General features: G+C 40.0%; 3 protein-coding genes, 1 non-coding gene and 1 pseudogene across 22 annotated transcripts; all 5 read right to left on the bottom strand.

Moving 5' to 3' along the window:
• Positions 1-2078: 2078 nt before the first annotated feature.
• On the bottom strand, positions 2079-57188 carry GAS2L3 (growth arrest specific 2 like 3). 11 transcript variants are annotated; one of them, XM_055358767.2, is made up of 12 exons: positions 56486-56608; positions 55335-55925; positions 38475-38595; positions 37884-37959; positions 35415-35462; positions 29742-29910; positions 28528-28643; positions 18197-18338; positions 12530-12593; positions 11754-11892; positions 7953-8060; positions 2079-6811 (listed from the first exon to the last, which is right to left on the bottom strand). In XM_055358767.2, exons 5-12 carry the CDS (start codon positions 35430-35432, stop codon positions 5483-5485), a joined length of 2085 nt encoding a protein of 694 aa, XP_055214742.1. In that variant the 5' UTR covers positions 35433-35462; positions 37884-37959; positions 38475-38595; positions 55335-55925; positions 56486-56608; the 3' UTR covers positions 2079-5482. The 11 variants fall into 11 exon arrangements, with proteins under 11 accessions (XP_055214742.1, XP_055214743.1, XP_055214744.1 ...); XM_055358768.2 differs by lacking the exon at positions 55335-55925 and having other exon boundaries at positions 56486-56623; XM_055358769.2 differs by lacking the exon at positions 37884-37959 and having other exon boundaries at positions 56486-56616.
• Positions 50112-51597, bottom strand: LOC101144176 (phosphatidylinositol N-acetylglucosaminyltransferase subunit A-like; annotated as a pseudogene).
• Positions 57189-65869: 8681 nt separating the features above from the next.
• Positions 65870-198862, bottom strand: NR1H4 (nuclear receptor subfamily 1 group H member 4). Of its 8 annotated transcripts, XM_055358757.2 has the most exons (13): positions 198368-198860; positions 196714-196753; positions 195184-195330; positions 137570-137704; positions 136802-136934; positions 118911-119276; positions 97441-97593; positions 95346-95479; positions 93762-93860; positions 93325-93424; positions 89553-89699; positions 68287-68400; positions 65872-67032 (listed from the first exon to the last, which is right to left on the bottom strand). In XM_055358757.2, exons 5-13 carry the CDS (start codon positions 136878-136880, stop codon positions 66794-66796), a joined length of 1431 nt encoding a protein of 476 aa, XP_055214732.1. In that variant the 5' UTR covers positions 136881-136934; positions 137570-137704; positions 195184-195330; positions 196714-196753; positions 198368-198860; the 3' UTR covers positions 65872-66793. The 8 variants fall into 8 exon arrangements, with proteins under 8 accessions (XP_018894990.1, XP_018894988.1, XP_004053792.1 ...); XM_055358760.2 differs by lacking the exon at positions 196714-196753 and having other exon boundaries at positions 97453-97593; positions 198368-198862; XM_055358759.2 differs by lacking the exon at positions 196714-196753 and having other exon boundaries at positions 66126-67032; positions 97453-97593; positions 198091-198862.
• Positions 198863-207859: 8997 nt separating this feature from the next.
• On the bottom strand, positions 207860-273732 carry SLC17A8 (solute carrier family 17 member 8). 2 transcript variants are annotated; one of them, XM_055358755.2, is made up of 13 exons: positions 272950-273366; positions 249440-249692; positions 241381-241527; positions 239276-239394; positions 236910-237024; positions 233511-233598; positions 228072-228158; positions 227457-227596; positions 227191-227340; positions 225766-225898; positions 217029-217139; positions 211753-211880; positions 207860-210098 (listed from the first exon to the last, which is right to left on the bottom strand). In XM_055358755.2, the coding sequence occupies exons 1-13, from the start codon at positions 273048-273050 to the stop codon at positions 209754-209756; spliced, it is 1917 nt and encodes a 638-aa protein (XP_055214730.1). In that variant the 5' UTR covers positions 273051-273366; the 3' UTR covers positions 207860-209753. The 2 variants fall into 2 exon arrangements, with proteins under 2 accessions (XP_055214730.1, XP_004053787.2); XM_004053739.4 differs by lacking the exon at positions 241381-241527 and having other exon boundaries at positions 272950-273732.
• LOC115930357 (small nucleolar RNA U13) lies at positions 227686-227791 on the bottom strand. Its single transcript, XR_004066993.1, has one exon. It is a non-coding gene; the product is annotated as a small nucleolar RNA U13 (small nucleolar RNA).
• Positions 273733-288358: the final 14626 nt, after the last annotated feature.

The following is a 288358-nucleotide window of genomic DNA, read 5'->3' as shown; positions in this document are numbered from 1 at the left end:
GAAAATACAAAAATATGCTAATCTCTAAATCTTCAAGTTTACAATATCTAATAAAGTGTAATTCAAAAACAAGATTTTTCTAAGAAATAAAGAAAAAGCAAGAGGTGATATTCCAGGTGTTTTTTTAAAGATGCTATGTAAGTCCTATTTCTGGATATTAACATGGAGTACAACTCAACACTTTGTGGAAAAGTATAAAAAGCTTTAAAAAATCATCCTTTAAATAAAATTCAATTAATCTAACCCAGTAGGTATTTTTATATTGACTAACAACTTTCTTGAGCCTTAGTTTCCTCATCTGTAAAAAGGGAGTTCATTCATTTATTAACGAATAGTTACTGAACGCCTACCAAGTGCCAGGGACTGGTTTGGGCTTTGGGAGCAGTGGTAAACAAAACAGATGTAATTCTTACCTTCCTGGTGCTTACATTCTAATGATAATACCCATCTCATGGAACTGTTGGAAAGATTGCATGTTATGTAATTACAAGTATTTTGTGACTTGCAAAGTGCTATATAAACCCAAGGTTCTTGAATATGATTGTCTTATTCCTCTATCTCCCAGAATAGAAATCAGTAGGTATTAATAAATGATGGTTTGAGTAGATACTAGAGTTTTAACACTGCCACATTTCACTACTAGAAGTCAACAGTCATACACAACTCTAATTCATTCTATTCTATTTGTTCATTCCAATATAATTTGTGAAATAATTTACCTAAAGTAATTTAAGAAAATATTAAATAAATGTATCATATGAAACCCTAAAAGACTACCCACAAGAGGTTAAATATAATAGATAACATTTATTGAGCCCATATACCATGTAACAAGTACTGTGCTATTCCTGGCCGAATGCAGAAGAAATATTACATAATAATGTTTTATCACTGCAGTCTCTCAAGACAAACCACTTCATCACATGTACTAATTTTAAGATAAGTCATTGTCTACAATGTTTTTAATGACTGTTACTTTATGGCTATACCAATATTAATATTCTATAACTAACATCCTTATAACTAAATCTTTGCATGTATTATTTCCTCAAGTCTGTGTTTTTCTACAAGAACAAAACAGTGTTAAGAAAACAGCTTAAATTTAATAAAATGTGTGCCTTTATATTTTCAGACTTACTGGCACATTTTAAATATTTTCCCGGGCCGGGCGCGGTGGCTCACGCCTGTAATCCTAGCACTTTGGGAGGCCAAGATGGGTGGATTGCTTGAGCTCAGGAGTTCGAGACCAGCCTGGGCAACATGGTGAAAACTCGTCTCTACTAAAATACAAAAAATTAGCCGGGCGTGATGGCACACGCATGTAATCCCAGCTACTAGGGAGGCTGAGACAGGAGAATCGCTTGAACCTGGAAGGCAGAGGTTGCAGTGGGCCAAGATCGTGTCATTGCACTCCAGCCTGGGTGACAGAGCGAGACTCCGTCTCAATAAATAAATAAATAAATATTTTCCCAATGTTACCCAAAATTTCATAAAATGAATTTTAGGTTATAAAATTTTACATTCACAAAGGGTTAGGAAAATACAATTAAAATTTTGTCCACATTGTTTTTGTTTCCTTTTTTGGAAATGTCACAGGAAATATATATGGAATTAACTGCTTTTTATAATTGCTCTGGTCATGAATATAGGAAAAAGATGAGTATGCAAGAATATACTAACTGTATCAAAGTGTGAAATTAAAACAGGATTACAGGAATTGAAAATTGGAAATTCCTGATAACAGTCATCTTTGGTGAACACAATGCTTGTATGACCTATAGAATTCTACCTTGATAACCAACAAATTATCTCTATTATCTCAAACATTATTAAATGTGAGTCTGGTCTTTCTGGAAAAACATCCAGCATATACAGCAACTTGAGGAACAAATACTGTTGATTAATGACAAGGCCTTATAATCTCCTGGGTGCAGTGAAATAAATTCCACAAATATAAAGAAGACATTTTAAACAACACTCTTCTCAAATTATGAATTCTTCCTATACGCAATTTCCAACATGAATTAAGTGATCAGACTGTATTCAGAATACACAAAAAAAGCAAACTGAGACCTTGGTATATATGTTTAAATTTTAATACTCAAGAAAAGAAACCTAAGTTACAGTTGGATACAAATACTGCTGGCATAAGAAAATATACACAAATTTGGATTCAAATGGGGTCATTATGTGAACCTGGATGTAAGAATACATCCTAACAACCTGTTGTTGAAGCCTTTTAATAAAGTAACAGATTTTAAATCAGATAGATATAAAAAGACTGAAGAAAAACAGTAACTTTTCCTTAAGTTCTCTTATCCATAAAGAATGACAAACTCCATATGGACAGTAAAGTTAGAGGTCATCTAATTTACCAAGGCATTTTGAACACATAAACCTTAAATACCTACTTTAAGCCCAAACAAGGTAAAAATAATCGGCATTTCATCGTGCTCCAAAGTTTAATTTTACATATCATGTTAACAAATTATAGCAAATAAAATAAAAGCATTTTCCATTTTTTTGAAAGTACACATCATTACTTCTCCCAGGTACTTCAGTAATTTAAGCTTAATACTCGTTTTATTAAACATTAAACACAAAAAAGAATTTACAAAATCTTGCACTGTTATTAAGAAGAGATGGAAAGTTCTCCCAACTTCAGCAATGTTAAGAGCTGTTTTTAAATTGTGAAAATGAATAGAAACACTAGCTCTTTAGGAGAATTTCAAAATACATCTGAAGAAACTAATTGTCTTTCGGATATTGTTTATTCAAACAAAACTTTTCGCTGGGTGTAATGGCTCATGCCTGTAATCCCAGCGCTTTGGGAGGCTGAGGCAGGTGGATCACCTGAGGTCAGGAGTTTGAGATCAGCCTGGCCGACATGGTGAAACCCCCATCTCTACTGAAAATACAAAAAAATTAGCTGGGCCTGGTGGTAGATGCCTGTAATCCCAACCACTCAGGAGGCTGAGGCAGGAGAATCACTTGAACCCAGGAGGCAGAGGTTGCAGTGAGCTGAGATTGTGCCACTGCACTCCAGTCTGGGCAACAAGAGTGAAACTCCGTCTCAAAAAAGGAAAAAAACAAAACAAAACAAAACAACATTAAAAAAACACTTTTATTTTGGAAGGGTAAGCTATATATAAATAAAAATTCATTCAACATGAATGTAATTGGAGAAATTCCCTACTGCTGAAAAATAGTAATGTATAAACTGACTTCCAGTTATTCAAATAAACCTTTTTCTTTTTTCTTTTTTTTTTTTTTTTTTTTGAGACAGAGTCTCACTCTGTTGCCCAGGCTGGAGTGCAGTGGCGCAATCTTGGCTCACTGCAACCTCCGCCTCCCGGGTTCAAGCGATCCTCCTGCCTCAGCCTCCTGAGTAGCTGAGATTATAGGCATGTGCCACCATGCCCGGCTAATTTTGTATTTTTAGTAGAGAAGAGGTTTCACCATGTTGGTCAGGCTGATTTCGAACTCCTCACTTCGTGATCCGCCCAACTTGCCTTCCCAAAATGCTGGGATTGCCTGGCCTCAAATAAAAAATTCTTTGGCTAATTCTGGAATTTGTGTCAGATGCCTGTGGGATACTTTTATTCCTGATCACATTTAACACAAAACTTAGTGTTTATATACTGTAAACAACATAAATTACATATTGTAAAATCTACTAGGATTCATAAGTTGACTACAATTCCATTTACTTTTTGCTTTCTTTTAAAGTTCTAAAAGTTACTGATAAAGAAGTGTTACTTGGTTTTATAAGGGAATACTTGATGATAAAATTCTTCCTGTCTGAAAAGATGCACTAAATATTTCTGATCACTAAAAAGTAAAGCTTCTATCACCTCTTGAACATTGACTTCACTTTCCAAAGATGTACATATCATCTCTCTCAATGCCCAAGTCAATAGTCAAGTTAAACCAAGTATTTGGTGACTGTCTCTTTAAAGAAGAGAAGCATCACTTCTTCCAAAAACTAGCTTGCACACATCTTTGATTTTATCTGTACTCTTCAGGCAAAAGGTCACTTATCTTCATAGAAACTTTTCTTTTTTTGTAATCTATAGAACACTAGTCGCCAGCTTAAAATGCTTATTCTATGATTGTACATTTGTGTAAACTATTATTTTTTTCTTCAGAAAACACATTTTAGTTTAAAACAGAGAAACACAAACCTGAATACTGAATAACCTATGATAATTGGCAATACTGTGAAGTTTTAAAAACACTCTTAAAACTTCTCAAAGTTCATTAATAATTTTTAAAGTCACCATCCCTTAAAAATAAATTATTTACAAGTATCACCTTAGGTTGATGGAGTTTATGCAGTCATTACATGATCAGGATATGCTTGAGAGAGTGTGCCTACAGTGCAGAAAACCTTGAACATATCCTGTCTACTTGCCATTGGAAAACTGAAGGCAGCATAACTTTATTAAAGAAAAGTAACCTAATTGGAAGAAATTAATTAAAATTGGTATTGTGCTATCTAGAGAAAAATAATTTCATGATAGAATTTTTACATAGCATAACTCTAAAATTATTTTAATATCATCTTAACTTTAAAGTTGTTAAAACATAATTCTGATGTTTCACATTATTTTAATGTAAAATGTCAGGTCTGCACTCACAGGAAATTACATTATAAAAAATTATTTTTAATATGCTAAAAGCTACTAAATCAGTTTCCCCTGTCACATTGCACAACATGTGAAACATAAGGTGTCTAAGTTTTTATAGATAATATAAAAAATTGTTTACAAAATTTGTTTATATTTCAGTAAGTTAATTTGTTGGATATTTTTTAACCAAAAATATTGGTGACAAAATATTACCAATGTAAATATAAGCCACGTGAAACAATCAGTTCCTTCCGATTCGGAAAGCTTAAAAAAATAAATAATAAGAATTCTACCTAACACAGAGTAATGCCAAGCTAGTCAGCAGCAGCCATGACTTAGCACTGTTGGATCAGGCAATCCTGATCAGAAAATTAAATTAGGTGCCTTTTGTAGGACAAGTGCCAAACTGTTGCTTTTTTTTTTTTTTTTAACCAAAATGCAATTAACTAATAGTAAGAGCACCACCGTTGATATTAGCAGGTATATGAACTCCATATTTAATACATATTCAAAAATAGAGCAACTATTGTTAAAATTCTTGTAGTGTTAAATAACTTTTACATTTCCTGCAAAAGGCAGATGTTAACAAAGATGCTATAGACTGAAAATCATATACATGTCTATTATTAATAAAAACCTTGCAGTGATTTTACAACTGTTTGCTTCAGAAGGGCTCCTTCCGGTGAATTCAGATATGTGAATTCTGATGAACCCTTTCCTCATCCCAGCCTCCATCCTCACTATCCTTAGTGTCTGCACCTATTTAGACAGACACAAATAGGAGAAACTTTTAAGATGTGAAGCTAACACATTCATTCTTCCTTTTCTCTTTTTTTATAATGAGTATGTATTTATTTTCTAGGTTTCTTACTTCCAGTCATGACAAAATAATGGTCATCGTCTTCCTTTTTCTTTGCAGTAGGTTTTTTATCTCCACTATCTGCATCCTTAACAGATGAGGGTGGTTTCCTGATTGAAGCTGGGGTTTTGCCACTTCTGGGAGGCCCTTTAGTTGAATGCTGGCTCTTAGCGACAGTCTGTGCTGACTTCGGTGCAGTTTGTGTTTTGGTAGAAGACTGGGGTAGGCTCACGATGGACAGTGGGGTACGGCCAGGAGACTTCAAGGAGCTGGGTCCTGTCTTCTGAAATGCACTTTTATTCTGAGGCTGCTTTTTGGTAGCTGAAACTATATTCTTATCTTTTGATTTCTGTGTAACTTTTACAGGAGAAACTGAGGACACAGAAACTGGCTGATTTAAATTCAAGGCCGATTTAAGTTTCTGTGCTGGGACTGGCCTTGCTTGTGGGGCTCCATCGGATGGTTGAGACTGTGTTCCTAGACCCGTGGCTATGGTTTTGGAACTGGTTTTTGTCATTTTTGCAGAGGACTGGAAAGAAGGTTTAGGTCTTACAGGTATATTTGCTTTAGGTAGCTTGGGACACCTTGAGGATGAATTTGAATGTGCAGCTAAGTGAGATACTGCATTATCTCTGGAAGAAATATGATTATGTTTCAGATACTTAGGTTGAGTTTTTCCTGAACACTTATTTGGCAAAAGTGTGGACTCAGGCAGATCTGCTGAATTCTGGGCTGGAATAACCTTGGCCTTAGAGGTATTGGGGGATGAAATACATTTTCTCGGTGACTCAGATATACAAGGTGCAGTTCTTGGTAAAGCTTGTGAAGAAGTGTTTTTACCTACAGGATTTAATGAAGCAAGTGAAGATGATGCATTGTTTGAAGGAGCCTGCGGTTTCTTTGTTACGCCTTTTGAAGACTTGAGCTTGGGATGAGAAGATGCTGCTGGAGAATTTGGCAATTTAGAACGGACTGACATAGAGCCCAGATTACCTCCTTTCAGTGAAGATGCTGGCACCAATGCACCTGGTGGACGTCCCTGTTTTTCTTTGCTTTTTGGAATACTAACTGGCACGCTGGGTTTTGAATTTTGTTTCTGAAACATGTTAACTGCTGACAAAGGATTCATTTCAGGAGGCTGAGGTGTTCTGGCAGGCGAATCAGGTACACTTTCATTAGAAACTCCTTTTTGAAATGCTAAAATTTTTTGTTCTAGTGTGGCAAACTGTAATATTCGACAGGGGTCATATTTAAGCAAAAATCCTTGAAGAGTATCCCAGCCTCCACCAACGCGAACCATGACATGTTTTCCATGAAGCATCTGCTCCCCAAAGGAAAATAAAAAGTAAAGCTGTAATACTGTGAGGTTTATAGTTACAATTCATTAGCAGTTACAATATGTGATGTCTGTGATCTATAAAATTCAGAGCATTTGCCAACAGCCTCACTACAAATTGACAGTTTGTTTCTTGTATTATTAATATAATAAATTTAACTCACATTGAATTATGCAACTAATGATACAAAATCTTCCAATTTGTAAGGAAGGTATTTACATATAACTTGCATCCTAAAAATAAGACATCCTGGCTCTGCCAATATATCTCAAGTTGGGTTTTAGGGCCCTGTCCATTCAGTAAGCAAATCTGCACAACTGTATGAGATTATCCACAAATTTTAACTCTAAGTCCTATGCTCTGTGCACTACCACATCATACTGCCTTAAAACAGAAAGCTAATTAAAAGAAAATGCATGCAAATGTTTCTGTATGAGCTAGGTGGGGCTGAGGAGGTAATAATATGTGAAATAGAAGAAAATATGGATGGCGAAATTATATTTTTAAATACTTTTATATTATTTTCCTAAATTGGAAATAAGACAGCTTCTGTATGAGAAGTAGAAAGAATGATGAACAGGTGAAATTTCAATCTCCTTACCAACAAAAGGAACAATTAATCAACTGTAGATGGGACAAAGGAAGGAAATGGACATATATATCAGCATACTGGTATACATACTGATTCTGTGTCAATGAGAAAAATATTTTCTGTTTAATGACCAAGGCTTGTATTATTATAAACTCTACACTTCTTTTTTTACTATGGATACTCAATCTTATTAGATGTTTTGGTTTTTCTTCTTATGATGGAAAATTATTCCTTTTTCTAAGAAAATTTGAGAAATATGTTCCTTGAGGTATGCAAGGATTTTTCCCCATTATACTCACTGTCTAAATAATCTTAGCTATCCTGAAGTTAGTTGTTTGCTGTGTGATGAGTGTTTACCTAAACTCATTATATACTCATGAAAGAAATTACTCCATTTTCCCTGTACAGTGAAATCCTTCCATTAATAGCATCTTTTCCAATGTTTTTAAAAGGAGAGCAAAAGGTTAGTAAAGCAATAAATACAATTTCAAAACAGTATTTATGTGTAAATAAAGTGTAAATAATGGACTTACTCTTATAAAGAGTATTTTATCCCCTAGTCGGTACCGTCCTTCAGATAAATACTCAATAGAAAATCGATGAGAACAACTACAAGGAGGGTCCTCAGCAATATGTTTAACCTAAGATGACGAACAAATAAAATTTAGTGCTTGTCACAAAAAGCATTTTGTTTAAAGTGTAATGTTATTTGACAGCTAAGGAAAACCAAACTCAAAGATAAAAATTCCAGGTTCAATGATTTAATCGCTTCTCCTGTGCTTACTAACAAATATTGAGATTAGACATTGCTAATCTAACATAAAAAAGCCACAGTCTTCCCAAAATGACTTTGTGGTAAAATTCTTATTTTCCCCAATTTTACCAAAGAGAGGTTAAACTTGCCTGAGATCATACAGCTAGTAAGTAGCAGAGCCAGGTTTCAGATCCAAACAGCTTAGCTGGTGTCTCTCTGTCTGTCTCTCTCTCAGTGCCTCTCTCTTGCTCTTTCTCTCTCTCTCTCTCTCTCTCTCTCTCTCTCCCCTACCCTCCCCTCCCCACCACCCTTCATCTTCGAACATATAACACAGTGAGGTCAATTAACACATTTGTTGAGTTGTAGGAAACATATGAGTTCGTTATTAAGCTTGAATTTATTTTAAGCCCTGAGTTAATAATACATGTCAAATCAGAGACAGGCCAGTCAGTAAAGGCTAAGTAGGAATTTTCACTTGTCCCTTAACAGTGTACTAAACTAATATTTTGGGGGAAATATATAGATTTGATCAAATTTATTATTAAAATTGGCAGAAACATATTTACATCTATTCTCTCAAGATTGGATAAAATTCTTAAAATTTTCAATTCAAGATGCATTTCTCTAAAAATGCTCTGTTTCAATAGCCTGCTAAGGAAATAGGAGTTGGCATGGGGGAACCCTACTTCAACCAGTCAAGAAGCTTATAGAATTTTCTATTATTATAAATATTTTTTAATGGTAGAACTGCAGTAAATATAAAAACAAATTTAAGAATTCTATATTTAAAACATGGAAATGGAAATATATTAAGTAAAGATATTTGTTGAAATACCTATGATTGAAAAAAGTCACACATCAGCCACTGTGGAAAATATTTGGCTTTTCCTAAAATTACATTTTTGAAAAAGGAAGGTCATGAATGTTTTTCTCAATTATTGCCACACAAAATTTATCAAAACGAATTCATATAACTAAACTTAGGCATGATATTAAAGACAGTCTCTTTAGATAGGCCTAATTTAGCTGAGCACCAATAGAAATTTATATGATTGTCTTAAATATCTACCTAAATCAAATTAACACTTGTGGATTCACTAGGGCCTGAAAAGAAAGGTCCAGAACTTATTTTCCTATATCATTTATTTAACAAAATAACGTGCATATAAACAAGTAGAACTGATTTCCATAAGTCACCCAATCAAGTTTATCTTGTTCACATGCACACGTGCACATCTGCATCTATGTTGATACAAACATACACACCATGTGCATAAAATGGTGAAAAATAAACTGAACTCTGGGAAAGGGCTTACAGTTATTAGAACCATGCTGATACATTAGTTAACCAAAATAATCTGAAAGGAGATATATCTTTTAGTCACCACTTTCTGTCTGTAAAAATTTCCTAAGTATATAGAATTGCTGTTGTATATTTTGTAACAGGACCCTAAATCACGAATCAGATAATAATTGTTCCTTATTTTCCAAGATATCTGTAGATCACATATTCACAGGTAGACAATGAATGTATTCATATAGCACACATATATTTAGAGAAATGTTTCTTTTTAGTTTTCATAACAAGAATGCAGATATAAGAAGTCGTATCTTTTCCTTATTTAAGATACCTGAATCTCACTTATATTGAGCAGTACAAATCAGCACTAACCCACAATCAGAACAAGGCATGAGCCTAAAAGAAATAAGAGCTGTAGGTAAGAAATGATTTCTTCTGATTTTATTACATAATTTACATTACAATACTGAAGGAAATAGCTAAGGAAATAAAAATAATCTACAAAGGTACTATATTACTATTATTTTCATTCTCATTTCTATACAGTTTGTCTATATGTACATATTTTACACAAAATAAACATTTTTCTTGTTGCTACATTATTCTTCATAATGATCACAATGATTATCCTGTTAAGATTATGAATCCTAATTTGCCAAACCATTGCCCTATTTGAGGGTATTTACTTTTTCACCATTCTAAGTCCTAATGCAATAAACACTTTCATTTATGCCACTTTTTCCCTCTTCAACTACAATAAAAATGAAAAAGTAATATTTTTGTAGCTCTTAATATTTGTCCATTTCTTTTTCAAAAGTTTACATCATTTTCCATTGCCAACAGTAAACCCTAAGTACAGTTTACTAGAATTTAAAAGCACTAGGTTTAATAATTTTAAAAAATCTTGCTAGTGGGGCAAATGGTATTTCATAGCTGTTTTAATCTGATTTCCTTGATTATCAGCAAGTTTCAACACTGCACTTTCTTCTTGTGTGAACACAGACCTTGCCCATTTACTTACTGCAAGTTTTTCTTATCAAATTGTGTAAGGTCTTTATATAATAGGGAAATGAACACACTGTATTTTCCACCTGATAAAAATATTGTTCCAATGTTTCCTTTTTATTTATCATTCTTTAAGGTTATATGAGATTTAAATTTTATTTTCTACCTACTGCATTCTTTCTGCTTCCCATATTGATACTGACAATCATTATATATATACACACACACACACACATGAATAGCATAATGTAGGTAGATATTTTGGCCAGATAAAAGAGTTATTCATTCTGACATGTTCTTAATCTGTCTTGCAAGGTTATCTGATAGTTTTACTTTAGACTTTTATTACATTAAACAAAACAATCAAAGCAATACTTTTAAAATGTTTATTAGTAATGATTTATTCATTATTTCTTAATTTTGTATATTTAACCCTTTTATAAAATGCTACAGTCCAAACAACAGTCTAAGTAGAAAATGTTCATGCTCAGTTCACCTTCATTGTTCACATTGTAGTCACTGCAGAAGACCCACAACCCAAGGAAGAGCAATTCTATTAACTTCTACCTAATGAACAGATAAAGTTAAGAAGACTGTCCAGTTGTAACCTATCATCTAACAAGTTTGGATATATTCTGGAGGAGAGAATGCTCAAAAAAAAAAAACCCATCAATCTTCCCTCACAACTTTTCCTCCTCCTGTATTCTGCAAGTATCAATATACCATCTACTTAGAGAAACCTTGGAAATCACCCTAGATTCTCTCTCTCACACAAACACTCACTAATTCCTGTCAATTCTCCTAACAATTCCTCCTAAATATGTCTTATATTTGTTCCTGTTGCTCCATCCCCATTACTGCTGCTCAAGTTCAAGCTCTCATCTTATGCCTGGATTATTACCACAAAACCAATATAACCTCTACAAGACCATGAGAATATTCCTTATAATTTGCAAATCAGATTACAATTCTACCAGACTGAAAAAAGAATCAATGAATTCTTGTGGCCTATAGTGCTCTTCATGATGAGTTCCAATCTGTTTGCCCCACCACTCCTCAACTACACATTTATTCCTCATCATACACAAGCAATAACAAATCACCTTTAAAATATAATGCCCTGAATTCATCAGAGAATGGAGAATAGTACTGGTTTATATTCTGAATAAGAAACACTTGCTTTTAAAAATAGCATCACCCGTAGCACACTAGAAGTGCTTAAAACTATGAGACTTCAAGGTATCATGGTCAAAAGAAAGTGTGGCAACTACTTACAGCTTCATGTAGCTCTTCATGCTGACAGCACGATTTTGGAATGCTGATGGAATCTTCAGGCCCAGAAGTATTAAGCAAAGTCTCTTCTAACTCAATTTCTTTCTCAAGTTTTACTAACACTGGTGGCTCAACCCCGTATCTGAAAACCAACCAGGAGATCTGATCGTTCAAGCAAAGTTGACCCAGTACCTGCCTGCATATCAAGACAGATTTTCTTTCTGAAGTAAAGTCTATATGATCCTCTTCTACCAATTGTTTCACTGGGATATTTGAAAATGCTTTTTAATGTCTCACAGATTGTAAAATATCTATATTACAGTCCTCACATCATAGCACATATTTGGGTGGCAGGATGCTCCCAATATTCTACCTGGGATCCTGAAAGGTGGCTTTCGAATCAGCTGCTGAGTAAAGATAGAACTGAAGTAGGTATGGGGGACACCACTCCTTGCCTTCTGCCAGATCTCTGTGTTCAGAGGACTTGCTTTGACTTGAACTGCCTTAGACTACATGCTCTTACCCTATCCTTAATCTAAAAAATTTAAGTAACCACTCCCATAGTTTAACAGTAAAAGAAGACAAGCTATATTGAGAACTCGGATGTTTACATATGCTCATGCAAACAGAACGAAGTTGATAAAGAAACAAAAAGATAAAATAGGAAAATAGTTCATTTAAAGCATTTTTTATTTATAGAAAATAGTGTTCTAAACTAAAATTCAGTAGATTTAAAATGTTTATAACATTGAAATTCTGAAATATTGTGGAATACATACCTTGACACAATTCGACCAATTTCAAGAAGACAAAGATACACCTGTCTTGGATCTTTGTGCAAAACTGTGGAAAATAAAACCACTTATTTTATACAGCAAAATTAAGTATGGAAACATATTTCTGGCATGGAAGAAGAGAGTTAAATAAAAAAGAATAATGAAGACAGCAGGTTTACTTGTTTAGAAAAAATGAAGAAAAGACACTTTTATTTTTTCTACTTATTATCTTCAACAAATTAGTTTAAAAAAAAACAGCTAACAAGAACAGAATGAAAAATTACCATGGGCCTTTATTTGCACAGCATTTGAAGTCTAAAAAATTGAGGGCTTAGTAACATTGCTTATGTTTCAGATCTTTCAACAAGAGATACCATTAAAAGATATATAGTACCTCAATTTTATTTTAAGCTATCTTTAGCATTGAATTATGTGTTAATACCTTTCTCAAACTCTTACAAAGAGGAGAAAGTACTTTCTAACCCATTCTAGGATGACAGCATTACCCTGATATCAAAGGTAGCCAAATGAAGACATCATAAGAAAACTAAAACCCAATATGTCTTATGAATATAGATACAAAAATCCTCAATGAAATACTGGCAAACCAAATCTGGCAGCATATAAAAGGATTATATACCATGCAAGTGGCATTTATGCCAGAAATAGTTCAATATAAGAAAATCAACCCAATGCAATATACTATTAGCAGAATAAAGGAAAAAAACCCAGTTATCTCAAGAGACAAGGAAGTATTTCACAAAATCCAACCATTTCATGATTAAAAAAAAAAAAGACTGAACAAACTAGGAAAAAAAAGAAAGTTTCTCAATCTGATAAAAGGGCATCTAGGAAAAACCCACAACCATTATCATTCTTAAAGGTAAAAGACTGCAAGTCTCCCTCTCAAGACCAGGAAAAGACAAGGATGTCCACTCTTATTATTTCTATTCAGCATTGTATTGGAGGATGTAGCCATGGCATTTATGCAAGAAAAATAAATAAATCATATATAGACTAGAAAGGAAGAAGGAAAACTACCTCTATTAACAGATAACATAGGCCAGCCATGGTGGCTCACACCTATAATCCTAGCACTTTGGGAGACTGAGGCGGGAAGATCGCTTGAGGCTAGGAGTTTGAGACCAGCCTGGGCAACAAAGTGAGACCCTGTTTCTACAGTTTTGTTTGTTTGTTTGTTTTTTTAATTAGCTAGGCATGGTGGTGCACACTTGTAATCCCAGATACTCAAGAGGCTGAGGCAGGAGGATGAACTGAATCCATGAGTTCAAGACTACAGTGAGCTATTATCGTGCCACTATACTCCAGTCCTGGGTGACAGAGTGAGACCCTGTCTCAAAAAACAAAGCAACAAAAACAAAAACAAAAACCCAAAAAACAGGTAACATAATCCTATGTATAGAAGAAAACCCTGAAGAATCTACAAAATAACTGTTAGAGCTAATAAGCAAGTTCAAAGTTGTGGGAGATAAAATCAATACACAAAAATTAGCTGCATACACTAGAAATGAACAGTCTGAAAATGAAACAAAAATAATTCCACTTACAATGGCTTCGAAAAGAAAAAGTACTTAGAAGTAAACCTAATCACAGAATTGTAATACTTGTACACTGAAAACTACAAAACACTGTTGAATGAAATTTTAAAAGATTATAAATAAAGACATCTCATGTTCATGGATTGGAAGACAACTTGTTAAGATAGCAACATTCCCCCAACTGACCTACAGATTCAGTGTAATCCTTATCAAAATTACAACACCCCTTTTTTTTCCAGAAATGGAAAAGGTGATGATCAAATTAATATGGGATTCCAAAGGGCACAGAAAAGCCTAACCAATCTAGAAAAAGAACAAATTTGGAGACCCACACCTCCCAATTTCAAAACTTACTAAAAGCTACAGTAATCAAGACAGTGTATCACTGGCATAGGGATAGATGTACAGACCAATGGAATGGAAATGAGTGTCCAGAAATAAACCCATACATTTATGTACAATTAATTTCAACAAGATGCTAAGACAATTCAGTAAGGAGAGAACAGGCTTTTCAACAAATGGTGTTGGCACAACTGGACATCCACATGCAAAAGAATGAATTTGAACCCCTACCTCCCACCATATACAGAAATTAACTTAAAATAGATCAATGACTTAAAAGTAAGAGGCACAAACTGTAACATTTATAGAAAAAAATATGTTAAAAATATGTATGACTTTAATTAGGCAATGGATTTTTAGATGACCAAAAGTATGGACAAGCAAAAAAAAAAAAATAGATAAATTAAACGTCACCAAAATTTAAAACTTTCGTATATCAAAGGACACTATCAAGAAAGTAAAAAAATAACCCAAAGGCTAGGAGAAAATATTTGCAAATCTTATCTAATATTGCCTAGTATCTAGAATATATAAAGAATTCCTGCAAGTTGACAAAAAGGGTAAATGACCCAATTTTTAAAATAGGCAAAGGATTTGAATAGATAAGTCTCCAAAGAAGTTATACAAGTGGTTAACAGGTATATAAAAAGATGTTCAATATCCTTAGGGAAACGCGAATCAAAACCACAACAAAATACTACTTCACACCCACTAGGATGGTTATAATAAAAACAAAAACAGGCAAATAACAAGTATTGACAAAGATGTGGAGAAATTGGAACACTTTGGCACTGCTGGCGGAAATGTAAAATGGTGCAGCCACTTTGAAAACAGCTCCTCAAAAAGATAAACAGAATTATTACCATATGACCTAGAAATTCCACTCTTAGGTATATATCTGAGAGAATTAAGAAATATGTTTACTTCAAAATTTGTACACAAATGTTCAGAGCAACATTATTCATAATAGCCAGAGTGGAAACAATCCAAATGCCCACTAGCTGATGAATGGCTTAAAAAAAATGGCATATCTATACAATGGAATATTAGTCTACCATAAAAAGGAATTAAGTACTGTTACATGCCACAACATAAATGAACCACTGTGCTAAGTAAAAGAAACAGACACAAAAGGCCACATATTGTATGATTCCATTTATATGAAACATCCAGAATATGCAAATCCATAGAGACAGAGAACAGAGTTTGCCTTGGCATGGGGTAGGAGAATAACTGGGACTAATTGCTAATAGGTACAGATTTTCCAGAAATGTTCTGAAATTAGATAGTAGTAATGATTGTACAACATGGTGAATATACTAAAAACCACTGAAATGTACATTTTAAAATTGTGAATTTTAGATTATGTACAGCATATCTCAATTTTTATGCTACTACAAAAGGAACCTAATACACTTAAAAATGGTTACATGGTTAAGATAGTAATTTTTTTTTTGAGTCTCACTCTTTCACCCACTCTGGAGTGTAGCGGCGTGATCCTGGCTCACTGCAACCTCTGCCTCCCAGGTTCAAGTAATTCTCCTGCCTCAGCCTCCTGAGTACCTCTGGGACTACAGGCGTGCACCACCATGCCCAGCTAATTTCTGTATTTTTGTAGAGACGGGGTTTCGCCATGTTGCCCAAGCTGGTCTCAAACTCCTGACCTCAGGTGATCCACCTGCCTCAGCCTCCCAAAGTGATTACAGGCGTGAGCCAATGCGCCCAGCCTAAGATAGTAAATTTTACGTGCATTTTAATACAATTTTTAAAATAAAAATAAATATAGAAGGAAATGCAATATAAAGGTAAACAGAGATCATTAAAACAATTTTTAAAAAGGCCTGATCATAGAACACATGCTAAATGCAATGATATAGTAGTTGTGGATCATCTACTTTTCTGTTCCAGTCCTTAAAGTTAGAAACTCTAGGAAACTTCTGAATTCTAACCTAATCATGTGCAATATGTGCACGAATTGCATGTGCCCTGATTCCCTCAATAGAAATAGTAATTGTTGGCCTGGCGTGGTGGCTCATGCCTGTAATCCCAGCACTTTGGGAGGCTTAGGCTGGCAGATCATGAGGTCAGGAGATTGAGACCACCCTGGCTAACACGGTGTAACCCAGCCTCTACTAAACATACAAAAAATTAGCCAGGCGTGGTGGCAGGTGCCTGTAGTCCCAGCTACTCTGGAGGCTGAGGTAGGAGAATGGCGGGAACCCAGGAGGTGGAGCTTGCAGTGAGCTGAGATCGCGCCACTGTACTCCAGCCTGGGCGACACAGCGAGACTCCATCTCAAAAAAAAAAAAAAAAAGAAATGGTAATTGTTCTTTGATTTATGAATAGCATCTATTATACACCCCAAGCACAAAGTATACTCTTTCAAAGCAATAAAAAGCCTACATTTGAGTTTAAAATTCATACCAACAGAGGAATTTATCCTAAAATTTTTACTAGATTTGTTTTTCTAAATATCTTCTAAGTTCCTTAAAATAGTATATTTGTTTCATAAAATAGCTTTGAGTTGCTAGCAAAGTGTAAAAAATTAAGAGACTCATCTTTGAGACCTCTGGAGAGTAAAAACATTAGCTTAACGGTTCAATGCCTCAAAATGAATTACTGGTATTGGCAGTGCTTTACTTAGTCCTATACTGACCTTCAGGAGAGTGAGAAGATGCCTTCTACTGAAAATGAGAAATATACAACAATCTTATGTCCTTTCAGAAATAATAAACTAGAAACTAGAGAATTCAAAGCATTTCCACTTTGTTTTGATCTTTAGAAAGTAGATGTGCCATTACATCAACTACACTGTCAATAATGATCAGCCCATCTGGATCTAAAGCAAGGTGCAAACAGAAGGATAAAATAGCATCCCATGCTTGCTCTACACTGGATAGGGGTGCCCAGATGCACAGCAAACAGGAGGCCGCTTACCCTGTGTGAGGGCAATAAGGGTGTGTACTGTCAGTAGAGAATTTTAAAATAATAATACAACCAACAAAAAGTCAGTTTGCTTTTTACTATCACCACAAACCAGCAATCCTAAACTATGTCAGTGATAAAACTTCTACCAGGGCAGACAGCTCCCACAGCCCTGCCCTTGGTACACTGCTGCACTTATCACATTATGAATTCAATGTGTGGGGGTGGGGGGGTGGGTGTGTGTGTGTATGTACACATATATAAATGCTTTCAAATATAGTATAAAACTTAAATAGCTACCGCTTTAGTCACTGCACAGATGCTTCTGTTGACTTCAAGGAAATGAGAAAATACGTCAATAATTCTTCAACAGAGCATGACTCCTCAAAATGAATTGTCAAAAATACTAATCCATTAGATAATCAAGTTGGCAGCTGTTGTTTGTAAGGTAAAGCTAAACACCATGATAATACATTATTAGGCCTCCTGTCATTTCTGTAATTATCTGGTTAAAGGGAAGTTACTACTTTTTAGGCTTGGTGGAGTAATTCTTAATGAAAATATCAATACTAAAGCATTAGTCCAGAACCTTCTTGCAGCCAACTCATTTAGGAATTTAGAATTTTAGGACATTCTAGACACATAAAATCTTTAAGTGAAAAGGTTAATATATTTGATTTAGTATCTGATTCTCCAATAATTCTACATATATTCAAAGTATACATTTTTCTAGGAAAATGAGATGAGGCATTTGAGTCCTTATTTGGAAAGAAAAATTAGAGGTGAAGGATATTAAAACATCCTAGTAAGCATTAAAAACAAGAATGACAACAACATCACTTACCTAAACCTTCAGATTCAAAGAGGTAAGTTTCATCAACCCCAATGTCCCTACACCAGTGAAGGAAGTTTGCGGTATTGTCCCGAGCAAAGAATGAACCTGATGCAGCATCTTTCTTACAGGGCACTTTTCTCATTGGAAAATTCTGGAAAAGACAAAAGAATAATTTCAAAAATGTATCAAGGATACTTTCATTAAACATTCATTTTGATATTGCTAAATAAATGTTCAACCCATCACCTGTAACCAAAAAGTACACAATTTTAGAGAAAAAAGATAGTTTTGAAAACTATTTTATTTTACTTTAAAGCAGAGGTGCCCAACTCCTGGGCCACAGACTGGTACCAGTCTGTGGCCTGTTAGCAATCAGGCCACACAGCAGGAGGTGAGCAGCGGGTAAGCAAGCATTACCACCTGAGCTCTGCCTGTCAGATCAGCGAAGGCATCAGATTCTCACAGGAGCTCGAACCCTATTGTGAACTGCGCATGCAAGAGATCTAGGTTGCGTGCTCCTTATGAGAATCTAATGGCTGATGATCTGAAGTGGAGTAGTTACATCCCAAAACCACCCCCGTCCAAATTTGTGGAAAAACTGTCTTCCATGAAACTGGTACCTGGTGCCAAAAAGATTGGGGACTGCTGCTTTAAAGTATATTCCAGAAAATGATTCCTAGAAAAATGATTTGGTCAAAATCAGCAGTAAGGTCAAACATCTCTCACCTCTTTCTTTTTAAAATGAAACAAGAATCTTAATTAAAATAAAAACTGACAGCCTAATAATTGCAAAGCACATCTCAATGGTATGTCTCTCTACACATAGTTCAATATAAACCTCAAATTCTTGCTATGTTAAAAGTTAAGAGATGAGTATGATGACTCACTTGTAATCCCAGTACTTTCGGAGGCTGAAGCAGGATTGCTTGAGGCTAGGAGTTCAAGACCAGCCTGGGAAACAGTGTGACCTCATCTCTACAAAATATTTCTTTTAATATTAGCCAGACGTGGTTGCATGTAGCTAAAGTCCCAGCTGCTCAGGAGGCTGAGGTGAGAGGATCACTTGAGCCCAGCAGTTCCAGGATACAGTAAGCTATGATCGTGCCACTGTACTCCAACCTGGGCAACAGGGCAAGACTCTTTCTCAAAAAAAAAAAAAAAAAAAGAATCACAGACACCCATTTTTGCTTACTTCCTTCCACACAGATTCATAAAGATGGTTCTGAGTTTCTTGAGGAGACTATCAAATAAGGAAGTAGTCATTCCTTCTTAATTAAAGTTCTTTGAAAACTGACGATCTAAGTTTCACAGAATCTTAATTTTTTTTACTATCTGCTCCAAGAGTATTTAGATAATTCTGCTGAGACTGAGAGATTTTTTTGTTTTGGTTTGGTTTAAATTTTTACTTGAATAAGCAATTCATGAATATGATCTTTGTTAATGCAGTAGGTACAGTAGGATATTAAGTCTTTCTCTCACCTACCCCCAGTTCCTCTCTCTCCCTAGAGTTAACCACTATTACCAGTTCCTTGTATATCCTTCCTGTTACTATTTATTTCCAAAACTAAAATAACATTAGGAGTTTTTTTTTCCTCATTGAATACAGAATAGACAATCATTGCAAAAAAAAAAAAATCAAACCAATAGCAAAATACAAACTATCAACTGAAATCCTCTCACCCACATTTTGGCAAGACATCTCTATGCACAACTACACACATATTTGTATCTACAAAATGTCACATAAACTATTCTTCAATTTGATTTGTGTGTGTATGTGTGCATATACATGAAATGATATGTTGTAGACATCATCTGGGGTTCAAAATAACATATTTAAAAAATTGTTTCTAATGAATGTATAATATTCCAATGTGTCTGGTTACCATAATCAATTTTTAACAATTTCTCTGTTGATGAACATTTAGGTTGTTCCTAATTTTTGTACTATCACTTTCATAAACTTCTGATTATTTTCTCAGAATAAACTGCTACAAGTAGAACTATGTATCAAAAGATGTGCTTTAGGGGGCAGAGCGAGATAGCCCCATACAAACCTACACCATTCATCTTACCCATAGGAACATCAAATTTTAACAACTAGCTACACACAAAAAGCACCATTACAAGAATAAAAAATCAAATGAGCAATCTGGTTTTAATTTCGTATCACTGAGAGAGACATTGAAGAGGGCAGGAAAGACAGTCTTAAATTGCCCACCCCTTCCTCCATCTTCCGGCAGCAACCACATGGCACAGAGTATCTGTGTATTTGGGAGGGGGAGAGCACAGTGATTTTGAGGCTTTACATTGAACTCACTGCTGTTCTGGTTCAGCAGAAGGCAGAACCAGGCTTTAGTAGCTGATGTCTGCCCATAGACGAAGCGTTTGGACCAACCCCAGCTAGAGGGGACTCACCCATTATAGTAATCAGAGCTTGAGTTAAGACAAGCCTTGCTACCACAAACTGGAGTGCTCTGGGGACGACCTAAGCGAACTTGAGGGGCAGTCTAGGCCACAAGAATTCCAAGTCCTAGGCAAGCCCAGTGCTGAGCTGGACTCAGAGCCAGTGGACCAGGGGGAGGGGCATATGACCTACTGAGACATCAACCAGGGTGGCTAAGCCTGTGCTTGTACCACCCCTCCCCCATCCCCTGGCAGCAGCCATAAGGTGCAAAGAAAGCTGTGCACTTGGGAGACAGGGAGCGCAGCAACTGGAGGACTTTACACTGAACTCAGTGCTGCCTTGTCACAGTAGTGACCTGGCAGGATTCATCACCTGCTGCGTAAAGAACCCCTGGGCCCCGAATAACCAGCAGTGATACCCAGGTAATATGCCATGGGTGTTGGGCTCTGAGACATGCTAGCTTCAGGTGGGACTGAATATATTCCCAGTATTGGTAGCTACAATGAAAGACTCCTCCTGTTTGAGAAAGGCAGGGGGAAAAGTAAAGCAGACTCTGTCTTGTGCCTTAGGGGCCAACTCAGCCACAGTAGGGTAGAGCACCAAGCAAGCTCTGAGGGGTCCCCAGCTTCAGGCCTAGGCTCTTGGTCAGCATTTCTGGAACTGGCCTGGGCCAGAGGGGAGGCCACTGCCCTGAAGGGTGAATCCCAGGCCTGGCGGCATTCACCACAAGCTGACTAAAGAACCCTTGGGTTCTATTAGCAGTGGCCTGGCAGAAACCCACATGGGCCAGTGGTGGTAGTAGCCACAGTGAGAGGCTTCTCTGCCCAGAAAAAGAGGAAGAAAGAGTGGGAAGGATTTTGGCTTGTGGTCTGAGTGCTGGCTTCAATGCAGTAAAACAGAACATCAGGTAAATTTCTAAGGTTTAAGACTTCAGGCCGGGTGTAGCAGCTCCAGCCTGTAATCCCAGAACTTTGGGAGGCCGAGGTGGGTGGATCACGAGGTCAGGAGATCGAGACCACGGTGAAACGCCGTCTCTACTAAAAATACAAAAAAAATCAGCTGGGCACGGTGCCAGGCGCCTGTAGTCCCAGCTACTAGGGAGGCTGAGGCAGAAAAATGGCGTGAACCCGGGAGGCGGAGCTTGCAGTGAGCTGAGATTGCGCCACTGCACTCCAGCCTGGGTGACAGAGCGAGACTCCGTCTCAAAAAAAAAAAAAAAATACTTCAATCTCACTCCCAGACAGCATCTCTGGACCCAACAGGGCCTGGGGGAACATGACTCTGAAGGGAGGGACACAAACCTGGCTAGATGTGCCACCTGCTGATAATAGAGCCCTAGAGCCTTGAGTGAACTTAGGTGGTAGGCAAGTGGTGGTTACAGCAGGTCTTGGGCGAGACCCAGTGCTGTGCTGGCTTCAGGTGTGAAACAGTGCAGTCTCAGTGGTGGTGGCCACAGGGGTACTTGTGTCCCCCCATCCCCAGATCCAGGAGGCCCAGCACAAAGGGAGATACTCCATTTGTTTGGGATAAAGTAAGGAAAAAAACCCACACGCACACACAAGAATCTCTACCTGGTAATGCAGAGAATTCTTCCAGACCTTATCCAAGATCACTAAGGTGGTACCTCTATAAGTCTGCAAGAACCATGGCATTATTGGGTTTGGGGCCCAAGTCCCTTTGAATACCTGAAAAGCCTTCCCAAGAACAATGGACACAACAAGTCCAGACTGCAAAGACTACAATAAATGCCTAACTCTTCAATGCCTAGACACTGGAACATTTACAAGCATCAAGACCATCCAGGAAAACACGACCTCACCAATAAGGTATCAGGGACCAATCCTGAAGAAACAGAGATATGTGACCTTTCAGACCGAGAATTTAAAATAGCTGTGTTTTGGAAACTCAAATAAATTCAAGATAACACAGAGAAAGAATACTACCAGACAAATTTAACAAAGAGACTGAAATTATTTAAAAGAATCAAGTAGAAATTCTAGAGTTGAAAAATGCAATTGACATACTGAAGAATGCATCAGGGTCTCTTAATAGCAGAACTGATCAAGCAGAAGAAAGAATTACTGAGCTTCAAGGAAGTACTACTTGAAAATACAGAGTAGACAAAAGAAAAGATAAAAAAACAACGAAGCATACCTAAAGGATCTAGAAAATAGCCTCAAAAGGGTAAACCTAAGAGTTATTGGCCTTAAAGGAGGCAGAGAGAGAGAGAGATGGGGATAGAAAGTTTATTCAAAGGGGTATTATCACAGAACTTCCCAAACCTAGAGAAAGATACCAATATTCAAGTACAAGAAGGTTATAAAACACTAGCAGATTTAACCCAAAGAACACTACCTCAAGACATTTAATAAACTCCCAAAGGTCAAGGATAAAGAAAGGATCCTAAAAGCAGCAAGAGAAAAGAAACAAATAATACACAATGGAGCTCCAGTATGTCTGGCAGCAAATTTTTCAGTGGAAACCTTACAGGCCAGGAGAGAGTGACATGGCATTTAAAGTGCTGAAGGAAAAAAACTTTTACCCTAGAATAGCATACCCAGTGAAAATATCCTTTAAGCATGAAGGAAAAATAAAGATTTTCCCAGACAACAAAAACTGAGGGATTTCATCCACACCAGACCATCCTACAAGAAATGCTAAAGTGAGTTCTTCAGTCTGAAAGAAAAGGATGTTAATGAGCAATAAGAATACTCTGGTTTCTCTTCAGATCGTATAAATCTTTTGCCTTTTAATGAGCAATAAGAAATCATCTGAAGGTACAAAATTCACTGGTAATAGTACACAGGAAAACACAAAATACTATAACACTGTAATTATGGTATGTAAAATATTATATTAAAGTAGAAAGACTAAGCAATGAACCAATCAAAATTAATAACTACAACTTTTCAAGACATAGACAGTATAATAAGACATAAAGAAAAACAACCAAAATTAAAAAGCAAGGGGATAAAGTTAGAGTTTTTATTAGTTTTCTTTTTGCTATTAATAGTTCATTCGCTTACGCAATCAGTTTAAAATAATGGGTTATATTATTTGCAAGCCTCATGGTAACCTCAAATCAAAAAACATACAACAGATACACAAAAAATAAAAAGTAAGAAATTAAAGCATACCACCAGAGAAAATCACCTTCACTAAAAGAAAGACAGGAAGGAAAGAAAGAAGGAGCCAACCAAAAAACAACCAGAAAACAACAAAATGGCAGGAATAAGTCCTTATTTATCAATTGTAACACTGAATGTAAATAGACTAAATTCTCCAATCAAAAAACACAGAGTAGCTGAATGGATGAAAAAGCAAGACCCAATTATCTGTTGCCTCCAAGAAACACTCTTCACCTATGAAGACACATATAGACTGAAAATATAGGAATGGAAAAAGATATTCCATGCCAATGGGAAACCGAAAAAGAACAGTAGTAGCTATATTTATATCAGACAAAATGAATTCTAAGACAAAACCCATAAGAAGAGACAAAGAAGGTCATTGTATAATGATAAAGAGGTCAATTCAGCAAGAGGATATAAAAATTGTAAATATATATGCACCCAATGCTAGAGCACTCAGATAAATAAAGCAAATATTATTACAGCTAAAGAGAGAGAGAGACTCCAATACAGTAACAGCTGGAGACTTTAACACCCCACTTTCAACATTGGTCAGATCTTCCAGACAGAAAATCAAAAAAGACACATCAGACTTAATCTTCACTATAGAACAAATGGGCCTAATAAATATTTACAGAACATCTCATTCAGCAGCTGCTTTATTCTCCTCAGCAGATGGATCATTCTCAAGCATAGATCACATGTTTGATCACAAAACAAGTCCTAAAACATTAAAAAAAAAACCTGAAATAACATAAAGCATCTCCTCTGACCATAATGGAATAAAACTAGAAATCCATAGCAAGAGTAATTTGAGAAACAATATAAACACATGGAAATTAAACAATATGCTTCTGAATGACCGACCAGTGGGTCAATGAGGAAATTAAGAAGAAAATTGAAAAATTTCTTGAAAAAAATAATAATGAAATCACAAATACCAAAACCTATGGGATACAGTGAAAGCAGTCTTAAGAGGGAAATTTATAGCTGTAAGTGTCCACATCAAAAAAGAAGAAAAACGTAAAATAAATAACCTAACAATGCATCTTAAAGAACTAAAAAAGCAAGTGCAAATCAACTCGAAATTAGTACAAGAAAAGAAATAATGAAAATCAGAAGAAATAAATAAAATTGAAATGACAAAAACAATACCAAAAGATAAACAAAACTTGAAGTTGGTTTTTTGAAAGGATAAATAAAATTGACAGACCTTAAGTCAGACTAAGAAAAAAAGAGAGAAGACCCAAATAAAATCAGAGATGAAAAAGGAGACATTACAACTGATACCACAGAAATTTAAAGGATCATACTGAGCAACTGTATGACAACAAAACCTGAACAGACCAATAACAAGTAACAAGATCAAAGCCGTAATAAAAAGCCTCCCAGTAAAGAAAAGCCTGGGACCCGAGGGCTTCATTGCTGAATTCTACCAAACATTTAAAGAACTAATAGCAATCCTACTCAAACTATTCTGAAAAACAGAAGAGGAGGGATTACTTCCAAACTCATTCTATGAGGCCAGTATTATACCAAAACCAGACAAAGACATATCAAAAAATGAAGACAACAGACCAATATCTGTCATGAATGTTGATGCAAAAATCCTCAACAAAATACCAGCAAACTGAATTCAACAATACATTTAAAAGATTATTCATCATGACCAACTGGGATTTATCCCAGGGATGCAAAGATGTTTCAACATATGCAAATCAATCAGTGTGATACATCTTATCAACAGAATGAAGTATAAAAACCGTATATATCATTTCAACTAACGTTGAAAAAGCATTTGATAAAATTTAAATCCCTTTGTGATAAAAACCCTAAAGAAACTGGGTATAGAAGGAATACACCTCAGCACAATAAAAGCCATATGATGATAGACCTACAGCTAGTATCATACCAAATGGGGAAAAACTGAAAGCCTTTCCTCTAAGGTCTGGACCACAACAAGGATGCCCACTTTCATCACTGTTATTCAACACAGTTCTGGAAGTCCTAGCTAGAGTAATTAGACAAGAGAAAGAAAGATTTGGCATCCAAACTGGAAAGGAGGATGTTAAATATTCTTGTTTGCAGATGATACGATCTTATAGTTAGAAAAACCTAAAGACCCCACACACACCAGAAAAAAACGATTACAGCTGATAAACAAATTCAGTAAAGTTTCAGGACACAAAATCAACATACAAAAATCTGTAGCATTTTTGTGCCAACAATCTGAGAAGGAAATAAAAAGTAATCCCATTTACAGCAGTCACAAATAAAATTAAATACCTAGGAATTAACTTAAGCTAAGAAGTGAAATATCTCTACAATAAACAAAACACTAATGAAAAATTGAAGAGGACACCAAAAAATGGAAAAATATTCCATGTGCATGGATTGGAAGAATCAATATTGTTAAAATGGCCATACTACTCAAAGCAATCTACAGATTCAATGCAATCCTTATCAAAATACCAATGATGTTTTTCAAAGAAATGGAAAAAAGATCCTAAAATTTATACAGAATCACAAAAGACCGAGAATAGTCAAAAGCTATCCTGAGCAAAAAGACCAAAATTGGAGGAATCACATTAGCTGACTTCAACCAAAACAGTATGGTACTGGCATAAAAAGAGACACAGACCAATGGAACAGAAAAGAAAACCCAGAAATAAATCCAGATAACTACAGTGAACTCACTTATAACAAACATGCTAAGAACATAGATTGAAGAAAGGACAGGCTCTTCAATAAAATCTGCTGGGAAAACTGGGTATTCACATGCAGAAGAATGAAACTTGACCCCTATCTCTCACCATATATAAAAATGAAATAAAAATGGATTAAAGACTTAAATCTAAGACCTCATACTATGCAACTGCTACAAGAAAACATTGGGAAAACTCTCCAGGATATTGGTCTGGGCAAAAACTTCGTGAGTAATACCCCATAAGCAGAAGCAACCAAATCAAAAATAAATAGGATCATATCAAGTTAAAAAGCTTCTGCACAGTAAAGGAAACAACACCTTGAAGAGCAACCCAAAGAATGGGAGAAAACATTTGCAAACAATCCATCTGACAAGGGATTAATAAGTAGAATATATAAGGAGCTCAAACAACTCTGTAGGATAAAATCTAATAATCCAATTTAAAAATGGGCAAAAGATTTGAATAGACATTTCTCAAAAGACACACAAATGGCAAACAGGTATATGAAAAGGTGCTCAACATCACTGATCATCAGAGAAATGCAAATCAAAACTACGATGAGATATCTCATCCCAATTAAAATGGCTTTTATCCAAAAGACAAGCAATAACAAATGCTGGCAAAGATGTGGAGAAAAGGGAACCCTCATACACTGCTGGTGGTAATATAAATTATTACAGCCACTATGGAGAACAGTTTGGAGGTTCCTCAAAAAACTAAAAATAGAGCTACCGTTATGACCCAACAACCCACTGGGTATATACCCAACAGAAAGGAAATCAGTATATTAAAGAGACTATCTGCACTCCCATGTTTCCTGAAGCACTGTTCTCAATAACCAAGATTTGGAATCAACCTAAAAGTCCATCAGTAGATGACTAGGTAAAGAAAATGTGGCACATATATACAATGGAGTACCACTGAGCTACTAAAAAGACTGAGATCCTGTCATTTGCAACAACATGGATGGAACTGGAGGTCATATGTTAAGTGAAATACATCAGGCACAGAAAGACAATCACCACATGTTCTCAATTATTTGTGGGTGCTAAAAATCAAAACAATTGAACTCACGGAGATAGTAGAAGGACGGTTAGCAGAGGCTGGGAAGGGTTGTGGGAGGTGGGGGGAAGTGGAGATGGTTAAGGGTGCAAAAAATATATAGTTAGAAAGAATTAATAAGACCTAGTATTTGATAGCACAACAGGGTCACTACAGTCAATAATAATTTAATTGTACATTTAAAAATAACTAAAAGAGTACAATTGGATGGCTTGTAACACAAAGAATAAATGCTTGAGGGAATGGATATCCTATTTTCCATGATGTGATTATTACTTATTGCATGCCTGTATCAAAGTATCTCATGTACCCCATAAATATATACACCTAGTATGTACCCACAAAATATTTTTTACAAGATATGCCTTATTTTCAGTGATATATATATTATATATATATATACACATATCATCTACGATCCCCCAGATTGATGATACTCCATTATATTTCCACCAACTGTGTGTAAATTTCCAGACTCCAAACTCTTGAGAATACCTACATTTGATGAAAAGACAGGAAACCTTATCTACTTCAAATCATGACTTCAGGGTTAATGAATGAAAACTGTCTAAAAAATGTATTATTTATCCAATCAATATTTATAAAATTTACCACTAATGCAATATATGGAGAATATATAAAGAAGAAAATAATAATAATAGCAGCTGCTACTTGTGTGCCAGGAACCATCACAAGCTCTTTTCCCATTTAACCCTCACAACAATTCTACAAGGAAGTTATGTTAATGTTCTCAAGAAGAGCTGGATCTACTATGCATCAAGCACTATGTTAGACACCATCTATACATTCACCCATTTAATTTTATTGAACTCTCACAAATAAATCCGAAGGTAACTGTTAATCTCATTTTATGAAAGAGAACATTTTTCCAGATCTTGAAAAGGGTTAAGTAAATTATTCAACATCTCATAGCCAGTTGGCATGGAAGTTTACAACCTTCTAGAGATAAGAGGTGTACATAAATTAATATGTACCAAGACATAAAATCAATACTGTCAAACATTTACTTACCCCTGATTCTTCAGAGTTGCATGTTTTCACCATGTTTTGAAGAACATCAATCAGTTGACATAATAGTACTCCATTATCAAGTTCTTCCAATAATTTTTCTGCCTTAACTTTAATACCTAAAAACATATTTCAAAGTTAAGATTCTTCTAGAAACATAAAAACAATATGGTTAAAATTAATTAAATAGAATCAGATTACAGCAAAACACTAGAAAAATATCAGATCAGACTCTAAATACTTACTCTTAGAAGGTACAGTTAAAATAGCAAATCATGGCCAGTTAACTTAATGATACTGAAACAAAAATATCTGTAATGTAGAAGTACAGAAAAAATAAAGAAAACTGACATCGATTTTATTTCATTTAAAATGAAATAAATTCACTGCATATTAATATTCCTTGCACAAGAAAAACAGTCTCTATAAATAAGATGGACTTGGTTGCAATTTTAAAATTAAAGACAATACCATAACAAATACCCAGGGAATACTAACTTTTTACTTCTAGAATGTCTTCTTTAAAAACATTATTATTACATAATAAACTCTAAACATTATCCATCAAACTGATAATAGACAACTACAGTGGGTATTTGGTATTTAATTATCTTGGAAGGGCTGTATCTTTTAAGATATTCTTTTTCATGAAAACTTTAGAATTCTACATAAAATTATTTAAAGTAAAATTTTTCTGGGGAGAAAGTTTAAAGCATTCATCATATTCTCTAATAGAGTAAAAAATACAATGCCATTCTCCAACCTGACATTTCTTCCTAGGTTTCATATGGCTCTATCCTTCAATGCCTCAAAAATTGTAATCATTTAACCTACAGTGTATGTTTCACTCAAAGTTCATGGCTTATACAAGACTAAGGTGGGTCAAGGCGGGACGAAATCAGTAAAAAAAAAAAATTAGACCAATACAATTTTTAAAGATGATTTTAATATTAACAGTGAAAATGTTCATTATTCAAAGCTTACTGACCTCTTTGGTTAAATCGCAAATTTCCTACTATTCAAGACCCAAGGTTCAGGGTGAATCAGACTATTTCCCCAGCTGAAATGTAACCTGGGTGAGAGCAAGGGCACTGAATATTTCATTCACTGGAGTATCCCCAGCATCTGTAACAATCACTCCTTGACAAAGAGTAAGGCTCTCAATAAGTGCATATTGAATAAGATAATACAATTTTGGGTATTGTTTCAAGCCTCACCTAATAAACCAGATAACCAGATTGACAGATCTTCTTGCATGGGTAACAAAGTGGCTTCATGCCTCACAGCTATCCACTCATCATACTGACAAACATTAGCCAATCCTGGTCCGTGTCTGGGAGTCAGAGGACTCCGAGGACTTAGAGGCAGATCTTCTCCAAACCATACCTAAAGAAAAAAAAAAATCAATCAACTGAATGAATAAAACCTTTGCTAAAAGTCATCATAATCCACATCAATATTTAAATGATGAAGCATAAATCATACATAATAGACACATATAAAAAGCTGCTGTAGCTCACAGCAAATATATAAATTAGAAGCAAAGTATTAGTCCTATTCTGCTGCCCAGGCTAGAGTGCAGTGATGCGATTATGGTTCACTGCAGCCTCGACTCCCAGGCTCAAGCAATCCTCCCACCTCAGCCTCCCGAGTAGCTGAGAGCACAGGCACATGCCACCACACCCAGCTAAGTTTTTAATTTTATGTATTGCAGAGATGTGGTCACCCTATGTTGCCCAGGCTGGTCTTGAACTCCTGGACTCAAGCGATCCTTCCGCCTCAGACTCCCAAAGTGCTGGGATTACAGGCATGAGCCACTGTGCCCAGCCAAGACATTTTCAATATTCAATACTGTGGTCAATGTAAGAAAACCCCTAATTAATGAATGGATTCTACTATTGAGCCAAGAGGGTACAATTCAACAAATAGTATTTTTCCTTCACTTGTTAGCTGAGTAAGTTTAACAAGTTACTTGACCAGAGTCTTAACATCCTAGCTGTAAGATGGGTTAGTGATTCCTGCCTTATAAAATATATGTTTGTAGCATCTGGCATTGGGCCTAGCAGATAGCAGAGACTCAATAAACATTTGTTGAATGAATGAATAAATGAATGAATGAAGCATAAATGGCATTTTGTAAACTTCAAATCATAATAACAGTGTTATCTTTAAAAAAAATTTCTAAGTACTTTAGTTTAAAACAAGTGGGTGGCAAACTATAGTCCATGGGGCAAATCTTGTCTCACCTATTTTGTAAGCCCAGAAGCTAAGAATAGTTTGTACATTTTAAAATGGTTGTTATATAAGTAACTGCATAGTATCTCAATTTTGCCTACTGGTCCACAAAGCATGAAATACCACCTGAACAACTGACAGTTTAGAATAAAAACTGACACTCTACAAATTTTATAATTTTATAGATGTTATAATTGACACTTGCAAAATTTTGAAATATGATTATTCTTTAATGTAAGATTATTCATAGAAAAGGCTGTATCAATTCTTCAGATTGTAAAAGAAGTAATCATGTCATTATGAAGTCACTTTTTAAAACAGATATAAATATCTCTTGTCCTTCTCCTTACTGAACAACTTAGAAAGGAATATTAGAGCCTAAGCGAAATGCATAGGAGATTCCAAGAGTGGGGTGGCTTGGAATGGAGAGTCAGAGCATGAGTGAGGTGAGTGGGCATCCGGGTATGGGGACAGCCCTGTGCAAGATGTCAGACCCTGAGTAGGATAAAGAGGGCATCTAACAAGTGCAAAGGGGGAATGTCCCAATACAGAGTGTCAGAGTCCAAGTGAGCTGAGCATCTACCCAGGGTGTGGGTGGCAGCGACAATGAGAGAATGGTAACACACATGAGGATTTATCAAATGGGAGCCAATCTTCTCACTGAAGACAGGTACAAATATGGAATGAGAGAAGTAAGAATGAATCCTTTGGTGTTGAATTCAAATATCTCTTATCTGAAAGTAAAGAAACTCTCAAAGAATGCCAAAAGGACACATAAGCCAGCATGAAGGGACTTCTACTGGCTGAACTGAGGGCAATTCGAGCATTGAGATAAATGATAGAAATGGATTATACCACACTGAATAAAATAGGAAACTATGAGTTAACACAGATATAAACGAATACACTGAAATTTTGACAAGAATGGGATTTTTACATAGTTTCAAAGTACCTGCATAAAAAATACTACAAAGGGAAAAGGAGTAATTTTACAGTTCAGAAACCTGACAGACAGCATCGGAACCAATAATGGAGGTGAACTCTATCAATAATGGGACAAATCAAAATCATATGCTACCTGATAGGAGGCAATGAGAAAAATTACTGCCCAAGATGCATAACCTGAGTTTAGTCATGAAAAAACATCAAGCAAATCCAAATTGAGGGACATTCTACAAAATAAGTGGTCGGGAATATTCAAAAGTATCAAGGTAATTAAAGACAAGCAAAGACTGAGATACTGTTCCAGCCTAATGACTAAAGAGACATGAAAACTAAATGCAACACATAATTCTGAGCTGGTTATTATTGAGACAACTGACAACACTTGAAAGTGGCCTGCGTATTAAATGATAGTACAGCAGCAGCATTAATATCCTGATTCTGACTATTTCATTGTGGTTGTGTAGGAAGATGTCCTTGTTTTTGAGAAATACACACTAAAATATTCAGAGGTAATAGTGCATTAGAGTCGCCACTTCCTCTCAAATGGCTCAGGCAAACAAATTTCTTTGTACTACACTTAACTATTCTGTAGTCTGTGATGGCTTTAAATTTTTTTTTTTTAAAAACCAAACTTTTAAAAAAGAACTGTAAGTAAAAGGAATACCAAGTGAATCTAGTCCTTTCTTGATTTTTAAATATAGACCATTTTCCTCTTAAAATATACTAAGCTTATTGAGGTTAATTTGAGGCAAGTCTTACTATACCAGATCAAAAGCTATAGCAATGCCATAGGTAATGCAACAAACTGGTGGTGGGGAGTGAGGGAAACTACTTCCAATCTCCCATGATGAGAAATAAACAAGTTTTTTTTGTTTTTAACCCCAAGGCAAACAAAGAAAATGAATACACTCAAGAGGCATGCAGGGGTAGGGAAATCTAATAAAAAATAAAATAAAAGCAAATTTAAAAACCCCGTCAAAGACAAAAAAGAAATGTAAGTTATTTAAGGGACATTTACTTCAGGAATTAAGGTAGGGATTGGGAAATGAATTCCTAAATATATGAGGATCCTATGAATAGGAAAATGACGTTATTTATTTCCCTGAATTCTCTTAAAATTATTTCCAAGGAAGTACAGTAACGCTTTACTAATTCTTCCCTTTATAAGCATATCTTATTTATATTATAATCCTGAGACTCAGTGTAATGCTTACCACATAGTATTCAAACATATTTGTTCAATAATTGAGGAATAGATATTAGCAAATGACTCTTTGTACCATCAAAATCAAAACGCATCTTACAATCAATTGTATTTGACAGTCAATGGAATATGTTATTTGTCCATTAACCATCTGGTTGAGCTGAAAAAAAGCAGAGCAGATGTAAATGTTTGTCAAGGAAAGAAGGGCATAAATTAAGAGGGTGGTTTTTTTAAAATCATGTATGAAAATGGAGATGCTAACATTTTTTAAAAAGTCATTTTTACTTCTTGTATGAAAATGGAGATGCTAACATTTTTTAAAAAGTCATTTTTACTTCTTGTCACATTAGAGAGAAGAGTACATGTTGGATTTTCCTATTATTGCAAGCAGACGACTTTAGTAATAACCTGGGCTAGTCAGTAGAAATTAGTATTAAAAGTCAGATATTAACAAAAACTGCATGTATGAAGATTGTTCTCAAACATACTGAAACCTGTCATATTGTCATTAAGAGATATTTAATTCATGGGTACTCTACAGATTAACTTAGGTACTTGCACTTGCTTACATTTAGGCAAAATTTTATGCCTACGTACAAATGGGCCTTTTCACAGAGAGTGACTTCATAGCCTTTGTCAGATTTTCAAATGGGACTATGACCCCAGAAAGGTTAAGAACGATTGTCCATTGGCTTTTATACTATATGTTTATTTATTAATCAGAATGAAGGACACAGATGAATGGCAAGAAATATCTTGAAGTATTAAATTAGTAAGACATCAATTAATAACAGCTATTCACTGGATGTCTCCTCTCTGCAAGGCACTTAATAACCAAGTAACTGTCTAATATAATTGGCAGAGAAAGAGGTGGAAATCCTGGGAAGTCCTCACATGCAGCAGCAAAAACCTCCATGAGACATGTGAAGGGAGGATAGTCTTGGAAAAAAAAATCAATAAAGACAGATCTTGGAATCTGGATCAGAGAAGATTTTATGAAATCATTAGACAAACTGTGAAAGAATCTACCACGTTAAGAAAATATAAATGGCCATTAGTGTAGAAATAAGAAAAAACATGGGCAATGTGGCAACAATAGAAAACACTCTATAAGGAATCAAGAAAATATAATTGATAAGAAACTATGACATTCCTGAGACTGGATAAAAAGGGGATGAATAGAAGTAATCAGGTCAAAAATGATTTTGAGTAATAACAGAGTTCTAAGCATATGCAAGTGGATGTGAGAGGACCCAAAGGGGAAGAATAAGACCTTCTGGGAGACAGTCATGGACTCCCCAGTCCCAAAAGGAAAAGTATGATGGAACTGTATTTAGTAGAGTAGGAGATTACAGCTGCAGAGTATAGGAAGGTGGACAACAGGGTCACATGCAGGGCTGTTCTTAACCATTTGATAAATTATCTTCTCTAGGCTGTCATCCACTGTTAAATTGATAAGGGAAAGGAAAGGAAAGAAGAGAAGAAGGAGGAGGGGAAGGAAAGACTGACTTTTACGACACAGGTACTATCTCTAGGTTTATATCTGGAAAATTTTATCACACCAAGGATACAACCAAACTTCTGACGTGCTTACAGGCAATATATATTCTAGCAGTCCATTTGCACATGTTATCTCATTGATTCCTCAAAACTACCCTCAAGTTAATCACTATTATCCTCACCATAGAGGTAAGGAAGCAGAGACTCAGAAGTAAGATAACTTGCCAGAATCTCGGAATCAAAGGGGCAGAACTAGGATCAGAACTGAAATCTAATTGATCCAAGTTTTTACTTCCCAAGGCAAATTTTATTATCAGTTGCTTGCTTCTTTCCAGGCAGACCTTCAATGTGACTTTTATTTTTAAGTTAATATTCAATCATGTTCTTTTTATACAAAAGAAAGAAAACTTAAAAAATAAGAATAATATAGCAAACACCAACTCTGGAAATCATTCAGATATAAGGCTATTCTGATTGTCTCATTATACCCAGCTTGCATCCCTCCACAAAAAAAAAAAACAAAAAAAACCCCCACTCTTTAAAATTTTAATGGCCAGTCATATACAGGCATTTATAGAGCACATGAACAACTATCTGAAATTTAAAAACATATATTTGTTTTCACTGAAAGCTCTTTTAACTGTAAATACATTCTAAATTGTAATGAGGGGAAAACCACAAAATATTCCACCTCTTTTCCCACAGTGGTATAAATAAGACAGACCTACCAACCCTAAGGTATTTTTACACTTGATCTTAGCCAAAAGGCTGAGAAGAGATAACCCTAAGGTATTTTTGAATTTTACAAATATTCAGTATAAACAAAAGCTTAGAATTGAACGTTTTTGAGAACTAGAAAGTCAAAATATAGTATGTGTTATTAAAATGTGATGCTTAAAAAAACTAGCACAATAAGAACACTGTGATAATTTTATCTTTGCTAATTATTACAGTTCAATTATATTAATCTCATAATTTAAATATTGTTTCCAAGAAAAAAACTTACTTGAATTGCAGGCTGCATAGTCACCTATATTGAAATGAAATTTCTTTTCTGAAAAAAGAACAAAATATTAACATACAGTTAACAGTGGCAGTTTTGCTACTCCCCCAAACCCCCAAATTACAAGACTTAGGAATGTGTTTACTCGACTGCAAACGCAAAACTTTTTCTTCTAGTTAGAAAAGTCTGAGTATAAGAGAATTCATATCACTCCTTTTTACTTCATAAAGGACTACTCATTTGAAAAAGGAAAACCTGAAACAGACTTTAATATAATATGTATTTTCTGGCATTAGCATCAAAGTAATTCTTGAACCATCTGGACAGTTTTGAAAAAAAGTCAACAAAACTTAGCTCATATAAAAGTCTCCCAGAATTTTATTTTCCCCTGTGAATATAATGTAAATATAAATATTACAACAACTGATATTGAAAGTCAAGTATCTTTTATCTGACTGTCATCAAAGTCCTAACAGGTCATATGCACTTTGCATAAATTCACAAACTTGACTATAAGCTTATTCTGCTAATAAAGATAAACATCAATTTTAACTGTGAACCAAAATGCTCAATGCCTCCCCATAATAATTTTCCAAAGACAAAAAAGAAACAGCAATTTTAGCTCCAAAGTAGTATTCTTGAAATCTACATGGAAAAAAATACTTTAATTCATTGAATTAGGTAAATGCAATTCTTTCCTATATTTTCAAAGGGATAAAAGTGAAGAGTTTAAAAACATTCAACAGTATAGACTATAAAAACCTAGGATTTTTTATTGCTCATAGCAGCATAACAAGCTAGTCTAGTTTTATTATAAACCATCTTTAAAATATTTTAAGAAAAAATATATAATAATTACAAAGCTATAATGCTATTACTTTCCAAGAAAAAGTTATTTTTTCCTCTAAGTTATATCAGACATACCTCATGCACAGTGTCAACTATACATACCACTTTCCTTTCAGGAACATTTCTTCTAGTACCAAAGTTGAACCTGAGCTAAACCATACTGAAAAGCCTAATATTATAACACATTTTCTTTGCAGGAAGGCAAAAGACAACAGAATGTCCTTTTTAATGTCATTTTCCCTTCTCTCCACCACAGCAAAAGGCCAAAGTACAAGTGAGCATTCCTAATGAGCTTGTTATGCTTCCCACGAGCTAATTCAGTGGGGAATACATTTTCCTTTAGCATAAATAATCCTTTGTCCGCAACAAAGATCCACTTCTCAGAAGTAAGAAGCTTCCAAGACCATTTTTTAAAAATGCAGCAAAGAAGCTGCTCCTATTAAAATGGAGTTCCACATAATCAGACAACAGCTTTAACAGTTGGAGCTGCCAGCCCAAAACAAAAGAAAGCCTAAATTATAAGGCGTGTGCAAATCAAGAACAGTGACACATTCACAAAGAAGCTATCACAAGAATGTTTAGTCGCTGCACTTTTTATGGAAAATTCAACAAAATTAGTTTTATGAAAGAAATAAAGAATTTATGCACAATATTTGGTCACTTGAACTTTAGCAAGAGTCTTCACATACATTTTTAAAATCACCCTTCTTGCATAACAGAAAAAACTACTTTTAAGATGACAAAAATATAACCATCTGGATTAACTTTAAAAAACAAATTCTTTAAAAAATAGTATGCAGAGAAGTTATTATGTATCTTCATACATGAAAAGCTATAATATACATGAACATGTGCTTTTCATTGATGAGATTTTATCAGTCAATCATCAATTAAGTAATGAGTACTCACTATATAACAGATACTAAGAGCCAGTCTTTGGTATTTTCTAGTCATTCACTATCATCTTTCCAAGATATTTTTGTGTCTCAGGCATTTATTCCCAAGAGTAGCTTTTTAGCCCCAGTCCTCGATATGTATCACAATCTCATTTCTTGCTTCTCCTTTATTTTATTACCTATTTTCCTCTTTTCTATCATTCCCTAAAAATATTTGTTTCATATAAAACAGTTACACTGAACCAGTAACATTTAATTTTGCATCTTAATTAGCAACATATTGTCCTTATTTTTTGTTTTTGTCTTTCTGTCTTTTTGAAGAAGTCTATTTCAATTCTTTGCCAACTTGAGGAAGTCTTTTCCCTTAGATTTCGCGAGGGTGAGGGAAGACCTCTCACGTAACCAAGTCTAAACTCCACTCTAAACCTGTTGGGAATCTTTCACAAGACACTCTTATGCACAGATCATACAAAGTTAGGAATACTATACTTAACTTTTAGAATCCGAGGAAAATGTTGGAAACACAGAATGTGCTCATCCACCTGAAATTTGACCAGAATTTGAGCCCAACCCACACATCTTTAAAAATTTTTAAAAAGTCATGAGGTACTCAAGATTATTTGCATTAAGGCTCTTCATTCTAATTTGACTTCAGATCATAATGGGATTAAAAACACCAACTACTGAACCGATCCTTTGTCCCAAAAATACAGGCTCTGAAACTTACACATTTTCAATCCTTTCTCACGTTATACGGTATGATGGGGAGAATTCAAAATGTCATGGCTCCATCTGTTACAAATCTGAAGTCAACCAGGAAGAGTAGCAAACAAAAAAAAGCAAAGAAATAAGGTAAGTTTCTTCAGGAAAAAGAATAACATTAACTGCCATTGTGCCACCCATCCATTCAGCACTCAGCCACCAGATTATCGCCAAGATACACAAGCTGCAAGGATAGGATCAAGTTGAGATCGCGGTTACTACTGAGGAAGAGAGAGGAAAATGACCCTGGGGAGGAATGCACAAGGGCCTTTCAACTGTACCAGAAAGATTTTATTTCAAGATAAGCGGTAAGAACAAAGGTGTTATTATACTAGTCTGTATGCCTTTCTGTATGTCAAAATATTTCATCCTTTTTTAATGCTTCATTTAGAAAAATAGTTGAAGAAAACATCCTTTCTGATTTACTCAGAAAAAGTTTCTTAGCTTTAAAATTTTGAGTTAAATGTTTCCTAACTGCCTAATAAAGAAAATAGAAATACTATATCTATACCAATCATATTTCATGTATTTCTTAATGTGTACTAAAATAACTCACCATAAAGACAGCAATGGGGTAGCAGAAGGTATTGAACACATCTGATTTGAATTACAGCTCCAGAAAATACTGGCTATATGACTTTGGAGTAGTTAACTTCTCTGAGCCTCAGTGTTCTGATCTGTAAAATGAGATATGACCATTTCCTTCTTATGGCTGCTGTAAAAAATTAAATGAGACGATACCTATAAAGTACCAGATACACAGTTAGCACTTAACAAATGAATTATGAATATGGTGATGAGGCATAATTGTAGTTCATTTGATATAATTTATCCAATTAAAAAGAGATAAGAAAACAAAGCTAGTAATACTCAGATATCATTAGGCATAATTTGGAAAGCTGCTTTTACTAACACAAAAATAAATATAGTTATAAATGAGAGTAAAAGCTTTAAAATACCCACATCATAATTGGCAGGACACTCAGATAAAAATTTGTGACTGACAACTCACTTTGCTAGAATAAATATTTAGGGATTTATTTAACATAGTCCCTTCATTCCCTTCAACCTGTCTCCTCAATGTCCTCTCTAAAAGTTATACTTATTTCTGGGGCTATTTAACTTTGCGCTGTGATCTTTTTTCATGTGGTATACGCTTATTTATTTATTCACCTCCTTTATTGAACTAGACGCCATAGGCAAGAGACACATTGATGAACATAAAAGACACGTCTCTGCCCTTATGGAGCTAATATACCAGTTGAGAAGACTGAAAATAGCAAATACCTAAATGAATAGATAATTTCATTTTTTACTTTTATTTTTTATTTTTCTATAAGTTATTGGGGTACAGGTGGTATTTGGTTACATGAGTAAGTTCTTTAGTGGCGATTTGTGAGATTTTGGTGCATCCATCACCCGAGCAGTATACACTGCACCGTATTTGTAGTCTTCTATCCCTCACCCCCCTCCCACTCTTCCTCCCAAGTCCCCAAAGTCCATTGCATCATTCTTAGGCATTTGTGTCCTCATAGCATAGTTCCCACCTATCAGTGAGAACACACAATGTCTGGTTTTCCATTCCTGAGTTACTTCACTTAGAATAATAGTCTTCAATCTCATCCAGGTCACTGCAAATGCTATTAATTCATTCCTTTTTACGGCTGCATAATATTCCATCATATATTATCTATATGGGGGGGGGGAGCACACACACAGTTTCTGTACTCATTTATTCATGGGTATTTGGGTGGTTCCCATGATTTTGCAATTGTGAATCTTGCTGCTATAAACATGCATGTGCAAGTATCTTTTTCGAATGACTTCTTTTCCTCTGGGTAGATACCCAGTAGTGGGATTGCTGGATCAAAAGGTAGTTCTACTTTTAGTTCTTTAAGGAATCTCCACACTGTTTTCCATAGCATCTGTACTAGTTTACATTTCCACCAGCAGTGTAGAAGTGTTCCTTGTTCACCGCATCCATGCCAACATCTATTGTTTTTTGATTTTTTGATTATGGCTATTCTTGCAATAGTGAGGTGGTATCACATTGTGGTTTTCATTTGCATTTCCCTGATCATTAGTGATACTGAGCATTTTTTCTTATTTTTATTGGCCATTTGTATATCTTCTTTTGAGAACTGTCTATTCACATCCTTAGCCCAGTTTTTGATGAGATTGTTTGGGTTTTTCTTACTGATTTGTCTGAGTTTGTTGTAGATTCTGGATATTAGTCCTTTGTCAGATGTATAGCTTATGAAAATTTTCTCCCACTCTGTGGGTTGTCTGTTTACTCTGCTGACTGTTCCTTTTGCTATACAAACTAAAATCTCCTTAGTTTAATTAGGTTACAGCTATTTATCTTTGTTTTATTGCATTTGCTTTTGGGTTCTTGGTCATTAAATCCTTGCCTAAGCCCATGTCTAGAAGAGTTTTTCCAATGTCATCTTCTAGATTTTTTATAGTTTCAGGTCTTAGGTTTAAATCCTTAATCCATCTTGAGTTGATTTTTGTGTAAGGTGAGAGATGAGGATCCTACACGTGGCTAGCCAATTATCCCGGCACCATTTGTTGAAAAGGGTGTCCTTTCCCCCACTTTATGTTTTTGTTTGCTTTGTCAAAGATCATTTGGCTGTAAGTACTTGGGTTTATTTCTGGGTTCTCTATTCTGTTCCATTTCCTATGTGCCTATGTTTGTAGCTGTACCACGCTGTTTTGGTGACTATGGCCTTATAATATAGTTTGAAATCAGGTAGTGTGATGCTTCCAGATTTGTTCTTTTTTGATTAGTCTTGCTTTGGCTATGTGGGCTCTTTTTTGGTCCCATATGAATTTTAGAATTGTTTTTTCTAATTCTGTGAAGAATGATGGTGGTATTTCGATGGGGATTGTGTTGAATTTGTAGATTGCTTTTGGCAGTATGGTTATTTTCACAATATTGATTCTACCCATCCATGAGCATGGGATGTATTTCCATTTGTTCATGTTGTCTATGATTTGTTTCAGCAGTGTTTTGTAGTTTTCCTTGTAGAGGTCTTTGACTCCTTGGTTAGGTATATTCATTTTTTTTTTGCAGCTATTATAAAAGGGGTTGAGTTCTTGATTTGATTCTCTGTTTGGTTGCTGTTGGTGTATAGAAGAGCTACTGATTTCTGTACATTAAGCTTGTATCCAGAAATCTTGCTGAATTTTTATTGTTGCTGGAAGTCAGGGACCCTAAACGGAGGGACCGGCTGGAGCCACAGCAGACGAACATAAATTGTGAAGATTCCATATTAATATGGACATTTATCAGCTCCCAAATAATACTTTTATAATTCCTTATGCCTGTCTTTACTTTAATCTCTTAATCCTGTTATCTTCGTAAGCTGAGGATGTACATCGCCTCAGGACCACTGTGATAATTGTGTTAACTCTACAAATTAATTGTAAAACGTGTTTTTTAACAATATGAAATCAGTGCACCTTGAAAAAGAACAGAATAACAGCGATTTTTATGGAACAAGGGAAGACAAGCATAAGGTCTGACTGCCCGCGGGGTCAGGCAAAAAGAGCCATATTTTTCTTCTTGCAGAGAGCCTATAAATGGATGTGCAAGTAGGAAAGATATTGCTAAGTTCTTTTTCTAGCAAGGAATATTAATATTAATACCCTGGGAAAGGAATACGCTCCTGGGGGGAGGTCTATAAATAGCTGCTCTGGGAATGTCTGTCTTACGCGGTTGAGATAAGGACAGAGATATGCTCTGGTCTCCTGCAGAACCCTCAGGCTTACTACGGTGGGAAAAAACTCCGCCCTGGTAAATTTGTGGTCAGACTGGTTTTCTGCTCTCAAACCCTGTTTTCTGTTAAGATGTTTATCAAGACAATACCTGCACTGCTGAACATAGACCCTTATTAGTTCTGCTTTTCCCCTTTGTCCTGTTCCCTCAGAAGCATGTGATCGTTGTTAGACCCTTATTAGTAACTCTGTTTTTTGCCCTTTGAAGCATGTGATCTTTGTACCTACTCCTTGTTCTTACACTCCCTGCCCTTTTGAAACCCTTAATAAAAACTTGCTGGTCTGAGACTCAGGAGGGCATCACAGGCCTACCGATATGTGATGTCACCCCTGGCAGCCCAACTGTAAAATTCTTCTCTTTGTACTGTCTCTCTTTATTTCTCAGCCAGCCGACACATGGAAAATAGAAAGAACCTACACTGAAATATTGGGGGCAGGTTCCCCCAATATTTTATCTGTTCTAAGAGCTTTCTGGAGAAGTCCTTAGGGTTTTAAAGGTAAACAATCATATCGTCAGCAATCAGTAACAGTTAGACTTCCTCTTTACCGATTTGGATGCCCTTTATTTTATTTTATTTTTTTTGAGATGGAGTCTCGTTCTGTCACCCAGGCTGGAGTGCAGTGGCATGATCTCAGCTCACTGCAAGCTCCATCTCCTGGGTTCACACCATTCTCCTGCCTCAGCCTCCCGAGTAGCTGGGACTACAGGTACCCACCACCACACCTGGCTAATTTTTTGTATTTTTAGTAGAGACAGGGTTTCACCATGTTAGCCAGGATGGTCTCGATCTCCTGACCCTGTGACCCACCTGCCTCAGCCTCCCAAAGTGCTGGGATTACAGGCGTGAACCACCGCGCCTGGCCTGGATGCCCTTTATTTCTTTCTCTTGTCTCACTGCTCTGGCTAGGACTTCCAGTACTAGGTTGAAGAGGAGTGGTCAGAGTAGGCATCCTTGTCTTGTTCCAGTTCCCAGAGGGAATGCTTTCAACTTTTCCCCATTCAGCATTATGTTGGATGTGGGTTTGTCCATAGATGGCTTTTATTATATTAAGGTTTGCCCCTTGTATGCCGATTTTGCTGAGAGTTTTAATCAGAAAGGGATGCTGGATTTTGCCTAATGCTTTTTCTCCATCTACTGAAATGATCATGTGATTTTTACTTTTAATTCTGTTTATGTGCTGTATCACATTTACTGACTCGCATATGTTAAACCATCCTTGCATCCCTGGTATAAAACCCACTTGATCATGGTGGTTTATCTTTTTGATATGTTGTTGGATTCGGTTAGCTGGTATTTTGTCAATTACAAAGATTTTAGCGTCTATGTTCATCAAGGATATTGGTCTGTAGTTTTCTTTTTTGGTTATGTCCTTTCCTGGATTTGTTATTACGGTGATGCTGGCTACATAGAATGAGTTGGGGAGGGTTCCTTCTTTCTCTATCTTGTGGAATTGTGTCAAAAGGATTGGTACCAATTCTTCTTTGAATGTCTGGTAGAGTTCTGTTGTGAATCTATCTGGTCCTGGACTTCTTTTTTGTTGGTAATTTCTTAATTACCATTTCAATCTCACTGTTTGTTACTGGTCTGTTCAGGGTATCTAATTCTTCCTGTTTTAAGCTAGGAGGGTTGTATTTTTCCAGTAATGTATCCATCTCTTCTAGGTTTTCTAGTTTATGTGCATAGAGGTGTTCATAGTAGCCTTGAATGATTTTTTATATTTCAGTGTTGTCAGTTGTAATATCTCCTGTTTTTTTTCTTAGTGAGGTTATTTGGATTTTTTCTCTTCTTTTCTTCACTAACCTTGCCAATGGTCTATCAATTTTATTTATCTTTTCAAAGAACCAGCTTTTTGTTTCATTTATCTTTTGTACTTTTTTGTTTCAATTTCATTTAGTTCTGCTACGATCTTGGTTATTTCCTTCTGCTGGGTTTGGGTTTGGTTTGTTCTTGTTTCTCTATTTCCTTAGAGGTGTGACCTTAAGAGTATTAGTTTGTGCTCTTTCAGTCTTTTTGATATACACGTTTGGGGCAATGAACTTTCCTCTTAGCACTGCCTTTGCTGTATCCTAGAGGTTTTGATAGGTTGTGTCACTACTGTAGTTCAGTTCAAATGACATTTAAATTTCCATCTTGATTTCATTTTTGACCCAATGCTCATTCAGGAGCAGGCTATTGAGTTTCCATGTGTTTGCACAGTTTTGAAGGTTCCTTTTGGAGTTGATTTCTAGTATTATTCCTCTGTGGTCTGAGAGAGTGCTTGATATAATTTCAATTTTCTTAAATTTACTGAGGCTCGTTTTATGCCCTATTATATGGTCTATCTTGGAGAAAGTTCCATGCGCTGTTGAACAGAATGTGTATTCTGTCTGCTGTTGTTGGATGAAATGTTCTGTATATATCTGTTAAGTCCATTTGTCCCAAGGTATAGTTTAAATACATTGTTTCTTGGTTGATTTTCTGTCTTGATGACCTGTCTAGTGTTGTCAGTGGTTTATTGAAGTCCCCCACCAGATATTATCCTAAATGCAATGGAAGCCCCTAATGAATTTTAACTAAGAGAGTAGTGACATGATCTAATTCACAGTTTTAAAGGAAATCCGAGGAAGAGAGAGAAAGGGTGGAGTGAAACAGTGATGCGTTTAACAGAGAAAAGGGGCAAAAGTGGATGAATATGTAGGAAAAAGAACTAGGGAAACAGTGAGAGAAGAAGAAACAAGTAGGGGTAGAAAAGGTGAGAGCCAAAGAAGCACTGTATAAGAAATGAGATGGGAGAGTAGTGTGGAAGAGGGAAGAGTCCACTGCAGTAGTTCAGTGACAAACAATGGTGACTGAGCTAGAATCTAACAGTCTCCACTGGAAAGAAGGAGATGGATCTGACATATATTTGGAGTTAAGAACAAACAGATTTGGCAACTGTCAGAGATGATGGGGTAAGGGAGAGGAATGTAAGAGCAGAGTGTCAAGAACTACTGTTTCAGGCTTAGGGAATTTGAGCAGAGACAGAGGCAGCATTTACTGAGATGAGGGTGATGAACAAACTGAAGCTGGATACACAGCATACATGGGTCAAGAGTGCTGTGTTGGCTGGGTGTGGTGGCTCACGCCTGTAATCTCAGCACTTTGGGAGGCCAAGGTGGGTGGATCATGAGGTCAGGAGTTCAAGACCAGCCTGGCCAACATGGTGAAACCCCGTCTCTACTAAAAATACAAAAATTAGCCAGGTGTGGTGGTGGGCACCTGTAATCCCAGCTACTTGGGAGGCTGAGGCAGGAGAATTGCTTGAACCCAGGAGGCACAGGTTGCAGTGAGCCAAGACTGCTACACTGCACTCCAACCTGAGTGACAGAGCAAGACTCAAGACTCCATCTTGGGGGAAGAAAAAAAAAGAGTGCTGTGTTTTGGTTTGTTTCAGGAAGCCTTTAAAAACATTCAAGTAGGACCAGGCGCAGTGGCTCACGCCTGTAATCCCAGCACTTTGAGAGGCCAAGGCGGGCAGATCATGAGGTCAGAAGATCGAGACCATCCTGGCTAACACGGTGAAACCCCATCTCTACTAAAAATACCAAAAAAAAAAAAAAAATAGCCAGGTGTGGTGGTGGGTGCCTGTAGTCCCAGCTACTTGGGAGGCTCAGGCAGGATAATGGCGTGAACCCAGGAGGCGGAGCTTGCAGGGAGTCAAGATTGCACCACTGCACTCCAGCCTAGGCAACAGAGCAAAACTCTGTCTCAAAAAAAAAAAAAAAAAAAAAAAAAAAACCATTCAAGTAGGGCCCGAGCACGGTGGCTTAGGCCTGTAATCCCAGCACTTTGGGAGGCCAAGGTGGGTGGTTCACGAGGTCATGAAATCAAGACCATCCTGGCCGACATGATGAAACCCTGTCTCTACTGAAAATACAAAATTTAGCTGGGCATGGCAGCAGCACCCATAGTCCCAGCTACTCGGGAGGCTGAGGCAGAAGAATTGCTTGAACCTGGGAGGCAGAGGTTGCAGTGAACCTAGATTGTACCACTGCACTCCAGCCTGAGTGACAGAACGAGACTCTGTCTCAAAAAAAAAAAAAGACATTCAAGTAGGAATGTCAGGTAGGCAGTTGGAAATATGAATCTAGAACTAAGAAAAAAATTCAGGAGGAGATAAAAATTGTCAGCAAATACTTGGGAGTTAAAGCCATTGGAAAGAATGACATCATCTGAGGGAAATGGAAAAGGAAGTGACAAGGGTCTAAGAACAAGACCTGTGAAAATCCAACATTTACACTTCGAAGGAGTCAGCAAAGGAGACAGAGAAGAAACAGTTGGAGAGTTGCTTCATGATCTTAACTAATCTAGGCTTGTAACTTTTTTGATTCATCTCTTTCTAGTGGCCCTTCCTGATTGGCCTGAATTAATTCTGATTATATCTTTAGCCCTTGAATTCACATTTCTCCCTATTACTTGCCTGTATGGTGCCTTTTACTATTTTGAGCTATTCCTGTACACTGCTTAGCCAAGCATAAGTTTTCCTGGATTGCTATTGGAAATAGAGTTGATAGAAGTATTCAAGCCTGGAGTTTAGGAAACAGTTTTTGTAGGAGAAATGTGAAAACCCCTAGGAAAAACTGATTGTCTCCCTTCTCCACAATGTTTCTGCTATCGATGAAATGTGACAGTAAAGTTTAGAAGCAGCCACATAGTGAACAGCGTCTGCCGGGGGACCTTTTTTGATATCATTTATTATTTCTTATTATTATTTACGTGACCTGAATTGATACATAATTTTGCCTCTCACCCAACATATTCCAGGTAAAATATGTACAGTGATTACGGTCAAGGTGCTAGCATGTCAAGTGAGCTGCCTGATATACCAGAGGAATTACTAGGAAAAAAAATTACGGCTGGGTGCAGTGGCTCATGCCTGTAATCCCAGCACTTTGAGAGGCCAAGGCAGATGTATTATGAGATCAGATCAAGACCATCCTGGCTAACATGGTGAAGCCCCGTCTCTACTAAAAATACAAAAAAAATTAGTCGGCATGGTGGCACACGCCTGTAGTCCCAGCTACTAGGGAGGCTGAGACAGGAGAATCGCTTGAACCCAGGAGGTGGAGGTTGCAGTGAGCTGAGAAAAAAAAAAGAAAGGAAGGAAGGAAGGAAGAAAGAAAGAAAGAAATGACTAAGGTTTCTGTGTAGGTAGAGGTTCCAAGTTAACAGGACAACAGCTCTGCCAAGGGGCAAGGATTCTGATAAATGAGCTACTCAGGAATTCATACAACTGCCCCAGTGGGCACAAACATTTTTACATCTTAAGTAAACTCCATGTGTAGTAGACAGAATGATGGCTCTCAAAGTTGTCTACATCCTAATCCTCAGAACCTGTGAATATGTGACCTTACAAAGCAAATGGGACCTTTCAGATTAATTAAGGCTCTTGAGGTGGGAGATTTTCCTAGTGGACCCAATGTAGTCCCAGGAGTTCCTGTAAGAGGGATGCAGAGCTGCTCTGCCTATGGAGTGCCATTCTTTATTCCTTTACTTTCTTAATAAATTTTCTTTTGCTTTACTCTGTGGACTTGTCCCGAATTCTTTCTTGCATGAGATCCAAGAACCCTCTCTTGGGGGTAAAGAAAAACAAGAGGGATGCAGAAAGGTCAGAGTCACCGAAGGTGATGTGAGGACAGCTGCAAAGAGACAGGAGGAGAAGTCATGATGGAAGAGCATCAAAGAGAGATCTGAGGTGCTACGCTGCAGGCTGTGAAGACGGAGGAGGGAGCCAAGGAATATGCAGGTGTCAGCGGAAACTGGGAAAGGAAAAGAACTCTCCCTTGGAGGCTCCAAACACAGCACAACCCTGTCAGCACCTTTTAGCACTGAAAGACCCTGAGTTCTGATTTCTAAACCGTAAGATAATGAATTTGTGTCGTCTTAAACCACTAAATTTGTGGTAATTTGTTACAGCCGTAACTAGAAACTAATACACTCTGGGTTTTTTCGTCATTCTGGTCTTTATTTTTGAACATGTAGCGTGCTTTAACAAATCAGTTTGTCATGGGCAACCTTTTGAAACATCAAAAGAAATATATTTTTCATAAATTCCTCATCACTGTAAATTAACTTTCAAATCAATGTAAGTAGCAGGGTAGAACAATGTGTTTCCAAATACTGACCAGTGCAACACTGACAGTTACAATTAAGGTATCTGTCAGGCCTCTGAGCCCAAGCTAAGCCATCATATATCCCCTGTGACCTGCACGTATACATCCAGATGGCCTGAAGCAACTGAAGAACCACAAAAGAAGTGAAAATAGCCAGTTCCTGCCTTAACTGATGACATCCCACCATTGTGATTTGCTCCTGCCCCACCCTAATTGATCAACTGACCTTGTCACATTCCTTCTCCTGGACAATGAGTCTCAGAAGTTCCCCACCAAGCACCTTGTAACCCCAGCCCCCGCCCCGCAAGGGAAAAACCACCTTCGACTGTAATTTTCCACTACCTACCCAAATCCTATAAAACTGCCCACCCTTATCTCCCTTTGCTGACTCCTTTTTCAGGCTCAGTCCGCCTGCACCCAGGTGATTGAAAAGCTCTCTTGCTCACACAAAGCCTGTTTGGTGGTCTCTTTACATGGGCACGTGTGACAGTATCTAGGAAAGTTGAAAATTAAGATTTATGTAAAACAAATTTACTTCCACTTGTTTAAAAAAATAAAAGTATTTTAATTTGCAAGTTATATATTTTACATGCAAAGGCAACTAACTTTAAATCTCATTTCCATCTCAAATAAATGACAATTTAAGAATTAAATGACAATTTTAAAAAATTAAGCAAAAAATAAGGAAAAACGGTGGTATGCCTTTAAAACCTGTTAAGTAAAATAATGTTATAGTTTCTCACTTTACCGTGAATATTGGCAGTGGTTATTTCATGTTTATATGTGAGTTTCTACACATAAAAATCTCAACAAGAATGAATGGTTTAGATCAGTCCATTTTTCTCCAACAAAAGAACTCCCTAACTTCTAGATATTAAAAACTGGACTCTTGCTTTTGCATTTTAGTGCAAACAAAACACAAATATATTTCTTTTTATATCAGTACAACCAGTTAACAGACATGTTACTTTTTAGAAAGTAGTAAGTTTTGTGAATTTTGTCATTTTTTAAAATCTCATAATCACAATACTGACGGAATCTATCTAGTGCACCCACAAGTGGCTCCTTGTTTTGATTTCACAGTCCTTTTCTCACAAAAACCTTAAAAGTTCAAAGAATAATACACACCATGTGGATAATTTGGGGTTAAAAAACCCATGGCTCTGGGCAACAACAATTACAGTTAATAACATCCACCCACAAAGACTGTGTTCTTAAAACTTTCAGACTTGGTTTGCTATAAATAAAACATTCTGAAATAAAGCCTTTTGCACACTGACAATACTTATCAGACATCAGCAAGGCCACAGCAAAGGAGAGTGACTTACATTAAAAGGACAGGGTAGCAGCTGGTTTTGGGATGGCACACCTCGTACATTCTGCTCAGAAAACACGAAGGCTTTTACAGAAAACTTAATTATGGAGGGTTTCTCTGCACTATCAACAGTGATATCAGTCCCTAGTATTTAAAAAGCAAAAAATACCTTCATCAACACAACGGAAGATGAAGGCTCTACCTAGAAGAATGCATAGAACAGGATCAAAGAAGTACTAGTAGTGTGTTGGTGATTTTTTTCCTGGCATTAACTGGCATGAGCATTTTTGGCATGTAGGCTATATATCTTATATCAACCATGACTATGATGAAATAAGCCATTTGAATGATAAAGAGTTAATGCGTTTCTGGTCCTTAACGGCAGGAAGCATCTAGTTCAACACTCCACATATAGCAGGTGCTCAAAATGTGCTGGTAACTGATGGACTATCTTAACTCAAGGAACCTGTTAATTTTATGTTAACACCTACTGAATGAACCTAATAAATGTTTAAAGGCATGACTTAGATTTCTAATAAATGTATATAAACATGACTTAAAATAGTTCATATAGTTGTTGTACTTCCCTGAAGAAAACTTGTAAACATCTAGTGAGTGTCTAACTAATGGTATAACATTAAAAACTGGCCAAAAAAATGCCCAGAAAACGTTTGGCCCTTCAGCACCCAAAGCTCTCAAAATATAATGTTAAAACATCTCTGCTACAGGGATTTCAGTAGTCTGAAAAATTTAATACCTGAATGGTTTAAATGTTCTCTTCTAAATTTTAAATAAGTGCAAGGTTTCTACACTCAGGAATTGCCTGAGTTTTTATCTTCCCTCAAAAGAAAACACTGAATGATATAGAAGTAGCATAACTTACTAAATTAACTTATAAAAAACTAATAAAAAACACAAGCCCCCAAAAAGCAGGTTATTTTCCATAGTCTTAATACAACTATTACAAATGTTTAAAATCTTACAATGTAGGCTCTCTTCTACCTGGTTTTAGATATCTTAATATTCTCACCCCCTCTTTTACTGTGAGAACATTAATGAGTCCAGGCACCCCTTGGCCCAGTGGCATCTATTCCAGTATCAATGATAGAATCTGGAGTCATCCATCTCAAGAAAATGAGGAAGAGGAAGTTGAAAACAGCCAACAAAGCAAAGATGTAGCCTGTTACTGGTCCACAGTGAGAAATAAGTATGTCCAGTTGTTTGTCCATTGGCAACACAGATTCCACCGATACTTGGTCATACACTTTTTCAGTTCTCTCCACAACATTCCTTCAGGTGTAGAAAGTCTTTACTATGTTACGGATATTTTCTGGAGCCAGCAATGCCCCTGACTTCAGTTGGAAAATAGCTTTTTCCAATCCCTCACACAAAGATTTTACTGAAGTTTCTCATAAAATAGTAAGATTTTCCGGAAGCACCTCAGGAATTCCACCAACCCTGGTACTTACAACCTGTAAACCACAGCTGGCTGCTTCCATGATCGCCATGCAGAATGCTTCAGTAAGGGAGGTATTAAGAAAAATATGTCCTTGAACTAAGACATTTCTAACATTCTTGTGTTCTAAAGCTCCCAAAAGATGCACCCTGTCGTGCAACTGGTATCTTTCCGGAACTTCTTGCAAAATGATTCTGTTTGGTCCCTCTCCTCCAATGATGAAATTTAAATCTGAATATTTCTGACAAGAGTTTGGGTATAATACCACTAACCAAATTGGTTCCTTTTCTGTAAACAAGTCTGCTGACAACAATAGTTATACTATCATGCCTTCTAAATGGGTCTGGAGTGAAGTCAGTAGGATCTACAGCGTTAGGAATGACAGACACTATTTCAGTAATCAGTGCTGCTCGTAGTACGGTATTTTCCTTACTAGTATAAGAAACGCAAATGATACGGCTTGCGTCACAAAGAGACACAGTTAGAAGTTTGTTTGTAAGCACTGAATGGACCTTAGCAAATCCAGAAAGGGGATGGTCTGTTAAGACTGTTTGAAGCCCCATTGTCTTGGCATGGAAGAGAACATCATAGGCCATGGCAGAAAATGAACTATGTGAATGGATTATTGTGACTCTCTCCTGAACAAATATGCACTTGAGCAATGGCAGACTGTGAAAGAGGGTCATGGCCATAGACTGGTTATACATGACTTTCAGAGGCAAGAAATAGACTTTGAGGTCATTAGTGAGGTAACGGATGCCTTTTCGATTTCCATAAGCATGGATGACAATTATAACCTTATCCCCTCTTCCAATCAGGCACTGAGGGAGCTGGTAAATGTGGCTTTCCACACCTCCCATATTTGGGTAGAAAAAGTCAGATGCCATACATATATTACGGGTATGGGTTCTACGTGTGTAAAGACTTCCAGGGCTAACCTTAGACAGTGTAGCTGAGGGAGGCTGGCCATGCCCACCTTCTCCTTTATACGCCATGCTGAGATGGTTTAGGCATCAGTTCTTAGAGCAACCCAGTTAAGAGATGTGTCCTCTATTACCAGCGAGTTCCATGGCCACCTGTGTCTGGACCTCCCGCGGCTGCCACCAATACACATCTTACGTGAAGAAAGGAAGATTTGCCAAGACACTTGACCTAGAGAAAGTAATATGTATCCAAAATATGATATACAATTAGAAGATGCAGCACACCTAATCTGTTGAAATAATGAAGAAAAGAGCACCAGCTATATAAAGCATGCAAAAGAAGAAAAAAACTGATAGGTTAAACCTACTGCAAGTGCTATGTATTTACTATCATCCTCCTCCTCATCAAATGGTCCTGCCTTTGTACATCTATCATTCATCCATCCATTCACTCATTTATATGTTTACAGAGGCTGCCTGTGTTTACCATCTCAGGGAACACCATTAAAATTCACTAAGTTACCAGGACATTCTTAATTCCCTCCTCTCTCACACCTCCACCTGCCCCATCTTTCCTCAGCCAGAACAGTGACCATATCTTGTTGCTTCTACCTCTAAATTTTCTCAATACCTACAGCCACTCCTCTAGTTCAAGCCATCATCATCTTTCTCCAGGTTTACTGAAACAGTCACCTTTTCTCCAGCCTTGCAACCCTGTTCTTCATGAACCACAGCCAGAATGATTTTTTCACAACTCTGATCCAAGGACATTTTACTACTGCCCTGCTTATAACCCTTAATGGTTGCCCAGAGTTTTCAGGATAAAGCCCAAACTCCTTAACCAAGCTAACAAAGGTTTGTAGGATCCCCACCAGCCCTGTCTCGACTCTTACACTTCAGCCTTAGTGAACTTGTTAAAGATCCTTCTGAGCGCCATGCTTTCACCTCTAGGTCTTCGCACTTGCTGATCCATCTATGCTCTTCTTACACCTCTTTTCCAGACTCACCCTTACCTGTCTAGATTCTATTCCTCCGAAGTCTTCCCTGAATCATCTCCCCAATTTAGGGATATAGCAGTATTATATGCTTCTATTTTGCTGCACTCTATACTTTTAAAAATAAGATCCTTAAGGTGGTTAACAGTCTTAATTTCTTCTATGTCACTATGAAATCAGAGTTAAAATTAGTACTAGAATTACTCCTAAATGCAACAGATGCTTCTATTGCAGATAAAGAGTTTTAAGAGAAAAATAAAATGTTTACAGTTTAATAAAACATTACATGTTATTTGAAAAACACAGAGACTTTGTTGAGAATCTTTTTTATTTGAAATTTTCCTTTTGAAATGTTTGGCAGAGATCCAACCTGAATAACTTAATTTTATATTGGACATAATTTTTAGTTTGTCAAAAATTTTGTGGCACACAGTTTTTTTAACGAACTTAAGATCAGTTTGCCTTTACACATGATAGATTAAAAGAATGTATGGGAACATATATAAACACTAACATAAAAAATATAAGAACAATATCTAACTATCCATTAACAGGGAACTGCTCAAATAACTAACGAGACATTCACACAGCAGACTCATTTAACCACTTCAAAGAATAACATAGAGCTATATGCACTGATATGAAAAGATGTCTATTTTGTTATGTGAACAAAAGCAACCTGTAGAACAGTATATGTAATGTTACTGGGATCACAGTGCTTTTCTAAATTCTGTGTGTGTGTAACAAAGAAGACATGCTGAACATCAAACTTTTTTTCAACAGCTAACTATCTATATAAAGTGAGCCCTTCACCATAGCTAATATTATACTTTCTTAGAGAAACGTTTATGTTGTATGACAGTAGGCGGAAGTCTCTATGAGTCACCACTTCAGCAATATCCAGCACATGACTGATGGTCATAATACTATAAATTCTAGGATGCTTACAGAGGCAAAGATGACATTACATTTAGTAGGCTGCTACATTTTATTACATTCTAGTTCTTTGGAAATTTGTAACACCCTTATGAAATACATGGTGGCTTTCTGTTAACCAAAGCACCCTACCTACTCTGTAACAATGTAATCAAATGAAAACACTTTCTGAGTTTTTAGGAGAAACGCTAAAGAAATACAGTTATAATTATGGTCTGTATCTCATAAACATTACTTCTGAAGCATTTCTCTATGACAACTAAACTCTCATTAAAAATCAAGAAACTCAATGTGAGACAAATTGGCCAACAGACTCAAGTTTCCTATTCTCTCAGATTCTATGTCCATTGCATGACTCATTAGATAGGTACTGGTATATCCAATATCAAAGTATGAAAAGCAATAATAAGAAGTAAAATACACACGTTACTGTAAGAAAGTAAAACATAAGAATACATATTAAGTTTAATCTCTTACTTTCCTCATCATCAACAGCAAGCTCTTTTGTAATCTATCCAAATTACTGAACCTTTCCTATTATCTCCAAACTTAAATTGATAGAAAAAAAAAGGAAGAGTAGCTTAGTAAAAACATAGTGAATAAACGAAAATTAAATGAGAAAATATAAATGAGGAGATACTACTTTTGAAATAACCAATTCTCCAAACATCATTTCTATTTATCAAAATATAAATTAGGAACATCATTTCTGAAGTGGCCATTCTCCAAACATCAAAACTCCAAAATATCACTGGTTTTTTACTAATAGCATGCATTTTGTTGACACTATTCTTTTATCACACATTTTGATTTACCATCACAAGTTATTTCTCATTATTTTAAAATTCATAATGTATTCAAAATAAACCCATACCCACAGCAGAAATTAATCTGGGTCACACTGACAATTCAGTGCAGGAAAGTTACTTAATGTTAGGAATATAAAGGTGTGTAACACAGAAAAAAGCCTGCACTGAATTCCAGGTGAACCCTAGTAAGTGATTTCCCTTCTTTGAGCTTCAGTTTTGTCCCCTATAAAATAGAGATAACGGCCGGGCGCCGTGACTCATGCCTGTAATCCCAGAGCTTTGGGAGGCCGAGTCGGGTGGAACACGACGTCAAGAGATCGAGACCATCCTGGCCAACATGGTGAAACCCCGTGTCTACCAAAATATAAAAATCAGCTGGGCGTAGTGGCACACGCCTGGAGTCCAACTACTCGGGACGCTGAGGCAGGAGAATCGCTTGAACCCGGGAGGCAGAGGTTGCAGTGAGCCGAGATCACGCCACTGCACTCCAGCATGGGCGACAGAGCGAGACTCTGTCTCAAAAAAAAAAAAAAAAGATAACAGGAACTACATTTCAGGATTACTAAGAGGTTTAACAATAATGTAAGTAAAGAACACAATACCTGATATATAATGATGTGTTTGATAAATAGTAATCCACGTGTTTATGATGTGTCAGATACTGTTTTAAATGCTTTACATGTATAATTTAGTCAATAAACAATAATTATCCCTATCTCTGGTACTGCCTTTACCTTCTACCTCTCCCCATCCTTTGGGGACAGCTCAAAACTTTTTGTCTAAGTTAAACAGCAGAGAAATAATAATAGCTATGTATCAGGCACTGTGCTAAATTAGTTACGTGGAATTTCATTTAATCTTTACAACAATCCTCTCATTAATAAAGTAAGAACTATTATTAACCTTCTTTCACAGACTAGGAAATTTAGGCTTAGAAGGATTAAATAATGTGTCTAAAGTCAGATATCCAATGAAGTCTGATTTCAGAGCCCCCATGCTTAGCAACTCTGTCACGCTAAAAAAAAAAAAATTACTACTTCTAATTCAATGTCAGATAGCAAACACCTACTATTCAATGACAGTTGGTTTCTAATGAGATTTTGAAACAGATGAGTCAGACAACAGGTATCGGCATCTACACCAGATCACTAGAGTTTCCACTTCTGTCATTTGAAACAGTTCCAATCTGTTCCCAAAGGGAATCTGAGGTGGTGAGAATTTCAATTTCTAATCATTTAAGTGCCAAGACAGGCGATCAAATAGCAATTCACAAAGCGGTTCTGTTGTTCTTGTTGTTTTTGTTTGTTTTTTGCTCTCCACACAAGCGAAGCAAAACCCAGGCTCTGACCTAAAATCATCTCTTTGCAACCATTGGGGATCAGCTATTCCACCATGCCATGCCACAAAGCACTCAAATTTACAACATTCAATCCCTCGGTGTGAAAAGATTAGGAAAGGAACCAGGGGTGACTGCATAGAGGAGCACGCCCTCCAGAACTTTCCTCTGACTTCCAAGGCACTCTACAAGCCTTCCCTTTCTTTTGCCAGCCTCTCCCCGGGCAGTCCTCCAAACTGAGGGTTGTGGGCGGAAGGCATCGCGCAGGGTCTCCAGCTCTATTCCCCAGTTCCGCACATGTGGGCGTTCTAGACCCTGCATGGACTGGGAGAAAAAACAGGGAAGAGCCTATAAACCTTGCTAGAGGGCAAGAATAACTGTCTGTCTCTTTCTCTTTGCAGGGCCAGAGACTTCATCAATTCTTTCCGAGGATGATGAACAGAAAAAAACAGACCCTCTAAGTGCCAGGCGCTTAGGGATGAGGGTGCCCCTGAAGACCCCACAGTAGCTTCGGGCTCTGATACCGCTCTGGATTTAAAGCAGGGCGAGTAGCGGCTGGATCCCTCCTCCCCAGCTGAGCTCGCCCACACCAGCAGCCCCAACCGCCCCGCACATCTGTCGCCCCTCTCTCCGCACTTGGGTGGACAGGTGAAGGTAGGCGCAACGTCACCTTGACGTCCCCAGGAGCCAATCAGAGCACGCGACTGCCGCAGCCAGGCAAACGCAGAGCGTCCTGGCTCCCGCAGCCGGGAGACCCAACAAACCTCAGCTTCGGGGCCTCAGACAGCTGGGGGCTCCTGGAGCCCTCAGGCGAGGCGCGGAGGCCCCGAGACAGCGAGTAAAAGTTCGCCAGGAAAAGAGAAGACAAACAGGGAAGTACTCACCAGGCGCAGGAGGGTCACTTCTCCCAGCGGGGCGACAACTCGGCTCAATCTGTGCGGAGCCAACACGCCCCTGACCAACCGCCGCCGCCGCCGCCGCCTGGGCCTCAGGGTCAGTAGCCGCTCGCCGCCGCCTGTTTCGAAGGGACCAATCATAAGGCGGGGGCGTGGTCTGAGGCCCCGCCCCCGGGCTGCCGGGAAGCACGCGACCCGTGGGCGCTCGCCTGTCAGCGCGTCCAGCGCTGCGCCTCCGGGCGTCTCGGAGCTTCGGTGGCCAAGTCCCTCTGTTCACTGAAAGGCGAAGTGGTTCAGGCAGAGCAGGTCCTCCGATCTGGCCTCTCAGCGACAGCCAGTTCGAAAGCCACAGCCCGTCCTGTTGTTCCCACAGGCCTGAGAGGTGAATGAACCTCGCCTGTAGTAATTGCTTCTGAGCGTCCTGGAGTGTTGCGGTGCAGCTGAAGGCGCTTCCCTGAGTTTTATCCTGGTCTGTTAAGAGCCGCTCCCAACCCCACATCCACTCGGGAGCTGGCTGACCTGAGGGCGCCACGGTTTCCAGAGACACAGCTTGGAACCCAGCAGGAATGGGGGTCCTCAGCAGAAATCTTTCAGAGAGAGGCCCCTCTTCTCAGGTGTGGAGGGATGAGGAGGAATCCTGTAGTCCCAAGTCACAAAAGGAGAATGTTGACTCTTCAGCAAACACCGGAGCCTGAAAACAAAACAAAACAAAAAACAATGAACTTCAACGTAAGGGATGCTTACTAGCTCCCAGGGTTGAAATAAAGCCGAGACTAGACATCAGTGTAACAATCCCAAGTCGGTTATATCTGTAAATGTGGCTTGTTTCATAGCAAAAAATAAAATAAATAAATAAATAAATTTTTTTAAAAATCACTGGCTTTGTCCCCGAGGCCTGTGTTGCAGCCCAGGCCCTTCTTTTTTTTTTTTTTTTTTTTTTTTTGAGACAGGGTCTTGCCCTGTCACCCAGGCTGGAGTGCGGTGGCACGATCTCGGCTCACTGCAGCCTTGATCTCACGGACTCAAGAGATCCTCCCACCTCAGCCTCCAGAGTAGCCAGGATTACAGGCACGTGCCACCACACCGGGCTAATTTTTGTGTTTTTTGTAGAAATGGGTTTTTGCCATGTTGCCCAGGCTGGTCTTGAACTCCTGGGCTCCAGTGATCCTCCCACCTCAGCCTCCCAAGGTGCTGGGATTACAGGCATTAGCCACCTCACCCGGCCCTATTCGGTCTTTTAGCCTTCCTCAAATCATGTCTCCTCTCTGGGCCTCAGGTCTCCATCTGTGAATGATGGGCACTGAACTGGAATGACATCTCTCTCTAGCATTTATTCCTTCCTTTACTCAACAAAAACAATGAGATATACTGTTGCTTGCTAAAGAAACTGAAATGAAAACAGCCTTAGGCTTCAAAGTGCTCAGCAGCGTGGTAAAGGCCAAATGGAAGTCTGTGGAGGTTCATGAAAGAAGGAACCCCTAAGAGTCTTGAAGGGTGATGGCAGAGGTTTGAAAGGAGCTGAATTTTTAAAGATGAATTAAGACTCTGCCAGGAGGGAGGGATAACTGGGAATAAGAATTAATTTCCAGGCAGAGAGAGCAACAAAGACAAGGTTCCAGAGATGTGAGAGTACATGAAATGTTCTGAGAATACTCATTTTGAATGACTGAAGTCTGCAGATTGGGAGACAGATCAGGTGGGAGAAGTAGGCACAAATGAAAGGCCTGGTAGATGCTGAGGAATTTAGTTTCTTTCCCACAGGCAATTGGGATGATTATAAGGAAGGGCTGGTAGGAACAGATTTGTGTTTTAGGGGAAAAACAATATTTTCAAAGATGTTGGAAGATGGTAGTAAGACAGGTGGCAATCCCTTAAATTAAAAGATGACGGTTACCTAAATTATCTCAGAAGGGATGGTGAGGAAGAGGTATCTGGTGATACCTAAGAAGCTGACTCACCTGGACTTAGTTATTATGTGATTGATGATGGTACCAATCTAAAGAATACAAGGAAAACAGGCTGTGGGGAAAAATAATGCATTTTGGTTTGGAGTGTGTTCAGTTTGGAGTGTGAGAGGAGTGTGCAAGTGGAGATGTTCAGAAGATAAAGTTAGACCTGAAGCTGTTTAAATTGGTCTGTGCAGGAGATATAGATTTGAGAAGTAAATTCAACAAATATTATTTTACACATCTTCTGTGTCAGGCTCCATTCTAAGCACAAGGAATCCTACTGTCATGGAGCTTACATTCTGGGGTAGGTGGGTGAGTGAAGATGGTAACTAGGAGTTGATATTTAAGTGGTAAATGAACCTGAAACCAGATAGTGGTTGCCGCTTTTGAAATTGACTCAGTAGTCCCAACCATAGAAATTGACCCTTCTGGTCTGAAAACCTAAAACTTACATTTGTTTTATCCGAGTTGCTTCCTTAGGAAAGGATCCCTAGACCTCTCAAAAAGTATCAAAGAACTGAAACTCACCAGATCATCTCAGCCAATGAAAGCCTGGCCCTTCATTCATCCTGATTGCTTCCTTGCCCCTCTCTAGTTCCTTTTTTCTTACACATTGCTACATTTCTTCCCTGCTATATAACCCCTTAATTTTAGCGGTCAGGAAGATGGAGTTGAGACTGATCTCCCATCTTTTCAGCTGCAGCACCTGATTAAAACTTTCTTCCTTGGCAGTACTTGTCATATCAGTCATTGGCTTTCTGTGCTGCAAGCAGCAGGACCTAGACCAAACCCCTGGTGTTTCAGTAACACTTTTAATATTAAAATCAATCCCACAACACTTTGCTGCTCACATCACCACAATAGATAGGTATTCACAGGACCTATTTTTCAAATCTATGTGTCATAGTGTTTCTGTTTAAAACTAAAGGGCAGTTTGTATACCACCCCATTTAGCCAAATTTTGAGTTGAATTAAAGTATTACATTGGATTTCCTGAACCCTAACATCAAAATATGTGCACTGCTCTACAGAAACTTAAGAAAAAAATGTGTTATACAGATCTTGTTTAATGAGTCCTTAGCTGTCAACTTTTTATTTTTATTATGTGCATACTATGTATCTAAACATTTGAATACCATTTATTAAAACTTGAAACTATCCTATATGAGATATGTACACAAAAATTCTCTGCCTCATACACACACACATAAACACACACTACTTAATATTTCTAAACCTTTTACTAAAATCTTGTCAGCAGTGCATTTTTATGATGACTTGCTTTTTGTTCTATTTTGTCTCTGTAACTTCTACACCTTATAAAGATATAAGGACAGTGTAGTGGCAAGTGAATCCTGAGTCAGGAAATCTGTGCAAAACACTTTTCTCTAAGGCCACATCCTTCGCTGGTTAAATGTGGGGATTAGGTGAGGAGTTTGCCTCTAAATTATTATTATAATTATTTTATTTATTTATTTATTTTGAGACAGTCTCACTCTGTTGCCCAGGCTGGAGTGCAGTGGCGCGATCTTGGCTCACTGCAAGCTCCGCCTCCTGGGTTCACGCCGTCTTCCTGCCTCAGCCTCCGGAGTAGCTGGGACTACAGACGCCCGCCATCATGCCAGGCTAAGTTTTTTTTTTTTTTTTTAATAGAGGCGGGGTTTCACTGTGTTAGCCAGGCTGGTCTGGATTTCCTGATGTAGTGATCCGCCCGCCTTGGCTTCCCAAAGTGTTGGGATTACAGGCATGAGCCACCGCGCCCAGCCTTGCCTCTAAATTATTTTAATTCTTGTTGCTTTTCTCCTCTGTATATTCTGTGTGTGTGTGTGTGTGTGTGTGTGTGTGTGTGTGTGTGTGTGTGTGTGTGTGTGTGTGTGTGTGTGTGTGTCTATCTCCTTACTTTTACATTAATTCCCAGCTGGTACCCAACTATGTAAGTACACTTACCATTTACCTATGTTGATTTTAAAACTATAATTAGTAATTGAGGGTTTCATCTAATGAGCTGCAATCTACTTTCAAGTGTAGGCTTTCTAATAGGTGGTTAGGTTAATAGCCATGTTTTAGAGGTTGTATCTTTACATGAAATTGGCATAATTGTAGAATGCAAAACAAGACTCACCAGTTTGACTTTCCAATTGTGGAGATGTGCTGCACTTTTAAAGAAAGCACCATGTTTGGAAATCTAAATTTTAAAAGGTATTACATTAGGAATAGTCATTCATCTGCCATAAAGGTGTACAGAATACAGAAGGGTCTGTGATAATCAAATAACCATTGGGTATTGAACTATGATTTGGCCTTTTCACAGCCATGCAAAGAATGCTTCTATTGTTTAAAATACACTGTAATTTAAATACACTGAAGACTTTTTAAAATTTTGATTGGTTTATTAGTTGTTTTGTTCTGCATTTTGTTGTTTTAGAAATGTTTTTATTTCTGACTTATTGAATGTCAATCTATGGATTGTGCCTTGTGTAAAGTACTGGATGAAATATTTGGGCAATAGAGGTATTGATTCATTCACAATTAATTAAACTATCTATTCAGCAGATAATCTGTTGAGAACCAACTATTCTAAAAATAATACTAAGCTCTGTCTTAGAAGAATGATACTGATTTGTGTTAACAAATAATATGTATAAATAATTCAGTGATATGAAATTTTATAACATGTTATGGTCAATACTAAAATGGTGTGTTAAATTTATGTAGTGGATTGAATAGTGCCCACCCAAAATTCATGTTCGTCCAGAACCTCAGAATGTGACCTTATTTGGAAGTAGAATCTTTGCAGGTATAATTAAGGTAAGGATTGAAATGAGATCATATTGGAGTAGAGTGGACCCCAAATCCAATGGGAGTGTTTTTACAAGAGACAGAAAAGGGACAGAGAGAGAGAAAAAGTCCATGTAAAGACAGAGGCAAAGCTTAGGGCTTTGCTGCCACAATTCAAGCAATGCTAGGAGCCATCAGAAGCCAGAAGAAGCAAGGAAAGATTCTCTCCTAGAGCCTTTGGAGGGAGTTTGGTCTGCTGACACCTTGATTTTGGACTTCTAGCCTCCAGAAACGTGAAATAATATAAATGTCTATTGTTTTCAGCTGCCAAATTTGTGGTAATTTGTTAGAGTACCCCTAAGAAACTAATACAATCTATATCTGGAGAGAGATGTAAAAATCTAACAGCCTAGCAAGAATGATTACATTGAACTACACTCCCTACTCCCCAGTTCATCTATAAGACGTCTTCACAGATATTAGCATTGTAGCCATGCCAGGCTCTTACAGAGCACAGGTTATTTCTAAATGGCTTACTGTTCAAGTATGATCAAGTTTCTATCATATTTAGTTATATTTGATACCAAAAAAATCCTCAAACTCAAGAAAAAAAGGGCAGGTATTGGCTTATGTAATTAAAATCTCAGGATAGAACTCTCTAACTTTAGGCACAGCTTGATCTAAGATTTCAGATACTGTCACCAAAATCCAGTCTCTATTGGCTCTGATTTTCATGTCGACTTTATTCTCAGGTTCCTCCTGGTTATATGAAGTTTCCAGAAGTTCTAGTTCTTCATTCTCTTAGGTTTGAGTCTAACCAAAAAAAAGTGAGTCATTCTATATAGTTCTCAAGTCAGAAAACACAAACCACTATAGGTGCATCAAAAAGCAGGAACTTAACACAGACTTGGTTTTGCAAGAGTTGAGAAGGTAAACAGGAGCAGGTAAGACAACTCAGAGATTAGCAACAGTAGGAAGCCACTGCAATTCTAGGGCTTAGGGTTCAAAAGAGGAGTTTAGAAACCAGGGCCATCAGCACTGGGGCGGGAGGGAGTTTCCCAGTGGGACTGGGAGCCATGTAGGAGATGCAATCTTTACCAGAGATGCAATCTGAGGCAGAGAGAGTGAGGGAGAAATACCCTGGCTTTTCCCTTCTTCTCATCCTCCAGTCTCCCATCAATACTTTCCATTGATTGAAACTGGCCAAAGCCAGTTAACAGAGAAACCTATCAAATGCAGCCTGTCAGGGGTTAGCCCTTCCTCCCTAGATGAACAGAGAAGGGAAGGAAGGGAACAGATCTGAACACAAATAGGATATATTAGCTAGACTGTTGCTGTGATAATGCTGTATCACAAACAACTCCTAACTTTCAGTGGCTTACAGTAATAAACATTGATTTTTCTTGTTTGTCGATCTGCATGTTAGCTCATGGTGGAGAGGAGGGATGCCGCTTCAAGCTTAAGTTGGGTTTAGGTGTGCTCCTTCTGTCTCTCATTCTGAGACTTGCAACTATCCAGGGCATTCCCTTCTCATGGCAGATAGCAGAAGTGCAAGAGCAGCAGCAGAAACATGTGATGTCTCTTAAGGCCATAGCTTGGAACTGACACTCTCACTTCCACCCACGTGCCATTGCCAAAAGCAAGCCACAAGGACAAGCTCAACATCAGTGGGTGGGGAAGTCTGTTCTGCCTACTCCTGTGAGAGGCACTGCAAATTCACGAGTCAAATAACCTGGCCATATAATTCTACTACAGGGAGAGAGTGAAGAATTTGGAACAATTAATACACACACACACACACACACACACACACACACACAGAGGCATGTAACTGACACTGCCTTCCTCCTAAAAATTCTTCCAGCAGTATATCTTATTTTCTTTAAATAAGTCACCTGCCCAATTCTAAACCAATCACTGTGACCTAAGATATGTGATATTCTGATTAGCTGTGCCTGAATCACACTTCCAACTCTGGAGCTGGGGGTGGAATCAACTCCACTTAAAACATATGGACTAAGAGATGGCAAGAGGGTGGTTCTCCTGAGGAAATCAGAGTACTCTTACAGAAGTAAAGGCAGTGGATTCTGAGTGTCCAAAAAATAAGTCAGCTAACACCCAAATGTGATATGTGATAGTGTACTGAATTTATTATTTCACATAAGGAAAAAAGAATAAATTGTAATTTTGTAAAAATCTGGGGAAAAGTAAAATTCTGCTGCTATAGGATCAGTGAGTGAAATCAGTTTCTCATTCTGAACAACAAAGAAAGAAAACAAAATTTCAAAAACAGTTGCTCATATCCAGTATTTGGATTCACTAATAAAATGACTGTCCACAATGTTGTTATGAACTAGAAAACCACCACCATGAGAATTATGTTGAAGCTAGATGCTAGATCAGGTCAAGAGAGAGTACAGTGTAGGAATCATATTTTCTTGGGATATGCTATGGTCTGAATATTTGTGTCCCCCCAAAATTCATATGTTGAAAATCCTAACCCCTAAATTGATAGTATTAGGAGGTAGGGCCTTTGAGAGGTGATTAGGCCATGAAGGTGAAGCCTTGTGACTGGGATTAGTGCCCTTATAAAAGAGACCCAAGAGAGCTAGCGGGCACATCTAGAAGATGCCATCTAGGAACCAGGAAGTTCTCATCAGACATTGAATCTGCCAGTGCCTTCATCTTGGACTTCCCAGAACTGTAAGGAATCAATTCTTGTTGTTTATAAGCTACCCAGTTTATGGTCTATTTTTACAGCAGCCTGAATGAACTGAGACAGGATGGGAGAGAGCAGGGTTTCTAAACCTCAGCACTGTTAACATTTTGGGCCAGATAATTGCTGAGGAAGGCTATTCTGTGCATTGTAGGAAGCTTAGCATCATCACTAGCTCCTACCCACTAGAGGCCAGTAGCACCTCTACCTCCAAGTTATGAAAACCAAAAGTGTCTCCAGACATTGCCAAATGTCCCCCTGAGACACAAAATCACCCCTACTTGAGACCTGGGGTGGAAAGGAAAAGGAAGAAAACAAGCAAACCCCTTTCTTTTCCCCCGTCTCTATACTTTCTTTCTCATTTGGTGTAAGAGAAGATAGACCTCTGGGGAATGCATTTTATTTGGAAGCCTAGAATATAGGTAGGGCAGGAGACAAAACCAGTAGGATCATATAGTGGGGTGGGGGGAGGTCTCCATAGCCAACTGCTCTCCCAAGGAGCTCTGGGTCTCTGCTGAAGTCAATGGGAAATCAAGCAGCACAGGGAACGTGTAACCAGATTTGCATTTTAGAAAAAAAACTCACTCTACTAGTGTGGAAAATGACCCATAAAAGTGCATATCAGAGCAAGGGAAATACTTCTCTTTCATAGCACTTATAATTTGCATTTTATTTTTACCCAGAGTTGCTCCTATTACCCCTATCACTCAGGGATTCCCAAAGCTTTTAGAAGCTGTGACAGAAACCAGGAACAAAAACACAATACGTATTTCTTATAGTATCACAATTAGTTTTCCATGTGATGAGCATTATTGTTTGCTATTACAAGGTCTTAACCACTTGAATAAATCCAGACCTAGCGGATTAAGCTTCGAATTGCTCTGTCTCCAGTGCCCCACCAGTTCCAGGCTCATTTCTCACTGCTGTCTGCACAGATGGCATGAGATCTGGAGACACCAAACTGAAATTTACTCCTTTCTTCAATGTCCTTTCCTCACCAACCCTCTCCCTGGTGGGCCTGCTACTTCCCACTTACTCTTCATTAATAAGCTAAATCCCCTTATGCAATAAGTGCTGATCTCTGCATTTTACAATGGGGAAACTGAAATTTAGAAAGAGACTGTGCATCCTCCCTCCCTCCCCAGATTACGTATCGTCTTTTAACATCTGTACAACTCACCACCTTCCTCCTTTTGCTCCTGCCACCCCTTTCATCTTGAACCCCTTCCCTCCTACCTGGACCCACTGAATTTGGGGCTATCCCTTGAAGCCCAGCAGAAGTACCATCTCCTCTATGAAACTTTCCCAAGTTCCAGGGTAAACCCACAGCAAGTTCCGCTGCAGCCTTTGTAACTCCCTCCAGGCAGTTACTGGGTTTTTTTCTTTCTCTTTTTTTGAAGACAGGGTGTCGCTCTGTTGCCCAGGCTGGAGTGCAGTGGTGCGATCATGACTCAATGCAGCCTCCAACTCTGGGGCTCAAGCAATCCTCTTGCTTCAGCCTCCCAAGTTGCTGGGGTCACCACAGGTGCAAGCCACAGCCCCTGGCTGATTTTATTCTTTTTTATTTTTGGTAGAGACAGGGTTTCCCCTATGTTGCCCAGGCTGGTCTCAAACTCCTGGGTTCAAGCAATCCTCCAGCCTCAGACTCCCAAAGTGCTGGGATTACAGGTGTCAATTGGGCTCAGCTCTGTTACTGGATCTTAATCATTTTTGTATCCTCCATGGAGTTTAGCAAATGAATCTTGTACTTACTGGGAACTCAAGACATTTTTGTTGTATCAGAATCCAATTGATGCTAGCCTCAACAGTTTTCCACTGACTGTTTATTTTTAGAATTCCAGAGTTGTACTAGTATTTTGATACAAAAAAACTGCTTGCTAATCATGCTCCACTTTGGCTAATTTTAGGAGAAAGGGAGATATACGCCCATTACTTATAGAAGGTGTTTTATTGTATTCACCAAAGGATAATAGGGAGAAGAATGCAACAGTGTAACAATGAAGGAAGGAAATGAACTAATTCCTGCTTTGGGGGAAGTATACAGCAGCTGTGCTCCCAGCTGTAGGAATGTTTTCAAAAGCAAAACAAAACAGAAAGATGATGGGATACAATGAAGCCAATCATTGCCTCACTTTTAAGAGAGGAAAGGGAAGGTCCCATCACTGCAGTTAGCTGCATACTCTGAATTTGTGAATCCTGCCTCAAGACTAACTATGGGGGAAAGGATTGCTTGAGGGAATATTTTATGTGAAAATTGTTAACTTTTCTGTTTGCTATTCTCTTTGAACTTCAAAGAAAAGGAAATGATCAGAGGGCTATTACAAATAAATGACTATTCACCAGGACTTTTCCAGAGATGACAAAAGTGTGAGAGACAGTATCTTTCTGTAAATTACCCCCTCAGATTCAATGGGATGTCTTTCAACATTTAAAGAAATGAGTTTGTATATTTATCAAATTTTGTTCCCAAAGAAAATCCTGTTGCCATTATGTTTGCTTTATTGCCAAGATTGAATACAACTCTTTAATAAAATATATGCAATATGGTAAGATGAGGAGCAAAATGAGATTTTCCCTAGTTCAACAGATAGAATTGAAGTAACAATTTAATTAGGCAAACAGGGCTTACCAATTAGAATGCAGGATTCCCTGGAGCCTTTTAAAACACAATGGAGAGAAAGTTGTTCTATCTAGCCCGATATTTACAGTTGTGGAAGTTACACATGTAATTACAACATAAATATTCATCAAAATTTCTTGAGTGAAACTGGGTACAAGTGAAATAAAGGAAAGTTATATATCAGATTAATATGAGAGAGAAAAAGGAGCTAGACCCCTCCCCTGTAATCCCCCTCACTGCACGTCCCAGATTTCACAGAGAAGCGGGGTAAACTTGTGGTCGTTTACTCTCCATGACATCAGCATCTCAGCGTGGTGATGATTGAATGTCCGTAATTCAGTCAGGCGACCCAGGAGACAGGCAAAGTGTTGAGGATTTTCAGGCTGGTGAATCTTACACAACTTTTGTAGCACATCAAGAAGTGGCTCCTGAAGCTTCTCTACTGCCTCTCTATCCTTTATGTATTGTCTATCTGTTTTGAAGTTTAAAATAAAATGACAAAATTAAAAAGTGGAAAAGCATTAATTCGGCATAATTATAGCCACGTTAACTATTTTGAAGTGTAAGTTAAATGTTGTACACAAAATGTGAAAATCAATGTTCAACCTGATGAATTTTTATGCACACACACACAGACGTAATTATAACGAGATCAAGATACAACACATGTAATGCTTCCCAGAAGCCTTCCAATTCCCCTTCCAATCAAAACCCCTAAAGATAACCTGTAGGGTGGACGTGAGCATCCTTTCTGTTGAGTATATTCTTAGAAGTGAAATGACTGGGTCATAGGACATATCCATGCATAACTTTAGAAGGTTCTGCTGAATAGTTTTTTAGTCACAAGTCATAATTTTTATGGTAAAGCAAAGTAACAACTAGCTTCTGCCTCAAGATAATGTATAAAAATGGCCTAAGGCTAACATTGTTATTATGCTCTACAAATCATGAGCATGGCATCATTCGACACCCAAATTATTAAAGTAACCAAAAAATATAGAAAAAAAATGAAAAGAGGTATCATTTCAACAACAAAAAAAAACTGTTGAAAAAACATTTTCAACAACAAAAAAACTGGAAATATCCTGAATATACAAACATGTGGTAAAGATTAAGTAAATGATTGTATATTCATACAATGGAATATGTAGCACATATTACAACTTTACCAATGTAATTTTTTAATGACTTGGGAAATGACTTTTAGAAGAAATATAAACTCAGAAAAAAGTTCCTTATTATGTTAAAAAGTATGTAATTTCATTTAGATCCCTGCTCCAATGCCACCCACTTAAAAAAGCCTCCTGTGACCACGAATTAAAATACCATTTTTGTGCCACTTTCTTTATATTCTCATTACATTTTTTGTAGCATTTACCACCTTCTGAAAAAATATTCTTGTTTCTTCATTTATTATCTTTCTCATCCTACCAGAATGCAAGCTGCATGGGAGCTGTGTCTTGTTGAATCCCCGGTGCTTAGCATCATGGTTAGTACAAAGTAGGTGTTCAATATACATTTATTAAATGAATAAGTGTGATATTTTTTAAAAAGACTGAAAAGAAGTGCACTGAAAGGTTAAAAATGGTTCTATTTGGATGGTAGAATTATAGGCTACTTTACTTTTTCTTTATATTTCTATGTTTTCCAGATTTTTTTCAATAAACATTATTACTAGTATACTGAAAAAAATGGCATAAAAATTAAAATATAACATTGGAATTACCTGGAGAGAGGATAACAATTGCTGTAAGCAGAGCATACTCCTCTTGAGTCATTTTCAGTTCCCCAATACTTTTATAAAAACTAAACATAGGTGTTATATATTCATCAGAGATACCTGTGGGGGAAAGTTGCAATCATAATACAATTTTTGAGTGACTAAACAGTGTAAAACTAGAAACACATTATACATATAAACACATGGTAATTTTGCAACTATATGCACACATTCAAATAATGACTGTATATTATTTTTATTATATGTCCAAAGGAAGGACATTGCGAAGACAATCAGTTGACAGAATTCTCAAAATATAGCCAAAGCAGTGAGTGTATGTCTAATTTTGTCAGTGTCTTTGTTTCGGTCACTACTAATAATCAATGATAACGCTCTTGAATTGCCAAAAGAATCTCAAAAACGTCTCCATTTTCCAGATGGGATTTAGTGAATCTTTTGAATATGACCATCGATAATTAAGACAGAGATCACATCTTAGACAACTAACAAAAAATGGTTGTTATTCAGTCTGGAAGTATAGACAGCTTCATTTCTAAATGGGCCAGGGTTCTTTATTTTTTAATTTTTTTTATTTTTTTTTGAGATGGAGTCTCGCTCTGTTGCCCAGTCTGGAGTGCAGTGGTGCAATCTCGGTTTACTGCAAGCTCCACCTCCCAGGTTCCCGCCATTCTCCTGCCTCAGCTTCCCCAGTAGCTGGGACTACAGGCTTCCGCCACCGCACTCAGCTAATTTTTTTGGTATTTTTTAGTAGAGACTGGGTTTCACCGTGTTAGCCAGGATGGTCTTGATCTCCTGACCTCGTGATCCGCCCGCCTTGGCCTCTCAAAGTGTTGGGATTACAGGCATGAGCCACCGCGCCCGGCCAGGCCAGGGTTCTAATCAAAGGGTTCTGATCTCTTCCTGAAGCACCAAGCCATTACCTACTAAGCATCAGTACTTGGCTGTTCTCTTCAAACCCAGTATGTCCAAAATCAAAGACACCATGTACTACAGAACTAAGCTCCCCCATGTTTCTCCAAATCCACTTCTTTCCTGGCGTTCCCATTCTCGGTGAGTGGTATCCACACCACTCAACTGCCCAGGCCTGACAACTGAGATTCAGGCACCCAGGCCTGTGGCTTCTCCTCCTCACTCTCACCTGGTACTCCCTCTCCTCTTTATTGCACCTGGCATTTACTTAATTTAGGCTTCCATCTCTCTTCATCTGGATTACTGCCGTTGCCTCTTTACTGGCCTTCCTGTCTTTAGTTTGATTCCCTTTGATCTATCCTCTATCCACGTATTGGTGTGTCCGGAATTGGTGGGTCCTTGGTCTCACTGACTTCAAGAATGAAGCCGCGGACCCTCGCAGCGAGTGTTACAGCTCTTAAGGTGGCGCGTCTGGAGTCTGTCCCTTCTGATGTTCAGATGTGTTTGGAGTTTCTTCCTTCTGGTGGTTCGTGGTCTCGCTGGCTCAGGAGTGAAGCTGCAGACCTTCGCAGTGAGTGTTACAGCTCTTAAGGTAGCGTGTTTGGAGTCGTTCATTCCTCCCAATGGGCTGGTGGTCTTGCTGGTCTCAGGAGTGAAGCTGCAGATCTTCACGGTGAGTGTTATGGCTCATAAAAGCAGTGTGGACCCAAAGAGTGAGTAGTAGCAAGATTTATTGCAAAGAGTGAAAAAACAAAGCTTCCACAGTAGGGAAAGGGACCTGAGCGGGTTGCCAATGCTGGCTCGGGCAGCCTGCTTTTATTCTCTTATCTGGCCCCACCCACATCCTGCTGATTGGTAGAGCCGAGTGGCCTGTTTTGTCAGGGCACTGATTGGTGCGTTTACAATCCCCGAGCTAGGTACAAAGGTTCTCCACCTCCCCATCAGATTAGTTAGATACAGAGTTTGGACACACAGGTTCTCCAAGGCCCCACCAGAGCAGCTAGATATAGAGTGTTGATTGGTGCATTCACAAACGTTGAGCTAAACACAGGGTGCTGATTGGTGTATTTACAATCCCTGAGCTAGACATAAAGGTTCTCCAAGGCCCCACCAGAGCAGCTAGATACAGAGTGTCGATTGGTGCACTCACAAACCTTGAGCTAGACACAGGGTGCTGATTGGTGTGTTTACAATCCCTGAGCTAGATATAAAGACTCTCCGCGTCCCCACCAGACTCAGGAGCCCAGCTGGCTTCACCTAGTGGACCCCGCACAGGGGCTGCAGGCGGAGCTACCTGCCAGTCACGTGCCGTGCGCTCGCATTCCTCAGCCCTTGGGTGGTCGATGGGACTGGGCGCCCTGGAGCAGGGGGTGGTGCTCGTTGGGGAGGCTCGGGCCGCACAGGAGCCCATGGAGTGGGTGGGAGGCTCAGGCATGGCGGGCTGCAGGTCCCAAGCCCTGCCCCGCGGGAAGGCAGCTAAGGCTCGGTGAGAAATCGAGCGCAGCGCCAGTGGGCTGGCACTGCTGGGGGGACCCAGTACACCCTCTACAGCCACTGGCCCGGGTGCTAAGTCCCTCATTACCCGGGGCCAGCAGGGCTGGCCGGCTGCTCCGAGTGCGGGGCCGCCAAGCCCACGCCCACCCGGAACTCCAGCTGGCCCGCAAGCGCTGCACGCAGCCCCGGTTCCCGCTCGCGCCTCTCCCTCCACACCTCCCTGCAAGCTGAGGGAGTGGGCTCCAGCCTTGGCCAGCCCAGAAAGGGGCTTCCACAGTGCAGTGGTGGGCTGAAGGGCTCCTCAAGTGCCGCCAAAGTGGGAGCCCAGGCAGAGGAGGTGCCGAGAGCAAGCGAGGGCTCTGAGGACTCCCAGGACGCTGTCACCTCTCATTGGAATGACCTTTCTAAAAATCAGATCACATACTTTCTACTTCTTACAAAAACCTTCTAAACCTCCCCATGGCTTTCGGCATATAGTTTTAATTTTCTTCCTTTTAACGTAGGAGCCTCTAGGACCTGTCCCCTGCCTATCTCTCTATTCACAGTAACAATAGTAATAGTAGGAGTACTCATTATGTATTATGCAATATTTTAAGCATTTAATATACCATAATTCATTTAATAGTTCTAAACCCCGTGAGGTAGATACAGAGAGGTTATATAACTAGCCCAAAGGCACTCGGCTGAGAGAGGTGGAACTAGGATTCAAACCAAAGCTGGCAGGCTCCAAAGTCCTGACAGTGGCTACGGCTAAGCTGCACTCTATCACTCTATCACACTGCCTTTCCTCTAGCCACCTCGGCCACTTGTAGTTCCCTAAACAATTCACATTGCCCAGTTTTTGTACATGTTGTGCTCTCTACTTGAAATATCCCTTTTGTCTTTTATCTAGCTCACTCCTCTTTGTCATTTAAGACTTCTAACCAGGTGCAGTGGCTTACGCCTATAATCCCAACACTTAAGGAGGCCAAGGCTGGAAGATTGCTTGAGCTCAGGAGTTTGAGACTAGCCTGGGCAACATGGCAAAACCCCATCTCTACAAAAACTACAAAGGTTAGCTGGGTGCAGTGGGCACATGCCTGTGGTCCCAGCTACTTAGGAGGCTGAGGTGGGAGGATCGCTTGAGCCTGGAGGTTGAGGCTGCAGTAAGCTGTGATTGTGCTACTGCACTCCAGTCTGTGTGACAAAGTGAGATACTGTCTTTTTTTTTTTTTTTTGAGATGGAATCTCACTCTTGTTGCCCAGGCTGGAGTGCAGTGGTGTGATCTCGGCTCACTGCAACCTCCATCCCTTGGCCTCCCAAGTAGCTGGGACTACAAGCGTGTGCCACCACACCTGGCTAATTTTTTTTTTTTTTTGTATTTTTAGTAGAGACAGGGTTTCACTATATTGGCCAAGCTGATTTCAAAACCCTGACCTTGTGATCCACCCACCTCAGCCTCCCAAAGTGCTGGGATTACAGGCGTGAGCCACCACGCCCGGGCCAAGATGCTATCTCTAAAAAACAACAACAACGACAAAAAAAAAAAACAGACTTCTTAGTGCCACTTCTGTGCATTGTTTTATTCCACAAGAGCCATTAGATGGAGAATTGTGGTGACAGAAAAACAAAACAAAACAAACAAACACAAAAACCTGTGATGTGACTTATGGGTTAATTGAGATGAGGATGTTTCCCGGGATTGGTCCAGATGAGAATAGACTGCTCCATTTCTTCCAAACCAGATCCAGAGTTAAAGAGCTTTGGCTGAGCAAACCAGAATAAACTTTGATTCCAGACGCTAAAGAGTACAATTATCATCTAAGGTATACTTACCAGAAAGCCTAAATTCTCACTGTTAGAAGAGTATCATAAGTGAAATAACTCAGAAGCAGAAAATCAAATACCGCATGTCCTCACTGAACAATGGATACACATGGACATACAAATGGAAATAATAGACACTGGTAACTCCAAAAGGTGGGAGGGTGGGATGAAGGTGAGGGTTGAAAGATTACCTATTGGGTACAATGTTCACTATTTGGATGAGGGATGCGTTCACCAGAAGTGCAAATCACATCATTACACAATATATCCATGTGAAATAGTTTGGATGGTTTTTGCCTCTAAATCTCATGTTGAAATGTAATCCTCAGTGTTGGAGATGGGGCCTGGTGGAAGGTGCTTGGGTCATTGGGGTAGACCCCTCATGAATGGCTTGGTGCCCTCCCCATGGAAATGATTGAGTTCTTACTTTATTAGTTACTGTGAAATATGAATGTTTAAAAGAGCCTAGCATCTCTCTTTCTCCCTGTCTCACCATGTGACATGCCTGCTCCCCCTTCACCTTCCACCATGAGTAAAAGCTCCCTGGGGCCTCCCCAGAAGCTGAGCAGATGCTGGTGTCATGCTTGCACAGCCTGCAGAACCATGAACCAAATAAACCTCTTTCCTTTATAAATTACCCAGTCTCAGGTATTCCTTTATAGCAATGCAAAACAGACTAACGCACCATGTAACAAACCTGCACATGTACCTCCTGAATCTAAAATAAAATGTAAAAAAATTAAAATAAAATGAATACAAAAAGGAAAAAAATTACTTCTAACATGCATGGACACAGCTCTCATTTTTCTCTATCTTACAGTGATGCAAATGGTAGTAAAAGATCCCGAAGTATGCTAGGATTTCTTCTTTTCAATAATTACACCCATCCCTTCCGTAGATACAGTATATTTTTCAAATATATAAATGAATTTGATTCTGTACAAGAATCCTGTGCAGGAAGTACTGATAAGCCAGTATTACTATCCCCATTTCAGACTTGAGAAAGTAAGGCTCAGAGTGGGTAAGCTGAGTTGACTAAGTTTACTGGCATAATAAATGGAAAACCCAAGTCTACATTATCTGAATCTTGATCCAACACACATTCCCAAGTTGCCTTTGGTGAAACATATATACATGCCACGAGACAGGTCTCTCAGGCAGCTGTAATCATGGGTAACCTGCTTTAAGAAAATCTTAGCTACAAACATTCAGATGAAATAATGGGTAAATAATAAAGGAAGGTGATGAATTATTTTGTACTTTAAAAGAGAGTTGTTTTTTGTTTTTTGTTTTTTGTTTTTTTGAGACGGAGTTTCACTCTTGTTGCCCAGGCTGGAGAGCAATGGCATGGTCTAGGCTCACCGCAAACTCCGCCTCCCAGGTTCAAGCAATTCTTTTGCCTCAGCCTCCCGAGTAGCTGGGATTACAGGCATGCACCACCACGCCCAGCTAATTTTGTATTTTTAGTAGATACGGGGTTTCTCCATGTTGGTCAGGCTGGTCTCGAACTCCCGACCTCAGGTGATCCACCCGCCTCAGCCTCTCAAAGTGCTGGGATTACAGACATGAGCCACTGCACCCAGCCTATAAAGAGAATTATATGATTTATTTAATTTTTTGGATTTAAATTTTGAGCACAATAAATGTTTAAATATTTTTTTTAAAAACAATCTTCCCAAATTAAATCCTTGCTGTTTTCCTCTCTGGTCAAAATACCACCCTCTTCTCCCCTTTGACTTTGATTTTTTAATTGACCCCAGTGGACTCTATTAACAACAATGTCTTTGTTGAGCAATTTGGGGATTACATCATGTGGAAGATTGCCCTTTATCCAGCTGTTACAGAATGAACTAAATACCCATGACCCAACTAGATACAACTTAAAGTGCAGAGGATTGGAGAATGTGAGCCTGGAGAATACCAGTCCTGGCTTCCAGCAAACCTAGTGGTTAAGAGGTCATAAGCTAGCTCTGAGTTTGAAACCAAACTCCACGACTTGGTCTTGGGACATTACTTAAACTCTTTAAGACTTCATTTTCTCATCTGTGAAATGTTGTCACGTGTAATATAATGTGTACTCCATATAACAGTAGTGTTGTATGAGATATATAGAGAGTGCTTAGCACAATTCCAGGTTCATAGTAAATCCTCAATAAATGTCAGAGTAGATAATTATAATAGTAGCTATTATTATCATTATTCAGGAGAACTGAATCAACACATTAGTCCATCTTAATTTCAGTTCATCTTAAGTCTTAGATTAAACGTGTGAACTTTTGTCTTTACAAAGCCATGTAGGTTTTAAAAAACCAACAAATTCTGCAAATTACTGGGGATAAATACAAACTGGCTGATCAGTGATTTGCTTCAGTATTTTTCCAGGTATTAAAGCTAAACTAAGTTCTCTATTTTCTTGGTAAGGCTGTTCTTTTTCATCTTCAAAAAAAATGTCAATCTTTATGCTTTCTTCAGCATTCAGATACTACACTCCTCAGTTGTGGCTACCTAAAATAATAATTTATGGCTATGCCATTAAATTAAATAGTACATGAAGATTTAGGGATGATATTCAAGACAGCTGATTTGAAAATATTAAAATTTTTAGAAATTTCTTTGATTACCAAATTTCCTATTTCATTTGCCTTTCTAAATCCTCACACACCCTCCAGAGATGTTGCCTCCATTAGCTATCTAATTACAATTGATAACATTTGGGGAAAATAAGGTTAAAGTTTTTAAAATGATTATTTCATGTTGTGCATGTTGTAAAAGCCAAGAGTGAATATAGAGAAAATGCAGAAAAGAAATAATGGGAGAGTTAAAAAATAATTTTCCTACAAGATAGATAAATATAAATCTACTTTTGGAATTAGAGTCAACAATCAGAGTTAACCAGGCCAACATAAACAAAGGGCTTGTGAACCAGCAATTTCTAACACTGGAGATGTAACACTAACATCATCCTGAAGGGGACAGCCTTTTCCTGTTTTCCTGCTTCCTTCTTCCTGGAGAATTGCTTAAAATTTGCTTCATTTTTGCTTGAATGACCAATTACCTGATTTTTGGTCACAAGGGGGGGCTATTTTCTAACTTAACTACCAAAGACTTCGCCATGGAAAAGTCTGAAAATGCAAAAATAATGTTATGTTTCTGCTCCTGTTTCCTATTTGTTTTCCCTTTTTTAAAAAGAGGTCTGTGATTAATAAATTATGTTCAATGTTCAGAAATATTCTTTGAGAGAATAACCATTTGATAGAATTAACACTATACTGCTTTAGGTGTTTTAAATGTTAAAAGTTTTTATTTCCTAATTAGCTTTCTAGTGGTAATTGGGAACAAAAATGAAGCAGGTGTGTGTGTGTGTGTGTGTGTGTGTGTGTGTGTGTGTGTTATTTACAAGTATGCATATTACACTAGACATATATCCTGGTATCTTAAATACCTCTATATGACTTATTCTGATGACGTCCTCAAGATGGACTGAGCATCTGGTTAAAAATGATACTATTTCCTTAAAACCATGTAACTTGAAACTTTTCTAGAAATGACATCACTCCATAGCACAGAGGTCAAGGTATAAATCCCTGACACGGCACACAAAGCTACATCTGCCTTCTGCTTTCCTTTCAAACTAATCTCTCAGCAGCCCAATAGTTTCCCTAGGAACTAATGACACGGATTCATCTAAGGCTCCTAAAGCTGATTCAGCTTGTTGCCTGCACAGGCTCCCTTCCCCCTCCCTGCCCCATGGCCATACACTATGGTAGAGGCAAATCCCAGCTCCAGCCCAGGGTCCAGCCACTGTTGGTCTCATTTCCCACATCAGAGGTTGGTGTAGTTAGGGACAGCAGTGAAATTTGGGCCCATGAGACTAAAGGGGAGTCTACTGGGAAGTTCCTAAGAAAGATTTCCATACTGAGGAAGACAGCATTTCTTTTTCCTTTGACCGGTGTTGTGCCCAGACATAGTGCCTAGCACTGCTGTGGCCATTAGATGACCAAGAGGAGAACCAGCCTGTGGGGAAGGTCAATACGCCAAGGATAGCAAAGCAGAAAGATGAGACGGATCTGTGTTTCCGATGGTGGGTTCTGCCCCTAAATTAACCAATTCTGCTGTCACCCTTCCTCTGGGTTTCTTGTTTGAGCTAATACATTTTCTTACTTTTTTAGGCCATAATGAGTTTATTTTCTGTAGCTATCGGCCAAGAGCATTCTGACAGCTCCCCTAACAAGTGGGATACACTTTTTATGTCTTCATGCTTTTTCCTGAAATACAAGGCAGGATCCTTGTTAGACTAAGGCACCCCATCCATGGTTCAAGGCCAAGTTCAAATTTTGCTTCCTCTATGGAGCTTTCCCTGTCACAGAGAAGCAGAATTAGTTACTTCCTTTTCTAGGTTCAGTTCTATTGCAACTTATCACAATTCATATCTCTCCTTCTCACTGGAGTGTGAAATACCATATACATTTTATAAGAGAGGAAATCGGCTGGGCACAGTGACTCACACCTGTAATCCCAGCACTTTGGGAGGCCAAGGTGGGCGGATCACAAGGTCAAGAGATCAAGACCATCCTGGCTAACACGGTGAAACCCCGTCTCTACTAAAAATACAACAAATTAGTTAGGTGTGGTGGTACGCGCCTGTAGTCCCAGCTACTCAGGAGGCTGAGGCAGGAGAATTGCTTGAACCCGAGAGACGGAGGTTGCAGCGAGCTGAGATCGCTGCACTGCACTCCATCCTGGGTGACAGAGCGAGACTCCGTCTCAAAAAAAAAAAAAAAAAGAGTGGGAATCAGTTACTGTTATCTCCAGTGCCTGCCATGCTGCCTGACCCATAAAGGGTGCTCCATAGATTTTTTTTTTTTTATGACAGAATCTGGCTCTGTCACCCAGGCTGGAGTGCAGTGGCACAATCATAACCCACTGCAGCCTTGGCCTCCTGGGGGCTCAAGCAGTTCTCCTGCCTCAGTCTCTTGAGTGGCTAGGACTACAGGTATGCACCACCACATCCAGACATTTTATTTTTTGTAGAGACAGGGACTTGCTATGTATTCTAGGCCGGTCTCGAACTCCTGGTCTCAAGCAATCCTCCCACCTCGGCCTCCTTAAATGTTGGGATTATGGGAGTGAGCCACTGTGACTGGCCAGATATTTCTTATTCACCTCTGCATCTCTAATAACTAGCATCCTTCTGAAGACATAATAGGAGATTAATAAATGCATGTTAAATCAGGCAGTAGTATGTTTTTGTGGTTCTTTATGATGAAGGTGACATAGTTGTGAGACATGATGGGGACAAGGGATGCCATTAAGGCAATGGACATATTCTTGTGGTGCTAAGAGATTGGACTATGTCCTCTATTTCAACTGCTAAACTTTCCCCAGGGAGTCATTTGTGCCATACTCTTGGTCCTAAGTAAACAGCTGCCATCAAACTAGCAATTCAAAAAATAACTACTTTAAATATAAAATATTTAATTTAAAATATATAATAAATGATATGCTTCCCATTAGTCCTAGTGGCTAAAAACTATCTGGCCTAATTAGGTCTCACCAGGGCTTAGGAGTTACCAGAGTTTGGACTGTCAAGTTCCAGATTCAACTCAACAAAATTCACCAATATTTGTATTCCTGTCAGGCGCTATATTAGTGCTGGGAATCTGGGAATATGAAGTCCTCAGGCAATTAACAGGTTAATGGAAGAAGCAGATACAGTTAGCTCTCTGTGGGTTCTGTATCCATGGATTCAACCAACCACAGATCAAAAATATTTGGGAAAAGTATTGCAACTGTAATGAACGTGTACAGACCTTTTTCTTGTCATTATTCCCTAAACAATACAGTGAAGCAATTATTTACATACCATTTACATTGTATTAGGTATTATAAGTCATCTGGAGGTGATTTAGAGTATACAACAGGATGTACATAGGTTATATACAAAGGTTGTATTTTATATCAGGGACTTGAGCAGCCATTAACTGGTATCCAAGAGAGATCTTGGAACCAATCCTCTGTGGATACCAAGGGGCGACTTGACATAAATAAATACATAATATCTAAAACCGAGCAAGTACAAAAAGCTTGGGAAATACAGCTGAGGAACAATGGATTCTGCCTAGGGGCAATGGAAATATCCTCACTTGTATTTCTTTAATGTTTCCTCTTAATCCAAGGAAGGTTTCTTCCTATAATTTGAGTCCTAAATTTGCCCATGCAAAAGTTATCATGTGACCACTTTCAAAAGCAAAAGTAGAGGTGTTAAGATTTCTAAATTTAACTAAAGCATTTACCCTTCTTATAAATAGTCTATCATTTGTTTCTTTACATTTCTAACCCCTCTCAAAAACAGTATCTGAACTGATAATCAGCTTAGATTTGCATCTTTGGAAAACATAGTTCTGGTAACTGTTTTCATTTTGTGCAAGCTGAAAAGGCTAAAGCAGTGAAATCATATAACAAAAATAAGCACAGTATATTTTAGTATGGTACTATTAAGGGCTACAACTTCATCACCCTAACAAGATTATCTCCTTTCTCTGACTTCATTGTCTATTCATTTGATCACTGACTTAAAGCAATTTGAAATTGCTAACAGCTGCTTATACTTTATCTCTCAACCGAAGGGCAGAAACCATGTTTTACTTTATATTCCCTGCTAGCAGATAGTTGGGCAAATATTAGACCTTGGTGAGTGACAGATGCCACATATAGAAAGAGTGCTGGGCTCTGAGTTAGAATACCCACCTTAATTTCCTCGCGCTCTTTTGATTAGCTGTATGAACTTGGGCAGGTCATCTTGCCTCTCTAAGCCCATTTCTACATCTATAAAATAGGATATTTTATAAATAACACTCACCTAGTGAGGGCCATTGGGAGCAGCACTAACAGGATGATGCATGTGAAAACAAAACATTGCAAAACATGAGATATATTGTCATACTGGTAAATTCTTACTGAATTGAATATTTTATTTATGTCTCTTGTGGGGACGGAAAAAGGCCCAAAACTACTATAAATGTCAGGGGTTATTTATATTTGAAATGGACAGAACAAGTTGCTTTGATCTCTGAGAGGTTATTGCTAATTTCCTTAATGTTAAAACGTAAACTTGGGCCAGGCGCGGTGGCTCACACCTGTAATCCCAGCACTTTGGGAGGCTGAGGCGGAAAGATCACCTGAGCTTAGGAGTTTAAGACCAGCCTGGCCAACATGGTGAAACTCCATCTCTACTAAAAATACAAAAAATTAACCGGACATGTTGCCTGTCGCCTGTAACCCCAGCTTCTCAGGAGGCTGAGGCTGGAGAATTGCCTGAACCCAGGAGGCGGAGGTTGCAGTAAGCCCAGATCGTGCCATTGCACTCTAGCCTGGACGATAAGAATGAAACTTTGTCTCAAAAAAAAAATCAAAACAAAACAAAATATAAACTCATTCAGTGTTAGCAAACCTATTTCAGTCTATAATATTTTATATACTATGATTATTCCTATTTTTATCAACAATTCCAACTTAAACCCCTAGTTTGTAAGTAATGGTACATTAGGAATAAAATCAATGATGCACTAGAATTGTATAGAAACAACTCAAGCACAAATTATATCAGATATACATTCTAAAGCCTCAATTAACATAAACACTCTAATTCTCATTAAAAGCATCTCAGAGACCATTATCTTTGTGTATGTGATTGGGATTTAATAATAACAAACAAAAGAGTATGAATTTGAAGAACAAGAAAAGAAATTTCACATCATATTCTTTAAAGAGTTGCATAGGCATAAACAGAGTAACTTTGAGCATTATGTTACTCTGGAATTAAATGTACAACAGAAATAAGAATGATTGTATTAGCATAAGAATAAAAAGTTAGTCTGAAAGGTCATCTTGCGAGATCAGGTTTTTATGTGTTGTGTGGAAGAGGCAATGTTCTGAAAACCCACTGGGAGAAGGAAATTCATAAATATTAATAAATGAAAACATTATAGATAATAAAATATGCAGCAGCATGTGAGTTTGGATGGTTTTTATTGTCACAATATATGGTTGATATTTGGAGAAAATATCTTATTATAAACTAGAAACATGCATATTTATTTATACAGATCATATTCTGGAAAACTTCGTTCTTTAGCTTTTCTGAAACTTGAGGTATCACAAGTTCTGAAACTTATGAAATTACATGGAAGATTTTTTTCTTTTTGATTATATGTATTCTAACCAGCAAGACCCTCATCATTTCTCACCCAGTTATTGCATTAGTAGTTCTCTTTACAGGTCTCTTGTCTCAAGGTGTGATGAAGAAGTTAAGTTCTTGCCAATGGAATGCCAGTAGAAGTTATGTGTAACACTTCAGGATTATTCACTTACAGGGAGGGTGTGCCATTCTTTTTCCCCTTTGCCCTCCCTACTTGCTGGAATGTGTTTTTGTTTGTTTGCTTGTTTTTGAGATGGAGTCTCACTCTGCTGCCCAGGCTGGAGTGCAGTGGCACTATCTGTGCTCATTACAACCTCTGCCTCCCAGGTTCCAGGGATTCTCCTGCCTCAGCCTTCAGAGTAGCTGGGACTACAGGCACATGCCACCACGCCTGGCTAATTTTTTGTATTTTTAGTAGGGATGGGGTTTCACTGTGTTAGCCAGGATGGTCTCAATCTTGTGACCTCGTGATCTGCCCACCTTGGCCTCCCGAAGTGCTGGGATTACAGGTGTGAGCCACCGTGCCCGGCCTGGAATGTGTTTTTACCAAAATGGTGGGGAGCCATACTGGACCAAGAAGATGAAGTCAACTCTCTGTGGATGGATGAGCATGACATCCATCTGTATGGATAGAACTATGACACAGAGGGACACTATGAAGATTCCCTATCAGTCCCATTCTCCTCATGCCCAGGCTATTATAAGATAGAAATACATTTCCATCTTGTTTAAGCACTCTTTATTTTTTGTCTCTGTTACAGCAGCCAAACCTCTAACTTAAATTATGCATGAAATCTATTGTGATTAATTCTTTTCAAATATATTTCCCCTACAAGATGAAGTCCTTGAGGATTATGACTTTATCTTATTCATCTTTGTACCGCCAGTGTACCTATCCCATAGAAGTACTCAATAAAAGCTTGTTAAAAAAAAAGTAAACAAATAAACAAATACAGGTCCTAATGGAAATGATCTTCCATTGCTACTGGATAGTTGCCCTACAGGCAGAGTCAAATGAAAATGATAAGATTCGAAGCTGACTAAGTGTCTCATCAAGTGACAGGAGGGAGGCTAATGAGCCACCACCCTGAGAAATATGAGGAGATATTCTGATGAGAGATGACATGAGTCAGAAAGGCTTGCCTGTTCTGAAGGTTTAGGGGATGCAAATCATCTCTACTCTACAGCTGATCATCAGAGGTATTCTTTTTTTTTTTTTTTTAATTGAGATGGAGTCTTGCTCTGTTGCCCAGGCTGGAGTGCAGTGGTGCAATCTTGGCTCACTGAAACCTCCGCCTTCCGGGTTCAAGCAATTCTCCAGCCTCAGTCTCCTGACTAGCTGGGACTATAGGTGCGTGCCACCATGCCCGGCTAATTTTTTATATTTTTAGTAGAGACGGGGTTTCACCGTGTTAGCCAGGATGGTCTCAATCTCCTGACCTCGTGATCCACCCGCCTCGGCCTCCCAAAGGGCTGGGATTACAGGTGTGAGCCACCGCGCTCAGCTCATAAGTATTCTTCAGGCAAAAAACAAGTGTTTATAAAGTGCTTAATATAATAAAAAGAGGAACAGGGCCGGGTGCGGTGGCTCACGCCTGTAATCCCAGCACTTTGGGAGGCCAAGGCGGGTGAATCATGAGGTCAAGAGATCGAGACCATCCTGGCTAACATGGTAAAACCCCGTCTCTACTAAAAATGCAAACAATTAGCCAAGCATGGGGGCACGCACTGGTAGTCCCAGCTACTTGGGAGGCTGAGGCAGGAGAATCGCTTGAACCCAGGAGGCGGAGGTTGCAGTGAGCCGAGATCACGGTCACTGCACTCCAGCCTGGGCGACAGAGTGAGACTCTGTCTCAAAATAAATAAATAAATAAATAAATAAATAAATAAAACAGAGGAATAAGACAATTGCTTCTGTTGGAGGTAGCTGATTTGTGGCAGAGAGGCTCCAGCAATATGTGGCAGCCAGAAATCGTGGGAGCCCCAAGGTGTAACTGCCTGACTTTGGTTTTTGAAGCTTTTGTGTCTTCACGGCTAGAACCACACCACTTGCCTCGACAGGTTTCAATTTTGACCCAGACTCAGAAAACTCTGGGGAACTCTGTGAAGTTGTGCATACCACTTCAGGATTATTCCTTTAAAGGGAGGGTGTGCCACTCTTTTTCCCCTTTGCCCTCCCCACTTGCTGGAATGTTACCAAAATGGTAGGGAGCCATAGTGAATCATGTGGATGAAGTCAACCCTCAGAAAACCCTGGGGAGCTCTGTGTGCATCTAATTCTAGGAACTTGGCTCCAGCTTTGTTTCTTGTGACAATCTCTGTCTTGACATATTGACTAAGCTCGGAGAGTTCATCTTTCTCTAAGCTTGATTACATTTCCTTGAAGCTGGGGTTTGACCACATATCCTTGAGCTCCAACTCCTATGGCATGTTCTTGAAAGATACCTTTTCTCAACAAAGTTATAGTTGAGAATGAGTGGGAAGAGATGTTGGAAATTTGAAGAGAGAGAAGGTACAAGACAATTTTCCATAAGAATAAGAGTGAATTGGCTAGGGAATAGGGATACATGGAAAGTACTGAGGTCCACCTGAAGTGTTTGATCACTAACTTTGGGTAAGCCAGTCATACTGTTTCAGTTCTCAGGCTCAAGCACAGAGTAGGTTAAGAGTCGTACTCAGTCAGGCAGAGGGTTTTCTTAGGTGAAAGAAAGACAAAGAGTTGAGGATATCTGGTGAATGATCTAAGGAAATGATCATATTGATGAACCACGAACCCTAAGCCAAGTACTGAGGAAAGTGTGGTCAGGCAAAAGGAAGTAGAGTCAATGCCTGGAGGGTTAGTGGATGGAGGGTCAACAAATGGATATTTGATTTTGTTTGTTTGTTTGTTTGTTTTTTGAGACAGAGTCTCACTCTGTCACCCAGGCTGGAGTGCAGTGGCGCGATCTCGGCTTACTGCTGCCTCCACCTCCTGGGTTCAGGCAATTCTCCTGCCTCGGCCTCCCGAGTAGCTAGGATTACAGGTGCCTGCCACCACGCCGGGCTAATTTTCTGTATTTTTAATAGAGACAAGGTTTCACTATGTTGGCCAAGCTGGTCTCGAACTCCTGACCTCGTGATCCACCCGCCTCAGCCTCCCAAAGTGCTGGGATTACAAGCATGAGCCACCGCGCCCGGCAATGGACGTCGATTTGGAACAAAGAATCCCCAGAGTCAGGGTACTGGAAGGTGGTAAGCTGGAAAGTTAGAGAGTAATATCAGAGGGAACAGATACTTGGGACTGATATTTTGTTATTGGGATTAACAGGGTCTAGGTCTGGCATAGAATTGATAATATCTACCTTAAAGTGCTACAAAGAGCAAACAATATTTTTCGTGAAGCAAAATGTCAGCCATGGAGATGACCCACTCAGATCACCCTTAAAGACAGCCCACAGTAGGGAGTATGGCTGGCTGATCGCCTCCAGCTGCCGCCCTGTGAGTGCTGAGGACACACTTTCACCAGTCTTGTCTTAACTGGTGAATGAGCATAGTGGGTGTGTTAGTGCTGGTCCATTCAGTGGGCAGCTCAGACTAGGTCCCTCTCCAATGGCCTAGCTGAGACTTTCTCAGGACTGTGCTGTGATCTGATGCTCTTCATGCCCAATCATGCCTTCCTGCTCCCCTTTCACAGGTGTCAGATCAGCATAGTGGTGTACAGTCTCCTGGACTCCACCTGCTTCCTCCCCCTTTATTCTTCAGAGGCATTTCCCCAAATTAACTTCTGACATATTTAGTCCCATGTTGATATCTGCTTCTTGTAGGACCCAAAGCTCACACAAACACTGATAATACAGCCTGACACACAGTAGGTGCTAAATAATTATCTTTCTGGTGCTGTAATTAATAGATCCAGACATTACACATATATGCCCCCCGTTTTGTTTTGTTTTGTTTTGTTTTGTTTTGTTTTGTTTTGTTTTGTTTTTGAGACAAGGTCTCACTCTGTCACCCAGGCTGGAGTACAGTGGCACAATCTCAGCTCACTGCAACCTCCACCTCCTGGGCTCTAGAGACCCTCCCACCTCAGCCTCCCAACTAGCTGAGATTACAGACCCATGCCACCATGCCCAGCTAATTTTTTTAACTTTTTTGTAAAGATGGAGTCTCTCTCTGTGGCCCAGGCTGGTCTCAAATTCCTGGGCTCAAGCAATCTTCCTGCCTTGGCCTCCCAAACTGCTGGGATTATAGGTGTGAGTCAGCATGCTCAGCCTTATATATGCCTTTCTATAAACATAATTTTCCTCTTAGTAGCCTTGTAAACTTTTTTGGAAGACTGTTTTTCCCCTTTTAGCTGAACCACGGTGGAAGGGATTTTCCCCCACCTCAGCCAGGCTGGGGAAGGAATCTGGTACTAACCCAGTGGTCATCATGGAAATGGCAGCATCTGACTTGGCTCAGGACCCAGGAGATCTGATGGAGCCAGGCAAAGATTTTTTTTTTAAAGGAAGCTGAGCATCCAGGAGAGAAAAAGAGACAGAGAAAGAAAGAATGACCACTGGATAATTCTCCTGCAGATGCCCTCTCATCAAAACATTTCAATTCATATGGCAGACATTGCACCCCTCTTTTTCATTGTCTGGCACTTGAATCAACTTTAAATGACTCATCTTTCAGGAGAAGGAGGAGAGAGAACACAACAGAACTTCCATATCCAAACTGTCTTTTTCCTTTTCTTACACTCAAATGCAAAAGAGATATCTGTTCCCCAAATTAACTACTACAGGCAATGTCTAGAAGAATGTTTAACCAACTTTTTGTTGGTTACTTGTCAGCTTTGGACATTAACAACTCTGATATTCAGGGAAACAACCGTCTGAAAAGTAAATAAACAGACCAGTTTTATAGCTCTGGACAAACCTTCATTCATTTTTTTCGTTGTTCCACAGAATTTTGTTGAGCACCCAATCCAAGCCAGGCATGTGCTAGGTGCTTGGGATAAAATACTGACTCAAAAAGAAGAAAACCCTGTCTTATCAAGATTTTATTATTAAACTTGAGGCAAGACTGCAGAATAAATATTAAAGTTAAACATGATTTCAAAGAGATCAAATTGGTTATGAGGTCTATTTCAACAGCTTTAAAAAAAATGGGACATGCAGCTAATAAGTAGTGGGGCCCATATTCAATCCAGATTCCTCAGTCAGTATCCTTAATCACCACAGTCTCTTGATGAATAAACCAAACACACATTCGCTAGAGTAGAGACCTGTCAGTAAAATGAATAAGTTTTGTCATGAGTCATCATTCCTTTTTATTTTATTAGTTTTGTAAGAATTAGATTTGACTGATGGATTTTTTTTTTTTTTTTTTTTTGAGACAGAGTCTCACTCTGTCCCCCAGGCTGGAGTGCAGTGGTGCGATCTCGGCTCACTATAAGCTCCACCTCCTGGGTTCACGCCATTCTCCTGCCTCAGCCTCCCAAGTAGCTGGGAATACAGGCACCCGCCACCACGCCTTACTAATTGTTTGTATTTTTAGTAGAGACGGGGTTTCACCATGTTAGCCAGGATGGTCTCGATCTCCTGACCTTGTGATCCGCCCGCCTTGGCCTCCCAAAGTGCTGGGATTACAGGCATGAGCCACTGCACCCGGCCAACTGGGATTTTCTTAAAGGGAGCACCGCCACGGTCCATGGAAGCCAGAATCAAATAAGTAACAAAGCTAAGCTGCTGAACATGTTGAAGCCACTTTAGTTTTCTGCATAAAGAGAGAACCACCAGTGTATGTTCAATAGTCTAAAACAACAATTATACCCATACATGTGAAAATTCAGCCTGTCCTTTAATTCTTTCCTAAGTTGAACTGTCAATTATTGATTGTGGCTTTCAAATCAGGATACTTCAGTAGCTGGCCTAGTGACTAGCTAAACCACCCATCAGGAAAATTGAATTAGTTAAGAGAGGAAAAGCAGTAAGACTTGTAGAACTGAATGGTGCCTTGGAGGTTACCTGATTCAACATTTTCCCCTTAGCCTGGACACACAAACACACACACACACACACACACACACACACACACACACACACACACACACAATCTGTCCAGGACCAAAATCCATATTTCTTGACAACATAATGTCTTTCAAAAGTTCATAAGCCACAAAGATATGTCTCCCAGATCCTTTCTCTTCTCTCCATTTCTCCTGGCAGCAAGCGTGACATCTTTGAGACTTCTTGCCTCCTAAGAGGTGACTTCTGTTCTGGCTTACCCTAACACTGCTAGAAAATTTGTAAAGCTTAATTTTGACATTTTCCCTCCTCTGCTCAAAAATCTTCCATGTCTCCTATTACTTGGGAAATAACAAAATCATTAGCCCAGCATCCGAGGCCCTCAATCATCTGATTCTGTCTTTTATTCCTTTCTATTTCCCTTTAATGTAACCCTTAATTCAGTCAGCTCAGCTACTCACCCTTCTTTGTGTGCATTCCCTGAGCTTTCTTGCCTCTTTCTCTTTGCTCCTGCTGGTCCTTCTCTCTTGCACCCTGGATATCCAAATCAAATCTCATTCAAGTCCCAGCTCAAATGCCAATAAAACTTTTTCGGAGCTCTCTCAACTAGGAGTCATCATCTCTCTGTTTTTCTCTTCCATATTTTATCATAATCATGGACAGGTAATCTCTTCCCATTAGACTGTAAGCTTCTTAGGGGAAAGAACATGCTTGATTTCTCTCTTCACTGCCACCATAGTACCTTGCCCTTAAATATTTGTTAGACTAGTAAATTAATGAATATATTAAGAATAATGCATCTTTTTAAAGTGTGTGGTTTTTAAATCTACCAATGATGCTAATTATGCTTTTTGTTTTTAACTAGGAAAAAAGCATAATGGCTATGAAAAAACTGCCTTTAAAAATAATTTTCCATTTAAAAAATTATTTCACCTATATCACAGATGCAGAACTACCTGAAAACTTTCCCTCTAATCTCTATCTTAAAATATTGGTTTTAAAAGTCTTTAAATTTGCTTTGGTTAATGATAAGACTTTAGAAAGAAAACATCCTGAGAAGTCATCTCATTCATTCCCCACTCCCAACCCATATATGAAATCTCTCGGGAAAATAAGAACTCATCCTATCTTAAGGATCTCCTAAGATAAATTGCACAGAATTCCTGGTAATTCATCTCAATGTCTCTTGAGCTTCCCTGTCACAGTGTTATTCCACAATAAGTTAAACACTGAGTAACTTGTGCTATTATCTCGTCTCTTGAGAGGTACTATAGCATAGTGGTTAAGACACAACGCTTCTTTTTTTTTGAGACCGAGTCTCACTCTGTTGCCCAGGCTGGAGTGTGGTGGCACGATCTTGACTCACTGCAACCTCCATCTCCCAAGTTCAAGCAATTCTCCTGCCTCAGCTTCCTGAGTAACTGGGATTACAGGCACGTACTACCATGCCCAGCTAATTTTTTTGTATTTTTAGTAGAGACGGAGTTTCACTATGTTGGCCAGGCTGGTCTTGAACTCCTGATTTCAAGTGATCCACCCCCTTCTGCCTCCCAAAGTTCTGGGATTATAGGCGTGAGCCACTGCATTGGGCTGACACAAATCTTCTGAAGTCAGACTTCCACTCTGTCATTGGGAAAGTTATTTAACCTTTCTCTGTCTCAGCTTTTCCATTTGCAAAATGGGAATGATAATAGTATTTATTCATAGAATATTTGAGAAGATTAGATGAAATCATATATTTAGAAAAGTGTCTGAAACCGGCTGGGTGTGGTGGCTCATGCCTTTAATCCTAGCACTTTGGGAGGCCGAGGTAGGTGGATCACTCGAGGCCAGGAGTCCAAGACCAGCCTGGCCAACATGGTGAAACCCTGTCTCTACTAAAAATACAAAAATTAGCTGGGTGTGATGGCATGCGCCTGTAGTCCCAGCTACTTGGGAAGCTGAAGCACAAAAAAATCACTTGAACCCAGGGGAAACTGTGGTGAGCCAAGAGCATGCCACTGCACTCTAGCCTAAGCAACAGAGCAAGATTCTGTCTCAAAAAAAAAAAAAAAAGAAAAGAAAAGAAAAGAAAAAAAAAAGTTAACTTTGGTCAGGCACGGTGGCTCACACCTGTAATCTCAGCACTTTGGAAGGCCAAGTCAGGCTGATTGCTTGAGACCAAGAGTTTGAGACCAGCTCGGGAAACATGGAGAAACTGTCTCTACTAAAAATACCAAAATTAGCTGGATGTGGTGGTACATGCCTATAATCCCGGCTACTCGGGAGGCTGAGGCACAAGAATTGCTGGAACCTGGGAAACAGAGGCTGCAGTGAGCCGAGATCACACCACTACACTCCAGCCTGGGCAAAGAGCAAGACTCTGTCTAAAAAAAAAAGAAAGGAAGAAAAAAAGAAAGAAAAGTATCTGAGACCTAGTAAATGACATATAAATGTTGCTATTAAAATGTCTTCTTATTTTATTTTGATACAGATATATAATAGCTGGATACTTAGTCTTACATACCAGAAGATTTTAAATAAATAATCTTTTTCTTGGCTGAAGAATCCTAGCTCCTTTGTGCTAGTTGTTCAAAATCAGATGAATTTTCCAATCTTTAAAAAAGTCTTCCTTTGGCTCTTCATCTTAGTGCAGTAAAGGGGTAGTTTTGCTACTTTGCTATTACAACAGAGATATTTGAACCAAGCCTCTAGAAGTCTTATCAATTTAACACATATCTTTTTAGAGCCATTCTTCGTGCTAGGCACAACAGGCATATAACATTGCATAAGATTGGCAAGAGCCCTGCCCTCATGGAGCACACCAATTTTACTCATAGAAACAAACTCTTTTACCATTAGCCAAATCACTTACCACTATTTCGAATTCTTTCTTCCAATAGGTCAGAATGCCCAGACGGAAGTTTCTTATTGAAAATCTCAGCTGAACGAAGGAACATAGCTTCAACCGCAGACCCTTTCAGCAAAGCAATCTGGTCTTCATGGTCCAAAGTTTGAAATCCTAGGTAATGATGATAATCAAATTGGTATCAAGGAGTAACAATATTTCATGATCACCATCATTGCCATTGATAAAACATTTACATCAAGTGATTCTGTAGTTGTTTAAAATTGGGTAGTCTAGTTGAGTCCATTTGTACTCGCCAATAAAATAGAGGCTTTTATCTTCATTGAGCAGAATTTATTAAACAAGCTGGGCAAAGGGAGATGTCAAGTCCAAGCAGATACATATATTATGGCATAGATACACTGATTCAGATGAAGAAACCCTCAGAAACTAGACACAGGCAGATTTTCTTTGAGCCATTATGTTAGTCACACCTGATGTGACAGGGTCAACTCTGCAGATTGGAAGCATCTACAAGCCAGAAGAAAACTTTATGTGCACCCAGAATATTTGGCTAACTCATGAGTCTTTAGTCAAGCTAAAGAACGGGTAGTATTTCCCAAAAACAGCCAACCAAAGTCATGTTGATGTATCTGCTCTGAACTCAGTACTGCAACACACAGGGTGGGGGAAAATCAGAAAAATATGGTAAGAATTGCCAACCTGATGGAATATAACACTCCCTGGAAAATTCAAAGTTGTTATCCAGGCTTAAATAGTACAGTCCCAACAGCTTCTCTGAACTCATTTTCTACTCCTCATTCCCCCTACTCTTTGTGTTCCAGCCACACTGACCACCTGGCCCTGCTGTGAACACACAAGCCTCTTTTTGCCTCAGAGATTAATGTTCTTCCCAGATAACCCCATGTCCCATGCCCTGCTCCTTCCTGCAATCAAGCCTCTGCTCCAGCATTCCCCAATCTAAAATACACTCCCCACCACCACTAGTCTCTACCTGCTTTATTTTAGTTTATAGAACTTATCACCACCCGACATGATATTATAGATTTATTTGCTTATTTGTTAATTGTCTGCCACCTCTACTGGAGTGTACATTTCTTGGGGGCAGAGGCCTTGTTTTTGTTTACTTTTGTATCCCCAGTTCCTGGCACATAATAGGTACCTAAGAATTATTTGTTGGATAATTGACAGATTGAATGAATGAATGGGAAACAAAACACAAGCTCATGTGCATGCTGGCACATACACTCACATGAATAGAGATAACACCATCAGGGCCTAAATGGCTTAGGAAGAACTAAATAGCAAAGGGAGTATAGAGAAGAGAGCAACGCTAAACATTGAGCCACCATCCGAGAGAATCTAAGAGCTTCTTTGAGGAAAGGGGCCCTGCCTTATTGCCCTCAGGGACCCCAGCACCTTGGACAGTGCCTGACACAGGTTGTGCTCAATAAATACTGAATGGAATGATTCAATTCAGTTTTTCACAAAATATCCCTTCAGTACTGGTATTATATCCCTATTGTTACTACTTGTAATAATGCTATCTCTGTCATTATTGTCAATTTTTTTCCTTCTCAAGGGTTTTTGCCTTTTATTTCTTTCCATATTTTAAATTTTTTCCTTCTGCTTTACTCATTGAACACACACTAATTGTACGTGCTCCCTCAGGAACTAGGCTAGGCACTGGGAATTAAGAGATGCCAAGATATTGCTATTGCTTTCAGATAAGCTACCTTCTTATGAATAAGGTTTTTATTTGTCTTCAATTATTTCTTGATTCAAAACCAACTGACCATTTGAACTTAAAAAATCTCTTCCCATAAATAACCAAAAATATCTCCCTTTTCCAGTTCTTTCCCCCCACAGTTTTTACTCTTATATAATCCAGTTTTTTATTGAGCTTGCCTTCAGTTTAATTAGCATATAGTAAATTAAGTTCCTCTTTCATTGTTAATAAAGAAATGAGAGCATATTAGTGTTTCAATGATAGTGAGAAATTTCTCCCCACACTTTATGAGTTTTATGTAGGCCTATGTCTATCTGTGACACATTTAATAAAATAATAGCATAATGCTGGCAAAAAGAAGGCAAATTAACATGTTTAATTAAAATCCTATGTCAGAAGTTATCTTCTATAATTTAATATTATAGTATTATGCTGCTATACAAGGTATTTATTATACTCTTCTAGATTACGGGATTTCAATACACCAATATTTTAATAAACACTGAAACAACTAAAACCCATTAGCTTAGATAGCATTAATAATGTGGCAAAAAGAATTTGAGGCTGGGATATAAGAAGACTCCCACATTCTAGTTTCTATACTGGCACCATCAGAAAGAGTGTGGATGAGTAAGTCCCTCTCCCTCACCTTACACATACAACTGTTCCTCAAGCCCTATCGATGTTTGAATCTCTCTTCTTTTTGTTTCTTCTTCTCTTCCCCACTGCTATTGCTTTATTTCAAGCCCTGTTGCCTGGACTTGTGCGGGAGCATACTACTTGATCTTCCCTGCCCCCAGACCCTTTCCATTCAAATTCATCTTACATGAACCTGATTAAGTCATTTCTGTATAACAAAAACTTCATTTCCCTCTGCTACAAAAACCACCAAAATCTCTTTACTGTCCAGGGGACACAGATTAAATTCCTTAGCTAGGCCTTCATCAGTCTGGTACCAACTTACCTTATTGTCTAACCTAGGAGCCCACCACAGACACTATGCTATAACCACACTGAATTTTCTCTCCTATCTCAAATAATCCTATTCTTGTTCATGCCTCAGTGCCTTATAACAAGCAGATCTCTCGGCCAGACATGCTGGCTTGCGCCTGTAATCCCAGCACTTTGGCCAAGTCGGGCAGCTCACTTGAGGTCAGGAGTTTGAATTCAGCCTGTCCAATATGGTGAAACCCCATCTCTACTAAAAATACAAAAATTAGCTGGGCATGGTGGTGTGTGCCTGTAGTCCCAGCTACTCAGGAGACTGAGGCAGGAGAATTGCTTGAACTCGGGAAGCAGAGGTTGCAGTGAGCCAAGATCATGCCATTGCACTCCAGCCTGGGCAACAGAGCGAGACTCCGTCTCAAACAAAACAAAACAAAAACAAAAAAACAAGCAGATCTCTCAACTTGGAATGCTGCTTCTTCTCCATGCCAACTGGAAAACTTATTTTTCTTTTAGACTCAACTCAAATATGATCCTCCCTGAAGTCTCTCCATCTTTCCTAGACACAATTAGCAACCAGTTCCTCTGTGTTCAAACAGCACTTCGTGTGTATGTGTATGTATGTGTATTTATTATTATTATTATCACCTTTGATCACTCTCCCTGAAGGTAATAGCCAGGCACTTAGTATAGAGTAGGTATCAACAATTGCTTATTAAAGGAATAAATGGGTGAATGACAACTTTGCAAAGTTTCAATTTTTAATCTATTGATTTGAAAGAATTATTATACATTATTTTAAATATCCTTTCTAGTTCTAATATCTTATGTCTATAGTAGTTCGACAGTTACTTTAAATCAGATATTAAATGATTTTCATTTTACAAAGAACAGACCTGCCTTTCTCAATGTCACAAGACTATTGTAGAGAATAGCAGTGAAATAAGTACATGTGAAAATACTTGGCAAAGTAATAGTGAAAATAGAGCTGATCTCACAGGAATCTTTTGAAAATTAAAACACCGTATGTAAAATAGGTAATCTAATCTGTGGGCACATATTTAAACTCTCAATAAATATTAACTTTGATTATTTAAAAAATACCTGGTAGCTTTTTTGTGAATTCTACAAGAACCTGTACATGATTGGTTGCCATTTCCGTCAAAATGAGAAAATTTTCTTCCGCACTGAATTCTTCTTTTAACTAAATTTTAAGAAAAAAACAAATGATTAATAAGTAGATAAGAAAACGATAATATAAAACCATTAGACTAAAGAAAAACTAGGTTTAGATGATAAAATTTGAAAACCCATCTTACTGTTTCTCAGATCTTTGGAGGGCAATTACCATTATCAAGATAGGTGGGAGACTTCATACTCTTGAATTGTTTAATGTTGCTAAGAGTTTAAAAGTCTAACTTGAATTCTCAGCTCTAATCATTTCAAAGTAACATATTCACATATAAATTATACCTCCAAGGCAATAAAAACTCCAGAAAATATTAACTTTAAACCCACATATTTTCAGATATTATACATACAATTTTATTTGTTATTTCCTGAGGCATCCTCTGTTTGTTATATGAATCCATAATAAAATGTAGAAGAGTCTGTTGATCTGGGGTGAGTTCAGTTTTCTCCTACACTGGCAAGAAAATAAAAGGTGTTAGGGAAGATGTGTATAAAGCCTTCTTTCTATATGTGCATTCATCTGGAGGGACCTAATAGCAGAAATCATAAAAAAAAAGCCATAAATACAGCAGGAACTATGAGTTCTAACAGAGTGTATAATTTCTTTCTCTGGGTCCTCAGGCAGGCCATATCACATTTCACTGAATTTTCCTATCTGTAAAATATGAATAACAAAATATTCCACTTGTGTATTTCTTAGGAATAAATGGTAGTCTGGATATGAAGACTATTGAGCCCATTCATATTGAAGGTCACTGAAAGTTCAAGCTTTAATTATAACTAATGAAAGTTTTCATATAGTATGACTACTATGAATACTATATTCATATAGTATTCTACATGAATTCCACCTGGTGAAGTCATCTGAGAGTATTCATGTGGAGGAGGGATCAACAAACTGTGGCCCATGGACAAAATCCATTGGATTTTATAAAGTTTTATTGGAACACAGTCACACTCATTTGTTTATGTATTGTCTATGCTACTTTTGCACTAAAATGGCAGAGTTGAGTAGCTGTTGTAGATACCATGTGGCCAAAGCCCTTTAAAGAAAAAAAGTTTGTCAACCCCTAAAATAGAGAGTCAACAATCTGGACAATTCAGACCCCAAACATCTCTTTCTCCCTCTACAGCATCTTTTGAAGAGTGTGAATAATTATATCAACTCTTTGTTTTCTTATACCAAAGTGTTACTGATGAAGCACTATGGCAAAATAATGCTTTCATATAAAATACTTTTTCTTAAATAAATACAAAAATACGTATTTGTAAAACTAAATGTGGATAAAGTTTTCTTTGTCAATAATGTAATAAATATTGAGAAGGGCGTGGTTTCGACAATCGTAGCTTACTGGTTTTTCAGCTAATGGCAAAATAAAATTCCATCAAATGTCCTGTGCATTATCACAATGTGTTTGTCTAAACACCTTGGATGCTCTTCCCCTATTTTGTCCTAAGTTGCTCAATGGATTTCTTGAGAAATTTGTAACCTCAGTGGGTAGGACTTTTCTCTATTCGTCCACATACGTGTATTCACCCTGTTTTACTCATTTATAAGGATTAATCCACAGCCTCTATTGAGACCATGTTCTTCCCAGTTTGAGACTTTCTTCTCAAAAAGAAGGAAAAAATGGTCATCAATACTCAGCTGGAAAAAATCCATTTTATACACCAAATCATTTCTGCTGGCAAACACTAGGTAGTAGGACTGGAATGGAGTCAGAGAGAAGGAAAACTTTCACTTTTTAGTTTATGCATTGCTACTATTTGAATGTTTACATCAAAGCATGTATTAGGAATCCATTTTAATGAACAACTGGACTAGAAATTCAGCTGTGCCTGTGGCTTTAATTTGAAAGCCTCCTGGCCAGCTCACTATGTACCTAGAAACTCAGTTCCTGCCAGTCTTGGCAGACACCATTGCATATTATTACCCTGCATGACTTTGTTGTCGAGGTCACTTGTCGCAAGTCACGACCTTCACTGTCTTCATTCATGGTCTGATCTGCATGCTGCTTCACATTTTTTCTCAGTCGCTTAGATTTACACTGAATTTCAGTTAACAAGCCTAAAACAAATAAGCATAGAGACTTCACCAAAAACAGAAAGTACTGTTGGGTGTGTGGTCATAAAACCACTGATATGTACCTGGCCCAGAAGATCCCCTATGCAATGGCACAGAACTAACGCTAGCCTTTTATGCATTTTAGAAAGGGAAGGCCAAGGTTTGAGACTTAACCTTGAACAAGTAGTTTAACCTCTGTGAGTCTCAGTTTCCTCATTTGTAAAATGGGAATGATATCTACCTCATAGAGTTTTGTGTAGATTAAAAGCAATAATCTACACAAAATAAAAGCAATAATCATTTTTAAATGAGCTTTATATAAAGAACTTGTGATATGAAAGCATTGTACAAATGCAAAAGATTCAGTCAATGAAAAGGTGAATGACACTCTCCCTGTTCCTGCTCTAGGGGACTGTGAAAATTGGTGTTTTAAAACATGCCATTAATATTATTTTCAGCCATGTTTACATACTGTACCAGAAGAAGGATATTGAATTTCACATTAAACACATATAAACTTATTGAGAAAAACAAATGTTAACATCCTTTAGGGAAATTTTTAAAATCCTGTTAATTTTAAGAACAGTGCCAATTCCTGAGAATACAGTTAAAAATAAAAATAATACAAGGTGACTTTTAAAATGTCTTTGAATGATCATACAATCAACCTCATTGATTTACACTTAAAGAGAGCTATTAAAAATAATGTAAAACAATCTTCCCTTCATCCCATTTAACGTCCTTACTCTTTTCTCAATGCCAATAAAACAAAGTTCCAGGAATTTCTTTGTACAGGGAATTTATTTTATAGAACCATGAAATATCCGCATCTGTTACTGGACGAGTTTGTGTTCATAAATATTATAGACTGCTATATGTGGCTTCATGCAAAATGTCCTCAGCGCTCCAGCTGGAACAAGTTCATATTTAAGTGATGAGCTATATGAGCTGTGCAGTGTCAGAGTGTTTCCATTGCAAGATTGGATTCCAGCAGCAGCCCTATTGCAGGCTCTCATTTCATGTATGCTAAGATAAGATTGTGATCAGCTACTATAAAATTTTCATCCACCCAGAGCTGGATTATTTACACAGACCTATTTTCCCCCAACCTGCATGCATTATTTCCCTGGGTCCATCCCAGTTGCCTGTACAGTTTGGTAACAATAGAACTGGAGTCACCTTCTGAAGGCTTTTATTTCATTTGGCATTCCCTGCCTGAATGCTGTCATCCCCTTGGTGACATTTGTCTATTTGTGTTTTGAGGAGAAACAGGACATATCTCAGAATCTGAGTGGTCTGTAGAATTTGCAGAATGAAAAATTAATTATGTTATATACTAGCATGCATTCCAATTTTTGATGAAGATTACAGTTCCTCACAAAGCCAGCAGTTAATACAGTGTCTCTTTATCAGATAAAAAGACAAAATTATATTAAAACTGGGAGTAGTTAATTTCCTGTGTAAACCTATACAAATTGGTTCAAAGCTGCACTAAGAGAAGACAGATTCTTAATAAAATGACTTGGTTTAGAACTCTATTTAGACAATTCAGAGGCAGTTATACCTTATAAAGCATTCTCATTTTTTTCCACAATAGTGAATTTGTATGCTAATTAAGCAATAAATAATAAGTATATTAAAATCAAATTTAGAGGAAACTTTTAGATGTCATTTGTAGCTCATTAAAGCATGTTATTTGAATGGTATGTTAATGCCACTGGGCTCCATGTATAGTTCACTGCGACAAAGAAAAACAACAAAAAAAAACACATTTCTTTTGGGTGACTAAAATGCTCTTTAGTTGACAGTTTGGACAATTTCAGTGGTTCATTACCCTTTTCAAGAACTTAGATGGCTTAGTAGGTTCCTTCTTTAATATGTGTAGTAGCACTCTCGTGATGAGTTACCTGACATCTGCCTCCTTAAGAGATTTTTAGTGAAATGTAATTGCTTGAAGTGAATACCTGTATACATACATTCAGCCAACATTCCCATCTCTTTGCATTTCCTTAGTCGACACTCTTGACACTTTCTTCGCATGTACATATCCATCACACAGTTGCCCCCGTTTTTACACTTGTACACAGCGTTTTTGGTAATGCTTCTCCTGAAGAAACCTGTGGGAGAAACACTGAAAAGTGTAAAAAGTCCTCTCACAGCTTCTCAGGAAAAAAACAGGTTTGGATTGAGAGATGCCAGGACATTTTCTCACCAACTGCTGGAGAGCACCCAGGCCATCCTTGAGCACACCAGTGACAAATACTTTATATGACATTGTGTTGTTGAGAAGCCTGTTGTTTTTAATTTATCTCTCAGAAATAAAGACAAATTTGAATTATAGCCTCTCTTAGGAAAAATGTGAATTCGTTTTCTAAGACAAATTACTTTCATAGATCTTTATTGGGGGACAATTCTATGCCAGTGAGCACTAAGTGCAGAGGGTACAAAGGCAAACAATTCACCCCTGGGCTCCAAGAGTTTAAAGGCTGGCTGAGGACAAAGACGCACAAACAACTAAACAAGTGAAATTACATGTTGCCTGGGCTCTAAAAGCTGCACTGCGGCAGAGCAGACACACAGATTCCTCAGTTTGGGATGAAGAGATCAGGACAGGGAGTGAGCACTGAGCTAAGTTTTGGAAAGTGAGTTGCTGTTAACCAGGCATTCAGGGAGAAAATCGCATTCAGGGTTTCAATTCAGTACTTTATATGCCAGCCTGGCATAATAATAAAAATGCCAACCTTGAGCTAAAAGCAACCAACTCCCCCGAGAAGGTATAGCACAGCTGCAGCCTGTTAACAGGTAAGATGCCTAGAGTGAAGAAGGGAGGTAACCGGCTTCAACTCTGCTGCTCCATTTCCCCACTTTCTGCTTTCTCCTCCATCTGACTAACCACAGTTCCTGACACTTTCAGAGTCAAGGAGGCAGTGTTGAATTCAGGAGAGGATTGTGAGAGGTAAGAGAAGAAATGACAGGAAGGCAGTTACTCGCCTAGTATTTCTGTAAGCTGGTTTGTGCATAGCAAGTTTTCAAAGTTGTCTCTTTCTCCATTGGGTTGGGTTGTTTAGAGACCTCTCATCTTCAGGATACTTTCATCTGAACTTTGTTTTTTGTTTTTTTGAGACAGAGTCTTGTTCTGTCGCCCAGGCTGGAGTGCAGTGGCACAATCTCGGCTCATGCAGTCTCTGCCTCCAAGGTTCAATGGATTCTCCTGCCTCACCCTCTGGAGCAGCTAGGATGACAGGCGCCACCCACCACGGCTGACTAATTTTTGTATTTTTAGTAGAGATGGGGTTTCACCATGTTGGCCAGGCTGGTCTCAAACTCCTGACCTTAAGTGATCTGCCCGCCTCAGCCTCCCAAAGTGCTGGGATTACAGGCATGAGCCACCACGCCCAGCCTCATCTGAACTTTTTTGATGAGGGCAAATACATATCTATTCTAGCCCATGGTATGTGTCTCCTTCAACATCTAGGAATCTGGCGATTCACTCCACAATTTTTACACTGAGGTCACTCTGTGTGGTTCTCTTCACATGGACCTAAGATAACCCGATAATGGCTTTCTCTGATCTAACAATCTCTGTAGAGCAGAGAAATCTCTCCCATTTATCCATGAGCAGTCAGCCACCCGGCTTCCTGCCTTTCAACTTCTCAGGTGAAAGTGAGACACAAAGTCCCCATGTCTGTCAGCTTCAGGGGATACATGTCAACCTACTCAAGTGATCGTCTTGAAGACTCTTTCATTGGGCTTGGGGCAATAGGACCTCTTTAGTATACATTTTGGGGGCATGAGGGGACACCATTTTCCAATTCTCACAAAGTTACTACACGTTCCAGTGGTGGCCCGAGGGACAGACACTCCCATTTCCAACATTCTCCTTTGCAGTAGGGATGTAAGATTCACACAGCACACTAGTCACATGCTCCAAAATCTTTATAAGACCTCTCTATAATTTCCAACTCCTGATCTCTTCATTCCCTCAAAATAAGTGAGATGTTTAACTGGTTCTTGAATATCCACTGTGAAATTTCTGCCAGATGGGCTCACCTTGGAATGTAGCATCTAGTGTCTTCATGTCTCTGTCAAAATTGAGAGGAGTCCTTCCTATTTTAACAGACTGTTGGAATAATATCTAACATTTATTAAGCACTTAGTAGCTATTGTTTGAACTACTTTACCTCCATTTACTGATTTAATTCTTATATCAATTTTATGATGAAGATAGTATTATTTGTCCCCATATTATAGATGAAGAAAAAAAGGTACAGAGAGTTTAAGTACCTTGGCCATGATCACATGGTTAGTAGTTGGCTAGGAAGGTTCAAACCCAGGCAGTCATGCACTAAAGCCTGTACTCTTTACTATCTTGCAATTGCCACCCTTGGGTTACAAGAGAATAAAATAGTTTACTGTTAAGTACCAACTATCTGAAAGCTGCATTCTCTGACCTGGGAAATACCAAGATGAATAAGACATTCCTTGTCTTCAGAGTTGCATACTTAGTTGGAATAAACAGAAGTAAATTTACAGCATAATATAAAATATGAGTGATGAGATATCTAAACAAGGAATAAATTATTGAAATGTAGAAGCAGGTCCACACCATATGCTTGTAAAGATTGTGCCACATTTAAGGAGGAGAGGCAGCACTTACACTGCACCCATGTAGAGCTGCATATTTCTTATGACAATTTTCCAGCAGAAGGCACTTAAAAATTGTTCTAGCAAGATAAGTATAATACGATGATTCCCAACTGCTAGAAGTCAAGCGCCCCGAAGAAAAGGCATTGTATAGACTGGGAGTGATCCTGATTAATTAAGAGTGGCCAGAATCAGGGAGGGGTCCATGAAGGAAATAGAATTTGATCTGGGCTTTGAAGAATAAGTAAGGTTTTAGAAACATGGACCATGAGGGAGGAAAGACATTCGGAAAAATGAGCAAACACAGGGTGTTATGAAAATTCCAAGAAAGGGTAGATACTCCATCTTGGTGGCGGTTGGGTAGAGTATGGAGAGAATTAGTGGGAGATGGGTAAGCAGTTGTAACAGGAACAGAATGTGATTAAGTGTCCTTGAATGCCAAGCAAAGGAGTTGAGTCTTTACCATGTTGAAAGAGGGAAGCCATTAAAGGCTTTGACAGGGGACAGTATGACCTAACCTGTATGTTGGGAAGCTCCTCGGAGCAAGGTAAAGGTGGAACGGGTATTGGAGACTAGAGAGAGGAGACTATTGCCATAATACAACTGAGAGGCTACCAATGCCTGAACTAAAGTGGGACAGAAGAGAAAGGAGGAAACAGAGAGAACATCAGGTTTTGGTAACTCACGAAATATGAAAACAGAGGCTGAAGGAAAAGTTAGAGATGTCAAGGTTAAGAAAGTCATGGACTTGCTTGTGAATTTTTCAGCTGGTATAAATTTCAGTAGGAAAGATCTTAACATTTTTCTAAATGTCAAATCCAACCAAATAAAGTCTAAAAAAAGACTTTGTGCTGCAGATCAGTGCTGATATTGAGAGTGCAAATACCAAAGCATGCATTTTAAGAGACTAAAAGCAAAAAGAGGACTTTTTCTTTCCTGGTACCAAATCATGACCTCAATGTCCACTTGAGCCTACATGAGTCAGCCTTCCTACTAATAATCTTCTGCCCCTCCCAGGAATGATTTCCTTTAAAACTGTCATAGATACTGATAGACAGCTTAATAGTTAACAGAATAAAGCTCTTTCTTCCAAGATGAGTCAAAGGAACAGTGCGTAGAACCATTCTGCAGGGTTTTTTGACTCTGGTATTAACTGAAAAAGAAATCATTATCATCTCAATAGCTGAATTAATTAGCTTTCACTCTGAATAGCAACACAATATTATCATTATATCATTTAAATATGGGTACATATACTGTATTTATACTTATGCAAATCTATCCATACACATACCTCTGCCTCTTTCTTGTGCATATTCAACAATGCTCATATCAGAAAAGTCATTTGAAAATGAATGGAAAGGAAATTCACTGAGGAACAAAGCCTTGCTGGTAATACAGGATGAGTAGACAGGGTTGGCATTGCCATCTGGGGAATGTGTAGCACCAATGGGATCCCTGGGGTAGCAAGAAAATAGCTATAGGATGGTACTTTTACACGGATTCCTCGATTCTGCAGAATATTGCACACTGCTTTTCTGCCTCTTTTTTTTTTTTTTTCCCAGATGGAGCCTCACTCTGTTGCCCAGGCTGAAGTGCAGTGGCGTGATCTCAGCTCACTGCAACCTCTGCTTCCTGAGTTCAGGCAATTCTCATGCTTCTTTATACTGGTAGAAGCCACATACCACACCCTATTCTCAAGTCATACACATATATGTGTACATACACATGCACATGCCAGACTCCAGTGACTGATACTGATAGCCACTGGTAGTAGGCCACTCATTACTTTGCAATCAATAAAATATTGGTTGATGTTGTAAAACTTTAAGGGTCTACAAGCTTTTAAAATAGCAGCAAACACACAGAGGTGAGTAACTAGAGATCTTTCCATTCAAAATGACCTAAATAGAGACAGCTTCTAGGTCTGTCTCCGCTTATACAGCACTTATTTTGTGCCAGGCACTGTTCTAAAATGGTAAATGGCAATTCATTTCCTATTCATAACAATCCAATGAGGCAGATACTACTATTATCTCTTTCTTTTTTTTTATTATTATACTTTAAGTTTTAGGGATTCTATACAGCCATAAAAAATGATGAGTTCATGTCCTTTGTAGGGACATGGATGAAGATGGAAACCATCATTCTCAGCAAACGATCGCAAGGACAAAAAACCAAACACCACATGTTCTCACTCATAGGTGGGAATTGAACAATGAGAACACATGGACACAGGAAGGGGAACATCACATACTATTATGTCTTTCTTACCAAAGAGGAGACTGAGTTACAAAGAGGTTAATTTGCTCAAGGTCCTGCAGAGAGCAAATGGTAGAGTTTAGATGTGAACCTTGATAAGCTCACACCCTACACTCTTTTTATTTCTTATTTTTTTAGACAAGGTCTTGCTCTGTCACCCAGGGTGGATTGCATGGTGCAATCATAGCTCACTGCAACCTCAAACTCCTGGGCTCAAGCGATCCTCTCATCTCAGCCTCCTGAGTAGCTGGGACTATGGGTGTACCCCACTATGCCCAGCTATTAATAATTTTTAATTTTTTATAGAGACTGAGTCTAGCTACGTTGTCCAGGCAGGTCTCACACTCCTGGGCTCAAGCAATCCTCCTGCCTCAACCTCCCAAAGTGTTGGGATTACAGGCATGAGCCACTGTGCCCACCTGACTCTGTGCTCTTAACCACTGCCTTATGCTGTCCTTTTAGTAGGAAGTTTACATTTTTAAAAATTATCTTGAGACATGAATCTACCCAGGTTTTACACAGCATGGCAAGTGCCCAGCCCATAACAAACTTGTTACCATCCCCAGTTTGAGTTCATAAATGATTGTTTTGCAATAATTGTAGGAACATTAAGATGAAAGGATAACTGATCAAGGTATTTATGTGTGCTTTTTTCTTGCTTCTATTGCTTTTTCATTTTCTTTTCCATCCCAAGAGGGCGGAAACTCTTGTTCACTTGCTGGGACAAAAGCTGCAATTTTTCTGTCTCTAAATAAAGATAACTCTCACATAGGATTTTTGTTTTCGACCTCTCTTTGAAACGGTTATACTGGATCATCTCAAAGGTGTTGGAGGTGAAGGGCAATGCTTGTAGAATTGGGAATGGGATCAGTCTGGGAGGTTCTGTGAGTATTGAACCAGCACTAATAAAGAGCTTCTAGAGGAGTGACAGATCTCTAATGATGTAGCTCTAAGACAAGGACAGGAAGATACTAAGAACCATGGCCTTGAAAACCCTGGGGTAAGATGTCCATGCTGGACTGTGGCTGAGTTGTTCACTTTCAAGGGACCAATTCAAAGTTGAACATGATCCTGAGGTTTGCGCATGATCCTGGAGGAAGGAGTATTCTCAAACATAGACTAGATGAATTTCACATCAGCCGGGAGAGTTGTGAGCTTAGAAGAGATTAACTTTGATTTAGAGAAATATAGGAATATAACATATCTTACATCACAAAGGTTTCTAAAAGGTTACACATAATGCAAATAGAAGACACAGAGGTGACTACTTAAAGAACTAAGTGAAAATGAACTAAAGGGAAATGAAAATACAATTTATCAAAATTTATGGGATGTGGCAAAAGCAGTGTTTACAGAGAAATTTATAGCATCAAAATGCATATATTGATTAAGATCTAAAATCAATAATCTAAGCTTCCACTTTAGGAAACTAGAAAAGAACAAATTAAATCCAAAATAAGCAAAAAAAAAAAAAAAATACTTAAAATTAGAGCAGAGATCAATGAAATTGAAAGTAAGAAAATGATAGAGAAAAACCACTGAAACCAAAAGCTGGTTCTTTAAATAGATCAATAAAAATTAATAGAGTCAATAAAATAGATCTATAAAATTAATAAGGCTAGGCTAACCAAGCCCAGCAAGGCTAACCAAGAAAAAAGAGAGAGAGAAGACACAAATTACCAATATCAGAAATGAAGGAGAGGCCCATCGTTACTAATCCCATGGAAATTAAAAGAAAAATAAAGAAATATGAACAACTCCAAGCCTGCGAATTTGCTAACTTAGATGAAATTCCTGGAAAGACATACCCTACCAAAACTCAACAAGGAGAAATTGGTCATCAAAATAGGCCTATACTATTAAAGAAATTGAATCAATAATGAATAATCTAAAACAGAAAGCAACAGGCCCAGATGGTTTCACTGGTTTATTCTGTCAAGCATTTAAAGAAGAAATGATACCAATTCTGTACAATCTTTTCCAGAAAATAGAAGCAGAGGGAACACTTTCTAACTTATTTTATGAGGCCAGCATTACCGTAATACCAAAACTATACAAAGACATTGTAAGAATTTTTTCTCATTTTTCTTTATAAATTTAGTGTGTTAGCATTTGTTTTGTTTATTTTTATTTTTCTCTGGCATTGTGTTTTGATTTCATTATAAAGATTAGGTCATCAGGTGGACTTTGGAAGTTATATTCTTTTGACATGATTTGGACCAAGCTTTTAATCAGCTTTTCCCAAATTTGAGCCTACCTCGGGACACCTTGACTCCAAGCCCTATCATCCAACGTACTGCAGGACCTCTCAGGCATCTCTGCTGAGGATACCCATATTGGCAACTACTGGCTCATCATGACCATCAACCAGGGTAACTTGGTCACCATGCAGTTGGCCTGACACACCCTAACTAGGAAAGAGGTAGCTGTGCAGATCATTGATAAGACCAAATGGAACTCCTTCAGACTCCAGAGACTGTACAAGAACTGCATGCTGCTGTGCATGCAGCCACAGTGGGACCAAGAGAACTCAGTACAGTGGAAGATGGAGGTGTGAAAATTGCTTTGGAGATATCTCAACAAGTTTCCATTTAAGCATATATCCCAGACTTCCAAGTCTTTTAAAAGCATCGTCTCCAAAATAACTGATGAGTTTAAGCTTTAAAAGGCTGCTAAGAGCCACCTGGGAGACAAGAGGAGGGGCTGGCCATCTTCCCCATATCCCCAAGACTTCCACCTCAACACTCCCTCTTCAAAACTGCAGAGATTGGAGAGGTGTGTCCCCCAGGGCACTTCTTCCCACCAGCCCCTTCTTTTTTTCTTCCATGTTTGTTGGGAGGGAAGATGGTACTACAGAAATAAATAAAGACTATCCACACAACAAAGAAAGAAACAATAAAATACAAAAAGCAAAGAAAACTGAAGTGGTTCTTAGGTTGCCTCTAGGAGCAGTTGAAGTGGGTAGGGGTGGGGCTTTTTTCTAATGATATGCCCTTCTTACCATTTGACTTTGGAATCACATGCACTCGTTTCTTTGACAAAATGCGTATTAAGTGATGAAGGAGTCTAAAGGAGTAGAAAGCAAAAACCCACTGACACCATCAGACCTATTGGGTTTCTGCTGAGAGGATGAGGACAGGGGTTATGATGAGGACAGCCAAGCTGTGCTGGAGTTTGGCTTTGGATACCTTCAGTGACCATTTAAAGTGCCAGGTAGGCAAACCCCCAGAAGCTGGTGGCCCACAGTGACCGGCACCTGCTCCCCAGCATCTTCCCTGAGGTTCCTAGGGGTGTTCTGGGTTCCTAATAGGTGAATTCCAGCAATGGGAGGTGCCTGATGCTGCTTGTAGCTACCTGAGCCCAAGTGAATTCGTTTGCTCTGTGGGGTTAAACCTTTCACCTCCAAACTGCTGCTTAAATGCCTATTTCCATTTTTTTCTTGGGTGTAGATTTGTAACTTTTCTCATTTAGTAATTTATGGTTTAAGACGTTTCTTTTAACCACTACTTATACATATTGCTTATATGTTTGCTTTAAACATTTTTTCTTGTTTAAATTTAGTTTTTATCATCTTAGTTTGTCTTGCCTCATCACCTATATGTTTATGTGAAATGTCAGTTCATACCCCCTGGAAATCATCTTATTACCATTGCATTTTTCTACATATTCTTTTTGATACTCTTTTACTGATTTTATGTTTCTTAATCTTTTTTTTGCTTGACTGTTTTCTCTTTTTGTCTACTTTAGCTGAGTTATGTAGACTGCTTTTCTGCTTTTGCTTTAGAATGGTGACTATGAAGGCAAGAATTTGGTCTGGTTTGCTCACCAAGGCATCTCCTATGCTTAGAATAGAGCCTGGCATACAAACTGGTACTTAATAATATTTGCTGAATAAAGAATTGGGTTAATTAATAGGAAGAGGGAGAGTTTTGAAAACAGTGTATGACCCAAACTGGGGAGGTTGAATGAACAGAGGAATAACAAATAAGAATTCACCAACAAAATCACATCTAATGATTACTGAGCATGTAAGAGTGCCAGATACATCAAGACTAAAACCCCAAAAACAAATGCAACAAAAACAAACAAATAAATAAATGGGACCTGATTAAACTAAAAAGATTCTACACAGCAAAATAAATAATCATCAGAGTGAACAGATAACCCACAGAATGGGATAAAATATTTGCAAACTATGCATCTGACAAAGTACTAGTATCCAGAATCTATAAGAAACTCAATAAATCAGCAAGGGAAAAATCAAGTAATCTCATCAAAAAGTGGACAAATGACATGAATAGACGTTTCTCAAAAGAACACATACAAATGGCCAAAAAACACATGAAAACATGTTCAGTATCACTAATCATCGGGGAAATGCAAATTAAAATGACAATGAGATACTACCTTACTCCTGCAAGAATGCCCATTTTTAAAAAGTCAAAAAATAATAGATTTTGGTGTGGATGTAGTGAAAGGGGAATGCTTTTCACTGTTGGTGAGAATGTAAATTAGTACAACATCTATGGAAAACGGTATGGAGATTTCTTAAAGAACTGAAAGTAGATCTACCATTCGATCCAGCAATCCCACTAGTGAGTGTCTACCCAAAGGAAAAAAAGTAATTAGATAAAAAGACATATGCATATGTATGTTTATTGCAACCCAATTCACAATTGCAAAGATATAGAACCAATCTAAGTGCCCATCAACCAATGAGTGGATAAAGAAACTGTGGTATATACACACCATGGAATACCATTCAGCCATAAAAAGGAATGAAATAATGTCTTTTGCAGCAACTTGGGTAGAGCAGAAGGCCATTATTCTAAGTGAAGTAACTCAGGAATGGAAAACCAAATGCCATGTGTTCCCACTTACAAGTGGGACCTAAGCTATCAGTAAGCAAAGGTATACAGAGTGTATAATAGACTTCAGAGACTCAGAAGGGAGGAGGGGAGAAAAGTGTGGGATAAAAAACTACATATTGGATAAAATGTATACACTCTGGTGACAGGTACACCAAAATCTCAGAATTCATCACTATACAATTCATTCATGTAACAAAAAACCATTTGTATGACTGTACCCCCAAAAGCTATTGAAATCTAAAAAAAAATACTTTTTAAAAAGAGTGCCAGGTACAGAGCTAGATATTTTAAAAATAATATCCCATTTTTTTAAATTCACAACAACCCAATGATAATAGTAATAATAGCAGGCAATGATTGAGGATTTTCCATTGGGAAGAACTCTGTTAAATACTTTACAGGTATCAATTTATTTAATCCTCATGACAATCTACAGATACCTGCTTCAAAAGACTGTCCTGAAGATTAAACAAATTAGTACATATAAAGCCTCCCAGAACAGTGCCTGCACATAGTAATCACTTGATATAGATTATCTATCAACATGATTATTACTATCATCATCATCACATCACCAACATTACCATCATTACCATCATCATCACCATCATCATCATTATCACCACCACCATCACCATCACCATCACCATTATCATCATCACCATCATGATCATCATCTCCTCATCTTTATCATCATCTTCATTGTTGTCCTTATCTTACAGGTGGGGAGTCTAAAGATCAGAAAGGTTAAGTAATTTAGGACACCTGGGAAGAGAATCAGCTGGGATTGGAAACCATGTTGTTTGCCTTCAGAGTCCTACTCTTCCCACGATTTCCATAACACTTACTACAAAAGGCTTCCAATGCAGTGAAATAGTTTGGAACCCCATCTTGCATCATACTCCAAGATAATTTGACCTCTAGAATTCATTAGGATCATTATTAAATTGTATAAAATCAGACCTTGCTTGATCTTAAATAGGATGTCAATAAGTTTATATATAGGTCAGCACTCCTCAGCTTTCACAAATGTCCATAAACAAAGGATCCTTTGGAAACACTACATCTAGTCTATACTGGAATAGTTTCAATACTTTTGGAAGCTTTTTTAAAACTTCAGACCTAAGTCTAATGCTGGTTCACAATCCTATATAAAAATATATTCAGAAAGGCAGTAGGGTCACTCATTTACTCAGACAGCATCTTTTAGGAATTCTACCATTCTCGGATGTGTGAAGACTCTCTTGGCATTGAAACAAATGTGACAGACACTGACCTATTTGGAAATGCAGCCATTTGAAATTTTCAGTTAGATGCTGATCGGTTTTGTTGGTTGAGGTTTGAGGTTTGAATCAAAATTCATTCAGACATTAGCACATTTCCATATGCTGCACTGATAACTGAGGGCAAAAGAAAGCTCTTGATTTAATCTAGTCCTGAGAAAGTGGCAGTCATTGTCACTCTGCGTGATGCTTGTGTTCCCAAGTTATTACTTACAAAAATTGAAAACCATCATTTCTCTCATTGATGCTATAAACACTTATGACAAATAAAACACTGAGACAAATTAAAATATTTTTAGTGGAACCAGGAAAAGAGACCAATGTAATGAGGAAATTTAACCCTGATCTTTGTTTTGCTTCTAAGGTTGCTTTTTTTTTTTTTTTTAAATTCTCTTGTGTTTTCTTTGTTTGTTTTAAGTATCACAGGACTGACAAATCTTCAGTGAAATACTAAAGCAAGAGAGCTGATAAATTCTAATATATAATATAATGTAATATAAATCTTATACAATCCACACAAATGTCCCACAAAATACATAATATCCCTATTTTGCAGATCTGAGGCTCAGAGGAATAAGTATTGCACAGTCTTAAGAATTCGCTAGCTTTATATCTACTGCACCTCCCTTCTAGTCTAGTGCACATCCTATTACCAGAGAGGCAGGAAAGTAGAACATAACCTTGCCCAGACTTCCTTCGCAGCTAACATGGTGGATATGATTTAAGCTCTCCCATAGAGATGCCCTTGTAAGACTTTTGGAAAGGAGAAGCAAGCTGTTCTTCTGTTGTTTCTACTGGTAAGCGGGATTGTGGAGTTTTGCTGTGGCAGCACCCTGGCTTCCGGTCACTAGCTTTGAGAGTATTGAAAGGCAGGGGACAGGGTATTCATTGTTTGCAGGTGCAGATTTGGCAGGCAAGCCCCGTCTCTGGAGTTAGTGACTGCCAGTGAAGGCAGCTTCCTGATCCCTAGATGGCAGCTGAGGTGGTGTCTTCCTGGAGCCAACAGTCCTGAGGTGGCTTCCTGAGTCCCCATCTTCTTGATTATGGCAGAAAAGCAACCGGCAGGCCAGTTCTGCAGTGTGGCTCTGAGCATCTCCCGGAAACTTAGCATAGATCCTGTTACTCTGACTCTTCCAACTTCTGTATTAATTCTTTTCTGCTTGAATTGTTGATTTCTGTTTTATTTTGCTGAACTCTAACCAGTAAATATTAAGTAACTTGTTTATTCAGCCAAGAAGTGCAGAGCCTAGATTCAATGTGAGCTTGTCAGCCCACAAAGCCCGTGCTCCCTTTGATGGAAAGTTACAGAGTATAATTTGCTTTGCATCTGCTGAGTGCAGATATCAAGAGATGTGCATGGGGGAAGTGGGCTGCGGGGTCGGCGGGGAAACCAGATTGGCTCAGCAGCTCTCACAAGACCTGCAGGCATGAGGCATTGGTCCTCTGATATGCATTCCACCCTATTCTGTCCTTCTCCTCTGGTTTTCCTCACAGCCCTTCCTCATTCCTCCATTCACTAAGGTAGGATAATTTTCATTTGTTTTCACAGGAGAACACATAAGGAAGATAAAGGAGCCTGTTTTTGGCTTTTCAGACACCAGAGCTTAAGCCTCCAATCCTGAAGACCAGATAAAACTTATTCAAGTTGGGAGGAAGCAGACAACTAAAGAGGAAGTCAAACAGCTAAGACATGTTAGGTACCTGAGAAGGTCCTGAGCTCTGTCCCTCCCAACTCCCTATCCCCAGACAGAATCCTAGGATAGGTGGATTGAGAGATGATAGAAACTCCACGTCATTTGGGATCCTGGAAGACGAGGATTCTTATGCCCTTTCCTGGGTAGAACTGGAGAAACCCCCAGGGTTCTCTGCACCCAGCATGGCATAGAGCAGATGAAATGGCAGCATGGTTTCTCTGGGAAGCCAGGCATCCCAACACAGCACTGAAGCAACATCAGAACCCACTCACCTGAGCTGAATGAAGGAGACAGCCAGGGCCAGATGTGATGGAGGAGTGTGCTCAGTACCCCAGGATGGTGTCACAGAGACCTTTCCCACTGGTGACTGAAGACCAAATACAACAGCACTCCAACAGATCTCGGACTGTGTCAACAGCTGTGGCACCAAGCCCCACCCAGCCCCACAGCTGTGGGGCCAGAGCCCCACTCCCCAGTGCCCAATCCCTCCACAACCCTCCCTTAATCCTGGTACTTAGATAAACCCCCAGAAGAATTTTGGCGGGGGTGAATGGAATGATACTGAATAAAATGAAATAAAGTTTCCACCAGAGCTCTAGACTGAATTAAATCCAATTTTAAAAAATAAAGTTACATTTCTCTCACATACGGGCTGTGAGTTGAGTCTTGTGCTCATTCACTACACAGCTTCCAGTTAATTCGTACACCAACCCTTAAGAGTCATGGGTCAAGGCCAGGCACGGTGGCTCATGCCTGCAACCGCAGCACTTTGGAAGGCTGAGACGGGTGGATCATTTGAGGTCAGGACTTCAAAACCACCCTGGCCAACATGGTGAAACCCCATCTCTACTAAAAATACAAAAATTAGCTGGGCATGGTGGCTGGTGCCTGTAATCCCAGCTACTTGGGAGGCTGAGGCAGGAGAATCACTTGAACCCAGGAGGTGGAGGTTGCTGTGGGCCAAGATTGCCACTGCGCTCCAGCCTGGGTGACAGAGCGAGAGTCCATCTCAAAAAAAAAAAAGAGTCATTGGTCAAGAACAGTGTTCAGCAAACTGCAGCCAGCCCACTGTCATTTTTTTTCGTGCCTATTTTTGTAAGTATAGCTTACTGAAATATAGCTATGCTCATTTTCTACGTGGCTGCCTTTGCACTCCAGTAGCAGAGTTGATTAGTTGCAACAGAGGCTGCTGTGGTGTAAAGCCTCAACTTGTTACTGTCTGGATGTTTACAGAAAAAAATGTGCCAATCCCTGGTGTAGAACATGGGCCCTGCCTGGCTCCAACCCATCCTCTCCCTTGCATGCTTGTCCTTTTCCTGACATCATGGGGGCAACGTCTCAAATCAAAATCAATGGAAAAATTTTGTCTTTCTCTGCTCTTAAAAATATATTTATGTCCAAATCCAGCTTCTCCTTCCTAAACCTCCCCAAAGGTTGGCTCTCTTCTGACTACTTTCTCCATCTCCTTGCCTTCTGTGATCCTGCACTTCCTTGTAGACTTCTATCTTGATTACTTCTATTCTATATCCTTTGTGGGCTTCTCTTCCCCTGACCACCTTCAAGGTAAGTGTTTTCCAGGGTTGTCCTTGGCCCACTGGTCTCATTCTATTTACCGTGCCATGCCCCAGAACTCTTCGCAGGTGGACCAAGTTTCACTTGGTCATAAGCACAGTTCACAAGACAGAAAGACAAATTCTCTTCTAAGGAGGTAAGCCATCCAAGGTTAGCGACTTTAGGGATTCATTCCCTTGGCTTAGACACTACTGATTCTTTAACACCTAAACGGACTGCTTCGTTTTCTTCCTTTCGCCACTGAATTAGTCAATATTACCCTTGAGCAAACAACTGAAAAGCAGAACAATCACTTAGTGGACAACCAATAAAAGGCATCATAGCCTAGTGGTCAATCATACAGGCTCTGGAGTTAGATTATAAGCTATAGTTTTGAAGCTCTTATTAGCTATGAAAACTTGGGTAAATAGATTAACATCTTATGCTTCAGCTTCCACTTCCATAAAATGGGCATAAGGCACTCAACACCACTAATCATCAGGAAAATGCAAATCAAAACTACAATGAGATATCACCTCACTCCATTTAGAATGACTATCAATAAATCAAAAGATAACAGGTTTTGGCAAGGATGTAGAGAAAAGTCAACCCTTACTGCTGGTGGGAGTGTAAATTTGTGTAGTCATAATGGAAAACAGTATGATGTTTCCTCACAAAATTAAAAATGTAACTACTATATGATCCAGGAATCCCACCACAGGGTATATCTCCACAGGAAATGAAATCAGTATGTCAAAGAGATATCTGCACTCCTATGTTTATTGCAGCATTATTCACAATGGCCAAGATAGGGGATCAACCTAAGCGTTCATCAATGGATGACTGGATCAAGAAAATGTGGTATGTATACATAATGGAATACTATTCAGCCATAAAAAAGAATGAAATCCTGCCATTTGTGATAACATGGATGAGCCCAGAGGATATTACATGAAGTGAAATAAGCCAAGCACAGAAAGACAAATACCATATGATCTCACTTATATGTAGAATCTAAAATGTTGTTCTCATGGAAATAGAGAGTAGAATGGTAGTTATGAGAGGACGAGGAGGATGGGGGGAGAAGGGGACAGTGAAATTAGTCAACGGGTCCAAGAATACAGTTAGATAGAAGGAATATGTCTGATGTTCTATTGCATAGCAGCATGACTAGAGTTAATAATAATGTACTGTGTATTTAAAAATAACTAGAAGAGAGGTTTTTTAATATTATTATAAAGAAGAAATGATAAATTAAGCTGTTAGATGTGCTAATTACCCTGATTTGATCATTACATAATTATACATGTATGAAAACATGTTGTACCCCATAAACATGTACAATTATTATGTCAATCATAAATTTAAGAAAATAAAATAAAATGGACATAAGATATGAGAATTAATGTTTATTACTAAAGTATAGTAAACACATCACACAAGCTATTAGCACTGGCATCTCTATATCTTAGCTTGTTTTGGAAATGATATGCTTATTCCTCATTTTAAAATAGACACAATAATTCCTACTTTCCATAGTTGCTGTAAAGATCAGAGAGAATGTTTCCAAAATGCCTACCATAAGAATTAGCATGTCATCGGCCGGGCACGGTGGCTCACGCCTGTAATCCCAGAACTTTGGGAGGCCGAGGCGGGCGGATCACGAGGTCAGGAGATGAAGATCATTCTGGCTAACACGGTGAAACCCTGTCTCTACTAAAAACACAAAAAATTAGCCGGGCGTGGTGGCAGGTGCCTGTAGTCCCAGCTACTCGGGACGCTGAGGCAGGAGAATGGCGTGAACCTGGGAGGCGGAGTTTGTGAGCCGAGATCACGCCACTGCACTCCAGCCTGGGCGACAGAGCAAGACTCCGTTTCAAAAAAAAAAGAATTAGCATGTCATCAGCACTGAAATTTGTAGGTTCAAAAGTATGTATATTGGAATTTTTCTTTTGAATCAGATTTTCCGAATAAATTATGCGTGTTCTTTTCTGCTTCTTTCTCTCCTAGCAGGAAACGTGACTTAGATTAGGCTTTGTGTCTTTCCAGTCCAGGTTTCAAGTCTACATTTTATTCTACTGAATTGTGCTTTTGATGACCTCATGGAGAGTAGCATTCCTCCTATTCTCTTTTCCCATCCTGTGGGTTTCACACTCACAACACAAAACCAAGATGCTTGGCCAGATGAGTGGCCTTAGGAGGATTTTGGATATGATTTTTATGCCAGTATTCTCAAACTTTAGCATGTAGTGCTGGTTAAATCACAAATTCTTGGGCCCCTTTGCCAGAAATTCTGATTCAGTAAGTCTGGGGTAAAACCCCACATTCTATAAATTCTCTAGTGATACTGATACTGCTGGTCCAGGTACTATGCTTTGAGTAGCACCGGTCTACACAGACAAGTTGAAGTGGCTTTAGGTAATCTGAATCTATGTCAAATAAATCTTGTTAAACAACTCACGATGATTTGAGCATCAATATTTATCAATATAAGCAGAAAACACTCACATTGCCATTACACGATATGTAAATCGATTCTAGGACCATAACAATAATAACAATAGACATCTATTGAGTTTTGACTATGTGCCACACTTTTTTCTAAGGCCTTTACACATATTAAATTTATTTTTTACATTTTTACTTTATGCCAGTCTTTAAAAAACTAATAATAGCATTCTCTGGATCATATCTATGATCATCTTATACTGATATTCAAACTAATCACCCTCAGTTTTGTTTGTGCCCATTAGCAGCAAGAAATATGACTTGTTTGTCAAGAACTATGACAGGCCAGGCACAGTGGCTCATGCCTGTAATCCCAGCACTTTGGGAGGCTGAGGTGGGTGGATCACCTGAGATCAGGGATTTGAGACCAGCCTGGCCAACATGGTGAAACTCCATCTCTACTAAAAATACAAAAATTAGCTGGGCATAGTGGAGGGCGCCAGTAAGCCCAGCTACTCGGGGAGGCTGAGGCAGGAGAATCACTTGAACCCAGGAGGCAGAGGTTGCAGTGAGTGGAGATCATGCCATTGCCCTCCAGCCTGGGCAACAGAGCAAGACTCTGTCTCAAAAAAAAAAAAAAAAAAAAAAAAAAAGCTTTGACAAAATGGCAAAGGTAAACTTCATATGCCTGAGATGTACCCAGCTCAGGGATGGCCAAATGGAGCTCTGGATGAACAAAGGTTTGGTTGAATCAATTCTTCGAAGACAGAAAAGCAGTGGAGAATTGAGGCCTCATATGACACATGGTCTAGGGATACCAAACTCAAAATAACCTGAGTTTGGTAACATTTTGGGCAACAAAACCATACAATCTAATATACTTCATTATTTTATTGGTTTTGTAGTTTTGTTTGTACGTAATTTTGTAAATTTGTGTTTGTTCCTTTGTGTATAGAAATTTTTCAGTGTATAAAAGATGATACACAATATAATATAGCTATTATAATATAATATAGCTTATGCTATAATTGCTTGATAGCATAAGTAATTCATTAAAAGCAATTTAAGTCAACATTAGAGGCACCCAAGAAATATTATAGCTTCCCTCAAGAAATCTCCAGGTGTAGCTCAAGTTTGAGAAGCTCTATATTATACTTTTCACTGAATAGTCTCTCTCAGTGATTCTCAACTGGGGTGATTGTAACCCCAGAGGACATTTAGCAATGTCTGTAGACACTTTTGGTTGTCACAAGTGGGGGGTTGCTACTGGGATCTAGTGGATAGAAGCCAGGGCTACTACTAAATATCCCACAGTATGTACAAGACATCTCCCCACAACAGAGTTTTTCAGCCTAAAATGTCAATAGTGTCAAGGTTTAAAAACCATGGTCTAGCTTTCCCTTTCATCAGTTCATAGCAACAGGAGGGAGTACATGAATTATAGTCACTTTTTAACTTATGAAATTTATAAACTTGCTTAGAAGATGAAACAGGCAGATTAGAATATTATAAATATGGTACTACAGATTCACAGAATTTAAGGAAGGACTTCAGAAGCCAGCTAATACAGTGTCCCACCTAACATACAAATTTCCTGTACTCAAACCTGTTTATCTAACCTCTTTTTGAATTCCTGTAATAATGAGAAGTTCATTACCACCTAAGGCAAAAAGCCAATCTCATTGTTGGGACAATTCATGTTAGTGCTAAAAAATTAATTCTTGAATTAGGCCTCAAAAGATGCCATCCTATAAGCTTCATCTTTTGGTTCTAATTTGCCCTCCAGTGTAAGAGCCCCAGCCACTTTTTGACTAGAGCTACTATAAAGTTTGTTCTTTTTCTTTCCTGTAGATCAGCAGTTGGTTTCTCAAACCTAACTGTAGAAGTTTTATTTTTGTTTATTTTAATTCCAGTTCAAGGCTTGTCATTTGGAAACTACTTTATTTTTTCCTTCCTTCCTTCCTTCCTTCCTTCCTTCCTTCCTTCCTTCCTTCCTTCCTTCCTTCCTTCCTTCCTTCCTTTCTGTCTTTGACAGAGTCTCGCTCTGTTACCCAGGATGGAGTGCAATGGTGCAATCTCAGCTCACTACAACCTCCACCTTCCGGATTCGAGGAATTCTCCTGTCTCAGACTCCCAAGTAGCTGGGACTACAGGTGCACGCCACTATGCCCAGCTAATTTTTGTACTTTTAGTAGAGATGGGGTTTCACCATGTTGGCCAGGCTGGTCTTGAACTCCTGACCTTAGGTGATCCCCCCACCTCGGCCTCCCAAAGTGCTGGGACTTACATAAGTGAACCACAGCGTCCGGCCTATTTTATTTTTCTAACCAATTAGAAATGCTTTCCTGCTTTATTCCACACCATTTTAAAATCTTTAACATAAGCAGATCTCGATCTCCACAGCTCTGCCAGCTCAAAAAGATCTGCCACTTCATATAGGAATTGAGGGTAATATTTACTTTTTATTATTCGGAGATGGGAAAGAATTAAGTATTGTAAAAAATTTTAATGTGTTTTTGCAAAGTAGAGGCTGATTAATTACGTACCAGTGATGAACATGGTTTTTCATTGTGTCATTCAAAAGACATTCCATATTTACTATGTACCAGGCACTGTGCTAGGTGCTATGAGTAGCAATATAGGTAGAGAAGACTTAATCTGTGCTTCCAACGAATGTATAAGTTCATTTACCTATTCAGACGTGACTCTCCACAAAAAGGTTAAGGACATTCTGAAGGCCATAAATGGGATCTTTTAAGTTTTCTTTATAGATCTGCTTTAGTTTGTAAAGTTGGTGTACAAATGCTTCTTTATTTAAAAAAAATTCTAACAATATCATACCCAGTTTTTAAGAAGTGACTAATGTGGCTTTACACAATCTGATCATTTGAACTTTCAAAGGTTTGAAACGTCCTTGAGCCGATCTTATGTGACTGGGTCCTCTGTTTATTTCTGTGGCAACCACCAACATCTGGGAACCCCAGTGTGTCACACCATCTGAAAGATTCTGCTCAAGAGATGGTTTTTATTCAGTGTTCAATGTTCTAGATGTTAGCAGAGTGCCCGACCCATGGTAGGTGTTCCCGAAATACTTGTTTAATGAATAAATACCACGATTATCTGTGCCTTAGTTGAGACAGTAATCACATGGGACTTTACGTTGTCTTTTTTTTTTTTTTTTTTTGGAGACGGAGTCTCGCTCAGTTGCCCAGGCTGGAGTGCAGTGGCATGATCTCGGCTCACTGCAACCTCTGCCTCTTGGGTTCACGCCATTCTCCTGCCTCAGCCTCCTGAGTAGCTGGGACTACAGGCATGCACCACCAAGCCCAGCTAATTTTTTTGTATTTTTAGTAGAGACGGGGTTTCACCGTGTTAGCCAGGATGGTCTCATTCTCCTGACCTCATGATCCACCCGTCTTGGCCTCCCAAAGTGCTGGGATTACAGGCGTGAGCCACCATGCCTGGCCTACATTGTCATTTTTATATTTCATTTATTATATTTTATCCATCTTAAATGGATTGCAATTTTGTTATGATTTCTCTATAGCATCCATAACAGAACTGTATTGCTGCTAAATAAAATATATATTTTTTGAGGCAGGGTCTCTCTCTGTCACTCAGGCTGGAGTGCAGTGGCATGATCATGGCTCACTGCAGCCTCAACCTCCCGGGCTCAGGTGATCCTCCCACCTCTGCCTCCCAAGTAGCTGGGACAACATGCGTGCTCCACCACACCTGACTAATTTTTGTATTTTTTGTAGAGATGGGGTTTTCCCATGTTGCTCTATCTAGTCTCGAACTCCTGGACTCAAGAGATCCACCCACCTCAGCCTCCCAAAGTGCTGGAACTACAGGCATGAGCCACCATGCCTAGACTAAATTAAAAAAAAAAAAAAGTACTTTTTGAGATGGATTTTCACTCTTGTTGCCCAGGCTGGAGTGCAATGGTGCGATCTCGGCTCACTGCAACCTCCGCCTCCCAGGTTCAAGCGATTCTCCTGCCTCAGCCTCCTGAGTAGCTGGAATTACAGGCACCTGCCACCACACCCGGCTAATTTTTGTATTTTTAGTAGAGACGAGATTTCACCATGTTGGCTGGTCTTGAACTCCCGATCTCAGGTGATCTGCCTGCCTCGGCCTCCCAAAGTGCTGGGATTACAGGCGTGAGCCACCGTGCCCTGCTTAAAATATTTTTTTGTAATATAAGCTATTATTACTTGGCTCTTTCTTTCTCTCTTTCTCAATTAACTAAAGTACATGAAAAAGTATTTTTAAATATTTATTGAATAAAGTTGTATTCTTCTAGATCTTAATTTTAAAAGAGATGAGTTCATCACTTTCTTCTTTCTTTTTTTAAGAAACAACAAAAACAAACAAAACCTACAACAAATTCAATTTAATCATAAGTTCCCTTTAGCTATGTGTGAGGTTGTGAAAAGGAAGAAAGCTAAACACTCTAAGCTAGATACTCTAACAGTCTTAAACATTAAGCTAAATACTCTAACAGTCTTTTCCTACAGATCTGTGACTGCACAACAAAGGTGAGGATGTAGGAGGAGGTAGGCGCACGGGAGGAGAAAATGGGAAGTTGCCTGGGAAAAAGGAAGGAACTAGTTCAAGGGATTTCAACAACCAATATAGTAAAACCTGAAGGAGAAAACTGCCAATCAAAGATGCTTACCTTTGCACCCCTCACAGGTCAGTGCATTATAGTGGTATCCAGAGGCTCTGTCTCCACAAACAACACACAGCTCATCCCCTTTGATCCTCCCTGCTGACGCGCCCATGCGGGGCTTCTTTGTTACAGGCATCTCTGCTACCTCAGTTTCTCCCTGGTAGAGAGTCTCAGCTGGCATTCGCCTGAGTTCATATATTCCAGGAGAGTACCACTCTTCAGGCTGCTGGGGGTAGAAACCCAGGTTGGAATAATAGGATGACGAGGAAATCTGTGATTGAACTTGGGGAAACTGAACATTGCTGTATTGCGAGTATGGTTCCACTTCCAGGTTCTGTCCCAGAGGACCTGCCACTTGTTCTGTTAAAACACCTGAACAAAAGTGACAACAAAACTGGAATGAATGTCATCATTCTGGAAATTAGAGAGGCAGTTTGGCGTAATAGTTAGGAGTGTGGGCTCTAAGAAAAGATTGAAACATTTAACTACATAAAAGTTTACAACTTCTTTAGAGTATATATATATATATATAATTAAATGACAAATTAAAAATTCAGAAAAATATCTGCAACATAGAGGACAGACTCATCTCATCAATGTATAAAGAGCTCCTGAAAACCAATAAGAAAATATTTGAGAAGCTATGGAAAAAGGGATAAAGGAAAGGAATAGTCAATGTTAGAAATATAACCGTGTTTTGTAAACAGAAAAATGTGCTCACCTTTGCCAATAATTAAATTTAAATTGAAACTAAAACATTACAGTTTTCATCTCCAAATGTGTGAGGGTTTAAAAAATTTAATAATACACACTGTTGGGGAAACAAATATTTTTTGGGGGAAATTTGTCAATATTTTCCAGTTTTTTAAACTTCAATGTCCTTTTAACCCAGCATAAATTTTCCACTGCTTGAAAATTTATTTTAGAAATATGCTTGAACCTCTATGAAAAAGTATTTTGTAAAAATATTCACTTGCAGCACATTCGCAAGAGCCATAAATTGGAAACGATCTAAATATTCATCCATAGGAGTCTGCTTCAATAAATTTGTTACATCCATACACTGAAATATTAAGTAGATGTAAAACAATTATTTAGATTTCTATGTGCTGTTATGGAAATTTTCTACAATATGGTGCTATATGAAAAAGGTAAGCTATAGACCAATGTGTATATTCACATCGGTATTAAACACCAACTCTGTGTGTGTGTGTGTGTGTGTGCGCGCGTGCCCACACGCAAAGACAAATTTCTGCATGATACAGAAGAAAGTAGGTGGTGGTGACTGTGAGAGGTGATATTTTTACATTATATTCTGGGATAGAAGATTGCATAATTTTTTTTACTGTTTGTAGTTTTTGCCATGTGTATATGTATGTGCTATTTTAATCATTATAAAACAAAGGAGGAGCTTTAAAAAAAGAATACAGTGCCTGCAATCTATCTACTGGATTCATATTCCTGCTCTGTTACTTACAATCTGTGTGCAGCTGGCAATTCCTTAATGTCTTTAAGTTGCAGTCTTCTCCTAATAAAACAGAGAATAATAACACCTACCTCATTGGGTTGATGTAAGGATTATATGAGATAATGTGTGCCAAGTGCTTTGCTAAATGTTTGGCACACAGGAAGTGCTCGATAAATTATAGCTGACTTAAAATAGGAATAATAACAATTATTCTTACTACCATCATTATTAAAGGAGTCCCTTATTTAGAAAACCTCTAGGTAATAGAAAATCATCAGGTTATGAAAATGCTTCTATTTCCTGGAAACATCAACTATGGCTCTTTAGAAAATAAAAATATTTAAATTATGCAAATGCTGAAAAAATAGACACAAATAAGAGATAGGAAAGTTTACAAATGTGTCTGACTCTTCAAAGTGTTGTCAGACAATTCTAGACCAAAATTCCAATTCCATCTCTTATGAACAGTGGGACTTTGAGCAAATTATTCAAACTATTGATAAATCTTGGTTTTCATGGCAGCAAGGTTGGGATGATAATATCGATATCAAGAGTTAGTCTGAGGATTGAGTGAGATGATACAGATTCACAGTTCCTTATCTGAAACCCTGGCAGTCATATGTGTTTTAGAAGTCAGAATTTTCAGGATTTCAGAACAGAATACAGTGCTATTTATATATCCCTCCCAGCACAGTCTGGAACAGAACCCAGAATCAAATACAGCAATATTTTCCACAGGGAAACGTATGAATATTCACAGCAAGTGCAATAAGTAAAGACCATAAATAGTTTCACATTCATTCAGGTCAGGTTCTGTCACCAAAAAAGTGTGTGCCAAACTTTTAGAAAAACGTGGTTTTTTGGGGCTTTGGGGATTTCAAATTGGCAATGCTCTTTGCTGTGCTCAAAAGATAGTTGAAACGATTACTATAATTATTATGATTACTATTACCATATTTTGCAGAAAACTTTTATAGCGTTCTTCGTAGTGGCAGGCACTTGTATGTTCTCATTTATTCCTCACAAAACTCTATGAGGTGGGTAACATTATTAACCCCCACTTACAAATGAGTACCATGAGGCACATAGTAGTTAAGCAACTTTACTCCTACCTACCTAAGTAGATGAGACTTGAGCTCTAGGAGTCTAATCTCAAAGCCCATGCACTGAATTGCTGCTCTCTGGGGGTAATTTCAGGTGTGTGATACTTAAAAACACGATCTTCAAAGCCCCTCTCTGCATCCTCCTACTTGCGTTTGTTACCCCCTTCTCGGCCTCCGCTTGCAAATAACCTATACTGGGCCTGCAAGCTTCTGCATGACTCTACCCTTGCTTTCTTTTCCAGCCATTTTGCATGTTCAGACATCTCTGTTTCTTGAATGTGCCTTGCCGCTTCCAGACTCAGGACTTCTCCCACCTGCTGCTTCCTGAGCCTGAAATGGTTCTCAACACAGCCAACCCCTTCCAGGGCTTCATCTCACTAATGTCCACTTACCTCTAAATTCCCGGTGGGTATTGCTTCTCTTGGGAAGTTTTCCCAACAGAAGAGGTTTCTAGGTCCCTGGCAGTCATGTTCCTGAATCTAGTTACACGCCATTTAAAAACCATTACTTACCCTACCTGGGCCTCCTTCTGTTCATCTGTAAAGAGAAGACTCCACCCTAGATAATCTTCTAGTTCTTCTTTATATCTAAAAGTCTCCATAAGTATATGACTAATAGTTTATGAACATTAGAATTCAGGGCTTTTCTACACTGCCAAATTTCAGAATATACATATTACATGTTGAAAATAATGCTTTCTGCATTAACCCAGGAAATGATTGACAGAACACATGGTATACAGTATCTGTACAAAAATCAATTTCCTTTCCTTCTGTCTGACTTATCCATATAAAAACAGCATAGGCCAGGTGCAGTGGCTCACGCCTGTAATCCCAGCACTTTGGGAGGCCGAGGCAGGTGGTTCACGAGGTCAAAAGATTGAGACCATCCTAGCCAACATGGTGAAACCCCGTCTCTACTAAAAATACAAAAAAATTAGCTGGGCTTGGTGGTGCACGCCTGTAGTCCCAGCTACCTGGGAGGCTGAGGCAGGAGAATCACTTGAACCTGGGATGTGGTGGTTGTAGTGAGCCGAGATCGCGCCACTGCACTCCAGCCTGGAGACAGAGCAAGACTCTGTCTCAAAAAAAACAAAAACAAAAACAAAACAAAATAAAACAAACAAACAAAAAAGAGTATGTCTGATGGACAAAATATTTTAGAAATGGTGCCTTATGACCACAAAATGGAAGGAGAAAAATATGGAATTATTGCACAAAAAGAAAAGATAAAATATCAGCAAAATCCTGATCTATTTCATCACCAAATACGATGAAAATTTCTGGAGTGAATGGAATTGAAAAAAACTAAAAAGTATTAAAAGCATTAGTTTCACTTACACTTAGATTTTATCCTCTAACCTATCTTATTCCCTTAACTCCCCTTCCTCCCTCAGCCCAATTTCTCTCTGCCACAGGTCTAGTAAGGTTAAGTAATTTGCCCAAGATCAAAAACCGATAGAATCTGGATTCTGTAGCATCCAAGGAAATGTGTACTTTTTTCCTCCTCATATGACAATTCTAAAATCTTTAAGCATTATTTCAACGAGACAATTATTTTCATAATCAAGAAATACAAAGGAGTCCCAAGTCAAGTCAGATAATAATATCCCTGTCTTTTCAATCTCTGGAATAATCTAGATCAAAATGGAAAGCTTTCACAAAGATATAGATAATATCATGCTAAAACAGTAGAACATCAGTAAAAATATGAGAACCGTACACAATAATATTAAATAATACTTCTATTCTTGGCCAAGTGCAGTGGCTAATGCCTGTAATCCCAGCACTTTGGGAGGCAAAGGCGAGTGGATCACCTGAGGTAAGGAGTTCAAGACCAGCCTGACCAACATAGTGAAACCCTGTCTCTACTAAAGATACAAAAATTAGCCGGACGTGGTGGCAGGCGCGTGTAACCCAGCCACTCGGGAGGCTGAGGCAGGAGAAGCACTTGAACCTGGGAGGTGGAGCCTGCAGTGATGAGCCAAGATCATGTCATTGCACTCCAGCCTGGGTGACAGAGCGAGACTCCATCTCAAAAAACAAAAAAAACTTTCTATTCTCAAAGCACATTCACTTCTAGCATTTCATAGTGTGTCTCCTAAATCTCCACAAATAGAGAAGTAATTACAAAGGAACTTTACAACCAAAGAACCAGCATGGCCAAATATTCCAAAATGGTTGGACTAGAACAACTTCCACAGTTAACTGACCATGAGATCTTAACTGGCTAAGCTTTTCCTATTTCAATCTCTCCTGTAAAAATGGGACTGTTGCGATCTCAGAAGGTAGTTCTGAGTGTAAAATACGGTTGCTGAGAAGCAGTTTCGGTAAGTTGAGTGTCATTAAAAGACATGTTTCCTAAAGAACCTAGCAAAATCCTGATTTTAATCATAGTTAATTGATAGTTAATAAGTAATTATTAACACAGTCTGTCTTGATGATATAAGTATTAGGATAGTTCTTTCATTACAAATATATATTTATAAACATATGCTCATGTTCTCTCTCTCTCTCTGTGTGTGTGTGTGTGTGTGTGTGTGTTATAAACATTTGCTATTTAGCAGTCACTGTGTTAGGGTCTGAAGATATGAAAGTGAAAAGACACATACGAAGGCCCAGCCTTTCTCTTGTTTGTGTGTTTTGGGAAGTGGGGATGTCAAGGGTTAGGACAAAAATAAGTAAACAAGTAAACAAATACAACATTGGCAGAAAATAAGATGTGGAGGGAGTAGAGGTAGCTCGACTTTAATTTAGAGTATGCGTTCTGAAAAGGTAAATTTATTTCTATTTTGATACAATTTAAAAGGGAAAATACATATTAAAATTTAGATTCAGGAATCTTTATTTTGGAATTAGCCTATCAAAGAGTATGAGAATTAGGATTCCTTTGTGACGGTTCTCCATGGAAGTTTAGGGAAGAGTTCTTAAATGAGAACACATGGATGGACTCCAGGGGAGTCTGAGAAGCCCTGAAAAGAAAGTAAAATTCTTCTGGTTAGACAGTCTCCAGGTTTCAACACCTTCTCTAAAGGAGTGTCATCTGAGGGAGCTTTCTGAGGTGATAGAAGGGTTCTGTACCTACCAGTATGGTAGCCACTAACCACATAGGGATATTGAACCCTTGGAATGTGGCTAGTGATACTTAGAGTCTGAATGTTAAATTTTATTTAATTCTAAGTTAAAATTTAAAGTTGAATAGCCACACGTGGCATATTAGCCAGTGCAGCTCTAAGGAGTTTGGGACCAGAACCACTGTATCCCCAAATGGGAAATCAGGTTTGCATAAAAACAATGGCACTCCTCCATAATCTCACAGTGAGTTTCTGATGCTCCTGAGAAAGGGCCCAGTTTATATCCAGTTTTTCATTCCTGGCACAATGCTGACCATAGTAAATGTTTAATGAATGTCTGTTGAATTGCAGTGCCTAGAAAAGTCACTTTTTTTTTTACCTTCCTTTATTTCTTAATCCATGGTTTCTTCACTAAATGGCAGGGCTTTACTGCAAAGTTGTTTGCTGTTCCTGGCATCAGGCCTTTGTGATGTTAGTGCCTCTCCCTGCCTCGTCAGCTGATTACCTACTTCTGGTCACCACTCCGGGAGGCCTGCCCCAGTTCCGCCAGGTGGAATTCACCTCTCCTACCTCTGTACACACTTCTATTATGGCACTTATTGGAAGCATATACAATCATTTCTTTTGTTTACAGGCTTATCTTCCACGCTGAACTTGAGATGGTATGAGATACTACCTAAGAGTGCCCTCTGAGCAGACAAATCTGGATTCATTTCACCCGCAACTTGTTAGGTATATGAACCTGGGAAAGACATGGAACTTCTTTAAGCTTCTGTTCCTTCCTTTACAAAGCTGAAACAATGTAGTGCCTGCATGAGAGGCTGTAATAAAGATGAACTACGACAAAGAATGTAAACTGCATAGTGCCTGACACCACATACACATGTATACTTTCGTGATTGTTGTGATTAGTCTGTGAACTCTTTGAGGGAAAATATTAGACTATATTCTTTTCTTTATATTCCTGGCATCTAACTCAATGGCTGACACATAGTAAATGTTTATTAAATGTTGGTTAAATTGAAGTAAATGAAAAATTTGCTTCCCCGGCCTTCCAACTCATTTCCATTTCTAAATACGGTGTCGGTCACTTTTAAACATCGGATTTAAACAAAATGGTATGCTACCAAGTCTATGACCAAAAACATGTTCACAATTATCATTATTATAAAAATGACTCGAGTTTTTTCTTGCTGGAAATTTAAAAGATGAATTTCTGTTTTAAAAAATATTAAAATATGATTTACATTATACTGTGTTTTAATTATAATCTATGTTTTAATTCAGAGAAAACCAAAAGCCTGGGCCTAAAGCTCAACTCTGTGCTTATCTGATTTTTCATGGACTGTTGGGAGAAACCTGCTGTGAAACTACTTCATTAATTCGTGTTTCCCAAACTCTTTTCATTTTTTTTTTTACCACAACCTACGGTTTTAGATACATTTTATCTCATATCCCTCATACATACTTATACACATGTAACTGAAACAAAATTTCATGAAATACCACTTGTCTTTACTCCTTGAGGGACACTGATATTTCTATTCTATTCTATTCTAATCCAGTTTTTAATGCTGGTCACAAGACACTAAATAAATTTTGTGATCCCCTGGGAACTGAGACTTGCCATTTTAGGAACACTGCATTAAATAATGTATGTTAAAATGTTTTTTCAAGTGTCCATTGATATTAATATTAGAACTGTCTAATGTTTGGTTTGGAATAATAGTGATAATTTGACATAATAGTCTATGAAGAATATTAGGGGAAACATCCTTGGATTTCATCCCCATAAGATATTCGTCTGTTTAGAACCCTATAAAAATCACCCCAACCCAAACTCTCACTCCAGTCTTCTGGGTCTGACTGAGCCACTATCTTTGACAGACATCTGTTACTGTCATCTCCAACCAAAGTCCCCAGATTTCCTCAGTCCAGTTGCAAGAGCTCGACCTGAAAGCACCTGTGAACAGTGTCCTACCTTTCGCGGGCTTCATACTCATCATTTCCATGAAAAATCCTGACGGCGTACAGCTGCAGTGAGGACTAATTTGAATTGGATTTTCTAACCCCTGAAACTGCATTACCATTCTTAGCTTATTCACAGCAACTGAAAATGAGACTAGGTAAGGAGTGAGAGAGGACAGAGGTTGTGTGGTTTACTGATTAACCTCATTACGGAGCAGAATATTTGTAAATGTTTATGAGAAAAGTTCTTAATGCCAAATTGCCTAGTAAGCTGGAAACCAGTCTCTTAGATAAACATTTTGGGGGAGTACTTTTCCAGTTTAAGAACTTTTAGAGGGTGGGTTTCTGTTCACTGGCTCTAAAACTGGACTTGGAGGTCAAGTGCCATGCTCCGGGTCCTGACATTTGTCCCCATCAAAAGGTGGCAGAATGAATGGTATGATTTAAAATGGAATAGTATGATTTAAAATGAAAGCATTTTAAAGCATAATGCTTGATATGGTTTGGCTGTGTCCCAACCCAAATCTCATCTTGAATTGTAGCTCCCATAATCCCCACGTGTTGTGGGACAGATCCTGTAGGAGATAATTGAATCATGGGGTTGGTTTCCCCCACACTGTTCTCGTGTTAGTGGGTAAGTCTCACAAGATCTGATGGTTTTATAAGGGGTTTCCCCTTTTGCTTGGCTCTCATTCTCTCTTGTCTACCACCATGTAAGACATGCCGCCTGTAGTCCCAGCTACTCGGCAAGCTGAGGCAGGAGAATGGCATGAACCCAGGAGGTGGAGCTTGCAGTGAGCCGAGACTGCACCACTGCACTCCAGCCTACCTACCGAACCTACCAAACAGCATAGCTTAGCCTAGCCTACCTTACATGTGCTCAGAACACTTACATTAGCCTACAGTGGACAAAATCATCTAGCACAAAGCCTTTTTTGTAATAAAGAACTGAATATCTCAGGTAATTTATTGAAAACTATGCTAAAAGTGTCTATTTCACACCATTGTAAAGTCTAAACATAGTAGGTTGAACCATTGTAAGATGAGGATGTATATATGTTGAAGCCTTAAACCCCAGTACCTCAGAATGTGACCTTAATTGTTGATAGGGTCATTACAGAGAAAATCAAATTAAAATGAAGATCCAATATGACTTGTATCCTTATAAAAATTGGAAATTTGGTTACAGAGACAGAAACACAGAGAGGGAAGTTGATGTGAACACACAGAGAGGAGACGGAGATGGCCATCTGTGGGCCAAGGAGAGAGCCCTGGAGCACATCCTCCACCCACAGCCTTCAGGAGGAGCTAACCCTGCTGACACCTTGATTTTGGACTTCCAGCCTCCAGAACTATGGGATAATTTCTGTGGTTTAAGCTACCCAGTCTATGTTACTTTGTTACAGCAGCCCCAGCAAACTAATACATCCAGGCTGTCTTGGCACTTATTAGCTCTGTGGACAATGGACAAATTCCTGAACCATTTTCTGCCTTTATTTCCTTGGTTGTAAAATGGGGTTGATAACTATACAACCTCAAAGAATTATATGTGATTATTAACTAAAATAGTATTTATAAAATGCTTAGCACAACAGGTGGCTACCCATCATCACTATGTTGATGTTATGATTGCTCAGCTTTGGACTCATGTTGTACCTTGGGTTGCTTATTGAATAGGAATAATTCTATATTTTATCCTTCAGCATAACTTTTGGACATCAAGCTTAAGTCTATTGGTTGTTTTTTAGAAATGAGGGCTTTAGAAGGGGACTCAGTTGATCCAGGGTGGAGCCCAGGCATAATGTAGCGAGATGCACTGTGTAACCTTAGATGAGTCTCTCAGCTTCTGTGGGCCCCATTTGTCCACATCAATAGATGGTAAAACATAGATAATAATTCATGCCCTAATTAGGCCTGTTCTGAAGATAAAATGAGATAGTAAATATGAAAGCAATTTTGAAAGGCAAAGGTGAGCTATACAAGTGGAATAATCATTGCTAAGACATTTCTATAGCCTTCACAAGTTTCCAAAGCAGTTCCATATGCATTATCACATCAGATCTTCACTTGCACCCTTGGAGGGAGGTATTATTTCTAACTTCCACTATCTTTAACCTATTTTTAAACTCAGTGAGTTTCAGTGATTTGTCTATAGTCATCCCATTAGTAAGGAATGAAGCTGGGACTTTAACCCAGGTCTTCTGACTCAAAATCCCGTGGTGGAAAAACTAAGGTACACTTGCCCTAATTGCCAATAAAGAGGAAGAGAGTGGTGGTCTATGGGTATATTTCAGTTTGAATTGCTTGATCAGGGGTCACCATCTGCAAAGCCATTTTCCGTCCTCAGTTTACTTCTGACCTTGTTCTCCCTTCCTCACAATCCCAGAGCTATCCTTTCCCTGAGAGGGTCATAGGTGAAAAAGCTACCCAAAGGATATGAAGCTAGGCGAATGATTCAGAATTTTCCATTTCAAGAATTCTCCACTGAGTTTTTCACTGGCCAAAATAAATGGACCTGTCGGTTGCCCTCAGAAACATCTATACTAGATAAGAAATGAGCAGGATTATTTAGCTGACCCAGGAAACCCTTGTTGCTGAGTGAAATTCACACAGAATGTTCTTATAACAAGACTGATTGGATCCCTTTGCATTTCTCTTAGAGATGATCAACTGTCTCATATCATTTTTTCCCTAAAAAATATTTTTTTCCTGAATATCTCTGCTGTCTAAAACAGTAGCCACTAGCTATGTATGGCTATTTATTAGTCTCTTTTCACACTGCTATAAAGAACTATCCAAGACTGGGTAATTTATGAAGAAAAAAGGTTTAATTGACTCACAGTTCTGCATGGCTGGGGAAGCCTCAGGAAACTTATAATCGTGGTAGAAGGTGAAAGGGCAGCAAAGCATGTCCTCAAAAGGCAGCAGGAGAGAGAGTAGGAAGGGAGAAGCACCAGATACTTATCAAACAACCAGATCTCGTGAGAACTCACTCACTATCATGAGAACAGCATGGGGAAACCACCCCCATGATCCAATCACCTGTCACCAAGTCTCTCCCTCAACATGTGGGGATTATAATTTGAGATGAGATTTGGGTGGGGACACAGAGCCAAACCATATCAGGCTATTTAAATTAAATTGATTTAAATTAAATTAGAGTCAGTTCCTCAGTCACACCAGTCACATTTTAAGTGTTCAATAACCACATGCGAATAGTGGCTACTGTATTGGATGAAGTAGATCTAGAACATTTCCTTCGTCACAGAAAGTTCTATCTGATGGCACTGTTCGGCAGAGTATTTGGGAGCACTGTGAATGTTGTACCTCTCATGCTGAGTGGGGCATCAGCTATGAAGGCATGAAAAAAGGGAGGTCCTACAGTAAATATTGGCAATGTTTTTTTTCTGAGAACTATCCTTCGGAACAGACATGGTCAGCAGACTTTAAAGGTAGATAATCTTATTGAAAGACCTTCCCAGTTGACAAGGTCAATAGAAGTATTCTCTAAGCCTGGAGACTTAAAACATTGGATTTTGTCTCCTTGTCCTGATTATATTTCAGTTGCCTACTTACTAATTATGGAATGTTTAGCAGATTATTTAACATCACTAAATATTCCTTTTCTCACCATAAAAGGGGAACAGTAACGGTACCTACCTTATAGGTGTGTTGTGAGAGTGAATTTTAGTGGCAAATAGAGTACTTGAGATGTGCCAGGCATTCTTCTTATCACCTTATTTAAATAAGGCAAGTAACTTGCGCAAAGTTAAGGAATTTGTCCAAGACCACAGGGTAGTAGATGGCAGAGATTGGAATCAACCCAGGAAATCTGTTAACAAATCTAAAATGTACTTAGCTTGATATCTGACACATCAGTTTCTATAAAGCACTCAAGAAATACTAGCTGTTTTCATTACAATTATTTTTATTGTTGTAAGTTAATATATTAGCAGTATGATTTTATAGTCAATCTTTTTTAACTTGGCATCCCTAAGAATCTGTTTCTTAGCCTGCAGGGTTGAGAGCTAAGGCCTAGACTGCAGTGGAATCGCCTACCAGCTGGCCAACTCTCTGACTCATTGCACACCTTTTCCAAATTCTGCAAGCCCCTGCTGAAAGAATCAGTCATCTATTTTGTAATAAGAAAAGGCTCATTCAATATTTCTTTCCTTCTCCCATTTCTTTACTCCACTATCAAGAGAACCAGAACTGAGATTCCTTGAGAAAGAAAAAACCAAAGTAACAGTAAATTAAATGCCTTAGAGACTGCTTACAGCTATGGAAGAGCTGTGGAGAAGAAACAGCAGTGACGAAATATTTCAAATATGCTGAAACAAAGCTTCATTTTATCTGAGACAATGGTATCTCTCTATCTTTTGGAAACTTTGAACTTTAATTCACCGAAGAAGTCAGAACTATGTTCACTTGAGTTGAACTCAGTGAGATGGAAAAATACCTGAAATCAAATGTCAGAAATATTCTACAAACTGCATCTCAAAACCTTTAATTGCATTTTAAAACATCTGACTGACTCTGTAACATCTGGAAGATTCGTTCAATTTAAGCATAAGTCATAGGGAAGAAGCAGATTTCAAAGTGAGTGTATTCTGATACAAATAAAGCATGAAGAGGCTGAGGAGGGAGGATTGCTTGGGCCCAGTAGTTCAAGGCTGCAGTGAGCTCTGATTGTGCCACTGCACTCCAGCCTGGGTGACAGAGCAAGGCCCTTGCTCTATAAAAATAAAAATAAAGAAATAAAGCGCACCCTAAGAAAATGGGCATACACAGCTGAGTGAAGCATAAGGCAATGAGAAATAGCCAAAGGAAATGAAAGATAAGTGAATGGGATTGTATAGGATCTACCTCCTGACACTTGCTAGGCCTCAATCAGAATGGGGCTCCGGAAAGACTGTTAGATACAATAATAAACGCAATACAAGACGTGGATTCCAAAGCTGTTGTTAGCAATGTAATAATGCAAAGGTGAGGTAACCAGAAATTTATTTACATATTGTTTGTTTTTGTTTTTTGGTGGTTTTTTCTTTTTTTTTTCTTTTTTTTTTTTTTTGAGACTGAGTCTCACTCTGTCGCCCATCTCATTGCAACCTCCGCCTCCTGGGTTCAAGCGATTCTCCTGCCTCAGCCTCCCGAGTAGCTGGGATTACAGGCACGTGCCACCACGCCCAGCTAATTTTGTATATTTAGTAGAGACGAGGTTTCACCATGTTAGCCAGTCTGGTCTCAAACTCCTGACCTCTGGTGATCCGCCTGCCTTAGCCTTCCAAAGTGCTGGGATTACAGGCATGAGCCCCTGCGCCCAGCCTTATTTACATATTGTTGATTCTCTCTGGCCCCTTGAAAGTTCTTTGCACTCCACAATGTTGAGATAAACAGTACTTCCTTCTTTTAATGAGTGGAATGGTGTTTATCATTTCAACAATTTAAAATGTGACAACTACATTTCAAACTCTGGATTAATTGTAACATTTTAGGATGTCTTGCAGCTTACAGAGCACTTTCCCACACAGCCCATTCCTTCCTCCCAACAACCTGTGAAGTGTGACATTATTATCCTCATTTTACGTGGGTGAAAACTGAAGTTCAGAGAATCTCACTTGCCTCTGAGATTTCATTTCCCGCTATTTTATTCCTTATTTCCATTCCCAGTGTCACTGTGCTAAGTGAGTCAGGAATCACTGTACCCAGGAACATTGGGTGTGGGAGGATAAGACTGTACTTTCTCTTGCTTATTCTCTTATTGTTGGAATGCTTTGTCTCTTTAATCTCTAAATTTTTGTAATTTTTGAGTTTTTAAAACATAATTTGCTAAAAGTAAATATAGACTTTAGTTAATATACCATCTCCTGTTTTATTCACTATGTCAGATGGTGGGGAGCTGTGGACTTTGTCATTATTACTTTTTATTATGCACTAATTGCATAAAACTTTGCCTTATTCATTCATCAGAGACGCCTTTTTTAATCCACTAAATTAATCTTTGACCAAGCTTCCTGGCTTGCAGGATCTCCCAGAGGAAAGGAGACGAATCTCTGTGCGGTAACTGTGTCCTTCCACCCCCAGGCCTCTACGTGGATTCAGTTACCGACGGGCTAGATTTCCATCTGGATTTGTCAGGGATGTCTGGCAACAGAATAAATTAAAGGACTTCAGGGAGGTGATTCCAACCCCCATCTCTCTGATTCCATTCTGTCCAAGTTTCTTTTCTTCTTTTTCTGGTGGAGCTGTCACATCCCTTCAGTCCGTCTCTGATCTCAGCCATACCTGTGGCAGCTGATCATACGCGAGCTCAGATGATGACTGCAGGCTGACTGCCTGTCATTTCAAGAGCATGCTGCACGTCCCTATGCTTTCTGCCCAGAACTTCTCTAATCCCACAGGAGACAGCTTGGCCTGAGCTCAAAAACAGTCCAGAAGCGCGGGGAATTAATGCCCCCTGGGGTGACGCTCAACCAACAGGAGCCAAGGGGCAGTTAATATTAATATATGCTCCAGTCCCTGACCCCTCTGCTGACAGTTCTCCGTGCTGCTCCCAGTGGCATCAAGCTGGCCTCACCCACACCAGGGATCTTGACAACTGACCTCTTTTGTTTTCCCTCCTTCCCTGTCGCATCGCCCACTCCCTCGCCTCCGCTCCCTCATTATCTCTCACATAAACTGCCTTCACACAAGTCCTCATTTGGGCTCTGCTTTTTGGAATAAACATTACAGGGGTGAAGACATTTCCCCTTCACCTTAAGCAAAGCCTTCGAAGAGTAAGGGGCCCATGGTCACCTCTAGAAGAAGCTGCAAGTTATCACTGAAAAGGTCATTAGTGTCTCCAGGACCCAGTAGTGAGTGCTTGTCAGTATTTGTCTTCAGGTCACCTTCTAAACGCCTTAAAGTTGTCATTGAATTATGACCTTTATAATAACCCGCAGTGAAGGGGACCATGCCCAGGACCACCTTAAAAGGACTTGTTGAGCCATGTACCAAGTGAGTACCATTGAGTCACCACTTCCTGACGTGGACAACAGTAGCATTTCTGTGGACTCAAATGTTTAATTTGAGTAAATGTCCTAGAATTCCCAGCCTGATAATCTACTTTTACCAACTGAACTTGAGTGAGCTGTTCAAGGCTGCACAGCTGGTTAATGGGAAAGCAGTTGTCCACCCCTAAATAAAAATAAGTAGAAGACAAGGTCCTTCTGAGTCCATTCCAGACTCTGGGCCTTTGCACTTGTTATTGTCTCCTCCCGGAATGTTCTCTCTGGCTTCTTGTCTTTCAGGCTGTGCTCAATTGTGGACTCCTCAGGGGCCTTTCCTGACTATACCACTTAGAGCAGCCCATCCCTCCAGGCTATAGGGCATCACCCTATTTTGTTGCCTTCATAGCATGTATCACTACCTTGGGCATCTGTAGGTCCAAATAAGGTATAAAAATAATATTATTTTGTTTATTGATTTATTTACAAGTTTATTGTGAGTTTGCTCTCTAATAGGATCTTGCCTGTCCTATTCTCTGCTTTATTCCAAGGCCCAGCGTATTGTCAGTGTCCGATATTTGAAGAGAAGAAGTGACAGCTATCCATAGACTATTCCATTAACCTTGTTTGCCTTTATTATAACAACATGACTGCTGTTTTCAATACACAGTTAACCACTGGAAAAGAGTCCAGCTTTCTGGGCAGTTGAACCCATGGATTAACCCTTCTGAACCCCTGGCGTAGCTTAGACTCAGGAGTACTGAGTTAGGCCTGTGGGCTACTCATTCATGGGCCAGTCTTTTCCCTGGTGCCTTCCACCCTACGCACATGAAGGGGCCATAGAAGCCATCAATGTCATCATGACACACAAGAAGATGAGGAAGAGGAATAAAGGGATCAAAATTTTCTTCGTCCTCCCCTTTGGCATACCTTTAGCTCAGGTATGTTTTTTTGTTTGTTTGTTTTTCTTGAGATGGAGTCTCACTCTATCACCAGGCTGGAGTGCAGGGGCGCGATCTCGACTCACTGCAACCTCCGACTCTCTGGTTCAAGCGATTCTCCTGCCTCAGTTCTCTTGAGTAGCTGGGATTACAGGTATGCGCCACCACGCCAAGCTAATTTTTGTATTTTTAGTAGAGACAGGGTTTAACCATGTTGGCCAGGATGATCTCGATCTCCTGACCTCGTGATCCACCTCCCTCAGCCTCCCAAAGTGCTGGAATTACAGGTGTGAGCCACTATGCCCAGCCTAGCTCAGATATGTTAAGTGAAGTGAGACTGAGGGCCTAGGGGAAAGAGATTTGAAAATAATGCTTAGACGTGGCTCTACAGCTTAGTGGAGAAAAGGAAAAGGAGTCCTAATGGTCACACATGGTCAGATTAGTTTACCAGAAGAGGGGACCAGATAAAGAGTTGAGGAAACTGCTCCAGCAAAGAATTACAGCTCTGCATTGCAGCTCATGCAGCTTGTGCTATATATTCTCAGAAGCCTTAAATGCAGTGTTAGGAAATGGAATAAGAATGTGGTCCAGCAAAAGAGAGAGAGGAGAGAACCACACCATAAAAGCAGAAGGCACAGTGCTTCCTTAGCAATCATCTTTAGATGCTTCTAACCTGACGGCATCTTCATGGCTTTTTCTGTATTTACTGGCATCTTTTTCACCTTATGGCTGCTGAAATCACCCTGAAATCTTCTGTGCTGGCTGAAAATTGGGCTAGCTTGTAAGGAAAAACCCTACAATTTTCTCTCTGTATGCAAATTGGAGCTGAATAGATTGGTTTAGTAATGATGAAGCCTAAGCTCAGAGATCTCAACCTACAATCATAAAATTTTACAGCAGGAAATTGACATTTTTGTTTGAAAAAAAATCTTGAGTGCAATTTTCCTTTATCTGTGGTATGTGCCAATAGTCCTAATTATTCTATGAGTTCTAATTGCTAGAAGAAAAAATCATTAAGATGTCTATACATTGACTCTGTTCTGAGGAACCATAGAAGGGCAGGCAGGCCAGAAGCAAATGGTCAAGTGGCTAGACATGGAGGCAGGGCCTCCCACTGCCCTTGACTACATCTACAGGATGAAGATAAGCCAATTGGAAGAAATAAGATGCAGCAAGTACTTGGGAGAACTGGCATTTAATAAATAATTACTGCCACCTTTGGTCTCTCTGAGAGTTACGGATCAACATCTGTTTTTTCCATAAACCTCTTTTTCTTTTCCCTTCTATTATTTATTACTGGACTCTTATTTATCAAGTGCCTACTAAATATGCACTGGATAATAAAAGATTAATGAAATATGGTCACTGCCCTTAAATGCATTTGTACTGTATGGAGGCAGGTACACATGTAAATAATTATTACAAATAATGACCCCTTTTTGGAAATGGCCTAATCAACTATCACACACTAAAGTGCTAATGACTAATAGGTAACAGCACAAATTATTAATTAACAGGTCCTAGGAATATCAGCAACCAAATAAGCGGTCATGCCTTCATACATTGAACTTTGAGGAACTTCTAGTGTTTGCATTTTCACTATTATGGTATATCATGGCCCATATATTAACGGAGGGTGAAAACTGGGAGCATCCCAGGCTGCCAGCAGGGCTATTATGCAGAAGGGAATTATTTTAACACTGGCAGAAAGGCTCCCTGTCCCACCCAAAATATTGCCTTGGCTAAATCTTTGTTAATGTTCGCAGTTGAAACTCTTTATAATGAGATGTTTTTCATAAATGCATAAAGTGGAGCAATATATCATTTTATGGTATCATCTAGTTACAGATCTACTGAAAACTGCTTAGTACAATTTGTCCTCAATCCTGCTTAAATGACTAATCCTGACTCTGTGCCATAGATCCCCCAGCACCGGAGGAACTGCAAAAGGAAATCTGCCCAGCTATAACCTAAGTAAACTCAGCCTTTAATAGGTATCATATTAAGCCATAAGAATCATGATTTCATAGTTTAGTACCTGCTATAATAATATTGGAATTAGCCTTAGAGGAGGAATCGCTTTCTACTCCCTGCTCTGTTAATTATCTAGCCTCGCGGCCTTGAGCAATTCACAAAGCTTTTGCAGTCCTCATCTATAAAAATGAAGACCATTAAGTCCCATGAATCCAAGGTCCGATCTACCTCTAACCTTGCAGAGTAGCTAACATTGATTGAGTACTTGGAAGGAACAAAAACATGTTCTTGACCCTGGGCTGGACTCATCATCTAGGCATTTCCTCATGTATTTCCAAATTGTAGTTTGTTCTTATTGATATTCAAATGAACTTGACAACTTACCAAATAAATTTTCAGAAAAAGAAAATTCATCTGTGGTAGGTAAATGGGAATGTTCAATGAGATTCATTTTTGATCCCATCCAAATTTTTCAATTGAAATGCACTTTCTTTATGGTGGTCTTCAAAAAAAACTCCTGAAAGGAAAATAAATAGTTTGTGACTGTGGGAATGCCGGAAGGGTTGGTTAGGAGAGCTGGGGAAGGAGACAGCGAGATAGTTTACGAAAGGACAAATGGCTCCCTTTGAATGCATTTTACTATAGCCTTTCTGTATGTATCTTTTCTCAATATTTATCGTTTTTATACCTCATTTGGACCTAAAAATGCCCAAGATATGTGCTTGCATAAAAGATACTAATTTATCTGAAAAAAACACCGTATGTTTTTATTCAAATTTCAGCCCTTGGGAGATTTGGGCAAGATATGATGACATTTTGACTATGTCTTTATTAGAAAAAAGAAACAAATATAAAAGGCTTTGATTTAAAATGAGATGAATCCATGATTTATTATCTTAAACTTTATTCTAAAGTTGAATAGGTTTTTATAAACATTAATAGTGATTTAAAGCCACTTCCTACTGGAATTTTTTTTGACTATTTAGGCATTATGTCAGCAGATCAGAAAATCAGAGATATTCCTTATATATCTGCCTTTTAGAGGAAATTTCAGGGGCTTTCATTTTCACTGTCATGATCTACCTTGGTCATGTATTGATCCGGGGCTTTTTAGAAAGATACAGTAAGAAGAAAAATAATGGTAAATCTCACCGAAGTGTCTGAAGTTTCATCTTGAGGAAATGTCCAGAAGAAATCCAGGAACCTAAGAGAAGCAGTGTTCACTTTGAGCTATGTTTCTAAGTCTTCTTTTCTTCTTTCACTCCTTCTACGATGTCTTCTACCTCCCTAAAGAAGTAATTTGAAAGGTTACATAATGAAAAGTGATAATGTGTGCTGTCAGAATCTCTTTTCCCAAGCTGTTTTCTGAGGATGATTTTCAAACCTTTTTTTTCTGTCTCCACCAAGATATGACTTTATTTACAAATAAATAGCTATCTATATTTGCTGCCCAGGAAGAGGATATAGTGGGTTTTTTGGATAAGTATGTATTTCATTAGGATTTCTCCACTATTCGTATCTCTCTTTCTCTCTCACTCACCAAATGTCCTAGCTCAAACAGAAGTGAGTTTCAGGTGCACTTGGCTGCTGGGAAGGTAGTCCACCAGAAACCTGTTTCCTTCATTTATTCATTTATTCATGCTTGCAACAAATATTCAGTGAGCACATATTCTGCACTAAACTCTGTGCTAGATATTTGAAGATAAAATGGCAAAAGGAAAATAAACATTCATGATCCATGATATCAAGCTTAATTAGGAATAAATATTAAATAAATAATCACACACATACATAGATAATTATATATTGTCATGAAAGCTGTTCATGAAGGCAAATAACAGGATGCTGTAATAGAGAGGTTTGGATGTGAAGAGATAGAGAGTCAAGAGATAGAGAAGTAGCTGAAGGAGGATGTAGTTTCAAGGGCAATTTTTAAAGATGGGCGATACTAGAGCAATCTGCATTGATGGGAAGACACCAGAGAGGAACCAGATGAAGAAGCAAGAATGAGGGAGAGTCTTCTGAGAAGAGACACAAACTGTGTCCATTGTGGGTTCCAGGCATATCTGGGTCCATCTGGTAAACCCATGGCATAGCCCATCAAATTCCACCAAGCCCTACTGCCAAACTCTACTATCCATTAATATAAGCAGCTTGGTGGGAGAAAATCCATTCTAAACTCATGGAAAGCTAGGGACCATGAACTTCACCCCAAAGGAAAGCCTTAGCCATTAGAGACATATGTAATTTTCAGTGTAGCTGTGTTTGACCAACCCATACTAGATTCAGGAGACCTTCCTACCACCCAGAGGTGAGAAGAAAAGGGTTGTAAATAAAAATGAAGTCTGGAAACATTGAGGTATAAGGCAGATCCGTCCAATGCAACAAGCAGAAGAGAGAGAGAACTCACTTCAACCTCACCCTCATCCTCAAACAACTATGCCATATTTCACAGTGGAACTCTGAACCCAAGAGGGCTGGGCAGCAGAGGTGCCCAGCAGAGGAATCATGACTACTGGTTGGGCACTGCTCTGCCTCATGGACACAAAATGGAGTGGAAGGAACAGCCAGAGCAGACTTAGTTATAAACATGAAGAGACCCCAAGGCACTCCTGAAATAACTGGGGTGTTGTCGGGGAGGGAGGCTCTGATAGGAGCTGGAGGTCCTGAAGAGTAAGCCAGTAAAAGTTGAGTTTCTGGCTAGGCACAGTGGCTACTGCCTGTAATCCCATCACTTTGGAAGGCCAAGGCAGGAGAATCACTCAAGCCCAAGAGTTCGAGACCAGCCTGGGCAACATGACAAAACTCACCTCTAATAAAAATTAAAAAATTAGCTGAGCATGGTGATGCACACCTGTAGTCCCAGCCAAACTACTTGGGAAGTTGAAGCAGGAGGATCACTTGAGCCTGGGAGGTCGAGGCTGCAGTGAACTCTGATCATGCCACTGCATTCCAGCCTGGACGACAGAGCTAAAGTCTCAAAAGAAAAATGTTGAGTTGTTGTTATTAACAGGACCTCATTCATACTCATAAGCTAGTTGAGGACTAGGGAAATGCAAATTTCAGCATGTACATATCAATTGTATAAGGATATATATAATGTGTATATATGAATACATATATGAATCATGATACTAAATATGTATATGTGTCTGTATATTGTATAATAAATGGGCTTAAATACCCCACTCCCCATCAAAATTTAGGCAATTATTGTTCTAGAGTTTCTCCTATCTTGGGAATAGGAAATTCCACAATTTCCCATAATAATATTTTCCAGGAACCCACCATGTGAACGGTCAGAAAGTTTTCCTAATATTCAACCCAAGCTTATACTCTGTAACTTAAGGCCCATTTCCTTTGGTCTTTAAAAATAGGATATTACAGCTCTGTGACTCTGACTTCAGGTTTCCCCCTGTGCTCTCCTTGTCTCACATCTGTCTTTTTTAACCTTGAGCCATATTCAGCAAGCTCCCCCATACTTCCACTGCACATTACAGTTTTTTAATATTTTCCAGGCACACTCATCTTCATTTTGGATTCCTGTGATATATTTTCTTCAATACATTCATATAAACTTGGCACCTTCAAATTAAGGGCCTGGCATACAGTCAGCCCTCAAGAAATGTTGGGTCTATTAAATTATCTGCATTTATTGTTTTTCTTGCTTAGTTCTGCCAAATTCTATGACATTTGACTTGCTCTTCCTGGAGAAATGGTATAAGCCCTATTGGCGCAAAAGCTTAGGACATAATTTATCACTCACTCTCCCAAATGAAAAGTCCAGTTCCCCTAATTCTGCATCATTTAAGTTATTATCCCTGATTGGAGACCTACCATGTGAATGCCCCTGATTAGCTAACAGCAGAACTCTCTAGATAGAATCCAGATAGTTAGCAGGGTCCACTCAAGTCAGATTCATTGGGTTTACAATTCCCGAATGGGCTTTAAAAAAAAAGAAACTAAATTTTTGAAATAGTAACACAAGCACATGGTAAACAATTCAAACAGTATACTGAAAAAAAGTCTTCCCAGCTTAGACACCCATTTCCCTTACCTAAATACAATCACAATTGCTAATTCTTTGTGTATCCTTCCAGAATATTGTTCTCACTCTTCAGTATAAAAGGGCCTTCAAATACTGTATCTAAAAACAGAGTTGGTAAACTATTGCCTGCAGGCCAAATCCGGTCGGCTGCCTGTTTTTGTGTAGCCTGTGAGCTTAGAATGGTTTTACATTGTCAGATGGTTAGAAAAAACAAAAGAAGAATATTTCATGACACATGGAAATTATATGAAATTCATATTCATTGCCTATAAATAGTTGAATGGTACACAGCCACATCCACTTGTTTATGGAATATCTATGGCTCTTTTCTCCCTGCAGTAGCAGAGGTGAGTACAGTAGTTGCAACACAAGACTGCACAGTTCAGAAACCCAAAAATATTTACTATCTAGCCTTTTACACAAAAAGTATGTTAATCCCCACCTGAAACAAAGAACAGAAGGGATTCAAACAATCAAAGTAGTGCTAGAGGTAAACTATGAATAAATGTAAAGATTACCTTGGGGATATAAACCCACTTAATTAAATACATCTCATAATAGTCAGATTTTCTTTACCTCTTAACAGCTTCTTACTGGGATTAGCAACTTTAGCCTACTTGCCAAGAGTTTCCATATACATTATTTGTCTAATTACGGTTACTTTGGTGCTCTTCTTTCTCTAATACTCTTCACTTTCATTTTGGGGAAGGAACTGCAAAAGAAGAACTCCCAGGAGACCCTTGACTTTAGCTCTAAAGTCTTTTTTCCTTCAAATCCTCCTTTCCATAAAAGGAGTCGTGTTATAGGTTGAGAATTTTATCCTTTGAAAGACCCTTGAAAAACAATATGCTCCTTCAACACACTTTTTGGGTTGACATCTAATGTCTTTCACTAAAAAATAAAATAGTTGCAAGAAATATAATTTCTGATGTATTATAAAAATTGACATTTTTACATGTTGTTGCATTACTTTTAAATAATTCGATTAAATCTAAATATCACAGCAACTTTATACCCTCCCTTATCCTTTTAAGAAATAGATGAAGTTATTCTTTAACAGCTGGAAACTTTTTAATCATTCCTGTTCTTCCTCAAGTTTACATTTCATTCCATTCCACTTCATGGCAGAATTTTATCCTAAGGTAGCATATGTCTACACGTGAGAGTCTGTTATTGGTCATTTTATCATATTTTCTGCCACTAAAATATGTATATAAATTTGAATTTTTTTAATTTCTAATGACTTTAAGATTTTAAACATTTTTTTAAAATTTCAGGATTTACTTTATGACTAGCTATTATGAGTACCCATTTAATCAAAACTATGCCTTGTCCATGAGACTGTCTCTACAAATGGGGCAGCTCATTTTCCATGCCAAAAGGCACAAGTAGAGAAAGCAGTCTATTGTGGAAGAGAGAACACCAGATTAGAAATAAAAACAACATTATGGCCAGGCGCAGTGGCTCACGCCTGTAATCCCAGCACTTTGGGAGGCTGAGGTGGGCGGATTACTTGAAGTCGGGAGTTCAAGACCAGCCTGGCCAACATGAGGAATCTCATCTCTAATAAAAATACAAAAATTGACCAGGCCTGGTGGCACAGGCTTGTAATCCCAGCTACTCGAGAGGCTGAGGCAGGAGAATCACTTGAACTCGGGAGGCAGAGGTTGCAGTGACCCAAGATTGCACCACTGCACTAACCTGGGAAACAGAGTGAGACTCCGTCTCAAAAAGAAAAGAAAGAAAGGAAAACAACATTGTCAGGTGATAGCCATGGTCAACAGCTGGCAGAACACATGAAGCAGAGGAAGCAAATCTCCTTAGAAATGCAGCTAAAGGCCAGACATAGTGGTTCACACCTGTAATCCCAACACTTTGGGAGGCTGAGACAGGTGGATCACTTGAGGTCAGGAGTTTCAGACCAGCCTGGTCAACATGGTGAAACTCCGTCTTTACTAAAAATACAAAAATTAGCCAGGCGTGGTGGCAGGTGCCTGTAATCCAAGCTACTCAGGAGGCTGAGGCAGGAGAATCATTTGAACTTGGGAGGCAGAGGTTGCAGTGACTCGAGATCGCGCCACTGCACTGCAGCACTCCAGCACTCCAGCATTCCAGCCTGGGCAACAGAGCGAGACTCGTCTCAAAAAAAAAAAAAAAAAAAAAAAAAAAAAGAAGAAGAAGAAGAAGAATCAGAGCAGGTAAAGAAAAGAAAAAGATCTGATTTGAACATGATCACTTCCCTACCTTCCCCCTGACTCCCCCATTCCCCACCCCTGTCCTGGAAGAGGGATAGGGCGGATGCAGGATAGATTAGCCAGCTGCCCCCTCTGTTAGCCTAATCAGTCTCAATTAATAGTTTGTTAACTTAATAAAACCCCAACTTTAAGAATTCCTTCATCCACTGTTTTCCTGAAAAGTTATTAAAATTTATTTTTTAAGCTAAAGTATTTTTAAAATAAAAGGGACATTGCAGAAAATTGAGGCAATACAGCAAAGCATAAAAAATGTCAAATTGTGTTCTATCATTTTTTTCCATTTATACTCCCACCAGCAGTAAGAGTGCTTTTCTCATCATACCTTTATTAGCATCACCCACTCTCACTTTGAACAATTTTTTCTAATTTACTAGGTGACAAATCCTATCTTGTTGTATTAAATTACTCTGATTAGCAGTAATTTCAAAAAAATTTCTTTACATCTATATTGGCTATGTGTGACAGTTTCCATTTTGGGTTTACTTCCTTTGCCATTTTTCTACTGAAGTGTTCTTTTTTTTATTGACTTGGCAGAGTTCTTCATACGTTAAATGTATTAGCATTCTATTATATTTACTACATGCCTTTAAATTACCTTTACCTAAAAAGTTTTGCATTGCATGTAGTTAAATATATCTGATTTTTTAAAGGTTACTTTTATTGCTCCTTATTTTTATTTTATGGTACAAGGTGGATTTTTTTTTCAGAATTGCTTCTTGAGTACATTTTCCCTCACCCATTGGTTCATAATGCTTCTTTAAGACTTTAGTTTTCCATTGATCGTGCAGTTACTTCTTGTATCAATATCATCCTTTCTTATTATCGATCGTTCTCTTTCAACATTTCCTAAGATACCCTTGCTTGTTTTCTATGATAAAATTATCATATCTTTTATCACACTCTTAAAAAGAAAAGTTTCTTTGGGAGTTTGAGATGGTGCCAAACGTAGATATTTAGGGAGAAAATCTGCTCATTTCTGATATTTAATTTTGCCTTTCAAGGGCACAGCATGTCTCCATTTGCTCAAATGTGCTCTTGCACCTCTCAGTCTTATAGATTTTTCTCCTATATGTTCCAGTTTGTTGATTGATGCTTCCTTGTCATTTTTCTCTCCCTCCTCCTTGTATAGTAATTAATGCTTTGATTTCATCTGTTTTGTCTTTACTATATCACCAGATCGTAAACTTCTAGAAGAGAGGAATCACTGCTTTTATTTATTTCATATTCCCTTTGCATAGCTGGCAATGTTTTACATATGCAGAAATAATAGCTTTGGTCTAGTATAAATATCACTGGGGATGAGACATGAGGAGATTAAGGGTGGAGTGCCAGTTCTGACATTCCGTAGCTTCACGCATGACCTGGAACTACTCACTCAGCACCTCCTCCCGACACTACCACCCAGAGGCTCCCGATTGGGGATTTAAATCGAAATAATAGGGTTGCAGTAAAGATTAAAAAGTGAATCTTTCATAGGTTTTCAAATATATGTATACAGTGACATGTACAAAAAAAGTTCACCACATTGTTTCCAATGGTAAGAAATTGGAAACAGCATAATGTCCATCAAAAAGAGAATGGATACAAAAAATAAATTGCACATTCACAGGTGAATACTATACAGCAATTAAAATAATTATAATCTGAACTAAAATAAATGACTATAAAATGAACTAGCAGCTGGGCATAGTGGCTCACACCTGTAATCCCAGCACTTTGGGAGGCCGAGGTGGGCAGATCAGCTGAGGTCAGGAGTTCGAGACCAGCCTGGCCAACATGGTGAAATCCCATCTCTACTACAAATACAAAAAATTAGCCAGGGGTGGTGACACACGCCTGTAATCCCAGCTACTCAGGAGGCTGAGGCAGGAGAATCACTTGAACCCAGGAAGTGGAAGTTGTAGTGAGCCGAGATCGCACCACTGCACTCCAGCCTGTGCAACAGAGCACTCCATCTCAAAAAAAATTTAAAAATAAAATAAAATAAAATGAACTAGAACTAGATGTATTCATATGAATAAATGGGAAAACATCATATTGAGCAAAAGAATCAGGTTGCAGAATAATACATACAGTTTGATATAAAGATATGCAAAGCAGTGCTACGTATTATTATTGTTACTCTACTGCAGAGGTCAGCAAACTATGACTCTCGGACCCAACCCAGCCTACCAAGGACCAGATTTGCCCTTTTGTTTACTTGCTCTCTATGGCTCCTTTCTGAGCCACAGTGAGAGAGTTAAGTACTGTGGTTGCAATACAGTCCATACGGTCTGCAAAGTCTAAAATATTCAGTCTATCCTTTGTAGAAAAACCTTGTGATCCTTGCCTTAACTGTAAAGACATGAATGAAAGTAATGAGCCCCATATTCAGAATAGAGCTGCAGAATGTGAGTGGGCAGGTACATAGGGAGTTTCTATAACACCTGTAATGCTCTCCTTCTAAGTTGAGCAATAAATACAACGAAGTTGATTATATTACTCTATTTTGTTGCATGTTGAAAATATTTCACAATGAAAAAGATTGAATGAAATTATATATGGAAAGCTTCCTATGTAAAAATACACAAGTTCATACAGGGCTTCTCTCTTTCTCACACATCCTTGCCCTTGCTACACACCATTCTTAAAGCTTTGAGGAAAAAGTAATTCCTTCCCATAAAATGTTTGGGGAACCTAACTGTGGTCAATGGGGAACTACTGGAAATTTTGAGTGGCACAATAAAATCAGTCGATACGATTACTCTAGTGAGAAGGTGGGCTGGGGAGGGGAAGCAGTAAAAGAAGGAGAAACATTCAGGAAGTTGTTGTGTGGTGACCAGAGTGCATAGCAGCGTGGCGTCAGTAGAGATGGGAAGGAAGGAACTTGTGTACAGCATACAAAAAGGAGGAGGAAGGAGAAGCAGCAGCCCCATGATACAAAGTTTAAGACTTGGGTATTGGTGAAAGCAGGGACAAAATGTTTACTTTACTTTTTGTTTATTTCTAAAATGCTGTAACCTAAGTCTTCATTTAAGGACCCAGGAATTATTTCAGAAATGGTATGCACTGTTTGTTTTTATTGTGATAAGACACATAGTTACTGGTAGCTTGGACTCCCACTTTCTGGTTATCAATATTTACTTATTTAGATACCGTGTGTCACGGGAAGTTCATGGCGTATGGAGCTCCACTGACTTAGCATAAACCATTTGCAATCGGAGACCTTGGAAAGACACTGCTGCAATTAAATAACTTTGACTCTGATTTAGAGGAATCTTAGTTCTTGGAGGATGAAGATAAAAACCGATTACATGCACTAGTTCACTATGAACTCTACATATCAAGACATCATCCTTGGTGACATTGTCCCAAATGAACTCAGTTGTTGATAGCAAAGTATACACTTTCTTGGATATCTATGTAATCCATTTTTAAAGGGCAGGAAAAAACATGAAGGTTTTCTAACCATCATCATTTTATGCTCAGAGGAAGCCTTAGATTCTGCCCAAAGGCTGGAAATACATTCTTTTTTTTTTTTTTTTCCTGAGACAGAGTCTTGCTCTCTTGCCCAGGTCGGAGTGCAGTGGCACGACCTCAGCTCACTGCAATCTTCATCTCCCAGGTTCAAGTGATTCTCCTGCCTCAGCCTCCCGAGTAGCTGGGATTACAGGCATGCGCCACCACACCCAGCTAATTTTTGTATTTTCAGTAGAGACAGGGTTTCACCATGTTGGCCAGACTGGTCTCAAACTCCTGACCTCAAGTGATCCACCCGCCTTGGCCTCCCAAAGTGCTGGGATTACAGGCGTGAGCCACCGCGCCTGGCCTGGAAATATATTCTTAAGGAAAAAGAGAAAAGAGCTCTAGGAAAAGAAAAAACATTTTATTTTTCCAAGTATTTGGTCTTCAAGCAGCACTCAAACTGAAGTTCTTTCCAGGACAGAAATACAGATTTAGAATAAATAGATACTTCCGAAAATCCAGAGACACGTCAAGGACAACATATGGCCAACAAGGATGGCTGCGAGCCAATATGACCATTGGACCACATCATTCTAAAGACAGTGCTCTATAAGAACCAAACAATTTTTATTACTATCTTAGTAACCACTACATAGATTTTTTAGTGATAGATTAAAATAAAATTTAATATTTAAATTAACATTTTAATTAAATTTTTAAAATTAAAATTAAAATAGCTTTTATGAGTAGGCAGGTTCCAAGTGATGTTATCTGATTTAATCTATCATAAGCTAAGTAAGGGCTAATATAAACACTTTACAGATGAGAAAACTGAGGTTCAAAGAGATTAAGCAATCTTTCCCAGGTCATGTTACTAGTAAGAAGCAGAGTGGGGATACAACCCATGTCTAACTCTAAATCCATGCTCTCATGCAGCTCTCCCACTGAGACTACCACCAGCCAGCCGCAATCCTTAGTGAAGGTCATTGGGCAGTTCTGTAAGGTCACTTCTGCTAAGGCACTCAGCATTAGCTGTTCACATGCACAAATCAATCAGGTAAGCTGGAACAGGGTTTACCCACAGTATTATTCTGTTTCTTTTCAAACTTCTTTTGCTGTTTCTAAAATCTCCATTGAAAGCCATACTTCCTTCAGGTGCTATACATCAAAAATACCTGCATCGACTGGGCGCAGTGGCTCACGCCTGTAATCCCAGCACTTTGGGAAGCCCAGGCAGGCGGATCACGAGGTCAAGAGATCAAGACCATCCTGGTCAACATGGTGAAACTCCATCTCTACTAAAAATCCAAAAATTAGCTGGGCATGGTGGCACGCACCTGTAGTCCCAGCTACTTGGGAGGCTGAGGCAGTAGAATCGCTTGAACCCAGGAAGCAGAGGTTGCAGTGAGCCGAGATTGCGCCACTACACTCCAGTCTTGTGACAGAGTGACACTCTGTCTCAAATAAATAAATAAATAATAAAATACCTGCATCAACCAGATATCCACAGCTTTCAAAGCGTCTCTGCTCTCTGGAGCTTACACAATGGTGCCCAAACAACAGCTGACCTTTATTTCCAACTAGATGTAGAAGAAGCACCTGGAGTTGAGGCTTCCAGGACCAGGAACCTGGAAGTGAATGTCTTCTTAAATTTTGCACCCTCAGTGCCTCACTTGCCTAGCTCTAGGCCTAGCCCTGCTTCTCAACTCCTTGATTAGCACAAACTCCAGGAGATGTTCATAGCCCTGGGTACCTCTTCTTTGCAGTGGTGTTACCATTGTAATTCAACCTTTGTTTTTGTGGATTTGGTTTTCTGTGTCTCCCATTAAACCAGCAGCTCTAGGAGAGATTACATTGGATCTCCAATGCCTTGCACAATGCCAGCCAGGTACATCTTAGATGCACAATAAATTCTTGTTAATTGAGTAAATGAACAAATGGTTGCATGAATACATAAAGTAACTAATACATAAATGAGTGAATGAATAATATACCTTACTAGATAACCACCTTTAGAATCAGTCTTGTTTAGGCCATAGGACAGAAATTAGTGAATAGAGGCATACAACACAATACGCACAAGAGCCAAAGAAGGATTTTTTTTTTTGTCACATAAAGAAACCTAACAACTAAGTCTGCTTCCCCACAATGTAGACTAATTAGTGAATGGTAACCATTTTTATTGGAAATCTCTTAAGCATAGGTTTTTTGGTCTCCCCATGGGAACCATTTTATACATGAGTTGACCACCCCAGGAAATTGTTTCATTTTGTTTCAGGGTTTTGGTTGTTGTTTGTTTGTTTTGAGACAGGGTCTCTCTCTTTCACCTGGGCTGGAATGCAGTGGTGCGATCTTAGCTCACTGCAGTCTTGACCTCCCAGGCTCAAGCGATCCTCACACCTCAGCCTCCCAAGTAGCTGGGACTACAGGCATGCACAACTTGCCCAGCTAATTTTATTTATTTATTTATTTATTTATTTAATTTTTTTTTTTTTTTTTTGAGATGGAGTCTCGCTCTGTCACCCAGGCTGGAGTGCAGTGCTGCCATCTCGGCTCACTGCAAGCTCCGCCTCCTGGGTTCACACCATTCTCCTGCCTCAGCCTCCCGAGTAGCTGGGACTACAGGCACCCGCCACCATGCCCAGCTAATTTTTTGTATTTTTAGTAGAGACGGGGTTTCACCATGTTAGCCAGGATGGTCTCGATCTCCTGACCTCATGATCTGCCAGCTTCGGCCTCCCAAAGTGCTGGGATTACAGGCATGAGCCACCGTGCCCAGCCCCAGCTAATTTTTTTAATTTTTTGTAGAGACAGGATTTCACCATGTTGCCCAGGCTGGTCTAGAACTCCTGAGCTCAAGCAATCTGCCCACCTCAGCCTCCCAAAGTGTTGGGATTACAGGAGTGAGCCACCATGCTGGGCTGGAAATAGTTTTAATTAATCTCGCGAATTTCCCGTTGTTAATTCTCTTCCATCAGAACTACCAGGAATAGTTTTGTTGTTGTGGTTGTTTGGTCTTCTTAATGTTCACTCTTCATAATCAGGAAAGTTTGTTTTTTCTTTTTTCGCATTATGTACATTAGTCAAAATGGTCAAGAAGCTATTTGTTTAATGTTTTCTCCTTGACTAACTTGTCATTTTTTTTTCAAATACTTCATTGGATCTTTGAAATATTATGCCTCTTACTCATGGAAATTGTTTGCAAAGATGGCCACCACAACTGCTTCCTTTCCACACGCTCTTACAATGTGAGTTTGCCACTCCTCTCATCAATGCACAAAGTCTGTTTTGCTAGCCCTTGGACCTGAGCTGGTCTAATAAATTCCTTGACCAACAGAATGTGGTGGAAGTGAGGTTGGGGACTTCTAAGCCAGGCTTTAAGAGACCTTGTAGCTTCTGTTTTCCATATCTAAGATAGAATGCTGCCCTGAGATTGCCATACTGTTTGCAGATATCTCAGATTTAAAAATCTCATGGAGAAAGAAGTCCAGCTCTTCCAACTATCCCAGCTGACAGCCACATCAAGACCCCAGACATGAGTGAGGCCATCTCAGTCCTTTCACTCCAGTTGAACTCACATCTGAATGAGCAACATGAGTGAACCCAGGCATAACGAGCAGAGAAGCTGCTCAGCCGCCCCACAGAACTATAAGAATTAATGGATCATTCCTGTTTTATGCCACTAAGCTTTGGGATGGTTGTTACAAAGACATAAATGACTGGTATAGAAATCAGTACCTGGAAGTGAGATGCTGTCTAAAAAAACCGCTAACATATATGGCCTGGGCTTTGGGATTGGGGGATGACCTGAGGCTAGAAGGGCATTGAGGAGACTGGTTAGTGGAAACTGGAAGATCAATAAGAAAATTCCCATAGGAGGTGGGAAGATGGGGGTCCTGTTTATAATCATGAAACAATCAGTAACACTGTCTCCTGTGGTAACTTGGAAGATAGAAATGTTTCTAATAAACTTATAGATCTAAGATTTCCCACTAGTACGGTGGATGTGTCAGTTGGTCTCTTTAGCTATGTGTGATAAGGTACTTACTCTTTAAAAACGGCATCTCAACATCAATTTCCCATTCATTCACTCATTTATTTAGTCAGTGCACATTTATTGACAGGCACTAGACATAGTAAAAAATAATGATTTTTCAGAAAGCTTAGTGGAAAAATCAGGCAAGAAAAACCCAATTATAGTAGTGTGAGGATTGCTACAACAGAGCTAAGCACAGGTGCCATCAGGAGCACAAGCAGGGACATTCATTCATCCAATATTCATTAATTCTCTACTACATACCAAGTTTCGGTCTAGGTTTTAGAAATACAGTGGTAGGTAAGACAAAGAGCTTACATTCTAGAGGGATAAGTGAATAATACACAAGTCAACAAATAATAGGATTTCTGATGAGGATAATAAGAAAGTAAAAGAGAAGTATAGAGTGTTGTAGTTGAACACAGTTTTGGAAAGGACAATCAGAGAAGAGCTCTCTGAAAAGTGGACATTCGAACTGAGATGTGAAGGACAAGAATGAGTTAAGTCATACAAAGGGAAAATAAGTTCAGGCAGAGTGATCAGCAAAAGCAAAGGGCCTGGGCTTGGAGTGTTGGAAGAACAACGCAAGCCCAGCGAGGCTGGAAATGAGTGAGCCAAGGAGGGGCTATAGGAGATGAGGTCTGAGAGTAGGCAGCTCTTGTATGGCCTGTTGGCCATGGTAAGGAGTTTGGATTTTCTTCTAAATGGAAGTGATTGATGAGTTTTAAACAAGGGTATAGCGAGGAGAATGAGGGAAATCTTTCTGAGCGTGGAGGGTTGATTCTTGAACTTAGTCTTGAAGGAATAGGCATTAGGCTAGGAAAATGACACGCAACAGGGATGGCTATAGGAAGGGAAAATAGCATGCTGTGTTCTGAGCAACCCTAAATAGTTGTCTATGCTGTAGCTAGTGGACTCAGCTCAAATCAGTGGAAGAAGGATGACCTATTCAAGAAATTGTGGCAAGAAAATTGCCTATGCTTTGAGGGTAAAAATAAAGACATCTTTATGAATCATTCTTGGAAAATACATCTCAGATGGATTAAAGACTGAAAATTATAAAATTATTGGGAGAAAATATATTTATGATCTTTATGGATTTGGGGATTGAGAAGGACTTTATTAAATAAGAAGTAAATAGGAAAAGAATACATTTGAGAACATTGAAACGTAAGACAGAGGTTAAGGCATCTCAAACAAAGCTAAATATATAAAAATGGATAAAAATATTTACAACATAAATAACACCAAAAATATTAGTACAAACAATATATAAATGATTCCTATAAATAAAAATAGAAAGGATAAACAATCCAAGAGAGAAATTGGCAAACGATACAAAAAGGAAATTCACCAAAGTGGAAACACAAGTGGCCAGTAAACACAGAAAATATCTGAAACTAATAATAATTAGAAAAATGGAAATTACTATAACTAAATACCATTTTCACCTATGAGATTATCAAAAAATTTTAACTTTGATAATATTCAAAGTGTATGAAAATATGCATTCTCACATATTGCTAGTGGGGGCATAGGTTTTAGTCTTTTTGGAGGGCTCTTTAGCAATGTATGTTAAAATAAAGTGCAATTTTAATTCCTAGGTATCTTTCCTGGAGAAATCTTTGCTGGTATGCACCAGGATGTTCATTGTAGCATTGCCTCTAATGCAGAAAGAGGGCAAACCACCTAAAAAACCATCAACAGTGGAATGGCTAAATGAACTGTGCTCTATAGTATCAACTATTAGGAAGTGGTTAAACAAGATTAAAGTGTTTTGATATGTATTAACATTGAAACAGTGAAGTAGAGGAGAATAGGGCTAGGGGAAGGTAAAAAAATATTTTAGACTTATTCATAATGTTGAAACTTTTAACACAATGACTACATTAAGATATGTCAGTCTCCTAGGGTATCATTTCCTGTCCTCAACTATGCCAATTATATAATCAGATGCTATAAGCAGGTATATTTAGATTCTCTAGAAAAGAAGGGTTTGCTTCATTTTCTTAAAACAATTTTAGGATTGTGCAGCATTTTTGAGCTTCAACAAAAATTATAAACCTCTCTCTAGGAAAGACATACACAAAATACAGATATTTTTCTAAATTAATAAATGTTTAAGAGAAGTTTTATGTTCACTATAAAATTGAACAAAATGTATGGAGAGCCTCCATATACGTCTTCTCCCCCACCCCCCACACACATGCACAGCCTCCTTTACTTTCAACAACTAGCACCAGAATGGCACATTTTTTTACAATCAATGAACCTATGCTGACACATCTTTATCAGCGAAAGACTATAGTTTACATTAGGGCTCAATCTTGGTGTTGTGTATTCTATGGGTTTTGACAAGTGTATAATAACATGTACCCACCATTGGTAATATCATATAGAATGAATTCACTGCCCTAAAAATTCTCTGTAAAATGCATAGATTTTTAAATGTAGTCTTAAGTGACCCTGGCCCCCTGAAGCCCAGCTATAGCCTCAGATTCAGAGTCGGGACTCCAGGAGAGCAAGAATCTTTTACATGACCACTTTGGAATGACATTTCTTTGTCCTGTCTCTGCCCTGCAAATTCTGGATGGCATCCAGCTTTTGCTCCTTAAGCCCCAGGCTGGTATCAACTTGTCGTCTACACTGGCAGCTTCCATAACTCTCTAGGACATGGCAGCAAATAGCTCTCTGCTTAGGAACAGTCTCAGCCCAGAGCAGTGTTTTTGTTTTCTCTAATCAGCAACATCCCACAGCAGGACTATCTTCTCCATGCACAACTACATTATTTAGCATGTTTTCCAGATAACTGTGTTAAATATATCTACAGGACTTGAAAATGCAAAGCCATACCATTTCTCCTTTTCTTTACATTAATAACATTAATTAAAGTGTAATAGACCCAGGTTGTCTCAGGTTCATTGAGACCTGGGAAAGGTCATCTAAATCTCTTTAAAATGGGAAGCAAAATCTCAAGGTTTTGTTAGGATTTTATATTAAAAAATGAAAATTAATAAAAATTTATTTTATATTTATACTTATTTATTTTAATCACCAGAACCCTGTTATATTTCTTAATCCTAACAAAGAATAAATCTTATTTTTTTCTGTGCAATATTTGCAATTTTACTTTGCAATCAAGTTGCATTATATTAGTGTCATCTTATCACCAATTTACAAAGCAGAGAGAGTAGGAATAGTAGATGTTCTTTTATGGCCAAAATTGGAAATGGGCAAACTGAGGGAGAAAATAATTCACTGTGAAGAGCAAAGGGGTTAGGGGATTCCAGAGCAGGGTGAGAGAAGGGAGAGAAAAGACAGAAGGATGGATATTTGTATGTAATAATGATTTTTGCCTCCTCATACAGCTTGGTGACTAAGGACACTCGTATGGTGATGCCTTTTAGCTACATCTTCACTGGTAGAAACTACTGTGACAATAAAAAAATACCTGGGAGGAAAATTGTTCCTATTTCTTATTTTTTTAAAAAAATTTTGAGGTGATGTCTCACTATGTTACCCAGGCTAGAGTATAGTGGCATTATCATAGCTCACTGCAGCCTTGAACTCCTGAGCTCAAGCAATCCTTCCACCTCAGCCGCCCGAGCTGCTGGGATCACAGGCACTCATCACTGTGTCTAGCTTGTTCCTATTTTCTTTTATTCCCCTTTATAATCTGTGTTGCTAGAGACTAAGATAAAAATGAGACTGAGAGCAAAGGGAAGGGAAATCTCTTTCTATGAACTAAAGAACCTTTTCTGTCCTTTATGCACCCACCTAATGACAATGTGAGCCTTTGAAAATCTATCACATCACGATATGCATTCTCATGGCATTCATAATCCACAGACTGTGAGCCACAGCAGTTCTGAGCTCTCTAAGATGTCCCTAATCACAGCAGCATGGAGAGTTCATTGTGGTCTTTAATTAAAACGCTGATAACGGAAATATTCAACCAGCTATCTTAGACTGGTCTCTGGGTTAAAACAAATAGTGCTCCAAACTTTCCAGTTTCCCTACTGATGGCGCAATCTCTCGAAAATGCCCTATGCAGGAGGTTTCAGGAAACGCCTAACTAGTTCCTGGGTTTAACAAATCACCCCTGTGAGGCTGGAATGCTTAACGGCTGGTCCCCCCTCGCCGCTCCCCGATCATTCCCCATTTCAAGTTTTCCCAGCCTCCGCCAATAGCCAATATCAGAGTAGCCAGGAAGAGGCTTTGGAGTCAGAAAGACCCGCCCTCAAGTTCAGGTCCCGCTACTTCCTAACTATCTGCCTGTGGACGGGTCACTTGTCTTTTTTGAGTCTCAGTTTTCTCATCTGTAAAATGAGTATAAGAAAAACTCCTGGCTGGGCGCAGTGGCTCACGCCTGTAATCCTAGCACTCTGGGAAGCCGAGGCGGGCGGATCACCTGAGGTCAAGAGTTCGAGACCAGTCTGGCCAACATAGTGAAACCCCGTCTCTACTAAAAATACAAAAAATAGTGGCATGGTGGTGCACGCCTGTAGTGCCAGCTACTCAGGAGGCTGAGGCAGGAGAATCGCTTGAACCCGGGAGGCGGAGGTTGCAGTGAGCCGATATAGCGCCACTGCACTCCAGCCTGGGAGACAGAGCGAGACTTTGTCTCAAAAAAATAATAATAAAAAGTAAAGAAAAACTCCCATACAGGGTTTTTGTGCGAAGGAAACAGGCGAATGAAGTAAAGGCTAGGACATGTTAGTAGACATTGTAGAAAAGTTAGCTCCATCACACACTCATACATACACACATTTCTTTTCTTTTCCTTGCAGAGTACAAAGGCCTCACAACCAATGGATATTCCATTGCAATTGGCCCAATCTTGAAGAGGTGGAAACAAGAGGAAGGACAAGGATTCCATGACTTTCCCTCTCCAGCTGTGGGGAGAAGGCAGAGGTAGGTGGTGGGAAATTGCTGCAAATCTTGAGGAAGCGTCTCAGGACAAGAGAGCTTTGTCCCTGGCCAGTACTTTATCAGTTAACCAGGAGTTGCATCAGTATTTGTTGCAACATCCTCAGAAAACAGAAAAGTCCACGGTACAAATGGCACAGATCCATAATTTGGAGGACTGGGGGTAGGAATGTAACACAAAGATAAAAGTGTCTATCATTTTATAAAATCACAGCTAGAAACAAAATGGTAGCTCCCTGAACATCTTTTCCTCTCTTCTCCCTTCCTTTTTTTAGGAACAGAAAAAAAAATTTAGATAGATAGATAGATAGATAGACCACTTTACTGAGGTGTGACTGACATATAAAAGCTTTACATATTCCATGTATACACTTTGATGAGTCTGGGGATAGGCATACACTCATTAAATCATCACCACAATCTATACCATAAACCTATCTATCACCTCCAAAAGTTTCTTCCTGCCTTCTTATTTATCACTAATATTATTTCTAAGGGTTCCTACCCCTCTTGTCAATACTCCTGAAGTGGTTCTAAGACAGCACCAGAAACAGCATCAGATTTCTTTATAGCTCAAAGCTCAGGTGTGAGTTTCTTAGAGGAAGAATTCAAGGTGAGTCACTTGTCATTCCCTCCTGCCCCTCCCTTCTGAATAAAAACCCAATTAAAAGAAGTAAGTCAGGCTCCACAGTTGCCCCATTCACTTTGTCAATAAGGAGACAAAGAGGTATCTTATCTATAGATTTAGTCCTTGGACAATTTTATTACTAAAGTTCTTCGTCATACTCACATTTCTATCTTTTAAAAATATTTCCATCTGATATTTCCTGTCATATTAATATTCAAAATGGAAAGCAATAGAAGAGTTTACAACTGAAGTCAAGAAAGAAGACTTTTTCCACCTACTCTTCTTCTAGGGAAAAATTTCATTTCAATTAAGCATAGGTTAAATGTCTTATTCTTAGTTCCCAAGTCATCTGACATTAGCAATACTCCCAAACTCACATCAAGATTTGATAAATCACCAAAATATAGCACACTATACAGGTCAAATTGTTTATGGAATCAGAACGGAGACATTTCTGAAATTTACTGTCTCCAGTGATTTACTCAGGTGACCACAATGTTAAAAGAGTATTTCTAAATAAGTTTTCAATAGGTAAGCAACTGTTAAGACTCATTAACTTTTGCTTCTGCTTCTTTTTGTTTTTTAGTTTCTTTCTTTTTTAATTTTCAGGACTTTACATCAAACTCTACTAACTTAGAATTCATTTATTGACATACATTACAGATGTCAAAGAGAAACTTTTAAGTGACTATTTTTTCTCTGTTGCTGTGAGATACACAACCCACTCCCAAAGGAATTAGGTACTTACTTGGATTGTTTTGGGTCAGAGATGGACTTTCAAGGCCCTGGGAGGATTCTGGACTGAGTCTTCCTCTCCAGATCCCAGCAATTTTGCTACAAATGCTCAGAATCCAATTTCGCATTAGGATAAGTCGGGGAGACAATGAGGTGAGGAGGAGGAGAGAGTTCCAGAGTACTGTGCATGATCACAGGCGGCCTTCCGGGCTAGCAGCAGCATCTCTTCCTTGGCTCTGTGCCTCATGGACACAGATTAGTCATTAACAATCCTTCCCTGCTAAATGATATAAACATAGAAAGGAACCTTGGGAGAGCCTCGAGATTCCCAAGACAAAACCGCAAAGCCCCAGAATGAGGAATGTGACAAAACCAAGGAGCCCTGCAGCTTGCCTTTGAAAGCACTTCTCCTCTGGCTGTTTGGTGGGCTCCTGGGCACCCGTATTTCTGTACACATCAACTAAAACCAAACTGTCATCTTCCCTCTCTCTCACTACAACTTCTTTGAATAGCTCTATCACTTCCCCGGGACTGAACTAGAAGCTGGGAGCCTTTTGACCCTTCCCTCTGCCCAGCCACCCACATCAAATAATAACAGATTTGGGTTGATTGCATCTTTGGAATGTCTCTTATTTCCAACCCACATTGTTCTTCTCCTACTTTGGGCCTATCATAGCTTCCTTTCTGGATGACATTGGTCCCACAACCCCTTTTTCTTCTCTCCCCTTCTTCTGTTTTCCAAATTGCACAGCAGTGTGGAAGCACGGGCTCTGGTTAGATGCCCACTCTTTAGTCACAGCCTTGAGCAAGACACTTAGCCTCTCTGAGTCTCAGTTTCCTCATCTGTAGAATGGATATGGAGAAACCATCTCATGGGCTGTGGTGAGAATTACATGAGTAGTGAAAATGTTTAGAAAAGTGTGTGGCAGATAGCAATCACCCAATAATTTGTGGCAATTATTATTTCTCTCCTTCATTAGTTGAACCATCATTGATTGATTATCAGCCTACTATGTACCCAGCAACTTGCTAGGCACTCCCCTCATCAAAAATTCCCAATGCACTCTCTATGCCTAAAAAACGAACACAAAATGCTTGACATTTAGAACCCCTTCCACACCTGAAGATCTAGCCCTAATGTCTCTAGGATTTTCTCACATTCTGTCCCTTCAGTCATCCCAACCTCTGCCAACCTGTACCAAGCTCTCCCGCCTCCACACTTTTGCACAAGCTCTTCCTTCTACCTCAGTTACTTTCTTTTCACACCCACACATCTTCCAGGCGTGGAACAGAAGCAGAGTTCTCCCTGAAGCCCGCCCCATTCCTCATCTGCCCCTACTCTCCCCACCCAACTCCCCTGATCTTTTATTTGTAGTTTCCTTGCTGTCCCTTAACTCCTCTGACCTTATATATTATAGTTTTCTACTTGTTTTATCTCTTTTACAAAAACCAGGCATGGTAGCAGACTTGTCTTTGTATCTACCCTTTGTCTTAGCACAGTGCCTCTCACAGAAAAAGCATTGTGTAACTCTTTGTTAACGCAATCAATGAGTGAGCTGAGAAACAACTTCCCAAAGCAGCATGGCTGCACATGCACCTGTGTGTGTGTGTGTGTGTGTATGTGATGTGTGCATTTCCCATCTGTGATGTGTGTCATTTGTTTCCCGTCACAAGGTCAGCTAGTAGAAGATCTACATTCAAACCTGTTAGAAATGTTATATTTTGCTTCTCTTATAAAATAGCATTTTTGTAGGTCCTACAGGCTCCTACTTCCTACCTACTTCTGGGGGTTCCCAATGTACTACGGTGCATCCTCCAGCCCCTTCGGCACAAGGAAGAGGGGCACCCCAGGCCTGTACATTTTCTTTTGAAGAGAGTTTGCACTGACACTGCACTCTGCAGCTCTGGGCTGCCTGAGGGACTCCTGTGTGACTTCTATGTGACACCAAGCCCATTTCTTCTTGGATGATAAGAGCCTGTACTGTGATTTCATTCTCTCCAGCAGAGATGGAAACAATGACTGAAGACACAGACTCTGGCGCTGGACCGGCTGGGTTCAAATCCCAGCTCTGCCACTTACAAGCTGTGTCACCTTAGACCTTAGGCTTTTCCTTAACATCTGTCTCAGTTTCCCCATCTGTAAAATAAAGATATAATTACTATGTATTTCATGTATGTAATTACTATGTAATTCATTAATGAATTAATCTATGCAAAGCGCTGGTACCTGACACACAGAAAGTGCTGTGTAGGGGTTAGCTGTTATTATTTTCTCTGGGCCTTCACACTGACAATCGTATTTGCCCACTGGACTGGATACTCCCTGAGGGTGGCATGTATTTCCCATCCTTTTGGATCTCCAGTGGTGTAGCACGTAGTGCTGGGTATGACATAAGAGCCCATTCAAAAATTTCAACAATTATTTTTCTTCTCTTCACACCACACAATCAATCCATTAGAAAATGTTTAAGTTTTACCTTCACAATATATGTATTGAATCTGATACCTTCCCACCACCTCCACTGTCATCTCTCTGGTCCATGCCAGGTTTCTTGCACCTGGGTTTGTGCCATGGCCTCCTAAGTGGCCTCCTTATTTCCATGCTTGCACTCTGTCATTTGTTCCCAGCATGGCAGCCAGAGTGATCCTACCAAAACCAAAGGATCATGTCGTTCTTTTGCTCAAAACCCCCACAGGCTTTCATCTCTCTCAGAGTAATGGCCAGACTTCTTACAGTGACCCCAAGGATCTAAATGACCCTGAATCCTACCCCATCCCACCATAGCTCTAACTTCATCTATCACTCACGCCAGTCATGAGGCCTCCTTGTTGTTCTCTGAACTCATAAAGCACATTCTCTCCCCAGGGCCCCTGTACTTTCTGTTCCATAGCCTGGATTGATTTTTGCCCAGAGACCTTCCATTGCATGCTACAGGTTTCTACTCACCTTACCAGAGAGGCCTTTCCTGGACACACCAAATACAATGCCATTTTTCTTCCCAGTACAGGATATCACTTCTCATTTCTCATTCCTTTTTTTGTTTGTTTGTTTTTGGAGACACAGTCTGGCTCTATCACCTAGGCTGGAGAGCAGTGGCATGATCTTGGCTCACTGCAACCTCAGCATTTCAGGTTCAAGCGGTTCTCCTGCCTCGGCCTCCCGAGTAGCTGAGACTACATGCACGTGCCGCCACACCCAGCTAATTTTTTGTATTTAGTAGAGATGGAGTTTCGCTATGTTGCCCAGGCTTGTCTCAAACTCCTAAGCTCAAGCGATCTTCCCGCCTCAGCCTCCCAAAGTGCTGGAATTACAGGCGTAAGCCACCGCACCTGGCCTCTCTTCTCATTCTTACCTTGCTTTATTTTACCCTGTAGCACTAAGTACTGAGCACCACTTAGCATACATGGACATGTTTCATGTCTCTCTCACTATATGGAACATAAATAGATGACTACACCTGTCTTGTTCACCACTGTGTCCCTGATAACTGGATGCCCCAGGCAATGTGCTAGTGCTGAGTAGGAGAGACCCAAAACCCAAGCTCTGAAAGCTCACCGTCCCATGAACAAGGGAGACTCAGCAAAATAATAACAGCAATTACCATAACAATAAAGTAAATCATATAAAGAATGAATAACATTCACTTGTGTTATGTGATAAGTTGGAAAAGTTCAGGGTGTCATAAAATACTCTCCATTAATCATAACAAACAGAAAATGTGCTCTCTATTCATGGGATTAATTCTAACTAGCACAGAAAGAAAGAAGGGGAAAAGGAACAAGCATTTATTGAGCAGCTAATATTTTCCAAACAGTCTGTTAAGCACTGGCAAATCAGCAGTGAACAAAATGATACGGTTCCTGCAGTCATGCAATTTACAGCCTAGTGTGAGAGACAGACAATTAATAAAAACTACACAGATAATCTTGTAAGTTCTCTTGTGACAGCATGTTATGAAGGAGAAGCACAGGGTTCTGCGATTGTATTTATCAGGGAGCCCTCACAATGTCAGAGGGGTTTAGAAAGGCTTCCTCTAAGAAAGTGATGTTTTAGCTAAGATGGAAGGATCTTTGATGTGTTGGGAGTGAAAAGTGTTGAGAAGGAAAAAAAGGAGCATTGCAGGGTAAGGAAAAGACAGCAGCAAAGGCTCTGAGACAGGAGAGAGGTTGGAGAATCCCATGAAATAAAGAGAAGGACAATATCTTTCAAGGAAGAATGTCGGGGAGGAACAAAGAAATCGGGGTAGAACAGGAGGTGGGAGCAGTGGTGTGCTGGTAAGTGATTAACAACCAGCTCTCAGAGGTGTGTGAATATATACATATAAACATTTATTTTAAATTTTACTGATAGAACGGTAAGTAACACATGTTTTACAAATAATAATAAATATACAGTTTCTGTATATTGTAAATTCTATGTAGCCAGTGAGCCAACTGGGATGTTTTCATTGAGTTTTGCTGAACTCTTGTATTGATAGCCAACTTATGGTTGCCGTTCAACCATGGTTTGACAAATGGAATCACATTCCAGACCACTAATCCTTTCTCCAATATAAATATCGTACTGAAATGTTATATGTGATCTACTGTTAAACTATGATTTTCACACAAATTATTTTTGTTAAACTGAACCCTCTTTGAGTTCCACCCTTACGTATGTTGGAAATTCACTTGTTCATTGGTGATGTGAGTAGCTTCTTTGCTGAATCAAATAATAGTTTTCATATACTGGAAACTGTTCTTTCATATACTGAAGAACATTTCTTCAGTATTGTGTGTGTTCTTCAAAATGTAACAGCTACTAACATGAAGCTCTTTTAAGTTTAATCTGCTTTGTTAACAGTTTCTTTATCACTAAGACTAAGGGTCAACAAACATTTTCTTTAAGGGGCAAAAAAGTAAATATCTTAGGCTTTGCAGACCACATCTAGTCTCTGTTATGTTTTACAATCCTCTAAAAATGCAGAACTTCTTAGCTTGAGGGCTGTATATAAACATCCATGGGCCAAATTTTGCCCACTGACCTTAATTTGCCAACTCCTTAGACCAGTAGCTCTCAATGGAGAGAAGGAGCAATTCTGCTCCCCAAGGCATATTTGGCAATATCTGGACACAGTTGTGGTTGTCACAACTTAAAGGGAGTGTCATTTAGTAAGGAGAGGCCAGAATGCTGCTAAACATCCTACAATGCACAGCTTCTCCCTCCACAACCAAGAATTATGCAGCCCCAAATGTCAATAGTGCCAAAGTTGAACAGGCCTGCCTTAGACAATAGACAATACAATAAATGAGGTCTTGATTTGTAAATTTTTTTGTGTTGTAAATATTCTAGTTGTGGCCACTTTCAAACTACCAATGTAAAGTCACCTAACAATGGACTTGGGGAGAATGCAAACTGGCACACCATTATACGCCACCACACAGATGCACTAGGCATAAATAACCACAAGAGCATAGACGATCGTAAAATAGCAAAATAATTAGGGCATGGTAAGTTTTGAGTGTTTATTACTTTTGTTTGTTTTAATGTCTTTAATTATAAGTTTATATAATTTAATTTTTGATAAGGGCTATGTTTAACAACAACCAGCTCAGAATGCCCTGAAAGTTTAACAATTGACTCTCATGAACCAGGGTAAGCTGGCTCCAGGGCAGCACTGGGAGAATGAAAGCTTCTTTCACTTAGTCCTTACAAGTTAGGAGCTAAACAGTATTATCTTCCTTTAACAAATGAGGAGACTAAGCCTGAGAGATTCAGGCAAAGAGACAAAGACTTATGCAAAAGAGACAAATCAGGGGCTTTAAATACAGGTTTGTTTTCTCCAAAGCTGATAGTCTTTATCCTATCCTGTACTCCACTATCAACCCAGGGAAAGTGAGATCAAAATATTTATTCTGTGAAATGCTTATCAGTACTGGTACATTTTAATTAATTGCTGAATAAAATAGAGATAGAAGTCATTATCATATTGTTAATGATCAACTCTGGTATAATATTACAAATATAACAGAAAGGCCATCCTGCCAAAAAAGATTTGCATCCATAGAAATTATTATTTTTATTAATATTTTGACTTCCTTGCCCTTTCCAGGATTCTCTCTTTTCAGTTAAACATCTGCACTCCTCACCTCTCCTGTTCAGTGAATTAGTTCACAACAGGTCAGGAACTGTAAGATCCTGAAACAAACAGGAAACAAAACAGCCAAACTTTGAATACTGGTACATCAAGGGAGGGGTCTATGCCAGACTCTGAGGCCTGAGTGAGCACTACAGTCAGAGTACAGTGTCAGGGCATTCAACTTCACAAACGGTGGCCATGAAGGGGACACTGAAATGAACAAGGAGAGAGAAAGAGAAAGAGCATGGATAATCCAACTGGCCTCTGTCCCCACTGGCTCAGGCTTGGCTGTGAGTGTGAGTCTTTGTCCCAACATGGAATCAATCTGTTGGAAAGTGCTTGGTGGCTGAGCCTTTAATAACTTCTTTTTTCTTATTAGACGCCACAACCCTCCAGAAACTGAGTTCTCAGAACCAGACAAAATTTCCAAGACCTAAAGGCAACATGGTAGGGGTGGTGTTGAAAGCATGGATGTTAGGGTCAGGGGCCTGGGTCTGAACTCTGGGTCTGATCATGTGACCTTGGGCAAGTCAATCTCTGGGACCTTAGTTTCTTCGTACAAAAAATATATATAATAGAAGGGAATGAATTCCTATGTCATAGGGTTACTGTAAGGATCAACCTGAAATATCACATGAAAATGTGTGGTAAAAAACATTGAAGAGAAGAAAATGGCATACCCCACTAGATATGAAATCTTCCAGAAGCTGGTAGCCATATGGGAGCCCCATCCACCCCTGCAGTCAGCTGGGTTTTTTTGTTTGTTTGTTTTTGAGACAGTCTTGCTCTGTCACCTAGGCTGGAGTGCAGTGGCATGACCATAGCTCACTGTGATCTCGAACTCCTGGGCTCAAGCAATCCTCCTGCCTCAGCCTCCCAAGTAGCAGCTGCGACTACAGGTCTGTGCCACCACGACTGGCTATTTTTTTTATTTTTTGTTGACAATTTTTTATTTATTTATTTATTTTTTTAGATGGAGTCTCACTCTGTCGCCCAGGCTGGAGTGCAATGGCATGATCTCGGCTCACTGCAACCTCCCTCTGTCTCCCAGGGTCAAGCGATTCTCTTGCCTCAGCCTCCTGAGTAGCTGGGATTACAGGCATGCACCACCACGCCAAATTTTTGTATTTTTAGTAGAGACGGGGTTTCACCATGTTAGTCAGGCTGGTCTCGAACTCCTGACCTCATGATCTGCCCGCCTCGGCCTCCTGAAGTGCTGGGATTACAGGCGTGAGCCACCGCACATGGCCCTTGTTGGTAATTTTTAAGTTTTTTGTTACCCAGGCTGGTCTCAAACTCCTGGCCTCAACAGATCTTCCTGCCTCAGGCTCCCAAAGCACTGGGATTACAGGCGTGAGCCATCACGCTATTTTAAGTGACTGAAATCAAGCTATTTTAAGTGACTCACTGAAGTCCCTGGGTCCATGTCGTGGAGAAACTCTTCTACGGACAGATGAAAAATGGAGCTGAAGCTTCATCAGAACTTGGACAGCCAGTGCTAATGATTAGAACCTTTTAAAAAGAAAATATTCACAAACTGCTTTATTGGCTATGTAACCCAAGAGATAAAATGTTACTATATTGTAGTTAGACAGTCTCAAATGAGTTTCTTCACTTATCCTACATCAAATGCATGTTGCTTTCATTATCTTCCCTGCCCCACTCTTCTTTTTAGAGGAGCCCTATATTGGTTATTTTTTTAATTAAACAAGTCATTTAAATTTAAATTATACAATGGTCATTGTAGAAAGATTAGAAAGTATAGAAAATCAAAAAGAAGAAAATAAAATTCCCCCATAATCTTACAACCCATATGTTATGGACTGAATTGTATCTCCCCAAAATTCACAGGTTGAAGCCCTAATCTCAAATGTGATCACAGTTGGAGATAGGGCCTTTGAGAAGATAATTATGATTAAATTAGATCATAAGGATTGGACCCTAATCCAATAGGACTGGTGTCTTTATAAGAAAAGGAACACCTACTGGAAGTTTGCATGCACAGAGGAAAGACCATGTGAAGACACAGCAAGAAGTTGGCCATCTTCAAGCCAAGGAGAGAAGCCCCAGGAGAAAACAAACCTAACAACACCTTGAGCTTGGACTTCCAGACTCCAGAACTGTAAGAAATAAATGTCTACTGTTTAAGCCACCCTGTCTGTGGTATTTTGTTATGGCCGTCCTAGTAGACTAATACACCATAGATTCACAGAATACACTGTTAATAGTTGATATGTTTTCTTCTAAATGTTTAAACACAATTTTTTTTTTTTTTTTTGAGAAAGAGTGTTACTCTGCTACCTAGGCTAGAGTGCAGTGGTGCAATCTCAGCTCACTGCAACCTCCACCTCATGGGTTCAACTAATTCTCCCACCTCAACCTCCCTAGTAGCTGAGAATACAGGCATGCACCACCACACCTAGCTAATTTTTGAATTTTTAGTAGAGATGGGGTTTCACCATGTTGGCCAGGCTGGTCTCGAACTCCTGACTTCAAGTGATCCACCCACCTTGGCCTCCCAAAGTGCTGGGATTACAGATGTGAGCCACCGTGGCCAGCCTTAAATGCATATAAATTTATATAAATCTTCATCTTTTTCATACTGACAGTATATACTGTTCTGTATCCGCTTTCCTCAATTAATATATCATAAATATTTTTATCACTAAAACTTTCATTACGTATATGACTTATGGCAGTACATTCAATTCATAGATATAGGCCCTCCTTTAACTAATTCTCAACTCTTGACATTTAAGTTGTTTCCAGTTTTCCTCCATTATATAAATGGTATTGCATTGATCATCCTTTGTAGCTAAGTCTTTGTCTACATCAATGATTATTTCCTTGGCCTGATTTTTAAAGGTGGAATCGCTGAGTCAGAGTGAACACATTTTTAAGACTCTATGGTAAACTTACAGTAAACTTAACAAACTACTTTTAGAAAGATTGTTCCAATTTAGATTCCCCTATTAGAGTTCAAATATGTCTATTTCTTGCCCTATTACCAGCACATCTGGGCCTTGGTGGTTCTTTTTCTAGAAGAGGCTTTCTGCGAAATGTCCTCAGGCTTCACCCACCACTCCCAGCAGATAAGCAACATAGACATTCAAGCAGTATTTTTTGAACTGTGTGATATGACCCATTAGTGGTTCATAAAATCAATGTAGGGGGTCATGACTGGCACTTGTTTGTTTTCAATGAAATGGTATGTAAAAGAATAGCAGAGCAAATATTTGCATTGCGAGTAAAAACACCCATTAATGGAGCTTTTATTTACTTGTATATGTGTGTGTTGATGAGACCTAGATTTCAAGGTAACACTGTCGTAAGGTCACAGTTTAGAAAGTTTGAAAAGTACTGGTGAGTCAAAAGTTCATTGAATTGGGGCCCAAAAGACTTGAATTCTGGGCCTAATTTGAAGGGGAAGGAAGGCACACAAAATTAGCTACTAAAAAATATATACCATAAGTTATGGTTTATAATAGAGGAAATTATAAATTTCAGGGCATGGAAAATAATCTGCACCTCCCTTCTCCATGTATTTTAGTCACATTACATCTATGATTGTAGATCTGGCTCTGCCTCTCCCTGGCTGTGTTTAATATTCTGCAGTCATCATTTGAAATTGTTAATAATTTTAAACAAGAGGTCCTATATTTTTACTTTGCATTGAGCCCCCACAAATTATGTAGTCATTCTTATCCATTAATTCAGACAACATGCCATCTTCCTGACAGAAAAGTGGAATTCATTTCTTTGGCAATGCTGAGAGCTGAAGCAAGAACTCTCAACCTTGGTGGATAAGGTAGGAGCTGCTTTGAGGGTTTATGACATACACTATTGCAAGGAATCAGCTGCGCACTAGACCACACACAAGGCAATCTGTAGCTGTTAAGAAATTTTGTTCTGCCCAAGGCTTGTGTTCAATTGTTTCAGTCCCAGCTGGAATAGATCGTCCAAACTGCATTTAACTCTTATAAAAAAAAGTCTTAAAATAGGATGGCCCACTTAATACCATGTGCTGCTATATGGGTTAATTGGATGTGAAACATTCACAGCAGGTCCTCAAAAAAAGATACAATAGAAAGATGAAGGTCACTGTTGGGCCTGAGTGCTATATTATGTCCAAACAGCATTGAAAACCCAAAGGTTGCTAAATGATTAATAGGTAGATCAAAATACCACATTTGGGGATATGGCCTGTTTTATATTTGGAAAAGCCCCCATCTATTTGTGAAATCTAGCTGATAGCTCAATAGTAAACTATCTTTCTTCAACAGAGATAAAGCTACTTATCATCAAAAAGGTGTGAAGTTAGAGCTTTCCCAGTGATGGTAATAACATGTTTACACTATTCTTTGCGTGCTTCAGGGGCTGGGAATAGGTCGTAAATATGGAGCAAAGTCAGATATGATGACAATCAGAATACTGGCCTCCTTAGAAATGAGTCTGAAACAGAGGAGCCAACCAAGTACTTAACCACAGGAGCCAATCAGTCTTTACACACAGAACAAGTGTTTATCAAGCATCTTCCACTCAAAGGCTTTGAACACCCTTTGCAGAATTCCCTAATTAGACATGGTTCATGTGAGTTTTCTCTCTCCTCTGTGCTCTCAAAGCACCCCACGCTCACCCTCTCAAATTATTTTTTATTCTTTATTGTGAATGTTTATTTTTTTACCTGTCTTCTTCACTAGTTTGCAAGTTCTTTGAAGGTAAATACTGTGTTTTTTTTTGTTGTTGTTGTTGTTGTTTTTAATCTCTGTATCCTTAGTCCTGGAACAGCAAACAGCACTAAGCCTGCTGTAGGTGCTCGATAAATTTGTATAGTTAAGTAAAAGAACAAATGGCACATGATATATAAACAGCTCCTACAAATCAACATAAAAAAGACCAACAACACAAAAGTGAAATGGGTGAAGCATATGAGAAGGCAGTACACAGAAAAGGAAATGTAAAGGACTGTTAAACACATAGAAGGACATTAAAACTCAATCATAATATGAACCATAATAAAAGACAAAAAAGAAAATGTGTAAATGGCTGTTACATCTTTTTTTTTTTTTTTTGACACTCTTGCTCTTTCGCCCAGGCTGGAAGTGCAGTGGTGTGATCTCAGCTCACTGCAACCTCCGCTTCCTGGGTTCAAGCGATTCTCATACCTCAGCCTCTCGAGTACTTGGGACTACAGGCACACACCACCACGCCTGGCAACTTTTTTTGTATTTTCCGTAGAGACGGGGTTTTGCCATGTTGGCCAGGCTGATCTGGAACTCCTGGCCTCAGGCAATCCATCTGCCTTGGCCTCCCAAAGTGCTGGGACTACAAGCGTGAGCCACTGTGCCCAGCCTAAATGGCTGTTAAGTCTCAATCACAACAAGAGAAATGCAAACCACATTGAGGTATCATTTTTCACCTATTAGATGGGCAAAGATAAAAAGAAGCTCTACCCACATATACTGCTGGAAATTAGGCAAATTGGTACGATCTCCAAGGAGGACAAATTGCAAGTGTTCATAACCTTCGACTTAGCAATTCCACTTCCCAGAATTTATCCTAAAAGATAATATGCACATAAGTATGAAGTGATATGTGAACACATAGCTAACTAACTGCACATGTTCTGGTATGCTCCAGAGCTGGTTGTTAGAAATATTGAAATGCTTGGCCATGCCTGTAATTCCAGCACTTTGGGAGGCCAAGGCGGGTGGATCACCTGAGGTTAGGAGTTCAAGACCAGCCTGGAAAACGTGGTGAAACCCCGTCTCTACTAAAAATATAAAAATACAAAAAATTAAAAAAAAATGCATGCCTGTAATCCCAGCTATTCGGGAGGCTGAGGCAGAAGAATCACTTGAACCTGGGAGGCGGAGGTTGCAGTGAACCAAAATCACACCACTGCACTCCAGCCTGGGTGACAGAGCAAGACTCTGTCTCAAAAAAAAAAAAAAAAAAAGCTTACTTATTGATGAGTAAATGCTGCTGTCCTGCCATACGATCCCTCCCCTAGAACCCCTAGCCTTTGCTGCAACCCAGCAAATCAAGAGGTAAATGCCTGTGACCACATGGGACCTCTGGAACCCTGCTTCAGCACTGTGGCCAGCATTATTCTGATTCATCAGTGCCCATGCTGTAATAGCTGTTAAATATTTGGGTATCACTCCTGTGTTCAAGGTTATTTACTGCAGCACAGAATGCAATAGCAAAACTTGAGAAATAATCAATAGCTAATGTTTACTGGAGCTTACTATGTGCCATTCACTGTTCTAAGTACTTGACATTGATTAACATATTTAATCCTCACAACAACCCTAAGAGGAGGTACTATTGTAATTGCCAGTTTACAAGTGAGAAAACTGAGGCACAGAGAAGTTAAATAAGTTGTCCAAGATCATATAGCTAATATGTGATCAAGCCATGATTCTATCAAGGTAGTCTGATTCCAAAGTCTATGTTCCTAAAATCAAAGTCCTTCAGGAGGGACTGATGAAATAAATTAGGGTTTATCCATGGAACCGAGTATTATACAGCCATAAAGAAGATGGAGAAGCTCTATAAACATGATGGAATGGAATAGTCACCAAGCTATACTTCTAATTGAAAATAAAGCACAGAAAACTGTGTGCAGTAGATATCCAGTGTATGGATAATACATATATGTATATGGGTACATATGTATGTGTATATCTATCAAAAATTGGATATGTATCACATATAAATATGTGTATGTATATGTAAAATCACAAAATAGATAAGTGGGATATGCCTGGAATGATATACAAAAAAACTGGTAACACTAGTCAGTGCCTCTAGGGGACAAGGTATTAGGAAAAATGTTTGCTGTGTGTGCCTTTTGTACCTTTTGAATTTTATACCATGTGAAAGTTTTGCCTGTCTAAAAAGTTAAACTACAAATTGATCATAAAAAAGAACAATGTGACACATACATAAAAACTCTGAAGCAGAAAATAAAAAGAGCTTAGAGGGAAATAGAAAAGGCATGTAGCTAGCCAAAGGTGGGCGAGATTCCAAGCTCCTGGTAACCAGGAATTGCTGAGCACTTGAGTAGGGGATTTCAAGGATATTTGGAGGGTGGGGGATGGGCATCCTAAGAGGAGAGGCTGAGTTAGGGAGACTGTGACAAACTTTAACAATAGCCATCCACACATGAGGTGAAGGGCCCTGGAGGCACCCATGGCCTGTACAATTCCAAGTGGATGCGTGGAAGCCAAGATCTGTGTGCACAGGGGCTTTAAGAGGGGCTGTCAGGGCCCCCAGTGGCTGAATGAGATTAGAAGCCAGGGGAATTCAGAGGAATAGAAACTAGAAGTGCCCAAACCTCATCCTGCCCCCACATCCATTGCTGACAAGGAGCGAAGCTGTGGAGCTATCTCCAAGAAACTGGGCAAAAAAACAAAGAAATAATTGAAGGGTTGGGAGAAAATAGGGCCAAAGAAAAACAGTTCAAGAAGCTGGGATTGTTGGTTCTGAAGGAGGAAAATTATTGTCCCCTACTTGACGACGCATCGTTGTTAGTGGGACAGTGACCAGCTGTTCTTGGCTGCCACAAAGGAGACAAAGAGGCAAAGGGCTTCGACTGCAGCATGAGCAATTTAAATTAGACCCAGAGAAAATCTTTCTGTCAGAAAAAAGCTAAGTTGCTAAGCATCGAGGGGACAGATTCTCAGGGAAGATGTGGTATTGCTATCCCTCCCTCCAGATTAGACTTGGGGATGTGGATGTCAATTGGGTTTGAATTCTTCTGCTGGACAAGTCAGTCACCTTGCCTGCTTCCTAGTGTCTTCATCTTAAACTCCGGGAATTAATACCAGCCTCATAAACTTGTCATAAGGACCAAGAGATCCTGTATATAAAGCCTTTAGAACAGGGTCTTATATACAGTAAATTGTCATTAAATAGCATTAAATAGCATTAAATTGCCCTTTAGGGCAAAAGAGACAGTGGCTATTAGCCATGGTTTTAGGTGATTGAGACAGTTACTTGGGATGGTCTGAAGGTCTCTTTGATTCAAGAAAATATCCCAAGTGCATCATCAATAAATGTTATATATATATAATTAGATCTTGACTTTTCTGGAATAAATATTTATGTTATTTATTTTATTTTTTAGAGACAGGGTTTTGCTCTGTCACCCAGGCTGGAGTGCAGTGCCACGATCATGGCTAACTATAGCCTAGAACACGTGGCTTCAAGGGAGCCTCCCACTTCAGCCTCCTGAATAGCTAAGATTGGAATAAACATTAAACCATTCATTTCATCTGCTTTGGTTGTAAGTTCTGGTGTCAGTCATTTTCCCAAAAATCACATTTCTAACAACCTCACTCTCTGGATGCGTATCATACAGAGCAGAGTTTTTCAAAAATTTGGACTATGACTTACAGTAATAACTTTCATATCACAGCACGGTGACACACACATTTGTATACATGTAACTGAAATGAAAGCTTACAAGAAAATACTTAGGCTTTCTATGTGTCACCTATTTTGATATTTTCTATTTTACTCTTTCATTTTTTAAAAACACTTATTCTGACCCACTAGGTTGATTTCAAGAAACAATATTTATCCATATCAGTAAAAGAAGTGCAATTACATTCAAAGTTTTCCTTTTGATGAATATTATTTTATTTTATTTATTCTTAAAAGTTTCTTTTAAAAGCTTCTGTGTGTATTTATATACGTGTGTGCACCCCTGCCAGGCAAGTGCCCTGTTTATTCTGCCTTTGAGCTTATCTACCACTTAGTGTTTGAGAGGAAAGATATTCCTAAGACTGGGAAGTGGAAGTAGGTTAGTGAGAATGCGTACTCCACTTTACCTTGGGTAGAGGGGAGGACCTCCAAGGAATAGCTACATGGGGCTTCTAGAAAGATTGGGCGCTACTCCCAGGGATTCCAAGTCCTACTAAGTATTTGGGCACCCCAAGTGTGGTGCAGAAACCACTGAACTGCAGGGTCCCATGCAGACTGGGACAATGGATAGTCTAATAGAGAACATTATGGATGGTATCCTGTGGTGGGCAAGGTAAGATCTTGACACAACTCTGGAGCAGAATCTTAAATGATGATCAAGATTTATTTTCTAGCCAGCTTAACAGAACAGAAAACAGATTTATTTTTTACCCAGACTTGAGTTTCCGGTCTGAGTTTTAAACCTGCCCACTCTTGGTCCTTGGTGGTACTTCTGCAGCTCTGGCTGAAATCTTCCTTCCTGGACCATGCAGACTGTGGCCTTTGAGAGCACTGCTTCTGCCACATCAGAGAAGTTTCTCCCCTGGTCCAGCCCAGCCAATCAGACTCTACCCCTTGAGTATATGCTCCCAGGTTGGTGTCTTACAAGCAAGACTGGGACAATAGGCAAAAGATCTACACCAATTTCTGGGATTTTATGTTTCAGAAATAAACTCATCCTCCTACTACAACGATTCATCATCATCCATCATATTGGGAAGATATAAGACAAGGTAATACTGTGGGGAGACACATCTCACTGTGGGATGATGAATTATTCCAGACATAAGACATTGTCATCCCAGCCTTCTCCTTCCGGTCTCGAGGTGAAGGAAGTGAGTGTGTCTGTATCAGGCTTGAGGATCAGATATTGTGTGTGCATGAAGCTGAGAAGAGTGAATGCTTTGTTATTTTATCAAAGTTCGTTTTCAAAGGTTATCCCTCCCTGCTACTGTATTTATCAAAGAGAATCAAATTATCATCAGAACAAGGCCCAGCATTATTTTATAAAGAAAGCTAGATCATTACTCATTGGGTTTTAATTACTGGGTTTAATTTTGTTGATGCCTACTTTAATTTTCTTCTTCTGAAGAAAACACTTGTATGTTTCTTCCTCAGTAAAATCCCTTCTGATGTTATTATTATATATCTGTGAGTACTACATTCCTGGTTTATTAATATTTTTTCTTAATTGATTTTTAAAATTCAGTTCCAAACACCAGTCTCTATGAATCACTTTGGTAATATCTTCTCTGTAAGTCCATGGCCGAAGATCAAATACAACTAACTGTGAGATTTTTCATTAATGGCTAATTTGTTAAAGTATTGCCATTATAGCATAACATTAAATCATCTATCAGCAAATGTGAATTCCCTGGACTTGATTGCTGAACGCATAATATTGAAAGCAAAGATATTATCTACATGGTAAAATGAGCAAATGTGTCTACAGCAACCACATATGAAGTCTAAAGTTATTATCAGACCTGGACTTCATTGTTTCCCCACTGAGGTGTAAAAAGAAGTAAGATGAAGAAGAGGATTACAAAAACCAAACTGATCTTTAGCAATAGCAGGAAAAGGAATATGTGAATATCAATCAGGCCAGTGAGGGGTGGGGGGTGTTTAGGCCCCTTAGCCCCTTCAAAAACAGAAGTTATCTTCTGGTACAATGTAATATGAGAAGGACTATATTTTCCACACCAGAAACCTTCATGCATAGCGTAATGAGGATGAGTGCAGTTATGGCACAAGCACTGCCTACTTTGCCCTAATTCATCCATTAATTCACTCATTCAATACATATTTATTGAGTCATGTTGCTAGGCCAGCCGCTGGTCATACAACACAAGGCTGATGCATTTTCTATCTTCATGAAGCATATTATCTAGCAAACTGTAAACCTACTTCACATTTTAAAAAATGAAAAAAATGCATACAAGTAAAAAGCAACTGAACATAATTGAGGCAAATCTTTTTTTTTTTTTTTTTTTGAGATGGAGTCTCACTCTGTCGCCCAGGCTGGAGTGCAGTGGCCTGATCTGGACTCCCTGCAAGCTCCGCCTCCCGGGTTCACGCCATTCTCCTGCCTCAGTCTCCCGAGTAGCTGGGACTACAGGCGCCCGCCACCACGCCCGGCTAATTTTTTGTATTTTTAGTAGAGACCGGGTTTCACCGTGTTAGCCAAGATGGTCTCGATCTCCTGACCTCGTGATCCGCCCACCTTGGCCTCCCAAAGTGCTAGGATTACAGGCGTGAGCCACCGCGCCCGGCTGGCAAATCTTAATATAAACCTCCATGGCTGCAAATAGAAGAATCAAAGAAAATTAGATAATCATCATACTTGTCATGTATTGACCTGCCATTTTTCATGTAATTAATACTTATTCAAACTTTCCAAAGTAGATCCTGTTTCCTTCTGTACAGCCAAGGAAGCAGAAGCTGGCTACGGAGCTTGCCTAAAGCCAAGGGCTAGAAAGTCCAAATAGTGGGGTGTGAACCAAGGCCCATCAGTCTTCCAACACTTACACTCTTTCCCTATACAGAGGAATCTCTGGGCAGAGGATTTTTCCTTCTCTAAGAATCAGAGGGATCTGGGAGTGTCTGCTGGACATGAAACATAGCTATTCTTCTAGCAGTTTAGGCACGAAAAACCACAACTAATACACAGAACAGAGAAGAAATATTCCTGCATTCTCACAATGCAGCTACCACTAAGGGTTTCCTTCCAGGAATGTGAGTAGGGAGAATGAGATGGGATCCACTCAGGTGTGCAGTTAGTAGATTCCTGGAAGGAAATCCATAGTGGTAGCTGCATTGTGAGAAGGCGAGAATATTTCTTTCTGTATTAGGTAGTAGGAAAGAATATAAGCTCCTTAAGTGCAAAGGCCACTCTTATTGATCTTGGTATGTATCCTTGGGTTGAGCACATAGCCCAGGTGCTCAATAAATGTAAGATGAGAGGGTGAAGAAAAAAGCAAAGGCAAATGGAAGTGGGAGTGAGTCTGGCCCTTGGTCGTCTAGTCCCTATCCACTGAGTTTCTCACAGCTGGCTCCATCACAGTTTGTCAGGTGTTCCGGGGTTTCTATTTTCCATCAAACACAGTCTTATAATTCTACAATCTCTAAGCTCAAGTATTGCATCATGTTGGCATAACTGAAGGAGACATACCTAGACCATATTCACTTAGCTCCTCATAGAAATGTTTTGTAAGGATTTGCCATCTGCTTTTTAGAGACCATTGGATAAACAACTTTTATCTGCGAATCATTTTTGTTTCTTCTGAAATATAACATAAATAACATGGTCATTTATGTTACCCTCATTATTAAAGTCCATGCAGAAAATTGTTCCACTAAGCTTATATGCTTTCTTATGTTAGGTATGTAACTCATCATGTTTCTATTTTTTGCTCTAGCTTCTAAAACTTCCAAGTTTGAACCCTCTAATTGTAGTTTAATTCATTTATTTATTCATTCAGTGAACATTTATGGAAAATGATTAGTTTCATTATCTTGTCCCTGCCTCATAGAGCTTTGATTTCCTTTTTATCATTATTGTAACTGCTTTTCTATTATATGTTTAGAACAATGTATTTTTATTACATGCATCTTTTGGAAGTTGCCAGTAGAGAATAAATGTAAATAATAAATAACTAAAATAGTTTTACTGTAAATATGATAAGTCCTGGGACATACTATTGCATAGGAGCTAAGCACACAGGGCTTGGAATCCCATAGCCTCTAGAGTCAAATCTCAGTTCTGCTCCACTAGCAGTATAAACTGAGACGAACTATGCTTTCTGAACCTCACTTTGCCCACCTGCAAAATAGGGCTAAGAATTCCCACATGAGATGTTTATGAAGATTAAATAAGACAACGTGTAAAAAGCACCTAGCATGGCCTGGCACATGGTAAATGTTTAACAGTCACTACTTGTGTTAAAGCAGGTAAACATACAACAAATAATTCTGTCCATAAATACCTTGTCTCTGAGGTCGGTTGAGCTTGGTTTCCATGAAAAATAAATGGACATTTTTAAAGCCTCACATTTTAAATTAATTTTAAACTGTTTTCTTTTGGTCTTCTCCAAGATTCTCGGCCATGTTCCATCACCCCTTGTTGTTGAGTCCTCTTGTCTAATTATAAACTAAATTCTGGCTTGTTAGCAAGAAAGATTTTTCTCAGGCTCTGTTCTATAAACAATACCAGAGAAATCACAGATGCCTTGAAAACCAGGAGGGCTCTCCCAGTCTGCAATTTTTTTTTTTAATCTTAAAGAACCACAAATGACTCTGACTTTAAAAGTTGTGTATTTGCTCTCAACAAGCACAGCACATTAAGCCTTTCTCTTCTATAGCACACATTATACTGTCTTATAATTGTTTATTTCCATGGCTGCCTCATCCAAAAACTTCCTGAAGGCTGGCAGACCATCTCATTCCCCATTCATCCTCTGTTCCTAGCCCAGTAGCAAGCATATAGTAGGTGCTCAATAAATATTTGTTGAATCATTGAATGAACCAAACAATTAATGAAAAACTACATGAAGACAAGGACCATATCTAATGCAGTGTGTTGTCTTCTGGGGCACTTATCATAGTGAATGAATGAATGAGCAAATGAATATCGTTTAACTGAGTCCACTTGAGATACAAATAACTTTTAAAATAAGAACAATTTAAACATGATTCTTTACCTTCAGCCACAAAACAAGAACTTTTTAAAATCTCAGAGTCAATTTATTTTTAGAGAACTTTCAAAGCCACGCCCAGTGTTTAAGAGATTGACTATTTTCTTCACGACTATTGTCACCAAATTCTCAAACATTACTACTAATACAAAATTATCAAGTTCACATAACATTTTGGTGTGGAATCTTGGTGTTGTACTTTCTCCTTAGTGACAGAAGCTTGGGCAGAGAGCAGAGAGGGGTAAATGGACCCCCGCCCAAGATGGAGACTGAGTTTAGCAGGGTCCATAGCTGGAGCCTGGGCTTTGTTCTTCCTAGGACTTGGCACAGCTGGAAGACTGTTAAGGGAAGCCGGCCAGGAGTTCATTTAGTACAGAAACCCAGGAGACTCTAGGGAAATAACTCTTCCAAAACTGGATTCAAAGGTAACAAGCCAGTGTAAAGCTGAGGGGTGGTTCTATGTCTTTCCAATTGTGCACTCATCACTTACTCAAGTGTTCTCCTTGTCACTCAAGATCCTGGCACACACATGAACCTCAGCTCCTTTCCTGGGTTTTCACACACACACCCATACATAAAACACAACGTCACAAAGCCTATCTTTGTGTGGCAGACAAAAAACTTTGGTAAGTCCAGATTTCTGTCAAGTAACTTGGTACCCCTTCCTCTCTCCTCTTCGTAGGAAAAAAAAATTAAAATATATTCATTTACCTATACAGAGAAACATCCAAACTCCTTTTATTCTAACTTCTCTCTCCCAATGCTTATATTTTCACACCCAAATGGCTCTTATATTCCTAAACAAAGGCACTTCCTTCCCTAAGATGAATCTCATACCAGCTATTAAAGAATTATTTTTGCCACCTCAACAGAGATTCCTAATTGTTTCTCAATATCCATTCTTGCTATATTCACTCAGAACCCTTAATTTTAGCTGGGTATATGGACACCCAGCATAAAGGCTGTCTTTTTCAGTCTCTCTTGCAGCTAAGAGTAGCCAAGGAATATGAGCAGACCTCATGTGAGCAACTTACTAGTCATGGAGTACATCCTTCACCTTCTTTTTACCTCCTTCCTATTGGATGAAATGCGGACATGATGGTGAAGGCTGGAGCAGCCATCTTGGACCATAAATGAATGGTATGTGTTGAAAATGACAGAGCAAAAAGATAGAAGGAGCTTGAGTCCCCAGCACTACAGAGCTGCTGTTCCTGTCCTGGACTATTTATACTCTTGACTATTATGTGAGAGAGAAATAGACTTTTCCCTTGTTTAAGCTACTTTTATTTTGGTTCTTGGTGACAGCCACTAACACTGTATCCTGCCAAATATACCTCTTTACCCAGATATTGGCAAACATCAGCAGCATCAATAGATATGTGACAGGCATTCTAATCAGGTTATCCATTAGAGTAAGCCCTGCTCATTTCTCTTGCTTTATTGTTTTCTTCTTTCATGTAGAATCATTCTGCAGACTCTTATCAAGTTAACAGACTTCTATTGTTTTTGGTTATAAATTTAAAATGTTAGCATTTTATATGGGATGGGATTTTTTTCAACCAATTCCAATTAATCTTGCATGTTGCTGAATTTAACTTTAGTTTACATTTAAGTTCAATTTAAAATTTCTATGTAGATTTTATTAAGCTTATAACTTATTTCTTTCAGATTTTTTTGAAAAAAAAAGTATAATCTTCAAACGTTCAGAAAAAAACAGAATTTTTTAACCCCAAGAAATCATTAGCAATCAAATTCAAGAAATCTTAGGATTTTGTCAGATTTGTTTCAATTCTTTATCTGAAAGAAATAAAACCCTATGTACAGTTGGAAAATCACTAGCAATCAATTTCAAGAAACCTTAAGATTTTTTCAGATTTCTTTAGATTTTTTATTTTAAAGAAATAAAACCTTACATATAGTTGGAAGCCCTGTATACCCTCCTGGATCCCATTCTCCATCTTTCTTCCCTTAAGGTTGCCACTCTCATGAGTGTTGTGTGTTATCATTCCTACATATATATTTACACTTTTACTATCTACCTAATCATAAGCCACGTATAGCACTCTTCTGTGTGTTTTCAAATTTTAAATAAATAAATGATAAGAATATCATTCTGCAACTTGCTTTCTTATTTAACATTAGATTCTGGTTCATTAATTTTAGTTATATTTTATAATTATTCTGCAATGTACTCATTCTTCCATTAATGAACATTGAGGCTGTTTTTACTTTTCCACTATTTCAACCAATGCTTCAATGAACTTTCTAACTCCAGATGCGAAGGCTCATTTTCTAGAATGTTTGCCTAGAAATGAAATGGTAGTGTTATGGTGTATGCATATTTTAAATTTTAATAAACTTTGCTAAACTGCTCTCCAAACTTGCTCTACCAATTTATACTCTCATTCCTCTATATCTTTACTAGCATATGATATTGTCAGATTTTTTTACTTTTTGCCAATACAATGGGTATTCAATGGTATCTCATTATCATTTTAATTGGCATTTCTTTGATTACTGGCAAGGTTTACTCACCATTTAGTTTCCTTACTGTGATTTGCCTCTTTGCCTATTTTACTATTGGGATATTTGGCTGTTCTGTTCATTTACAGCTATTCTTCATATTTTGAGAATCTTAACCTTTTTTAGTTATGTGCATTGCAAATATTATCTTCTCCCAAGCTATAAGCTGTCTTTTAATTTTGATGTACATAATCTAAACATTTTAATGTTAATTCTTTCTGTCTATGAATTGTGCTTTTGTCTTCTGATGAAGAATCCTCTCCTACCTGAAATCATAAAAACATTCCTGTATATTTTAAGCTAATAATTTTAAAGTTTTGTTTTTCAAATACAGATCTTTAATCCATGGAGAAGTAAATATAATTTGAGTTTAAATGTTTTAATTCTAGGAATAACAAATTATGGGTCTTATGACATTTGAAGGATTGATGAAAGAAAACAAAAGGAACCAGATTTTGAAAAAGTAGAAATAACATTCAAAAGCATCCAGAAAAATATCATAAGTAGCTGAAAGAATTCTGTCATATGTTGGGGAGGGGGGTCAAATTTTAAGTACTTTTAGGATCTTCTCATTAATTTCTCATGCAGTGTGTGATCCTTGGTTTATGTACTGAGCTCAGTGGGTGCACCACTCCAGGTCGGCTCATCCTCACTCCCTCTCCAGGCTTTGCCACTTGCCTTTCTTCCCAGGCTGGAGCAATCCCAGAGAAGGCTCACATCTCAGCTGCTGCCACCATCACCTCATATCCTAATGTCTCCAATTTTCATAGTCTCCTCCGGGACGAGGACTGGACTTAGGCATGGAGACGCAGCAGGTCCTGTGTGCAGGTTCAACCTGACTAAACCCTAGGGAGTTTCTGGTTTTCCCAGCTCACAATTGCCCAGAGGGACTGGCAAATGAGGGAGACTCAATGGCCTGAAGAGCTGATTTTCACCAATGAGGCAGAAGATGAAAACAAACTTGCAAATAAATTTCTTGCCCTTATTCTTCTTCCACAGCATATTGTTCTGAGAATCAGTGACTCCATGTGACCACTCTGGAGAAATCCCACATTAGTCAGTGATGTTTTCCTGAGAAGCCGTGCCTAAACTTGGCAGCATACCAGCTTGTATTGCTTTCCCTCCTTATCTGCCGTTTTCCCTCTCCTTTGTCTTCTGTAGGATTGTATCCCTCTCTTCAATAAGCCATAGCACGTACATTTTGTTTCATACTGTCCTTCTAGGGACTCCAGACTAACAGAATTGGCTTAATTTTTTTAAAAAAATGTTATTTATCAGTAACCAAAATTCAAATGTTTATTAAAGCTGTAAAAAGTTCTATTAAAGATGTTAAAACTATGATCAATACATTTTGTAAATACCGTATAAATGAGTCGGTTCATTGGCAAGTCAATCATGTGGAGAACTGACTTGCTTCTGTAGAAGGGAAGACAAAGAGAAGTCCAGCAATCTGAGTACTATTTAGAAGATACATCCGATAGGAATTTGTTATGAACTGAATGTGAAGGTTAAGGGATGGATGATATTAAGGATTACCCCTACGTTTCTGTTTGGGGCACCTGAATGAATGGCAAGCCCATTCGCTTCATTAAAGCAGGGAGAGGAGGTTTGTGTGTGTGTTAGGGCTGAAGACTGTCAGGGAAGGCCGAAGACTGGATTTGGGCTAAAGACTGTCAGGGAAGATGATGAGTTCATGGAATCTGAAGGATCTGAGATATTTTGTAGGCATTTGCATAAATGAGTCTAAACTTCATGCAGATCTGAGTTGGAGTCATTGATTTTTGAGTGCTATGATGAACACTGCTAATTGACTAACAACCTCTTCTCTCATCTTCCTTGCTAACAGAACCCCACTTTTATTCAGGCGGTCATGTACTCAGTCTATGTGATGAATAAAAATTGATTAAGCCAATCATGGTAACCCCATTTCTCTTTGTCATTGATTGGTTGAGGGTGTACATATAATCCATTTCTAAGACAAGGGAAATCTACTGGGGAACTTCTAAGAAAGATTTTCCTCCCTGATAAAACAGCATGAGAAGAAATCTCACTTCTGCCTTCAAAACTCCCTGCCTTCTCATTTTAAATGTGTTACGTGAGAATCTAAAGCTTGGAGTTCCAGCCGCCATTTTGAAACCATGAGACAGCTCTGAATGGAGGCGCTGAAAGTCAGAAACAGCCCAGGTATCTGATGACATCTCTGAACCCCTGAGCCAACCCTGGAACAGACTTTCTCCAGACTTATTGTTCTCTGACATACTTAAATATCATCATTGTTAGGCCATTACTGGGGACGCTGACATCTGCAGCCAGTTTCCCAATGTCACACAGATATCTTCTGCATACCCTTGATAAATGGAGCCATAGAAAGTAGAAGAGGCTGGCAGAGAAGGTCTTGGATAGAACTCAGAAAAATGCCAATGTTAAAAGGACATAGAGGAGTCTGCCGAGGGGTATGAGAAGAACTAGCTCAAGAGATGTTAACCATCCCATATCACAAAGCTAACAGTAGTTATAATCTAGCATTATCACAAGGAAATAAATATTTTAAAATGTAACTCTGAAAATACTGATTCTATAATAGTGGATACAAATGATTATGCATTTGTCCAAACTCACAGAATGTACAACACCAAGAGTGAACCCTAATGCAAACTATGGCCTTTGAATGAAAAAGATGTGTCAGTGTAGGTTCACTGATTGTAAAAAATGTAGCACTCTGGTGCTGGGTGTTGCTAGTAGGAGAGGCTATGCATTTGTGCTCAGGTGTATATGGAAAATCTGTACTTTGTTTGATTTTGCTGTGGATCTAAAACTCCTCTAAAAAATAAAGAATGTAACTCAAAATGATCCATTTGGCTTTGAAATTCCAAATCTGTTCAAATATTTAGCCAAAGATAAGGTGAAAAACAGAAACCATAGGTTTTTAAAATCTAAATAAAGATTTTTAAATTTTTGGGACCTTCCTTGTTTGTTTCACCACATTATTCCAAATCAAGAATTAGTTTGGACTCATTTGTTGATAAAGTGAACATCTTTAAATTCCATGCTTAAGAGTTTCCTATGGGTTTGGGTCATGAAATTCACTTAGCCTTGGAGAAATAATTGCTTGTCAGCATGAAGCCAAGCTGATGAATAATTCTGACAGCATCATGCACCAAATTAGTGAACTGGCCAACTTCAAATTTCTCTATTAGCTACTGTTTTTGCCAAGTGTTTAATTGTGAATGGATGTGATAAGCTATCCCTCTCCCTTCACTTAGAATAAATATTTGTAGACTCAGTGACATTACACTATCCTTATAATGCACTTATTCTTTCCTTGTGTTAGTGATAATTTAAGGGCATAATACTCTGCTGGATCATAGCATAAAAGATGAGGTCAGAGAATACTTTATGTGAGATAATAGTGCAATTTTAGAAATGTTCAAGGTAAACTAATTTAGCACAAGGAAGAGGAAAGGGCATGGGAAAGAGCTCTGGTTAGACAGAGCTGGTATTGAATCTTGGCCTCACCACTTAGAAACTGTGAGAAATTAAGCAAGTTTCTTATACTTCCTTAGCGTCCGTTTTTCATCTGCCAGATAGAGATAATAATATCAACTCCATAGGGTAGTTCTGAGAACTAAATCATGTCTGCAAAGAACTAGCATAGTGCCTGGCTCATAGTACATTGTTAATAAATAACTAAAAGTCCTAAATCCATACATTTATAGATTTAATATTGGAAAAGGTTATTGGGGCTAAATATTTGTTAACTATGTTGCAAAAACATTATTCCCAATCAGTCACACATTTCCTTTCTTTTCTTTCGCTTGAGACAGAGTCTCACTCTGTCACTGTCACCCAGGTGGTGTGATCGTGGCTCCCTGCAGCCTTGACCTTCAGGGCTCAAGCAATCTTCCCACCTCAGCCTCCCAAGTAGCTAGGACTACAGGTGTGTGCCACCATGCCTCGTTAATTTTTGTATTATTTTTATAAAGATGGGGTTTCACTGTGTTGCCTAGGCTGGTCTCAAACTCCTGGGCTCAAGTGATCCTCCCGCCTTGGCATCCCAAGATGTTGAGATTACAGGCATGAGTCACCACACCCAGCCAGTCACACATTTCTTAGCTTTGTCTATAGTGTATTTCTCTGGGCAAAAAAGTCCCATTTTTATACAAATGATTTGCTTAAGATTTTTCATCCATTTATAAGTGGGATGGGCATAAATTTCCTTCTGAGTGTGCTCACTGTGTCCCTTGTTCCATGATTGTCTCTCAGCTCCAAGTCTACCCTTCCATGCTTTGATTTGAGATGCTGGAGCTGGAACTCTGCAAACTGTATTTCTGCCTTGCCAGCTGGCTTCTTATTAGACTAACAAAGGAGACTGCAGGGCTAGAAGAGGAAGAAAGGATTTGCTCCTGCCTGACAGCTTGCTATGTTCTTCTGTCTGCTTCCTTTTCCTGTGTGCGGTAGCCCAGCAATGCTTCTTTATCCATACAGTGGCTTTTCCCATAGCAACAACGGAATCCAGTTTGGGGTTTTCCAACACTTGGAGAACCAGCTTCATCATGCCCCTCCCCTCAGAGACACCAGTACAGGCGGGGCAGCAGCCCCTCCTCATAGATCTGAGTTTCAGTTCATGGGGCTCCTCCTCCGAACTTCTATATACTAATAAATCCAACTTATTCCCTTTATTCCTTCACCCCCTGAAATAGAAGCTGCTTTCTGCAGCTGCTAAAATTGTGGTAACTGAGAGTTCTCTTTCTGTCCTTTCAGTTACCTGAGTAACAGTGTTATATATCTAGTTTTGTATTTTTTCCTTTATTTTACCATTTTTCGATAACTGGCAAGCTTTCTCTTTCCCAATTAGACCTTCACAGTCCATTATCCTTGTCTGACTTTGGTAACAGAGTCTGGTAGCATTTTTTTTTTTTTTTTGACAGAGTCTCGTTCTTGTTGCCTAGGCTGAAGTGCAATGGTGCCATCTCAGCTCACTATAACATCCACCTCCCGGGTTCAAGCGATTCTCCTGCCTCAGCCTCCCAAGTAGCTGCAATTATAGGCACCCGTCACCATGCCCAGCTAATTTTTGTATTTTTAGTAGAATTGGGGTTTCACCATGTTGGCCAGGATGGTTAGGAACTCCTGACCTCAAATGATCCACCTGCCTCAGCCTCCCAAAGTGCTGGAATTACAGGTCTGAGCCACTGCACCCGGCCATGGTAGCCTCTTCAGATGAGTTACAAAGCTTTCCATAGTTTCTCATCTGTTCCTTGAAATTCAATAAAACTCTCCTATAGATGCGTCTGGCCCTAGTGTCTCTTTAATAGGTGTGTTTTGAAATTAATTTTCAATTACCTCTATGAATGTAGGTCTATTCAATTTTTCTGTATCTTCTTGAGTCAATTTTGGTAATTTGTGTTTTCCATGAAAATTATCCAGTTCAACTTTTTTTTGTTTTGTTTTGTTTTTGTTTGTTTGTTTTGAGACAGGAGTCTTGCTCTGTCGCCCAGGCTGGAGTGCAGTGGCGCAATCTCGGCTCACTGCAAGCCCTGCCTCCTGGGTTCACGCCTTTCTCCTGCCTCAGCCTCTCGAGTAGCTGAGACTACAGGCACCCACCACCACACCTGGCTAATTTTTTGTATTTTTAGCAGAGACGGGGTTTCACTGTGTTAGCCAGGATGGTCTCCATCTCCTGACCTCGTGATCCACCTGCCTCGGGCCTCCCAAAGTGCTAGGATCACAGGCGTGAGCCACCGCACCCAGCCTCAACTTTATTTTCAAATTTGTTGCTGTTAAACTGTTCACAATATTCTCTTAAAATCCAGCCTGGGCGACAGCGCGAGACTCCGCCTCAAAAAAAAAAAAAAAAAAAATCCTACTACCAGTCGTATTCTAATTTGCCTGGTTACAGAATTTTAGGTTCCAAATCAAATTCCCTCAGGCTTTTGAGAATTTGGCTCACTGTATTTTAGTGCTCCACCAACAAGAAGTCTGTTACTACTCAACTTCTCTTCCTTTTGTAGAGAAAGCTTCCGTTTCTCTTTTCTTTTCTTTTCCTCTGTAGACATTCTCTATTTTGTTTTCTTTTTTCATTATAGAGTTCAGAATTTTAACCAGGTGGATTTTTGTTGCATTCATTCTGCTTGGAATTTTCTGGGTCCTTTCAATCTAAGAATATATCTCTATTTAGCTCTAGAATGTTTTTCTATTGCTTTGCTAATCTTTGATTCTTTCCTCTCTCTGTCTGGGAATCTTAGATGAATGTTGAACCAGCTTCCACTTCTAACCATGACTGAGTAACAGGGAAAGGCTTTATGCTCTTTCCTTGAGCAACCAGAAAACTAGATAAAATACGTGAAATGATGGCTTTTAGACATTGGGTAATAGGACTTAGGGCTATCATCCCTGAGAAAAGTGAAACAAATGAGGTAAGCTTTGCGATTGCCCCATCTTACTTCCTGGAGGCAGTTTCCAGACCCCAGTGCATGAAGGGTTATCCAAGCAGAACTCACTTGGCAATCTTGCCAAATTGAGGGGACAGAAGTCAGAGTTTGAAGAGGTACCATTTCTCAGATGACAAAAATGAGATTATGACCGCACTTTCTGTTGGCAAGACTATGGGGAAACAGGCACCCTTATACATTGTTGGTGGGAATGCACACTGGTAAAACAATCCTGGAAGGAAATTTGGCAGTGCATTACAAAACTACATTTGCACTTACCTTTTGAACCAGCGATCCCACTGAAGATACATTTCCAACATGTATCTCCAACGTGTGTGTGTCTATATATATATATGTATATATATGTGTGTGTGTGTATATATATATAGTTATTTACTGCATCATTGTTTTAACTGAAAAATATTGAACAACCTAAACACCCATATTTAGGACCCTGGTTGGATAAACTATAATGTATCTACACAAGGCAGTATTATGCTGCTGTAAAAAAAGAATGGGAGGCTGGGCATGGTGGCTCACGCCTGTAATCCTAGCACTTTGGGAAGCCAAGGCAGGCGGATCACGAGGTCAAGAGGAGACCATCCTGGCCAACATGGTAAAACCCCGTCTCCACTAAAAATACAAAAATTAGCTGGGCGTGGTGGAACGTGCCTGTAGTCCCAGCTACTCGGGAGGCTGAGGCAGGAGAATCACTTGAACCCAGGAGGCGGAGGTTGGAGTGAGCCAAGATCGTGCCACTGTACTCCAGTCTGATGGCAGAGCAAGACTCCATCAAAAAAAAAAAAAAGAAGAAGAAGAAGAAGAAAAGAAAGAAAAAGAAAAGAAAAGAAAAAGAGAATGAGGAACATTTCCATGAGCTGGAAGGGTGTAATCTACAGGCTATATTACCAAATGAAAAAGGGCAAAATGAAAAAGAGTATATACAATTTGCTACCCTTCAAGTAAGACAGAAGGTTCTAAGCCAGGCTGGCCTGTAATCTCAGCACTTTAGGAGGCTGAGGTGGGTGGATCGCTTGAGGTCAGGAGTTCGAGACCAGCCTGGCCAACATGGTGAAACCCCGTCTCTACTAAAAATACAAAAATTAGCCAGGTGTGGTGGTGGACACCTGTAGTCCCAGCTACTCAGGGGACTGAAGCAAGAGAATCATTTGAACCAGGGAGGTGGAGGCTGCAGTTAGCTGAGATTGTGCCATTGCACTCCAGCCTGGGCAACAGAGCAAGACTGTCTCAAAAAAAAAAAAAGAAGGTTCTGTAAGAAAATATACCTCTTTCTGCTCCTTAGCACAGAAGAAATGCAGGAAGAACAATCCAGAAACTAATGAGATTATTACCTGCAAGGAGTAAGTGGGAATGAAGTAGAGAAGGTGGAGAAAGAGGAATTGGGTGGCAGGGATGGGGGTGGGGCTGGTGCAGGGGCACTTCTCTGAATATACCTTTTGGACAGCCTTGACTCTAGAATCAATGTAATGTTTCACATGTCAAAAAATAAAGTCAATTAACACCAACTAAGATGAGTGTGTCCATGGGGGCAGAGAGGAAGGGGAACAGAAAATGAAATACAAACAGTAACAAATGAACTTAACTATATTAAATGTGAATAATATAACCACACTTGTTGCACCTCTGCCAAGCCATATCAGAAACCAAACAATACAGCGAGGATTGCGGAAGCCTAAGTCTGCCTCAGAGCCAGAGATCTAACTTTGTTCTCATGTTTTCTCTTGCCTGCACATCTGAATTTCCCCAATTGTTTTACTAGGTCTCAGTTGTTTAACATCATCCTAAATAATATCCTTAGTTAGCAGCCGGAGAAGCCATCAGTTTAGAAAAACACTCATTATCTTTAGATTTGGTTTGTAGTTTTAGAAAAATTGGCCAGTTGCAGTGGCTTACACCTGTAATCCCAGCACTTTGGGAGGCCAAGGTGGGAGGGTCACTTGACTCCAGGAGTTTGAGTCTACCCTGGGAAACAGAAAGACCCTGTCTCTACAAAAAATAATTAAAAAAAAAAAATTAGCCAGGTGTGGTGGTGCACACCTGTGGTCCCAGCTACTCAGGAGGCTGAGGTGGGAAGATCACTTGAGCCCAGGAGGTGGAGGCAGCAGTGAGCTGTGATCACACCGCTGCACTCCAGCCTGGGCAACAGAGCAAGACCTTGTCAAAAAAAAAAAAAAAGAAGAAGGAAGGAAAGGAGGGATGGAGGGAGGGAAGGAAAGAAAGAGAGAAAGAGACAAAGGAAGGAAGGAAGAGAGAGAGAGAGAGAGAGAAAGAGGGAGGGAGGGAGGAAGGAATATCTAATATTGGGCCCAGCACCATGCCCTGCCAAACAGAGGTCTACAAGTGAAAGAAATTGACATAGCGGTGATCAAAAAGAAAATTCTTCTGTTATGAAATAAAGGGCACTGTGTTGGATATTTCATAATCATCAGCTTCTACATGACTTTCAAATGCTCTTCATGCTCATTAACACAGATTAATAATAGCTTTTTAATTAATACTTTAATCAAAGTTGGAAGAGAAGTAGGCACCGGTTTTAAAAGCATGGTGAGAAACTGAATAAGTGAGTGTTTAAATTTTCACTGCTGGGGACTTTAAAGTCTTAGCTTATCACCACCATGTGTTAGGTATAATCCTGAGGAATGATCAGAATTGTTTAAAAAATGTTGACCCGGTGATTTTCCATTCAGCACTTCCTCTCATGAGGAAATAATCAGAGACATACATAAATATTTACATACAAAGATTGCAGCATTATCTTTAATAGTACAAAAATGGAAAGTGCCCAGATGTCCAAAAATAGAGAAATAGTTAAAGGCGTTATGTCACAGCTATGCTATGGTATATTATGCATTATTAAAAATTATTTTTTTAAAAACTTTTTTTTTTTTTTTTGAGATGGAGTCTTGTGCTGTCATCCAGGCTGGAGTGCAATGGTGCGATCTCGGCTCACTGCAACCTCCACCTCCCGGGTTCAAGTGATTCTCCTGCCTCAGCCTCCCAAGCAGCTAGGACTACAGGTATGCGCCACCATGCCTGGCTAATTTTTGTATTTTCAGTAGAGACGGGGTTTCACCATGTTGGCCAGGCTGGTCTCAAACTCCTGACCTCAAGTGATCTGCCTCAGCCTCCCAAAGTGCTGGGATTACAGGCGTGAGCCACCACGCCTGGCCTCTAGAATGTTTTAATGACAGAATAACAGAATGTTAGAAAATAATGTTACAGAGAAGTGTGTCTCCATATCCTGCTTGCTAACAGAAAAATGTTGGGTATCAATAGCTCAGAGATATTTTCATTGTGTTACATTTTGTCTTAATGCATGATAAATATATAAGTTTGAGTATGTATATGTATAAAATATGCATATTGTACACACACACACATACCCCCTGCTACATACACACACATCCTGGAACAATTAACAAGGAAGAAAATAATGACCAGATAGAAACACACCAAAATGTTAACAAAGATGATCATTAGATTATAGCAATTGTGAGCAATTCCTGTTTCCTTACATATATTTCAGATATTTTCCAGATACTCTGCATTAAACATGTATTACTTTTACTAATTCTCTTCTTCCTGTTGTTCAGGCCAAGAATCTTGGAGCCGTCCTTGACTTTATTTCTCTAAAACCCCATATCTAATCTATCAGCAAACCTGTCAACTCTACCTTTAAAACAATTCCAAATCTACCTGCCCATTTCTCACCACTTCCACTCACGATGGTCCAAATCACCATCATCGGTAGCCTAGATTTCTGCCACAGCCTTATTTCTGGTCTTCCTGTTTCAACACTTGCACCCCCACCCACACCCCAGTTTCTAGAAAGAGCAGGAGGGGTCATAAAAGAACATTATAAGGAGTAAAAGAGAGTCCCATTTAGAGAGCAACAAGCTGAAGTCTAAAGAGGAACATCTCTAATGGGGAAATTGAGGAAAATGGCTAGAACATTTCAAGGAATACCAAAATCTGACATTGCAGTTGTTTTCCAATTCTGTGTTTAAATCATATACTTCACCTCCCATTAGCCACATAAAATACACAGGAAAAAATCTCTTATCCATTGTCGCTTTGAGTTGGTGTGATTTGGGGTTTCTTGTGGTAAATCCATTCAGAGAGAGCACAGAGAAGGTAGGAGGCAAAATGACAAACAGAGCAGGAGAGAAACTGGAGTAAGAAGTGACCACTCAGAAAGCTTAAGGCAGGGTGCTGGGTTCCCCACAGTGCATACAATGGAGGCTTGAGTCATTTTATTTCATTATGATGAGAGAAGGGACCTCAAAAGTCTGGGGAACGTAAGGCTACCCACTCAAGCATTTATGTTACATTAATATGTCAGGAAAGAGATGAGTTGATCAAATGCCACTTCCAAATTGTTTTCTAATTGGCTTCATGTGAATATCTCATGAGCAGAGGCAATGTCTCATTCACCTTCATTTCCCCCGCACCTGCCACAAAACAGGTGTCAGAAAACATTTGTAAAACAAATGGATTAATGAAGAAGGAAGGAAAGAAGGAAGGAAGGAAGGAAGGAAAGGGAAGAAGGAAGAGAGGGAGGAAAGGAGGAAGAAGGAAGGAAGGAGAGAATTTACAGGTAATAAGAATAGCTAGTGCTTCTTAAGTATTTTCTATAGCCAGGCATTCTAAGTGTTTTCATGTATTAACATACATAAACCTAACATAGATTTATGTACTTTCCCCAAAAGTCTTCAAGTACATTCTCATTAATTTAGCTTTTCAACAACTATTTATTGAGAACCACTATGTGTCAGGCACCTTTTTAAGTGCCGTGGTACAGCAGTAATCCAATACAGTCACTGTTACAGGATTCACATTCCCTGACTTGAGATTAGAATTAAATTCCCTCTGGCTTTGTGTACCTTGTACATTTGTATTGTCAACTTCACTAGCGAACAGATTCATGGTGCAAAGAAACTCTCTAATGAGACTAAAAAAGGAGCAGATGTTCTTAATTTCAGAAAGGGTGTTCATCAAAGCTGTTCTTATATAAGTTGTCCAGGTGCTGTTGGCTTCTGAAAATGCTTATGAGCACCAGAGCTAGAAACTCTGAGGGGATGTCCTCATTATTCCATTATATGAACAACTAGAAATGACAGGCAGAGTCAAAGCAAAGTAATTATCCTGTTAATTCAGGCCTCCCCAAAAGCTCCTTGTCTCAGCAGTTACCTTAATTCACTAATAATTAACCTCACATAGATTTATGTATTTTCCCCAAAGGTCTTTCTCATTCAGTCACTCAGCAACTATTTGTTGAGAACCTACTACGTGTTGGGCACATTTGGAAATGCCTGGGTACAGCAACATTCCAACAGTCACTACTCTCATAGAGTTCACATTCCCTCACAATTGAGGCAGCAGAAGAGCGATCCCCATTTTACAGAAAAATAAATGGAGGCTCAGAGAGGTTAAGTGACTCGGATCATGGATCAAGCAGAGAGATAATGGCACTGTATTCTGATTCTTACTACTTAGAATTCACAACACTATGACATGAAAAGATTGTTTTGATGAAATAGTTTACTGTAAAATGCTTTGCCATCTGTCACACACACACTGTGAAGGCTCTTGAACACATAAATCCTCTGTGGCATTGTTATTTAGAGGATTCAGTGCAAGGAGAGAGGTAGATACCCAGCAGGAAAGCTGTAGGTATCCTTGATTCCTCTCTTTCTCTCAAATCCCACAGCAAATCTTACCCAGAACCCAGTCACTTTACTCCACCTGCATTGCTATCACCCTAATCTAAGCCATCATCATCTCCCATCCAGACTTTTTTTTTCTTTTTTTCTATCCTTTGCTTTTTTTTTTTTTAGATGGAATCTTGCTGTCTCACCCAGGCTGAAGTGCAATGGTGTGATCTCAGCTCACTGCAGCCTCTGCCTCCGGGTTCAAGTGATTCTTTTGTCTCAATCTCCCGAGTAGCTGGGACTACAGGCATGTGCCACCACACCTGGATAATTTTGTATTTTTAACAGAGATGGGGTTTCACAATGTTGGCCAGGCTGGTTTTGAACTCTTGACCTTAGGTGATCCTCCCACCTCGGCCTCCCAAAGTGCTGGGATTACAGGCATGAGCCACCAGGCCCAGCCTCATCTAGATATTTGAAGTAGATTTCTATGTGGTCTCACTGTCCTTCTCACCCTTGACTTTCCTCAACACAACAGCCAGAGGAATATTTTTAATTTGGAAGCCAGATCTTGTCTCTACCCTGCCAAACACCCTGCAAAGGATTCCCTCCTTTCACAAAGAATTAAGAGCCAACAGCTTTACCATAGCTTACAAGGCCCCACACAATCTGGCTCCCATTTTGCCTGACCTCATGTCCCACCATTCTCCCTTTCACTGTAATCATTCTAGTCACAGTAATCATCTCGATGTCCTCAAATCCACAGGGCGTGTTTCCACCTCAGGGCCTTTGCACATCCTCTTCTGTCTGCCTCAAAGATTTCACTCCAGATATCTGCATCTTTACGTCCTTCAGGTCTTTGCTCCAGTATCACCTTCTTAGTGAAGCCTTCCCTGATTCTCCTTTTTGAACTTGCCACATGCTCAAATATTTTCATTCCCCTTTATCTTGCCCTATTTATTTTCCTCATCACACCACCCTTTAAAAAAAAAAACTACAGAAATTGCTTATATATTATGTTCAGGAATTTTTCTTTCTTCTATTCACTTATGTATTCCCAGAAGCTACGACAATGCCTGCTATTACTGGTAGACACCAAGAAAATATAAGTTATTATTATTATTATTATCATCATCACCATCATTGTTTATAAATTCCAAAGAACAGGAACTATGAGGCTTATACAGAAAGAAATTTCTTCCATTTGGAGACACTATAATTCAGAAAATGTGATCAAAGATTTTCATAGTCAAAGATATTAAATTGGAATCCCAGCTCTGCCATTTACTTGGGACGTTGGGTGAGATATTAATACTTGGCCTCTGTGAGTCTCAGGTCTCTTGAATATAAAATGGGAAAAATAATACCTATATCACAAGACTGCAGTACTGAAGAGAGGATATAATATACAGAAAGTGTCTAGTTTGATCAGAGCACAATTAATGTGAACTCTCTCAAATTAGTAGTTTCATTTTACGTTGGCCAGATTCTTATCTAATGGTGTGGCTTTGAATACATTCCTTCCACTCTTTGGGCCTCATTCACATAGCTCTACAATAAAAGGGTCCGTTGAGGTGCTCTCTCTCAGTATAAGCCCATGACCTTGACTGGCTTGGAGGGCTCCAAAGGGGCTGACGGGAACCTTGGGCCTCACAAGACATTGCTTCACCCTTTCCCATGGGTTAGCTAATCTGCAGCTGTTCATTACTGAGCCCTTTAAAAGTCAACAGATAATAACAGGAGATAAATAAAACCTTTGTCACTTACTGCTCTACCTTGGTTTTACACAAGTGCTGCCAGAATGAGTTGCAACAGGAACCTTTGAACAGACTAGTCAAATGTTATGTGCTGATAAACGTTTATTTAGAATGTAGCTTTTTTTTCCCTGGAATTTCTCAGTAATTAACCAACTGCTCTAATCAAGATCCTCTTAGGCAGCTGTTTAGAGTAGTTGTCCCCAAATTTCTCACCACTAGGTACTCCCCTTTTTGCTCCCATACCTCCTACACATAAATCCAAGTTTTCAAAGTTTTTTTCTACCAAATAAACTGCATGCATCAGGTGATAATTCCTGTATTTTTCTTCAGAAAATATATTCCATAATATGGGAAATGCCTGGAGGAAGCCACTCTAGGTTCTTAAGGAGGGCATAGAAGCGACGAGAGTGGTGTCTTATAATTGATCTGTTAGAACAGATTGGAGATTGGAGACAGGAAGAGGAAAGAGCTGGAAACCTCAGCCAGGCTGGTACATTTATCCAGTAAAGCGGAAATGGCTCATGGTAATGGGGATAGAAAGTCACAGGTAGATCTGAGAGGCATTTGGAAGAAAGAAGCAAGTCACAACCCCTGATGATGGCTCAGTAGTGTCACGGCTATAAGAAAAGGGTGGCCTTACTCTTTTGAATTAAATTGTTCTGGGTAAACTCTAACATTGATCAATTTAACAAAATCTAGTGTGGCTTCCTCCAGGCATTTAAAATGGAGTTTGTGGGTCAGGTCCAGTGGCTCATGCCTATAATCCCAGCAGTTTGGGAGGCTGAGGTGGGAGAATCACTTGAACCCAGGCAATGAAGACAGACCCCATCTCTACAAAAATTTAGTCAGTCGTGGTGGTGTGTGACTATAGTCCCAGCTACTTGGGAGGCTGAGCTGGAAGGACTGCTTGAGCCCTGCGAGGTGGAGGCTGCAGGAGCCATGATTATGCCACTGCACTCCAGCCTAAGCAGCAGAGCAAGATCCTATCAAAAAAAAAAAAAAAAAAAAAAAGAAAGAAAGAAAAGAAAAATAAATGAAGTTTGGATGCTGAAATGTTAAAAGATGTTTTGTTGGTTTAAGTGGAAAATGAAATAAAATATTTCAAATCAGAGCTTGCTTGGAAAATTCAGGAAGAATAATCGAGGTAGCAACTGCTCACTAAATCAAGTTTACAGGGCTTGTCTTGGCATTGCTCATTGTGCAACTTCCGTTTCCTATCCTCTTTGTTTCTCCTATGCCCACCCTGACAGGAAGGCCGCCTTTCCTCCACCTGTTGAAATCTTACATTCTCTCTAAGACTTAGTCCTATTTCTATCTCTTCTATAAAGTTTTTCAGGCAAGGCCAATGGTTCTTAACCTTAGCTGCACTTTGAGATCACTTGGCACCACCAGTTGTCTGGAGTGCAGCCTGGGTGCACCCTCTGAGTGGTTCCAAAGTGTAGTTAATGTTAAGAACAATTATTATAGGCCTATTTTAGTCCCTGCACATAGAAAAAATAAACAAAACAGACAAAGCCCTAGCTTTCATAGAACTCATATCCTAGTAGGAAAATAAGCAATAAGCATATTTTTAATAAGGCAATTTCAAAGACACTTGCACGTGCAGGTTTATAGCAGCAAAATTTGCAATCACAAAAATATGGAACCAGCTCAAATGCCCATCAATCAATGTGTAGATAAAGAAAATGTGATACACACACACACACACACACACACACACCATGGAATTTCTACTCAGACATAAAAGGGAATGAAATAAATAATGGCATTCACAGCAACCTGGATGGAATCAGAGACCATTATTCTAAGCGAAGTAACTCAGGAATGGAAAACCAAACATCAAATGTTCTCATTTATTAGTGGGAGCTAAGCTGTGAGGACGCAAAGGCATAAGAATAATACAATGGCCAGGCGCAGTGGCTCACACTTGAAATCACAGCACTTTGGGAGGCCCAGGCGGGCGGATCATGAGGTCAAGAGATCGAGACCATCCTGGCTAACATGGTGAAACCCCGTCTTTACTAAAAATACAAAAATTAGCTGGGCATGGTGACGCATGCTTGTAGTCCCAGCTACTTGGGAGGCTGAGGCAGAAGAATCACTTCAACCCAGGAGGCAGAGGTTGCAGTGAGCCAAGATCGCGCCACCGCACTCCAGCCTGGCCACAGAGTGGGACTCTATCTCAAATAACAGCAATAATAATAATAAAGAATGATACAATGGGCTTTAGGGACTGAAGGGAAAAGTTGGGAGGTGGGTGAGTGATAAAAGACTACACGTTGGGTACAGTGTACACTGCTTGGGTGATGGGTGCACTAAAATCTCAGAAATCACCACTAAAGAACACATCCATGTAACCAAAAACCAACTGTTCCCCCAAAAACCTACCAAAATTTAAAGATAAATAAGTAAATAAATAATAAGGTAATTTCAGAGAGTGATAAATAAAATAGATAAAAGTACATACAGTAATAAAACAAAAAGAAGCTAAGAAAGTTGAAGAGGCAACTTTAAACATTCTGAGGAAATGACATTGAACTGAGAACTGAATGTTGAGAAGGAGCCAAGATTTAAGGAAGGAGCACTTTAGACAGAGGGAACTGCAAGGTGGGCAAGTTTGAATAACAGAAAGAAGGCCTGTGAAAAAAAAGGATGAGTAGAACAATACAAGATTGAAAAGGAAGGCAGACATCAGGTGATGTGCGGACTTGTAGGCCATAGTAAATCTTTGTTTTCTGTTCTACCTGTGAGGAAGAGCTATGGTAGATGGTTTGCAAAGATGACCAAACAATCTTCGTATCTCTGTATGGATGCTCCTTTGCAATGTGACTTTGAGGCTCCTCTCATCAAGAGGTAAAGTCCGTTTTTCTTCTTCTTGAACTAGGTCTGGCCTGTAACCAAGAGAATGTGGAAGAAGTGACACTAAGGCCCTGCAGCTTTCATCTCTCCTTACAATGCTGCTCTGAGTCCATCATGTAAAAAAAAAAAATTAGTCTAGCCAATTAGGGCATGAGTGCCATTTGGAGGAGAACCAGAGCACCATGATCAACAAATAGCATCAGCTCCCTGGGAGGCTGTCTAGTCCACCCGACCTCAGTCAAACTTGAGATGACTATAGTCACAAGAGTGACCAGGGAAGACCAGCAGACCAACCACCTAGCTGAGCCCAACCCACAGAATTGTGAGAAAATAGTTTTGTGTTCTAAAAACATAAAAACAGTGGTGGTGTGTTGTGCAGTGATAGACAAGTGATACAGGCATCTTCGGAGTTTTAAATAGGGAGCAAAATAACATTTATATGTTTTAAAGACCAATTTTGTCCCAAATACATTGATGGATTTATCCATAAGAACCATGGTCTTCATCAATCTTTCTAAAAAACATAAAAACATTATAGCCTCGATTTGAGACAGTGCAACTCACAGGGCTGTGTTGGATTACTGGGGCTTTAAACCCTTCTCCTCAAAATGAAATCTTGTCCTCAAACATATTAAAACTGTGTGAAACCACGAACACTAAATTAAAAAGCCAAAAGTCATTTGACTTTCTACCTCATTTTAGCTGAGAATAGAACTTTTGAAATCTGATGAAAACCAGGATCACATTTTAGGCCAGAACTCGTTATGAAATATGTTCCTAAAGAAGATTAAAAAGGAAGTATCTGAGAACTCTAAACTGTGTTATTCTGATTCTATGTTCTGCTGAAATAATCAAGGAAGCATTACATCATTTTTTAAAATGTGAAAGGTTCAAAACTGATCTTTCAGTTGAAACCACTAAAAAAAAAAAAAAGAAATTAAAGATGATGATCTTTGGGCATGCAATCTTGGAAACAACTTTAAAACAACCAGCACTCTGAAAACATAAAAAGCTATTTTGTCAAAAAATTCTGTAGTTAGCAAAAGCCAAGATGTTTGCCCTTGCTGTGCATAATTATTTGATTTTCAGAAAAATGAGATTCACTTTGGTTATATAAGTAGCATTATTTTTTAAATAGTTCTTTAAGTAACAAGATTTAACCAGCCTTTATGGCTATTTATTCACAGTATTCATAGTATTTCCCATTAATTTCTGAAGGATGTTAGCATTATCCTTCTGGGGTGTTCATCACTGTGCTTTATAATATATTATAGTCAGATGTTACATGGCTTGAGAGGAAACTATGCAGACTCTTTCAAAATGACTTTACCTATTTAATTCTAATATCTTATATTCACTATTTAGAATGGTGGGAAAAGATGAAAGAGGAATCAATCGAAGATGTTCTCACCTACCTGACCACTTCACCACTATAAGCCAAACTCCTCTGGTTATCTATTGCATTAGAGAAAGAAAAAGAGAGTTATGGAGAAGGACAAGAAAGAGAAGACAACTCCAAATGAAGGAAGGAGACAGGTGAAATATGATAGAGAATAAACCAAGGCAGTCAGATGAAGAAAAAAGAAAGTGAAAAGAGAAAGTCAGATGCTTAAGCCAAATAATTAGGCTTTTTCAAGGGCATCTCAGGCAGTGGTCACAAAGCCACTACATAATTATTAGGTTTCCTTCAGCTTAGCACATTATCTGTAGCTCATTCTGGGCAAATCTTAGCCTCTTTTGGCCCTTGGATAACTTTGAGAATATGGTGACAGCTACAGAATACAGTTGACCCTTAAACAATGTAGTGGTCAGGAGCACTGACACTCACGCAGTCAAAAATCTGCATATAACTTTTGATTCCCCAGTAACTTAACTACTAATAGCCTACTGCTGACTCAAAGCCTTACCAATAACATAAACAGTCTATTAATGCATATTTTGTACATTACATGTATTATATACTGTGTGTATATATACATATATAATATAACATATATATAATATAGAGGAGAAAAGAAGAGGAGGAGAGAGCAGAAGAAAGCTACTATAAAGTAGCTAAAGAAAAAGAAATGTTATTAAGAAAGTTGTAAGACAGAGACAATTTATTTACTATTTACTATTTATTAAGTGGAAGTGGATCATCATAAAGGTCTTATCCTCATCATCTTCGTGTCGAGTAAGTTGAGAAGGAGGAGAAAGAAGAGGGGTTGGTCTTGCTGTCTTAGTGGTGGGAGAGGCAGAAGAGGTAAAAGAAGTAGAAGAGTGAAAGGGGAGGCAGGAGAGGTAGGCACACTTCATATAACTTTTTTTTTTTTTTTTGAGACGGAATCTTGCTCTGTCACCTAGGCTAGAGTGCTGTGGCACGATCTCGGCTCACTGCAACCTCTGCCTCCCAGGTTCAAGCAATTCTCCTGCCTCAGCATCCCGAGTAGCTGGGATTACAGGCGTCCACCACCACGCCTATTTGTATTTTTAGTAGAAACGGGGTTTTGCCATCTTGGCCAGGCTGGTCTCGAACTCCTGACCTCGTGATCCACCTGCCTCGGCCTCCCAAAGTGCTGGGATTACAGGCATGAGCCACTGCGCCCAGCTGATATAACTTTTATTGAAATATATATGTGTATAAGTGGACCCATGCAGTTCAAACCCATGTTGTTCAAGGGTCTACTGTGTAGACAGACCCTCTTCTCAGAAAAATGTGCACATATACCCTTAGGTTTAGTTCATATTTTCTGAGAGTTTTCTGGAGACCCTTCCCATGGACCCCAAACTGAGAATTCTAAAGGTCTCACCTCAAGGCACTTAAGATAGCTACTCCCACACCAACACTATCCAGAACAACCATGGCTTCTCTGGCTTCATGATCTCATTATAACAGCTCTTCCTTCCCCGTGACAGTCTTTCCATAGGAAATGTGTGGCAAAGAGGGAGGTTTACCGGAAAAGCTCTGCCTCCTTCCCCGGTTTTGATAAAGGAGGTTAGTCCTGCTCTGCCATGAGCGCTGGCTAAAAGGGCCTTGCCTTTCAGCCCCACTGGGGAAAGCTGAGGAGGAAAGGGAAGTGGATTCACCTGGCAGTTCCTCTCAAGCCTGGCGGCCATGTTTCTGCAAATGCTACCACACAGATGGCTGAAAGAGTCAAAGTGTATCCGGAATCGGTGGGTTCTTGGTCTCACTGACTTCAAGAATGAAGCCGCGGACCCTGGCGGTGAGTGTTACAGCTCTTAAGGTGGCGCGTCTGGAGTTTGTTCCTTCTGATGTTCGGATGTGTTCGTGGTCTTGCTAGCTCAGGAGTGAAGCTGCAGACCTTCGCGGTGAGTGTTAGAGCTCCTAAGGCAGCGCGTCTGGAGTCGTTCCTTCCTCCTGGTGGGCTCGTGGTCTTGCTGGCTTCAGGAGTGAAGCTGCAGACCTTCACGGTGAGCGTTACAGCTCATAAAAGCAGTGTGGACCCAAAGAGTGAGCAGTAGCAAGAGCTATTGCAAATAACGAAAGAACAAAGCTCCCACAGTGTGGAAGGTGACCCGAGCAAGTTGCCCCTGCTGGCTGGGGCAGCCTGCTTTTATTCTCTTATCTGGCCCCACCCACATCCTGCTGATTTGTAGAGCCCAGTGGTCTGTTTTGACAGGGCGCTGATTGGTGCCTTTACAATCCCTGAGCTAGACACAAAGGTTCTCCACTTCCCCACCAGATTAGCTAGATACAGAGTGTCCACACAAAGGTTCTCCAAGTCCCCACCAGAGTAGCTACAGAGTGTCAATTGGTGCATTCACAAACCCTGAGCTAGACACAGGGTGCTGATTGGTGTGTTTACAAACCTTGAGCTAGACACAGAGTGCCAATTGGCGTATTTACAATCCCTGAGCTAGACATAAAGGTTCTCCACGTCCCCACCCTACTCAGGAGCCCAGCTGGCTTCACCCAGTGGATCCCGCACAGGGGCTGCAGGTGGAACTGCCTGCCAGTCCTGCGCCGTGTGCCCACACTCCTCAGCCCTTGGGTGGTCGATGGGACTGGGTGCCGTGGAGCAGGGGGCGGCGCTCATCGGGGAGGCTCAGGCCTCACAGGAGCCCATGGAGGGGGTGGGAGGCTCAAGCATGGCGGGCTGCAGGTCCCGAGCCCTGTCCCGCGGGAAGGCAGCTAAGGCCGGGTGAGAAATCGAGAGCAGCGCCGGTGGGCTGGCACTGCTGGGGGACCCAGTACACCCTCCGCAGCCGCTGGCCCGGGTGCTAAGCCCCTCATTGCCCGGGGCCGGCAGGGGGCTGCTCCGAGTGCGGGGCCCGCCAAGCCCACGCCCACCCGGAACTCCAGCTGGCCCGCAAGCGCTGCACGCAGCCCCGGTTCCCGCTCGCGCCTCTCTCTCCACACCTCCCTGCAAGCTGAGGGAGCCGGCTTCAGCCTTGGCCAGCCCAGAAAGGGGTTCCTACAGTGCAGCGGCGGGCTGAAGGGCTCCTCAAGTGCCGCCAAAGTGGGAGCCCAGGCAGAGGAGGCGCCAAGAGCGAGCGAGGGCTGTGAGGACTGCCAGCACGCTGTCACCTCTCAAAAGTTCTCTCAAGTCAGTAGCATGTGTTTGTGATAATGGCTTAACTCAAACTTTGTTTCAGAATCCAGACATGATGAATGGATATAAGTATGGGGAGGGAGAGAGGTAAGAAGAGAGAGAGGAGTAAAGAAAAGCAGAGAAGAAGAGGAGAGAGCAGAAGAAAGAGAAGGGAAGAGGAAGGGAGGGAAGGGAAGGGAAAGGAGCGTGGAGAAATAGTGAGATACTATTACCTTGGGTTATTCTTGTGTTTGAAGTGCTTTGGAGCCCTGGAATTTCAGTCATCTGTTCACTTCAAATGTAACTATGGAAGAAATGCACATCAAAGCCCCCTTGAAATTGTTTTTCAGTCAGCTGCACTTTTACATTATCTGTTCTATTATTGTTGCTAGTAAATTTAACCAGTTACTTACTGAATGATACACCGCATAGAAATAAAAAGTCGGGCTAATTTTCCCTTGAAAATATCTCTTACAGGTGAAGTCAAGGATTTATAGTCAAGAACTTCATTATTACTATTTATAATGGTGAAAATGTAGAAACTCTCTAAAGCATCTAACAACGGACATCTAAACATCTAACAACCAGTCTAGTTGTTAGACGTTTGGTCATTAAAATCGTGTTCTCATTGATGAGAATGTGGAGTAATTGGAACTCGAATTCATAAATGGTAGAAAAGTGAAATGGTACAAACATGATGGAAAAGTGTTTGCAGTGTCTTATAAAGCTAAACATATACCCGCCCTAGGATCCAGCAATTCTGCTCCTAAAGAAATAAAAACATGTTCATAAAAATACAAGAATACTTATATAAGCTTTATTTATAATACCCTTCCCCCAAAAAAATTGGAAACAACTCAAATGGCTATCAATAGAAGAATAAGTAAACAAATTTTGGTATATCCATACAATGCAGTATGCTGCATCTATTAAAAAATGAACTACTGATAAACACAAAACATGGATCAATTTTTAAAACATTAACTGAAGGAAAGGAATAGGATTCAAAAGAGCTGATTCTGTATGATTCCATTTATATGAAGCTTAAGTTCAGGCAAAATTTATCTACAGTAATAGAAATCAGAACAGTGGTTACCACTGAGGACTGTTTACATAGGTATATGTATACAAAGGTAAAAATCAACAAAGCAGTAAACCTGATTTGTGCATTTTATTGTATGTGAATTTTTAAAAATCGTGTTCTCAAAGAATATTTAAATACATGAGGACTTATTACATATGGTTAAGTGCAAAAAGTAGGATAGAAAACTGTAGCTATAGTATGATCCCAATTTTATTCAAAAATATGTGTGTAGAGCAAGCTTGTCCAGCCCACGGCCTATGGGCCGCATGTGGCCCAGGACAGATTTGAATGTGGCCCAACACAAATTTATTAAAACGTGAGTTTTTCTGCGATTTTTTTTTAACTCATCAGCTATCGTTAGTGTTAGTGTATTTTATGTGTGGCCTAAGACAATTCTTCCATTGTGGCCCAGGGAAGCCAAAAGATTGGACACCCCTAGCATAGAGAAAAGACTGGAGGCATACATGCCTGAATGTTAAAAGTTATTAAATCTGAGGCCAGGCTTGGTGGCTCATGCCTGTAATTTCAGCACTTTGGAAGGCTGAGGCAAGAGGATTGCTTGAGGAATTCAAGAGTTATTAAATCGGCTGTAATACTAGGGTCATTTTTATTCTCTTCAATACATGTTCTATATATTGAAGCTTTTCTACAAGAAGCATATATTATACTTTTTAGAAAAAAAGGGGGAGGTTTCCCTCTCATTCTTTTTTTGAAGAGGTCAAAGGAGTCAAAGTAAGACCTCAACACGGTCTTACTTTGTTGCCCAGGCTAGAGTGCAGTGGCATGATCACAGCTCATTGCAGCCTCAAACTCCTAAGCACAAGCAATCCTCCTGCCTCAGCCTCCCAAGTAGCTGAGACTATAATCACATGCCACCATGCCCAGCTAATTTTTTTAATTTTTTGGTAGAGATGAGTTCTCACTATGATGCCCAGGCTGGTCTCAAACTCCTGGCCTCAAGCCATCCACCTGCCAAGATGGGGCTACAAGTGTGTGCCACCACACCCAATTAGAAAAAAAATTTTTTTTTTAGGTTTTCTGTAACAAGCCTGTTTTCCCATTTCCATTCCCTGAATCCTAGTCTAGGCCCTCATTTCTAAATTGTTGTAATAGACTCCTAACTGACCTCCTAGACTCAAGATTCTCTCTAGCCCAATCTCTTCTGCTCTGAAAGTATCTTCCTTTTTTGAAACTAGAATTCTATTTTTGTTTCAAGCATGCAGTATCTTTTCTTCTCTTTGAAGTTCAGGTTTGTTCTATTCCCTGTGATACCTGGTTTCTTCCAAGTACCTTTCTTCCTGTTTTTGTTGTTCTCTGTCTTTCATATTGGAAGCTTCCCCGAACTATCTGGCAATCCTTGGCTGTCTGTTCATAAGTAAGAGGAAGACAATAAAATGTTCACCCTTGATTAAACACATACTGTTCAGGATTTTTGTCATCACCACTATATTAAAACTGCCCCTGTCAAGGCACCAATGATCTCCATGTTGCTAAATCCAATGGCCCATCCTCAGTCCTCATCTTCCTTGATCTCACAGAAGCTTTGACACATGGACCATGCACTTCTCCACACCACACTTGCTTCACTTGGCCACAGGACACCACTTTCTCGGGGTAGCATCACCCCTACCCTCTATCTCCCTTCTTCTATCTCTTCTACTTGCTCCTTCTCGTCTTCCTGATCTCTCTATGTTGGAGTGTCCCCAGGGCTCAGTCGTGTTCTTCTCTGCACTGGAATCTTGATGATCTCATCGGTCTCCTGGCTTTACAGACCAACTATGTGATGTGATAGTGACTCACCAATGTACAACTCTAGCTCTGACTTCTGGCCTGAATCCTAGACTGTATTTCCACTGCCTACCTGATACTGCCACTGAGATATCAATAGGCAAGGAAAGCTCTAAAATCAAACAAGTCAAAATTCCCAGTTCCTTCCCCCAGTATTGTCCTGCTCCTCCCCAGTCTTCTGCCTCTCAGAAAATGTTCCTTCTTCCTTCAAAACATGTCCAGAACCTAAGTACTTTAAGGGACTTAGTGTTCTTTAAATATGCCCATCATGTCCCCCCTTCAGGGCCTTTGCCCTTGTTTTTTCCTTTGCCTGGAACCCTTTCCCCCAAAATGCACTTGACTTGCTTCCTCACAGCCTTCAGTTCTCTACTCAAAGATCACATTATCCCTGGACACTTGACCTAACACATCATCCCTCATGTTCCCCACCCCCCTTACCTGGTTTTATGTTTGTTCTCAGCACTTAGCACTGACATACTGTGTCCTGGTTTTACTCATTAACAGCCTTATTTTTTGTGCCTTCCCCCAGAATATAGCTCCATCAGAGCAGAGACCTATTTTGTTTACTTATTTTCTAGGCCTACTGCCTAGAACATTAGAGGTGCTCATTACAGGTGCTAAATAGTTGTTGAACTTAGCTAGGTGTGGTGGCACATGGCTGTAGTCCCAGCTACTCAGGAGGCTGAGGTGGGAGGATCGCTTGAGCCCAGGAGGTCAAGGCTGCAGTGAGCCATGATGGTGCCACTGCACTCCAGCCTGGATGACAGAGTGAAATCCTATCTCAAAAAAAAAAAAAAATTGTTGAATGAATAAGTGAATGAATGAATGAATAATTCCCTTGGGCAGGGCTTGGTGGGTAGGTCCCACAGGGAGTGACTAGGCAAGGATCACTTTATTTTGATGGGGAAAGCCCCAAATGTCAATAGCTGTAAGCCCTTTTACTTATATGTGAGTTCCCACCACTCATCCCATGAATCCTATAATCTCCTGCTTAGGGGATATGATTCTGACTGGCAGCATTTTGGAAGCTTAGCCCAAGAAGGCAGCTGGAAGCTTTCAGTGTTCGGTATGCAAACTTTTGATTAATTTCCCTGTGTATAATAAGGTTCATTCATTCATGCATGCACTTGAAAAATAATTACCAGGTGGCTATTAAATGCCAGGCATCTCTAGATACTTGAGATACATCAGTAACCACAACGGACCAAACTCTCTAGCTTTTGGAGCCGATACTTAGCTATGATGGGTGTTCTTGAATCCCGAGTGCCCCCATCCAGAAAATGAACTTCCTGTTTTCCACTAGGTTTGGGGAGGGCAGTTTCTTGGTTGAGCTGGTGGGAGAGAGACTCTGGGGTGATAACTGCTTCTTACATGCCCTTTCAACAGCATTGCTAAATCTGATAATGATAACTTTCAACCAGTCCTTATGTTCTCAGTCCTCCTCCTCCAACCCCACTCCACTCTTCACTCTGTCCTCCAGAGGTACCTGGTGCTGGTACCTTCCATTTTAAACCTTTCTTGGGTGCAGTAACATGAAAGAGCTTTCTTCTTTTTCACTCAGTTCTGCCGAAGTCAGTTAAGACTCATGCATCCCCATTCAGCTTTCTAAATGTGATTTTTCTCCCTCTTTCACTTTGTCCTGGCCAGTTTATGTGTTTTTTTATTTTAATTTTAGAAATCAGCTAGAAATGACTGCATTTATTCCGCCATGTTTAACAAGATAACCTGAGTTCCATCACCAGCATAATCTCCTTAAACACCACATCAGATTTTGAAGATCATATTGGTTGAGCACCCAGTTTATGCAAGGCATGTACTGTGTGGCTGGATGTTTGTTGTGTCTATATTTGGGATTCCTGGGAAAAAAACAGCCCCTTGCAAACCAACCCTCACTCAACACAAACACACCCAGTAAGCATTGGGTTCAACTTTCCTATCTTACCTATCTTGTGTAGCTATGGAAATAGGGGAAATACAGGGGCCCCTGGTTCTCTGCAGTCCAGCAGTTGATGAGAAAAATGATCTCACATGTTCATCTGGCTTTTCACCTGTCCCTATCTCCTTAGGTCTAGAGTAAACTGCCAGAGCTCATTCCATCGCTTTGATCATACTTCACTGAAGTAACTGGAACACTCTTGACTTTGAGAACACCACTGTCTGGAATTACTGCTAGCGAGTAGAAGCCATAGAGAACAGATTAAAGATTAAGAATTAAGATTATGATTCAATTAAGATTAGATTAAAATAAGAGTTTGATCTTAATTAGGCTTATGGTTAAAGAATTTAAAAATTAAGAATAGATTATTAGTGTTAATTAAGAATTAAGATTAAAATATGGCCTTAAGGGACCTGACTTTAAATTCTTCTCTGAAATACCATTTACTTATTAATAAATGCTTGGGAATAAATAATTAACCCTTTCTCATTGGGTTGTCATGAGAATTAAATGAGATTATGTATGGAAAGGACTTAGTATAAGGCCCAGGATACAGTACCTTGTAATCTAAAGGAAAAGTCAACTTCTCTGCCCCTTCAGTTTGGCCCACGTGGTTATTAGTTCAAGTTAGAATCAGGCCATAATCTATTTTATTCCAGGAAATTGATATTTTTAAGGCCTCTGGTCCTCCCTGGAGGAAGCTCACGGGCCCTTTCCCTACAAAGATTTGTTCCTTACAACCTAGTTCAGATCTCTCAGAATGGCACATAGCAGGTTTACATCATTTATGACAGTTGGGGTTAGAAAACTATTTCAATATGCTAAGTGAGAGTTCATAAGACCCTGAACCAAGGCTAGAGCTGAATGGAAGGTGTAATTCATGCTTGCTTAGCAATCTACATGTTCCCTTTTGTTTCCTAGCCACGCTTGAAGTTAGGCTTGGGCTATGTACTAGCGTAGGTCAATAGACTGCAACCAAAAGCGATTGTGTTGCTTCCAAGTGAAGCAGTAAAACCCATTGTGCCTCCTTCTCCCTTCCCCTTTCATGGTGATATCAGAATTTATATGTTCCCAATAATTGACTACAAGATGCTGAATGGAGAAAATACATCCTGGATACCTGAGTGACTGGAATAAGCCTCCACTCCACCTGACCCCAACCAACCCACATTCAACTTGTAACACAAGAGAGAACTAAACATTTGCTATATTAAACCACTGAGATCTAAGTTTAATTTATTATCACACTCTCCCTGAGGAGGTAGATTAGTTTGAGAGAACTGTGAAGTTAAAATTAAAAGATATTTCAGCATTTGTTAATGACAGACTAGGTAATTCAGACCAACCTTCCTACTAGAAAAGCTGAACTAAAAAAAAAAAAAAAAAAAATTAATTCTGCTCAAAAGCATTGAAAAGCCAAAACAGTAGTGAAAAATATCCAGGCTACCATCTGACATCTGACAGAAGATGAAAATCCAGAGAAGTGACTCTGACATTTGAGGCCACTTTTCTCCTGGGAGGATTTGTTAATTCTAACAAAGCCAGTGTTTGATGGCTGAGCAGTGTCTTTGATGGCCTGGTATGGAAACAAGAGTTGGACCCCGGTAAAAACATTGTAGTGTGGTTTGGGACCCTGAAGTGTTATGCTCTAGCAGTAAGGGTGAACAGGAAGTAAGAGCCTTCACACATCCTGTTGTCCAGCTTCAAATCATCTGGATGGCACAAAATACCTAAGGCCCTGCAACTGGACTAAGGTGATCCCAGACTGTTAATGCCCTCAGGCTCATGAAAGAAGCAAACAAAAACCTCCTAGAAGGACAAAAAAAAAAAAAGGAAGAAGCAGCATTATTTCGTGGCTAAAATTGCTAAAAATTATTTCTACAAATAATTTTTCAAATGCAATATCTGATAAAGTCAAAGAAAACCAGGCATAGATGCAGTTAAGATAGTATGAATAAGGACCAGCAAAACCAACAACAACAACAACAATAAAAGAGACTAACATGGTCTCCAAATATTAGAACTAAGCAGACTTTAAAACAATTAGCTTACTATGTCCCAGAAAATAAAATACGGTATTGAAAATTTCAGCACAGAGCTGGAAATATTTTTTAGAAGACAAAGCAGAAACGAAAAAGAACCAATAAAAATTCTAGAACTGAAAATACAATCACTAAGATTAAGAACACAATGGATGGATTTTTACAGGTTAGACCTCACTGAAGAGAGAGAGATAAAGAACTGAAAGATAAGTCAGGAGAAGATATCCAGCATGACATATAAAGAGGCAAAGCATTGGAAAATACAGAACAGGTGATCAGAGACCTACATACAGTCTAGAATACATTTAACTGAATGCCTAGAAAAACAGTAGAGACAGAATGGAGCAAAAGCAGTATATTAAGAGGTAATGGAGAGAGTTTTCCCAAGCTGATGTAAGACATGGATCCACAGATTGAAAATTAAATTACATGAACTTGGCAGAGAAGAGAGAGAAGGGGAAAAATATTTTAAGTCAAGGATGACTCTAAGAATTCTAGCTTGAGCAAAAAGATAATGTGACTAACTGAGATAAGAAATAGAGAAAGAAAAACAGATTTATTGGGGTTGGGAGGAGACAGAGTAAAATAGAAATACACATAATAGGTTCCAATTTTTACCTGTTGAATTTAACATCCAGACAGGGATAACAAATGGGCCATTATTTCTTTAATACTTATTTTTCTTGTCATATTAAGGAATTTCCAAAACTTTGATTGTTGGAAAGGATCATCAGATCTTTCTTGTCTCAAGAACCCTGCACCTACAGGCCTCCTTCCCTTCCTGCTAGAATCCATGGTTTGCATCCATGAATTGACCTACAAATGGACATTTGTGGCAAAATGTACAATGACTTGCAAATGGCATCTGTCTGGTGTTAAAATGTAATTATTTATCCATTGCTACCTACGTAGAGAAAAACCCATCACAACAAAATAATGTATTTTTTAGTTTTTAACACCTTGATCCGTGACTTCATTTAAAAAAAAATACATATTATAAGGGCAAGTTATAGGAAAAATGTGGGTTTTCTGCATATGACACCAACTTCAAATGACGCGATAAATACAACTTTGTGTCACAATATACAATACTACCTTAAGGATTATCATGAGTTTTTAAAATACAATTATTTGACTTTACTAACACACACACAAAATAAAACACTGGCTATCATAAATTGCTAATTTTTTATTTTTTATTTTACTTAGAAAACAGCACAACTTTCACAATAAGTTCCAGGGATAATGGATAAAAATGAGATAGCATGTTTTCTTTTCAACTGGAAAGTCCCCCAAAATGTTAAAAGATAATGATGATGACAGCTATTTACGTGGGCATTTTCTGCATGCTAGGAACTGTTTTATGGGGCTTGCGTGGATTCACTCATTAAAGAGATTTAAAGATGTCTACTAACATAAATTGTATGCTAGTGACATAAAGAATATTATTTAATGAAGAATCGCAATTTTTCCCCAAGATTATTCCATTTATAAAATACACTACAACTCAGGTAGTATCACTGGGGACCAGAAATACATGTGGGAGAAATTAGAAAAAAAAAAAAAAAAAAAACTTTACAATAATAAGCTACAAGTAAATCTATAATTTTTTCCGTATTATATTTTTCTTCTGAAAGTAGAAATAAAATGTTCAAAATCAATGAACAGGAAAATAATTTTATTTTCAAATAACCCTTTAGATGCCAACGTTAAAATTTTAAATATATCTAAAAGTATCCATGTAATTGCCTTACGCAATCAAAGGTGAATTTTTCAACAGTAACTGTAGGTCTAATTGCCCCAAATGTTTTCACTGTAGTATTTCTCTGTATAACTACTGCTATATTATTGTGATTTCCCTGAATATCATTCCAAATAGAGTCATCATGAATACTTTTGATACAAAATCATAATTTTGTACAATCTGATGAAACTTCCTAATATAATCTCCAGCAGAAAAGGCTAAAGAGATACATTTTTTAAAAATAGAAAATTCTTTCAGAAGAACTTTACCTAAGAAAACACATGAACCTAATTCTTAAATTATTAAATGTCTTAAAAGTTTATAAGTAGTTTGGGACATCATTTAGCTACATTCTTAATATTATGGAAAGTTGAAATTTAATAGCCAATCTCTTGTTTACTGCTTTCAGCTATTTTGACCATCAGATTCCTAAAAATTTGGCTCTCTTGCTTAGCTTTTCTTAAAAAACCTATTTGAATCTCTGATGTAGTCTTTGACCCTTATTACTTTAAAAACTATGGAGTCACAGAACCATTTGACTCTTCAGATAACATAGAACACTGAGGGTCTTTGAATCTAGCCTCTCACACATTTGAATCCCCTCTGCCTCATCAACCCAAATGTTTCCCTTCCCCAACACCTGCTAAAACGGTGAATTACTCACAATTACTCCATTTTCAGTTTTCATTATTACAAATGTCTTCCCTACACTGAATGGAAATCTTCCCTAAAACTGCCACCTATTGAGAGCTTCAACAGTCTCAGCACTGACCCTGGCAGATGACCTTGGGCAAGTTCATTTCTTGTTGCTTTAGATGCCTTGGTTGTAAAATGGGGATAAGAAATGTGTGTCATAAAGGTGTGGAGATTAAATAAGAGTGTTTATAAAGCACCTGCCACAACGTGGGGTTTATTGGGAATATGAAGCCCTCCTCTGCATGGCTACCCTAGAGATGTGGTGGCAGCTACTGCTTCTGTTTACATTCCTTCTGGCCAAACATCCCAATTTCCTTCAATGTTTCTTTGAACAACATGGTATTGTCTCCTTTTTCTTCTAGTCATTCCTTTCTGAATAAGTTCAGCTCTTTGAGAGAAGGGTCAACTGTCAATTCAAAAAATATGTATTATCAACTATGTTATCAACTGAGCGCAGCTCCTTACCTATACATGTCATTGTAAGATAATATTTCTCTTTTTCCTGTTGCTGGTTAGATCTTCTCCCCTCCCAATATTTGGACCTCTGGCAAGCTGGGCTACAAGAAAGGCAATAGGTATGGATACTTTCTGGTTCTAAAGTAAGGAGAAGACAGAAGTGCCTCTCAGACATTAGGATATAGCTGAGAAGTTTCTCTCTTCATTCTGGTAGGATGTCAGCTCTTCCTCATCAAGGGTCGCTCCTCTCTGTCCTTTCCATTCCTTCTTCTGGACTTCACAATTCTGGGAGGTGGCTCCATAAGACATCTTCTTTTTGGGACTCGCAAAACTCTCATGGTTGAGTTCTATCTCCTCAGCTAATTCGTCCTGGTCAATGATTCCACATTTCTCCTCAGAGAGATTCTCTGGGTCAGCCCACTCCTGTTTCTCCCCAGAAGCAAAGACCCCATAGAAGATCACACCACTGTAATGCACCAGGGCAGCTATGAGGAACACATTCTGCCATTCTTCACGGGTCTAAATAAGGAAATAAAGTGCCAATTAATGTTTTAACTAAAACTAGAGATTACCAGTATGTCCTGGAGGCCTCCACTGTGAAAAAGCACCTGCCCATTTGGAAGGCGATGCTCTGCTCCTTGGGCGGGAGGACGTGTGTCAGAAGCACCATCCGGGATTCAAACCAAATTTAAAAGAAAAACTTAAAAAATGAAAGTTAAGACAACAATGAATATGAAAGTTAGACAAAACAATAAATACGTATTTTTTTAATTTAGAAAATTCTTTTTTTTTTTTTTTTGAGATGGAGTCTCGCTCTGTCAGCCAGGCTACAGTGCAGTGGCGCGATCTCGGCTCACTGCAAGCTCCACCTCCTGGGTTCACACCATTCTCCTGCCTCAGCCTCCGAGTAGCTGGGACTACAAGTGCCGGCCACCACGCCCGGCTAATTTTTTGTATTTTTAGTAGAGGCGGGGTTTCACTGTGTTAGCCAGGATGGTCTCGATCTCCTGACTTCGTGATCCACCCGCCTTGGCCTCCCAAAGTGCTGGGATTACAAGAAAATACATTTTAAAATAAACAACATATAAAAATATTAATACCTGCAGCACCATTGCATAGCTTTTTGAATACTCAAATGGGGTTTCCCTTCACATAGTCAGCTAAATTAAAATTGTTTTAGGAACCCGCCGTTTTAAATATCAGAAGTCTCCTTCTTGCTTGTTGTTGGATACATAACAATATTTGAGCCATTAAAGTTCTCACCCTTGACTGACAAGAACTTTATAATATTTTCAGTGTAAAAAAAAGTATGTCAAAAAATAATGGGAATTTGTGTCTAAGGTTGGGGGAAGATATCTTGGATTTAATAGTCAGGTTATCAATCCTATCATTTCATGAACAGAGAGGGAAAACATGAATTCTCTGCCTATAAAATCCTACCTTTTCTGTCAAAAAGTAAGAAAATTTATCTCACACTTTCTTCTGCAGGAAGCTGAAAAAACTTCTGAAGTTATATTTGTAATAGGCAATCCAACTAAGAAAATAGATGGGGGAAAAAATCCCATGGTATCAAAGAATTCTTACTTGCAGAAAGCAGCATCTTGAGAGGTTTCAATGACAAAGATGAAGAAATCATGTGGGCTAAGGTTGAACTCTGGATGGATCTGCCTCTACCATCCACCCTAGTCTAAATTCACAAAGGCTCAGTAACAACTGGGTAGGTTATTAATGTCCTGTTTAGTTTATTCTTAACAAGGAAGTAGAATAGCACTCATCTTTTTATGCTGAAACATGCTAAGCAATGGATGGAAATAGGCTATAAGGTTTAATCACTGAGAATGAGAAAACAATCTTCAGTAACTCATTTATCCCAAGTTGACTGCCTCAGTTTCTTCTTTGGGTCTCTAAACAGTTTCTATGGCCCATCCCCTCTCCCCAGACTTTTATTCCTCAATTGAGAAAACATAGAACAAAACAACAACTAGCCTTGGTGCCATTGATAAGCAATGATTTGAAAATCAGAAGAAGGAAGAAAAAAAAAGAAGTTCAGCTGACTCAGTCAAAGTCAAGGACATACACATTTACAGACTGCAGTAGAGCCTTGAAATCTCAAGTTTGTATAGAGCTCCAGTCCTCTGATATTGTAACCCATAGCCACAAAGGAGACCTTTACCTTGTGCCTGGTCATTGCACCGACAATGAGGGGACAGACCATTCCAGAGAGGGTTCCCACTCCATTTGAGATCCCCATGAGAATGCTGGCATAGCGTGGGGCAATGTCCAGGTGGTTGACATTAAAACCTACAGTGAAGCCAAAACCTCAAAATCAGAGTCAAGAACAGAATTTCAAATATGCTTTGGAAAATACTCAGTTGCCCCAACCTTTACCAATCTGTTTGGTTTCCTCTAGTACATGACTAGTTTCCAGACCAAGAGGACTGGGTTCAAGAGGCTGTGTCTGCACAAAGCAGCACTGGTAGACAATGCTGGAATTGATTATGGATATCTATCAAGGGCTCTCTCTACAAAGAGAATTATGGCATCTCTACCTTGTAGGTTCTGAATTCCAAAATACGGTGTTTGGCACAATATTGAAAAGCCTAAAGCCTGAATCACATTTATTCAGAGTAAATAATCATACAATCACATACAGTATGACTAGACCAAACCTTGCTTTATAATATTCCCACTCCTACCCCTGACTTACTCTTAAAAGGTAGCCAAGGGTAAGCCTACTTTATTGGCCACATGGGCACATTTTCACACAATGAAAAGGGTGCTTTTTAATGAAACATTTGCACAAACATTGGGAGAACCTTCTGTAATTTATGAAACACTTTCACACACCTACTTGATTTGGAGTCTGTAAATCTGGACTTGAATCTTATTTCTACTATGTAAACAAGTAATTTGGGGGCCTTTGTTTCTTCATCTCCAATATGAGGATAATATTACTACTCACTTCACAAAGGTGCTGTGATAGAGACTCAGGGGAAATACGTATGTGAAGCCCTTGGCAAATATCAAAGCTATGCTAACTACCACTACTACTACTGCTACCTTCTGCTGCCATTGCAAAGTAACTCCCTCTCTTTGAGGTCTTCTATCAAAAGATAATGCTGCTGGCCGGGCATGGTTGCTCACGCCTATAATCTCAGCACTTTGGGAGGCCGAGGTGGGTGGATCACCTGAGGTCAGAAGTTCAAGACCAGCCTGGCCAACATGGCAAAACCTCACCTCTACTAAAAATACAAAAATTAGCCAGGCATGGTGGCACATGCCTGTAATCCCAGCTACTTGGGAGGCTGAGACAGGAGAATCACTTGAACACAGGAGGTGGAGGTTACAGTGAGCTGAAATCCGACTTTGTCAATATATTGCAGGGGTGCATGTTCAAATCAGACAGACCTCAGTTCTGGCAGCTTAATTGAGATGCAAGCCTAGACCAAGGATTTAAACTTCCAGAACCTTAGTTTCTTCATCTACATAACGGCATAATGATTCTTATAAAACTGATGTAGGAATTAAGTTAAATAATGTATGTTAACTACATGGTGCATAGACGTGTAAACCAACATGCATGCTCTTTACAGGTGGTTAGCCATCCGTCTTGTTTACCACCATCTCCCCTGAACTAGCAAAGTGCCTGGCACATTGTAGTCACTCAATAAATAGTTGCTAAATTAATTACCAGCTTCAGCTACTGAAATTATAGCAAGGGGTTGTAGGCTTTATTCATCTTTTTGTTTTCCTTTGCTTTGCTTTTTATCTCTCTATTCTGTGCAAAAAAAAAAAAAATGAAAATAGGACTTAAAACATTGTTTTGTTCTAATCTGGCACACTGGTTGGTTGTCTTTCCTACTTCCCTTCAGGGAGAAATTTTGAGAAAACTTTTTGGTAATAATAAACATACCTTATCTTTCAGGTCAATGTGCCAAATGATCAGAATATAAAACAGCTGCAAGTTCATTAATCTTACCATGGATTTGAATGTGATAAACACTTTATTAGAAAAGAATCCAGAGATAAGAAGCAATTAATATGATTGTTGAGTATTATGCTCTGATACAAAGCCTGGGCATCTGCATTCAGCTAAAGATAATGTGGGAAAAGCCATTTAGGTTTCTAGCTGCACAATCCTGACATTTGGGGAGGGGGGAAAATCACTGAGAAATTGAGATATTGATAGATTTTTATAGCAGATAAAAAAATTACACATAAACTGAGAGAATCTATCTTCTGTATAGGACATTTCCCAAAACAGGCATCACTCATCCCTTGCCTATTTTTAACTTCATCTATCTCAGCAGTCTTGTCTATAATCAGCTCCTAAATTGTGCCAGTCAGTCTTCCCTGACATCTATGTTTATTCCTTTAAAAGTTGGCAGACAGTAGATTCTGAGGAATTATTGCCCCCGTGGCTGCAATCCCTCCCACAGTGTCACTGCTGGGACCAACAGACCTTTATTCCACACTCCCAGCCACTTCACTAGGCAAGTTAAACCACACTTTGGTTTCCCCACCAATAAAGTGAATATAGCAATACCTTTCTCATCAAGGTTGCAATGAGGATTAAATGAAATCATGTTTAAAAAGTGGCAAGAAGGCCAGCTGTGGTGGCTCATGCCTGTAATCTCAATACTTTGAGAGGCCGAGGCAGGAGAATCACTTGAGGCCAGGAGTTCGAGACCAACTTGGGCAACATTGTGAGACCCTGTCTCGAAAATATATATATCTGGAAGTGGTGGCACATGCCTGTAGCCCCAGCTACTCAGGAGGCTGAGGCAGGAGAATCAGTTGAGCATGGGAGGTAGAGGCTGCAATGATCCGCGATCATGCCACTGCACACCAGCCTGTGTGACAGAGCGAGACCCTTTTTTTTTTTTTTTTTTTTTTTTGAGACAGAATCTCTCTTTGTCACCCAGGCTGGAGTGCAGTGGTGCAATCTTGGCTCACTGCAACCTCAGCCTCCCCAGTAGCTGGGACTACAGGCACACACCACCACAACCAACTAGTTTTTGTATTTTTAGTAGACATGGGGTTTCACCATGTTGGCCAGGTTGGTCTCGAACTCCTGATCTCAAGTGATCCATCTGCCTCGGCCTCCCAAAGTGCTGGGATTACAGGCATGAGCCACTGCACAAGGCAAGAGACCCTGTCTAAAAAAAAGGAAAAAAAAAAAGCAGTTTATGTGATTTGGAGTATTGGGTTTCTCTCCTTCAGATTGTGACTTAATTGGCAATCGGGGGAAAGGAAGCAATATGAACTTGAACATTTCAGTATCTCTGGGAACAGGATATGGATCTCTTTTGTATCACAAAGTTATCAAGGGAAGGCGTTCCTCCGCTTCCTACTGGAAGCAAATCGTGATTGCTCTGCCCTTGCTACTCAAAGTGTGGACTGCCCTGCAGCAGCAGCAGCTCTGGGGAATTTGCTAAAACTGCAGAATCTCAGGCGACACCCTAGAGCTACCAAATCAGAATCTGCATTCTGAAATATCTTATGGTGATTTCACATAACACTTTGAGAGGCACTGGGCTGGTGTGTGTACTAATAGAACAATAATGGTGAATACTCATTAATTTTGTTATGCATCTGGCACTGTGCTAAGGACTTCAAATAAATACAGCTAAGGTTTTTATTTGAATAAGTATTTCCACTAGAATGTAAACTTTATGGTGATGGACTCTTTCATTTATTCACTGCAATATCCCCAGTGCTAAGAATAATGCCCAGCCCACAAGAAGTGCGGGGAAATGCATGAATTATCTAAGTTTATCCTCCCAACAACCCTATGAGGTTGCTGTTTCATCTCTCCAATCTCTAGATGAGAAAACTGAAGCTTGAGAGTTTTCATAATTTAGCAAATTTTTTATTTTATAAATAGTAAATAGTAAAGAGGGCCTCAAACCCAGGTCTATGCATCTCTAAACCAAATTACTTAGCTGCAAGTTACTTTTAATTTAGACTTTTACTTTATTTTCTAATTTATTCATCAACTCTATTTATTTTGAAAGATACAAGCCCCTGTCTTAGGGCAGTTTAGACCAGAGGTTCCATATTTTTCTATTCTGGGACACTAACACTGTTTGATATTTAAGGCAACCTGGAATAATGGAAGGAGCACAGCCTTTGGGCCAGGCAGAACTGTTCTGTCATCCTTCCTTTGCCACTAACTGTGTGATATTAAGAAAGTATCAAATTTTTCTGAGCTTTAGTAAAATAGTGAAAAATCCAGTAGCATAGTGATATACTACTACTTGCTTCACAATGTTATGATATATATACAATATATGTAAAATTTTCTTTAAATAACCATTTTTTATCTTTATTTTATTTATTTATTTTTTTCTTGAGAAGGGGTCTCGCTTTGTCATCCAGGCTGGAATGCAGTGGCACGAACTCAGCTCACCGCAACCTCCAACTCCCAGGCTCAAGACATCCTCTCACCTCAACCTCCTGAGTAACTGGGACTGCAGGTGTGTGCCATTACACTTAGCTAACTTTTTGTATTTTTTGTAGAGATGGGGTTTTGCCATGTTGCCCAGGCTGGTCTCGAACTCCTGGGCTCAAGTGATCCATTCGTCTCGGTCTCCCAAAGTGCTGCGATTACACGCGTAAGCCAGCGCACCCGGCCAGTAACCATGTTCTTAGTACGATGTTTTAAAGATAGACAAACAACTAAATTTCACTCTTTGACCCAGTTTTGCATAGGAAGCTTCTGATATGATTGCACTCTGGCCTTTCTCTCACATATAGTAGACTGGTTTCTGCTCCTGTAAAATGGGGATCGTAATAGCACTGATACCCAGCAGGGTAGTTGTGAGAGAGACAGGGCTTAATATACGCAGATCGCATGGAATATTCCCTGGCACAGAATCTGTGCTTGGTCATCGCTAGCTCACATCATCATTGTCATTATTCTTTACCCTGTTCAGAAAGTCACTTCCCCTCTATGGACCCGCATTTTCTTGTTTGGAAAATGAAAGCAATGGAGTAGACAAAAATCTAAAGAATGTTTTCACTCTTAAAAAAACTTCTGATTCTATGACTGTAATGACACTCGCAGTTCTGTAGCAAGAGGCGAGGCTTGAAAAAGTCACAGGAGCCTCTGTCAGGTAGGGTGACATGGTGCTAAAGTATGAAAGTCCACTTCACCCAGGACATATGCTTGGGCCTCTGCTCGTGTCTCAGAAGGGTCATCTGCACTTTGTGTCTTTTCCCGTAACAAAGTAAGTAGGAAAAATTCCACCTTAACTGAGCTCCCAAGCCCAGTCCTCAGTGATCTTACAAAATCACCCCCACTAGATCACATTCTCTGGGCGGTGGTCCTGCTCTCTGAGAATGGACTGGCTACTGAAAGAAGGTGCTACAATATCCTTGTCCTTCCTTCTTCCTGGGACTTGTTGAATCTATAGTCAAGATCTGGAAACCCAAAGGACACATTACCTGAAATAGCGAAGCCACTAAATCCTACAGCAAGCACCAGAAAGGAGATAGCCACCCCTCTGGTATGGGAAAAGCCAACCACCAGGAGTAAGGTTGCCTCCATGCCAAAACCTGCAAATGGAAACAGCAAGGGAAAAAAATGTCATTTTCTTATCAGTCAACCCAAGTTCATTTATTTATCAAATAAGAACTAACCTATAATTCCACAGACCTAAGTTTGTTTTGTTTGTGTCTATGTTTTTTTTTTACTTTAAGTTCTGGAATTTAAGTTTTTTTTTTTTTTTTTTAACTTTACTTGAAGTTCTGGGATTTAAGTTCAGGGATACATGTGCAGAATGTGCAGGTTTATTACATAGGTATACATGTGCCATGGTGGTTTGCTCCACCTATCAACCCATCATCTAGGTTTTGGGCCCCGCATGCATTAGGTATTTGCCCTAATGCTGTCCCTCCCCTTGCCCCCTAGCAGGCCCCAGTGTGTGATGATCCCCTCCCTGTATCCATGTGTTCTCATTGTTCATCTCCCACATATGAGTGGGGAAATGGCAGTGTTTGGTTTTCTGTTCCTCCACAGACCTACATTCTGGTACAGTGCTTACAATGCCACCCAGGTCTTTCATGACTACATGACTTTGCTAATATTCCCTGGGTGTTCGCAAACTTTCTAACATTATCGCGGTGCACCTTGAACACCACACGGTCCCAATAGGTTCCAATGATGCTCCTGAGATGAGGGATGTTAATTATTGGTTGCTTCATGGGTAGCTTCCCCTGCCATTGTTAAATACTAAAACTCTACTATATAACTGTGGTAATGATTCCCCTTTGACTAGTTATGGCCTTTCCCTTAAAAGTAAAATGACAACACTCTAATATTTATTGCCAAAAGCAACCAGAAAACTGTAGCAAATATCTGAAACAAAAACAAACAAACAAACAAACAAAAACAGCACTTCACCCCTTGTAAAGCAAAAGTCAAAATTTTTCTATTTCAAAGTTCACCAAGCTCTCAGGCCTCTTAAAAAAAAACAACAAACAATACATGAGAATTTTGCACAGAAAATATTGCAGAACAAAAGTACTTTCTGTTCCTTTCATTCAGAATAAGTGAGTCTAGCACAATAAAAAATAAAAAGAATGAGGAAATTATGAAGAAGTTCCTTCTCACCCGAAAAAAAAGTTCAGCTGACAACAGACAGAAAAATGATATAAATATCATTTCCAAGTATATAGAGTGCCTTAGGAGGGGGAAGAGACAATTAGTGGTGCTTCATTTGGAGACTGTCTGCTGATTCCAGACATCTCCACACAATTGTTCTACAGTACCTCAAAGGCAACATGCCCAAATCAATTCTCTCATCCCCTATTTTATTTATTTATTTATTTATTTATTTTTTCTTTGAGACAGAGTCTTGCTCTTATCACCCAGGCTGGAGTGCAACGGCATGATCTCGGCTCACTGCAACTTCTGCCTCCCAAGTTCAAATGATTCTCCTGCCTCAGCCTCCCAAGTAGCTGGGATTATGGGCATGTGCTACCACGCCCAGCTAATTTTGTATTTTTAGTAGAGTTGGGGTTTCACCATGTTGGCCAGGCTGGTTTCACCATGTTGGCCAGGCTGGCCACTCCTGACCTCAGGTGGTCCGCCCACTTCAGCCTCCCAAAGTGCTGGGATTACAGGCATGAGCCACCGCCCCTGGCCTCTTCCCCTATTTTTTTACTCCTAAACAAACAAGCAAACCATCACCAAACCATCGCCACCACGTGCTTTCTTCTCCTCTAAATTAATCTTCCATATTCTGTGTTTAGAACCCAATCTTTAGAGTCAAACTCGTATGGGTTCACTTTCCACTTCAAAATCACTAATTTTGTGACCTTGAACAAGTTACTACACCTCTTAGATTCCTCATCCAAAAGCTGGAGATAATACCACAGCCTTGTGAGGTATCGGAAAAGTAAATGAAATTGGTATATGAGGTACTGAGTGTGGCACATGGGCACAGCTCAACAAATGATAGCCAGAAGTCCGTTGCAGAAACTTCAGAACTACCTTGGACTTCTCCTCCTGCCTGAGCTTTCATTTACAAATCTGCAGGTTGGCCTCGGAAACATCTGTCCAGTGCAACTGCCACTTTCCCCTCCCCTGTCACTGCTTTAGTTCCAGGCCCCGTGACCTCTTACCAGGACAACTGCAATAAGCCACCTTTTTTTCTTCTTTTGTTTGAGATGGAGTCGTGCTCTGTCGCCCAGACTGGAGTGCAGTGGTGCAATCTCAGCTCATTGCAACCTCTGCCTCCCAGGTGCAAGTGGTTCTCCTGACTCAGCCTCCCCCGTCGCTGGGATTATAGTCCACCACCACGCCCGGCTAATTTTTTTTTTTTTTTTTTTTTTTTTTTTTGAGATGTAGTCCTGCTCTGTCACCCAGGCTGGAGGGTAGCGGCGCGATCTTGGCTCACTGCAAGCTCTGCCTCCCAGGTTCGTGCCCTTCTCCTGCCTCAGCCTCCTGAGTAGCTGGGACTATAGGTGCCCACCACCATGGCCGGCTAATTTTTTATATATTTAGTAGATACGGGGTTTCACCGTGTTAGCCAGGATGGTCTCAGTCTCCTGACCTCGTGATCCACCCACCTCAGCCTCCCAAAGTGCTGGGATTACAGGCGTGAGCCACCACGCCCAGTCTAATTTTTGTATTTTTAGTAGAGGCCGGGTTTCCCCATGTTGGCCAGGCTGGTCTCGAACTTCTGACCTCAGGTGATCTGCCTGCCTTGGCCTCCCAAAGTGCTGGGATTACAGGCCTGAGCCACCATGCTCAGCCACAATAAGCCACTTTGGTAGTCTTCCCAACTCGTCCTCCTCTGATGCATTCTCAATACCACTGTCTTTCTAAGCCACACACCTCATTATTTGCTCCTGTGCTTAACGTGTTTGTCATGAGCTCCATATCATGAGTATAGTGTTCTATAATGAATACCTCCTGCTGTTCCAGTTTCATCTTCTTCCAGCCCTCATCTCTTTGCTTACTGCCCCCATTCTGTGGATAGCCCTCTGTGCCACAGACATACTCCTCTATTAGCTGTTTTCTAACCACACAATACTATCTCATGCCCGTACATATTTTCACACATTGTTTCTTTACCTGGGATACTCTTCTCTCATCATTTTCTCTTTTTCTGAATAAATCTTACTATTTTTAAAGTCCAGATTAAATAGTGCCTCCTCTAGAAAGCTTCCCTAACAACCCTCTCCCTACCCTCAACCAATGAAGCTGACATCACCTTCTCATCATTTTATAGAACTTTTCAATATTGCTTTGTAACTTTTCATTTGTGTTTCTGCCTCTCCCACAAAACTGTATATTTAACACAGAGTCTGTCTAGCATGTAGTATGCACTCAATAAATAATGTTTGGCCAGGCATGGTGGTGCACACCTATAATTCCAGCTCTTTGGGAGGACGAGGCAGGCGGATCACCTGACGTCAGGAGTTCAAGACCAGCCTGGGCAACATGGCAAAACCCCTTCTCTACTAAACATATGAAAGTTAGCCAGGCATGGTTGCATGTGCCTGTAATCCCAGCTACTCAGGAGGCTGAGGCGGGAGAATCACTTGAACCCGGGAGGTGGAGGTTGCAGTGAGCCAAGATTGCACCACTGCACTCCAGCCTGGGCAACAGAGTGAGACTCTGTCTCTAAATACATACATACATACATACATACATACATACATACATACATACATACATACATAACGTTTAATGAATTAATGCAAAGGAAAGGAAATGGGACCCAGAAACAAGAAAATAAGATTCACAAGCTGAAGTACTTACTGTAAATGATGGTTAAGTTATTAATATTTACCTTTTTGAACCTATTTCTTCAACACTACTATAAAGAAGGGCAAGAACTAATAATTGTTTTAAATGGCTTCTAAAGAGGATGAAATGTAATTAGGGAAGTCTTACTTTTAAAACTATAGGCTTTATATCATTGCTACTTGTTCTTAATTTTGTTTCAACATGTAAGACTACACATAGGGAAAAATTGCTAGTGTTTCATATACTAACTATATATGTCTTAGAAGTGCCTATCCTAAATAACAAGGCATCTGGCTGAAACTTCTTTTATTTTTACACTCTCAACAGAAATATGCAGAAAGTCAATTCCCCCAAAGAATTAGAATGATGACATTGTATAAAGAATAAAACTTACAAATGATACGTCAGTTCATCTGTAAGAAAAAAAATTTTGGCCAAATAGCAGATTGCCAGTGGAAAAAAAAGCATTTAAGAGCCTAAATGGTTTCTACTGACAGTTAAAATACTAGAGACAGGGCTGCATGTTTCAGGAGCTTAAGGATAAAATTTCAACTTTAGGGGTAATCAGGAGATCCTTAAAATTGAACCTATTTAGAGTTGCCAAGAAAAACAAAACTAGGACTTAAAGGCCTAAGAAATATTTTATTTCATATTAAAATAATCTGAAGTTCACACTTGCAACTGATTCAGCCAGAATAGAATTTTTGACCTCAGTTACACTTTGCATGTTCTATAGACGGGGCAGGACAAGAATTTGGCATCTGTCTTTAAGCATCATAGACGTAGACCCTGATTCAGAATGAATTGAACATCATGTCTTAAGTGATCTGTTTTGCTTTAAATGATTTTAATGGCACATTAAAATCTATGGAAATAAAAGATGACAGGCTCCAAGATATGTGTGATCCTTCTCAGATGAGAAATGCCTTCTATATTTCTTAGTAGGAAACCAAAAAGCCAACCAAAATTCTCTGGAAGATCATACCAGTGCTTCATCATTTCCAAATCAACCTGCATTCTTCACTGATGGCACAAAACTTTGTTTTCATGTAGTTATCTCTGCTCTAGCATCTCTGTATTTAAGCAGAAAAAGTGGGACCATTATGGTCTTTTTAAAAATTTTATTTTCTGTATATAACTCACTGGTCCTACTATGTCAAAATATAAAAGAATGGCCGGGCACGGTGGCTCATGCCTGTAATCCCAGCACTTTGGGAGGCCGAGGTGGGTGGATCACAAGGTCAGGAGATTGAGACTACCCTGGCTAACACGGTGAAACCCCGTCTCTACTAAAAAATACAAAAAATTAGCCTGGTGTGGTGGCGGGTGCCTGTAGTCCCAGCTACTCGGGAGGCTGAGGCAGGAGAATGGTGTGAACCTGGGAGGCGGAATTTGCAGTGAGCTGAGATCGCGCCACTGCACTCCAGCCTGGGCGACAGAGCGAGACTCCGTCTCAAAAACAAAACAAAACAAAACAAACAAACAAAAAAATATATATATATATGAACATGAAAAGCCATGTGAAGAGGTATTTTTTAAAGATGGGAGATGAGGCAGAAAGATTCCACATATGCCTTCTAGTTTCTGCAGAAAAAAACTATTTCCTCTCAACAGGCACTTTGTTAGCAATTAAACATCTTTGAAAGTTCTCATCACCACAACATAACATAATCACCACCAATTATGGAGAAACAGCAGAGGTACTGGGGCAGAATTAAATAGGAACAAGACATTCCCACAAAATATGCTCAAGAATCTCCAATGCATCTGGGTTTAGAAGAGGTTGTGCAAATAGTGTTTAAATCCAGAAACTTCTTTAAAGTTGCTAGTTTAGAAGTACATTTTTTTGTCCACAGGAAATACAATCGCAGATATTTGTTAAAGAACTCTTTGAAAAACTTCTGTGTTTTTTGTGTCTTGAACACAGGAGAACGAAAGCAGCATTAACATTTGTTGAGAACTTTTTATAGGTTGAACACCGCACTAGGTGCATTCATATGTTGTATCATTTAACTCTCATAACTATCCTCTGAAGTAAATATTATTATGTAATTTTAAAGATGAGAACTGTTGGCTCTGAGAATTTAGAAATCGACCCCCCTCTCTCCATCTCCATTGCCGCCTCATTTGTCTAAGCCACCATCTTCTCTAGACAGGACAACTGAAATCACCTCCTACCTGGTCTCCCTTCTTTTACTCTTGTACCCTGCATAATTCCCCAGATTAAAAATAAATAAACAAGGCCAGGCGAGGTGGCTCATGCCTGTAATCCCAGCACTTTGGAAGGCCGAGGCAGGCGGATTACTTGAGGTCAGGAGTTTGAGACCAACCTGGCCAATATAGTGAAACCCTGTCTCTACAAAAATACAAAAGATTAGCCAGGCGTGGTGGCCCATGCCTGTAATCCCAGCTACTCAGGAAGCTGAGGCAGGAGAATCACTTGAACCCAAGAGGCAGAGGTTGCAGTGAGCTGAGATTGCACCACTGCACTCCAGCCTGGGCAACAGAGCGAGACTCTGTCTCAAAAAAAAAAAAAAATGAGATCATATCCATTCCGTGCTTTAAATCATCTGCATCTCAATGTACTTCAAATATAAAACCCAACCTCTGCATACGCCGACAAGGCCTGCCATGATCTGACCCTAGAAAAATATCCCGATCCCATCTCCTGTCATTCAGCCATTCTGACTCCCCTTCCTTCTATTCTCACACAGGCCACATTCCTGCCTGCCCCAGGGTCATTGCACATACTATTCCCTTTGCCTAAAATCTTTTCCTGAGAGAGCTATAATAAGGCAGCACATGATGAGTTGCCAATCTAGCCATGTGGACATATTCAGAGGGATCACTGGAGAATGGCATGGCTTTAAGGAAACACAAGAGGAGAAGAATTGAGCTGGATGTATAGAGAGGACTGGATTGAGAGGTGAAGGTGAGAACTCACAGGGAAAGAGAAAGGGAGTGGGCAAAGTCAGAGACAGAAAGATATGTTCAGGGCTTGGGTGAGGGCTGTTCAGCTGGAGCAGAATTTTATCATTAGAAGGGTGAGGCTTTGGCTACTGTATTAGTTTTCATTTTTTAAATGTTTTATTTTTTAATAGAGAAAAGTTCTATTTCCCTGACTGATTTCGAACTCCTGAGCTCAAGTGGTCTGCCTGCCTCAACCTCCCAAAGTGCTAGGATTGCAGGAGTGAGCCACTGCACCCCGCCTACCACTGTGTTAGTTTTCATTTGCTGCTGTAATAAATTACCACAAACTCAGTGGCTCCAAACAACACAAATATCAAGTATCTGCTGAGGGATAGACTTAGGGGTCTTTAAGATCTATTCCAATGATTAGATGTCACCTCTAAAATACGCTCTACACTATTGTACAGTTCTGGAGGCCAAAAATCCAAAATGGTACAGGGCTAAAGTCAAGGCAGCAGCCTACAGAGTTGCATTCCTTCTAGAGGTGCTATGGCGGAAACTCTTCTTGTCTTCTCCAGCTTCTAGGGTCTGCTTGCATTCCTTGGCTTGTGGCTGCATCACTCTGACTCTTGCCTCCACCATTACATCTTCTTTTCTGACTCTGACCCTCCTTCCTCCTTTTATAAGGATTATTGTGATTATATTGGGCCCACCTAGATAATGCAGGATAAACTCCCATCTCAAGAACCTCAATTTAATCCCACCTGCAAAGTCCCTTTTGACATGTGAGGAAACATATTCACAGCTTCTGAGGATCAGGACATGGGCATTATTCTAGCTGCTACAGCTCTCTTGGAGAGGACTTGAATGCAATATCGCAGAGCTTCACCTCCTGCCCACCAGATAGCAGGCCTACATCCTCTAACCCTCAGTCCTCTACAAGAAAGTTCAAGCTAAGGTCAGGCCCACACATCCCCGCCCGGGACCAGCAGTCAAGGAACTGGGAGAACAGGTGCCAACAGACTCAGGCTTTCTTCCCGAAATGCTATGGGATCAGATCATGCCTGCTCCTGTGTCCCTCGGTATAGTCTTCACTTCTAAATGTGCCAGACCTAGCTCTCTGTCAGAGCATGCGCAATCCGTCCCTTTCAACTTAATATCACAGTTGTGAGCTCTTGTCCATAGGTGGCGCTATCCTCTACCTCCTGCTCGCTCATCCTGACTAGTCCTCCAGAGGGGTAGCAGCAAACTAAGAGCTTTGGCCGTAGGCTCTGGCCTACCTGATACCTTGCAGGGATCTGCTACTTGAGCAAGTCCCTTTATTTTACCTCTGTTTCCTCACTGCAAATTGCATATAGTAATAGTACCTGCTCCACATGGTGGTTATGAAGATTAAATAAAATAATGTATGTAGAAGATTTAGCTTAGTGTCTGGCACAGAAAACATTCAATAAATGTTAATTTTAAAAGCTAAACAAAAAAGATGAGTTTTTTAAAAAGCACTCATGAACATTGTAGGGGTTCACAATTACTTTCGCCTACCTCTTTTGGGAAATCACCCAACATTCACTTTGTCTTTACAAAATTAAAACATAAAGCAGGAGCTAAATAAACCAAGAAAGAGAATGGTGTGTGTGTGTGTGTGTGTGTGTGTGTGTGTGTGTGTGTGTGTGTGTGTGTGCATATATCCCATGCACAAGCATAGGCTAGGAGGAAAGACTACTTTTCTTCTGTTTCTTACCAAAACATATGGATAGGTAGAAAGGTAAGCAGAGAAGGGAATAAACTACATAAGCAAACAATAAATGTGGAAGGATGTATGGAAAGGTCCCAGCTGGATGACCTCTTGGCAGCACTGTGATGGACAACACTCAAGTATCTGCTGAGGGACAGACTTAGAGGTCTTTAAGATCCACTCCAATGATTAAATGTCACTTCTTAATATATGCTCTGCAGTTCAGTTTACCCTAATTCTACAAAAGCTGCCTAAGCCATCTATGAAATCCACAGTACCTCCACAGTTCATGATTTTTCTGACAGCAGTTGTGGTCAAAATTTGTCTGCTTCTTAAATAATCAGCCAATTGTCCTCCAATAGGTACAACGATTGTCATAACCATGTGTGGGACTGCTGACAAGAGACCCACCTGGAAGGGAAAGAAACAGTAAGCAATTTGTCATTATTTCTGAGAGAGGGGCCTCCCTAATTCCCTTGCCCACCTCCACTCCACAGCCCCCCTACCTACCACCACCAAATTTAAGCATCTAATTATGTGGGAGCTGGGTAGGCCTGAATTTCATAATAAATAAATGATGAATGAGCAAATGATTTTAGACCCATCTGTGTCCTCTACCAGATTGGAAGCTCCTTGAGGGCAGAGATGACTTTTATTCATCACAGAGGGCATGGCACATGGGAGATAAAGCACTTGGCACCCAGTGAGCACTGATGACTGATGACAGCCACCATTTCATGACTATGCCAGCTCTTCCATGGTCACTTCTGACAGTATCTGTAGCTAGGCAGACATTTGTGTTTGCTCGGCTGCTGTTCTTTCCCTTGTAGGAAAGAGGTTTATCTTATGATGATGGTTTATGATTCACTATCCACACCCTTCCTCCCTAAAACACAATTGGCTTGATGATAATGTCTGGGAGCATTGAAAGAGGTTCTTTCTTTTTTTTCTGTTTATTTTTTCTTCTTCTTTTTTTTTTTTAGACAGAATCTTGCTCTGTTGCCCGGGCTGGAGTGCAGTGGTGCAATCTCGCCTCACTGCAACCTCCGCCTCCTGGGTTCAAGTGATTCTCCTGTCTCAGCCTCCTGAGTAACTAGGATCACAGGTGTGCATCACTACGCCCAGCTAATTTTTGTATTTTTAATAGAGGCAGGGTTTCGCCATGTTGGTCAGGCTGGTCCTAACCTCACGTGATCCGCCCGCCTTGGCCTCCCAAAATGCTGGGATTATAGGCGTGAGCCACCATGCCTGGCAGAAAGAAGTTCTTTCTAACCCATTGCAAGCAATGATTGTTACTGCTATAGCCACCATTATGGAGAAGGAGTTTTTTGCAAGATGAATGGTAAGGTTCTTACTGCTACTCGCTGAGTAGCTTACAGGAAAAAAAGAAAACCCACACCCTCAAATCTTTTTATCCTTGCCTAATATGCCGTCCTTGAGCTAGCTTCAAAAACACTCTAAGATTGGGTACAACATAAATCTTTAAAGCAGCTTAATACGGCTCTGATCCTTGCTAAGAAGAAATTAAACAGCTATGCATACTATGCATAGAATGTATAACTTGTCTGACAGCCAGGCTATTAGGTGTCACAGAACTGTTATGAATTACGATCAGCAATTTAATTATTTTATCATACAAAGTTATTCTCTGTAGAATCAAGAGATTTAAAGTTCAAAAATATTTGGAGCATCTGTGTGTTTACCTTACTTATTGCAAATCCAAAGACCTCTTCAAAATAAGCAGGCTGACTTATGAGGAGCAAATAAAAGGTCCAGCTTCTGCAAAAATTTGCCACAATGATTGCATAAACCGGCAAAGATGTGAAAAATCTTTTCCATGGAGTACTAAATTTCTAGGAAGTAAAAATACCATGATATTTTTAGTAAAGACATTGACATTTTTTCTGTAAGAAGGCAACACAATCACTCATGAAAAGAGGTAAGTCTTCATCTGACTTTTTATACTTACACTTAGACTAACCACGTTGGCCCCCTCTCCTATGCTTGTCTCTATATAGGTCTTCTCCTCATTGGATATTGTTGGATGAGCTGCTGGGCACTCATAGGCCTGCAACAGCCAAAACATGTACCAAATAATCCCAAACATGCCTGCAGTTAAAAAAGAAAAGGCTGGGTTATATGGTCTCATTTTCTTCCATTTCTAAATTTTTCAATTTTTACCATATATATTTTTTTCATGTAAAATGGGTAATGTACCAATGTTGTAACAAGGTTTGAGGGACTCAGACATCTCATACATGCATGTGAACACCCAATTATCACATTTATGAACTACAAAAGGATCTTTACAATATTTCCAAATGGCAGTATGTTCAGCTAGGGGAAAGTATTTTGTTGATGTTCCTCTTGTTAACTGGTATTTAAAGAAAGACAATGTTCTGCTTATTTTTTAGGTCAACTTTAATATAAACATTAATCAAATCATAGATAAAGTATTCCATTTATACAATAAACTTGTTTTAGTAATCTCTATTTTGATGTAATGAACTCTGAGCCAAACCCATATACAGTAAAATACCATCTCTATGAGTCACATGTGAACTTGTGAAGTCAAATCACTCACCATAAATATAAAAGACAGAGGACCATCCAATGTACTGCACCAACACCCCAGCCAGGGGCATGGCAACCACTGCGCCTGCATAGGAACCTGGAACAAGAAAAGATTGAGGGAATCTGACCAATCATCATGCAAGCCTTTTCAGCTCATTTAGAATTCATATGGTAAAGTCAGGAATTAATCAAACTGAGCAGGAATCAGACTGCCTCCGTGCAGAGAGACAGGCAAACTCCCAGTGTGCCATAGAACAGGGCTTCCAGGAGAGGAAGGTCACCAAGATGCCCTTTAACTTCATCCAGAGACCACACAGGATTTAGACAAAGATTGCTCCAGCACCACAGTTTGGAATTACATGAGAGAATGGAATCAGAAGATGAAAAAAATCTAAGAGAAATTTTGAAAATTCAACCAGGCACAATATTGGAAGCTAAAAAGAGCAAGCAAAGGAACATACAAAATTTGCTTAGGAGGACTGGGAGGATTCTCATCCAGATCTTTAAATGAGGGACATTGAATTATTTAAAAGATCATGATTTTTAAAGTCTTGATTAAAAAAAAAAAGGAGAGGGTTGCCAGGCACGGTGGCTCACGCCTGTAATCCTAACACTTTGGGAGGCTGAGGTGGACAGATCACTTGAGGCCAGGAGTTCAAGACCAGCCTGGTCAACATAGCAAAACCCCATCTCTACTAAAAATACAAAAAATTAGCCTGGCATGGTGGCGCATGTCTGTAATCCCAGCTACTTGGGCGGCTGAGGCACGGGAATCGCTTGAACCCGTGAGGCAGAGGTTGCAGTGAGCCAAGATCTCACCACTGCACTCCAGCCTGGGTGACAGAGTGAGACTGTATCAAAAAAAAAAAAAAAAAAGGTGAGGGGTGAACAATTAAATTCCAGATGGCAAGAGGGCTGCTGTCTCCATTCAGCTCCTGAATGGGTACATTTTTACATGTATTTCTTACTTTGTAAAACTTAACCTTGCAAACGCTTACCTGTGTGTGAATGTTTATCTTGTCTAGACAAGATAATTGTGACTAGAGGCAGTGAGCTGACCTCTGCTATCCTCTGGATGTCTGGTAGGGAAAGATGAGCCCTGTGACCTCCCATTATTGGGAGTTATTAGCTGAAAGGAGAAGTTACTCTCTGAAACTCCCCCTGGGCTGTGAATGAAAAAACTCTTGCTTCAGAAAAAGTGAGTGGTGAAAGGAAATTCTATATCCCAGAATTTGATGCTAAGGAAGATCTTTAGGAAATGGGAGGTTGGGGATCTTCCAGAGAAATAGATTAAATGACATCTTTCCAAGGTGAGCCTGACCCTCGGTGAAAGGCCCAGCCTGAGATCTGGAATCTGAACATCATGACACCCGAGGAAGTCAAGAGACTCATTTTCCTCAGAGATAAGATGGGAATGAAATATCCATCTCAAGGGGTTGTTTTGAGATTCAAATAAACTATGTATGTGAAGATGCTTTGTAAGCTATAAAGGGTTACACAAATGCCAGCTATTACCGCTATTATCATGTACAGAATGACAACACACTCAAAAAACAATCTCAGGGCTCCTCAAACCAATAAGGTGAGCACTCCAGGCATGTGTTGAGAATGGGCTGCAGGTCTCATTCTGCTGTGCGTGGAGATAGGGTGGCCTTTGTCCCCAGGCCAAATACCCTGGGAGGTGGGGTGGGTGAGTCTGGTTTAGGTAATACAAAAGAATGCCTGGGACAGGGGCAGGTAGAGAATAACCCCACCAACTAAGATGCACTGAGTGCTTTATGGGTGCCTAGTACCATGCTAAGTATACTGTACCTATGACTTTGTTTAACTCTCCTTCAACCTGACAAGGTAAGTACCAATATGACCCCCATTTTATAAGGAGAAAGCCAGGCTGGAGGAGGGGAGGCAGATTGCCTGAGGTCACACAGGTAGAAGTGACAAGTCACAGGACAGGAGCCCAGGTCTGTGGAACCCCAAAGCCCTTCCTCTTATTTAATCATTCAGTCATGCCTCCTTCACTCAAAAGCACCTAATAATTCCCCTTAGCATTCTATCATTGGGGAAACTTTACAATGTGATATGGCTTGGCTCTGTGTCACTACCCAAATTGCATCTCAAATTGTAATCCCCATGTGTTGAGGGAAGAACCTGGTGGGAGGTGACTGGGTCATGGGGGCGGATTTCCCCCGTGCTGTTCTTATGATAGTGAGTGAGATCTCATGAGATCTGATGGTTTAAAAGTGTGGCACCTTCCCCTTCACTCTCTCTCTCTCTCTCCTGCCACTACGTAAGACGTGCCTTGCCTCCCCTTTTGCCTCCTGCCATGATTGTAAGTTTCTTGAGACCTCCCCAGCCATGCAGAACTGTGAGTTGATTAAACCTCTTTCTTTTATAAATTACCCAGTCTCAGGTGGTTCTTTATAGTTATGTGAAAACAGACTAATACACAATGTGACCTAAACTACCCTTCTTTTCTATCAGAAAAAATCTTCCTCATCCTTTTAGACATTCTCCAATGTCAGTTCCTATTAGACACAGCCCCTTGAGCAAACAACAGGGCACTCAGCCCTTACTGCAGCTGCCCCCAGCTGCTCCCAGACTGCCCTGGGGAGCAGACTGCAGTTCAGTCCCCTGGGCCTCAGATGATTGTTGAATGGTATGCAGAGAAGGAAGAACAGAACTGGGGGTGAGAAAGAGCCCCCGGTTCGGCCCTCACTAGCTGTAAGAATTTAAATCTTTTTTCCTCCCTCAGCCTCAGTTTCCTCAACTATAAAACAATGGGTTGTAACTGGATGTATTAGTCTGATTTCATGCTACTGATAAAGACAAACCCAAGTCTGAGCAATTTACAAAAGAAAGAGGTTTAATTGGACTCACAGTTCCACGTGGCGGGGGAGGCCTCACAATCATGGCAGAAGGCATAGAAGAGCAATTCACATCTTACGTGGATGGCGGCAGGCAAAGAGAGAGCTTGTGCAGAGAAACTCCCGTTTTTAAAACCATCAGATCTCATGAGACCCATTCACTATCGCGAGAAAAGCATGGGAAAGACCCACCCCCATGATTCAATCAGTTCCCACCAGGTCCCTCCCATAACACATGGGAATTATGGGAGCTACAAGATGAGAATTGGGTGGCGACAGAGCCAAACCATATCACTGGATGTTTTCTAGAATCCCTTCTAACTCCAATATCTTTTAAGATTAAGAATTGATACGCTCCAAGCCTGGGTTTCCTTCTTCAACATTTTCCTTTGCCTGTTCTTTGAAACCAAGGCCACACCTTAGCTGGGACATGTAATGAGGCCTGTGTCCTTGATCAGGTAACTTTCCTTGAGAGTCAAACCATTTCTTAAATCAGCCCTTTTAGGGCTATAAAAACACACTAAGAATGGGGAGTGGCTGCTAGTCATGCTCATTTTGCTGGCAAATCAAAATGAAAGGTCTTACAAATAAACCATCCAAAGAAAGTAAGGTCAAGGATCTAACAAGCCACAAGCCCAGCTGGGGTGAGTCTTATCCTCTTCTAGAGTTGGTATAAGCAGAGTAGTAGGGATGGAGATGCTCTTAAACTGCAAATGAGCGGATGGAGATGGTTTCTAAGGACAAGAGACACTGAATATGTAAAGACATCTCAGCTGAGCATGCAATTCCCAACTAGGCACAAAGTAGGCATAGTGGTGAATACCTCACACCACATTCTCAGGATTACTTTATTATTATTTCAAGGAGGTAAAAGGCCAGCAGGAAGAGAAAAATTAAAACATATGCAGAAATAAATAGAAAGCTATCTTTCTCCCTTTAGCAAAGAAGAATATCTTAGGAAAAGTGTGCTAGTTTGAAAATCAGACAGACCTAAGCTGTAATTCACACTGCCTAGGCCACACTGTGACTTTTGTGGTCTAAGGTACTTTTTTTTTTTTTTTTTTTTTGAGATGGGGTCTTCTTCTGTCACCCAGGCTGGAGTACAATGGTGTGATCTCGGCTCACTGCAACCTCCACCTCCGGGCTCAAGCGATCCTCCCACCTTGGCCTCCTGAGTAGCTGGGACCACAGGCATGAGCCACCGCACCCAGCTAATTTTTTGTATTTTTGGTAGAGATGGGGTTTCACCATGTTGCCCAGGTTGGTCTCAAACTCCTAGGCTCAAGCAATCCTCCACCTCAGCCTCCCAAAGTGCTGGGATTACAGGTGTGAGCCACCGTGCCTGGCTGGTCTAAGGTACTTTTACCTTCATGGGCCCCTTCCCCCAACACATTTACCACTGTGTTGATGGCAGCAGCATGTGCTGTTGTAATTCTGTTGTTGATTGATACCTAGGGACCCAGCCACACCTAGAGAGGCCTGTCCCACAGGGGTAGCTTGGAGATGGCAACCTCAGCGAGGTGAAGTTTGGAGATGCAGGAATTAAAGTCACATACTACTTGGGGGCTACTCATTTACTTTCAGATAAGATGGATGGTCTCTACTTCTTATTATCTGGGATATAATGACAAAAATTAATTTACATGTCTATATGACAATGTGTACATGGTAGGAGCGTGAAGTAAGGAAAGTTCCAGATCAACAGTCAGGTCTCGTTCTAGCTCCATGATCTTGGGCAAGTCACTGAACTTTAGTTTCATATAAAAAGAAGAGGCGTGGGATGCTTGATGATCCCATCTTTCCACTTTTGTCCTTAGCAAATGTCATTTGTTGGCTAATCCAATAACCACTTCCAACCCTTTCTCCCTTCCCCTTCACTCCTGAAGAGGCTGATGAAGCTAGGCATCTGCTTGCCTAGCCTCCTCTGCATTTAGTAAAGCATATGATACAGTTAGGGCCAAAGAAATTAAAGTGGAAGGTTGGTAGGGGGCTTTGGGAAAGCTTTTGTTTTCCTGATGAAAGGGACAGATGGAATAAGCACAGAAGTAAATAAAAAGCTATGTCTGAGGATAGCAGAGTAGAAAGTCAGAACATGCCTAGGCCCTGGATGGATTTTTGAGCAGCAGAACCAACACTAGCCACCACTCACCTTTAGAATTCTGTTATATAAAATAAATAGACTCATTTTAAGGCCCTTAGTAGGGTTTTCAGTTGCTTGAAGCCAAAAAAGCATTCCATTTCTTTTTTCTTTTTAGATACAAGGTCTCACTCTGTCACTCAGGCTGGAGTGCTGTGGCCATCATAGCTTAATGCAGCCTCAACCTCCCAGGCTCAAGCAGTCCTCCTGCCTCAGCCTCCCTAGTAGCTAGGATCCCAGGCACACACCTCCATGCTTGGCTAATTTTTTTTTTTTTTTTTTAAAGACGAAGTGTCACTATATTGTCCAGGCTGATCTCGAACTCCTGGGCTCCAGGGATCCTCCTGCCTCGGCCTCCCTAAAGTGCTGAGATTACAGGCGTGAGCCACTGCATGAACCCAAAAAAAGCATTCATAAATAAAATTTGTTACGATTCTAATATACCCACCACAAAAAGAGGTTGTGGCCAGTCGGCTTCTCTCCAAAGGTGGTGCCCACTTACTCCACATCCCATGGCAGGCTGGGTAGGTCACACCCTGGCAGAAGAGTTGAAAATAGATTAGTTGATTTGACTGTAGTTTCTGCTTGTGTTTAAAATATGGATGCTGCTTCTTCACACAGGCTACAATATAAAAGCCCAATTTACAGACACTGTTGTAGGTTGAATGTTTGTATCCCCACCAAATTCCTATGTTAAAACCTAATTCCCAATGTGATGGTATTTGGAGATGGACCTTTGGGAAGTGACTAAGTAATAAGGGTGTAGCCCTCATGAATGAGATTAGTGCCTTGTAAAAGAAACTCCAGAGAGCTCCCTCATCCGTTCTGCCATGGGCAGACAAAGAGAAGGTAGTTGTTTATGAACCAGGAAGCTAGCTCTCCCAAGTCACCGATCTGCCAGCACCTTGATCTTTGACTCCTCAGCCTCCAGAACTGTAAGAAATACATTTCTAGGCCAGGAGCGGTGGCTCACGCCTGTAGTCCCAGCACATTGAGAGGCCGAGGTGGACGGATCACTTGAAGCCAGGAGTTCAAGACCAGCCTAGCCAACATGATGAAACCCCATCTCTACTAAAAATACAAAAACTAGTTGGGCGTGGTGGTGCATGCCTGTAATCCCAACTACTTGGGAGGCTGAGGCACAAGAATCGCCTGAACCCAGGAGGCAGAGATTGCAGTGAGCTGAGATTGCACCACTGCACTTCAGCCTGAGCGACAGAGCGAGACTGTCTGAAAAAAAAAAAAGGCCAGGCACAGTGGCTTATGCTTGTAATCCCAACAGTTTGGGAGGCTGAGGTGGGCGGATCACCTGAAGTCAGGAGTTCGAGACCAGTCTGGCCAACATGGAAAAATCCTATCTCTACCAAAAATACAAAAATTAGCCGGGTGCAGTGGCATGTGCCTGTTATCCCAGCTATGCAGGAGGCTGAAGCAGAAGAATCGCTTGAACCTGGGAGGCAGAGGTTGCAGTGAGCTGAGATCACACCACTGCCTCCGGCCTTGGTGACACAGTGAGACTCTGTCTCAAAAAAAAAAAAAAAAAAAATTCTTTTGTTTATAACCTACCTAGTTTATGGTATTCTGTAGAAGCCCAAATGGACTAAAACAGACACTAAACAGCATGATTGAGCTATTTTGACTCACAGTACAGATGCTGAAATTCAAATACAGTTCACATGTAAGCATGGTAGGAGATGGGGGAAAAGGTCTTTATATTTATATTTCATATTATCATAGACTATCAGTGTAGGAAGAGCCTTCCACAATCAGTTGGTCCATCCACTCATTTCAAGATACAGAACCTGAGGCTCAGGGCTGTTAAGTGACTAAAATTTAGTCTTCATGGATGCTAATATCATGTTCTTTCCACTACACGGGTACATCCCAAAGTGTCGTATATGTCCCTCTAGTGGGACTGGAGTTGGATTTGAAATGATATAACAACTTACATTTTTAATTATAACATATATACTAGTGTATGTATATTATATATATACACTATATATGATACAGTATATATACACTATATATATTATATATACACTATATATACTATATAGTATATATTTTATATATATACTATATATGTATATATTACATATATATACTATATATGTATATATTACATATATATACTATATATGTATATATTTTATATATACTATATATGTATATATTTTATATATACTATATATGTATATATTTTATATATACTATATATGTATATATTTTATATATATAGTATATATTTTATATATATAGTATATATTTTATATATATATACTATATATGTATATATTATATATATATACTATATAGTATATATTTTATATACATATACTATATAGTATATATTTTATATATATACTATATAGTATATATTTTATATATATACTATATAGTATATATTTTATATATATACTATATATGTATATATTTTATATATATACATATATGTATATATTATATATACATATATAACATATATACACTAGTATATATTTTATAATTAATCTATATATAATTAAATTTATATATAATTATACTATATATATATACACACACATATATATATATATATATATATATATATATATATATATATATATGTATGCTTTGAAAAAGATGTAACTAGTGGCTGGGCATGGTGGCTAACACCTCTAATCCCAGCACTTTGGGAGGCTGAGGCGGGCGGATCACCTGAGGTCAGGAGTTCAAGACCATCCTGGCCAACATGGTAAAACCCCATCTCTACTAAAAATACAAAAAATTAGCTGGGTGTGGTGACTGGCACCTGTAGTCCCAGCTACTCAGGAGGCTGAGGCAGGAGAATCGCTGGAACCTGGGAGGCAGATGTTGCAATGGGCCGAGATCGTGCCACCGCACTTCAGCCTGGGCTACAGAGCGAGACTCTATCTCAAAAAAAAAAAAAAGGAAAAGATGTAACTAGCACATCAAACCCATGATTTCAAAGATGGTATTGCTTAGAGTAATAGGTATCTTTTGTTTTTTGTTTTAAATGAGTCGATCTAGGGAAAACAATAGGCAAATAATAGTACAAGTTGTACATGGGCATAACAAACTGGCGAAGGTCAGAGGTGAATGACTGTGTTTGGGAAACATTGCTGTATATCGAGGGTTGGCAAACTATGGGCCAATTGGTTCACCATCTGTTTTTGTATAGCCCACAAGCTAAGAATGTTTTTTACATTTTAAAATGGTGAGAAAAAAAATCAAAAGAAGAATAATATTTAATGGCACACAACAATCATATGAAGTTCAACTTTCAGTTCGTAAAATGTTTAATTGGAATGTAGCCATTCCCATTTGTTTCCATATTGTCTCTGGCTGCTTTTGCACTATAACAGCAGGGTTGAGTAGGTGCAACAGACACTGTATGGCCTGTAAAGTCCAAAATATTTATCTTCTGGCTCCATATCATGCTGCCTCCTTCATTGAATTAAATCTCTGCATCAGACTACACCCTTGAAAATGTACAGATTTATTAATGAATCCACTTAAATTGTTTTAGTGGAATGAGCCTCTGCTATGTGAACTGTAGATCTGGGCTTCAGTTACACTATCTATTAAAATGAAGAGGGTCAGGTTAGATTATCTCTAAGATCATTATGCAAGGGTACTTTATTGTTCATAAATGTAAAATCACACAAGGCATTTTAATTAAAATTCTTGCAATTTTAGCCATTACCAGAGAATGGAAACAGCAGGAAAAGGAAGAAAATATAGAAAAAAACTGAGTAAAGGTGATTTTCTTCAGAAGCTGAATTTTCTAAAGGACTGCGCTGTCTCTAGCAACATCAAAAACTGTAAGGAAAGTATCTCCTACCTCCACTAAACCTTGCAGAATTCTGACACACATGACGCATCCGTAATGCACTCTGGCTGCAGAAGGAATGAACATGTTCAGAGTCGATGTTAAGAAGATGGCAGCTCCAAAGACCCTGAGGGACCAAAGCATTGTGTTATTCGGCAGGCCCGCTGATGGATGTGCTGCTTCAGCTAAGCACCAGAAACAAACCTAACAGTTCATGAAAGATCCCTGTGGAAATCCCTGTGGAAAGATCGCACCTGTAATCCCAGCACTTTGGGAGGCTGAGGTGGGTGGATCACCTGAGGTCAGGAGTTTGAGACCAGCCTGGCCAACATGGTGAACCCCATCTCTACTAAAAATACAAAAAATTAGCCAGGCATGGCGGCTGGCACCTGTAATTTGGAGAAATAGATGTGTTAGGGTCTAGTGTACCCCAAGCTAGACTCTTGGGCTTCTTTGATTCCCAAGCTCTGGCCCCTGGACCAACTATGAACAAATTTTTGGTGGCACAGGGATGTCCTGCCTGGTTGATGTACTGAAAAGTTGGAGATTGGCCAGGTTCAGGTAAGCTTGCTAGAGACCTACCATCCTGCCTGGTTCCCCACTGACTGATCTTTTCTGACTGTTACTGTATGTTTGAGGTTGTTTCCTGCTTCCCAGAGTCAGAAACACTGACTATCCAAGAAGCCTTGTAGGTCCTGGGACCAGCCAAGCACAAGACAGGTTGTGTACCTGTCTTAGCTCCCATTCTCTGGCCAGCTAAGGGTGCCCTGGGAAAAGAGAGCAAGCAGCATTTTCTTCCCCTCTCACATATGTTGATGATGTTTCCACTCTTTTTATGTGCTGGGAAATTAGATTATGTGTGATTTTTTTTCAAGGCAGAGGTGTAAGCAGTAACCCAGGAAACCATAGCAACCAATATTTTATCACTTTTTAAAAAGAATACAATAGATAAGTAACAATAAATAAAAGACATAAATTAGACAAGAACCTAAATAAATATATGCTTATTCCTATTTAGATCTTATGGTAGTGGCTTCCAATTTTTTTACCTTAACCCATAAACAAAATATATTTTACATTGCAACCCAGTCCATACTCATACATACAAATGTAACTGAAACAGGTCTCAAAAACCAATATTTACCCTTATGTGCAATGCATTCAGATATTTTCTATTTTATTCTATTTGATTATCTTTTCTTCTATTTCTCTCTTTCTTTTTTAAAAATGCTCATTGGTAAATCATTATATTGTTTTCACAACTATCTAATGAGTTGTGCTTTAGAATTTGAAAAAAAACCACTTTTTTAAAATGGAATGCACTTTATGAAATCCATTTATGGAAAGTCATATGGGAAATACAATTGGAAGGGACCTGGAGAGATTTAGTTCACTCCTTTTGTAACACATGATACACTCTACAACATCTCCCCCAAGTGGCCATCCTCCTCTGCTTGACTACCTCCAGTGACAGAGAACTCACTGCTTCTTGAGACAGCTCACTCTGTTCTTGGGTACTTTTAATTGCTCAAACACCCACTACAGAGTCTCGAGGACATTAGAGACACATCTTGCAGTCTAGAGGCAAGCCCCCACCACTCATCTGAGAAAACCTTTATGGTACTGGGTGATATTAACATAAGATTACAGAATGTCACTGGTCAAGGGGAACTGAAATACAATCTAGTCCAATGTTTCATTTCACAGATGAAGAAACTGAGGCCCAGGGAGGGAAGGAAAGTGACTCAATAGAGGTCACCCAGTGATCCAGTTAGGGGGCGGGAACCATTTCTCCTGACTCAGAGTTGATTGGTCTTTTTACCACATAATCACTTGAAGAGTTGCAAGGTAAATTTAATTGGATGAAAAACGAAATAAAAAGAAACTCTTGACTGGGCGCTGGTGTCTCACACGCCTGTAATCCCAGTACTTTGGGAGGCTAAGGCGGGTGGATCACTTGAGGTCAAGAGTTTGAGATCAGCCTGGCCAACATGGTGAAACCTCGTCTCTACCAAAAATACAAAAGTTAGCTGGGTGTAGTGGTGCACACTTTTAATCCCAGCTGTTCAGGAGGCTGAGGAACCAGAGTTGCTTGAATGCCGAGTGGGGTGGGGGAGGGGGTGGGGCAGAGGTTGCAGTGAGCCAAGATCACACCACTGCCCTCCAGCCTGGGTGACAGAGTGAGACACCGTCTCAAAAATAAAAATAAAAATAAATTAAGATCAGGGTCATTTGGGATCAGTATCTGTGAATTGCATCTATCCAAATGGCTCCTGTTTTTCATTCTGCACCCCCAAATTGAGAGCCAGCTATGCAGAATTTATAGGTACAAAGCCACATTTCATTGGTTTGTATCATGTTATGTCAATTTATCTTACCTGTTAGCAGCAAACTTGTTTGAAATGAAACCACCTGGAATTTGTGTCATAATATAGCCCCAGAAAAAAGATCCATGGATAAGGCCCACTGTTTCTGGATCCCAGTTAAACTGTGCTGTCTGGAAATGAGAAATCAGATATAGTTGTGTTTGTTAGAAAAAGGCTGACAACCATTTTTCACCAATGAGCCTACACAATAATTACCTCATGAGGTCTTTCTTTTTTCATTTATTCAACACATACTTATGGAGGGCATCTTACATACTTGGGGATAGCAGCAAGCAAAAGTCCTGGGCCAGGCGTAGTGGTGTGTGCCTGTAGTCCCAGTTATTTAGGAGGCTGAGGTGGGAAGATGGCTTGAGCCCAGGAGGTCGAGGCTGCAGTGAGCCAAGATAGTGCCAATGCACTCCAGCCTGGGCAACAGAGTGAAACCCCATCTTAAAAAACAAAACCGGCCAGGTGCGGTGGCTCACACCTGTAATCCCAGTACTTTGGGAGGCCGAGGCGGGTGGATCACGAGGTCAGGAGATCCAGACCATCCTGGCTAACACGGTGAAACCCCATCTCTACTAAAAATACAAAAAAAAATTAGCCGGGCGTGGTGGCGGGCACCTGTAGTCCCAGCTACTCAGGAGGCTGAGGCAGGAGAATGGGGTGAACCTGGGAGATGGAATTTGCAGTGAGCTGAGATTGCACCACTGCATTCCAGCTTGGGCAACAGAGCGAGACTCCATCTCAAAAAAAAAAACGAAACAAACAAACAAACAAAAGTCCCTGCTCTCATAGATTTCACATTGTAATAAGAGATGATGTACAAATTTAAATATATATGTATTTATATTAATGGTCATGGTGACTCACACCTGTAATCCCAATGCTTTGGAAGGCCTAGGCAAGAGGATTACTTGAGGCCAGGAGCTCAAGACCAGCCTGGGCAACGTGGTGAGACCCCATCTCTACAAAAAATCAAAAATCTAGCCAGCTAGGCCAGGTGCAATGGCTCACGCCTGTAATCCCAGCACTTTGGGAGATAGAGGTGGGTGGATCATTTGAGGTCAGGAGTTCGAGACCAGCCTAGCCAACATGGTGAAATCCCATCTCTACTAAAAATATAAAAATCAGCTGGGTGTGGTGGCAGACGCCTGTAATCCCAGCTACTTGGGAGGCTGAGGCAGGAGAATCACTTGAACCCAAGAGGCAGAGGTTGTAGTGAGCCAAGATCACACCACTACACCCCAGCCTGGGTGACTGAGAGAGACTCCATCTCAATAGTAATAATAATAATAATAATACAAATCTAGCCAGGTGTGGTGGTGTGTGCCTGTAGTCCTAGCTACTCAGGAGGCTGAGGTGGGAGGATCCCTGGAACCCAGGAGTTGGTCAAGGTTAAGGTAAGCTACAAACACACACTGCACTCCAGTGGGAGTGACAGAGCAAGATCCTGTCTCTAAAAATACATATATCTAATGTGTGTGTCTCTCTCTCTCTCTCTCTCTCTATATATATATATATATAAAATATATATAATGTGTGTGTATATATATATATATACACAGAGAGAGAAAACACAAAATAGCAATGAATGCTAAGGAGAAAATAAAATAGCTTATGAATAAAACAAAAAATGGGGTTTTGGGGGGCTACTAAGTTATTTACTACATTATTCAGATGCCAGTTTTGTGATAGCACAGAGAGAATTAGAGTCTTAAGTCTCTCATTTCTTAATGAGGATAATAAAGCCCATTCTACCTATCCATAGGATGTGTGGGGATAAATGGCATGAATATTTCTAGTAGGTTATCTCTCTGCTTAGAGATTTTGCATGTAACAGATTAGGATAGTGACTGGCACACAGTGTAGACTCAATAAATGTTAGCAGCCGTTACTGATACTATGCTGATGGCAATAGCAACAACACAACCTTCCACAACCCTTAGGCCATTGAAAATGTGATTCTCTAGGGCTGGAATCCCTTTCCTCATATTCTTTCCCAGGTAAAGTAATTCATTCTTTTTAGACTCATTGTAAATGGTCCTTCCTCAGAGGAAACTTCCTGAATCCCCAAAATTGAACTGGTCCCTTTTTCTTGGGCTTGTCTTACAGACCTTTGGTCCCACAGCCATGGCACCAACACAGTGCTGTCTTCGGTGAATGGACGTCCACATGTCAATTTCCCACACAGGGCACCAAGAAACTCTAAGATAGCAGCCATGTCCTGTTTGACTTATAGTCTTAGTACCTAAATCAAACGCCTGGGAACATAGAAGGTACAAGTGTGTATTCGCCAAATGAATGAATAAATGAATGGCTTTGTAAAGCTTTTTGATATCAAAATGCAAATATGGAGTAAGAGGGTTCCTAATTATCAACATACTATGTTTTATAAATTTTCATCACTGCTTATCTTATTTTCCTGTCACAAGTTATTACATATTTACCCGCCCATCTGTTCAACGTTCATCCTGTGCTTCCTGAATGCAATGTTAGGTGCTGGACAGTGTAAATACAGACTCAAACAAGCATTGTCTTTGCCTTCTAGGAGCTCACAGTCCAAGCCACTTTGGCCTATACTCTCTATTTCTCATTTTACGGATTAGAAAGTTGAAGCTCAATGGTAAAAAGGAACTAGCTAGCTATCATTAATTCAAATCAGCTCACCAAATCTGTATTTTGTGTTTATTGTGTAACACGCATAGTTCTATGCACTGGGGTAGAGCAGTGAACAGCTGTAGTGACTCCTGCCATTTTGAAGATGCCAGTGGAGATAGCAGGTGATAAACAATTACAGGCAGAGTTAGACGGTAACCAGCAATAAGATGAAAAAATAAAGAAGGGAAGGGAATATGAAGTGTTGGATGGCAGTGTGGTGGGGTAAATTTTAGATAGAATGGCCATGGAAGTCTTCACTGAGAAGATGAGTTTTAAGTAAAGACCTAAAGAAAGGAAGGGAGCAAGTCATATGGTCATTTGAGATGTGAGCTTTCCAGGCAGAGAAACAGCAAGTGCAAGGGACCCAAGGTAGGGTTGTGTCTTGCGTGTTAGAGGAAAAGCAGTATGTCAGTACAGCTGGAGGGTAATGAATGAGGAGGAAGAGAATAGGTGTTAATGCAAGAGAGGTTACAATGATGAAGGGTTCTTTAAGACATCACTGGAACTCTGGCTTTTAAACAAAGAGAAATGAAAACCATTGGAAAATTTGAGCAGAGGTGGAATATGATTTCACTAAGGTGCTTTCTACAGATTTCCTCCTTTAATCTTTAAAACACCTAGAGGTAATTGCAAATGAGGAAACTAAGGCTTAGAGAGATTAGTTTACTTGTCCAAGGTCATACAACTATTTGCAAGGAAAAGGGGACACAAAACGTCTCATCTGCCTAACCCCAAAACACGATATTCTTTCTATTGCTTGGAGAGACTTAATTTTCTCACTAAGGAGAGCCAAGACTTCTTTGCCCAGATCCACAGAATTACCTGAGGATCCAAGACAGAGGGAGAACTAGACCCTTTCTCTAACTCCCACTTCAACCAGCTGCTAATTGTCAATCACGACATCCCTTTCTCATGCCTTTCTCTCTGGGGAAATAGTGCTTCTGTCAATCTCTGAAAGAAATAATACATGAAGAAGAGCCCCTAGGCTGCTGAGAACTGACTTTCATTGTCATTTGAGACCCATTAAAACCATAATAGTGGACTAAAGTCTTGAATAGACATTTCTCCAAGGAAGACCAATAAATGGCCAATATCTACATGACAAGGCAGTCAATGTCACTAACCATCAGGGAAATGCAAATCAAAACCACCATAAGACGTCACTTTATACCTGTTAGGATGACCATTATCAAAAACAAAACAAAAGACAAGAAGTGTTGGTGAGGATGAAGAGAAAATAAAGCCCTTATATACTGTTGGTGGGAATGGGTGCAGCCACTATGGAAACAGTACAGAGGTTCCTCCAAAACTTAAAAACAGAACTAATGTATGATTTAGCAATCCCACTTCTGGGTATTTATCCAAAAGAGTTGAAATCATGATCCAAAAAGATATTAGTACCCCCATGTTCACTGAAGCATTATTCACAATAGCCAAGACATGGAAAAAACCTGAATGCCCATTGACAGATGAATAAAGAAAATGTGGCTGGGCGCAGTGGCTCATGCCTGTAATCCCAGCACTTTGGGAGCCCAAGGTGGGTAGATCACTTGAGGTCAGGAGTTCGAGACCAGCCTGGCCAATGTGGTGAAACCCCGTCTCTACTAAAAATATAAAAACTGGCCTGGCATGGTGGCACGTGCCTGTAATCCCAACTACTCAGGAGGCCGGGGCAGGAGAATCGCTTGAACCTGGGAGGCGGAAGTTGCAGTGAGCCAAGATTGTGCCACTGCACTCCAGCCTGGGTGACAGAGTGAGACTCCATCTCAAAAACAAAAGGAAATGTGGTATACACACCAATGGAATACTATTCATCTTTTATAAAGAAGAAAATTTTGCAAGATGTAACAACTGGCATGAACCTGGAGGACATTACACTCAGTGAAATGAGCCAGTCACAGAAAGACAAATACTGCATGATTCCACCTACATGACATACCTAAAATAGTCAAATTCATAGACTCGAAGAGTAGAATGATGGTTGTCAGGTGCTGGGGGAGGGGGAAATGAGGAGTTACTAATTAATGGGCAAAAAGTTTCAGTCAAGCAAAATGAACAAGCTCTAGAGATCTGCTATTCAACATTGTACTTAGAGTCAACCATAATGTATTGTACACTAAAAACTTTATTAAAACAGTAGCTCTCATGTTAAGCATTCTTATCACAATAAAATTTTTTTAAATTATAAATTTTTTAAAAAATGGCCCTGTATATGGACCATCACTATAATAAACCAAACACTGTGTCAGATATTGTGAAAGGCCAAAAAATGGCCCCCAAAAGATATCCACATCAAATCCCCAGGACCTATAAATGCTACCTTATCTGGAAAACAGGTCTTTGCTGATGTGAAAATGTCAAGAATCTTAAAATGAGATATCTGGACTATCCAGCTGGGCCCTAAACCCAATGACAAGTGTCCTTATAGGAGAAAGACAGATGGAGATTTGAGACAAAAGAGGAGACACGCAGAAAGATGTCCATGTGAAGATGGAGGCAGACATGAGAGTGACATTGTCGCACACCGAGGATCTGCTGCAGCCACTAGAAGCTAGAAGAGTCAAGGAAGGATTCTCTGCTAGAGTCTTCAGAGGGCATGAGGTGCTGCCAACACCTTGATTTGGACTTCCGGTCTCCACAGCTCTGAGAGAATAAATTTCTATTGTTTTAAGCCATTAAGTTTGTGGTAATATGTTACGGCAGCCTTAGGGAACTAATATAGGTATTTAATATAGGTTAGCTTATTTGATCTTCAAAGCAGTCCTTTTATTCCCATTTCACAATAAGGGCAATGAGGGTTAGCAAGGAACTTCCAGAAATGTCAGTTCCTGTCTGCTCACACTTCTGAGAGGATTCCACCTTCCCCTGCAACATGGGATTCTCCCCCACTGACCACCACAGCTGACTGGACACCTGAGTAGAGACAGCCAAACCAGTCAGGTGTGGTGGCTCACGCCTGTAATCCCAGCACTTTGGGAGGCTGGGGTGGACAGATCACCTGAAGTCAGGAGTTCAAGACCAGCCTGGCCAACATGGGGAAACCTCGTCTCTATTTTAAAAATACGAAAATTAGCTGGGCATTGTGGCATGCACCTGTAATCCCAGCTACTTGATAGCCTAAGGAGTAGAATTGCTTGAACCGGGGAGGTGGAGGTTGCAGTGAGCTGAGATCATGTCACCGCACTCCAGCCTGGGCAACAGAGGAAGATTCTGTCTCAAAAAAAAAAAAAAAAGTTTAAGACAGCAAAGCCATAGGCTAGGCTCAGCCAGTCAGCCTCTCCCTCTCTCTGTGTCTCTGTCTCTTTCTCTTTCTCTCTCTCTCTCTCTCTCACACACACACACACACAGAGAGAGAGAGAGAGAGAGAGAGAGAGAGAGAGAGAGAGAGAGAAAGCAAATCAAACCGGTAGAGATTCTAGTTAGACAATAGTGCACTCTTGAACCCAAATAAGTCCCACGGAGTCACAGAGTCAGGGCCAAGTAAATCAGCTTCCTGGCAAGACAAAGGCTCAAGGCACTTCCACTGTGGAGGGCAGTGAGAAGCCAGGGAAGAGGAAAGAAAGCAGTCCATGAAGGACCGTGGAAAACGGAGCTGACTCCAAGAAAAGCAAATGAAAGACTCTGAGGCGCAAGCAAGCTGGAGACCTTAGCAAAGGCTTCTCTAGTTCCCACGAGGGAAATCTCCATTCAGCACTTCTGGCAGGGCCTGTCCTGCGGCCTCAGAAAGAATTACATAAAGACTCCCTTCCCTCCTCAGGGTGGAGGACAGCCTGGGTTTCAGCCCCACCTCAGGCTGGCTTCTGTGTCCTGGGTGCAGACTGCACAAACATACACCACAGACCTGCTTTCTGCCCTTGGCTTTCACGAGATCCTCTTACAGCCCTACAATAATCCCCACTACCATTTTTTGTTTGTTTGTTTGTTTGTTTAGATGGAGTCTCACACATCTCGACTCACTACAACCTCCAACTGCCAGGATTCTCCTGCCTCAGCCTCCCAAGTAGCTGGTACTACAGGTGTGCACCACCATGTCTGGCTAAATTTTTTGTATTTTTTAGTAGAGATGGGGTTTCACCATGTTGGCCAGGCTAGTCTAGAACTCCTGACCTCAGGTGATCCACCCACCTTGGCTTCCCAAATTGCTGGGATTACAGGCATGAGCCACCATGCCGGGCCCCAATAATCCCCTTTTAACTTGAGCCAGTTTCACTGCACTTTTCTTCGCAACCAGCAATCTCTGACCAGGACACAAGGGCAACTTATTCAAGGTCCCAGAGCTCATTAAAACCAGGTCTGGACAGTTCCAAAGCCCATGCTCTGAATCCTACAGGGCCCACGATCCATGGGAAGAACTTTGGACTTTTCCTGAGAGTAATGAGAAAACAAAATCATAAGTTTCTCAAACTTCGGTCATTTTTTTTTCTTACTATATGCCAAACACTTTTCTAAGAGTTCACATGTTTTAACTCATAACTATTAAATTTAAAATATGGGCCAGGCACAGTGGTGCATGCTTGTCCCAGCACTTTGGGAGGCCAAGGCAGGAGGATCCCTTGAGGCCAGGGGTTTGAGATCAGCCTGGGCAATATGGCATGATCCCATCTCTAAAAAAAAGTTTTTTTAATTAGCTAAGAATGGTGGCATGAGCCTGTGGACCCAGCTACTTGGAAAATGAAGTGGGAGGATCACTTAAGCCCAGGAGGTCAAGGCTGCAGTGAACTATGATCACACCACTTCACTGAAGCCTGGGCAACAGAGATCCCGTTTCAAAAAAAAAAAAAAAAAGTGTTCACGCATTAGTTAAAATCACTCTTCATACCCCTTGTAGAACATATGCCACATATTTGAAAGATCTACCTATTCATACTGCTTATTTCTCTCCTTCTTTTGAAATAAAGATTTAAAGATATCTCAGTGCCAAATATCTAGTTATTCCCTTAAAACAGAAAAACCAAACAAACATACCAGCCATTCACAGCCTTTCTTAATACAATTAGCAAAGTATTTGTCATTTGGTTGAACATGCTCACTTGATATCTAAGCTTTGTTCTAGGCGGACAAGAGAAATAATCTGCTGTAAATTAGAGCTGTACTAGAGTTACTGATACTAAATTCCTACTCCTGAGTCCAGGGGAAAAAAATTTAAGCCATATTTCAGATTTTAATCAGTTTCTCTTAAGACTCCAGAGGGCACAGCCGTAGAAACTAGAGCGCACACTAGCATTGTTCCTCAGGTTTATCAAAACGTCTTTTCCATATGCCTCAGAGCAGACTCTATTGACCAAGGTCTATCTTTTCAGGCAACAAACAAATGCAAAACAGCATCTCATTTTGATCTGGGCCTCAGCAGACAAGTTTTAATTAGCTGGTCTTGCTCACAAAAGGCTGAAAGAATGCATGTGATACACATCTGAAACCTTGCTAATATACATCATTTTTTATTTTAAAAATGCATGATATGCCCTTCTACCTCTATCCCCCACACCCCACAAAAGACAGGATATCCTTTTAGGACAGATTTGGCTGTGACATCAAATAGAGACTAGTTAGGAGGATCTCCATGGTGCTGTTTTCCTCTGGCAGAATAATCTCTTGGTTTGAAAAAAGCAAAAACAAATAGCTTGCAGACCAACTAAAGACTTCTTTTGACAGATTGAAATCAAATTTTCTCAAACCAGTGCCTGGCAGGAGACTGTGCCAGATGATGCTAATAGATATGGCCTGGAAGAGAGCATTCTATGATCAAGTCAGTCCAGGAAATACTGCCTACCACGTCTCCCTCTTGGAAAGTCTCATAGGACACAGCACAGTATGGGCTCCAGGTCTCGCACTGCCTTCTTCATGGCACAGCCTGCAGTGCAGTGATTTCCCAGACACTAGTTCAAAAAACTGTGATCTAAATGTTTCTTCAAATAGAGGGAGGGACCAGAGAACTATTAAATGTCTCTCTGCAGATGAACGGATTTCTGCATGAGTCACTGCAGTGTGTGAGTTTAGTACGATGAAACATGCATTTATGGGGTGTCCACTGGACAGACATTTTTGTTTGTTTCTTTTCCCCCATAACCTCAGTACTTCTCTAGGTCTATCGTTTAAGCAGCAAACCAGATTTTATGTTTCCAGTGATTCCTAAAACAATACTATTTAAGTCACTTCGAAGTATCCTTGCTTATAACTATGATGGCCTCTGAACTGGCCCTGTGGCCTCCATTCCTATCTCACCTCAATCTGGCCCCCTGAGATGGGGCAGTGAACAATCTGGAACACAGATGTGATCATTCCATGCTTGCAGCCCCTTGCTACATGCCTACCAGGCTGTGGATGATCAGCCCCCTATTTACTTCACTGCCTCCACCTCAACGTGCTCTACCCAATCACTGGGAGTTCTCAACCTGGAGTCTGTGGATGGAATCCTGTGCATCTGAGAACTTGGATGGGAAGAAAACATGCATCTTTATTTAACCAAAATTTAGCATTTTCTGCCATTATGAATGTAGGCAACAAGTGACAGTCATATGACTAGTACCTATGACTCTGTCCCACGTGGAAATCGTAAATATGTTCAAATCGTATTACAGTCATGGCCGCTATTTCCAACAATGGCATACATTCCAACTTAAAATCAGAGTAAATGTTAGACCCAATGCTAGATTTTGTCACTGATGTACTACTAAAGAAGCCCATATGTTTCTATGTCACAAATGTGATTTTTAAATGTTTTGGTATTTATATTTTAATATAATTGGCTTATTTTGTCATCCTTTGTGTTTTATTTTAAGAACTTAAAACATTACTTTGGCAAAGTTTCATTAGTCATCTCCAGGAGTCCATGACACAGAAAAGATGATGAGCTCCTGTTTCAGTTCCTAAAATATACCTACATAGCATGTGTACGTTCTCTCTCTCTCTCTCTCTCTGTCTCTTTCTTACAGTCCTTCACAGTACCTTTTTCTTCAAACATTCTTCTTCCCACCACACCACAACCTCTTTGCCTGGTCCAGCCATCACTTTGGGAATTTGTTCACAATAGGGAAGTCTGGGCTGTGCCCTCTCCTATGAGCCCGAGCATCCTGTGTACCTCCAACGCAGCACCTACCCCCTCAAACTGTTATCACTTACTTGTCTCCATGAGGACAGGGCTCAGTCTAGGTCGTTCACCTTTCTATCCCCATCACTTTGCACAATGCCCAACACAAGTAGCCACTCTCCATTTTTGTCATATCACTGAAGGAATTGCAGGGCTTTCTCTCAAGGAGCAAAGTATTGACACAGCTGCAGTCAACAGTTTCCTCAGGATTGTAGTCTCAGCTACTGATCTGAGATGCTGAGATGCTGAGATGGGAGGAGCTACTCATCTGAGATGCTGAAATGGGAGGATGCTGAGATGGGAAGTTAATTTCAACCTGGCAGGTTGGGGCTGCAGTAAGCCAAGATCGCGCCACGTACTCTAGCCTGGGAGACCGAGTGAGACCCTGTCTCAAAAAGAAAAGTCTTCCACCATGGACTGATACCAACCTGAATTTCCGGTTTTCCATCAACATATACGGTGCTATTGTTGACCATTTCCACAATGGCAACCCCAAGATTGCACCGGATCCCAAAGGAAATGCAGAATCCCAGCCCACTCATGATAGCAATGATGTAACGCTTGGGGAGGCCGCAGCAGCGGCAGTCGCAGAGTGGGGGGCTTGGCCTGGACGTCTGCACCGGCCTTCCTTCTTCATTCAGCTCAATGTTATCTTCTTCCTCAGTTGTCCCATCGATTTTTCTACATGGGAAGAAGGATAGGCAGAAAATAAAAGCCAGGATTAAAGGAAAAAGAAAGTATACTAAGCAAAAAGAAAAAAGGTACCAGCAGATGAAAAACAAAAAGGAAGACCCATAGTAGAATACTATGGAGGTATTACTATTATTATTAAAGTAAGTTATTATTATTATTAAATATTATTATTATTATTAAAGTAAGTTATAGTGGCTAAAACTACTGATGTTCTGGGTATTGTGTGGGACTTTTATAAACATTCAATCAATCATTTAAATTTTATAACAACCCCATGAGGTAGATAGTGTCATCATGCCATTTTTTAGATGAGGAAACTAAGTCATTTGAGGTAGGATAGAGGCCCAAGTCCAGAGTCTATGTGTAAAACAATATGCTATACTGCGTTTCCTGCTGAAAGAGCATTGACAGACTTTGTTCACATTGCTCGACCCAACTGATACAGTTGACCTTAACCTTTCTAAGTGTTTTTTTTTTTTTTTTTTTTTTTGAGACGGAGTTTTGCTTTTGTTGCCCGTTGCCCAGGCTGGAATGCAATGGCACAATCTTGGCTCACCGCAACGTCTGCTTCCCAGGTTCAAGCGATTCTCTCACATCAGCCTCCTGAGTAGCTGGGATTACAGGTCTGCACCACCATGCCAGGCTAATTTTTGTATTTTCAGTAGAGACGGGGTTTCTCCGTGTTGGTCAGGCTGGTCTCAAACTCCCGACTCAGATGATCCACCTGCCTCAGCCTCCCAAAGTACTGAGATTATAGGTGTGAGGCACTGTGCCCGGCCTAATTTTTCTAAGTCTTAATAAAATACTAAGTGGAGGTGGAGAGGGACATTTTCTATCACAATGCACACCCATGTGGTTGTATATCCTTTTCTCCTTAGATGGTTCCTCTAAGGAGGTGATCCTCCTGCACCTTTTATTCAAATGGTAGAATTTTTCACTGACCTCTATAGATTCCAATTATGGCACATTCATTACAGTGAATTTATCTCTTCTTTAAAAAAAAAAAGTAATTGGACAAACGGAACCCTGTCAATTATAAAGGAAGTTGTATCCTCTTACTTATTGTCATCTTTCTGAGGATGCCGTCATGGCCCACTTAAGGTCCAAGTCTTTTTAAAAATAATTAAAGCTTGCAAGTTTTCATAAATATTAAATGCAGTGATAAATAGCTAATATAATGGTTAACCCAATAGTTTGGATGAAACACAAGTCATTTGCCCACCAGTTCATATGAAAGATAACCTTGGCAGGTTCTTTTTTTTTTTTTTTTTTTTTTTGAGACGGAATCTCGGTCTGTTGCCAGGCTGGAGTGCAGTGGCACGATTCTTGGCTCACTGCAATCTCTGACTCCCTAGCTCAAGCAATTCTCCTGCCTCAACTTCCCGAGTAGCTGGGATTACAGCCATGCGCCACCACACCCAGATAATTTTTGTATTTTTAGTAGAGACGGGGTTTCAACATGTTGGCCAGGATGGTTTCAATCTCCTGACCTCGTGATCCGCCCACCTTGGCCTCCCAAAGTGCTGGGATTACAGGCGTGAGCCACCGCCCCCGGCACCTTGGCAGGTTCTTATGACTCACGGAAATCAAATTTCCGGCACAAGTATAGAGAAACAAATACACTGGATTCAATTCAGTTCATCAGATATATATTGAGCACCTACTGTGTCTCAGGTACTGGGCTAAGTATTGGGGAGCAATAGACAACGTGACAACGTTATCTGCCTTCTTCCAGCTCTTAGGCTGATGGGGAAGAAAGACATATACAAGCAGCTATAATTACTGGATGATGTGGGTTTTACTGAAATCAAAGTGAAAAGCAATGGTAGAACACGGGAAGGAGCTTTGAATTTCAACCGGTGAGCCCAGAGTAGAAGCTTAGTAAATGTGCCAGAACATTAAAGCAATTGGAAAAGAACCTAACCATTTCCCTACCAATGTACCTACCTACCTGCCGGCCTGCATTTATACTGATGGGGTCTATGCAGTTGTCCATGCTTCTAGCTAAGGCCAGCCCCTTTCCCTGGACACTAGATCTCGTCCCCTTTTATCCCCTCACGAATATTGCTCCAGAAATCCCCACCCCCACGCTTCATTCATTATGTTCTCCTCCCTAGTATAAAATAGATCATCCCTGTTGCCTATAAATAAGCTTTTATTCCTCCCGTATTAGAATCTAAAATAAAAGACATTTTCTCTTTCAGTTATCCTCCTATTTCTCATTTTCCTTTTTTTAAGAAAGAAATGACTGTCTTCAATTCCTCTCCTCCTGTTCTCTCCTGGACCCACTCCAGCCAGGTATTCCCAACCCGAGCCCCCAAAACTGCCCTACTTAAGGTTATCAATGCCCTCCTCATGGCTCAGTCCAAAGGTCATTTTCAGTCCTCATCTGATTTAATCAACCTAGCAGCAGCATTTGATACAATTGACCACTTTCTCTTCCTTGGCCATTTTATGTTTTTCCAGGAAAACACTTGGTCATCCTCCTAATTCTTCTGTTTTGTCTCTTATAGCTGATTCCTTCTTACCTCAACCTATATACACTAGAATGCCTAGGACTACGTTCTCGGGTCTCTTGCTTTCTGTCTATGCCCTCTAGGACATCTAAGCAGGCTCTGGGCTTTAGATACCATGTATATGCTAACAGCTCCCAATCTTTATAACTAGACTTATCTGACATCTCCTTGGACACCTAAAAGGCAGCTTAAACTTAACATGTCCAAACTGACTTCCCCTAAAAAAAAATTAATTCCTGAAGTTATTCTCATCATAAGTAATGACAATTTTGCTACTTTGGTTGCTCCAGCAAAAATCTTGAAGCCATCAGGCTGGGCGCGGTGGCTTACGCCTGTAATCCCAGCACTTTGGGAGGCCAAGGCAGGTAGATCACCTGAGGTCAGGAGTTCGAGACCAGCCTGGCCAACATGGCAAACTCCATTTCTACTAAAAATACAAAAATTAGCTGGCCGTGGTGGCACGCGCCTGTAGTCCCAGCTACTCGGGAGACTGAGGCAGGAGAATCACTTGAATCTGGGAGGCGGAGGCTGCAGTGAGCCGATATAGCGGCATTGCATTCCAGTCTTCATGACAGTGAGACTCCGTCTCAAAAAAAATAAAATAAAATAAAAAATATATATATATATATCTTGAAGCCATTTTGGATGCCTCACTTCTCCAATCTATGTCCAACTGAGGAGCTCATGTACCTTACTTTGAATGTTGAGTCGCCCACTTACTCAGCTGTGTGACTTTAGCCTAATTACTTAACCTCCCTGGACTTCAGTTTCTTCATCTGTAAGCTAGGAATTATAATAGTTTCTTCTTCATAGGGTTGTTCTTAGGATTGTCATAAATGAGTTATTAAACTTAGGTAATTTAGAACAGAACTTGCCACATAATAAAAAGCAACATATACCAGCTATTTTTATTAGGTTAATCCTCACCGTCACTTAATGAGTCTATGATGCTAGACTTAGCATTGATGCCATTAGTTCTGAGAGGCAGTTGGATGATAGGACTTTATAATGGGCTGCCCTAGTAGTCTCCATGAATTTCTGGCAACCAAATACGTGTAACTTAAGTAGGATGGAAAACTGATGCTCTAGGCCTGGCGTGGTAGCTCACGCCTGTAATCCCAGCACTTTGAGAAGCTGAGGTGGGCAGATCACCTGAGGTCAGGAGTTCGAGACCAGACTGACCAACACGGCAAAACCCCGTCTCTACTAAAAATGCAAAAATTAGCCAGGCATGGTGGCGCGCACCTGTAGTCCCAGCTACTCCGGAGGCTGAGGCATGAGAATCACTTGAACCTTGGAGGCAGAGGTTACAGTGAGCTGAGACTGCACCACTGCACTCCAGCCTGGGCAACAGAGTGAGACTCCATCTCAAAAAAAAAAAAAAAAAAAAAAAAAAAGAAAAGAAAGAAAACTGATGCTCTAATATTGACACATTACTATAATAGTATATTCCTAGCAGCTAAAACAAGGATAATATGTAACAACCACAGTAATATTGTATGAGGCAAATTCAGTTCTCTCCCTCTGCTCTCCTCTACAGATACTTTCATGTAATTCTCTTATTTGATCATTAATACAGCTCAGTGAGACACGGGAAATCTAATACTCCCATTTGACACAAAATACAACTGTAGTTCAGAAAGCAAGAACAAATTGGCCAAGGTCACACAGCCCTTAGTGGGTAGAGGCAAGATATGAAACCCTTCTCCTTTGCTGTCTAGGTTCCTTGGACCCCTTTCCTGTGTGTTCCCAGCACACCAGGCCATGCTCCTTCTCAATGATCTTCCTGAGTCACTTTGTCATCTGCACCTGTTACTTTGTAGTCCTTGCGCAGCCATCATGACTCAGAAGAGCAGGGTAAGAGAATGGACTCTGGACTGAGAGATGCCCAGTGCTGTCTCTCCCATGTGCTAGCTCTGTGACTTTGGCTAAGTTACTTGACCTTCTACTAGTCTTCCAGGGATGCTGTAACAAAGCACCACAAACTAGGTGGCCTAAACAACAGAAATGTATTTTCCTACAATTCTAGAGCCAGAAATCTGAGATCCAGGTTTCAGCAGGCCTTGGTTTCTTCTGAGGCCTTTCTTTTTGGCTTGCAGATGGCTCTCTTCTCCCTGTGCCTTCACATAGTCTTCCTTCTATGTATCCGTGTGTCCCAATTTTTTCTTCATATAAGGACATCAGTCATATTCGATTAGGGCCTACCGTAAGGACCTCATTTAACCTTAATTACCTTTTTAAAGACCCTATCTCCAAATATACTCATATTCTGAGGTACTGAGGGTTAGAATTTCACCATAATGAATTTGGGCAGATTCATATGAAGACACAATTCAGCCCGTAAGAATCCCTATCTCTAAACTGGGCTAATCGTAATGGGTATCTCATAGGGTTGTTCAATGATTGATGCATGTAAATGATTCACGGCAGTGCCTGGTACGTAAAAAGTGCTTTATATTAATAAGTGGTAAGTACTATCACTATTGCTATTAATAAAGTGTCACCAGTCATAAGTTTAGCGCTCTCTGTATACATGCAGATGCTTTAGATGAAGGCTAATGAAAACTGAAAGCGCTGTGGAGCTTTGCAGTGCTTAATTGCAGACAGCCCCAGCTGCTGTGCTCTGAATCAACCACCCATTTGGCGTGGGGACAGCGCCTCTTTCTCACAGGCTGTTATTCTGCCAAGAACTGAGCACCGCAGGGATGTGAGGCCGTTCTTTCCTGCCAGAGGCAGGACTCCTCTGACAGTGACTGGCTCCAGGACTCTGCACTGGCCATGCCAAAATTTCCCAGTATTGTAATATAGTCTGAAAGTCTTCCCACATAGCTTTTCTTCCTTCCCTCTCTCCTACACAGGTAGCAGTTTGAATGCTCCCCCAGCCTCCTCCAGCTCCTTCCCCATTTTCCCTCAATAAATCTCTTGGCCAGGTGTAGTAACTCATGCCTGTAATCCAAGTACTTCGGGAGGCTGAGGCAGGAAGATTACTTGAGCTCAAGAGTTTGAGGCTGCAGTGAGCTGTGATTGTGCCACTGCACTCCAGCCTGGAAAACAGAGCGAGACCATATCTCATATGTGCCGAGTCCTGTCTTGGTATCTGCTTTCTTGGAAGACCTGAACCAACACAAGCACCCTCTGTGTGCACAGTGTCATCTTAGACATCCCGAGACTTTCCAGAGGGAAGACATACAGTATGGGAGATGGGGAGAAAGAAGGGGGAAGTAACGATCAAAGGGAAAGCCCTGAAAGAAGGAGCTGTGGGCTTCGCAAGAAGCAGGACCTATAGCTGGCTGACCTGAAGCCAGCCCCTCACAGCAGCTCTCCAGTTGGAGATGGGATATCAGGAGCTGTGGGGAGGGGTCTGAGCACAGGATCTCACTTTTCTTTGCCCAAAGTGGCAGCTGAGCCACCACTTCAAGGGATCATGGGCTCAGGAGCAAATGAGGATCAATAATTAGCAGGACCTCCTGAGTTGTTTGTGAGTCCTTTGCATAACATTGCTGTGGCAAAAGGGGAGCATCAAAATGAACAGAAATCTAACTTCCCCCAGGCAGGGGGCTCAGAGTCAGATTTGATTTGTTTTGTTTTGTTTTATTTATTTTTTTGAGACGGAGTCTTGCACTGTCACCCAGGTTGGAGTGCAGTGGCACAATCTTGGCTCACTGCAACCTCCGCCTCCCAGGTTCAAGCAATTCTTGTGCCTCAGCCTCCCGAGTAGCTGGGATTACAGGCGTAGGCCACCACGCCTGGCTAATTTTTGTATTTTTAGTAGAGACAGCGTTTCAGCATGTTGGCCAGGCTGGTGTGGAACTTCTGGCCTCAAGCGATCCACCCATCTCAGTCTCCCAGAGTGCTGGGATTATAGGTGTGAGCCACTATGCCTGACCAGATTTGATTTGTTTTAAAAGAATTCAAATAGCAGGCCATTTCTTGTATAGCCTAGCTCACAGAGGAAGACTGAGGACCCCCTCACCCTGTATCATGGAACACACCAGGCTTCTGGGCAGTCAGATAACCTGGATTTGATTTCCAGCTCTGCCACTGATAACGCGAGCTGTGTGACTTGGGGGCAAATAACCTGGCCTCTCTGAATCTCACATATCCTCTTCTGTACAATAAATATTTATCTCACAGAGATACGTGAGCCGACCCTACAAAGACTAACACATTATCACCAATAAATGAATAGACATTGCCTGAACATTAGGGTCTCTGCCATCCCTGGTGTTTCCTTGGCATTTTATACATTCCTCTGTTAGAACACTTCTCACATGGAGTTAGAGTCATTTTCATTCAGCAGCATAGGTGCTAAGTAAATAGCCACTGATTTGGGCCAGGCACAGTGGTTCATGCCTGTAATCCGAGCACTTTGGAAGGCTGAGGCGAGAGGATCACCTGAAGTTAGGGGTTCGAGACCAGCCTAACCAACATGGTGATTGAAACCCCGTCTCTACTAAAAATACAAAAATCAGCTGGGCATAGTGGCTGGCACCTGTAATCCCAGCTACTCGGGAGGCTGAGGCAGGAGAATCTCTTGAACCTAGGAGGCGGAGGTTGCAGTGAGTCGAGATGGTGCCATTGCACTCCAGCCTGGGTGACAGAGCGAGACTCTGTCTCGGAAAAAAAAAAAAAAAGTCACTGATTTGTGTCCATATATGAATTAAGGTCTCCCTGATCCCAGGACCATTTCCAACTCATCTTTATTCTCCATGTTCAGCATCGTGCCTGGAAGCAATGAATCCTTGTCCAACTGAATGGAATTGGTGGATCAATTCCAGACATCAATCCTGGCTTGAAGCACTTATAGACAGGGTGAAGGATCTATTCATCCCTGCCCAGAAAAAAGGCTTTATAAAAAGGGGAGGAGACAAGAAAGTTATTTAAGAATAAGAGAAGAAAAACGAACTCATTTCTTAGGAGTTGGAGGACTTTAATTATCCATAATAGCTATTTATCCCATTTAGTTTTCCTTCCCTGCTTGACTGCAGTTGGTCTTTTAGATCAGAGAATCTTCATTCTTTCTAGAGTGACATTCTCACTGTTGTTTCTCCAAATATAGACAGCCGCGGTCTGCAGACTGCTGGCCCTCCGCACACTAGGGAGGTGCCTGCTCTCTGTTCTCAGGCACAGTTGTCCAGCAAACATCCAAGCCCCAGGGGTCTAATTGCCTAAGATATGCTAACTAGTCCTTAGGCACTTAAAGAACTATTTCTTTGCAATTCAAATGTTCCCACTAATTGCGGAAAAGGTTTTGTTTTGTTTTGTTTCATAGGTAATAAGATCAACATTTGGAGCACAAAGTGAGAGAACTTGCAGATAATTTTACGTATTTTAAAAATCCATTTACTGGCTGGGCGTGGTGGCTCACGCCTGCAATCCTAGCAGTTTGGGAGGCTAAGGCAGGAGGATCCCTTGAGCCCAGGAGTTCGAGACCAGCATGGGCAATATAGAGAGATCCTATCTAAAGTTAAATATATATATATATATATATAAAACAGTATTTTTAAATCAATTTACTTGCTCACTGTATTTGGTATGAACTGAAATGTGTGCCCCAAAATTCATGCGTTGAAGTCTTAACCCCCAGTACCACCAAATATGGCTATATTTAGGATGAGGTGCTTAAGGACGTAATTATGGTTAAATGAGGCCCTTAGGGTGGGCCCTCATCTAATATGAATAATGTCCTTATAAGAAGAGGACATTTGAGCCAGGTGTGGTGGCATGGATGCCTGTGGTCCCAGCTACTTGGAAGGCTGAGGGGAGAGGATCACTTAAGCCCAGGAGTTGGACACTGCAGTGAACTATGATCTCGCCACTGCACTCCAGGCTGGGTGACAGAGTGAGACCCTGTTTCAAAAAAATACATAAATAAAAAGAGACTTGGACACACAGAGACACCAGGGATGCATATGCATAGAGGAAAGCCATCTGAGGACATAGCAAGAAGGCAATATCTGCAAGCCAAGGACAAAGGCCTCAGGAGAAATCAAACCATGATCTTGGACTTCTAGCTTCCAGAACTGTGAGAAAATAAATTTCTGTTTGTTAAGCCACCCATTCTGTAGTATTTTGTTGTGGCAGCCCTAGCAAACAAATACAGCATTCAAATTTGCCCTCTGAAAAGGTCCCATTTAGCTCATGTTGTCTTTTACACAATCCTTGAGTTGCTATTCTACTGGAAGAAGAAAATTAACTGAAGGACGTTGACTACTTGCTACACTCTAGGGACTCCACGAGGTTTCTATAAAATATATATTATCTCCCTTAATCCTCAAAATACTCTTGACAAACAGGAGTTATCCCCATCTTACTGCTCAGAAGACTGAGACACTCAGAATATTTAAAACCTTGCCCAGCTGGGCACGGTGGCTCACGGCTGTAATCCCAACAATTTGGGAGGCCAAGGCAGGTGGATCACCTGAGCTCAGAGTTCAAGACCAGCCTGGCCAACATGGTGAAAACCCATCTCTACTAAAAATACAAAAAAGTTAGCCGGGTATGCTGGCGAGCACCTGTAATCCCAGCTACTCAGGAGGCTGAAGCAGGAGAATCACTTGAACCTGGGAGGTGGAGGTTGCAGTGAACTGCACTCCAGCCTGGGTGACAGAGTGAGAACTCTGACTTAAAAAACAAAACAAAACAAAACAAACAAAAAAAAACTTGCCCAAGGATCATCCAGCTGCAGCTGGTGAAGGGAGAACACAACTGAGATTTGCTATCCAGCCTATTGCTACCAGTGTGCCACAGGAACTAATCGGAAAGCGCCTGACGAATGGCGAGTGCTTTACCTACAGAGACTTTTTTTTAAAGGTTCTGGAGGAGTATTGCAGTGGGATTCAGAGAACATGCCCTGGAGACAGACAGTCCTGGGTTCAATGCTGACTGTGGTATTTATTAGGTATGTGGCCTTGAGCAAATTACCTAACTTCCCTCAACCTGAGTTCCCTCATTTATGAAAGGAAGATAGGACTACTGTGAACGTTAAATGAGACCGAGTTACAAAACGCTTAGCATAATTCCTGGCACTTGATAAATAATCAATAAATGGTAAATTTTAAAGAAGGGAAGGTGAATTTAAAATACGATCCCCAGAGCCAGTTTGAGATTTGAAATAGGATCTTATCAGCATGGATTTCAGCACACCACATTCAAAAGGAGCTCAATAAAGTGCACCTGGCCAACGCCAGCCCAGTCAATGCTCCCACAGTACCTATGTCTCTCATTTTTAAAATTAATATTTGCCTCTTCCAGTAGATTATAAGTTCGGAAAGTCAGGAACCAAAAATCCCTAGCACTCAGCCCAGCTTCATAGATTTTGAGGTATTAACCTATGCTGTTTTTGTTTCCTCCTGGTAATTTGACCCTTCCCTATCCCCCCACTTAAGCAGAGACTCACTGCTTCTTACCTCAGCAGGGATCATTAGATGAACAAGAGGAAAAAAAGATAGTCTGTATGGCTTTAAAAGCCTCAGTCACAGATGACAAGCTGAAAGCCCAATGGCCATATGTGGCCCATAGCCATGTTTTGTTTATCTGGTATAATGTGTGTATGGGTCTTTGCTTTTTTTTTTTTTTTTTTTAGAATTTAGATTAATTGGCTGGGCACGGTGGCTCATGCCTGTAACCCCAGCACTTTGGCAGGCCAAGGCATGCAGATCACCTGAGGTCAGGAGTTCAAGACCAGCCTGGCCAACATGGCGAAACTCCATCTCTATTATAAATACAAAATTAGCTGGACACGGTGGTGCATGCCTGTAATCCCAGCTACCCAGAAGGCTGAGGCAGGAGAATCACCTGAACCCAGGAGGCAGAGGTTGTAGTGAGCTGAGATTGTGCCTTTGCACTCCAGCCTGGGTGACAAGAGCAAAACTCCATCTCAAAAATAAAAAATAAAAAATAAATTTAGATTAATTGACAGAGTTTAAAAACCAAGGCCCAGCATAGTGGCTCACACCTGTAATCCTGGAACTTTGGGAGGCCAAGGTGAGAGGATTGCTTGAGGCCAGGAGTTTGAGGCCAGCCTGGGCAACATAGTAAGACCCCCATCTCTACTTTTAAAAATTGTATTAAATAAATAAATAAATAAATATCAGGAGATAGCTCAAAAAAGCAGAAACAAGCAAACATATAAAACTTTGGATTTCTTGTTCGTTTTGAAAAATCTGAAGACCTGAAATAATCAAGCTCTCACTCTGTCAAGGCTACAATTGGCTCTCAATTTACCACAGTCCCCACCACTCCCTATTGTCACTTCCATAGTGAGCTCAGTTGCCATTTAAACGTTATACTTGCACTGTTACTTTTCTAGTAGTTAAAATCAAGACATTAGAAAAATATGTTTTGTACCCATGTCTGTATCAAAAGTTGAAAAATAAAAATTAGACTAGTAGCACACATATGTAGCAGACAACCATCATTTATAGCTGTCCAATATCTTAATGAATTCTTGATATTTTGAATCTTGCTGGAGCAGCAAAGACAAAACAAAATAAAACAAAAAACAGCAAAAACAAAAATAAAAAAAACACCTACTTTTCCTAGGCTCTCTTGCAGCTACAATGCAGGCATGAGAGGTGGACTCTGCTAAATCCAAAGCACTTGAATGAGATTTAGATACGGGACAGAACAAGAAGAGGATACAGCATGCAGAGGAATGGCAGTGCAGATGGTTTCAAATGCAACAGAGGCAACTGGCTCCTCTGTGACTGCTGTGGCAGAATTTCTGGAACAAGTCATGAATATAATCAGCACTTAGAAGCAGGCAGTGGTAGCAGCTGTGTTTTATCCAGAACAGTCTAGCAGTATATGTTCTCTGCTGCTTTTTCCTGGAGAATACAGCATCCAGACTTGATCCTTCCAGGAAGTCTGAACAATTCCTAACATTCTTTTATTTTTTATTTATTTATGGTTTTGAGATGGAGTCTTGCTCTGTTGCCCAGGCTGGAGTGCAGTGGTGGGATTTCGGCTCACTGCAACATCTGCCTCCTGGGTTCAAGCAGTTCTCCTGCCTCAGCCTCCTGAGTAGCTGGGATTACAGGCACGTACCACCATGCCTGGCTAATTTTTGTAGTTTTAGTAGAGATGGGATTTCACCATGTTGGCCAGGCTGGTCTCAAACTCCAGACCTCAGGTGATCCTCTCCCTGCCTTGGCCTCCCAAAGTGCTGGGATTACAGGGATGAGCCATTGCCCCCAGCCCAATTCTTAACATTCTTTACGAAATTTCATTCCACTTTAGCTAGAGTGTATTCTGTTGATTGCAACTAAGAACTTTGAATGATACAACATATTTCCTTGCAGAAGTGGAGCCTATTTCTATGTGTTAATATGTAGTGTGTCTATGTCAAAATATATAATATGGTTGCTTTACTCTGTAGGTATTGAATCTATAGACCTTACTAACCTTTAAGAAGCACTTAGAAAATTTGATTGTTGTAAAAGTATTTGGGAGAAGTCGTAAAAGGAGAGAATATAAACTTTAGATGAGAAAATATACTTTTGAGTTAAGAAAAGATACTGGGAGCAGGAGTCGTAGAATCTGATGAACATTTACATCAAGAAGCAGGAAAGTATGCCCGGGAATGGATCCTGAATGTACTAGATTTGGAGGGAGTAGGGTAATAAAGTTGGATAAGGGAGAGTTCGTCAATATGGGAGGCAGATTGAATTCTGTTCTCCAAAATAGATATGTTGATGTTCTAACCCCCGATACCTGTGAATGTAGCCTTATTTGGAAATGGAGTCTTCACAGATGTAATCAAGTTAACATGAGGTCATAATAGATTGATTTCATGACTGGTGTCCTTATAAGAAGAAGGGAATTTGAACTCATAGACACAGACACCAGGGGAGAAGGCCATGTGACAACAAATGCAGCAATTGGAGCGATGCATCCACAAGCCAAGGCATGCCTGGGATTCCCAGCAGCTACCAGCAGCCAGCAAGAGGCAAGCATGAGGCCTCCTTAAGAGCCTTCAGGAGGAGCTTGGCCCTGCCAACACCTTGGGTTTGGACTTCTGGTCTCCAGAATTGTGAGAGAATAAGTTTCTGTTGTTTTAAGCCACCTAGTTTGTGGTACTTTGTTACAGCAGCCCTAGGAAACTAATAAAGGGGGCATGGTCCCATGACACAGGGTCTAACATCCCGGCAAAGGCCTTAAGAGAAATGATCCTGATAAACTGCTAATACGGTTCTTGGAAACTTAAACAAAATAGATATGTCCAGAATAGCCTGGTGACTTTTAAAATGTAATTCTGTACTAATTTCTAGTCATTATTACATTATACACAGAGATACAGGATATGGCCACCATGACTTTTAAAAAAAATAACTTGAAAGCTGGGCACAGGGGTTCACACCTGTAATCCCAGCAATTTGGCAGGCTGAGGTGGGAGGATGGTTTGAGCCCAGGAATTTGAGACCATTCTAGGCAACATAGCGAGACCTTCGTCTCTACAAAATATTTTAAAAATTAGCCAAGCATGGTGGCTCACAACTGTAGTCTCAGCTACTCAGGAGGCTGAGGTGGGAGGAACGCTTGAGCCTGGGAGGTTGAGGCTGCCGTGAGGTATGATTGTGTCACTGCACTCCAGCCTAGGTGACAGAGTGAGACCCTGTCTCAAATAAATAAATAAATAAATAAATAAATAAATAAATAAATAAAAGAATAAAAAATTATCCATTCCAGGAGAGAATGCCTAAGGCCACAAGAGTGTCCTTATTTTGGTTGGTCCAGGTCTACATCCTCTCTTTTCCTTCATTGTTATATAAACCTAATTTATAAGCCTATTTCATTTTTTAATGCCTGGTATAAAAATTGCTGAATTTGAACCAGTCATAGCGATGAATTACTGATAATTAAATTGGCTATCTTCTATTCCTTTAAGTAAAGTTTTGATCTCTATTATTTGGAATATAAGAATTCCATAATTGTTATATCTTTACTGTTGATCACACTCTTGATCAATTAAAAGGTCTCTCTTTAACTTATTTTCTTTAAAAATGAGAAATGTTGGGAACTGTTACAGCAGATTATAAAGAAAGATCAAAAGGCTCAAATAAATGACTATGCAGGAATGGATTTTCTATATAAGACCAGAAAACCCACAAACGAACTATATTTCTCAGGAGGCCTGAGGAATACTCCTGCTCCTAAGATAATAAGGAATGCAGTGGTGATGGGGCCACGGGCACCACTGATGCTCAGAAGCTGCTGTCCTCTGCTGGCTGAGGCTCACAGTAGAAGGTGCTGCTCCAGAACCAGTGGCAATTGGGATGACTGGGAGCACTTAACCATCATAGGTAAGGGCAGAAAATTCAGAACAACAGTTAGGGAATCAGCCCATAGGAATCTCAGAGATGACTCACAGAACATGGTGCTCCAAGGAACAAAAAAAATTGGGCAGCCAATAAGGGTATTGCTTCATATACATAAAACCAGAAAAGATAAAGAGCTGATGAATGGGCAGTAGGCTGAGGCTGGCCACCCCAGTGGAAAGTCACACTCTCTTGCCCACTTTCTAGGCCAGAATCCAAAGACTGAAGGAGAAGACCGAAGGTTCCGTGACTAAGGAACCTGCAACACCACAGAAGGAAATGCAGTCGTGATGCCCACAGTCCTTCCCCAAAGGACTCTACCACCATTAATTTGGGTAAACATACACTGAAGAAAGAAATACCTCTATCTTTTGCAGACTTTTGGATAAAGTGGCAAATTGATGTTGATACTCAGGGATTTATAGCACTATTCTTCCTCCATTAGAGTGGGGCTTATAAGGGTCAGGTAATAAGTGGAGTCCTGGCACAGGATCGTCTCATAGTGAGTTCATGTCCATGGACCCATCCAGTGGTCATTTCCCCATGTATAATTCCCACATGTATAATTGGAAGAGAGACATCTAGCATTTGGAAAATGCTTTCCGTGGTTCCTTGACTTGTAGAATAAAAGCTATTGTAATAGAAAAAAGTCAAATGGAAGTCCTTAAAACTGTCATCCCTGTGTAAGAAGATAAATCAAAAACAGTATTATATTACGCAGAATGACAGAGATTATTGCACCTTCAGAGATTTAAAGGATGCAGGGGTGGTAGCCCCCATTGGATCCCAAGGCAATTCACCAGCCTACCCCCTGAAAAAAAAAAAAAAGAAGGGATCACGGTGGATGACAGGGAACTACCACACTCTTAACTCATGTACATAGCTTGCCTGTCTTGATCTGGTGCATTCTTCCCATATCCATTAGAAAGGAGGCTAAGAAATTCACAATGACATGAGATGAATGACAGTATATATCCGTGGATTGTTCTCTCTCATAATATAGTCAGAGAGACCTTCTGGACCTGCTGCAGAACATCACATTGATCTATTATGACCAATAGATGACATTATGTTATTTAGACCTCAGGAGCAAGAATTGACAAGTACTCTGGATGCCTCAGTAAGACATGTGTGCTCCAGAGGGCGGGAAATAATTGCTACAAAGATCACAGGTCCATCACGTGGGCCAAGTTCACAGGAGTCTAGTGTTTGAGACATTCCAGAACATTCCCTTCAAAGTGAAGGAAAAGTTATTGTGCTTTGAACTTCCTGCCACTAAGGAAGAAGCACAATGGTTGGCAGACCTCTTTGGGTTTTTGAGGCAGTGTATTCAACACTTGGGAATATTGTTCTAACCCACTTATCCCATGACATAAAAGGCTGCTGGTTTTTAATGAAATCCAAAAACAAGAAAATGTTCTGTAGCAAGTCTAGGCTGGAATAAGGGTGATCTTGCCACTAGGGCTGTATCTCCAGCATACCCTTGGTACTAAAGTCATCTGAATAGGAAAAGACACTATATGAGGTTTCTGGCAAAACTCATTAGGAGAAATATAGCATAGAGCCTTAGGATTCTGGGACAAGGCCTTGTCATCTATAGTAGAGAAATATACAACAGACAAAAAACATCTCATGGCACGTTACTGAGTCCTGGTGGAGACACAGCATCTGACCATGGAATGTCAAGAGACCACGCAGCCAAAACAACCCATCAGGAGCTAGGTTCTATCAGACCTGAGAAGTCCAACCGTCCATCATAAGATGGAAGTGGTCCATCTGGAATCTAACACCAGCAGGGCCACAGGACACAAGTAATCCCATGTCAGAGGGGCCAGTTTTCCACGTGACCTATATCTACTATACCAATGCCTCTCCATGAGCTCACACCTGTGAACAAATTACAGGAGGAAAAAAAACTGAGTTTGGTCCAGAGCTGGTCAATTTGGTATGTTAGAGCATGTTGCAAATGGACTGCTGCTATACTTTAGCCCACCCAGGGATGGCCCTGAAGGACAGTGAGGGGGAAAGCCTCCCAATAGGCAGAGTTTTGAGCAGTCTCCTGGCCACATATTTTGTATGAAAAGAGAAACATTCAAAGGTAAGGATATACATGGACTCATAGGCAGTGGTGAATGACTTCACTGGAGGTCAGGGGCCAGACAAAGCAATATTGGAGGACTGAGAAAAAGATCTGGGGAAGAAATGTGGATCAATCTATGAGTGGATGCCTAGTATGAGCTCTCCTGATTGCACATTATCACATGCCACTTGGAAGAGGCACAAAACAGACGATAGGCAGGCTGACTTGGCCAGTTGATGTCAGCTAGCTTCCGTCCTCAGCCACCCAGTGCTAGAGCAGTGCACTTATGAACAGAGTAACCATGGCAGCAGGGATGGAGGCTATGTCGGGGCTCCCACTCACCAGGACTGAGCTAGCTCCTGCTGTGGTCAGCAACAAGACTAATGCTGAGCCCCTGAGATGGCACAATTCCTGAGGAGACAAACCAGTCTCTTGGTCACAAGTTGTTTGTAACAGACCCCTTCCATCCTGGAAAGGGTAGCAATTCATCCTGACTGGGGTTGAAATATTCCATGTATGAGTTTGCCTATTCAGACTACAAGTCTCAGCCAACATCACTATCTGAGGATTCAGTGTCTGATTTCTCAACATGGGATCTCACATCACATTTTCTCAGACCAAAACACCCAATTTATGGCGAAGATGGCATAGCAGTGGGCACATGACAATGGGATGCACAAGCCCCACCATATACCACACCATCCAGAAGCTGACAGCCTGCCAGAGCTGAAGAAGCTTTTTTTTTTTTTTTTTTTTTTTTTTTTTTTTTTTTTTTTGAGATGGAGTCTTGCTCTATCACCCAGGCTGGAGTGCAGTGGCTCTATCTCAGCTCACTGCAACCTCTTCCCCCTTGGGTTTAATCAAGCAATTCTCCTGCCTCAGCCTCCTGAGTAGCTGGGATTACAGGTGCCCACCACCACGCCTGGCAATTTTTTGTATTTTTAGTAGAAAATATATGTTTCACCATGTTGACCAGGCTGGTCTCCAACTCCTGACCTCAAATGATCCATCTGCGTTGGCCTCCCAAAGTGCTGGGATTACAGATGTGAGCCATGGCACCCGGCCTCTGAAGAAGCTTCTTAAAGATGCAGCTGCGACATCAGCTTGGAGATGAAACCCTGGGAGGGTAAGGTGCTATCTTCCAGGATGCAGTATATTCCATAAACCAACAGTTATGCACCTGTAACCACAGCATTTTGGGAGGCTGAGGTGGATGGATCATTTGAAGTCAGGTGTTTGAAACCAGCCTGACCAACATACCGAAACCCCATCTCTACTAAAAATACAAAATTAGCCGGGCATGATGGAGGGTGCCTGTAATCCCACTATTCGGGAGGCTGAGGCAGGAGAATTGCTTGAACCCAGGAGGCAGAGGTTGCAGTGAGCTGAGATCAAGCCACTGCATCCAGCCTGGGCGACACAGTGGGACTCCATCCCAAACAAACAAACAAAAAACCCAACAGTTATGATATGGTGCTGTGTGCCCAGTGGGCAGAACACACAGGCCAAAGAAACAAGGCATGAGAGAAGGAGTGGTCCCACTCGCCATCATTCCCAGTAACCCACCTGAGGAATATCTCATCTCTTTAACTTAGGCTCTGAGGAGCTAGAAATCCTTATTCACAAGGAAGAATTCTTCCATTTAGGAACACAATGGAAATCCCAGTCAACATATGGTTACGACTGCTGCTCAGTCACTTTGGGGTCCTCGTGCCAAGACCAGAAGACATGGTAAGAAGTCACTACAGTGGTAAGGGTCATGGATCCTAATCTTCAGGAGGAATCAGGACTGTCGCTTCATCATGGGAGCAGGAAGAAATATGTTTGGCACCCAGATGATCTGCTGGGACATCTCCTGATACTGCCTTGGCTAGTTTTTAACTGTCAGTGGGCAAATACAGCAACCATGACCTGGTGAGGTTATGTTAACCAGGGATTTAGACCTCTCAGGGATGAAGATCTGGGGCAACCCATCAGACAAGCAAACAGAAGTGAGGGAAATCAAAAAGGGGTGGAGAGGAGGGACCAGTCATCACAGTGGGGCCTGGAGTCTGTCTTAATAACTCTTCTTTGGAAGGCTCCTCGGGAATTACAACCATAGAGTCTTGGAGAAGCTGTACCTGGATGGAGTGAACTTCATGTGAGAAGCAAGTTGATCTGAGCGGTGCAGTGGGTGGGCTGTCATAGACACCATAGCACACTCCCCAGTTCCCCTTGATGGGCAAGCACACTTCTACTTCCAGAGCTGCTAGCAGGTCACGGTTGCTGTATTTTCCCATTTGCAGTTAAAACTAGGCAGGGTGCGGTGGCTCGTGCCTGTAATTCTAGCACTTTGGGAGGCCAAGGCAGGAAGATCTCCTGAGCCCAGGAGTTTAAGACCAGCCTAATCAACATGGTGAGACCCCCATCTCTATTATTTTAAAAATTAAAATAAAAAAATAAATAAAACTAGTCCAGGCAGTATCAGGAGATGTCCGAGTGGACCACCTTGGTGCCAAACACATTTCTTCCTGCTCCCATGATGAGGTGACAGTTCTGGTTCCTCCTGAGGATCAGGACCCATGACCCTTGCCACCATGGTGACTCCTTGCCTGGGCTTCTAGTCCTGGCATGAGGAACCCTGGAGAACTTCCCACTGCTCAGTGGCCTCCAGATAAACCCCTCACCCACCCCCATCAGCCCAGAGCTGATGACTGACTGAGGCAGAGATATAAAAGGCTGCCCCACTTGCCCTGAAGGAAGGACTCAGCACATCGCTTATGCTCCAGAGCCTTCCCCTTTGGATCTGGCCACTGGGCATTGTGAGCATGCATCCTTGCTTGGCTCTTTCTCCTTTCTGTTTTTTTTTTTTTTTTTGGTTTTTTTGGAGATGGAGTCTCCCTCTGTCGTCCAGGCTGGAGTGCAGTGGTGTGATCTCGGCTCACTGCAACCTCTGCCTCCCGGATTCAAGCAATTCTCCTGCCTCAGCCTCCTGAGTAGCTACGACTATAGGCACATGCTGCTATGCCTGGCTCATTTTTTGTCTTTTAGTAGAGACGGGTTTCACCATGTTGCCCAGGCTGGTCTCAAACTCCTGAGCTCAGGCAATCTGCCTGCCTCGGACTCCCAAAATGCTAGGATTATAGGCGTGAGCCACCACACCCAGCCTCTCCTTTCCCTTCTTGTTTCACTCCCTCCCAGTTTTTTCAGGAAGAGCTCATTAAATCACATTCTAGGCTCACCCAAATCCCTGTCTCAGGCTGTGCTTTTTAGGGAACCTACCTAAGACAGAGGTGAAGTAAGGCAGGAAAGAGGGACAGAGAAGAGGGCAGGAGGAGGAGGGCAGGTGAGCTTCATGTTTAAATAGAATGGCCAGGAAAGTGGGGATCTTTGAGCACATACTTGAAGAAAGCGAGGGAATGAGCCATCAGGCTATCTGGGAGGAAAGCATTTAAGCAAAAGAAACAGGGCGAAAGCCGGGACAGGAGTGAATCTGGGGAGTTCTAATAAGAGCCGGGAGGCCCGTGAATCCAGAGTAGAGTGAGGCAGGAAAATGTCACAGATGAACTCAGAGAGCCTTCCAAAAGTCCTAGATCACAGAGGACCTTGAAGGCCATTGAAAGGGCACTGGCTTTAACTCTGAGTGAGGTAGTTTTGAGCAGGGGTGAGATGTGATCTGACTTGGTTTCCTAGAGTCACCCCATTGCAGCCAAGTTGCCTGAGGTCATGCAGGCAGGGAAGTAAAGGATGTTGCAGCAGTTGGAACCCAGGATCACCTGATCTCAAAACAAGCTTTAACACACTCACCTTTGTTGATGGAGCAGGAAGTGCATATCTGGCACACCCCTGAATGCTGAGGACAGACACGATGCAGAGACTAGTTTCATTTAAAGGGAAGATAGACATACTTGTAAGGAGACCAGACTCCCCTTAAGCCTCCCTTGGAGAAAGCCTTCAATAAAGATACAACTGATTAGGAGAATAGCCCACACTTGCCAGCAGATCCAGAAGTTGCTGGCTACATTGCAGTCCAAGTAGACCTCCCTAAACCTAAATAAGCGGCCCAATATCAAGACAGTGAGTGGGAAGAGGAAAGACACTTGATTACAGGGGTAACATAATGTAGTGATTAAGAATGATGGGCATAGAACATCTGGTTTGAAACCTAGCTCTTCCATTTACAAGCTGTGTGACCTTGGCAAGCTACTTAACCTCTCTGTGCCTCAGTTTTCTCATCTATAAAATTGTTGCCAGATGCTGTGGCTCATGCCTGTAATCCTAGCACTTTGGGAGGCCAAGGAGGCAGTATGGCTTGAGGCCAGGAGTTTGAGGCTGCAGTGAGCTATGATCACATCACTGCACTCCAGCCTAGGCAACAGAGTGAGACCCTATCCCAAAAAAAAGAAAAGTTGTAATTATAGTAATCCCCTCTTCATGGGGATTTTAATAGAATTAAATGAGTTTACAGTGTCTGAAAGATACTGTTTTGTTTGTCACTGTTATGTTTTTTAGACATGAACAATTAAAGGACACATAAATTGTAATTTAAATTGAACAAATCTGCATGTCACTTTCTGGACATTAATTTCCAACTTTAATGCTTTCTATGTCATCTATATAATTCAATACTAAACTATAAATGAGTGCATCTTCTTTCTTCCTGCACTTCTAAAACATTATTTTACCTTTAGCTGATTAATTGCTCGGCTGCTTCTTATCAATGACTGTTTTCCAGGAAGGCTAATCATGCCCGACTGTAATCAACCCTGTGTGCGAACTCTCAAATGCTTCCCTGTGCAATTGCCACTCCCCTGACTGTGAGGAACACTGTGATTAAAAAGCATCTCAAGAATTCCATTTAGATGATGACCTCAGCCTCAAACATTATTAGACAGCTGTGATTTACATTGCCTTCTAAGTTACAATGTAGGGGCTTCTAGCTTCCAAAAGCTCCTACACAACAGAAAACAGTTCTTTGTGATTTTTTTTACATGGGATTCTGTCAACTGGTTTTACGTGAAAAGCAATGAAATGAGAGGGAAATGCCCAGTATGTGCCAGGCTCTGGGCAGGGTCATTTACATACAATTACCTTATACACCTGTGGTTAATGCCAAACACGTGGCAGAGCTGGTCTTGATAATTCCTCACTAGAACTGAGGATCAACTTGGATCACCGCTCAAGCAATGTCTGTTTTCGCTTCTTCTGCCAATAATTTCTCTCTATAGATCACTGAAAAAAGGGATTTGACCTTGGCTTTATTTTTTCTAAAGCCATTCTACAATTAGGACAACCATGACAATATCTAGCATTTGTTTAGTGTATTCTCTGTCCCTAGCACTGTGCTAGCTGTTTTTCTATTGTTCTGAGGAAACTATTCAAACAGTCGTAGACACATAGCCCAATTTCTGGTTGAGGTCACACAATTTGGAAAATCGCCAATTTTGTTATATCCCTAAACAAATCAATTTTGTAAACAAAAAGATCTCCATATAGCTCCTCCAATCAAACATAGCAAAACCGGCTCTTCGATCAATAATTCCTATTGAAAAAAGCAATCAAATTTCACAAAAAGCAATTAAGGTTGAAAAGAAAATTCCTAAGTATTTTTTATATCAAATATTTTATAAATGAAGGCAGAGTTTGCTGTTTATAATGGTGACTATGGCCCAACGTCATAGGTTTTTAAATTTATTTATTTTTTTATTTTTTGAGACAGAGTCTGACTCTGTCACCCTAGCTAGAGTGCAGAGACGCAATCTTGGCTCGCTGCAACCTTGAATGTCTGGGCTCAAGCAATACTCCCACTTCTTGGGAAGCTGAGATGACAGGCATGCGCCATCATGCTGGCTAATTTTTTGTATTTCTGTAGAGACATGGTCTCTCTATGTTCCCCAGGCTAGTCTCGAACTTCTGGCCTCAAGCGATGCTCCCACTTCCGCCTCCCAAAGTGCTGGGATTACAGGCGTGAGCCACTGCACCCGGCCTATGGTTTTTATTCTTGACTTTGCCAGATTCCTTTGTCATTACTTGAATAAGCCAATTAAGCTATTGTGCTTATTATGCAAAAATTATTTTTGCGTTTCTAATCAAATGAACGCCATCACAATAAGATGTTACCTGGGGAGTGCTCAACGGAAGGATAAAACACTCTGAAAAAAATGTTATTGTAATTTTTTCTATATTTGGCTGGTTTATGCTGCTGTCACTGAGCTAGGTTTTCATCTAGACATGCTAATTCAGTGTAGGTCTGATTGAAGCTTTTTTGTTTTTAATTACTAAAATAATAAGGTGTCCAACTCTTTTTTCTTATTAGGAAAGTTTATTAACAGTGATACAATGGAAAATTTAACACTGACAGGAGCATATGTGTTTTAAAACACAAGAAATGGGATGAATCTCAGATTGCCTGGAAATAGTCATTTAAATGAAAAAGTTTTTAAATTTAAGAGATAATAGAAAAGTTAAAAGGACACACCAGATGGCATTTTCACTCACCAGGATTAGAAATAATCATCCAAACAAATAAAAAGTGTATCAAAGGTATTTTTCACATTTATTTATATCAGAGAGATAAAGCAGTCATTTTACCTTGCACATAAGGACCACTTATGAAATCATTTATATAATTTGAGAAGGCATTTATTATGTCTATAAAAATTCATAAATTAAACTGTCACATTAATTAAATCATTTATGGCAAACTCTCTTTCCATTAATATATTTTACTTTAAAAAATATTTACTTTTTGGTTTGGACTAAAATCTCATTCAATTTAATGATAGTACTTAACATTTTCCCACTGCAATTATGTGAGATTTTCTGCTTCAAAGACATTTTTTAAGTTACCTCCTTCAAACTAATGTGTAACTATCCTTCTCTTTGCAAACTATACAATCAGGAACCACTTTATGTATTTTATTAAATAAGCTAAAAATTGCAAATATTTAATTTTCATTTATAGTGGATTCAGGGAAAAACATAAAAATTATTTCAGTTCAAGGCATATTTGTCATTACTAATGAGTTAACATAAAATATTATCTCCCTAAATATTTTCTAATTAAATGCCAAACATACCATATGCAATATCATCATCTCCAGAAAGTGCTAATCCAGCTATATAAACAGAATACTTGTCTTGATCTTTTCCTAATACAACCCGATACTTTTCATGCATCTGTTTTTCCTCCAGGCATAGACTACTGGAGCTAGAAGGGGCTCCAGAAGGATCTAATCTGACCCATCCTCTCCTCATTAAAATGTGATTTTAAAAACGTGATACCAAGTCTCTCACACATTGGCAATACGAAGCTACTCAGAAAGGAACTAAAGTTCGCATTCAAACTTTACCTTTGTAAAATTCCCAAAGAATCTCCCACGGCGTTCTTCACTCCTTCCTTCCCAGGTTTCAGAATTTTTTCCTTGAAGGTATCAAATGCTTTAAAAGGCATTTTGAATGAGGGGCACCTCTGAGCCGTTAACAGTCAGTCTCAAAAACTGTCATCCTTCCTCATTTCCAGTGTGAGAACCACCTTGTTTCCCTTGGTGAACACCTGGAAGTCAGTTCTCATGGAGGGAACTACTCAAAATCAAAAAGGAGATGAAACCCAGCTAGGATCTTCCAAGATAAGACAACTCCCTCCTCTCTCTGCTCCCCACCCCTCCAAAAAAGAGTCCAAGGGGTGTCTGGCTGGGAATTCAGTCCCTTGCAAAAGCTGCACGCTCTGCAGCAGCCTGCGGCCGCTGTCTCAGGCAGCCACTCTCAGACTGAGCGCAGCCTCTCTCCCTTCCTGGGCTGCAGCTGGGGACGCTAACATGAGCTCCGGACCACCAGGAGTCCTGAGACCAGCAGCAGCATCCGTGGCCTAGCTCCAGCCCCTCCAGCCAGCCGCGTCCCCCTCCTGCCCCACCCCAGCTCGCCTGCCGCTCTCACCAAGTGAGCCTTTCCAAGGTGATGCTATAGTAACCGGCACAATACCTGCCCCTCAGCCGCCTGGGCTTATGAATGGGCTCTCAGCCAGAGGAGGCACCCAGAGAGAAGTTTATGAAACATTTACAGCCCTCTGCTTTTCTGAGGTCTGGCCTTGCAGCCAGGCTTACAGCCACCACTCCATGCCTTTTATTCCCCTCATGAGAGTCATGAAGCCGTTTTTCTGCCAGCCACTAGCATGGATGTGGTCCCACGAGGAACTTGCATTTGAGTAGCCCAAATGCAAAACCCAGGCCACATACATCCAGGAGGACATTTATTTGCTCCTAATCAACAGAGCAGGCTCTCTCAAAGTATGATACGTAGATGCCATTTGGGACCATCTAACTGAAGATTTCTGAGCCGGAAGATATCTAGAACCTGCTTAGAACTCTCCACTGACTCCTCATTGTCCTCAGGATAAATAAAATTATTTTTGTTTTTTCCCCTTTTCTCCCTCTAGATGGACTTTTTTTTTTTTTTTTTTACTTTAAGTTCCAGGATACATGTGCAGAACATGCAGGTTTGTTACATAGGTATACATGTGCCATGGTGGTTTGCTGCACCCATCAACCCATCATCTAGGTTTTAAGCCCCACATGCATTAGGTATTTGTCCTAATGCTCTCCCTCTCCTTGCCCCCCAACCCCCGACCAGCTCCGGTGTGTGATGTTCCCCTCTCTGTATCCATGTATTCTAATCATTCTACTACAAAGACACATCCACACGTATGTTTATTGCAGCACTATTTACAATACAATTCTTTATCATGGCACCCAAGGCCTTTCCCTGGGACCCTAAGTCTTTCTTCGTGTCACTCTGCTTTCCACATCCTCATTTCACTGAACTCAGCAAGCTCCCTATCGCCTCTGGGCTTTACTCAAGCTATGCCCTCTGCCTGGGTAACTCTCTGCACCCCTTCAACTGGGTAACTTCTAGGGGTTCTAAGGTCATGCTAAGATATCAATCCTCTAGAAAACTGCATGGGCAAGGTGAGATGTCCCTCCTCTGTGCCTCCAAATCACCTGTCCTCTGCCCTAGCAGAGCCTGGCAGGGAGTGGGCCTTACCTAAATACTTGTTGAACTGGGGCTGAAACGCTGCAAGTTGTGGCCACATTTATGGGCAGCAGGATGACGCCTCTGTAAATGCTGCTGCGGCGGAAAAAAAAACTCTTCATCTTTGAGGCTCCTGTGTTCCAATCCTCCAGTCTGCATGCGACTGACAAATCATAGGCTACAGGCTCTCAGGCTCCCCAGGAGTCATTTCCACAAGACCAGTCAATATCCTCTGCAAGCCACTGTCCAAATTATCCAAAATTTGAATTAAGTTCAACTAAGTCCGTGCTGAATCCTTGGTAGGCTAAATATTGCTAATATCTTTTGAGTTCTTTCTAGGGTCCCGGCTCTGTGTTAAGCACTCTTTAAGTATCACCACAATCTTCTCAGCAAGACTCTGTGGTAAATAACTTCTTATTTTCCCCAATTTTACTGGCAGGAAACTCAGACAAAAAGAGGTTAAACTTGCCTGAGATCATACAGCTAGTAAGTAGCAGAGCCAGGTTTCAGATCCAAACAGCCTGGCTCCAACCTTTTCTCTCTCTCTTTCTCTCTCTCTCTCTCTTGCTCTCTCTCTGTCTCCCCCTCCCTCCCTCCCTCCCTCTTTCTCCCCACACACACTTTACTGAGACATATTTTGCATTTCAAATAATTCACCCATTTCAAGTGGACAATTTAGATTCTTATAAATTTACCAAGTTGTGTAACCATCACCAGAAAGCAGTTTTAGAATATTTCCACCCCAACTAGATCCTTCATTTTCACTGTTAATCCTCATCTCCTATCCCATATCCTGCAACCACTAATCTACTTTCTATCTCTATAGATTTGCCTTTTCTGGACATTTCATGTAAATAGAATCATACAATCTATGGTTGCTTGTGTCTGGCTTCTTCCACTCACTATAATGATTCTGAGGTCTGTCCATGTCATAGCATGTATCAGTAGTTTGTTCCTTTTCTCTTTTTTGTTGAGTAATCCTTCGTTGTAAGGATATAACACATTTTTGTATCTCCATTGACCTGTTGATGGACATTTAGGATAGTTTCTAAAAGGACATTTGTTTCTAAAAGGACAATTTCTGGTCACCAACCTTCCCATCATAACCCCTCAAGACTGAGAACAGGGAGGCCCCAGGAATACACATGTCTAATCATTCCACCGAGTATTTGCCTGCCCTCAAAAAGCTCACTTATTCATTAAAGCAAATACAATCACAATAAAACGTGATAGACATACTCTCTTACCGAAAGCATCCACTGGTGGAGCTTCTAACCCATTCCTCCAGCCCAACATATCCTTATGTTCCTTATCTCTTAGAGCACATAATGGAAGAAATACTAGGCAAAAACCACATCCATCTCTCCTGAGGGTCAATGACTTCTGAGAGCACTAACCATTCCTGCAGAATGTATTGCTCAGGAAGCATACCTAGATCTGCAGTTTCTTGTGGTGATTTAGATGTTTGATAATAATAATAACTAAGATTTATAGAGAATTATCTAGATGCCAGACTTTAAGCACTTAACATGCACTAACACATTTAATTCCCCACAATGACCCTGAGGTAGGAAGTGTCATTATACCATCCACAGATGAGGAGACTGAGGCACAAAGAGGTGAAGTAAACTTGTTCGAATTCACACATCTAGGAAACTGAGCAGAGACAGGATATGGACCCAGAAAGTCTGACATCAGAGCTTGTGCTCTTACCTTCTACAGTAGAACTGTTGATAATAGGGACTAGAAAATATAAACCAAGACTATACAGAAGTGAGACTCATTTCATTCATTTATTCATTTCTTCCTTTTCTTGAGGACCTACCTGGTAGCAGGCCCTTCTTAGGCACTGGTGATATAGGTTGAACTGTGATATTCCCGTTGAAGAAAGAAACCAACCAGAAAATGATGAGTCCATTACAATGCAGTAAGTCCCACAAGAGAGGGCCGGGGGAGCACAAACAAGGACACCTACCTGAGCCTGCAGATGGGAGTGGGAGAGGGCTTCCTAGATGAGGGGAGGATAGTATAAACCTTCAGGGAGGAGAAAGACTGAGGCAAACAAAAGGAAAAAACGGGGGAACAAAGACATGCATTGAGACAGCATGGCATTTGGGGAACCTTGTGTAGTGTTAGAGAGTCAGGTAGGAATGCCCATGCAGTAGAAAACACGATGGGAACGATGATCTTGAACACTATGCAGTTCAGTTGTTGCAGAAGAGCACTGAAACATGTGCTTCCCTGGTCACAACAGCAAAGACATGGAATCAACCTGTGTGCCCATCAGTGATAGACTGGATAAAGAAAATGTGGTACATATACACTATGGAATACTATGCAGCCATAAAAAGAGCCACATCATGTTCTTTGCAGGGACTGGATGGAGAAGGAGGCCATTATCTTTAGCAAACTAACACAGGAACAGAAAACCAAATACCGCATGTTCTCACTTACAAGTGGGAGCTAAACCATGAGAACACATAGACACAAAGAGAAGAACAACACACACTGGGGCCTATCAGAGGCTGGAGGGTGGGAGGAGGGAGAGGATCAGGAAAAATAACTAATGGATACTAGGCTTAATATCTGGGTGATGAAATAATCTGTACAACCAACCCCCCATGGCACAGTAACACACCTGCACGTGTACCCCTGAAGTTAAAAGTTAAAAAAATTAAAGGAAAAAAGCAATGACAATAATTCAACAAATAAGGATCTCAATAAAGACAAAACTTTAAAAAAAAAAAAAAACCATGTGCTCCCCATCTCAAAATCTCAAATATAGCAAAGATAGGAAATTATGTGCAGTGTGGAATTCTCTGTGGGGGTGTGAAACAAAAGCCTGGGTCTGTGCTGGGGATATATAGACTGTAGATACAGTAGAAAAAAAAACAGCCATTGATATATATTTAATGACTTCCCATTGTCCTGTACTAAAAATGCCTCTTCCCTTAGGGAAAATAATAGTAACTAAGGCATCTTTAGGGGTGCTTTCCCAGATCATAGCAATTCTTCATTCTCAGAGAACTTCCAGGGTCCCCTGCCCCCTCCCTCTCATAGTGACAGGTCTCCAAAAGTCCTGTAGTTAACTATAATGTTTCTCATCCCCCTGAGCACTGTTGAATGGACTGGGGTAGACACCTGCACCGAGCTGAACCAGTCAGATGTGAGATTCTCCTACTCATTTGTTTATTTAATTTATTTATTTATTTGAGACAGAGTCTCACTCTGTCACCAAGGCTGGAGTACAGTGGCACGATCTTGGCTCACTCACTGCAACCTCCGCCTCCTGGGTTCAGGCAATTCTCCCACCTCAGCCTCCTGAGTAGCTGGGATTACAGGTGTGTGCCCTCACGCCCAGCTAATTTTTTTTTTTTTTAGTAGAAACAGGATTTCGCCATGTTGGCCAGGCTGGTCTTGAACTCCTGACCTCAAGTGATCTGCCCGGCTCAGCCTCCTGAAGTTGGGATTACAGGCGTGAGCCACTGCACCCGACCCTCCTAGTAAGTTAAATTTGGAATTACAAGACTGATAGTTAATCTTGCAGGACTCTGGAATTATAACTATAAGGTGGTTACATTAACTTTGTGGTGTAGAGATGCAGAGAACACTGGTCTTGGAAAAGAGTGAGAAATAAGACAATGAAACTATAACAGGGCGAGGGTATGGGGTGAGGATATTTCTCATGGCCTTCCAGGCCTCATCTGCCTAGACTCAGTTGTCCTTTTACCCTTGGGTTTCACAAAATACTCACATCCTCATAATAAATTGCCCAAGATAGTTTCTGCTCCTTACAAATAAAGAGTCTTGACTATTGCGATGATTTAAAACCCAAACCCTGTAACGCCAAGCATTTCTCTAGCTAACACCAGATTGGTGAGCCTGACTGCCCAGTTTGGTGATATGGAGGACTCCAGTCTGCAGCAACAAAACAAGGAGAGCTCATAGGCTGGTCGTGAGCCGGGTTGTTCTAATCTGCCACCTAGACCAAAAAAAAAAAAAAAAAAAGGAAACCAGCAAATCCCGAACAAGCAACTCAAATAGTTACTACAGAAAATTATTTCATCAAATCCAACCAAAGTGTTAGATGGAGAATTTTAACCAGGTAACCAGGATCAGAGGTAATGACCAAGTGATTCACCCTTTCCATAAGAGACTTCATAAGGAAACAAAAGTAATGAAGAGAACTGGTCATCTTGGAGTTCTCCTAAATTCCTAAATTCTGTGGCAGCTTTTCCAGCCAACCCTATTCCTTATCCCAACTCCATACTCCTCCTTCTCACCCCCATAACATCCTGAGACAAACATAAAAATTTCTTTTATGCAAGACTTCTCTCAATCCTTTAAAATTTGTATATTGTTAGCTATCAGTAGTATTAACCTATATATATACATATATATATATCTCAGTTTCTTTCATTGAACTCCCATATTTGACATTAATTCTTCTATTGATAGTCAAGCTTATATACAAAGCATTTTCAAATATCTCATTTGATTCTCACTATAAACTTATGAAACAAATAAGCAGATAAAGAAATAAAGATGCAAATTTTGCCCAAGGCAACCTGGCCAGCAGAATTCAGAGAGCTGGGACTAGGTCCTAAAGATCATTTCCTGAACTTGTACCACCATGGTACATGGTACACTGTGATCATATAATCTTACTCTGAGTAGTAAAGAGTGTCTTTAGTGTAACTCAGGAAAGATATACTCAGAATCTTTGAGCTTTTAGAAACATTATTGAGCACCTAACTATAGGTATGCTTGTCCTAGCTACCATGGAAATTTTTAGAATAAAGTATGAGTGGGACACAGTGGTGTGTACCTGTAGTCCCAGCTGCTACTCAGGAGGCTGAGAGGGGAAGATCTCTTGAGCCCAGGAGTTCAAGCACAGTCTGGGCAACATAGCAAGACCTCATCTCTAAAATAATAAAATAGGCTGCTGGTTTCTAGGGTTACATATTATCTATCTTTCATTAAAATGTTCCACTGGAAATTAGGGCAAATTGACAGCAGAGTGAAGAGAAATTAGTATCAAACACTGATATACTGGCCTCTGGATTAAGATTGCCACCATCCACCCCATTCTAGGTAAGACTCCCCTTCTAAGGGAAGGCTAGTGGGAACCTTTATCCCATTCTATTGTAATTGCTTCCGTATCATCTTTCTGACTTGAGTTTCATGATCACATTTTATTCTCACACAGTAGAATAAAAAAGTGTATATGACAAAGTAGAATGGCCAAATTGATATTATCCCCATTTTACATGTGAGCAAACTGAGGCTCACTCAATAACTTGTCCAAAATTACATAGTTATTGGTGGAGCTGAGATTTAAACCCACCTGATTACAAATGTCACTTTATTTTTACATGCTGCTTCCAGTCCATAATAAAACACTGTTAGTCCCATTAATTTCAGCTCACTGTAAGTCAGGTACTCAGTTAATTTGTAGTTCAATTAATTTGACTCTAGTTTCCTAAATTACAGGATTTTTACACTATATGTAAAAGACATCTCCATAATACTTTGCAAATATAAACATGCATACATGGAGACCCTGGAAACATATCAATTTCCATTTTCAGTCTGTCACTGTAACTGCCTAAATATTAGGTGTCATTCATTTTCTTCCCAAATATATTAAATGAAATTTGAAAAGAAATGGTCAGATAACCAAAATACAGAACTTTAGGGTGTTTTTACACAGCATGGAATCAATCATTCATTAAGTATTTCACACATGATAAATGTCAAGAATTTGCTTTGAACATGAATTCCTTATATTTATGAAGAACTTTTAACTTCATTTTCACTGCTCCTTTGAGCCTTATAACTACATATAGAAAGAACTATGTTGAGCCAACTACTCCACTTTATTGTTGAAGCCCAGGGCATGGAGAAGGCCAGTGATACTTTGAGGTATCAGGCAGAGATGCGACAAGAAGTCACACTCATGTGCTCATTTGCTTGCTGCCATTGCTTACCTATAACAAATTATTTCTCATTTCATCTTGGAGGGTATCTCTCCCCAAGGTAAGGTATCTCATATTGGGGTATCCCAACATAAGACACTCAATTATCAATTTTTTAGTCTGTTTTCTGACTGTAAAGACAATAACATTATTATTATTATTTAAAACAGAGTCTTGCTCTGTCACCCAGGCTGGAGTGAGCGCTATCTCAGCTCACTGCAACCTCCACCTCCTTGGGTTCAAGCAATTCTCCTGCCCCCAGCTTCCCAGGTAGCTGGGATTACAAGTGTGTGCCACCAGGCCCAGCTAATTTTTGTATTTTTAGTGGAGATGAGGTTTCACCATGTTGGCCAGGCTGGTCTCAAACTCCTAACCTTAAGTGATCTGCCTGCCTCGGCCTCCCAAAGTGCTGGAATTACAGGCTTATTTTTTAAACATGTGTTATACTACCCGTATGCTCCGAAATCTCCCCTTGTGAAGAAATGAGGAAAGATGGATTCCTTTCATTTGGTATTACTGCAGTGTGGAAACACTAGATTTGCTTTATGCACTATGCATGGTGACTTGCAAAAAATACTCAGGGATATACTAGAAAATCTGATAATCTGTTAAATACAGTTGTATTGTAATAATGCAAACTGAAATGTTGAAAGATCAAAACCAGAGATAACATTTTGAAGGATTTTTTTACCACCTTCATTTTTCTTGAAGGTGCAGATAGAACCCTGCGTGTCCAGATAATTTTAACACATAGAGCAGTGAACAAGGATGATATTTGGGGGGTTAAGGGTCACGGCAGAACAAACCCACACACCGTTCACAAGTATTTCTCATGATCCCATCCTTTTGCAGATGCTACACCAAAAGGCAGATATTCTTCCCATTATCTTCCCTAGCCTATTCATGTTAAAAAAAATCACCTGTAAATGGGCTACTGTAATGGATGATTACTTGGGAGATAGTGACATCTTCTGGTAGTTTACAGACTAAATATATTTATGGCAGACATTTCCCCCACAACCCCAAAATCCAGCCACGGTTTTAAAATATTTATTCTATATACATTAAGCCCCCAAGTGTGGATTCTTAAGTGTATGAAATATTCAATAAAATATAAACCAGCTAAAAAATAACATTATGGCTCACTTATTCTGCTCCTTGCCTTGCTGTCATCCCTGGCTCTAATAGAAATGTTTTAATCAGCTAATATTTTTTTCTTTTTGGTATTTCTCCACGTTCTAATTTAGGCAGCTAGCATTAATTCTGCTTTTCTTAGTCATCAAAAATTGACCAGATTTCCCTTGAGAAGTTTTCATAAAATCTCAGAATTCAAAAGGACTTTGGCAGTTACCTGCTCTAATCCGCTCCCCAGTAGTTCAAACTTAATTTGAGAAAAGGTGACCAAAGTAATCATTTGGTAGCATAAAAAAACAAAACGAAACAAAACAAAACAAACAAACAAAACACAGAAAAACAAAAAACAAAAAAACAGTAAAAAGCATTACAAAAGCTCTGTGCAGCTGAGCTCGGGCCCTGTCTCCTTTAAGCCTTCCCGACTATCTAGATTGCGTGTCCCTCCTACATGGATTTTGCTCATAGTGTGTATCACACTGTTCTGCACCTGTCTGCTTACTCAACTACCTTTATAACTACAGTGCAAACCCCCTGAGGGCAAGGCCTATATCTCATTTCTATTTGTGTCCCAAGAATCTCACAGTGCCAAGCGTATAGTATTTTATGGCTTAGTTTTATTTATGTATTTATTGAAAAATAAGTGCATTCAAATGGTGCCAGATGGTTTTTTTTGTTTGTTTTGCGACAGTCTCATTCTGTTGCCCAGGCTGGAGGGAGTGCAGTGGTGCGATCTCAGCTCACTGCAACCTCCGCCTCTCGGGTTCAAGCGATTCTCATGCTTCAGCCTCCCAAGTAGCTGGGGTTACAGACGTGCACCACCACGCCCAGCTAATGTTTGTATTTTTAGTAGAGATGGGGTTTCACCATGTTGGCCAGGCTGGTATCAATCTCCTGACCTTTAGTGATCCGTCCACCTTGGCCTCCCAAAGTGCTGGGATTACAGGCATAAGCCACATCGCCCAGCCAGGTGAAGTATTTGTTTTTCATTAAAGCAGAGTTTATTTTAGAGATCTATATCATCACAAAGTGAGTGGAAAAATCTATTGAGCACCTACTATGTGCCAGGAGCTGTGCTAAGTGCTTTGCACACTTTTACCTCATCTAATCCTAATAAGCTTGTAAGGTGTGATCTTATTTCATAGCTGAGAAAACTTATTCTGGTCAGTTAAGTGAAAGAGACAAGATTTACACTCATTCAGTCCGTGTAACTGTTTATACTCTACCTGATTCCAAAAGAGAATTTCTATGAACATAGATAAAAAACTTATTTTAAAAGGAAATCAGAGCAAAGAAGAAATAAGGATTTTTTAAAAATCAGATAAAGGCAGAAGGTACGCATTGAATATTGCATACTATTATTGTCCTATACATTTGCTACAGGTAAACAGCACATTTGGCTGAATCTCTTAGCTGTATTACCTAATCTGTTACTTTATGCAGACTTTAAAAGGTAGGAGCAGGCGAGGCGCGGTAGCTCACGCCACACAGCACTTTGGGAGGCCAAGGTGGGTGGATCACCTGAGGTCAGGAGTTCGAGGCCAGCCTGGCCAACATGGCGAAACCCTGTCTCTACTAAAAATACAAAAAAAAAAAAAAAAAAAAAAAAATCAGCCAGGCATGGTGGCTGGTGCCTGTAAACCCAGTTACTTGGGAGGCTGAGGTACAAGAATCGCTTGGTCCCAGGAGGTGGTGGTTGCAATGAGCCGAGATCATGCCACTGCACTCCAGCCTAGACAACAGAGTGAGATTCAGTCTCAAAAAAAAAAAAAAAAAAAAAAAAAAAAGGAAGGGCAAACCACTTGCTTAGACGCACATTTACTCCTGAACTGAAACCTGAAATCTCTCCAGTGGGTCCTCAAAGAAGCTATTTATGTGGGAGTGAACAAATGTCATCCCTGGCATAAATACGGTTCACAGCATAGTCAAAAGCTACCAGTGATAAAAGAAAACTGATGCATGGCGAAAACAAGGCAACCCAGGCACAAAGGTCTCAAGAGTGGGCTTAATTCAGAATTTCTAGAGAAAATGAATGGATTACTCAATTTTTGGCCTTCTCAATAAACATCTCTCAAAAACGAGATTTTGCCCATTGGGCAACAGAGAGTTAAATGTTGCTCTCTGACAAGCGGCTGGAGTACAGGTACCATTGCTGATTGAGGGCAGATTCACATAACCACTGTAGCTGGAGACAGACGTGACAACCTCTTATAAAATGTGAGCAGTCTAATGAGGACACCCACCTCAGTGAAAAGCCTTTCCATCTCTTTACAGATACGATCTTAAGAGTGCCAAATGTTAGAGACAAGATTTTCTTAAAAACTATTTTGGGGCCGGGCACAGCGGCTCACTCCTGTAATCCTAGCACTTTGGGAGGTCAAAGTGGGTGGATCGCTTGAGCTCAGGAGCTCGAGACCAGCCTGGGCAACATGGTGAAACCCTGTCTTCACCAAAAAAATTAAATTAAATTAAATTTAAAAAAATACAGAAATTAGCTGGGTGTGGTGGTGCATGCCTGTAGCCCCAGCTACTCAGGAGGCTTGGGGTGGGAGGATTGCTTGAGCCTGGAAGGTGGAGGTTGCAGTGAGCCAAGATCACGCCACTGCACTCCAGCCTGGGTGACAGAGCCAGACCCTGTCTTACACAAAAAAAAAGAAAAAAAAAATTGAATCTGTTACAACACACAAATGTGTAAAGTACCCTGCCCCACGTCTATAAAGTGTGAGTACTACAATTTTAGCCTGAAATTTTTTTTAAAAAAGCACCTTTTTCTGGCTCCAAACTTCATACACCATATGCTTCTAGTGTGACCATGAATATGCCTCACATTTGAGTTTTGTCTGATCATTATGTTCAAAAAGACTGGTAGGCTGAGGGACATAGACTTGGGGCAAATCTATGTTTATTCCTACAATCAAACTATAGACATTAACGTCTCTATCTCATTTACCTTTATATAAAAGTCAAACACTGCCTTTACTAGCAACCAAGGTCACCACACAAAGGAACATATCCAAAACACAGGAGGAAAAAAGACAAAAATTGGAACTGCATCCAGTAGGTATAAAGTAGCCAAACTGTATTTCTACTGTGGGAACTTTCAAAAGAACTTCCATGAAGTTTTAATATAGGATAGGTAAACACAATTCCAATGGCTTTTGATAGCAGTATATATTTATGGCCCCATTTTAAAATGACTTATTGGATTCAGGCTCTATCAGTGAGGGTAAGTAAGGAGACAGAAATCCCACACCAGACACTTGAACAGGGAAGTTTTAATATAATATTTGCTAACTAGTAGAAGCTGGTAAATTATCTGTAGGGTCAAAAGAGGACTCTAAGGGGCACAGAAGTAGCAGGTAAAAGGCAAATACTGCCTCTAGGCTGAAGAAAAGTGAAAAAAAAAATGAACTAAAGACCAGGAGAGGCTCTCTTCCCCTACTCCACTCCCAAGCTGAGATCAGACTTCTCTGGAGAGGGTGTGGTTTCTACAGGACCACTCAGCCTGCCATGGTGAAGAAACCTGTCCGAGGGAATGGGCCACAGAATGGAAGACAGTTGCTTGATGGAGTGGCAGAGCTGGCATGGAAGCAGCCCATGGGAGCTGCTCCACAGTGGCTCAGGGTTGGGAGAAGGTAACATGAGGTGCAGCTGGAGCTCCTCTGTTTGGACTGCTGGGCTTCTATGGTGGATAATAATGGGAGACCCACAACCATAAGTAAAGTATCTTCTTGCAGCTCTTGCTTTGCAGTGCCACTCTGGGGCCCTCATTTTTCCAGCTGGCAAAGGAAAAAAACAGTACAAGGCAAGGCAAAGGATGGGTTTGGAACTGAGACCATAAGTTGATAATTGCCATCATTCACTCCTTTAGTCACCGAGCTTCCATATACATCCACATTGTCTTATTTATTTATTTTTTAGATGGAGTCTCACTGTCACTCAGGCTGGAGTGCAGTGGCACAATCTCGGCTCACTGCAACCTCCGTCTCCTGGATTCAAACGATTCTCCTGCCTCAGCCTCCCAAGTAGCTGGGATTACAGGCGCCCCACGCCCGGCTAATTTTTGGTATTTTTAGTAGAGACAGAATTTCACCATGTTGGCCAGGCTAGTCTCAAACTCCCGACCTCGGGAGCCGCTGTAGCTCAGGCCGGTTGCCGTGGCACTCGGGGAGGCGAGGCTACACGTTCGAGGCCAACCTGGTCAACACTGATTCAAACTCCCGACCTCAGGTGATCCACCCGCCTCAGCCTCCCAAAGTGCTGGGATTATAGGCATGAGCCACTGAGCCCAGACTATACCCACATTATCTAATGCAGCAGCTACTAGCCACGTGGCTCCTAAGTACCCGAAATATGACTAGTCTGAAGTTAAATGTGCTAAGTGTAAAATACACACTGCACCTCAAAGACTAAGTACCAAAAAAGATGTAAAATGTGAGTTTTTTATATCAATTCCATGCAGAAATATTTTAATTTTTTTTTTCTTAGATAGGGTCTCACTCTGTCACCCAGGCTGGAATGCAGTGGTGCGTTATCGGCTCACTGCAACCTCTGGGCTCAAGTGATCTTCCCACCTCAACCTCCCAAGTAGCTGGAACTACAGGCATATGCCACCATACTCAGCTAATTTTGTGTATTTTTTGTAGAGACGGGGTTTCACCGTGTTGCCCAGGCTGGTCTTGAACTCCTGGATTCAAGCTATCCACCCACCTTGGCCTCCCAAAGTGCTGGGATTACAGGCATGAGCCACCATACCTGGCAATATTAAAATATAATAAAATCAATTTCAGGGCCTGGAGCAGTGGCTCATGCCTGTAATCTCAGCACTTTGGGGGACTGAGGTGGGCGGAGCATTTGAGGTCATGAGTTCAAGACCAGCCTAGCCAACATGGTGAAACCCTGTCTCCACTAAAATTACCAAAATTAGCTGGGAGTGGTGGCGGGTGCCTGTAGTCCCGGTTAGTTAGGAGGCTGAGGCAGAAGAATCTCTTGAACCTGGGAGGTAGAGGCTGCAGTGAGCCGAGATCGCTGCAATGAACTGAGATCACAGCACTGCACTTCAGCCTGGGCGACAGAAGGAGACTGGTCTCAAAGGAAAAAAAAATCAATTTCACCTATTTTTAATGGGATTACTAGAAAATTTTAAGTTACATATGTGGTTTTTACCCCTGGTAGTTAAATCCTTTCTGAGTGGCTGGAGCAACTTTGCTTCTTTGGACAGAAAAAGTTTCTAACCTTCAACAAGTTCCATCTTGGTGAAATGGCTTTTTCTTTTCTTTTTTTTTTAAATTACACTGTAAGTTCTAGGGTACGTGTGCACAACGTGCAGGTTTGTTACAAATGTATACATGTGCCATGTTGGCATGCTGCACCAATTAACTCGTCATTTACATTAGGTATATCTCCTAATGCTTTCCCTCCCCTGCCCCCACAACAGGCCCCGGTGTGTGATATTCCCCCTCCTGTGCCCAAGTGTTCTCATTGTTCAATTCCTATGACTGAGAACATGCAGTGTTTGGTTTTTTGTTCTTGCGATAGTTTGCTGAGAATGATGGTTTCCAGCTTCATCCATGTCCCTACAAAGGACATGAACTCATCCTTTGTTATGGCTGCATAGTATTCCGTGGTGTATATGTGCCACATCTTCTTAATCCAATCTATCATTGATGGACATTTGGGTTGGTTCCAAGTCTTTGCTATCGTGAATAGTGCCGCAATAAGTCTATGTGTGCATGTGTCTTTATAACAGCATGATTTATAATCCTTCAGGTATATACCCAGTAATGGGATGAGTGGGTCAAATGGTATTTCTAGTTCTAGATCCTTCAGGAATTGCCACACTGACTTCCACAATGGTTGAACTAGTTTACAGTCCCACCAACAGTGTAAAAGTGTTTTATTTCTCCACATCCTCTCCAGCACCTGTTGTTTCCTGACTTTTTAATGATCACCATTCTAACTACTGCACTCCCTTCTCCCCAAGTCTAAAAGCTTTAATTACGCTATATGTCTGGGTACTATAAACACTGCTAACCCAGATGCCCCAACTCTCCTCACTCATATTTCAAACCAGCAGCCAGAGGCTGATTTTGACTATGTACATTTCTGTCATCTCAACTCTCCCCTCATAGCCATTTTTTCTCAATGTAAACATATTTATGATACCCAGTAAGTACTGAACACCTACTTGCTACATATGTCCGTCTTAACAGAAGCACTTCAAGAAGAATTCATACAATAACAGATGCAAGGTGGTAGAGAGCAGATTAGGAAAAAATCTAGCTTCTATTCCAGGCGCTGATTTTTTCGGGTTAAGCCACGCAAGCCTCAGGCCCTCTGTTTCTACCTCTGCTGGGAGAGATAGGGCTGAACTACTTTATTTTTTGTTTTTTTTGAGACAGAGTCTTGCTCTGTCGTCCAGGCTGTAGTGCTGTGGCGTGATCTTGACTCACTGCAACCTCTGCCTCCCAGGTTCAAGCGATTCTCCTGCCTCAGCCTCCCGAGTAGCTGGGATTACAGGTGCATACCATCACGCTCGGCTAATTTTTGTATTTTTAGTAGAGACGGAGTTTCCCCATGTTGGCCAGGATGGTCTCGATCTCTTGACCTTGTGATCTGCCCGCCT

The sequence above is a fragment of the Gorilla gorilla genome, chromosome 10 (assembly GCF_029281585.2).
Source record: "Gorilla gorilla gorilla isolate KB3781 chromosome 10, NHGRI_mGorGor1-v2.1_pri, whole genome shotgun sequence".
NCBI lineage: Eukaryota > Metazoa > Chordata > Mammalia > Primates > Hominidae > Gorilla > Gorilla gorilla.
Note: the sequence above shows the minus strand (reverse complement) of the source record. Positions and strands in the feature narration are given on the sequence as shown.

Bases quoted from the DNA above. Each gene is read 5' to 3' on its own strand.
- GAS2L3 (XM_019037806.4), bottom strand. The intron at 11,893-12,529 runs GTATGTATTCCA...GTTGGTTTTCAG, and splicing joins ATTGGTCGAATTGTGTCAAG to ATACGGGGTTGAGCCACCAG. The intron at 8,061-11,753 runs GTAAGTAGTTGC...TCGTCATCTTAG, and splicing joins ATGAAGAGCTACATGAAGCT to GTTAAACATATTGCTGAGGA.
- NR1H4 (XM_019039443.4), bottom strand. From the start codon at position 126,638: ATGGTAATGCAGTTTCAGGGGTTAGAAAATCCAATTCAAATTAGTCCT. The intron at 93,861-95,345 runs GTAATAATATGC...TTGCCAGTGTAG, and splicing joins CGACAACAAAGTCATGCAGG to GAGAAAACTGAACTCACCCC. The intron at 89,700-93,324 runs GTATTTTTTAAA...ATCATTACCTAG, and splicing joins ATTCACAAAAAAGCTACCAG to GATTTCAAACTTTGGACCAT.
- SLC17A8 (XM_055358755.2), bottom strand. From the start codon at position 273,050: ATGCCTTTTAAAGCATTTGATACCTTCAAGGAAAAAATTCTGAAACCT. The intron at 227,341-227,456 runs GTAAGTATAAAA...TTTACTTCCTAG, and splicing joins CCAACGTGGTTAGTCTAAGT to AAATTTAGTACTCCATGGAA. The intron at 225,899-227,190 runs GTAAACACACAG...TTTCCCTTCCAG, and splicing joins TTGGATTTGCAATAAGTAAG to GTGGGTCTCTTGTCAGCAGT.